Genomic DNA, 262,897 nt, shown 5'->3' with positions numbered 1-262,897 from the left:
TTATACATACTCTTAAAACATGGACATTCTATATAAGTAACTTCTTTGTAATCTTTTCTAAGTATACTTTAGTGCTCACTGATTTTCAGGAACCTATATAAGATAAAATAGAGTTATACTTACCTTTTTAAAGCATAGGGAATACAAGGTTTTCTGTAGGTGGGTTGGCATACATGTAAACAGCTTGACATAGAATATGGTTATCTGAAAGCTCAATTTCACTCACTTCTGAGTACTTTTTGGCTGTTCCTCAAATCTGGCTGTGGCCTAACTGGCATCCAGTGGGATTTTTCTCCCTCCGGTGGTCTGACCATTTAAGTCTGTCAGTGCAGTCTGCTGTGGGGTTTATTTTCTTGGAAGCTGCGTCACACTGATAACCCAGCTTATAGGTTCAGCTAATACTTCTTATACACTTATTTGAGAACCTAAGTTTCCTTGTTTTACCTTTGGTCTGGCCCATTGGTTTGGAGGTTATTTTTTTCCCTTGAGAAGATGGGAAAAAGAGACTCCTAGCTCTGTTTGCTTCCAATTATCTGCTAACAATGTACTCTCTTCTTTGGATTTGGACCTGTTCCTAATAGTCTCTAGCCTTTGCTTATTCTGCTTTCTCACATTAATGTGTAATCATTCAGGTACAAGAAACATCACGTTTCTCTGTTTTTCTAAAGTAAATTAAATCTAACCTGAGCTTCCTCAGGGCTGGCTAAAGAACTTCCAATATGGGTGGGAAATGGGATTTCCTAACCCCTTCATTGGCTCCTAAAAGAACCCTTGGCCTTACCTGATGCCAAGGATGAGGTGTGGTTCATTGTTTCCATTGCATTGCTCCTTCTAGAGAATGCTATTGCTGGGGATGACACTCTATCTAGTAGACCGTTGCTCTGTGAGGATCACCAAGATTCCCTCACTGCCATCTCCCCACTGACCAGGCTGGCACAGCACAGGGACTTATGCTCTGCTCTCAAGGCCCCTGCAATTACACCAGCCTTGACCACCCTGGACATGGCCACATAAGAGAGACTTGTCTAAACATCTTAAGAAGATCCCCCAAACCCAATCACCTTCCCAGTCCCCAGGACCCCTCCTTTTTCCTCTAATCAGACTACTTTTTCCATCCCAGTACCAGTATCTCCCACATCCCTATTCCATTCTCAGCACCAGATTAATTCCTTTCCAACAAAGGCCTAGAAGAAATTATTTTCCCTGAGCCACTGAAATACGAAGGAGCCACAACAGACCCTCCCCTCTTCCTACACACACACACCAATGGAGAAGAGCCCAAATTCTAGAACATAAAGGCTTGATTGGAAAAGGGGTACTACCTCTCTATCATGATGAGGAACTATGTTCATATCATGATGAGCCTACAGTCAGGAAAATAAGACCAAGGTTATTTATCTTTTAAATATACTATGAAACATTTCAGACTCATAAAAAGTATGCAGATTAATGTAACCAGCACCTGTGTTAAAAAAAATAAAGAACTTAAGAAATAAAGCGTTACTAATAGTTTGTACTCCATAATCACTTTTTCCTTCCTTTGTATCCCCGCAACCCCAACAAAAATGCCAACTCCTAAATTTGGTGATTTTCGTTTCCATATATTTTATTATAATTTACATTTGTGTGTGTGTGTGTGCGCACGCATGTGCAAGCATGCACGCATATGTTTGTGTCAAGCAATATATATAGGATTTCTTTGTTTAAAAATTTTATGTCAGTGGAATCTTTATGTATTCTTTTGCATTCTGCTTCATCTGTGGGGATACATCTAGCTGTAAATTTATACATTTCCACCACTGTAGAGAATTTACTTGACTGAATATACCACATGTTATTTACCCACTCTCCAGTGGATAGGGGATTTAGGTTGTTGCCAAATATTTGGTATTACATACAATGTAGCTATGAACATTCTTTCTCTTAGTGCCTTGTGCACACAAGTAACGTTTCTCTAAAGGAAATTTTACCTAGGAGTAGAATTAGGAGGTCCTAGGGCATGTGCATCTTCTACCTCAATATAAACTTCCAAATTGCTCTCCAAAGTGGATACAGCAACATACTCTTTTACCAGAACTTCCCTTTTGCTTCACATCTTCCCCAGTGTTTAACATTCTCAGAATTCTTAACTTGCCAATCTAATTGTACCCCATTATGGTTTTCATCACTGATTACCAATGAAGTGGAGCATCTTTTCATATATTTGTTGGCTCTTCAACTTTCGTTTTCTGTAAAGGACTCTTGTGAATGTTAATACCCTATGTCATCATCATCATTAGTAGTAGTAGTAGTAGTAGTATTTTACGGTATTGAGTTGTCTTTCTTGTATTGATTTGTAGGAGTTCTTTACTCAAGAAACTAATTCCTTGTCATTCATTTGCATTTGCAAATATAGTGTTCCAATCTGCAGCTTGTTTTTTCACTTTGTTTATGGAAGTTTTGAATGTACAGAATTTTTAATCTTTAACATAATCAAATGTCATTTTCTTGCACGTATGCTTTAATTTTGTTTAAAAAAAACAACAACCTTTTCTATCGTACAGTCATAAGGATATTCTCCCTATCCTCAGCATTCCCTTGTTTAAAATTTTTGTTTTTCATATTTAGGGCTTTAATCTTCCTGTTTATTATTTTTATTCATGGTGTGAAATAGGAACGGATTGTATTATTGTTTATGTTATTTTGTTTATGGTGTGAAATAGGAACGGATTGTATTATTTTCCATATAGATAATCAATTGTCCAAGCAACAGTTAGTAAATAATTCAACATATCCCCACTAACCTGCAGTGCATCAAGTTTCCACGTACGTATAAGTCTATACAGAGGTAATTTGTGGTGTGGCTACCCTACCACACTATCCTTAGAGTTCTTATGTTTTCTATTCATCCGTGATCTTTTGGGTTTGTCTGTGTTCATCTGAGAGCTCCATTCATGGCACTTTGGGTGCTTTGAACACCTCCCCTTCTTACTCAGTGGAATCACTGGCGCTTATATTGTTAGAATATCATTTAGGTTCCCTGTCCCTTTGTATTTCCTTCAAGAATCACTGGCCTTGGTGTCACATGATGAATTTTAAAAATTTTCATGATACCACTCACAAAATTAGACAAAGTGTATGTCTAATTTATATTCAACCTTCTTCTTTTTGCTCTTACAAAATCTTCCAGGGATAAATTCACACTGGTGTCATGGCAAAGTCTGCCCTCCTGGTCAGAATTAAATTTGGCTTACAAGTCATTGTTAAAATTTTTGCTTCCTTCAGAGCAACAGAGTCATGAGCTAGGCAAGAAGAGCTCTCTGGATAGGTATTAAAAACTTTCCAATATCCCACCATGAGGTATTTCTTGATTACTTTTAAAGTAATAAATATCCTTTGACCTTATCAAAAAATCCACAGTCCTATTCATCCTCCACTTTAAAAAACACACTAATTTTCTTGTTTTGCATGCATACTTTGAAGTGTGAATAAGTAGCAGGAAATGGAGCCTCAGCTTAGCCTGAGGTGAAGTCTGATCACATACACTGGATAGATGGGCAGGCTCACCAGAAGCCTATTTCCACCACGGCCTGAAGATCCTCAAAGGGCAAGACTCAGCCTTAGGAAAGAGAGAACGAGGCATAGCAAGTTTGGTGCAGTTGCAGACCTTTAGTTTTCTGAGTGAAGAAGGAATTGTGTGTCGTCTCGCTTGGATTTGATTCCCAGGTGAGCAGTACATTCCCTACCTCTTCCCCAAGTAGAAAACGGGATATGACATTAAAGTCAAAGAACTCAATAAAAAATTTTAGATCATATTGGATAAACTTCCTTCTCAACCCTGGAAATACTTTTATCTTTAAATAGTCATGCTAAGGACAGGAATAAAGACGCAGACGTAGAGAATGGACTTGAGGACACGGGGAGGGGGAAGGGTAAGCTGGGACGAAGTGAGAGAGTGGCATGGACATATATACACTACCAAATGTAAAATAGATAGCTAGTGGGAAGCAGCGCATAGCCCGGGGAGATCAGCTCTGTGCTTTGTGACCATCTAGAAGGGTGGGATAGGGAGGCTGGGAGGCAGATGCAAGAGGGAGGAGATGTGGGGATATATGTATATGTATAGCTGATTCACTTTGTTATAAAGCAGAAACTAACACAGCATTGTAAAGTAATTATATTCCAATAAAGTTGTTAAAAAAAAATAGTCATGCTAATAGGGTAAGCCTGCAGCCAGACTGCCCAGGTTCTGATCTCAGCCTTATCATTTGGCTGGGAGACCTTTAGCAAGTTATTTAACGTCTTCTGTGCCTCAGTTTCTTCAATTGTAAAATGAAAATAATAGTAAAAGTGGTAGATATTTCATAGGATTGTAATGATGAGTAAATGTTAATACAGAAATACCTTGGAGATAACTGCGGGTTCGGTTCCGGACCACCACAATAAAGGAAATATTGCAATAATGAGAATCACGCAAATTTTTTGGTTTCCCAGTGCATATAAAAGTTATGTTTACACTATACTGTAGTGTATTAAGTGTGCAATAGCATTATGCCTAAAAAACAATATACATAGTTTACTGCTGGGACTTCCCTGGTGGTCCAGTGGTTAAGACTCCACGCTTCCACTGCAGCGGGCATGGGTTCAATCCCTGGTGGGGATCCCGCATGCCACACAACACGGCCAAACAAAAAAAAACTTTATTGCTAAAAAATGTTAACAATCATTTGAGTCTTCAGCGAATCGTAGTCTTTTTGCAATTGTAACATCAAAGAACACCATAACAAATATAATAATAATGAAAAAGTTTGAAATATTGCGAGAATTACCAAAATGTGACACAGAGACATGAACAAATACTGTTGGAAAAATGCTGCGGTGATAGACTTGCTTGATGCAGGGTTGCCACAGACTTTCAGTTTGTAAAAAATGCAGTGTCTGTGAAACGCAGTAAGATGATGTATTCCTTTATATGTATATGTATGCATGTATGTATATACACACAAATATGTAGGTATAAATGCCTATAAATACATCTATTTCCCATTTGTCTGTTCATTGAGCCTAGTAGCAGCAAGCACACAGCATCCAGCTGCTGGCTTTGAAATCCCATTCTCCATTAAAAAGAACCAAGACTTCTTGAAGAAATGCTTGATTCCAGGACTGGGACAGAGAAAATACAAGATGAGCCTCGAACATCTTTTTGAGCTATGTCAATTACAGAAGCCTGTTCGAAGGAGCTCTATTGACCAAATCTGTAACAATTTGAACATCAAGATAAAAAATGAAAGCAAAGGAATATAATCTATTGAATAAAGAGCAGGACCACAATGATAGAACTAGATAGACAGGTAGATTCATAGGTAGACAGATAGGAAAAATAAGTTCATTTTTAAAGTAGAAAGGAAAGCCATGTAGAAGAAATTAAAAATTAGAAAATCATTATTTGGCAACCATAATAGTAAAATTACAGGTGCTAAAACTAGTGGGTGAAAGTTTGAGGATAAAAGAATATTTACATAGTCTCAAAGTATCTCTCTACAAGATACCTATTAACTACAAAGGGTGAACTAATAATTTGATGGTGGAGAAACCTGGCCGATAACACCTTAACCAATGTCAAAGACAGTATCACTAATATTTGGAAAAACCAATATCATATGTCTTTTGAAGCACTGAAAAGAACTCACCATCACTTCTGTGGTATTCTTGCCATATTGCATAGCCTGAATCTAATCATGAACTATCACACAAATCCAAACTGAGGAACAGTCTACAACATGAGTGGCCTGTACTCGTCAAAAATGTCAATGTGATTTACTGCAAAGAAAGACTGAGAAACTGTGCCAGACTAAAGGATGATAAAGAGCCATGACAATTGAATGTGCAAATTCATCTTGGATTTTCCTCTGATTTAAAGGACATTTTTAGGACAAATGGTGAAATCTGAATGTATGTAGATTAGATAATAGTATCATAATAATGTCAATTTCTTTGATTTTAGGAAAAACACTACACCGAGGTATTTAGAGGTAAAAATGACATAATGTAACTTATTCTTAAATGGTTCAGGAAAAAATTACATACTATAGACACACACACACGGAGGGGGGAGGGAGAAGCAAATGTAGTAAAGTGTTAGCAACTGGTGAATCTGAGTGAAAGATATTCAGGAGCTCATTGTACTGTTCTTGTAATTTTTCTGTCTGAACTTAAGTCAAAATAAGACATTTTATTTTGATAGATATGTTTATTGCCTTGATTACGCTGATGGTTCACAGTTGTATGCATATGTGCAAACTTATCAAATTGTATAAATATGTGCAGGTTTTTGTATATCAGTTATACCTCAATAACGGGGAAAACAATTTAAATAAATTTGAAGGAGCTTAGAATGAGGCCTGGCAAATAAGGAGTGTACATGTGTTTGCTGTTACTGTAAGGATAGATTAGAAGCTTAGGTTACATGAAGATATAAGAAGGTGAGAGTAAAGAACGTGAAGGTAGATGACATTTTCCTTAAATTTAGAAGTCCCAGGGATCTCAGGACTTGTGATGGTTTACTTTAGTGTCTAATGTAGCCTGGACTTTTTTTCCTCACTTGGAAAGAATCTAAAAGCATATGATCTTAAAGTGGAAAGTGAAAAATAGCTTTTTATTTGAAAAGAATGGAAAGATTTTGTAGGCAGATCATAAGCATGCCATCTGGTTAACTCAAGAGAAATCCTAAAAGCTTAGATTTCACATTTTTACCAGCCATGTATGGTTTAAGATAGACTCCCTAAGCTAAAAATAGCGAATCATATTTGTTCTGCTATTCATAAGTTAGTTGAAAATGCCGCTCAACTGCAGTGCTAAAAGATTCCATTTATCTCAACTAAGAATCGGAGGCCACTGTGCCTTATATTTCTCAAATCGAACGTTCATCGGTATGCAAGACAAATTCATCACAGTAATAGTATCTCTAAAATAAATTTTAGATCTTTGAAAATATGATCACACCCAATGATTCTCAACCAGGTACAAAGTCTGGGGACAGTTTTGGTTGTCACTGCTGGGAGTTGGGGAGAGGGGAGGGCATATTACTGGCATCTAGTGGTAGAAACCAGGGATGCCGCTAAATATCCTATAAGGCACAGGACAGACCTTCAACAGCAAAGAATTACGTGGTCCAATGTGTCAATTGTGCCAAGGTTGAGAAATCCTGCACTAAATGAACATGTTTTCTAAAATTTCAGATGAAGTGCTACTAGGGATGGAATAATGCTTCTAGCCCTGTCTTGATATAGGATATTATGAGCTAGCCTTGTGCCTGGTAGGTAATATGTACTTGATATGTATTTGTTTACTGAATCTATTCTATGTGTATTTTTATGGTTTTCCCTTCATTTTTGTAGGCACTAAAACTAGATCAGAATTTCATTACACCTGCTTCATAAATATCCCACCCTTGTCTCATAAAATAGCAAAGGAGAGATTTTTATACACGATTATACATAAACTAGGTTGTAGGAAATTGTAGAAAAGCCAATATTCATTAGAGGTTGAAAGAGAACCAATTTTTGTAGCTTCTAGTATTATGAAAGAATCTTAAATGTAATGAAGATATTTATTAGGAAATCTCATTTAAAAAAAAAAGTTCAAATGATATTAAAAACATGGATAAGAATTCAGCCCTGCAAGGGTTCACACGCTGTGCAAATCTCTAACGCTATTTAGTAAAGAAAAATTAGCCAGTCCAGGGGACTTAAAATGAAATGCCACAGCCCCCCTGCCATTCCTTCTCCATTCATCCCAGTTCTCCTTCTCTGGGGCAACTCGTTTTGTTTTCCAGGTAGTCATCTTTATAACTCTGAATAATATTCCTATGTTAATACTTCTTGATGTATCAGTTGTAGACATTTATTCCTACCTTTGAAAGGTAGGGACTTTACTTAAGCTACTCTCCCTTCTCTCCAATTTTAGTAGTTATATTATCTTTAATATAACTTTATTCTATTGGAAGTCTTTATAACTTAAGATAAACTCCTATTTCCTGTTCATCAGCTTTTTTTTTTTTTTGTCTGCGTTGGGTCTTCGTTGCTGCGCTGGCTTTCGCTGGTCGTGGTGAGTGGGGGCTACTCTTTGTTGCGGTGCACGGGCTTCTCAACGCGGTGGCTTCCCTTGTTGCGGAGCACAGGCTGTAGGAGCGCAGGCTTCAGTAATTGCAGCACGCGGGATCAGTAGTTGCATCATGCAGGCCCTAGAGCGTGTAGGCTTCAGTAGTTGCAGCGTGTGGACTCAGTAGATGTGGCTCATCGGCTCTAGAGCCAGGGCTTGGTAGTTGTGGCGCACGGGCTTAGATGTTAAGCGGCATGTGGAATCTTCCCAGACCAGAGCTCGAACCCGTGTCCCCTGCATTGGCAGGTGGATTCTTAACCACAGCACCACCAGGGAAGTCCCCATCAGCTTATATATATCAGGTGTCAGGTCTTAGTTGTGGCAGGCAGGATCTCTTAGTTGTGGCACGCTGGATCTTTAGTTGAGGCATGCGAACTTCTTAGTTGCGGCACGTGGGATCTAGTTCCCCAGTCAGGGATCGAACCTGGGCCCCATGCATTGGGAGCACGGAGTCTTAGCCACTGGACCACCAGGGAAGTCCCTCATCAGCATTTTTTTATAATAGCTTTGTCTCCCCTGTAAGATGAAGCCATTATCACACCCTCCTTTCCTTTTCTCCTCCTGTTCTTCCACCCAACCTCTGTCAGCTTCACTTTTGCTTTCTGTATTTTAATTTTATGACAGCAAGGTTAATGACAACTACACTCTGTTCTGTAGCTATAAATAAATATGCAGTGTTTTGTCTATAACTGATTCTAAACTTTGAACGGCAGTAAGCAACATTTGCTTTATTATCACTATGTAAATATTACTCAGTGCAGCGGCAGGTGCTATGCCAGGACATTTCCTCCTTCATGAGTCCACTTTTTGACCCCTCTGCCACCTAAGAGAATGTCCCTTTCCTTAAATCCAGTCAACTGTTCAAAATCAAGCCACGTTTTAGTTTGCTTCATATCTGGACTGTGGCTTTCTTGTGAATTTTTCTGTTTTTCCTACAAATTCTAATTGCCTTTCTTTTTCCCTACTGAAAGAGGAACTATGTACCTCCTTTATCCATCTACAGCATGAAAGGCATTCTGTTCTCATTCTTGAATACATGTTCCTTGGGGCCCACTGATTTACGTCCTATGGAGACAGGTTGTTTCCAGCTCTGCCACATTTTGGCATTGTTCTTCGCTGGACTTTTGGTTGGTTGCTGTCTTCTTGTATCCCATGTCTTCATTGTTCTTGATTTTTGCCCTTGTTTTGCTGGCATACGTCAATAGATTTTCACAAGGATTTCTTGTTTTCTGATTTAGGACATTTCCTTGGTTCTCCTTTCTGAAAAAAATAAGTGATATGCACCCATTTGAATTTCTTCTACTTTAAATGTTCTTCCTTTTGAACTTCCTTCTTAGATTCCTTACAAGAGAAGCACAAGTATCCTCCTTTAAAAGGTAAGTGTATTATGAATTCTATAACTTGGAGCAATCATTGGTTCTCTGTATGGTGCAATCATTGGTTCCCTGTTTGGTGAAATAATCGAAATAATATGGAAAAACCTAATATGTATTTTGCAACATAAAATTTGCCAAATCGAGTGTGAGTTTGACTAATTTTGTCAGCCTGTCTTGATTTTATTTTCCAATAACATAGATTAACTCAATTTAAGTGTGTGGACATAATTATTGTCACTATATAAAGAGATCTAAATAATAACCACAGATTTTATTTTTTAATAATGGTCATGAGATAAAATTTTGTTTAGCCTAAAGAATTTAAGCATATTTTAATGTTTAAAGTGTTTTAAAAATACTGTTTCTTAGAATGTTAATTTTTTCTTGTAAATATAGTTTAGAATAGGATTGATTCAGGAAGCTAGGACTAAAGGCAGGTAAAGATTGAGGCTTTTAAAAGGGATCCATAATCCCAGGAGTCTTTTCTACAGTAAGACATGAGCTAGTTAAGAGATCTGTCAGAAGACATAATGGATAATATAAAAGTCTTGGACATCAGTGGAAACTAGAATCTAAAACCAAGAGATGGAACAGTAAAGATTCATGGAATAAATAGGAGGCAAGTTTCCTAGCTGCAAATAAATAATAGAGATAAAGAGGTAACCCAATCAGCAAAGACACTACAGACCTGCATACAGAAATGATCTTCAAGTGTTTGACCACCAATAGGGAACAGTCAAGGACCAATCAGAATTGAGCCTGACCATGGCTCTGGAACCCATGCGTTGAGGACTCTGCTGGATAGAGCTTTGATCTTTAGTGGATGCATTGTAGGGAGGGTCGATGTGGCCCCCAGGTGGGAGGGGAAGTGTGAGGAAGCACTGGGGTATCCAGGAGAGTGGCTGTTTCAGTATTTTAACTACCTGTACAGCCATGCTGGTAAGTCCTGTCTCTTCGAGTTGGTCTCCAGCCTGAAGTGCTTGCAGGGATCAGGGATCCAGACAGTGTTCTAACCATCTATTTAGGAACTCAGCTTCCAGGGTGTTAGGCAAAAATCAGAAACTGAGTCACAAGTGCAGAAACTCAGCTCCAGAGGGGAGATTATGCCAAAGGATGAGAAACTTGGAACAAATGTCAGAGCAGGATAAGTAGCAAAGTCAGATGGCTACTGATTTTGAGCTCTGTATATCTTATCAGCATGGGGTCAAGGTTGGAATCACAGTGAAGGACCCTGGAGTGGGGGTAATTAGAAAACCTGGATTGGAACGTGAAGGTCTGGGCAGAACATTTCAGTATATTATTATTCTCTGAAATCTTATTGATTGTACCAGCTAGGGTTCAGTGCAGGAAACAGAAACCATTGGAAGTATTTTAAGCATGAAGGGATTTATTATGCAGATTTATGTGCTTAGAAAATCTTTGAAAGGGCTGAAGGAGCAGGTTCTAGGCTGGGACTTCAGTAATGAGTCCTAGAACAATACCAAACTGACTCACCAGGCAACTGCCTTCTGAGGCCATTACTTTGAATGATCAAGTACAAGACCCCAACATCACGTATACATTCCAGGGTTCAGGAATCCAACATGGCTCCTATTACCACAGTAACTGCACCCTAAACCCCAGGAAGCGGTAGAAGGAACACTGAAGGTGCTACCGTAAAAAAATAAAACCCCACTTTCCCATGACCTCACCTGAAGCAAGAAAATAAGCAAGAGGAACAGGAAAATAGCGTCTACCTCACTTTTGCCTTCCAAAGCTCACTCGAATGTGTTGAATTGGTGGAAGCTAATTCACATCCAGAGCTGTACCTGCAAAGGAGCCAGACCATAGATTTCAGTGTTCTAGCCTCTCCAGTCCGGGGAGGTACCCTGGAGAAAGGTACAATGCAGGCTGAGTGAACCAATCCACATTATCCACTAAAATGACACATCGACTTAAAGGTGCAAGGAAGTACACTGAGCAGAAACAGGAAGGACCACTCAGGGTGTCAGCTAGAGGCCAGGTGCTGTGCAGGGGTGCTGAATGCAAGATCAAACATTTCTCTATGGTGTTTACAATCACTACGGCCTTATTGGTCAATCTTTTCTCCTTTCAAAATAATTATTTGAGGGACTTCCCTAGTGGCACAGTGGTTAAGAATCCGCCTGCCAATGCAGGGGACGCAGGTTCGAGCCCTGATCTGGGAAGATCCCACATGTAGCAGAGCAACTAAGCCCATGTGCCACAAGTACTGAGCCTGCGCTCTGGAGCCCATGAGCCACAACTACTGAGCCCACGTGCCACAACTCCTGAAGCCCGTGCACCTAGAGCCCATGCTCTGCAACAAGAGAAGCCCCCGCAATGAGAAGCCTGTGCACTGCAACAAAGAATAGCTCCCGCTCACCACAACTAGAGAAAGCCCGCACACAGCAACAAAGATCCAACACAGCCAAAAATAAATAAAATTTTATTTAATATTTATTTATTTAATAAAATAAATTTAAAAAGATTATTTGACAGTTTAATTTTATTTTGTGAATAGGTATTGCATCCATATGGTTCAACATTTTAAAGGTTCACAAGGCTGTCCCTCAGCTACTCAGTTATTCTCCTTATAAGTAAACAATCGTATGTATGCTTCCAGAGATATTTAATGCAAATACAAGCATATATGTGTATCGTATTCGTCCCTCCCACAGTGGTGGCCTTTACACGCCTTGGTCTGCACTGTATATTTTTCACTTCCCAATAGATCTTGGAGATTATGCTGTATCACCACAAAAAGAGCCTCTCCATTCTTATTTACAGATGCCTAGTGTTCCATTGTATGATTTTTAACCATTATTTAACCAGTCCCCCACTGATGGATGCATTGATTGCTTGCTTCTTTTGCTATTACAAATAATACTTTGAGAAGTAGTCTTATACACATGCCACTTCACAAGTCTGCAGGCATATCCATAAGATATTCCTAGATGTGGAATTCCTGGTATTTTCATTATTTAATGAAGAACATGGACTAGAAATGATGAGGAAGACCCGGAAGCACTGAGACAGCTCTGCAGAGGAAGGTAGCCCTAGTGTGCTTAGGTTTGGGTCACCCTATGGTAGATCCTCTAAGACTTTCATGAGGACCTTGTGAAAACCAGGTTTTACTTGCATGTTTGTCCTTTAAGACTCCAATTTACTATGATCAACTGGTCCTTTAAAATTAAGTAATATTAGTTAAGTAAAATTCCCTTTTGTGCGACAGTTTAGCAGTATCTATCAAGATAAATAATACATGTACATTTCACCTAGCAATTTCACTAGAATCACCATAATATCTAGCAAGAGGGTCTGGTTAAAAACATTGTGATGCATAGAATCAGTGGCTTACTGTTATTTGTATAGAAGAATGAAGAAGCTGTTTATGAACTGATATGGAAAGATTTTCTAGAAACATCCTGAAGCAAAAGAAGCAAGGTGCAGATAACTATGTATAGTATGCTTCTAATTGTATAACAGTAAAAAGAAGGACAACATATACTCATATTCGATAATAAATAAATATTTAAAATTTCTAGAATGATACGTACAAAACTAACAATGGTGGTTAACTGTTAGTGGAAGAGGAGGAAAAGCCAGGCAAACAGAAGACAGAAGGAGGTGGGGAAGGTGGGATGGGTAAGGAAGAGGGAGAGGGAGAGGAAATGAATTTTTAAAGACAAAGTGTAAAATAAAGTAAGCTTTAAGTAAAATAGTCCAGAAGGACAATATCCCGGGAAACCCAGTATTCCTTCAAAACCTCTGGAAATTCTTATGGTCCCCACATATTTCCTATTTGACTCTGTCTTTGAGTTCTTGCTTCTGCTGACTCTTTTTTTCTCTGCCATTTGACCTCCCACACAGTGTTGTCCCTTTGTTGTCCTGTGTTACAGCTGTGCCTCCTCCTGATTCATTCAGTTCCCAAAGTACAACCACAAGCCTTCACGGAGCACGCTTTTACTCAAGGGGTACGTGGTAGCCCATTATGGCCCAACATAGAGCCTCAGGTTGGATGCCGTTCTTAAAAGTCCCTCAGCCACTCCCTCCTCATGACTGCCTCTCCACAAAGAGCCTTGTAGTTGGGGACTTGTCTCCTTTTTGACATTCTCCCCTCTCCTCTAGTATCACTCCCCAAAGTCCTGTGAATTTCTTGAGCAAAGCAGTTTGGCTCTCTCTTTGCCTCTCAGTCCATCCCAGAGGGCCTCAATCAATCTAAAGCAACCTTTAAGGTGTGTGTGTGTGTGTGTGTGTGTTAACTTTTTATTTTGAAGTAATTTAGACACGCTAAAGTTGCAAAAATAATACAGAGAGTTCCTGAGTACCTATCACCCAGTTTTCCCTAATGTTAACATCTTGCATAACCATAGTACATTTATAAAAACCAGGATATTAACATCGATACAATACTATTAACTAAATGACAGACTTTATTTGGATTTCATCAGCTTTTCCATCAGTATCTATTTTCTGTTCCAGGACCCAATCCAGGATCCCACATTGCATCTTGTCATCGTGTCTCCTTAAATCTCCTCCAGCCTGTGACAGTTCCTCAGTCTTTCCTTGTCCTCATGACCTTGAAACTTTTGGAGAGTACTAAAATTGTGAAGAGTACAGTTCTTTTGTAGAACGTCCCTTAGTTTGGATCTGCCTGATACTTTCCTCATGATTAGACCGAAGGTGTGCATTTTTAGCAAGAAACTTCAAAGTGATGTCCTTCCCAGTAGCATGTCACATCATGGGGTTCATATATATATATATATATATATATATATTCTTTTTCCAATTATTTTCCATTGTAGGTTACTACAAGATACTGAATATAATTCCTTGTGCTATACAGTAAATCCTTGTTGTTTATCTTGAAAGGTACAGTTTTATTAATTTGATATTAATGCTCAAAGGAAACAGTGTAATGAGAGGACAGATTGGGTCAGAGGATCTTGTGCTAGTTCTGGTTTTCCCAGGTGTCCCTCACTTTGTCCCTCTGAGTAGTAATTCTCAATCACAGGAGCCCCTCAGGCCTCTAGGGGAACTTCCTTGTCCCACAGTAGACCTACTGAGTTGGAATTGTTGCCATATGGGAGAGCAGGTCAGGGTAGATAGATCTGATTTTTTTAAGCAAAACCATCAATTTGGACTTTTAATGTGAAATCTGAATGAATAGGTGAATGATCTCCTCATTGGTCTTCCTATTTCTACTCTTGTAGGGTGAGGCAAGTGAGGCACTCGCCTGAGGTGCAAAACTTATGGGGGTGCCAAAAACCTCAATGATAAATCATATTTTAATGAAGTATTTTTAAAAATCAAAATAAATGCAAAAAAATGGTGGAAAAGCATCAAAATTTTTAGTAAAGACAGGATCTGCACTTGCACAATCCTGTTGTATTTTCTTAAGCTGATCTCAGCCCTGGTTCCAAGAGAAACTTATTTACAAAAACAGGGAGCTGGACTGTAGGCCATAGTTGGTAGATTTTATTTTTTTAAATATTGCTTTTAAAGTATGACTAATCTGGATCACTGAGTGTTTTCGCAGCTCTTTAAATTTCGCATCCAAGGTCAGTGCTTAACCCAAGTGCCTTACCCAAGGTGAGTGCCGCTTCCTGGTTGAGCCTGGCTTGTGGGATCTTAGTTCCTGGACCAGGGATTGAACCCCAGGCTCTTGGCAGAGAAAGTGCAAGTGTGGAGTCCTAACCACTGGAACACCAGGGAATACCCCCTGCTGTTACCCTTCAATTTACTCTTTACATAGCAGTCAGAGTGGTCTCTTTAAAGGTAAATCAGATCCTGTCACTCCACTGTTAAATGGCTTTCCTTTGCACTTAATGTAAAGCCCCAAATCCTTACTGTGGCCCACACCTACCAGCTCCGACATAAGCTGGCCCCTGCCTTCCTCTTGAACTTCATCTGTGCCATTCTTCCCACGGCTTACTCAGCTCCAGCTACACTGGTGGGAAAAAGCCAAATGCCCCAGGGACTTCATACAGCCCAGAAGATTCTCTTTTCCAAAATACTCCTAAATACTTTCCTCTTCAACTGGTATTTAGATGTTAGATGTCAGCTTGACTTCCATGTTTGTTGAAAAGCCTGATTTCACGCTCTAGTCACTTTTTCATAGCACTATAAGTTTTTCCTTCATACACATCACATTTGTAATCACATATTTTTTTTGATGATGATTTGATTAATGTCTGTTAGCTCACTTAGTTGTAATCCCCAAGGAGCAGCCATGCTCTGTGGCTTGCAGGATCTTAGCTGCCTGACCAGAGACTGAACCCGGGCCGAGCAGTGAAAGCGCCGAGTCCTAACCACTGGACTGCCAGGGAATTCCGACACCTGTTTCTTTGTTCTGTTGTTTCTTTCATCTTTATCACTAGTGGCGAGGTTGTAGTAAGTGCTTAATAAATACCTAACACAGTGACTGGACCATAATAAATTCTCAATAATTGTTCACAAAATATTATTGGAAAGCTAAGTCAGGTAGTGTATGAAAGCAAGGAGGAAAGCAAATGAACTTTCCAGGTACTTTAGTCAACTTCCAGTGCGTTCCCACTATTTTTTGGTTTGTTTTTTCAGTCCATGACTTTTCCTTTAATCTCAGGCTGCAATCCTATGCTTACCCTTATTATATCTATGGCTCCTGAAGATGTCTATCCTTAATCCAGAACAGCCTGGTGAACTTTTGTATCGTTGCCTGAAAGTGTCAAAGGTAAGTGGATCAGGTATCCAAAACTTTCAGTTAAATGCCACATTGAGCTTTTCTCCAGAAATAATGACTGCTCACACCAAAAAGGCACTAGGCTTTTCCATATGATTATTCTATATCAAATTCAGAAAATGGAAGGTGTTCAACATGCTTCACTTCCTGTGAGTGTGGTTTGGCCAAAAAGAAGAATTGAACCTATGAAAAAATAGGGGGTTCCCCTGTCTCTTGTTTCTGATCTTCTAGCTCTTTGATTCTCAAAATATGGTCTAGGCATCACCGGCATTGGCCTCAGAGCCGGAACTTGTTAAATGCAGAATCTAAGATCCCCACCCCCAGAATCTATATTTTAATAAGATCCCTGGGCCTTAAAAAATTTAAGAACATGTGTTCCTAGTAAGGGTTTAGTATAAACAGGTACCCACTTCAGAATGGGAAAAGACTCTGTAGTCCAAAGGTTTCTAAACCTGGTTGATACTAAAACCCCATGAGACACTTGTCTAAAAAATATGGATTTCGTGAGAGTCTAATTTTATAGGCTTAGGGTGGGGCTCCAGAATGACTCTGGTGCTGCCAACACATAAAATGACTTTTGGGAACTGCTGGTTTTGTCCAGTTTTATAATTTCACACAGGAGGTGACTGAGTTAGGAAGATTTAGCAGCTTGCTCTTAGTCACTAGTGATAAAGCTCCACTGGAAAAGAATTCTTTTGGAGGGGGATTACAAGTGTTTAATTTTATTTTTTCATTCTGGTAAGTATTTTAAAAAATATTTTATTATGAAAAGTTTCAAACATACAGGAGAGTTGATAGAACTTTCATAGTAAACATAGTAAAAAAAGATTCCACCATTAACATTTTACTATCCTTGCTTTATCCCATAGCTACACACTTCAATCCATTCCTCTATTCATCCATCCCCAATCTATCTTTTTTAATGCATTTCAAAGTAAATTGCACATATCAGTACGTCTCCCAAACAATGCATCATGTATGTGAGATAATTTGTTTGATTTCTCATCTTTACACTGTATCACATTTTTCATAGGAAGGGCAAGAAAACTATGAAGATAGCAGAAGTGAGAAAAACAGTAAAAACATGTAGAAGAAGGAAAGCAAGAAACACTGGCACATTTAAAGATGATTACCTCCAATTTTTGAAGTACAGAAAACCTCACACCAATCTAGTAAGCTTGTGCAAATTACTACAGAGAGTAATTTTTAAAAAAACAGTACCCTCTAGATACATATTAACTTCATGAAGACTGATCTTTGGCACTAACCCAATATTTGGAGCTAGCGTGCTCTTGTTCCCTGTGACTGCATTTCCCTCCTAGAAATCATGATATTCACATCCCAAATATACACATCCTGTAACAGCCCTAGCTCTGGCCTCTTTCCAGGACACTAGGATACCACTGATGTGAAACGAAACTGAATCTGGAATAACTGAGGAGACTCTAATCCCTGCCCAGTGATGAGAAACAAATGTGGACTGTGCTTCTGTTTTCTCCTGACAGTAAATTTTTTTATTAGAAAAATTGTGATACAATACATATAAAACTTACCATTTTGACCCTTTTTAAAAATTAATAAACTTTAGTTTTCTAGAACAGTTTTAGATTTACAGAAAAACTGAGCAGACAGTACAGAGAATTCCCATATAACTGCTCCCCTGTACTCAGTTCTCCTATTATTAACATCTTGCATCAATATGGCATATTTGTTATAGTAAATAAACAAACACTGCTACATAATTATTAACCAAAGCCCATAGTTTACATTAAAGTTCCCTCTTTGTGTTGTACAGCTCTGCGGGGTTTGACAAATGCATAATGTCGTGTATCTGTCATTATAGAAACACACAAAATTATTTCACTGCCCTAAAAATCTCATCCTCCACCTATTCATTGCTCCTCCCTTCCTATTAACCACTGGCAACCACTGATCTTTTTACTGTCTCCACACTTCTTCCTTTTCAATAATGTTGTATGGTTGGAATCATACAGTAGGTAGCCTTTTCAGTTTGCCTTCTTTCACTTAGCCTTATGCACTTATGTTTCCTCCATGTCTTTCATAGCTTGATCGTATATTCCTTTTTATCACTGAATGACAATCCACTGTACAGATGTACCACAGATTGCTTATCCATGCATCTATTGAAGGGCATCTTAGTGGCTTCCAAGTTTTGGTGATTATGAATAAAGCTACTATAAATATTTGTGTACAGGTTTTGTGTAGACATAAGTTTTCAACTAAGTTGGGTAAATACCTAGGAGTGTGATTGCTGGCTCATATGGTTAAACTATGTTTAGCTTTATAGAAAACTAACAAAGTGTGTTTCAAAGTGGTTTTACCATTTTGTATTTTTTTTTTTTTTTTGAGGTATGCAGGCCTCTCACTGTTGTGGCCTCTAACGTTGCGGAGCACAGGCTCCAGACACGCAGGCCCAGCGGCCATGGCTCACGGGCCCAGCTGCTCCATGGCATGTGGGATCTTCCCGGACCGAGGCACGAACCCGTGTCCCCTGCATCGGCAGGCGGACTCTCAACCACTGCGCCACCGGGGAAGCCCCCATTTTGTATTCTTACTAGCAATGAATGAGAGTTCCTGTTGCTCCACATCCTTATCAGCACTTGTTATTGTCAGTTTAAAATTGTTTAGCCATTCTAATAGGTGTGTAGTGGTACCATCTTAATCATTTTTAAGTTCACAGTTCAGCAGCATTAAGTACATTCACATTATTGTGCTACCATCACCACCATTAATCCACAGAGCTCTTCATCTAGCATGACTAAAACTCTGTACCCATTAAACAGCTCCGCATTCCCTCCTCCCTTTAGCCTCTGCAACCACCATTCCACTATCTGTCTCTAAGAATTTAACTAAGTACCTCATGTAAGTGGAATCATACAGTATTTGTCTTTATGTGATTGCCTTATTTCACTGAGCATCATGGCCTTAAGTTTCATCTGTGTAGTGGCATGACTCAGAATTTCCTTGCTTTCTAAGTCTGAATAATATCCATATATAGATATATATATCTCACATTTTGCTTATACAGTCATCAGTCATCTGTCATTGATGGAAACTTTGGGTTCCTACTGCACTTTAGCTATTGGGAATAATACTGCTATGAACATGGATGTACAAATGTCTTTGAGATCCTGCTTTCAGTTCTTTTCAGTATGTACCCAAAAGTGGAATTGCTGAATCAAATTGTAATTCTGTTTGTAATTTTTGGATGAACAGCCATACTGTTTTCCACAGCAGCTGTACCATTTTACATTCCCACCAATAGTGCACAAGTTTCAATTTCTACACATCCTTGCCAACACTTTTTTCCTGTGTTTTTTTGGTTTTTGTTCTTTTGTTTTGTTTTGTTTTTTATAGTAGCCATCCTAATGAATATGAAGTGGTATCTCATTGTGCTTTTTGTCCTTAGAGTGAATTTTAGTGATACATATACTGGCTGTCAATATCAGGCCAGATAGAAAGAATTTCTAGGAGATCAGCCTTTCCATTAGAAATCATTAGAACTTCATTGTATTCTGCTTTGGGACAAGGCAAGTCTCCCCGTAAACTTCAGCAGAGAAGTTAATTGGGCATTAGGCTGTTGATTTCCAATTTTTTTTTTTTTTTTAGTTTAAAGATTTCTTTATTGTCATCAAAGTTTTTTTTCTTCCCTAAATTCAGATTCCCTTACTATATCAAGCATTTGTTTTATGCAATTTTGTATATAGCTTAAGTGTGTGTGTGTGTGGGTATTGTGGGTTTTACTGGAGTATGTTATAAATGTGCCCCAATTGTAGCTCCTATGGCATGACCTCAGGCATCCATTCAGACTCCCTCTAGTACTTACCAGGGAATCTTCAGGGACAGTGTTTGCTCTGTAAGCTCCAGAATCAGTTTAACCTCTCTCTCTGTTCCTGTGTGGCTCCAGACAGGCCTCCACTCAGCTAGAGCCCCTGCTTACTCCTCTGCCAATCATCGTCTTGTAGTTCTGGGGAAGCTTGTCTCTTTTAGACCTCACCTCTATTCCTCCTACTACAGGCTGGTTCCCCATCACCAGTGACTGCACAAGGGAAAGAGAGGGGCGGGAGCGAGTGAGAAACTCTGCTCTCTCTCTCTCTTTTTATGCCTTTTATTTCTTTTTTTTTTGCCTTGTTGCAGTGACTTCCATTAAGTTCCAGAACTTCCAGTACTGTGTTAAAAAGGACTGATGAGAGTGGATGTTCTTGACTTGTCCCTGATTTTAGAGGGAAAGCAGTCAGTATTTTACTGTTAAATATGGTGTTAGCTGTAGGTGTTTTGTGGACGCTTTTTTTTTCAAGTTGGGGAAATTTCCCTCTATTTTTAGTTTGCTGAAAGGCTTTTTTTTTCCTTGTAATGGATGTTGGATTTTTTAAAAAATATATTTATTGGAGTCTAATTGCTTTACAATGGTGTTAGTTTCTGCTGTATAACAAAGTGAATCAGCTATACATATACATATATCCCCACATCTCTTCCCTCTTGTGTCTCCCTCCCACCCTCGCTATCCCACCCCTCTAGGTGGACACAAAGCACCGAGCTGATCTCCCTGTGCTATGCAGCTGCTTCCCACTAGCTATCTATTTTACATTTGGTAGTGTATATATGTCCATGCCACTCTCTCACTTCATGCCAGCTTACCCTTCCCCCTCCCCGTGTCTTCAAGTCCATTCTCTATGTCTGCATCTTTATTCCTGTCCTGCCCCTAGGTTCTTCAGAACCATTTTGTTTTTTAGATTCCCTATATATGTGTTAGCATACGGTATTTGTTTTTCTCTTTCTGACTTACTTCACTCTGTATGACAGTCTCTAGGTTCATCTACCTCACTACAAATAGGATGTTGGATTTTTATCAAAATGCTTTTTCTGTATCAATAAGGCCAGTTTTTTGAGTCCACATGTCTGATTCCAGCAAATTTCTCTTTCCAGAATGATTGTCTGTGAGAATTTCTACTTCCTTTAGGTGATCACCACCTATGCCCAAAATGGTTGGGCTGAAGGCCCTCAAAAGGCCACCGCTTCAAAATAGAATAGCCACGAAAATCAGTACATTTTCAATGTCAGGAGTATTTGCTCTCAACTCCGCGAGCAGAAAGACATTAACAACACAGCTGATGCTAAACTTCACCCAGTCTTGCCTAATTTCATTTCCATGATCAGTTCCAAGAATCTTACCCTGGGTCCTGAAACACTTCACTGCAGTCTGGAGGTCTCAGCCAGTGCTCAAACAAAAATACATACTCACAAAAACAAGCAGCAATTTTCACTAAAGATTGCTCTTTGCAACACTGGTTTTTCAGGGTTCTATGGTTATATGAGTTTGTGAAATGTTGATAAAAGGAGGTTAAACAGTATATATGCTAGTATGTATGATAAATCTCCCAAGAGGAGAAATACAGAGGGAGTTCTTTCTCAAAATTTTTTGATTATTAAAGTGTTGTATTTCAGGACATCTTCTGGGTAATGAGCTTTGGAGAAAGCTAATTTACAGGTGAAAGAAATCTAAATTCACAGAAAGAATTATATATATATATTTTTTCCAATGAAAAAATGTAACACAGTCTAACAGAAAAAACTATGCCTTTTATTCTTTTCAATATAGCACATTAAAGTACACTAAGTTTAAATTTAGTGTTCAGTTTACTAGTTTGTTTTCCCTACCAACAAGATGGGGGGCTTGATTTGTATTAAAGGCCTATTCAGGGGAACCTTTCAGATTAATGGAAAAGTTTGGCCCTAATGGGTCTTGAGAGAGAAAATCTTCAAAATGGCAGTTTTTATAGTTTCAGCTTCAGTCCTCTGATTTAAAAAACTGTTTTGGAAGGATACCTCCAGTTACACTTTGATTTGATCATTTGCACTCCTTTATTTAGCTCAAGACACTGAAGTTTTGAGCAGGAGGCTTAAGTTTGGAGTATGGGTTTTGGAGTCAAACTGCCCGAGTTCAAACTCTAGTATGCTATTATACTCCTCCTCACAAGCTGTGAGACCTTGGGCAAGCCATTTAACCTCCCAGTGTTTCCATTTTTACAGTTTACAAGTACTTTCACAAAGACTAGTAAAAGTAGGGGAAATAATTTGATCATTTCCATTTGACTCTTGATGGAACATTTTCAGAATGTATAAGTGACTTGCCCAAGTTCACAGATAAATGAAGCCACAGTGACTCAATATCAGATATTCATTTAGACTTTAATACTTGGGTATTCTTCCCAGTTTATTATATGTTACCTCTCAACATCGGATAAAAATGGCATATTTGCCATTCTAAAATGGAATGAATATATAGATTATATAAATACAACTTTGCACATGAATAAACAGGTTTAAGATGTAGTTGGGATAATTCATGAAGATTTCCTGAAGGACGTCTGCAGGAATGTGGGAAGGTAATTAACATTCATAACTTTTATTGAGCACCTACTATATGTCAGATCCTATTCTACACATTTAACAAATGATTCTTAAGCCTCTCAGTAGCACTTTGATTAGATTTTAAGGAAGAGGAAATTAGGCTTTCCGGGATAATACAATGTTCCCCCAATACACAGAATAGTCCTTGATTGTGCTGCATGAATCTACACGTGATAAAATGACATAGAATTATACACACATCGTATGTCAAATCGCTGCTTTTGATATTGTACTACAATTATGTAACTGTTAGGGGACTCTGGGTAAGTAGGACCTCTCTATCTTTCAGGAGTATTGGTCAGGTATTTTATAGAATGACCTTCAGTTTGGGTTTGTCCAATGTTTTTCTCTCAGTTAGATAGAGGTTACGGGTTTTGGGGTGACAGACCACATGAGTCTGTACTATATTTGCAACTAACTGTGTATAATAATTATTTTGAAATAAAAAGTTAAAAAAAAGCATTGTTATGCTCCAGAGGGGGATTTGTAAATTTACTTAACTGCAGTCCCACAACACCCATACACACCGATTAACAAGTTTTGCGTTTGGAATGTGGATAAAGAAACTAAGCTTAACTATACGCTTCCAGCACCTCGTATCTGGCACTTCTGTTCAACAGAAAGATTTGGGGATGGGACGGGGGGCGATGTAATACGCGTGGGCTTGGGGAAGTCGCTCGGTTTCTCCAAATCCAGACTAGACGTTTTTCAGACTGCTAAGCCGAGGCCCAGACCTGAGGTCTCCTTTGGGCCATAGCCAAACCGCTGCACCGCGCTGCTGGGAACGGTCCGGGCGCAGCTGGAACCGTAGCAACGGGCCTCAAGGCGTCTCGGCCAGGTCGCACCGGCCGGGGTACTCGCCTAGCGGTAATACACGTCCCAACCCCCCACTCTCCATCCACCCACCCCGCCGCGGCCCGGAGCAGGGGAGCTGGGCGGGGCGCAGGCTGCGGCCACTCCCCGGGCTCGAAAAAAACTGGGACGTTGCGGACGCGTAGCTGGCCAGACCAGAAGCGCGTCGCACGCGCTAGCCCTCCCGCGCATGCTTCTCCCGCCCCGGGTCCCGCCTCTCTATCTCCCTCTCCCCCTCCTTCGCCAGCCTCCCTCGCCAGCCTCCATCTGAGCTTGGCCCCTCCGGGCGCGCGGCCGACGTCCCGCGTGCGTGCCGGCGCCTGACCTCACTTCCGGCTAACGCGCTCGGCTTGCCCCCCCGGCCCCGGATGGTGACTGGGGGTGGTGCTGCACCTCCCGGGACTGTCACTGAGCCGCTTCCAGTGTGATTGTGCTGAGCGCAGGCCGGAAGATGGCGGCTGCGGCTGCGGCGGCCTCGGGCCCGGGCTGCTCCTCGGCGGCGGGGGCGGGAGCGGCCGGGGTCTCCGAGTGGCTGGTGCTGCGGGACGGCTGCATGCGCTGCGACGCCGAAGGGCTGCACAGCCTCTCCTATCACCCGGCGCTCAACGCCATCCTGGCCGTCACCAGTCGCGGGACCATCAAAGTCATCGACGGCACCTCGGGGGCCACCCTGCAGGCCTCGGCGCTCAGCGGTGAGTGAGCCGGGCGCGGGAGGAGCCGCACGCCGGGCGGGGGCCGGGCCGGCCGCGGGAGGAGCCGGGCCCCGGGATGCTGGGGAAGGAAGCCGCCCAGCCCCGGGGCTCGGCCTCCGGAGGAGGGAAGCGGCGTGACTGGAGCGGGTGGCGGAGGGCAGGGCTGGGGGCTCAGGCCTGGCTGTGAAGGGAGGCCCGGAAGCTGATTGAGGAGGACCTTAGGACTTGGCTTTTTCAGCGGCGGCAGCTGGGAAGAAAAGACGGGCGAGGCGGGGAGTGGTGGGAGTTGCCTTTCGGGCTTTGAGCGTCCGGTGTGGGTTGGTCCTCTGGGAGAGGTGAGGAGGCCTAGGAGCTCAGCACCGGAGAAGCTCAGGCCCCCTGCTAGGTCCTGGAGAGGGTGTTGGTACTGCCTTCTCTTAGATCAGAAAGCGACAGGGTCGCAGGGTTGGTCCCGACGTGAGAGGCCGGTGGCCAGAGGCGAGCGTCCGAGGCGACATCCAAGCCCTACCCTCTTGTGAAGAGAAGTGGATCCGTGTCTGTTCCTGGGACTCGCAGGTGCTGGGATGTACAGCAGGCTTCGCGCCCGGGTTGGGGGTGGGGTGGGTCTGGGGTGGGGGCGGGGAGGGAAGTAGGCGGGCCAGGTGCCTGAACTGTTCCGTCGACGACTTTAGGATTCGGGAGGACGCCATGGAAGACTAGCCCTTGTTCCCTAGGTCGGGGCTTCCACCTTATACTCACCAGGGACGAGAAACTCGGCACCTGCGGTGTATGAGTTACAGATTTCCTTTGGGTTCCGAACTAGGTGAAACTTCCGGCCCTCTCTGCTGGTTTTACCACTGCGAGCTGAAAGTTGGGATACGGAGGCGCGTGTGAGGCTCACCATTGGAGGAGAGCAGTTCTGACTGGTGTAAACGTTGGTCCAGGGATGGGACTTTGAGTGTGCATGAGATGAACGCTCGGTGGGCTGGGGTGGAGTGTTTTGGAATTGCCCTGGCTAGGTTACGTTTGGCTGAGACGACATTTCATTTGCGATAGAATGAGTGGCTTAATTTAGATGTTACAAATTGATATTGAAAAGTTAGTATACAAGTGAGTTAGACTCATGCACAGAGATATAATGTGTATGACTGTCCATATTTAGCCAAGTGGAAGTAGTGAAGTGGTCTTACCCATTCACTTGTATTTTAACAGAGACAAATAAGGAAAGGTCGTTATTCTGATTTACTGTCTGAGGCACTTAAGAGTAAATGGGAATCTAGGTATACAAAGTTAAAGGATTTAATTTTTGTTCTTGTGAGCATTGTGAAAGAAATGGGCTGTGTATAGCTATAGAAAATAAACCTGGAACACATCTAAAATATGTCTAAGGGAAAGTTTGTATTGTAGTCTTGTAATTTTTCTTTTCTTGGCTTAGGTAAAGTACAGGAGTGGTGTCCCAGATGTAGCAATGAGCATTTACTGCAACTTGGACATAACAGCTTGTCACTCTGTATGAGAGGGTGCTTCTCATTAATAGTTGGATTTCTTTCCTCTTAAACTCACTTAAATATATTTCACATATGAAAAGGTATAAAGAACAATTGTGGCAGACAACCATGTATTCTCGACTTGGTTAAAAAAAAAAAAAATCACAAATAGAGTTGAAGTCTTGTGTGTCCCTCCTGGATTGCATTCCTTCAACTCTCCCTCCCCCATGAGCATTATCCTTAATTTGGTTTTATCATTCTTATACGTGTCTTTATGTTTTTTAGTATATACCTTTGTCTTTAAACGGTATCTGTTACTGTCTTTCATGACTTTAAATTTTGAATAAGTGGTAACATAGTATATATACTTGAATTTCTATAAAAAACCATATTAACAAAAGTCTTAAAATGTTTTCAGTAGAAAGAGGACTCTCACAGGGTGATTTTATATCTGGAGGCCGTGTTTCAGAAAGATTATATGTGCCAGAGTTAGTTATAAATGTTTGGGGAAATTGGACAAATATGAATGTGCCTGTTCATGAAAGGGAAGAAAACAGCCACTCTAATGGTAGATTACTTAAGGGGAGGGCTTTATGTAAGTGTAAAGGTAGATATATAAACTATAGCACTGATTTGGGATACCTTAGTTGAGGTATGTTGGAACATTTAATTAGAAAGTATGGGATTGGATACAATGGTGGATAGCCATGCATTGAGAATTGAGTAGTATGTGATTAAAATTATGTAGAAGAGTTTATGGCAAATAAAACAAAAGGATTACAAAAAAAGTTTGAAAGTAACAATGGACAAATTCTGAAGTGTTTTCATATATGAGAAGTGCAGTTTATTAATAATAATTACCAGAGGTTGTATAGGGTCCTGTGTGTGTCATTTCTTCAGATGATTGGGGAAGGAATGCTGCATTTTATGTTTTGCCTGGAATATGTAGGTACTTAGTAGGTTTGGCTTTAATGATGAATAGAGGGTGACAGTCCTATAAATAGAATGGGCAGAAGGTGCCAGTAGTGATGATGGCCCTAACATGACCCCTCTTTCCAGTTCATGGGCAGTGAGCCACCTTCTTTTCTACCCCAGAGGAAAGACATCTTTGTTAAAGGGGATAAAGAGTGGTGATGTAAGTGGTTTAAGGGGATAGAGAGTTTTATTGGGTGATAGAGTAGTCTTATGGATAGGTTCAGTTTATGGGGTTATGGGTAGTCTGTTGGTGTTGGTGGGAAATCGAAAAATTGGAGCATGTATATGTATTCATATACATGTATATGTATACATGTATATGTATATGTATTCACTTGGGTGGCCAAGATGGTGAATTTTAAACCACCGTTGTTGACTACTGTATATGTTTAAATTATCTGTATCTCACAAAAAATGTTTATAAATGCATTTTCTTTAGATTAAGCGTCATCAGTATATACTTAGGTTAGGCAAGTATTTGCTCCCTGTTAGTGTTTTAGAGTTAAGATTTCTGAGTCTCTGTGCTCATTCTTTGGCCTGGCATTCAGTAACCTCCATGATCTGGCCTCTAAGCAGTCTTTCCAGTCGTGTCTCCCTATTTTGTTTTGTGAAACTGGTTCATTTAATTTTCTTTCCCAACTCCAGTAGTTTTACTCTTTCTTGGAATTCACCAATTCCCTCCACAAAATTAGACAAATCTTACCCATTTTTCGAGACCTAGAGCATACCTTTGACTTCCTGATTCTTTTAGCCTGAAGTGATCCACTGAACCCCTAAGCACATATTGTTCTATTAATTCTTATTTCAGTAATTTGGCAACTTAACTCTTTGTGGTATGTTTTCTGTCTTGAACTATTTAAATTCCATTTTATTTAGTTTTTTTGTGAGTATATGATGTCTGTTTAACTATATTTCAAACTCCTTGTCGCAAGGAGCCTTGTCTACTTGTTTATATCCCCTCCCCAGCATGCCTAGTACAATATATTAATAAATATTTTTGATTTGGTATGTGTATACTAATGAGTATGTTAAATGGATGCTGCTTTACATATTTTTTTTTTTTTTTTTTTTTTTGCGGTACGCGGGCCTCTCACTGTTGTGGCCTCTCCCGTTGCGGAGCACAGGCTCCGGACGCGCAGGCTCAGCGGCCTTGGCTCACGGGCCCAGCCGCTCCGCGGCATGTGGGATCTTCCCGGACCGGGGCACGAACCCGTGTCCCCTGCATTGGCAGGCGGACTCTCAACCACTGTGCCACCAGGGAAGCCCTGCTTTACATATTAACTGCTAAGTAAACACACTTTCTTTGGCTTTGGTGATTTTTGTTTTTTCTTTCTTTCTTAAATGGACTTTTTTTTAGAGCTGTTTTAGTTTCACAGTAAAATTGAGCAGAAAGTACAGAGTTCCTCTATTTACCACCCCCCCCCATGAATATCTGACACACGTCGGTATGTTTGTTACAATCAATGAACCTGCATTAACACATCATTATCACCCAAAGTCCATAGTTTGTTAGTGTTCACACTTGGTACTGTACATTCTGTGGGTTCTGACTGTATATGACATATTGTAGAATATAGTTTCATTGAAATCCTCTTACTCAGCCTATTCACCCTCTCTCCCTTCTGCTCCCTGGCAACTGCTGATCATTTCACTGTCCCCATAGTTTTGCCTTTTCTAGAATGTCATATAGTTTGGAAGCATACAGTATGTAACCTTTTCAGTATGGCTTCGTTCCCTGAATAATATGCATTTAAGTTTCTTTCATGTCTTTCTGTGGCTTGATAAGCTTATTTCTTTTTAGCGTGGAATAATATATTCCATTGTCTGGATGGACCACAGTTTATTTATCCATTCACCTACTGAAGGACATCTTGGTTGCTTCCAGGTTGTAACAGTTACGAATAAAGCTGCTATAAATACCTGTGTCTAGGTTTTTGTGTGGACATAAGTTTTCAGTTCATTTGGGTAAATACCAAGGAGCATGATTGCTGGATCTTATGGCAGGAGTATGTTTAGTTTGTTTTCTTTCTTCTGTTAAAAAAAATTTTTGGCCGTACCGTGTGGCATGTGAGATCTTAGTTTTCTGACCGGGGATTGAACCTGTGCCCTCTGTATTGGAAGTGCGGAGTCATAGCCACTGGACCAACAGGGAAGTCCCAGGAATATGTTTAGTTCTGTAAGAAACTGCCAAATTGTCTTCTAAAGTAGCTGTACCATTTTGCATTCCCAGCAGCAATGAATGAGAGTTCCTGTTGCTTCACATCCCTCATCAGCATTTGACGTTGTTAGTGTTTTGGATTGTTGCCATTCTAATATGTGTGTAATATCTCATTGTTTTAATTTGTAATTCCCTAATGACATATGATGTTGAACATGTTTTCATATGCTTATTTGTGGACTTTGGGTTTTAAAAATCAAAATAGCTCTGCGTACACCGCTTGACCATATTGTTTATATTACTAGATATGTCCCTCTCTTTAGTTATTGTTTGTTAATGCCATTGAGCATAATAGGAAGGAGCAAAGTTTTGAGTTAAGATCCTAGTTTCTGTTTTGTTTTTTTTTCCTCCCTGAACTGTGTAACTTTGAATTACGTAGCATTTCTTTTCCAGTTTCTCCATTTGCGAAAAGGGGGTGATAACTGTATTAATTGTGAGGACTAAGTGTTACACGTAAAGTGCTTAGAATAGTGTGTTCACTGTTCAAAACATGTTTTTTATTTATTTGTAAATCTCTTTTTTTACTTAAACCATTTTGATGTTCTGTTAAGTTTTTTGAACTTAACACCACATTTGAACTTCTTAGGATTTTTTTGTAATTTACCACTTTTCACCATCTTGTAGAATCCATCTAGTTTTTGCTTCAGTGTAAGAGTAAGGTATTGTTAATTTGTTTAGTATTTTCTTATTTATTTAATTACTGGTGGTGGTGTTTTCTCTTGCTTCCTGAAATAGAGCCCCTTCTCCACTAAATGTGTAGTACATCGTATATATGTATAGTATATATATAATTTATATATATACATTTTTATCTTTTTCTTTTTGTGTATATATACATATTTTTTAAGCAAGCTTTTCTGAGGACATGTGGAGAGAGAATGGGCTTTATGTAGTCCTGAATTTTGAATTTTAGCTCACTTCCTAAACTTCCTGAACTCCAGCTTCCTCCTCATTTGTAAGTTATGATTAATACTTAATAGGATGGTTGTGAAGATTTAAGAGGTAAACATTTTTAAAGTGCCTAACACTGCTAGGCATATGTATAAGCAGATACACAGTGAATACTAATTCTCTTAAGCCACAGGGTGCTTAGTATTGCCGTGCCCCTCACTGTTACTTTAAAAATTGTTCACTGACTTAGTGTTTATATTACAGAGGATAGATTTCATTAAAATGTAGATGGAAATAAAAATGTTGGTAACAAATATTATCTATATTTGGATAAATATCTTTCATTGTGTTGGTGTGGCTAAATGTCAGAATGAAGTCAAGACTGTTGTATTACTAGTTCTGTGTGTGTAGACACACACACACACACACACACACACACACACACACACACACGCATTTGGCCAAAAAGTTCATTTGGGTTTTTTCCACAGAAAAAACCCAAATGAACTTTTTGGCCAACCCAGTAGATTGTTCATGCAATATATGTACATAAGTAAATGAAGATATAGATGGGTATTAATCAATGAGTATTGTAGTATATGTGTAAGAGTAAGTTACGTTTCTTCAGTTTCTGAAGTGGGTTACAGATCTCTGTCATAGTGAAGAAGAGGAAACTCCAGAGTTGCTCAGTGTTTTTAGACAATCATTCTAGTTTTATATATTTTTTTAATGGATATCTCCCCTTTTCCTTTTCTGAGACATTTAGTTTTTGGCTGTGCCGGGTCTTAGTTGTGGCATGCGGGACCTTTCATGGCGGCGCTTGGGCTCTTCGTTGTGGTGTGCAGGCTTCTCTCTAGTTGTGGCGTGCGGGTTTTCTCTTGTTGTGGCGCGTAGGCTCCAGGGTGCATGGGCTCTGTAGTTGTGGTGCGCGGGGTACAGAGCATGTGGGCTCTGTAGTTTGCGCCATTCAGGCTCTAGTTGAGGTGTGTGAGCTCAGTAGTTGTGGCGCGTGGGCTTAGTTGCCTCGTAGCATGTGGGATCTTAGTTCCCTGACTAGGGATCGAACCCGCATCCCCTGCATTGTAAGGCGGAATCTTTACCACTGGACCACCAGGGAAGTCCCTAAGACACTGACTTTGATTTGACTTGAGAAGTTTGTACAGTGATCATAAATGAGAAAAAAGATCATTGTACTCTACTCCAGTTGTAGTGAAGTTCAGATTGGGTGAATTTTAATCGATTGATTGATTGTCTGGTATGACGGCTTCTTGTTCAGACTTAGAACTCAGAGATACCTGTTCCAAGAAGTCTTGGAATGTAGAAAACTAATTAGGTTAGCTTGCATAGTCCTCACGAAATGAATTTTATGGATGACACTCATATTTATCATCTCTTTAGAGGTGGAAAATATTTTTCTTACTACTTCTGAATTGGGCATGCATCAATTTGGGTAAAATGCAACATCTTCCCGTAGATCTCAGTTTTGGAAATTGTAAATGATACAGATCACTTACTATGTCCTGACTAATTTTGGTGCATGAAGCCTTCCTAGTCTCCGTTATAAACATGGTATAGAGTTGGGGTTTCAGTAGCCTTTCAAGATAGTTGTCTTCTGGATACATCTGAGTTCCTTATAAAAACTTAATTCGGCAAGTATCTTTGTGGGCTATGACTACGTACTTTGGCTCTGTTTCAGTTGACTGACTTTAGTAATGCTACAGAATGACCTATCTTATGTCAAAGATTTGGTGTTTTATTAACAAAACATTTTTCTGTAATTAATTAGAGTGAATTAATATTCTTAAAAAATATTTTGCTATGTTTTCAAGATTCTCTATATCTACCCAAATTTTTACATTTACCTCCCACATTTTCCTAGCTATTCAATGTTCAAAGATGGCTTGGCTCTAGGAAAGAATTTACCTAGTCTTTGTTTCAGTAGTGTTAGACTTATTAATGAGAGGCAGTATAAGAGATCAGCCTCTGGAACCAAATAGCTTGAGCTTTAGTCTTGGTTCTATTCGATCTTGAAGCTCATCAGGAAGATGAACATAATAATACTATCTACCTCATAAAGTGGTTGTGAGAATTAAAATGAGTCAACATATGTTAAACATATAGAATAGTGCCTGGTATATAGTATGTGCTCTGTAAGTTGTTCTTGTGGTAGCAGTGGCTGTTTGAAAGTTTGCTGAGTGTAGTAGATGTTTTTACTATAGATACTCTGTTGAAATTGCAGTGTTTTTTTCTTCCAGTTTGCCACGTATGTGGAAATGTGACCACTGAAATCGAATAGACATAAGAGCAGTAATTTTGTATTACAGGAGAGTAAAAAAAAATTATGTAAGTTAATTGATTTTGGACTTGAAATTGTTAAAAGAGCACAGTGATGTGAAGAGCTGGTTGATTGGTATTCATTTACACATTTATTGAACATGTGCTAGTCATGGGGGCACAAAATAATTAAGGCAACATTTTGACCTTTGAATGCATAGAGGAGGGAGTTTCTTCAACCTGAGCAGAATAGAGAAGGCTTCTCAAAGGATGTTGCCTTTATGATTGGGTTGGGGAGATGACATAGTGGGAGGGATGATCATCTTAGGCCAAGGTACTTGGCTTATGCAGAGACATATTGGTCTTTAAAAGCATGGTGTAGGGACTTGCCTGGTGGTGCAGTAGTTAAGAATCAGCCTGCCAATGAAGGGGACACAGGTTTGAGCCCTGGTCCGGGAAGATCCCACATGCCGCGGAGCAACTCAGCTCGTGCACCACAGCTGCTGAGCCTGTGCTCTAGAGGCTGCGAGCCACAACTAGTGAGCCCACATGCCACAACTACTGAAGCCTGTGTGCCTAGAGCCCGTGCTCCACAACAAGAGAAGCCACCGCAGTGAGAAGCCTGCGCACTGCAATGAAGAGTAGCCCCGGGGCGTCCCTGGTGGCACAGTGGTTGAGAGTCCACCTGCCGATGCAGGGGACACGGGTTCGTGCCCCGGTCCGGGAGGATTCCACATGCCGCGGAGCGGCTGGACCCGTGAGCCATGGCTGCTGAGCCTGCGCGTCCCGAGCCTGTGCTCCGCAACGGGAGAGGCCACACAGTGAGAGGTCTGCGTACTGCAAAAGAAAAAAAAAAAAAAGAGTAGCCCCGCTCGCAGCAACTAGAGAAAGGCCGCGTGAAACAACAAAGACCCAACGCAGCCAAAGAAATTAAATAAATAAATAAATAAATGCATGGTAAATTCAGGGAAGTTTTGGGGGGAAGACGAGTTGGGGTTGGATGGTTAGAGTTGAAGCTGAGAGATTGGCAAAGACAAGAACGTAATATGTTTTGCTAAAAAGTTTGGAGTTGATATCAATGGTAGGGAGCCATTGTAGGTTATGACAGAATCACAGTTGTTTTGTATTTATTCATTTATTTATTTTTAACATCTTTATTGGAGTATAATTCCTTTACAATGGTGTGTTAGTTTCTGCTTTATAACAAAGTGAATTAGTTATACATATACATATGTCCCCATATCTCTTCCCTCTTGCGTCTCCCTCCCTCCCACCCTCCCTATCCCACCCCTCTAGGTGGTCACAAAGCACCAAGCTGATCTCCCTGTGCTATGTGGCTGCTTCCCACTAGCTATCTATTTTACGTTTGGTAGTGTATATATGTCCATGCCACTCTCTCATTTCCTCCCAGCTTACCCTTTCCCCTCCCCATATCCTCAAGTCCATTCTCTATTAGCTCTGTGTCTTTATTCCCATCTTGCCCCTAGGTTCTTCATGCCTTTTTTTCCCCTTATTTTTCTTAGATTCCATATATATGTGTTAGCATACGGTATTTGTTTTTCAGAAAGAAAGATTCCAAGCTAATGCCCAGTTGTGAGAAGTGATGAGAGCTGCATCTAAGTTAGTTTGAGAGGTAGAAACAACATAATTTGGTGAATGTGGGGATGAGAGGGATTGACAAGGTGAAAATTACTCATACTTAGCTTTCTACTTTGGGTAGCTGGATGAATGAATTAACCTGAAGTACAAGAAGTACAAGAAGGTGTGGTGAGTAGCTTTTGTTGGCGAATGCTGAGGAGCAAGAGGGACATAGTGATTTCAGTTGTGTTACTTTTGAGGTTCTTGAAGGACATCCATGTAGAGATGTCCAGAAGACATTTGGAAATTCAGGGTTGAAGCTTGAAGATTTGGGAATACAGACTTGGAAGGCATTGGCATTTATAGACAAAGCCTAGTCTAGTGGTTAAGGATATTGGCTCCAGAGCCAGACTGAGTTCCAGTCTATGATTTATCACTTCCTAGCTGTGTCTTAGGCAAGATGCTTAACCTCTCTCTGCAATTCATAATTAGTACCTAACTCATTTGGTTTTTGGAAAGATATTAAGTAAACTAATGCATGTAGACATTGCTTGACCCACCATAAGCACTCAGTAAATGTTACTTTTTGTATTGGTGTTTTAAATTGTATAGTTCATTTCAACAGGTGTTTGCCACATGAGGATATTAAGATGAATTGTAAGTCCACTCTCCTCCCAAATTTGGAAAGCTTTCTAAAAGCAGTGACACCTCAGTTGAGACTTGAAAGAAATGGAGTTAGCCAGGCAGAGGGAACAGCATGAGCAAGAGCAGAGGCATGCAGTTATAAGCAGTTTGGTATTAGAGTGCAAAGCATGAGGAAGGGAATGATGGGATAGCCTGAGGATCTTGGACTTGGCCCTCCTGGGCTATGGCTCCCATATTTTTCAGTTGAAGAACTCCCAGTTTAAGGTAAAAAATGTAGGGCCCTATTATGATAGGTATGTTTTTAGTATTAGTTAATTGAGAAAATATTGCAAAAAGCTACTACTTTTAAGTAATTTTTATTTTAGACTTATTATTGTCTGTGTAATTTGAAAAATACTGCAGCACGTAATTTGAGCTTTCCTCCTTGCTGGCTTAACCTTGAAATTTTTATGGGGGGGAACAAGTCAGTTAATACTCTTCTACCTGCCCTCCGACTTCAAAAATTTTGTTGTTATCATCTTCTCACTTGGTCTTTGTGGGCTTGTTTAATGCCCTCTTTAGTATGTCTTTCCTGTCTTTCCGTGGGAGCATGGGAGGGAGCAGAGGTAAATGTGTGTGCATTATATCCTTGTTTAACTGGAAATCTGTAGTTGTAACCGTACTTAAGTTGTTGAACATTTGGAAATCTATCCTTAGGAATGTTCTCTATAACTATAGATAGAATATAAACAATAATAGATTTCTGTAATGGAGTAGGTAAAAATAGTGGGGAGGTCGTGGGAGGTACCTCTCTGATATGTGCATTGTACTGATCATAGCCTCATGCAAAGGTGGGTGCATTTGGCAAGACACTTCTCTGGGTTACCATCTCTAAAATGGGCTAATAATTCTTGCCCAGACTACTTCATTATGTGATATGATAATGAATGTAGAAATTCTTTGTAAATTGTACTTCAAATGTGAGGGATACAAAATAGTTAAGCCAAACTCCTTTGGTATAGAGAGGAGAAAATGGATGTACAGATGACAAAAAGAATAAGTTATTTGCTATATAAAACAGTTTGTGACAAGGGCAGTGCTCCTAAAAACAAGTAATTGTGCTCTACTTGAGTATGTTAAATCAAGGATGTATTTTAGAGGAAATAAATATTCTTACTTTTTAGAGGAGATGATTGAAATGTTAGAGTAGGGCAGGTAGAAATGTGTTGTGATTTATCGTGGGCACCAGGAGTTTAAATCTTTATGATTTGTTTCTGTGCTTTTACATTGATTTATGTAGTTGGAGAGAGACAAGAAAGACTGGGGAGATAGCACAGGGCAGTGGTTCTCAGCCCCACTTGCTCATTAGAATCATCAGGAGAGCTTTTAAAAAACTATTCTGCTTGGGTCCCAGTATTCTCACTTAAGTGGCCTGGAATGGAGCCCAAGCATACTTTAAAAAAATTTTTTTTTTCTTTAATTTTTAGAGCATGCCTGATGATTCTAATGGGCAGCCAGGTTTAGAGGTTCAAACTTCACCTAGAATCTTAAATGAGCAAGTTTATTTCATATGCCTGGGATGAATGAGAGACAAATTTTATTTGAATTGAATAGTATTGTATTTAGCCATAATTTTTTTTTTTTTTTGGTAAGAAAACCTCCCAAGTTAGTCTGCTAATAAAACCTACCCCACTGTATCTTTTTTTTAAAATATTTTAATTTAATTTAATTTTTATTTATTTATTTTTGGTTGCATTGGGTCTTCGTTGCTGCACACGGGCTTTCTCTAGTTGCGGCAAGCGGGGGCCACTCTTCATTGTGGTGTGTGGGTCTCTCATTGCAGTGGCCTCTTGTTGCGGAGCACAGGCTCTAGGCACGTGGGCTTCAGTAGTTGTGGCACATGGGCTCAGTAGTTGTGGCTCGTGGGCTCTAGAGCGCAGGCTCAGTCGTTGTGGCGAACGGGCCTAGTTGCTCCGTGGCATGTGGGATCCTCCCGGAGCAGGGCTCGAACCCGTGTCCCCTGCATTGGCAGGGGGATTCTTAACCACTGCGCCACCAGGGAAGTCCCCTCACTGTATCTTAAATTGTATTTAGTGTATATATAATGAAATATGCTTGTAAGCAACAGGAATATACCAAGGGCCAAATTCCTGTTGCTTTCTATTTTGTCCTTTTCTCATGTAATTCAGTTTTGTTTGATTTTTTGGAACCAGTTAAGTGCTCTGATTCTTTTTCACCAAAATGCCGCTATAGCAAGGACAGTGACCTCATACTCAGGGCAGAAGGAGGGCAGGGGAAATAGTGGCTACAGAGGGCAGAAATGGCTAGGATTATCTACCAGATCAACTGTTCCATGCCTCAAATGTCTTTGTTTCATGTTGTCTTAAGAAAAAAGCTAACTGTTAGAATGTTTCATTTTATCACATTATAGCTTAGTTTTTAAAAAATATTTTAATTAATGATTTATTTATTTAGGCTGTGCCGGGTCTTAGTTGTGGTACATGGGATCTTTGTTGTGGCATGTGGGCTTTTGGTTGTGCCATGTGAACTCTTAGTTGCAGCGTAGATGCGGGATCTAGTTCCCCCACCAGGGATCGAACCTGGGCCCCCTGCATTGGGAGCATGGAGTCTTACCCACTGAACCACCAGGGAAGTCCCAGTATAGCTTACTTTTAATCCATTAAAAAATTCTTCAAAACTATAGAAAATGATTCATTTATTCAAAAAAATTTACTGGGATTTCCCTGGTGGTGCAGTGGTTAAGAATCTGCCTGCTAATGCAGGGGACACAGGTTCGAGCCCCGGTCTCGGAAGATCCCACATGCCGCGGAGCAACTAAGCCCGCGTGCCACAACTACTGAGCCTGCACTCTAGAGCCCACGAGCCACAGCTACTGAGCCCGCATACCACAACTACTGAAGCCTGCATGCCTAGAGCCTGCTCTCCGCAACAAGAGAAGTCACCTCAAAGAGAAGCCTGCACACTGCAACGAAGACCCAACACAGACAAATAAATAAATAATTAAATTAAAAAAAAAAAAACCATTTACTGTGTGTCAAGCACTGGTGATACAGCAGTTAACAAAGTCCTTGCTTTCCTAGAGCTCATGGTTTAGTGGAAAGAGGTGTATTACACACCACACCACACCCCCCCACATACCCTATATCAAGTGGTGATAAATGCCATAAGATATCAAAACTGATGTGAGATGATGGTGGATAAATTTATGCTGTGTGGTGGTCTGGCGGGGTGGGGGGGGTCTCTCTGTGATGGCACTTGAGCAAAGATCCCAGTGATGTGAGAGAGCAGCAAGGCAGATATCCAGGGGAAGTTTTTGTTGGCCTGTTAATTGCAGTATGCAAAAACAGCTGGGTGCATTTTCATCATATTTGGATGGAATTTGACTTGAACTGACTTAAAATGTAGGCTATGTGAAGAATGATGATGCGTGCCATCTATGTTAAACAGAAAATAGCAGTTTCAGATATGAGCTCCGAATAGAAATTCACAAGGTCACATGTTCCAAATTGTAGAATTATATTGATTTGTAGCTGAGTTGCTTCTCATGTGGGCAACTTCCTGTGTAGCAACAGGAATTTATTTACAGATGGTTAGGGGTTCTCCTGTGCAATATCAGATAGGGAAGTTAGTCCCCAAATTTTACTTAATTATAGCCAGGTCAAAATCCTGAAGGAAGCATGTAACCTATATATCCCAGACTGGTTAAGAGATTTAACTGTGTCAAATTGAGTAATGTATATGAAAAGGGCCCCACAATTTCTTACAGGAAGTAGGTCCTTAAAGATTGAGTCCCATCCATGGAAATTTTTCAGTGGTGATTATGTTCTCAAAACTTTCTCAATTGATGTCAGATACTTAAGATTATTGTAAAAATAAGTGGTCTGGTGGTAGTTTTGGATAAAGTGAATAGGGAGAATTGGAACTTGGAACTCTTAATTCCAGTAATTCTGTATATTTCGGAGAACCGCTTCCATGTTTAGGTAGATCTGCCTAAATAATACTATCCCTGCTCTATATTTTATCCATTTGTTACTTTTTCTTCATGGCCTAGCCACTGAACTTCCCCAAACTTCCTTTGCTTTGCACCAAGTTCTCTTTTGTAGGAATACTCATTTTGGCTTTGAATAATACACTATACTAACAACTTCTGTTAAATGATTTTATTTTGGTAACTTTAAATAAATTTTAAGGGCTTTATAAGAACCTAACATTAATTTTGCACGCTCTTTACTGACCTTGAATGATATTTGTATGTTTGTATGTTATGGTAGACTATTTTAAGTATTGAAGTCTGATGATATCTCAGTGGACATGGACTTTTACAGTGTGTTGTGTCAGTTTGCAAAGATAATGTATTTCTGATAGTATTTTTAGAAGTTTTATAGGGATGCACATGGATGGTGTATTTTTAGAGTTGACTATTTCTTAATATGGGTATTAAAATTGATAACTAGTTAAAAAAACCCTGCAATTTTCTTCCTTTGAAAATTCCCATTTTAAAAGTGATTTACCTTATTATAGGACATAGATAGACTAAGGGAAGGTGCAGTTACCTGTGGTTTCATTACCTAGAGATGGCCCGTCTTAGCATTTTGGTATGTAACAGGTTCTTTTTGCCTTTTTCTATTATTTAATATATTTTTATAGAACTTGGATGGTAAGATATGTTATGAACTATTTCCCCCCTTTACTTTGTTAAAACTGTATTGTAAATATTTTCCTATGTCTTTATTCTTTTATATAATTTAAAAATAAATTTTGATTAATGATTATAATAAATGGCCTTTTATGTGTGTATACTAGTAATACATGCATAGATTCATGTAACCATCACCACAATCAGGGTACAGGGCAGTTTCAATACCTGAAAAGTTCCCTGTGGTATCCACTTTGGTGTCTGTTTGTAGTTAGCCTCCCCCCCACAGCCCCAACCTTTGGTAATCACTGATCTGTTCTCTGTATTGTTAGTTTTGTCTTTTCTAGAATGTATGGAAATGGAACCCTACAGCATGCAACTTTAATTAATTAATTAATTAATGGCTGTGTTTGGTCTTTGTTGCTGCGCGCGGGCTTTCTCTAGTTGCAGCGAGTGGGGGCTACTCTTTGTTGCGGTGTGCAGGCTTCTCACCACGGTGGCTTCTCTTGTGGAGCATGGTCTTCAGTAGTTGTGGCACGCGGGCTCACTAGTTGTGGCTCGTGGGCTCTAGAGCGCAGGCTCAGTAGTTGTGGCGCATGGGCTTAGTTGCTCCGCGGCATGTGGGATCTTCCCGGACCAGGGCTCGAACCCGTGACCCCTGCATTGGCAGGCGGATTCTTAACCACTGCACCACCAGGGAAACCCAGTATGTAACTTTTTTTTTTTTTTTTTTGCCGTACGCGGGCCTCTCACTGTTGTGGCCTTTCCCGTTGCGGAGCACAGGCTCCGGACGCGCAGGCTCAGCGGCCATGGCTCACGGGCTCAGCCGCTCTGCGGCATGTGGCATCTTCCCGGACCGGGGCACGAACCCGTGTCCCCTGCATTGGCAGGCGGACTCTCAACCACTGTGCCACCAGGGAAGCCCCAGTATGTAACTTTTTGATACTGACTTGTTGCACAAAGCATAATGCCTGTGAGAATCATCGAGTTGTTGCATGTATCCATAGTTCATTCCTCTTTATTGCTAAATAGTATTCCACTATTTGAATGTATCACCATTTATTTAGTCAGTCAGTCTTGGGAGGACATGCTTTTGATAATTATGAATAGAGCTGTTATAAACACCTGAATACAAGTTTTTATGTGAATAAAGGTTTTATGTCTCTAGGGTAAATACATAGAAGTGGGATTGCAAGGCCATTTGGTAAGTGTATGTTTAACTTTATAAGAAGCTGTCAAACTAGTGTGGCTGTACCATTATGCATTTCCATTAGAAATTTTTGAGTTCCACTTGCTCTGCATCCTTGCCAGCATTTGGTATTGTCTCTATATTGTTAAGAAGTCAGTACTACCCAAAGCTGTTTACAGATTGCAATCCTTATCAAAATCCCAATGACTTTTTTTTGTAGAAATAGAAAAATCCATCCTAAAATTTGTATGGAATCTCAAGGGACCCCAAATAGCCAACGCATTCTTGAAAAAAAAAAAAAAAAGAAAAATGTTGGAGGACTCACACTTGCTGATTTCAAAATTTATTACTACAGTGCTACAGTAATCAAAACAATGTGGTTCTGGCATAGACAGACATAAAGACTGATGGACTAATGAGCACAGAAGTAACCCCTTACATATGTGGTCAAATGATTTTTGACGAGGAGGCCAAGACCATCCAAAGGGGGAAAGGACGATCTCTTTAAGAAATAGTGCTGAGAAAACTGGATATCCACATGCAAAAGAATGAAGTTGGACCATTATACAATCATATACACCATAGTCAAACATATACAAAACACCATATACAAAAATTAACTCAAAATGGATCAAAGACTTGAGTGTAAGAGCTATAACTCTTAAGCTCTTAGAAGAAAACAAAGCAGAAAAGCTTCAAGATGTTGGATATGACAGTGATTTCTTGGATATGATACCAAAGGCACAGACACCCAGAGAATAAATAGACAAATTGGACTTCATCAAAATGAAAAACTTTTGCACATTGAAGGATACTATCAAGAGAGTAAGAAGGCAGAACACAGAAGGGGAGAAAATATTTCCCAATCAGGTATCCAGAGATATAGCCAGATATATTTAGACAATTACAGAGAAGCAACTCAACAACAGCAAAAAACAAATAGCCTGGTTAAAGAATAAACAAAGGACTTAAATAGACATTTCTCCAAAGAAGATAAACAAATGACCAACAAGCACATGAAAGGATGCTCAGCATCATTAATCATTAGGGAAATGCAAATCAAACCCACAATGAGGTATCACTTCACACCCATTAGGATGGCTATTATCAAAAAAGAAAAAAGAAGAGTAAGTGTTGGCAAGGATATATAGAGATTGGAACCTTTTTTGCCATACTGGTAGGAATATAAAATGGTGCAGCCATTGTGGATAACAGTATGTGGTTTCTCAAATAATTAAAAATTACCATATGAACCTGCAATTCCACATTTGAGTAATACAGTTTCTCAAATAATTAAAAATTACTGTATGAACTTGAAATTCTACGTTTGAGTATTGGGTATAAAGAATTGAAAGCAGGATCTTGAAGAAACATTTGTATGCCATGTTCACAGTGGCATTATTCCCAGCTAGACAAGAAGTAGATGCCACCCAAGTGTCTATCAGTGGATGAATGGATAAACAAAATATGGTGTATGTATACAATGAAATATTAGCCTTAAAAAGGGAGGAAATTCTGACACATGCTACATCATGGATGAACCTTGAAGATGTTATGCTCAGTGAAATAAGCCAGTCACAAAAGAACAAATACTGTATGATGCCACTTACGTGAGGTACTTAGTCAATTTCATAGAGACAGAAGAAAGTAGAATAGTGGTTGCCAGGTTCTATAGGGATGGAGGTGGGGAGTTAGTGTCAATGGTTATAGAGTTTCAGTATTGCAAGATGGAAAGAGTTCTGTGGATGGATGGTGGTGATGGTTGCAAAACATGAATGTACTTAATGCCACTGAACTTTACACTTAGAAATGGTTAAAATGGTAAGTTTTATGTAATGTATAATTTACCACAATTAAAAAAATCATTTAAAAAAATCAGATGGTTATGTTTATGCAGTTCTGTCTCTGGATTCTGTTCTGTTCCATAGATCTAATGTGTCTATACATTTTCCAGTAGCACACATTCTTGTGGTAATATAAGTTTTATAGCAGGTCTTAAAGTCATATAATGTGATTTGTCCAGCTTTATTCTTTATCAAAATTGTTTTGGCTATTCCAGTTCCTTTGCCTTTTCAAATTATTTTGGACTCAGTTTATCTATATCTCAAAACTCCTGCTGGGATTTTGATTGAAATTGCATTAAATTTATAGAGGACATCTTTGCTATGTTGACTCTTCCATTCTGTGACCATGGTTTTATTTAGCTCTTCTTTGATTTCTTTCACTGGTCATTTGTACTTTTCAGCATACATATTCTGTATACCTTTTGTTAGATATATATCTAAGTATTTTATTTTATGTTTTTAGAGCTCTTGTAGACTGTTAATTTGGGGGGTGAATTTTGGTTTCAGATTGATCATTGCTAGTATATAGAAATACAGTTGTTTGATTTTTGTGTATTGACTTTGTTCAGTGAAACCTTGCCCAACTCGTTAGCTCTAGGAGTTTTTGTTTGTTTTTTAGATTCTTTGGGATTTTCTACATAGGTAATCATGTTATCTGTGAATAGGGACAGTTTGATTTCTTCCTTTCTAATCTGTCTGGTTCCCCGTTTCTTATTGCAGTGGCTAGATCTTCCATCATGATATTGCATAGGAGTGGTGAGAGTGTAATATCCTTGTCCTGTTCGTGATCTTAGGGGGAAAGTGTTCAGTCTTTTACCATTAAGTGTTTGATAGTGGTAGACTTCCTGTAGTCATCCTTTATCAGATTGGGGAAATTACCTTTTAATTTGCTGAGGGCTTTTTTTTTTTTTTTTAAATCATGAAAAGATGTATTTTGCCAAATGCATCTGCTGAGTTGATTATGTGGTTTTTCTTCTTTAAGCAATTATCATGATAGCTTACATTGATTGATTTTTGAATATTGAACCAGTTTTGCATCCCTGGGATAACCCTACTTGGTCCTGGTGTATTGTCATTTTTATATATTGCTAAACTCCATTTGCTTTTATTTTGTTGAGGATTTTTGCATCAATCTGCGTGAGGAATAATGGTATGCAGTTTCTCTTTTTGTACTGTCTTTTTCTAGTTTTGATATCAGGTTAAATCTGGCCTCATAAAATGAGTTTGGAAGTGTTCCCTCTTCTTCTGTTTCCTGAAAGAGATTGTGTAGAATTGGTGTTACTTTTTAAGTTCTCCAGAGAAATCAGGTAAGCCTGGAGATTTCTTTGAAAAGTTTTAAACTGTGAATTCACTTTCCTTAATTTAGATTATCTGTTTCATTTTGGATAATTTGGTAGTTTGTGGTTTTTAAGGAATCTCACTAATGTTTCAAAATTTATGTGTATAGATCTACCTGTATTATTCCTCAGTTATCTTCTTAACATTTGTAGTGTCAAATTTATTTATTTTGATGACCTAAGTTGTCAAATTTATGTGCATAGAGATGTTCATAGTATTATTTATCTTTCGATGTCTACAGAATCTGTCGTCTAGCTCCTCTTTCATTCCTGATATTATTGGTAATTTGTCTTCTTTTTTTTTCTTTGCCAGTCTTGCTACAGCTTTATAAATTTCATTGATCTTTTCAAAGAACTCGTTTTTGCTTATATTGATTTTCTGTGTTGTTTTTCTATTTTCACTTCCACTGATTTCTGCTATTATCTTTATTGTTTCTTTTCTTTTGCTTGTTTTGCTCTTTTTCTGGTTTTCTTAAGTAGGAAGCTTAGGTTATTGATTTAAGGCCTTCTTCCCCACCCCAGTATAAGCGTTCAATTCCTATAAATTTTACTCTAATCACTGTCTTAGCTTCTTTTTGTTTTTAAAAATTATTTATTTAATTTTTGGCTGTATCGGGTCTCAGTTGGAGCATGTGGGCTCCTCGTTGTGGTGCATGGGCTTCTCTCTAGTTGTGGCACGCAGGCTCTCTAGTTGTGGCCTGCGTGCTCAGTAGTTGTGGCATGAGGGCTTAGTTGCCCTGTGGCATGTGGGATCTTAGTTCCCTGACCAGGGATTGAACCCACGTCCCCTGCATTGGAAGACGGATTCTTAACCACTGGACCACCAGGGAAGTCCCTGTTTTAGCTTCATATGACGTTTTGATATTATATTTTCATTTTCATTCTTTTTTTTTTTTTGGCTGCACTGCAGCTTGTGGGATATCAGTTCCCCAACAGGGATTGAACCCAGGCCACGGCAGTGAAAGCGCCGAATCCCAACCACTAGACCATGGGGAACTGAACTCCCACATTTTCATTCTTTTAAAAATGTTTAGACTTCTTCATCGACCTAAAGATTATTTAGAAGTATGTTGTTTAATTTACAAGTATTTAGAGGTTTCCCATTATATTTCTGTTACTGATTTCTACTTAAATCCATTATGGTCAGAGAACATACCTTTTGTTTGTTTGTTTGTTTTATTGAAATATAGTTGTTTTACAACATTGTGTTAATTTCTGCTGTACACTGAAGTGATTCAGTTATACATATATACATTCTTTTTTTAAATATTCTTTTCCATTATGGTTTATCATAGGATATTGAATATAGTTTCCCATGCTGTACAGTAGGACCTTGTTATTTATCCATTCTGTATACAATAGCTAACATCTGCTGACCCCATCCCTCCCCTAATCCCCTCCCCCTTGGCAACCACAAGTCTGTTTTCTGTGTCCGTGAGTCTGTTTCTGTTTTGTACATAGGTTCATTTGTGTCATATTTTAGATTTCACATATAAGTGATATATGGTATTTTGTCTTTCTCTTTCTGACTTACTTCACTTAGTATGATAATCTCTAGTTGCATCCCTGTTGCTGCAAATGACATTATTTTGTTCTTTTTATTTGCTGAGTAGTATTTGATTGTATATATGTACCACATCTTCTTTATCCATTCATCTTTTGCTGGACATTTAGGTTGTTTTCATGTTTTGGCTATTGGGAATAGTGCTGCTGTGAACATAGGGGTGCATGTATCTTTTTGAATAATTTTTGTCTGGATATATGTCCAGGAGTGGGATTGCTGAATCATACGGTAATTATATTTTTCGTCTTTTGAGGAACCTCCATACTGTTTTCCCTAGTGGCTGCACCAACTTACATTCCCACCAACAGTGTAGGAGGGTTCCCTTTTCTCCACACCCTCTCCAGCATTTGTTATTTATAGACTTTTTAATGATGGCCATTCTGACCAGTGTGAGGTGGTACCTCATTGTAGTTTTGATTTGCATTTCTCTAATAATTAGTGATGTTGAATACCTTTTTATGTGCTTGTTGGCCATCTGTATTTCTTCTTTGGAGAAATGTCTATTAAGGTCTTCTGCCCATTTTTCGATTGGGTTGTATGAGCTACTTGTATATTTTGGAGATTAAGCCCTTGTCTGTCACATCATTTGCTAATATTTTCTCCTAGTTCATAAGTTGTCTTTTTGTTTTGTTTATGGTTTCCTTTGCTGTGCAAAAGCCTATAAGTTTGATTAGGTCCCGTTTGTTTATTTTCACTTTTATTTCTGTTGCCTTGGGAGACTGACCTAAGAAAACATTGGTACGATTTATTTCAGAGAATGTTTTCCCTATGATCTTTTCTAGGAGTTTTATGGTGTCATGTCTTATATTTGTCTTTAAGCCATTTTGAGTTTATTTTTGTGTGGTGTGAGGGTGTGTTCTAACTTCATTGATTTACATGTGGCCATCCAACTTTCCCAATACCACTTGCTGAAGAGACTGTCTTTTTCGCATTGTATATTCTTACATCCTTTGTTGAAGATTAATTGACCCGGAGGTGTATGGGTTTATTTCTGGGCTCTCAGAGAACATACTTTTAACTTCACTTCTTGTATATTAAGGTCTGTTTTATGATCCAGGATATGATATGTCTTGATTAATATTCAGTGTGCACCTGAAATGAATGTGCATTCTACTGTTGATAGGTGGAATATTTTTAAAATGTCATGGGTTGATGGTACTTTTTTTTTTTTTTGATGGTACTGTTTTCTATCTATTAACTACTGAAAGTTGAAGTCTTCCACTGTAATTATGGATGCCTATTTCTCCCTTCAGTTCTGTTAATTTTTGCTGAATGTATTTTGAAGTTCTCCTACGTGTATATATATTTAGGATTGCTTTTTGTTCTTCATGAACTGACCCTTTTATCATGTAATGTCCTCATTTATTCCTGGTGATTTTCTTTGTTATGGTCATTGGCTGATCTAAATATAACTATTCCATCTTTCTATGATAACATTTGCATGATATATCTTTTTTCCATCCTTTTACCCTTTTAGAATGGTAAAAGTTTCTTGTAGACATCATAGAATTGGCTTGTGTGTGTGTGTGTTTAAATTCAGTTTATCTTTTCATTGGCATACTTAGGCCATTTATGTTTAATGTAGTTGTTGATATTTTGATTTAGATACTCCAGTTGATTATTTATTTGTTTCCTCTTTTTTCTTTTATTTTTTCTTCTTTTTTTGGCTTGATTTTTTTTTAAATTTATCTATTGCTTTTGCCTAATTATTTGTATGTGCTTTTGTAGTTACTTGAAGGATTGCAATATACATAGTTTTCTCAGTCTATTTAGAGTCAGTATTTTACCACTTTATTTATTTATTTATTTAGGGAACTTTATTTACTCATGGCTGCGTTGGGTCTTCGTTGTTGTGTGGGCTTTCTTTAGTTGCAGCGAGCAGGGGCTACTCTTCGTTGCAGTGCATGGGTTTCTCATTGTGGTGGATTCCCTTATTGTGGAGCATGGGCTGTAGGCACATGGGCTTCAGTAGTTGTGGCACGAGGGCTCTGTAGTTGTGGCTCTCGGGATTTAGAGCACAGACTCAGTAATTATGGTGCACAGGCTTAGTTGCTCCACGACATGTGGGATCTTCCCGAACCAGGGCTCAAACCTATGTCCCCTGCATTGGCAGGCGGATTCTTAACCACTGCGCCACCAGGGAAGCCCTATTTTACCAGTTTAAGTGGCATATAGAAACCATACCACCCTATTGTACCCTTCTCTCTTTTAAGTTATGGTTGACTTATTTATTACATATATGTGACATTGAAGACCCCCAGGCATTGTAGTGATTTTTGCTTTCAGTTGTCAAATATATTTTAAAGAACTGAGGTGAAGAATCATCACTTACATTTACTCGGATATTTACCATTTCTGTTGCTCTTCCCTCATTCTTTTTTTTTTTTTTTAATATTTAATTAGTTATTTATTTTATTTTAGGCTATGTTGGGTCTTCGTTTCTGTGCGAGGGCTTTCTCTAGTTGTGGCAAGCGGGGGCCACTCTTCATCGCGGTGCACGGCCCTCTCACTATCGCGGCCTCTCTTGTTGTGGAGCACAGGCTCCAGACGCGCAGGCTCAGTAGTTGTGGCTCACGGGCCTAGTTGCTCCGCAGTATATGGGATCTTCCCAGACCAGGGCTCGAACCCGTGTTCCCTGCATTGGCAGGCAGATTCTCAACCACTGTGCCACCAGGGAAGCCCTCTTCCCTCATTCTTGATACTCTAAGTTTATTTCTGAATAGTTTCCCTTCTCTTTGATGAACTTCCTTTTGTGATTCTTTTTGAGCAGGTTTGCTGGCAGAATTTCTCTTTAGTGTTCCCTCATCTGAGCATGTCTTTATTTCACCTTCATTCCTGATGGATATTTTTGTTGAATATAGAATTTCTTTTTTCAGTATTTTAAAAATGGTTCAATTCCTAACAAACCCCATGGTTTTTAATGATAAATGTGCTTTTATTGTAATTATTACTTGCTTGTACGTAACATATCCTCTGGTTGCTTTCAAGATTTTTCTATGTTAGGTTTCAGCAGCTTATTGTGTCTGGCTGTGAATTTTTAATCTACTATTTTTGTGAAATTTCCCCTGCCCCAAAAGAAAATCTGTACTAATGCAAGTCATTAGTGTCAGTCAGGAGTCTGCAAACTATGGCCTGCCACCTCGGTAGCTCTCAACCTGTTTCCTGATTTTGCAAATAAAATGCTACTGGAACACATACATACCCGGTTATTTACATGTTGCTTTTGCACTACAGTGGCAGAGTTGAGTAATTGTGAGAAAGACCATATGTATTGTGAGGCCTTAAATAGTTACTATCTGACGTTTTTATAAGAAGCTTGATGATCTCTGGTATAGTTGGAGGAAATTTGAGTGTTTCTTCTATTAAAATTTTCTGCTTGAATTTCTTTTTAAACTTTATCCATGTAGGGTTCAAAGTCATTTTACAAGTATCTTCTATAGAAAATTCTAACAAGGTGTAACATGTCGTAGAGGGTGGGTGTAAGAGTTTTTCCCCTGTATTTAAAAACCAAAAATAACTTTTTAGCCAACTTTTCTTGAAAATTTAAACATTAGTTAAGCATGACTTACCTTTCTTTGAGAAATTTATTTTCAGACATTTTAAACTCATAAGGCAAACAAAATAAATTTCTATTAAATAACTAACTTATGCCAAAATGGGACTTAAGTTTTTTAAAGGTAAACTTGGGAGGTTTAGTTTAAGTACAGGTTATAAGTTTTTTATTTTTTATAAATTTATTTATTTTTGGCTGAATTGGGTCTTTGTTGCTGCGTGCAGGCTTTCTCTAGTTGGAGCGAGTAGGGGCTACTCTTTGTTGTGGTGCACGGGCTTCTCATTGTGGTGGCTTCTCTTGTTGTGGAGCACGGGCTCTAGGCGTGTGGGCTTCAGTAGTTGTGGCATGAGGGCTCAGTAGTTGTGGCGCATGGGCTTAGTTCCTCCACGGCATGTGGGAGGTGGATTCTTAACCACTGCACCACCAGAGAAGTCCTGTAAGTTTTTTGTTAATGTTATTTGCAGCATTAAAATTTATCAACAGTGTTGCATAGTAATACTACTAAAACCATGGAACAAAGCAATATGAATAAGTGTATAACTTAAGAGACAATTTCATACAAACCTTTGAAAAGATGTTTTCTTACTGAGTGACACATCCTGGCTTGAACATAGGTTTCTTGGTTTCATCTCTTTTATGAACCTTTATGCACTTAAAATTGTTATTCTTACAACTAAAAATAAATGTCTATTGTTACCTCTCATTGTGAAACTGTGCTTGTTTTTTTGCTGTACAAATACTCAGTTCTGGGTCAGACTTAAGCACACATGGATTTCATTTTTATCCCAAGTTAGAGAATTTGTGTCTTTGGTCTTATTTCTTGTTAAGTAAGAAAAGACATGCCCAAACGTGTTAGAAGGTGAAAAGTTCCATAAAATATTCTTTGTTCATTGCAGGATATTTTTTCTTCACAGAAATCTAAAACTTGTTTAGGGCCAGATGTAAATTAAATCTTGAGCATACTATCAGCCTACATTAGCAAAGCTCTTTTTCTCGAAATAAAGTTCTCGGGCTGAGTAAAAGATTCAGAGAAAGAGTTTGTGTGGTGGGTTGTATAATTCATGTGCACATGGGACCTCAGATTGTGACCTTATTTAGAAATAGGGTCTTTGCTAATGTAATTAGTGAAGATGAGGTCACACGAACTCAAAGAGCCTTTGGGGTAGTATGGCTGATAATAAGTTTACTGTCTTTCTGGTGTGTAGTACAGCAAGTCACTGCTTACAAATGGCCTTCTGTAACTTAGGTCAAAAAATCGGGAATGGACTCATCTGAATAAACACGGTTCTACTACATGCTGCTCTGTGGGCCTGGAAGACCTCTGAAGAAATTGCCAATAAGGCTGCTTGGTCACTGTGCATTACTTTGAGGGCTAATATTGTATAGTATAAGAAGTTGCAAAAAAGTGTTGACTTTTTTTGGTCAAGATCTATTGAGGAATTTCTAGTGACATTATATGGAATTCTAGGGTTGCATGGAAACCCAGTTGAAAAGCTTTGCGTAGATTCTCACATTTTATACCTCTCTGGGAAAGTTTTCACAAAATAATGGTTTTTACAGTTCCTTACCTAATTACCTGTCCCTAAAACAATAAAACAGAATTCGTAGTTTTGGTTTTAAAAATTTTATAGTTATGTGTGGGGGGCATGGCACATATGGGAAATCTCTGCCTTTTGCTCAATTTTGCTGTGAACCTAAAACTGCTGTAAAAAAAGGATAGTCTATTTAAAAAAATTATAGTTAATGAGTTTTGAAACTATCTTTACAAGTTCCTACATAATTTTACTCTCAGTTCCTATAATGTGTATGATTTCTTGTGATTTTACCTAGAGATCAAAAGTGCTAGGTCAATATTCCTGTTTTATTGTATTACAGAGATTATTTTCCTATATGCTAACATATATTTCAAACCAAAAGATCTGGGAATGAACTATAGAAATTCCATGAATTTTTCTTGGTTTTATGTAGATAATGAATTAGTTCCTAATCAGTTACGTAATGTCTCCAGGAGCTTGAGAGAGCTGTAATAATCTGGGATTAAGAAAGCCAATCCTAATATTAATTGATTATAACATGTTTTATAGTTGTCCTATAGGTTGATGAGTAGGACCCTGATTTATCTCCTCTTTTCTGCTTTTGTATCACTAGGCAATAATCGTACTACTATCAGGAATGTTCTGTAGCATCGTGGTGGGGGTTTAGAATAAGGTATACTGGCGGCAGGATTGCTTGCTTCCAGAGAAGTTTCTTCATTAGTGCAATAAAATTTCATAGTTGATCATTCTTTCAAGTCTTTTTTACAGAGACTCTGTATTCATGGGAGAATACTTAACATTAGTCTCCTTATAAATCTCTTATAAATTAAAATGTATAAATTGATGTTATCTTTTCCAATATTTTTTGGTATTTAAAGCTTCTGTGTTTTACTGTCTTTTGTAATACTTCTTGAAATTCTACTCTAATTTATTCTGAGAAATTTTATTTCTGTTAAAATACTCTTCTGAAATTGATTTAGCGGAAACTTCAGGGGACATTGATTGTCAGTGATAGTTGACTGTTTTGACTGGTAGTTTGACTGATAGTTGACTGGTAGTTGAACTAGAGACTTTACTAGTTCTCTTAGCTTAGGTTATAACCATTCTCCATAATTTTATCTCAGATATAAAAGCCCTAAAGAACTTTTGAGGTAGTTACCTAAAAACTGTCCACATTGACTTTATGTTCCACTAATTTTTTTAAATTTATATATTTTATTTTTTTAAATTTATTTTTGGCCACGTTGGGTCTTTGTTGCTGCGTGCCGGCTTTCTCTAGTTGCATGAGTGGGGGCTACTCTTCATTGCGGTGCACGGGTTTCTCATTGCGGTGGCTTCTCTTGTCGCGGAGAACAGGCTATAGGCACACGGGCTTCTGTAGTTGTGGCTCGCGGGCTCTAGAGCACAGGCTCAGTAGTTGTGGTGCATGGGCTTAGTTGCTCCGCGGCATGTGGGATCTTCCCCGACCAGGGCTCGAACCCGTGTGCCCTGCATTGGCAGGCAGATTCTTAACCACTGTGACACCAGGGAAACCCCCAGTTTCACTAATTTTAATTTTAAATCTTTTACCACATTTTCTTATCATCCCCTCACACATACATACATATTACTTTTGCTCTCTTGTGAATAGGTTGCGTATATCATGTTCCTTTACCCTTTACTATTTCCATGTGTATTTCTAAGAATAATGATATTCTCTTATAACAGCAATATAGTTTTCAAGTTCTGATAATTTCATATTGTTACTTTAAGCGACAGTACATATTCCAATTTATCAGTTCTAATGTCCTTTAGAGCATTTTTTTTCAGTCAAAGATTATTATATTTAGTTGCCATGTAAACATTTATTTTAAATGAACTATTGGCCTTAAAATCTTAAGTGTTGAATTTTTGTTCTTTTAACAGCTAAACCAGGTGGACAGGTGAAATGTCAGTATATTTCTGCTGTGGATAAAGTTATTTTTGTGGATGATTATGCAGTAGGGTGTAGAAAGGACCTTAATGGAATCTTGTTGTTAGACACTGCTCTGCAAACTCCAGTTTCAAAGCAGGATGATGTGGTTCAGCTTGAATTACCTGTCACAGAGGTAAGTTGAAATAAGTATCAATATGCTTTTCTACTTAATGTAGTTTCAAACTTACTAGCTGTTAAATGAAATTAGGTTGTCCTTTGAGAATATTATATATGTATCCCTATAAAAACAAAGAAGTATGAACTGTACAGGTTATACCACTGTAACAGAGGCCCCAAAATACAGTGGCTTAAACAGGATAGTTTCTTTCCAGTAACAGTACTGGGCTAAGTTATAGGGACAGCTTTGTTTACCTCAACACTTGGCTTCCATTTCCTGAGTCCAAGACAGCTGCTTCAAGTCTCATTACTTCTGTCTTAAGGAAAAGGTGGGCAGAAGGCCAGGGGAGCACACTAGTATTACCCACCCTATTTCTCTCCTTTTCCTTTCACCTACTTCCCTCATCCTCTCCTTCCTTCTTTTCCCCTCCATCATTTTTCTTGTTCTCTTTTACAAACTCTTTCATATATGCCCTTTTCATATTTACTCCATTGGCTAGAATTCAGTCACATGGCCACATTAAGCTGAGGTGGTTCTTTTTTCTTTAATATTAAAAAAAGAAGGAATAAATAGTAATGGACAACCAGTAATCTTTGCTATGTATCATGTTTCTTAACAATTCCAGTTTAAAATTTTAGCTATATGTATTTTTCTGTGTTACATATTCATTACTTAATTTGTAAGTCTACCCTAACTTAAATCCTTTTGTGTGAGTTGATGTTCATATCATGTAATTTGAAAGTACATTTTTCTGATTTATCAGATTTTAAATCATCTCAGAATATAAAAGATTATAATGCTGTACACGCTAATAAAGTGAGATATTATTTGTCTTCATCCCAAGTTGTTGATTATTAATTGTTTTGCATTTGGCAGACTGATATGATTAATTCATAAAAATCAATATAGCATATTTCCCATTTTTAGGACATGAAAAGTGTTAATGTGTGAATTTTAAGTGCAGTTTAAATGTTTTATTCCCTCTTTGGAAGGCTTTTTGTAAAAAAAAAGTACCAATGTATATCTACTTAGATTTCATATTTACTGTCATATCACAGTCATCTAGTATATGTTAATATTGAAAGCATGTTGCTAAAGGTTTGAGTTCTGAAAACAGAGTAGCCATCTTTTTGTCATCAGAATATCTGGATCTGGGGGCATGTCTAAAATCTTTGGACAGAGAATTAATTAGTTCTACTTGTACTGAACATTTTTTCCTCTCCTACTTTAAGGAAGTTAGACCATGTGATATCTTAATAAAGGATATACATCGTAGCCTACAATGAAGGATGGTATCAAACTGTTGGGTTTTAAAAGAAACTACAGAATTACAATAAAATAGTTGAACATGTATATGAAATGGACCGTCAAGTCAATATTTTTCCTACTACTCTGACCTAAATGCTAGATCTTTAGCCAGCTTCTGCCACCTCCTCCACCTTGCCAGCTCATAATATCTGTAGCTGGTTTTCTTTCTTTCTACATAAATAATTACAGCTCTCTTGTTCACGTAATATTGTTTGTAGTCCTTCCACCATCCCAGGCATCCTTTCCTGCATCACACTAGTTTGTTACTGTCTTGCCTAAAGAATGGGGTCCTGGGTTTGGTTGGATTAGTGTGGATGTGTTCTTTTCCATATATTGCCCAAATATTTCTGTTAACGTAGTTTATATTGAATATGTGGGTAACAATGCAAAGGGCTTTTTTTTAATTACCTGCTGACTTAGTGAGTGACCCCTCTTATGGTTTTGCATAGTTTGAGTATTTAAAGTTCATTGGAGCACTTTACATTTATGTCTTTACATTTTTATCTCTTTTACTTTTGTTCATGGTTTCAGCTTAGCCAGTTTTTTCTATCTTGCTTTGGCTTATAAAAGCTTCTATGTACTAAAACTTTACTATGTGGTACTACACTGAATACGTTGCTTTATCTCATTTAATTTTGTAACAGCCCTTCAAGTCATTATTTGATTTAACTAAGTTTGTTTAAAAAACGTAAAAGTAGGAAGCTTTAGTATAGTACCTATCAGAATTAAAATATTTGTATAAGAATCTGAATTTAACATTTTTGGTTGTGGTTAATTTTTTGTGATCATCTCTTTTATTTAGGCACAACAGCTCTTATCTGCATGTTTAGAAAAGGTAGATATTTCTAGTACGGAGGGTTATGATTTGTTCATCACACAGCTCAAAGATGGTTTGAAAAATACATCTCATGAGACTGCAGCAAACCACAAAGTTGCTAAGGTAAGAAGTTAAAAAAAAAATTACTTTGTTTGGGGTTGTAATAGAAAGAACACCTCTATACTTTTGCCTTTCTCTGTCCTCCCCACACTGATGACTAAGGATGTCTGTGGGAGGTGGTGCTTTGAATTAAATCCTTGGATATATTTCATTAATTTTTCTGTGTTTTTCTTTTAACATCTTTCCTAAGTTGTAAATATAGTACATATACAATTTTTATATTGAAGGTATAAAAGGTAGAAGGTAAAAGCTATTTTCCTAAAAATAACTTTTGCATCTATAAATATCTTTTTTTCTCGAGTACAGTTGAAATTATACTAAAATATTGTGACGTACTGTCTTAGTCTGTTTGGGCTGCTATAACGGAATACCACCGATTGAGTGATATTTCTTGTGGTGAAGTCCTTCTTCCTGGGTCATAGCTGGTACCTTCTCACTGTGTCCTTACATGGTGGAAAAGGGAAGGGATCTCTCTGGAACCTCTTTTATAAAGAGGACTCTACCCTCATGACTTAAGTACCTCCCAAAGGCCCTACTTACTAATAACCCTCCCCTTTGGGGGTTAGAATTTCAACAGGTGAATTTTGGGGGGACACAAACATTCAAATTATAGCATATACCATGCTTTTTTTCATTGAAGGATGTATCTTGAGTATCTTTTTGTATCAGTCCTCATAAATCATCTGTATTCTTCCTAATATTTACATTGAAGTTTATTTTTATAGATTTACCATGATTTTATGAACCCTTATTCCATTGATGGGACATTTTTATTTAGTAAAACAGAAATCATACTGTGTATTTCAACAGAGAGAATTTATTGTAAGGAATTGACGTAATATGTGTATGAGAACTGAAAAAGCGAAAAGGAAACCCTGAGGTAATACACAGATGGTAACTATGGGAATCAGCACTCACCTCAGTCTGAAGGAACAAGAGGTTAGGATTTTTAGAACCTAGATACTTAAAAACTTAGAGAATAGGCCCCATGGGTCTGGGACTCAGACTTTTGAGGAGGAGATGTTATCCAGTAGGTACCTCAGGAGCTTGGAGATTGGAACTTGATGAACTGAGCCTCAGATTTCTGAAGAGAGATGCTACTAGGCTAATGTTAGTGTCTCTGAGGGAGCGCTGTGAAACTGGTCCTGGGAATGCTAAGAAAACAAAACAAAAAACCTCTAAAGACCAGAAAAATCAACTGCTGCCACCAGGTCCTTCGCTTAAACAATATTGATGGTAATGACGAGTAATAGCAGGGAGCAAGTCTTTCTCCCCTTATCATGCTTTCCAGTTTCCATCCTGTGTTCCTTTTGTCAGAACTTAACAGCCAGGAAACTGGTTGGCAAAGAAGAAATAATAGTTTACAGAATCCCAGCCCAAACATGATGGAGAAGAAAGAAAAGGGTAGGTTTGGACCCGAGAGACAGTAGTTTAATAACTGGCACATGCCACTCCTTTGGCCACTCTGCATCTCCATACATACCATCTATATGTGTTTGAACTTTCATACAACAAAAATATTATGCTTTTACTTAACAAGACGTACTGTTCCTTTTTACAAATGAAGATATTCTCTCCCCGTCCCCAGAACAGACACAAAGTTCCAGCAGATATTTTATCCATCCCTAGGTGATACTAACTACTCCTAAAATTTATAGTTTCAAGCGTTTAGGTAACAGAACCGTGCTACCTAAAGACTAAATTAACTACAACAAAAATTCTTACGTAAAATAATGTATCTCTCTGTGTCTGTATCTATCTAAATATATATCCATCTATCATTTATGTATAAGGGAAGAAAATATATATAGTTGCTGTATCCCTCAGTTCTATAATGGTCTGTAATATCAAGAGGATATATTTGATATTTACAGCCTCTTTCTTCTCCTACCTATTCCATATTCCCTTTGTCCTCAGCCAGCACCTCAACTGGTCAGGTGTCTTTACATGGTCAGGTGACTCAAGGCTTCACTCTTGCAGGATCCAAATCTTCTGTGGTACTGTGTTAAGTTGTAATTGTCCTTTCACTGTTACTATTAGCTGTGGAAGAGCTTAGAGGCACCCTAGAGAATCTCCTGGATTGTAATTAAGTTCCCCTTGCTCCTGTTATTTAGCATCAATCCAATTTCCCTGTGTTTGTCAGTTTTCATCATACCAACCAGTAGAATAACCACCTTCTTTGCCTGATGATTTAGTGACAAGAGGAACCCAAAATTGCTGGGTAGCAGTATCAATACCTAATTCAATGGAACCATTGTACCCTTGGTGGAACATTCCTTCCTTGACACAAGACCTCTAGAGCCTAAAGCTTAAAAAAAAAAAGTCTGTGAATGGATTATTACGTATAATAGCAACCCTGCTAGGAGAAGCTGTGTCATGTGTTTTTTGCTGATTGAAAGCATACACATAATCCTGTAAGGTAGAACTCCAGACTTTCAGATGTCTCTCTCAGTTAGTACTGAAGATGAGTCTTTGGTAAGGCATCACACCTTTCTGTCAGGTCAGCTCCTTCTGTATGATACCCTGGTAAGACCAGTCAATCTCATGGGCAAGAGCCCGTTGCTGCCTTTTTTTTTTTCCTTTGAAGTGCTTTCTTGGTCAGAAGCAAAAAGCAAAGTTGTATGGAATACTTTGTTGGTACCTAAGCCATTCTGTTAGTCCCCAGTAGTGGTATAATATTATGGCAGAACATTGTGGGCAGAACATATAAATGCACATCCAGAATACGTGTCTATTACAGTGAAGACAAATTGCTACCCAGTCTGTGACTGAAGGAATCCAATATAATCAACCTGCAATCAGATAGTTGGCTGTTTCTTCTGGAAAATGGTGTCCTATTGGTGCCTCAGCTTTGGTATTTGCCATTGGCAGGTTAACCTGCCGTTAGCCTGCTCAGTCCTGGTGAGAGGAAGTTAATGTTGGGTCTGTACATACCCTCTGTCTCTGTTGCCATGGCATTTTGCATACAGGTCCATTGAGCAAGCACTGGAGTGGCTATGGCCAGAGGGTGAGTGACATTCGTATAGTGTGTATAATTTGCCCATTTCCTCTAGAGTGGATGCCTTTTGATGAGCATTCACGTATTTCACAAATATTTTCACACTCTGTTTATTTTGAGAGGTCCTTCCAAAGACTTTAACCGTTGACTTCCTTGTTAACAGTCTTCCAATCCTGATCCTTCGGAATTCCTGAACATTTAGCCAAAACATTACCTACTGTTCATTAATCATTGAGGACCTTTACTTCTGGCCAACTCTCAGTCCAGACAAAGAGAACAGCCAAATGAACTGGTTGAAGTTCTGACCACTGAGAAGATTTCACCTTCACCACTGTCCTGATTGGGACTGTGATGCTGCAGCCATCCACTTAGGGATGGTACCAACATAATGTGCAGAACCATCTGTATGTCACAGCTAAAGGTTTTCTTCCTCAATTATCTCATCATAAGGAGTTCCCTCTGAAGCCATCAATGTGGAATGAGAAAGGAGTCATAAAGAGTAGATATTGTGGAAATGTGAGCTACTCGATTATTCAACTGGTCCAAAATTGAATTGCCTTTTGGATTTCTCAAGACTGATTTCTTATAAACCACTTAATGAAGGCTAGCCCTCATACCCAGTGTTATGGTTTGGTGTGTCAGATAGCACCTAGTTTGTGGTGAACAACTCTGATTGCATAGACATTTGTCTCATGGGTAGGTATTTCTGTCAGGGACTACTAAGAAGCCAGGAGCTGTTTTTCAAAAGGAGAAGAGTTATTTACAGGAGCGGGCATGGCTTTGCCCTAGCGTTCTGCTACGTGATTGTCCCAGAGACTCCTGATAGGATCTTTACTTGCAGCAGACACTTCTAGTGTCATTGAATATGCTCACAAGTTACAAGTGGTAGAGCATCTTGCAATTCAGCCTGGACATGCTACAGAGCTTCTTGTGCCTTATGTATTATTTGATAATTGAGTTAGAGCAGCATACTCAAATATGCTGAACGCTGGGGTCCAAAATCCACTTAGGCCCACCGAGCATTGTGCCTCTTTTCATTGTTTGCCTTTACAAGTTACAGTAACTTATCTTTCACCTTGGAGGAAATATCCTGACATGCCCAGACTACTGGACCTTTAGAAACTTCAAAGAGATTTTAGGACCCTGAGTTTTTCTGGGGATTATTGATTCTCTCTGGCTTGCATGTGTCTTACTAAGGCATTTAAGTTCCTTGCCACTTCTCCCTCATCTGGACCAGTTAGTGTGATGTTACTAATGTAGTAGACCAAGGTGGTGATCTGCAGGATGTTAGGCTGATCAGGATGTCTACAGACTAGACGATGGTAAAGAGCATGAGTCCTAGGGTAAGACTGTGCAGGTTTATTGTTTCTGCCAGATAGAAGCAGTCTACTTTTGGATGGCCCTAAAAATTAGTATAGACAAAAAAGTATTTGACAGAATTGTAGCTGCCTACAAAATATCAAGGGATTTGTTGATTTGCTTCAGTAAAAATATCTCATCTGGAACAGTAGCTACAGTTGAAGTCATCACCTGATTTTACAGTCCACAGTCATTCTTCAAGACCCATTTACGTTTGCATGGGCCAAATAGGTCAGTTAAATGGAGATGAGATAATTTGATTACCCCTGTATCTTTCAGGTCTAGTATAGTGACATTAATCTCAGAAATTTCCTTAGGATGTGGCATTGCTTTTGTTTAGTAGCTTTGTAGAAAAAAATGAAAGTTCTAGGGGCTTCTACCTGGCCTTTCTTACTTTAGTAGTACTCCAAGAGGATCAGAGAAACAGTGTAGGAATTTTTCTAGTTGCCTATTCTATTTCTCTTCCAGTTGTACATTTGGGAAGTAGAGAAATAGCTACAAGATAGGTCTGGGGATCCACAGAGCTCATTGAGACAGCTTTGGGCCAAAATTCCATCAATCACTTCACCATCATGTCCCCACTTTCACTAGTGGACCACAGTGATGTTTTAGGTCAGTTCAGTGTTACTATCTTGTGATGCCTGAAAGATCACAATATTTTCTATTCCCTAGTTCACAGTGACTACAGTGAATGCCAACAGGTGCCTTTGGGGAAGGCTTGGAGTATGATTTACAGTGTAGAGTTGGGGCATTGTTGTAGGATCCTTTCTCAAGGGGATTTGGCCTCCCTTTCAACCAAGAGGCTCTGGGTCTGTGAGCAGATTAGGTCTAGAAACAAAGTAAGAGCTTCTCTCTCTCTGTTTCTTAGGTAATGGAAGTCATGTTTCTGGCCACAAGTTTTTCCAGTAATATAGATAAGTAGTAATTTAGTAGGCTGCCTAGAGTGTATTAGACAGAATGGAAACCATTCATAGGCAAGCAGGAACAGGATATAAAGATGAAATTACTTTATAGACTTATTTCTCTTGGAGATTAATACTTAGCATTTTTTTCAGTCTAACTTCTTAAGTAATTATTTTAATATTAAATAATTGTAGTTAACATTTATTGAAGGCTTACTCTGTTAGACACTGTACCAATCCTCACTTGAATTCTTGTAAAAACATTATGTGAATAGGTATTTGTTTTTTCCCATTTCACAGAAGCAGGAAATTGAAGTTAATTTGACTAGGGTCTCATGGTTGATGGAGAAGCTGGGCTTAGAATCCAAGTCTGTGTGACAATAAGGTCTATGCTTTAGATACTTTGCTGAATTATGGTGACAACAAAAAATACAACATCTGAAGTAAATCTTCGTATAACCCAGTAGCGATGAATTGTACAGCTATATATTTATGAGTGGAGATATTTAAGTGCCTAGTTTATGCTTAACATTGTATATGTGCTGGAGGAATGTGAAAAATGACAGATGATTTTATTTATTTAAAATTTTAATTTATTTTTACATCTTTATTGGAGTATAATTGCTTTGCAATGTTGTGTTAGTTTCTGCTGTACAACAAAGTGAATCAGCTGTATGTATACACATATCCCCATATCCCCTCCCTCTTGAGTTCCCTCCCACCCTCCCTATCCCATACCTCTAGGTCATCAGAAAACATTGAGCTGATCTCCTTGTGCTATGCAGCAGCTTCTCACTACAGATGATTTTAGTTCTCCTTAATTGTGGATGAGATATGTAAGAAGATGTGCTACCATTTGGTTCTAAACTTTCTTTTTCAGGATGGTTAGTTTCATTTTTTATGTAATTGCAGGTTCTTACTTTAAATGATAAATTAATGGAGTAAACTCACTTGAGACTGTAAATAGTTCTTTATCTTATAATGTATAAGTCATGGTTTTGGTGAAAACTATTGAGTATGTTTTCGTTTGCTTACACTCCTGTTTTCTTTCAGTGGGCCACAGTTACATTTCATCTTCCTCATCATGTGTTGAAGTCCATTGCCAGTGCCATTGTGAATGAACTTAAGAAAATAAATCAAAATATTGCTGCCTTACCTGTGGCGTCCTCAGTGATGGACAGATTGTCTTACCTCTTACCTAGTGCACGTCCAGAACTTGGGGTGGGGCCAGGTCGTTCTGTGGACAGGTATGACCTTGCTTATAAAAAGATGTGACAGTGAGATTGAATTGATAAGTTTTTTGATTAACAAAGAATAACTGTAAAATTTGATTATGATTTAAAAAATTTCAAAATATTTTTGAAAACCACTCAGATTTTTATTTCTCTTAAAATACTGAAGTGAAGTAAACTACTCCTTGACTTGTTAAACAATTTCTTTTGGTGCCTGGAAAGTATTTAAAGGGATTATGAAACTATATTTTTAAAATTCCATCTTTGTACTTGCTTAGTAAATATTTGAGTCAACTTAAAAATATTATAATTATTAAATATATATGAATTATTTTGCCTTGATGAAATTTTGTGACCTTTGGCATAAATTTTGGTAAGTTAAAAGACTCTGCCAGAATCTGAATAAAAGAGCCATATATTATTTCCTACTTAAAAAATGAACAGTTAAAAAAGCAGTTAGGGATGGGCTTCCCTGGTGGCACAGTGGTTGAGAGTCCGCCTGCCGATGCAGGGGACACGGGTTCGTGCCCCGGTCCGGGAAGATCCCACATGCCGCGAAGTGGCTAGGCCCGTGAGCCATGGCCGCTGAGCCTGCGCGTCCAGAGCCTGTGCTCCGCAACGGGAGAGGCGCCAACAGTGAGAGGCCCGCATACCGCAAGAAAAAAAAAAAAGCAGTTAGAGCAATTTTGTGGTTTTTTTGTTTGTTTGTTTTTTTCTTTCTTTCTTTTTTTTCTTGCGGTACGCGGGCCTCTCACTTCGCGGCATGTGGGATCTTCCCGGACCGGGGCACGAACCCGTGTCTCCTGCATCGGCAGGCGGACTCTCAACCACTGTGCCACCAGGGAAGCCCTGTTTTTGTTTTTCTAGGGCAATTTTGAATTAAGATTTTTATGCTGCCTGCCCTGGATTTAAACAGTATTATAAAAAACCATACCTCAATCATTATTTTCTTCACTAGAGATTTATTGGAGTTCTGCTTTGTATAAAACTAACTAAAAAGTCAGTAATGCATTCATTGAAAAACTTAAATGATTTGTTTTTGAAATAAAATTTATCAGTACTGAAGTTTAGAAATGCTTTACTGAAATATTAAATTTAGCAGTTATGTTCACATTTCCTTTTCCATGTAGCATTTTACATTTTCACTTCTTCATTGAATGTGAATTGTAACTGCCTATGCTGTTTTCTGAAGTACATTTATAAAGAGTACATGCTGATGTAGCAAAAAAATTACTGAATGAGTTAACCTTTAACTTCTGTTATCTTAAGTATTGCTCCCCCCTCCCCCGCCCTCCCGCCAGCTGCACTGTGCGGCTTGTGGGATCCCAGTTCTCTGACCAGGGATTGAATCCGGGCCTCTGGCAGCAAAAGCACGGAGTCTCAACCACCGGGCAGCCAGGGAATTCCCGTATAGCTCTTATATTAGTTTGCGATATTTATTAGTTTATCCTTTTGTAAACTGAAACTGCTTAATCAATTGCCCTTTTTTTGTTAAGTGATTTTATTATTATGTAAATAACTTCTCTTGGTTGTTAACATTTGGGAAGAATTTTTGTATTCCATAGTAATATTGCTATCTCTAACTTTTGGGCAAAATGTGGAGACTTTCATTTTTAATAACTGTCAGATGATATGTGCTGTGGCTATCATTAAAATGTTCTTTGGAATATGTCCGGAGAGGGGGAGAAAAAGGAAAAGTATGTATTTAGAATAAATGTTTCCTATCTGAGAGCCATGCCTATCTTGAGATTATAATTTCAGAGCTATTTTCTTTGCAGTCAGTAGGAGAGTATCTGAAGAACTCAGTGCAAGCTGTCATAAATGGTTTATTTTAGAAAATGCATTCATTAGATGGGATTTTCAGTGTTTCTGGAGGTGTTAAAATGTCTCAAAGTATTAATTTTGATATAGCCTGTGGTGTTTATTTCATTAAATATGAATCTTATGAAAACCTTGATGAACTCTGTTGGAGGTTTGAGTAAGGGTCTACTGGATGCTATTGCTGTTTTGTTTGGTAATATAACTAAATGGACAGGTTTCTGTTTTGAGACTGACACAGATCTTTGAAGACATCTATACCCTGTAGATGATAAAACTTTTCTAACTCAACAATTTTTTTTTTAATTTTTATTTTTTTTAAATTTTATTTACTTTTGGCTGTGTTGGATCTTTGTTGCTGCGTGAGGGCTTTCTCTAGTTGCAGTGAGCGGGGACTACTCTTCGTTGCATGGGCTTCTCATTGTGGTGGCTTCTCTTTTTGCAGTGCACAGGCTCTAGGTGTGTGGGCTTCAGTAGTTGTAGCACACGGGCTCAGTAGTTGTGGCACACAGGCCCTAGAGTGCGCGGGCTTCAGTAGTTGCAGCGCATGGGCTCAGTAGTTGCTGTGCACGGGCTCTAGGGTGCATGGGCTTCAGTAGTTGGGGTGCACAGGCTCAGTAGTTGTGGCTCGTGGGCTCTAGAGTGCAGGCCCAATAGTTGTGGCGCATGGGCTTAGTTTCTCCACGATATGTGGGATCTTCCCGGACCAGGGATTGGACCTGTGTCCCCTGCATTGGCAGGTAGATTCTTAACCACTGCACCACCAGCAAAGTGCCTGTTTTTCTTTTTTTCAAATCAGAACACAACTATGAGTTAAACCTAAAGCTCTCTAGCAATATTATAGGAAACCATGTACTAATTTAAGGGAAGAATTTAAAGAAAAGTATTTTTCTGGTCTCTTTGTGATGACCTTTACCACTTTCTCTCTCTTTTTAAAAATCAGTTGCCCTTCTGTGTTAGGAAGAGGAAGCTCTGCTTATCAGTCCTTTCTTATTTGAAGCTGTTTGGACTTTTTCTAATTTTGGTAGTCTCCCTTAAAAAGATACTCTAGTATTGTTACAGGTTCACTCTTAGTGAGCTAATGTATTTTAATGAAAACATATGTGAAGATTTCTTTTTTTTTGACAATTCCCTGGAGAGTACAAGTTTCCTGGAAAAGGATTTCTCTGGAGAAAGAACATATAAATTGCTTTCTACTTAAAAAAAAAAGAAATTAAACTAGAATATACTTTCTCAATATGGTTGAGATAAAACTACCATTCCTTTGGTTGTAGTTTTATCCATTTTTGCAAAACTTGTCACATGATGAAAATGTAGGGTTCTCTGCCTCTACATTTTCAGATTTTCTGCTCTCTGATTGCTAATTATGCAACATTGGTTAATTTAATCTCCCCGGGAATTGTTTATCAGTTGTAGCTATCTTATCATGTTTCTTTTTTCCCTACTCTGTTCAAGGGAAGTTCCTAAAACTGATCATTTTTAATTTAAAATACAAATTTGAATTGGTAATTAGACATTCCCAGTTTGTGTTGATAATCCAGTAAACTTTTTTCTTCAGTGGTAGATAGTAGTGTCACTGTAATTTGATGCCTAACTTTGGTTACATAAAGTTTGTTTACTTTTAGATCATTGATGTATAGTGAAGCTAACAGACGGGAGACATTTACCTCATGGCCTCATGTAGGCTATAGATGGGCACAGCCAGATCCCATGGCTCAAGCTGGATTTTATCATCAGGTAAATAAGGCTGTCAGAAATTTCTTCGCAATATGACTTTGTAGCCTTTAGTAAAATTGTCAACATTTTAATACTTTTTCAGTCATTATACTATTTTATGCACCCAGGCTCTGTGCTTGTGTGTATGTATGTAATGTGAGTTTTGTTCTTATACCTTTGATCTTAATACTGACTGGCTGTTTCCTATGTCACATACTGTGTATGAAAGGGGAAAACATTAAAAAAAAAAAGTAACCAATAACTGAGAATGCTTTATAACTATTTTCTTTCAGATTATATATAAGTATGATATATACAATATGTTTATGTATACAGTTAATCAACAAGCGGGCAGTATTCTCCAGATTTGTGTCTTGAGAAGTGTTCTCTCTGGGTGTGTGTTTATTTTCAGTTTTGACTTATGTATTTATAACAGAGTAGTACATGTTAGGGTAATGCAATAACAGCAATACATTGCAGTTACTCTTGAAATTTTAATTTTATTGGGATTAAAAATTACCTATAAGATAACTATGGAAGCAGCATTGTGGGTAGTACAGTGTGACTTGAATACATATGTACTGAAGAATTGATCAAGAAATTATTTAGAAAGAGAAAGAATTAATCAGGGAAAATAGTCATGGTTTTATGTAGGAAAAGAGGAGGGTGTACAGGTAAGGATGAGTGTGACAAAAAGACATGAGAATGGGACATTATAGAAAGCTTTGTGGAGCTAAAGTAGAGGAAGTTAAGAAAAATGAGTTTAGATAGGCATAATAAACCAGTTAAAGGAAACTTCAGCTGAATAATGTAGACTGGCCTACCACTGTTTTGCCATTGCTAAAGAAGCTGAGAAATCTAATAATTACATGTCAATTTACATAAAACATGCGTATTTAATTTTAGAACTAAATTAAACTTTGAATACATTGAAGTTACTGTCATAAAGAATCTTAAGAGTGATTATTCCTTTGTTATCCTGAAGTGTTCTTGAAGTATCTTAAACTAGGATTAAATCAGAAAACTATATATATTTGAAGATTTTATTCAGAGTTTGTCAAATTTCCAGTTAAAGATAGATTTATCTGGGGACTGGCTAATATTAAAATCACTGAATATGTTTTCCTAAGTTAAGGATTGAATGAGGACTATTTTTCCCAATAATTTATCTTCTTCTTATTTGGTGTCATTTCCTAAAACAGTCTGTTAGGTGATACCTTGATACTTTTTCTGTTGAGCTCTTGTTCATTGTATTCCTTTTTTTTTTTTTTTTCCTTTTGGCCGCACCATGCGGCTTGTGGGATCTTAGTTCCCTTACCAGGGATTGAACCCATGCCCCCTGCATTGGAAGCACGGAGTCTTAACCACTGGACCACCAGGGAAGTCCCTGTATTCCATTTTTGCAAGGATCAAATCATAGGTTTTCTAGAATCTTCTACCTGTATTAGGTGCTGATTATTCTCAGTCTTCTAAAAAATATATTTACACCTGTAGACATACTAAGTGCTAAGTAGAGTAAGTATTCAAAAATATTAATATTAGTTTTTAGAGGTATATTTCAGTTAAGATTTAGATTTTATATATGTATAAATGTCATTTTGTCATATGTGTTTTACTTAAAGAATGTTACCTTAATTACGTTCCCTAGTTTGCTTTTCCTTTTTACTTGCCCTTTCCTATGTAGTAGCATAGAATTCAGTTTTTAATAATAAACCTGTTAGACAATTTCCTTTCATATACTTAACTATATTTAAAATACTTTAGTAATACAATTAGAAGATGCTAGATCAGAGATTGAGGATGTGTGTGTCTCCATATTTGATTTAGTGGTCATTTGCTGATGAAACATAATTTTTCAAATAAGGCAGCAAATTTATAAACGTTTGGGGATTAAAAGTATATTGTTGAGGCCTAATAGTATAGGCTAATTTTCTTTTCCTCAATATGGAATTTTACCTAAAATTATGAACTTACTTAGAAGAGTTTTTATTAAGCAATTTTAATATTGATAAACCTTTTCCGTCTTCTTTATAAATTTGCAGCCTGCCTCATCTGGAGATGATAGAGCCATGTGTTTTACTTGTAGTGTATGTCTCGTCTGTTGGGAACCTACTGATGAACCTTGGTGAGTCTTGATATTTCTGAATGTAATAGGCTAAGTTCTATAAATGTGCTTCTAAATTTTATTTTTCTGATATCTGTATATTAATATTCTTGCCTTTTGTCATCTATATTTTTGCCTCTGTCCTAAGAGAATGAGGTAATGCTGTCTATGCTCTGTCATATCACTTGGCATACAGGATCTCTAATGTGTAACTTTCCAAGATGTGTACATGGGAGAAGTGCCAAAGAATGGAACTAGACTCTGACTGAAAACTAGAAGGCTATGGTAAAATAAGTTTAAAAAGCATGATTAAATTCAGCAGTTTAGCCTTGTTCTTTTGAGAGCAGGTCATCAATAGAGAATCCACGGAGGAGGGCCTTTATGATTTGCATTTCTAATTTTGAAGTAATTCTAGGGAGTCTGTGGTGGTTTTGAATTCTAGTGCATGAAAGTTTAGAACTTGGTTAAACAATAGAGATCATGTATTGGAACCTCATTTTTAGAAATAACTACTCAGAGTCCCTATTAATAGAAATAGTGGGACTTCCCTGGTGGTACAGTGGTTAAGAATCTGCCTGCCAGTGCAGGGGACGTGGATTCAAGTCCTGGTCCGGGAAGATCCCACATGCTGTGGAGCAACGAAGCCCGTGCTCCACAACTACTGAGCCTGTGCTCTAGAGCCCATGAGCCACAACTGCTGAGCCCACATGCCACAACTACTGAAGCCTCCATGCCTAGAGCCTGTGCTCTGCAACAAGAGAAGCCACCACAGTGAGAAGCCTGCGCAGTGCAATGAAGAGTAGCCCCCGCTCGCCGCAACTAGAGAAAGCCCGCACGCAGCAACGAAGACCCAACGCAGCCAAAAATAAATAAATAAATAAATAAAATGGTAATAATAGCAAATATTTATATAATATGGTTTACCAGGTACCATCCTACACATTTTAAATATTTTTAACTCATTTAATTCTCACATTAGCTTTATGAGTTAGGTATTATTATCATCTCCATTTTATAGGAGGGAATTGAGAATATTCTCCAGTTTAATCCATAGTCACTCTATGAGATAAGAATTATTATACCATTTTAAAATAAAAAAAATAAAATTTGGTGAAGATCATTTGGCTAGTAAGTCATGGAGCCAGGATTTGGTTTTAAGATATACCACTTATTTTGTACTATAATTAGTTCGAGATCTCTGAATGTTAATCAGCTGATGTGAACTTGCTAAAGCCTATTAGAGTGTGCATGTGGATTCCAGGTTGCAGTGGGAAATACTGAAAATACGAAAAATTGAAATTGCGTCTGCTGACTGAGAGTTGAGTATGAGCAATTTCCAATTTAGGTTAAGGTTCTGTTTGGAATTTAGTCTTTTCCCCATGAAACCATCTTTATATATATAGCAACCATTTTAACACGTATATTTTAGTTTCTTAGGCTGATCCTCAGAAAGTTATTTAACCCACACCTGAAAAATTATACCATAACATTATAGAATGTATCTTTATTCATAAATATTTTTCTGTGGGAAAGTTGATTCAGATTTCCAACTTGGGCTGTTTAAAACCCATCTTTTCTTGATATGGTCAGGAAATCAAGGGTTCTACCTTTTCTTTGCCCCGGGATTCAGGATTCCTCAAACTCTTAAGCAGTTGGTAGAGTCTCTGAGGGCCTAGGGCCAGTGCTCCAAATGGATAGAGGGAATGGGATTGATGGGGGCTAGGGAGCTGAGCCTGTGTACCTTCTGAATCTGAAAGGAGGAATAGAATGAAGATTTTTCATTTTTAGGGGAAGATGGGACTCATATTTTGATGGTGGGAGTTGATAGAGCCACTTTGGAGGGAGATTGAACTTTAAAAAAATAAAATAAAATGGGCCCCTTATTATCTAGCAGTTCCACTTCTAATTTACACTAGAGAATTAATTGCTCTTATATGCAAGGAAGCGCAAAATGGTCATGGTAGTGAAAAACTGGAAAATCTTACATGCCTCTCAGGAGGGGACTACCTAAGTAAAATATATTCATGTAATTGACTATGATCCAACAGTTAAAGGAATGAACAGTTAGCTCTCTATTAATCACGAGTACCTTTTAGATATGTTATTGTATCAAGAAAGCTGTTGTAGGGACTTCCCTGGTGGCGAAGTGGTTAAGAATCCGCCTGCCAGTGCAGGGGACACAGGTTCGAGCCCTGGTCCGGGAAGATCCCACATGCCGCAGAGCAGCTAAGCCCGGGCGCCACAACTACTGAGTCCATGTGCCACAACTACTGAAGCCCGCGCACCTGGAGCCCGTGCTCCGCAACAGGAGAAGCCACCGCAGTGAGAAGCTATGCACCTTAACAAAGAGCAGCCCCGGCTCGCCACAACTGGAGAAAGCCCACGCACAGCAGCAAAAACCCAACGCAGCCAAAAATTAAATAAATAAATAAATAAATAAATAAATTTATAAAAAGAGCAAAAAAAAAAAAAAGCTGTTGTAGAATGATTCATATAATAATATTGTTTATTTAAAATGAAAAACCCCATATTTTCTGAATGTACATGTATGTGTATAAACTTATAAAAATATTTTAGAAGTATATTAAATTCGTAATAGTGGTTACCTGGAGGTGGGATAGGAGATTACTGGGGTTGGCTATTATAACCGAAGTGGGTCTTTTGCTGTATTTCAGATAGTCATATGTTGTGTAAATAAAATTTTAATTAAAAAGTTAAAACTCAGGTTAAGAGAGAAAGATGGAAAGAGGAAAAATACCCTAAGGTTTGGCTGTGAAGGAATCCAGTTCAGATATCATGTGCCTGCAGATGCCATGTAAAAGCATTAACGTAAGACACCTTGTGTATTGTAAAGTGTCCAGGATTTATATATGGTTATAGGTAAGTTGTAGGTGCAGTGTAAAAAGAAATATGTATACCCCATGGAATATTTTATAGAGTATAGCTTTCCTTTCTTTGACGTGGAAGTATAAAAATGGGTTTTAAAAAAAGCCTCTTTTTTTGGATGGCAGCATTCTTACATTTCAAATAATGCCTTGTAATTACAGCTAGTGAAAGTTTAAAAAAATAAAAAAAAAGAATAACCAAAAAGAAATGAAGTAGTCACAAAGTTGGGCAGATAATTTTTAAGTGTTAAGTTGATCCTGCTTTAAATATTTGAGAAAATTCTTTAAGTCAGTATACCAATCTTGATCTGAGGTCCTAGTATTTTATTCTTATTACACATGTTAGGGTTTTCTAGTAAACTAATTTACCATTTCATTTTGCTCAGTAAGTATTTATGTGAAGGAAATAATGTACAATCTATAGACATTATCCAAGTTTCTTTAAAGTTATTTGTCTGATGGAGTCTGATAGTGAATGTGAAGGGTATATCTGTGTTTTTGATATATGTTATTTTATCCATACTCTAGAGATCTTTCTGCCTTCAGGTCTTTACTAAAAAAGTTTTTTGCAGTATGAATGGCATTTATAGAGTTTTATTGTATGCTCTTTACAGCTGTGGCCACTTATATAGATAGGTGGGTCTGTATCTACGTATGGATTATTTATTTATTTTAAAAACAACTTTATTGAGATAACTTTGACATGTAAAAATTACATACATTTAAGGTGTACAATCTGGTGTTTTAGTATATATACATATTGTGAAAAGATCACCATAATCAAGTTAATTAACATATCCATCACCTCTAATAGTTACCAGTTTGTGTTTGTGTGTTAAGAATGTTTAATTCAAGATACATCCTCTTCACAAATTTCAAATATACAATATGGTAATGTTATCTTTTGTCACCATGCTGTAGAATACATAGAAAATTTTAAACTGAAACAAAGTAATTATTTATTTAAAGCTGTGGGAAACTAGTGTGAAGAAATATAAGGAGATTAAACAGTTTTATCAGTATATTAATATGATATAAATTTTACTGTATCATTTATCTGTTTCATCTGAGACTGGCTTTGTTTGTAATCAGTTAAAGTGAACAATTGCTGTTAAAGTGAGTAGTTTAACATGTTAGAGTGATCTCAGTAAAATGAAACAATTTGCTATTTAAGTCTTTAATTAAAGAATACTTTAAGTTCAATTAATTGTTTTTTTTTAAAGAAAAAATATCCTGGAGTTCTCTTTTAGTGTACAGACTTAACGGCTTAGTTGTTCAGTAAACTTTCCCTTCCTTAATTTGTGTAAAGGTCTGAACACGAGAGACATTCCCCAAACTGCCCGTTTGTGAAAGGTGAGCACACACAGAATGTGCCATTGTCAGTCACTCTTGCAACAAGTCCCGCGCAGTTCCCTTGCACGGATGGAACTGACAGAATATCTTGCTTTGGGTCCGGGAGCTGCCCTCACTTTTTAGCTGCTGCAACGAAACGAGGAAAGATCTGTATATGGGATGTTTCCAAACTTATGAAGGTATGTTTTAATTTTGAAGAAACATATTAGTGATTGAGAAAAAATCCGTTGTAAATTTAGACTTTTCATTTATTTGTTTAGGTGCACTTAAAATTTGAAATTAATGCATATGATCCAGCAATTGTACAACAGCTTATTCTCTCAGGAGAACCAAGCTCAGCAGTTGAATCTAGGAGACCAACTTTGGCATGGCTGGAAGACTCGTCTAGTTGCTCAGATATACCAAAATTGGAAGGAGATAGGTATGTAAATTTGTTTTGATAATATTTATAGAAGTTAAGTGTTTTCTTTTCCTAAATTGTATATTCTCTTAATTCTAATTAAAGAGGCAGAAAACGTTGTTAGTCTCAAGAGATTAGAGACTCAGTGTTTGGTTAGAAATCTGAAATAATTGATTCTTGAAAGAAATTGTCATTCACAAACAACATAGTCTATAAAATATACTTTATTTTCTATCTCAGTCTATGCCAATTGGGAATAATCACACCATTGAAAAGTAAAGTCTAAATAATGAAATGAAATCCTTGGATTAGATTTGTAATTTTGCCTTCTTCTAAATCTTTTCATAGAGCAGTTGAATCATTTGGTTCATTTCCCCTTTTTTCATTAGCAGCTAAAATATAGAAGTGGTAATGAATAGTGAAATAACCCATGGCTAGGCAAGGTGATCTAATTATTTAAAACAATAAATGTATCAGTAGTCAACAGTGAGTTGAGGTACAATAATTAATGCTAAGGAAAGATTCTGGTGGAATTGTTGTGCTGGATTCTATTCTATTCAGCTTTTCTGGAGATTGATGATTTCTGTGGCTGTATTTGACCTCTGTGGGGGAAAGAGAGTCAATTAAAATCCCATCTTACCTACTTGTCTCCAAAGAAGCTCTGCAGTTGTAACTGTGAACTGGGTAGGATTATAGATAGAGCAACATTTGCGATACTCCCAATGTAGGCAGAATGAAGGGGTCCATAAGCCACTCAGCTTGTTTTCAGCAATAGCAGCTACCACTTTTTAAGATTCTGACGGTAGCCATGTGAAATGGAGCCTGTGTAACTGATCAGGTGTCCTGGTATACTGAGATCTATCATTTCACTTGCAGGGCTTCTTGTGTTACTGATGTGTGATTGGTGTTACACCACAGTGATTTATCATTTTTATTTCGCAGTCTGCTTATTTGGTGGCATGCACTTTCATTAAGAAGTAATATAGGGGCTTCCCTGGTGGCACAGTGGTTGACAGTCCACCTGCCAATGCAGGGGACACGGGTTTGTGCCCCAGTCCGGGAAGATGCCGCAGAGCGGCTGGACCTGTGAGCCATGGCCGCTGAGCCTGCGCGTCCGGAGCCTGTGCTCCGCAACGGGAGAGGCCACAACAGTGAGAGGCCCGTGCACCACAAAAAAAAAAAAAAAAAAAAAAGAAGTAATATAAAACTTTACGAACGGAAATGATTTCATTATTTAAATTAATGGGGAATTCACAACACATAAAATGTGAAGTTTACCTCTGTCTAGTCCCTCTTGCTAATTAGTATGTGGAAATTATTAGTAGGTAAATGAATGTGGTCTGAGTTCTGGAACAGACTGAATTGAAGCTTCATGGTGCTCTCAGTTATTTTAAGTCCCTGTGAGAGCTTGATGGGAAAGCAGTTGGCCCATTGTTGTCTTGAATTTGACCATATTTGCCAGTAAGACTGAAAAGTAAGCATGCGTGATCTTTTGATTTACTTTGAAATTAGTGGAAAATTATTCATAGAAGATAATGAAACTGGTGTGTCCTGAACACTGACTTTAACTAGAACTTTTGACTCAGTTTTGTAATTTGAGGATTAAAAATTGAGTCAGGATGTAGTTTTAAGATCACACACATATACACACCTTGGTAAAATGTACATTTTAGGTAAACACTTGTCCAGTATTTCTTGCGGACAGGTATTATCTGAGCTCGTGTGCTAGGGTTGAGATATAAATCGCTCTGCCTGCTTTTTTAAGAGACTTAAAATCTTTCCAGGGTAGAATGACCCTTTTCTCCCAAGATAGTGTGAAATGAGTCATATACAAAGATTACTGTGTGTCAGGGTGGTAGGAGGAAGCTGAAGAGGTGGAGCTTCAAACCCTTTCTCTCTCCTTCCTTTCCTCCAGAGGTAGCAGGATTCCTGTCGAATTGGTGGTAGATATAATGAGCCAGACTACCTCTGCCTCTGTGGCACGAGATATAGTATATATAGTATATTTTGTCTTAAAATATGCTGTGCTTCATTAGCTTGAAGAATAATAATACATTAACTGAAGAAATTAAAGCTTAACCAAGAAGTTTAAAGTAATTAGCAGTATAGCTTGCTTGGCAATTGTTTTTTGTCTATTTCTACTTAGAAGGCAACATTTGTTTTTGTTCTGAATTTATTTAAGGAAGAATATTTGGGACACATTTAATTTTAATGAATTAACATTTTTGTCTGGATGCCTCATTTGTATGTTATGTCTTTCAAATTTACAAAAATTTCCTGAGTTTAACTTTGAAATTGCTTATAGTATTGTATATCTTAGTTATATATCAAAACTAAGGTACACCTGTAGTATTAGCATATATAATCTTAACTAAGCATTTTAAACTTACCATATATATTTTTTTGCATGTTTATTACTTTGGAAAAGGTTTTATATCATGTAAAAGACTTCAGTAAATCTAGTGTCTATTATATAAGTACATTTGACCCTTGAACAACATGGGTTAACTGCGTGAATCCAATTATGTGTGTATTTTTTTAATAGTGAATACTGCACGATCTGTGGTTGGTTGAATCTGCAGATGCAGAACCACGGATACAGAAGGGCAATTAGTATAAGTTATACACAGATTTTCCACTTAATGGATGGAGTGTTGGTGCACCTAACCCCTGTGTTGTTCAGTGGTCAACTGTAATGCATGTTTATTGTAGAAATATTAGAAAATATATGGAAGTAAATTGAAGAAAAGTAGCGTCCCCATTATCATACCATCCAGTCTTGTTAACGTTTAGGTGTGTATAGTTTTTTTTAAACCCGTGTGATTAAAAAAAAAATTTATTGATGCATCATTACCCATCAGAAGATTCACCCTTTAAGTGTACAGTTTAGTGGTTTTACTCATATGATTTTATCACTTAGTAGTATGAGCATTTTTCTGTGAAGAAATAATGTTTTTTTAAATATTTTATTTTGAAGAATTTCACAATAAAGCTTGTTTTTTTGTGGGCTAATTAAGGCAATTATCTGGCAACCCTTTGTAACATTCTCTGTAACTTCAAGACAGCTGAATTCCTTCTTTAAAATATACTACTACTAGATTTTATCTTTTGTCTCTGTAACTGGGTAAAATTTGGCTATTTTTCTTAATGCAAAAGCCCTCAAAACCTATAGTTTCTTCTTGGTTTGGACTTCTTCATTCTGGATAATTCCCAATCATTCATTTTTCCTCTTAGGATTTATTTTTCCAAATATCTTTATTATTTTTTCTGAAACTAGCCAGTTAATATTTGAATGGCTTGAGGCTAATTAGCAGCTCATCTTTTTCACATTCTTTTTTATTTTTAAATTATAGCACAAAATTTGTTTATGGTTAATTATTACCAATTGAAAAGACTGAAACACGGAAATTATGTCAAAAATATCTAAGCAAGTATCTTCCCACCCCAATTTCAGACATTACTTTAAGCATTTCTAAGGGACATTTCCAGGTTACATTTCATAATAAAATAACATTATAAATGCCTAGGTATTTCAGATGGAAGGTGCAATATATTGTTTCAAAAAGGGAGAATTACTTTTCCTTCTTGTGAAATGCATCTTTTAATTTTTGTAGTTTAGGTTATCAAAATTTTAGAACTGCTGTAAATGTGCTGATTGTTAGTTCATACACTGCCTAATGTTGTGCTAGAGTGGTCTGTAATTATATCTTTTTTCCTGTTTGCTAACAGTGGAGACTGAGGATAACGTTAGATGCAAAGAGAGAGGCTGGCAATTTCTTGGCCACCTGAGTGAAGAGGAAAAAGAGTCTTGTTGTCTTGACTCCTGAGTTACGAGTTTTAGTAGTTTTCCTGCTTATCAAGGTGGTCTTAACAGCCCCTCCCAAACAAGGGAAAAAAACAAAAGCAAAACACAAATGAAATGCATATCTGTGTGAAAACACTTACATACACACATATGTATACAGCTATTCTATTTGGTTTTAGGGTAACTTTTCTGAATTCAGTAATAGAATAGTTACTAAAATTTTACTACTGGAAGCTTGTGCTTGATTTTATTAGCTGTTTTTCTCTTTTTTCATTTTATTTTCCCAGACTATCCCTAGTCGTACCTATTCATTTGTCGAATTCCCATAGATTCTGTTGTAAATTTTTAGAGATTACCACACTCTATTTCAGGCAAACATTTATTTAATGATTTAAGATGATTCATTATTAGCATTGTTAATCAGTTAGGGTCTCAAACTACTTATATATCATTTAAGCTAGTTGTGTGATGCTTGTTTGAGATGCAAAACAATGGTTGTAACATTGTCCTTTTTTCTTTGCTGTCTCATGTTATGTATACTTTTTTTGAAATGGAAATTAATTTTTAATTTATCTTTTAAGTGATGATTTACTGGAGGATTCAGACAGTGAAGAGCACTCCAGATCAGATTCTGTGACAGGTATGTAAAAAATATTAGATAATCTTTTTTTTATATCCTTGTATTTATATAGTTTTTAGGTAAAGCTAAATACCACTTAATTCTGTATTTCTTAGTGCAAACTCTAAATTTTCATTAATACACAAAGAAATCTCAAATATTATGTATCAGAGATCTTGAATTAGTTGTGCGTTCATAGAGTTTCATACTTAAAATTTAAATAGTACCTATTTGAGCCAAAGGAATTAAAATGAATCTTATTAAATCTTTGTCACATATTTCAGGGACGTTAAACTCTTCCAAATGTGTTCAGCTTATTTGTATAGTGTATTGTATTGTTAAATAAAAGTAACATTTAAATTAATAATTATTAATGATTTCTTATTCTCCCCAAAACACAGGGGAATAGAGAATAAATTATAAAATATAAAATAATAGACATTAAGGCATCAAATAAATGCTGCCTTGTTCATTAACTTATGAAATATTAAGGCAAAAGAGTATGCTTCATATTTTAATGTAGTTATATTATAGGCAAGGCATCTCAGAATTCGAATCCTAACCCTGTCACTTTTTTTTTTTGGCTGTGTTGGGTCTTCGTTGCTGTGCATGGGCTTTCTCTAGTTGCGGTGCGTGGGCTTCTCATTGAGGTGGCTTCTCTTGTTGCGGAGCACGGACTCTAGACGCGCGGGCTTCAGTAGTTGTGGCTTGTGGGCTCTAGAGCGCAGGCTCAGTAGTTGTGGCGCACAGGCTTAGTTGCTCCACGCCATGTGGGATCTTCCTGGACCAGGGCACGAACCCGTGTCCCCTGCCTCGGCAGACGGATTCTTAACCACTGCGCCACCAGGGAAGCCCAACTCTGTCACTTACTATAGTCTGATTGCACTTCCTAATATATAGAATAGTGATATTAACATCTGTTACTTAAAATTTTGGCAATTGATTAAGATAAAAATATGTAAACAGATTACCTGGGAAGTAGCCACTATTTTAAAGAAGTGACCATTATTAAATTCTGGCTATTTTCTAATGTCAAATGTCATGAAATAAGGACATATATGACTTATTAAATCTCTTTAGGGGAGACTTGGTTTTGTATAGTTCAGTTGTTAAAAGTTATGTGTCTAAAGTTAGTATAGAGTAGCAGGTGCTCTCAATTCCAATTTGTTGTAAAATCTTTTTAAAGCCACCAAACAGAATACTGCACTGATTTTTGGGTTAACCCTCATTTGTCTTTTAAGGTAGTTCTTAGCAATGAAAACAATCAAGAAAAATGTAGGAAATGGCCCCAAATAATATACAAATGTGTAATTAGCTCTAGGAAGAATAATTGATTACATTTAAAAAATTTAGTCTGATGAAGAGTGCTCTTTTTCCACTTTGTTACCCCTTTGCAAAAGAAAGGGCTACTATTGCATTTTGAAAAATCTGATGAAGAATAATACATTGGTCACTGGTTATCTGGAGATCTGGTTAGAGCTTGAACTCTTGCAAAATAAGTCTTTGGTCTTGTCAGGTCACTTAAACTCTCTGGGCTTCAGTTTTTCCTTTGTCAAGTGAAGTATTTGAACTAAATGTTCCTTTTTCTGCTCTTAAATTTTTTGATTCTAGCTATTATCCTTTCCTTTGTATGCTGTGGCCTAGCTCTTTCCTCTGGGTCTAGGGATCTCAGTAGGTATTTTTGTAATTATAGTACTTATATATTGATCTATTTCCTTATCCCCTTTCTGCCTTTATCTTTTTCATCTACGCCCGTTTGATCTTTCACACTTGCTTTAGATTCTATAGTCCTGTTTACTTCACTTCCCACTTACCGTATATTTTTGTTGACTCTTTTTATGATACCTCATTCAGGGTTGGGAGTGGTGTCCTCGTGTAGTATTAAAAGGTAACCATGGTAAGAGAAAAAAATTCTTGCAGTTCAGAATTCTTAATTGCCTCATTTGAGGATTTGTAAGTAGTTCATTGATTTATAGTAAAATATGTATCTTCTAAGCTAATTCTTTTATATTGAGAGACTGTTAGTGAATTTTGGAGCTTGTGATATTAATGGGAGATGTATTTTATTCCTGAAGTATCTAAAATAAGTCATAGATGCTATTTCCAAACTTAAATTTACTAACTCCAAGTTCTTCCTGTCAAATTGAATGATATGGTCTGAAAAATTGTAGAATATATTTCTTAATTTCAAAAATGTGAGTGGAGACTAAGAGACTTTTATCTGTTTATTAGTTGAAGGTTATGACTTTTGTAAGTAGATGATGTCAGAGAGAAAAGTTTGCTCTTTGGTTCATATATCAGAATTAAGGGTACATACCTTCTTGTGTAGAAGGAGAAGAATGTTTGGCAAGAGATTGAAGAACAGTTCAAATTGAAATTTGATGGTTCTAGGAAAATGCCTAATGTAAACCTCTGGAAGTTTGGCTGGCAGAACTGTGGGTTGACACTACCTAAGTAAGCAGAATAGAGAAGGGTTTCCCAATATGATTATCTGAAGAATATTATACTGCAGGATATTTGTAGGTATGTTCTGTAAAAATTTATTTTGTGGTCCAACAGGTTTGAGAAATTCTGAGACAAGTAAAGATGACAGTTTTCCTTACTGCAGTATTTAACAGTGGTCGTGCTTTGTCAATCTTCTGAGGAGAATGTACTGCATACGCTGTTTCCTAGACATCGATTAAATAGTTGGGAAGAAACAGAGTAGTAATGCCACTTGTTATATTTTCTTTTTTAATGGATAATCTCATCTCACATGTCTTTTGAATATTGTCTTAAATGTGTGTTAATATATGTAACTTATGGTCAGTTTACTTTGTTTTAATATGTACATAATAGCTTTTTCTTGGCAATTTCCTACCATAATTAAAAAAAAAAAATCAGTTAAGTAAGTTTCAGTTTAGTCCAATAGATAGTTAGCATCCTCAAGATTTATTACAGTGTATTGCATGTTATAAAAATCTCACTCAAAATAATGTTTCAGCTTTCAGCCTCATATCTAAATGAGTAAATTTGTAAAGTAAATATATATAAATATTGCATGGCAATATAAAGGCTGCACATGAATATAGTCAAATGAGTGGTTAAACAGCTTCATTAGTACAATTAAATTGTTAAGTTTATAACTAAAGTTTTTTCTGCTTTGCTAGAAATGGATTTAGTTTTAGATGATAATAGTGACATTGTGTGAAATGAGAAGTTTATGCTGAGAAAATGGGAAAGTCTAGATAAAGCTGTCCGTGAGCATTTTGAAGATATTGCATATGAAATCGTTAACAAAAATGGTGTAAACAGAGCTTTCAGTATATCTCAAGTGTTGGATGTTCCATGAATCTCTGTTGCTCATTCCTGTACTTGGGTAACTTTCAAACTTCCATGCAATCACCTTGAGTTATTTTATACTTATTTCCTTACTCTTCTATGCTCTTCTTAATCTAAAATTGTAAAACCAATTCCAGTTTTTTTGGTATTTCCACAAGTTACATAGAGTGACCTTTACATTATTATTGCTAATAATGTTGTTGCCTGATAGTTTGTGCTATTGAGGAAAAAAACAGATTGGTTGAAACTTTGCATTCAGTATCAAGGGATTATACCTGGTTTAGAGGTTGACTGACACCTACTTCAGGGTTTTGTGTTGAGAGAGATGGTATTTTTGGAGCATTGAGACTGAGGAATGACCTTTATACTATTTGTAAGGGGACAGCTTGAAGATCACATGGTAGACAAAAGGTCAGTAAGGGTATTGTAATGTAGTTGACTTGAAATGAACTATAAATGAGAGGATAATACTGAAGACACTTATATTTCACTTAAAATGACTGATTTTGGGAACTTTTTTTTCTAGTTATTATTTTTTCTGAGCTGAGGTTAGAAATAAATTGCATGCTATGACAGTCAGCTGATAATTAGCATGGTCGGGTGGGAGAGAGGTGATGAACTGAGATTACAGTAATGTTTCATGGATATTCTTCAAAGTGCATAAATGACATATGCGTAGTATTGAGTATATTTTTGGTTTAGAGTTGAAGGACAGAAATCTTTTATTTTGATACTAATAATGTCTTCATTCTTTAACCCTTTCTTCCTCCTTTTTTTTTTTTTAAAGATTTTGCTCAGATTGCCAGGAGAATGTATTCTGAATTAAAAATGATTTTTGAAACTCTTTAATACCTCTGTGGTTTTTCTGAGTAGATTCAGGTTTGATTAAATTTCCTTTAAAAGGTCTTAAATTCTTCCACTAGTGTAATTAAAATGCACCAACTGGATGAGTCAAAAAAAAGAAAATTAATGAAAATGTTATACTACAGATTTTGATTTATATTCACAAGGCCATTTGTAATGAATATTGTTCCTTTTCAAAGGGCATGCATCACAGAAGGAAGCCATGGACGTGAGCCTTGATATAACAGCACTCAGCATCCTCCAGCAGCCAGAAAAACTTCAGTGGGAGATTGTTGCAAATGTTCTTGAAGATACTGTTAAGGATCTTGAAGAACTTGGGGCAAATCCTTGCTTAACCAACTCTAAGAGTGAAAAGACAAAGGAAAAGCACCAGGAACAACACACCATTCCCTTTCCATGTTTATTAGCCGGAGGTTTATTAACATATAAATCTCCTGCTACCTCACCCATTAGTAGTAATTCTCACAGGTCACTGGATGGTTTAAGCAGAACTCAGGGTGAAAGTATATCAGAACAAGGGTCAACTGACAATGAATCCTGCACTAATTCAGAATTAAATTTTCCTCTGGTAAGAAGGACTTTACCCATTTTGCTTCTTTATAGCATCAAGGAATCTGATGAGAAAGCAGGAAAAATCTTTTCACAGATGAACAATATAATGAGTAAAAGTTTGCACGATGATGGTTTTACAGTTCCACAGATTATTGAAATGGAGCTGGATAGTCAGGAGCAGTTGTTGTTGCAGGATCCTCCTGTGACTTACATTCAGCAGTTTGCAGATGCAGCAGCCAACCTTACCTCTCCAGATTCTGAGAAGTGGAACTCTGTGTTTCCCAAGCCTGGGACTTTGGTTCAGTGTTTGAGGCTGCCAAAGTTTGCGGAGGAGGAGAATCTTTGTATAGACTCAATAACTCCTTGTGCTGATGGAATTCATTTATTAGTAGGACTGCGGACATGCCCTGTTGAATCCTTGAGTGCAATAAATCAAGTAGAGGCCTTGAATAATTTAAATAAGTTAAACTCTGCACTATGTAATAGACGGAAAGGTGAGCTGGAATCAAATCTTGCTGTAGTGAATGGTGCAAATATTAGTATAATCCAACACGAATCACCAGCAGATGTACAGACTCCTTTGATAATTCAACCTGAGCAGAGGAATGTTAGTGGTGGATATTTAATACTTTATAAAATGAATTATGCCACTCGGATAGTGACTTTAGAAGAGGAGCCAATAAAAATCCAACATATCAAAGATCCCCAGGACACAATTACCTCGCTCATTTTGCTTCCGCCAGATATACTGGATAATCGAGAGGATGACTATGAGGAACCTGCTGAGGAAATGCAGTTAACCTCAAAGAATGGCATTGAGAGAGAGAAAAAGTCTGATATTTCTACTCTTGGACACCTGGTAATAACCACTCAGGGAGGATATGTAAAAATATTAGATCTTTCAAACTTTGAAATTTTGGCCAAAGTGGAACCTCCTAAAAAGGAGGGCACTGAGGAACAAGACACATTTGTTTCTGTCATTTACTGCTCGGGCACAGACAGGCTGTGTGCATGCACCAAAGGTAAGCTATTGATTAGTTTGGTTCTTCTACAAATCTTATAAAATCAATGTATATGGCATTCATTTATGTGCATACTTAGCATGAATTTTAGATCCATATAGATGGAAATTTATTTTTTTTATAATGAAGTCGTAAATCTTTCTACTGTTTTAACTGTTTTTAAAACTTTTTTCTACTGCCCTAGGTAAGGATTCTAATTTAAATAAGTTAATAAGTCTCTCAGAAAGTATCTTCTCTGCTTTAACCTCAAGAAAATAACCTGCTGTTGTTTCTGTGAGTCCTGACTCTGCATCTGCTCAAATTTGTGGCTTTGGACAAGTTACTTTAAACTCAGTAAACCTTTGTTTCTTTATTTATAAACTAGGACAAGGCAGCCTATTTCCAGGCTTGGTAGAATTAAATGAAATAATGTATGTAAAGTTTCTGGCACAAATACATGTCCTTATTTCCTTCTGAAATAAAAGTATTTAGTAAATAATTATTAGTTTTGCCAAATAAATTTTTCTTGTCTTATTTACTCTTAACCTTTTGCTGATAGTGAATCAGTTTTACAACATTTGAGGCTTCATACAGAGTAACAGATAGTGTTACTAAGGAATTACTGACAATATCAAGAAAATGAATAGTCCTGTTGATTGTTTAGTAGGAATTTAGGGCCAGGAAATATTTGAAGCCTAAGTAACTATAACCAATGCTTGGCAGAGGAATTGGGTTTGGGAAGAGTTATGCATCTCATTTGTGGTTCTGGTAGGAATTAACCTGAATTTTTCCTCTCTTTAAAAAGATTTTAAGAGTTTGGCTAAGAAGGATAACTGGACGTAGTGGTGTGGGTTGCCTTCTTTGAAACACATCTAGTGAAATAACAAGGGGAAAAAAAATCTTCAAATAACATCAAAATCCAACTAGATTATTTTAAAAAATGAGCAGTGTAGAATAATTTTAGAATAATAGAACTTTCAGAAAAACCATTAAAATACTATGTGGTGTCAAGGATAAATTGAGCTTATTAATCATGTATATGCCAGTTCATTTCTGTGAGAGTTTTACCTCTGTTAATTTGTTTAGTCATCACACCAACTTTATGAGTTATGTACTGTTATTGTCTCCATTTTACAGATAAGGAAACCGAGGGAAAGAGGTTAAGTAACTTGCCTAAGTCACAGAGCTAATAAATGACAGAGTCAGCGTTCAGACCTGGGCAGTCTGTCATCAGAGTGCTTAAACTACATTAAACTGCCACAATGTAATAAAAGCAGAACACCCATACATTGAATTTTTTGGAATATTTTAATCTGAAAGATTTAAAAAATGAAAACAATATAATTTGCTGTAGGCCATCTGGAAGTGGAGCTGGGTTTGGAACCTGAGTTACCTGGTCCCAGGGCACATATTCATAAGATACTAGTAGTTTCCACAAACGCAATCAGAGTTTAATGATTTGATTTATTTGATGAGATAGCTTTTGGCGATTCAGAGGAGAAATAGTATTTAAGCTATGAAATAGATTAATGTTTTCATGGAGTTTGGACAATGAAAATTTCTAGGAAGTGATCTCATGTAATGGAATTTATTTAGATGAATTGAAGGACAAGAGAAAGCCTGAGAAGTTAACCACTTTAAAAATTATCCCCCAGTTCTTTAAGGGTTGACTGATCAAGATGCATTTGAAAAGATGAGATTAATAACAATAAAGAGGACAGAAAAGTTGATGTTTTAAAATGTGTGTATGACAGTCCATAAAGTAGATTTTTGAAAAGCACTGTAGACTGTAAATCAAATGGATTTGACTCTGTCTTGTGAGTATATTCAAATAGCATAAGACTCTCATGGAGAAACATTGAGTCTTTTGATAAAAATCTACAATTAATGTTGTAAGTTAATTTTTTTTTTTTTGGCCACACCATATGGCATGTGGGATTTTACTTCCCCCACCAGGGATCGAACCTGTGCCCCATGCAGTGGAAGTGTGGATCCCTAACCACTGGACCACAAGGGAATTCCCTATTATTATTATTTTTTGATGAGAACTCTTAGGATTTACTCTTAACAACTTTCATATATAACACACAACTATTGATCTGTTTTTATTTCACTGATTCCTTCTCCTGTCATCTCAAATCTGCATTGAGTCTCTAGTGAACTTTTTCATTTTAGATACTTTTCAACTCTAGGATTTCCCTTTTGTTCTTTTAAAATAATTTCTTTTTTTTTGTTGAGATTCTTTATTTGTTGAGTCATTTTCACCGTTCGTTCTTCTAATTCTCTATACCTGGTTTCCTTTTATTCTATAAAATATTTACAATAGCTTCTTTGTCTGCTAAATCTAAATATGGGTGCTCAGAGATATTTCTCATTGATTTTGTTTTTCTTGAGCATGTGTCACTCTTCACATGTTTTATAATTTTTAATTTAATACTAGACATTTTAAATAATGTTGTAGAAACTCTGGACTATGATTTACCCCCCTTTGGAGGGGGTTGTTGCATTGGTTAATTGGTAACCCACCTGGCTTAAATCTGTGAAATCTGTTTCGTTTGCAGTGAGCAGCCACTGATGTTTCTTTCATTTTTTTACCCCCTCTGGTTTTTATTTATTTATTTTAAAAAATGTATTTATTTTACTTAATAAATACATTTACATTGGGTCTTTGTTGCTGCGGGCGGGCTTTCTCTAGTTGCGGCGAACGGGGACTACTCTTTGTTGTGGTGCGTGGGCTTCTCATTGCAGTGGCTTCTCTTGTTGCAGAGCACGGGCTCTAGGTGCGCGGGCTTCAGTAGTTGTGGCTCACGGGCTCTAGAGCGCAGACTCAGTAGTTGTGGCGCACGGGCTTAGTTGCTCCGTGGCATGTGGGATCTTCCCGCACCAGGGCTCGAATCTGTGTCCCCTGCATTGGCAGGCGGATTCTTAACCCCTGCGCCACCAGGGAAACCCTCTGATTTTTATTTTTAAGACTTGTATCTTGTTTGTTGCCTCTCTGTCCACATAGTTTAGTATTCAGCCAATGATTTTGATAATTGGCTGTGACGAAACACCTTTACTGGTAAGGTTGTGTTCAGGTGTGCCTTGGCTGTTACTATCTTTATTTTTATTTTCTCTTGTGCCCTTTCAGGTCTTTTCTACGTAGGCATGGGGACTTGGTTGACTGAGAATATGTTGATGGCTTGGACCCCATCTGGTCTTTGCTGCACATATTTGCAACCTCTGATCAATGTGGGATGTGTGGAATGTTTACCAAGCCCCCTATGTTTCTTTCTTAATCTCTCGTTATTTCTAGTGTTTTGCTTGTCCTACACAGGATTCTGACTTCGGATAGTAGAGTAGATGGGCCTTCTTTTCGCCACTGAGCCACTTTAAGCGGACAAGCTTTCCAAATCAGAGTCCCCTGTGGCAGTAGTAGCATATCTGCTGGTTTTCACCGTTTGACCCACTCTGTTTAAATTACAGTTTTGTCCAACTTTATAGATGCTTTTCAGGAATAAGATTTTTGTCTTCCTTATTATTCTGGAAGCGAATCTCCAAATATTCTTGTTTTTTTTTTGTTCTTAAATATTTGCTAAGCTCATTTTCCATTTTCTTTTCTGTGATAGAAATAATGAAAAATAGAAATTTGATTTGATTTCATTTTATTGTGAATGCTTCAAAAAATTAAGAATCTTTGTTCAGTTTTGTTACTGCTGTGATTAAGAGATTGGGCTGTGGATTCCAACATAGCTAGTGCATCAGTTTCCTCATCTGTAAAGTGGCCACAATTATACTCCCTACTTTAAGGTTATTTGTGAAGACTAAATGAATTAAGCATTTAAAATAGTGTCTTACACATGTAAGTACTAGATAAATAACTATTTTTACATATGTTTATGTATTTGCCATTTTCATCATTAAATTTAATTTTCCTTGACAGTTTGATTTCTGAATTCTTAGAGATATGTCACTTTGGTAGCCCTCTTTTTTTGCCTTTTGAGTGAAATTAAAATAAATTAAGTTTCTTAACTAAGTAGTAGACACTTGTCTGTTTACCTATTTTTCATGTACCTACGTTGATGGAATTTTACTACACTGTAGGTGGTGAGCTTCATTTTCTCCAAATTGGAGGAACCTGTGATGATATTGATGAAGCTGACATACTAGTGGATGGATCTCTTTCTAAAGGAATAGAACCGTCTTCAGAAGGTTCCAAACCTTTATCAAATCCTTCAAGTCCTGGCATTTCAGGTATGGTATTAACTTTTTAAAATGATTCTTAAAAATGCAAATTCTTGTGATGTTCAAAGTTTTCTGGATCTTTCTTATATTATCTTAAACATTATTTCATTTATAGTCAATTCTTGGTTACTTTGAGAGAGTTCATTTCCTTGTGGACATTCTGTTGCCAGGCTTGTTTTTGTCTGTTGTTTATCACTATTTTTTCAGTAGTTGGAAAATGTTGTAAACATTAGAATAAGAAATGGTTCTCAACCTGTGGTAGGTTGATCAGTTTTGGTGAAGTCACCTAAGAGGTAAAAACATTATTTTGGTCGTTAAGGAGCTTTCGGTCTAGTTAGGGAGCAACAAAGCATATGAAAAAGAGAAGAGTTCATTAAGTAAGTGTAAAGTGAGTGGAATGGCTAATATTACTAACATTACTACTGGAATAAAAATGCTGAAAAAATATTCTTTCCCAGGGGTGATATATTCAGACTCTCATTGCCCCATTGTGAACCTTTAGATAGGTTTTGTTTTGTTTGTTGTTTTTGCCTTTTCTCCTACCCATCTTCTCTACTGTCCTCCAAAACTTGTTTTTCAAAAGAAGTAATGTTAGCATTGTTACTCCTGCTTAAAAATCTTTACTTGCTCTGTGGGCTAATAACTAGTCTTTTTCTCAACCTCCAGTTACAGGAAACTTTTCATGATTTCTTAAGTGTATTCAGTTTCATGCTCTTCATATGTTACACTAAGCTCTCTTTCCTTATCCTTTCCCTATACCACAGTCCTTTTGTACTTCCATTGTGCTGTTATGTTTTATTCTTAGCACTTACCACATTTTATTCCCCAAACCTAGCATTTAAAAGAAATTTAATGAATCTTTAAAGAAAAAATGTGTTTAAACTCAAATGTATTCCAAACAAATAATACATGAAGTTGGTATTTGTTCTTCATGAATACTTATATTTGTGCATTTGATCATTCTTCTTTGCACCAAAGGGAAACTTTTAGTGATTACTAGTATAATATATCTTAATTTTAGTGATTACTTGTATAATATATAGCAGTCTTTACTACCGTAAGGCAGGGTTTCTCATTCTCAGCACTATTGACGTTTCGGACTAGGTAATTCTTTGTTGTGGGAGGACCGTCCTGTGCTGTATTAGGAGTATCTCTGGCTTCTACCTTCTTGATTGCTGTAGCACACACAATTATCCTCATCCAAATGGCCCTGGGGAGGCAAGATTATCCTCTGGTTGAGATAAAGTGACTCATGTCTCTTGCTATGTATAATTAGACTTGATTGTCTTGATTAACTACACAAGTTGGTTTAAAAAGCTAACATATTGAATGTTTTCATATTTTATAGGGTATTGGTGTAATAAGAGTTTTCATATAAATTCCATAAAAATACTATTTAGTAAAGATGAATTAGATTATAAAGAAATAAAGAAGGAGCATTGATATGCTGTTAATGTTTACAAACAACATTTAATACAGTTTCAGTCAGATTTCTAAAAGCTCTAAGCTTTGAGGAAAAATGTAATTTGAAGTACACTTGTAATAGTTTTATAGAATGCAGTGTAAACTTTCTTTGTGAAGCTATTGTAAACTTATCAGATTTCATATTTTAGTCTTTTTTAAAAGTTATTTTTGTTAATTGGAATAAGAACAACAGTTTTTCAGCTTTGTTCTACGTTAGGCATTTCACAGATGTGAATACATATGTTTGTAAACGCAAACTAATCTCTCTGAAGCAGGTTGTTACTCTTATAATACTGGTATGTATACAAGGTATTCTTAACTACCCCAGAAGTGGAAAAAATGCTGTTTAAGCTTTTGGTTTGTAAGTATTTGTTTGCCGTCAGTATAGCTTTGACTTCTTAAAAATTACTTTTTAATAGAGTAAAAAGGGGCAGATATTATGTGCTTGCAGATGTTTAGCATTTTGTTTTGTAAATGACAAAGTGTAAAAGTTAATTATTGATCTGATGTAAGTTAGGCTTGCATTTCAGCACCACTACTTCTGTTGCCCTTGTTAACCTGGTGCTCGTTAAAGCTCAGTCAGGGCTCTTCTAACAGGTTGAGTTTAGGTTTCTCCAATAAGTACCCTTTCTATAATTTAAAATATTCAAGATGGATTTTTCTTAATGTTAGTTATGTAGTCAGTGCTAGTTGCTTTAGTTGTATATAGGTATCTGAGCCTACATTATTAACTTTGAGGCCATTTGGTGAATGTTGTAATTGACTAGACAAAAAACATGGATTAAAACTTTTTTTAAAACCTATTTCAAATTCTACATTCACTATTGTTAAGGAGTTGATTTATTGGTGGACCAGCCATTTACCCTTGACATCTTGACGTCTCTAGTGGAGCTAACCCGCTTTGAGACTTTGACTCCACGGTTTTCAGCTACTGTTCCTCCATGCTGGGTAGAAGTTCAACAAGAACAGCAGCAAAGGAGGCATCCTCAGCATTTGCATCAGCAACATCATGGAGATGCTGCTCAGCACACTAGAACTTGGAAACTACAGACTGACAGGTAAAACATTCTTCCAAGCTCATCTTATATATTTGTTAGAGACAACATAGAATTATTATATATGTTATTCTTTTCTTAACTTTTGCATATTAACAGCTTTGTTCCTTTCATTTGTCACCTTAATTTTAGAAATTCCTATATTCTTAGTTGTAGGATAAAACGCTAAGAGTAATCCATCATTGCAGTTAGTTTGTTAAATAAATTTGTGGATTGTGTGACTAAATACATAAATGTTTGTTTTGTGTAGGTACTTTTTTTTTTAATATGAGTTTTCCTTTTTTCTGTTTTTTAAAAATTTTTATTGGCGTATAGTTGATTTACAATGTTGTGTTAGTTTCAGGTATACAGCAGAGTAAATCAGTTATATATATACCTATATCCACTCTTCTTTTAGATTCTTTGCCCATATAGACCATTACAGAGTACTGAGTAGAGTTCCCTGTGCTATGCAGTAGGTTCTTATTAGTTATCTATTTTATATATAGCAGTGTGTATTTGTCAATCCCAGTCTCCCAATTGTGCAGGTACTTTTGAAGGCACTAATAATATGGCTTTCATGGAATTTACATTCTGGTGGGGATAGACAGACAGTAGCAGATATCTACTATGTCATATATAGTCATAAAAGCTCTGAAGCATGTTAAAACAGTATGGTGATAGAATAGTTGTTGGGTGTGTACATGTGTGTGAGCGTGAGAGAAGGAGAGAAGATATGTGTGATATTTTTTTATATAAGGGCCCTCAGAAAGGCCTCCATGAAGACATTAATTTGGAGACAATAGCAAGTACAGAGACCCTGAGAGGTATGTTTTATGAATTTTAGGAAGAGCAAGGACACTACTATTGGAGTGCAGTGAACATGGAGGAGAGTGGTAGGAGGTGAGATCAAAGGAAATGGTTGGTAGCCAGATCATGACCATCTTTATAGGCCATAGTGAGACTTTCATGTTGAGTGAGATGGGAAGATGTTAGATGGTTTTGAATGTAGGAGTGATGCGATATAATTTATATATTAGAAGGATACATTAAGACTGCTGTGTTGGTAGTAGATTACGAGTGGTTGTGGTGTGTGTATTTGGGAGAAGTGATAGAAGCAAGGATTCTAACTTGATTGCTGTTGTGTAATTCAGGTAATTATGGTGCTGTTGATGGTAACTTGGACCATGATGATAGTTGATGGAGGAAGTAAGGAGTGGTCACATATAGTTTGGAGGTAGAAGGAAAAGTGTATGCTAATATACTGAGCATCTGGTGTGAGTGAGAATAGTTAAGGATGACTAATGTTTTGGATTGAGAAATGGAATTTCTTTTTACTGATATTGAAGTTAGTTATCAAGTAATTTGGGTTTATTTATGATAAGTTTGAGATACCTAGTAGGCATTTGGATATGAATCTGGAATTTAGTGGAGTTTTATTTTACAGCATATATGTAGAATTTAAAATCAGAGAATGGACATGTATAAGAAATACAAAAAGTTCTTATTTTAAAATACAGATTCCTGTGACCCCTCTCTTAGATTCAGGGTGGGCCCCATGAATCTGCACATAGTTCTGATGCCCAGTAGCTCACACTTAGGGGAACAAGGGCTTTTTGGAATGTACAGTTCCGAAGGCAGGTAGAGATTCCTGAGGTAAGATTATTCATTGCCCTAAGTTTAATCTTTCTCAGTAGAACTGCTTATCTTCTCTCCTGATCTGATTGAGAAGCACTAAGTTTTGTTGGAGGCTGCAAATCAGAGTATGAAAGGTGATATTAGTGGTAAGATGGTTACGGCTGAAGAAAGATTTTCGCATTATTTACTATTTTCTCCCTTACTTGACAGCAACAGCTGGGATGAACACGTTTTTGAATTGGTTCTACCTAAAGCTTGTATGGTTGGACATGTGGACTTCAAATTTGTTTTGAACTCAAACATCACCAATATTCCACAGATACAAGTGACACTGCTGAAAAATAAAGCTCCAGGCTTAGGGAAAGTCAATGGTAAGAATGGATCAAATTTTACATTGAAGATTTTATCTTGTAGTTGGTTTCTTAAAAAAACGAATTTTCAACTTGGCTGTCTAGGTTTGACGTCCCTCCTTGCCCCCCCACCCCTGTGGTATTTTCCTTCTTTACTTTTTGTGGTTCTATTTAGAAAAGTTAATCCAGAGAAGATTTAAGAGCTTTTCAGTAACTCATTGTTGTTCAGACTTGCATAAACTTGAGTAATTTAATTATGGTTCTTGGGAAATGCAGTTAGTTCCTGTGTGAGTTAGTTTCACTTTTAGCATTACTAGACTTACGCATTTCTCTTCCTAAGAGGAGACTTGATTGGGAAAAGAGCTTTGTTATGGAGTCACATATTCTTTTAAGGTTATTAGTAAAACCCAGAAGGTAATGCCAGAAATACATTCATCTTTATTTATCTTTCTTACAAGTTCCGAATTTGATGTATTGAGTTATTAAAATAGATTGTACATATTTGGCATATTGGAAACTAGATGTTATTTCTCAGTGTTTTCTTCTTAATAGGATAATTTAAAAAACTGGGGATAATTTAAGAGTAAAATGGCTACTTCACATCAGGGGTAAAAACATTGAAACCTGAAAAATTTCCTGTTTCACAAATATGTATGTATGTGTTTGTGTATATATGTGCGTTTGTATATATACGTGTGTATTGTGTGTGTGTGTGTGTGTGTGTGTGTATTATTTTGAATCATGACAGACTCTGATGTAATTGGGATAGGACTTAGGTGTTGGTATTTTCAAAAGTCTGCAGGTGCAGTACTGTGTAGCCTAGGGTAAGAATTCTTAGTTTAGTTGCCAGCAGATTATTTCTTCAGGTGAATATCCACCATTAAAAGAGAGAAGAGTGTATGAAACAATTGAATCTAATTTTCTTCTTCTCCTAACAACCATTTTAGCATCTGTGATAAAAATCACTGCAGTTCCCAGTTTAACAGAGAATTTTAGAATTTTAGGCACATAAATCATTGATATTAAGCAAAATTAAGTTTACTAATATTTTTATCCTCTAGAAACAGCAGTAGATAGGCAGATCACCTTTCCTTTGTCTCCAGCTCTTAACATTGAAGTGGAACAAAATGGGAAACCGTCCCTGGTTGATTTGAATGAAGAAATGCAGCACATGGATGTAGAGGAATCACAGTGTGAGTTAAATTACAGAGCTGTTGTCCATGACAGTAAAAGGAGTAGTGATCCAAATGCATCATGTTGGGCAAAGATTTCCTTATGGCTTGCAAAAACATGGTTTTAAGAACACAGTTAAAAATAACCTATAATTCTGCTTTGGCAGTATGCTTTAACTTTCAGCGCATCTCTGTGAACACAGCTGCACTAATACTTGCATTCTTGTTTTTTAATATCTTGAGATTTGAAATCATGTCATGGTTCTATAATTTTTTTTTTAATCAAGGTGAATGTAAATAATATGGGAGTGGAAAAGCAACATAATATATCAGATAATTGATTATAGTTCCTTAGCATGATAGTGAATTCTTATTTGAACACATTCAAATATGGAATTTTGTGTGGTGCTGTTACATGTAAATGGGATGGATATTTGCTTATTAAATATTACATTTTAAATTATAAGCTAACTTAAAAATGTGTATTTTTCTTTTTAGGTCTTAGATTATGTCCGTTTTTAGAAGATCATAAAGAAGACATTCTGTGTGGGCCAGTATGGCTTGCTAGTGGCCTTGATCTATCAGGGCATGCTGGGATGTTGACGTTAACAAGCCCCAAACTTGTTAAAGGTGAAGTAACATATTTTACAAAAGCAGAATAAATAATCCCACAATTGTAAAAGTAGATTAGAAAAAACTGATTTCAGAAAAGTAAGATTGTTTTTTGGGGGACTTTTCATTAGTGATTCCATCAGTTTCCTGGTAACTGAGGTAATTTCCTCTCATAAGTGATTATTGTTATGTGAAACTTCACATCCTACTTTCTGTGTCTTGAAGGTCTCAGTGCTTTTTAAAAAAGCATAAAGAAGATGAATGTAGGATGACTTAGCATGACATACAGAATTCTTCAAATAACCAGACATCATGTTCTGGCATGTTTGCCTTTTCCATCAATTTAAAGTCCTGTGTCTTCAGAGTGTTGTATATTGTTATAATATCTTCGCTTATGGGATTTTTATAGAGGAGTTTTGAAAGTATCAGATGTAATGATCTGAGTGTCTTAAGCACAAATTATAATTAATGTATATTTTATATCTTATATCTGTAAGATATTAGATAATGCAGTAGTAGGACATTTATTTCACCTTTGTATCTCAGGGGTGAATAAAAAAAGCCAACAAATGAGACACTTACCTTGATTGTTAAAGTAAAATTGGAGGTGGGTAAGGTGTGGAGATCCTTCCCTAAACCAAGAAAATATCTGACCACCTAAGTAACAACTATTTTAATTTGTGTACATTCCCTTCATAATGTTTGTCCCTATTCACACGCTTACCTTTAGCTGCAGACATAGTATATACACAAGTTTGAATGTACTCCCTTGACTACATCTTATTCATTCATTCATTAACTTTATGAGACTCTTTAACTTTATGATGTGTTAGGCCACATCCTGGGTTACAGTGGTGAGCAAAACTAATAACATCTCTTCTCTCATATTGCTGAGAGTATAAGTTAATTTTGTTGAATGAGAGTGTGAAACTGAAAATTTTATATGAAAATTAAAATGTCGGCTTTGACAAAATTGGGGATAAAATTATGTAACATGTATTTCAAAAGACTCAATAATGTAAAAGTGTTAATTTTCCCAGAATTTAGTAGAAATGACTCTTCTTCCCATCAAATTCCTAAAACTTTGAACTGGAGAAAATGATTGCTAAATTTTTGTGGATGAATAAAAGGATGATATTGGCCAGAGACATTTAGAAAAAGAAGATTGAGGCGGAGGGTCTTATTAGATTCTAGAACCTAGAATAATGCAGCAGTAAGAAGAATGTTAACAGTGTGGCGCTAGCACAGTAGGCAGACAGATCAGTGGAAAACAACAAAAGTAGCTTTTGTCATTACAGAAGGATTTCACACCTGCTTAGGCAACAATCAGCTTATGGTTTGTTCATGGGTATATTAGTTTGAGGGTATTTTTGCAATAAATTTTACATATAGATTGTATAGTATGATCTGAACTTAGTTAAAACCATATAAAATTGAAGCTAGTGATAATAACAACCAATATTTATCGAGTGCTTCCTTTGTGCCATGCAGTTATAAGTGTTTCAGTTACCTTTGAGGTAGGTACTATTATTATTCTCATTTACTTTTGAAGAAACTGAACCATGGAGAGGTTAATTTGTCACATGCCTAATAAAATGGCAGAACCATTATCAAAGCCAGGTAGTGGCTCCAAAGCCTGTGCTTTTTCAGCTGTAATACTATAATGCTTATGTGTATGTATGCATTCACATATGTATGTGTGTGCATGCGTGCATTAAAGGACTGGATGGATACACATACGATACATCATTATCTTTGGGTGGTGCTTTAATGACAGTATTTTCTTTGTGTTTTTCTGTAGTTCACAAAATTTCTGTTATTAAAACGAATAACTTCTTTGATTGGGGTAAAACATGCGAGGTGTCAAAACTTTCTATCTTAAGCTGTTCATATAACTCCTGTGCTTTTTGTTCTTTTGCTACCAAAGGTTATTTAGCCATATTGTATGTAAACAGTGTAATTCGAAAATTCTGGCCAAGTGTATTTTTCTTTTTGTGGAGTTAATTTAACTTGCTCTGGGAAGACAAAAAACAATTTGATTTTTTGGTGATTGAATAATTTATCCCCTTCTGTACCACTCCTCTAGGTATGGCAGGAGGAAAATATCGTTCATTTTTAATCCATGTCAAGGCAGTGAATGAAAGAGGAACAGATGAGATCTGTAATGGTGGTATACGTCCGGTAGTAAGACTTCCATCCCTAAAACACCAGAGTAACAAGGGTTATTCACTTGCTTCACTCTTGGCAAAAGTTGCAGCAGGCAAGGTATGAAACAGTATCATTTTGAACTGTAACGTGCTGTTTTAAACATGGTGGTTGAGATTTGACACACTGTTAGAAGTAGTATGGCCCGTAATTGATTTATCAGTAGACACTTTGTTTGTTTGTATTTTTTCTCTGCAGCAAGTTAAAAAAATATAATCAAGGAGAAAATATTTGAATTAGCTTTAAGCTGACTTCCTAGCTTATATAAAGTACATTCAGTAAGGAATAATTGTTAGCAGGTACTTCCCTGTATAATTATTCTTAGTTCCTTGGGTGTGAGAGTTTGTTTCTCTGCCCTCTACTGATAATTCACTACTTTTTTTTGTTTGTTTGTTTGTTTTGTAAACATTTGAGAGACTGCAGGAACAGAAGTTGAGAAGTGATTTTAGAGATGTATCTTAATTTTCATGGTTCATTTTCTACAACTAGCTATATATCATGCAGTTTCCTCATACTTGTTTGATCTTGGACTTTCCCGAACTCTGGAGAGATTTTGTTTCTCTATCATCATTATTCATAAGCAACAATAGCAGTACCAGTAACACTAATCATCTTATATTTGTATAGGTCTTCCAATTTTTCAAGGACTTCTGTGTACTTTATCTGATTTAATCCTCAAAATAACTCTGAGGTAGGCAGAGCAGGTGTTATTACCTCCATTTTTTCATGTTGAAAGTGAGTGAACCTTAGAGATTGGGGAGCTCGCATATCTTGTAGAGCTGTAGCTGGGACTTAGACTCAAGACTTTGACTTTATAATCTTAATTCATTGGGTTATTACCTTTAAACAATGACTATGTCTTTCTTTTTTTTTTTTTTTTTTTTTTTTTTTGCGGTACGTGGGCCTCTCACCGTTGTGGCCTCTCCCGTTGCGGAGCACAGGCTCCGGACGCGTAGGCTCAGCGGCCATGGCTCACGGGCCCAGCCGCTCTGCGGCATGTGGGATCTTCCCGGACCGGGGCACGAACCCGTGTCCCCTGCATCGGCAGGCGGACTCCCAACCACTGCACCACCAGGGAAGCCCGACTATGTCTTTCTTTCTTTCCCTGTTATAATTCTGGGCTAAATTAGTCATTTACTGAATATGAGGGTGAAAGCTGTCATTTTAATTTGAGATTTATGTTTTGATAGCCATAATTCAGTTATATTCTTTTATTTATAGACTTTAATAGTAAATAATTTTTTTGTTTCATTTGTTTGTTCATTCAGTTATTTATTTTTGTATGTTTAGGAAAAATCCTCTAATGTTAAGAATGAAAATGCAAGTGGCACCCGTAAATCCGAAAACCTCCGGGGCTGTGACTTACTTCAGGAAGTCTCAGTCACCATCCGAAGATTTAAGAAAACTTCAATTTCTAAGGAAAGGTAACCTCATTTTCTTGTACTATTCTTAAAGTAATAGGAGTACAAAGGAAGAATTCCAATAAATATACCAAAATACACAAAATTTTTAAATCCTGACTTTTACTTGAAAATTTTTATTTGCTTTTCATTTCTCTTAAGAACTTATCTCAGTGATGGTATATATTGTCTTTCCACTTCATTGGTTCATCCCTGGTGTCTTTATAGTGTTTGGGAACTTTCAAAAGTTCTTTTTTTAAATTGTGATAGTAATGATTTCAAATGAAACATTATATGTCCAACCAGGTTGAAATAGCTTTAGTTTTAACTTTTCTATTTTGGTTGTTAATGTGTTTATATATTCTTTTTTGTAGAGTGCAACGATGTGCCATGTTACAGTTTTCAGAATTTCATGAGAAACTTCTTAACACTTTGTGTAGAAAAGCAGATGATGGCCAAATCACAGAACATGCCCAGAGCCTTGTGTTAGATATTCTTTGTTGGTTAGCTGGAGTACATTCAAATGGACCTGGAAGGTTAATAAGATTTTATTTACCACGGATTGCCCTTTGGATGTTATGATTGGAAGTTCAAGATGAGCCTAAACATCTGCTATTGTTTTGCAGCTCAAAGGAAGGAAATGAGAGCCTGCTTTCAAAAACACGAAAATGTCTTTTAGACATTGTACATGTTTGCTTCTTTGAGGCAGGACGCAGCATAGCCCATAAGTGTGCACGATTTCTAGCCTTGTGTATCAGGTTGGTTTTTTTTCTTTGTTTTTGCTGTACGCGGGCCTCTCACTGTTGTGGCCTCTCCCGTTGTGGAGCACAGGCTCCAGACACGCAGGCTCAGTGGTCATGGCTCACGGGCCCAGCCGCTCCGCGGCATGTGGGATCTTCCCGGACTGGGGCACGAACCCATATCCCCTGCATCGGCAGGCGGACTCTCAACCACTGTGCCACCAGGGAAGCCCCTGTTTTTTTTTTAATTTGAAAATATACGTTGCAGGTGCACCTGCAGTTTGGCAGGGGATACCTTGTCTATAGTGTTATTTGGTCCCTGTTGAATATATGTATAACTTAAGAGGATTTTCAAAAGTTGATGAGGATTATTGAGATTCTAAGAAAAAATTTGGGTTTTTTTGGGCAAAATGTCATGTTAAATAAATCTAGTAATAAAAGAATTCTACTAGGCTTCTTTGCCTATTAGGAAGACTTCGGGGAGTTTGGTAAGGGGATCCCTTCCCCCACTTTCACTCCTACTGTCCCTGATTGTCTTTGGATTGTTCACCTGAGGCCTTGTTCCCAGTTACATAATAATTTTACCAGACTTATATGTAGTGTTATGCAGATCATTTTCTCTAAACACTGAAACTATCTAGGAAGTGTTTAAAAGCTAATAGTCTATATTGACTATACCTGCTTGTTAGCCCTTTTTGGTAAAAAAAAAAAAAAAAAAAAGAGTGGTTTAATGTGTAAGAAAACAGTTACAAAGACCCTTAGTATAATCAATCCCTACTATCTTTCTGCATGTCTATAGGGCTTTAAGGCAGATTTTCTTTCAATTTGTATGAACACATTTTAAAGATTTTAAAAGTACTACACCATGTTTAGAGTTGGATTTAGACCTTGAGTAATGTATTTAAATTTTTTCTTTTAAAATTATTTTCAGTAATGGCAAATGTGACCCATGTCAACCAGGATTTGGATCTGTTCTGTTGAAGGCCTTACTTGATAATATGTCGTTCTTACCTGCAGCAGCAACTGGTGGTATGTGAAATTAGTTCAATCACAAATAGCTGTAGCCTTAGGAAATATCTCACAGTATGCTTGGGGCTGTGTAGTAACTTCTTTTTTTTCTCAATTAGTTTTCTTTTTTTCTGTAGCTTATCTGTTTTTTAAGGGGTTTTAAATTGTGATTGGGTAGGCAGATACTCTCTGTTCGATAATATTTTTAGGAAAAAGTTAATGGGAGATTTAAGTAAATAACCAGGTCATCTCAATTCATACATTTTCTGTACTTCATTAAAATAATTGAGTTGCTTGGTTGTTCACAAACTAAAATGTCAGTAAGTGCCAGAGAGATGACATAAATAAGAAGAATGGTTCATAAACATATTGTGTGAGAATGGTAGGGTCTGTGGCAAACTCTGATTCCCTAAAAGGAGCCAGTGGGTTGTTTTTTTTTTTTTTTTACAGCACCTAAAGACTGGAAATGCCATTCAAAAATGCATGTAGTTATCAGGTAGGAATTTACTATGAAGGGCTACAGATTTGTCCTTTACCTAGTGTTAGTTTTTTGTGGGCATTTCTCACAGTCTTTTATTTTATAAATAACCATTCAACAAGTTATCTCAGTGAGATAAACATATTCCACAAGGATTTGATCTTGGTGGTATACCAGAAAAAAAGTTTGCTCAAAGTTAGGATAAATGGTTATTTTATCAATACCTTACTTTAGACAAAAAGTCTTTTTATATTTACCTTGAACATATATTGACTAAGACTATGAACTGTTTGTTTTATAGAGTAGAATGTTTTGGACTTGGTTGCTCACTTTAATAGTCTCTGGTGTTTAAAACAGTTTCTTGAGGATAGTGTTAGTGGTAGGGTGCTTAAATTATGGGATGTATTTAGTTAGATATCTCAAGTTAGAGTCTTAAAATACATCATCATGGTCACCTTTTAATATCACCTTTGGTCTGTATCTAACTGGCAGTATGGAATAACTATACTTCATTCACTTGCTAAAGTATATTATTTGTAGCTCACTGCCATCAACTGGTTCTGAAATTTTTAGTACAGAGAAATAGTATTTTAGGAAAGATGGCTTGAAGGACCTGACATCTCCGCTTTTCTAGCTATTATAAAATGTCCCTCAGAGTCATCTCACGTTACTGAAAACCTAAACGACTAAGTTGATCCTGTACACTTCTCAAAAAATATGATTGCAGTTCTTTGTCAGTGTCCTCTTAGAGTCCTCCAAGGAGTTAGTCCTTCTTTGTAATTTGCCCTTACAGATTTTATTTCCAGAAAATCCTTCTAGGAAAAGGGGACATACTGATAAATATGAAATCTGAAGTTCTCTTTGTTAGAGAAAAATGAGGAAAAGAAACAGTGATTTAGACAGCTGATTTGCTGCTGTTGTTTTCAGGTTCGGTCTACTGGTATTTTGTCTTACTGAATTATGTTAAAGATGAAGATTTGGCTGGGTGCAGTACCGCGTGTGCATCTCTGCTTACTGCTGTGTCCAGGCAGTTACAGGACAGGCTAACACCAATGGAGGCTTTGCTTCAGACAAGGTATTTTAATCTATGAAATGACTAATCATGGGCCTTTCTGGATATGATACCACCTTTGCGCATAATTGTTATTATATATATTTGCTTAAGTTTTTCTTCCCTTTATTTTCTCTGAAAATAATTCCCTTTAACAACTTTGGAAGTCCTGGAGATGGTTATTCAGAGGGCTAATTATATTAAAATACTTAAAAGTGGTGTATCTTGCTAATGGTAGAAGCACTTAAGGTAATTTGTTTCTTTGTTGTTAAAACTTTGTAAGCAAAATTATGTAAATCACTTATTGCCCTTAACTAGTATTCTTTATCTGCTGTTTGATTTTCTAAAACTTAAACATAATGAACTAAGAAATAGCTAAAGGTTAGATTTGAGTTCTTGCCTAATCTTCATTATTTGAAGTATCTTATTTAAAGCAAGGATTTTTGTAATCTTTATAGATTAGAAATCTTGATTTCAATGAGATGTTACTCAAAGCCTTTGTACCTTCTGCTGGGTCAATGTAATGATTGAGGCAAGGGAGGGGTGCTTGATAGCTCTTTCTTGATTCAGACTGCAGATGAAGGTTGTCTTGGTTCATTAGTTATCAGCTTCATTGAAATCACATTTATTGAGTCTCTGGCCTGTATCTTTTGGAGTATAGGTTTTCAGGGAACACAGTTGAGATTCAGTGAATTTAAGGAGTTAATAGTGTCTCCTTCTGCCCTGTGTAAAAACTGCTTTGAAAACTAAGTAAATAGATAATTTGTTAATTAGATGGCTGACAGGAAAATTGTTAGGACATTATTTTATTTTTCAGATATGGATTATATAGTTCACCATTTGATCCAGTCCTCTTTGATTTGGAGATGAGTGGCTCTTCTTGTAAAAATGTATACAACAGCAGCATTGGTGTCCAGTCAGATGAAATTGATTTATCAGATGTCCTTTCAGGTAGTAAAGTCTTTTATTAAAGGAATTTCTGAATTTTATATCTTGGGTTTAAGTTACCATTGATTTTTTAATAGATTGTAGTCACTACATTCTATCTTTGAGAACTAAAAGTTTTTAGAACTTAACTTTAGTATCCGTGAGTCATTAAACTATTTGCCTTTGTTTCTTAACTCCCCCCTCAAAAAATATTGAAGTTATTTTTGAAAGGGTTGCAAATTTGGTTTTTGTGTGTGTGTGTGTTTCATTGCATGTCAGTATGACGTTAATGCTAATAAGAGATTAAAATTTGGTTATTTGTTGTAGTCCTTTCAGTTTTATGTGGTGTGCCTTTGTTGTTCATAAACTCAAAGAACATGTTATTTCATATTACAAAATATGAAAATAAAATTAATTTATACTTATTTTAATAAGCAGAGATGCAGAAAGAAAAAATAATTTTCTGCATCTTCTGTCACACTCTCCTGAGGTGAACTTGGTACACCATGTTACATGTATTCTTGTATGCATTTCTAAAGAATATGTTTTTAGGATTGAATGTATAACACTATTTGTATAATCTTTTCAGGTGCTGGAATTTGGTGTTTTTCTAGTTTTGTCGGATAGAGCAATGATCGCTTTGTTTTTTGTTTTCTTCCATCTTACCGAACTTACTGCAGGTGTTGCTAGTAAACCAAAATGTTAAAAAATTTATTTGTAAACATACTATGATAATTACCACATTAATTATAAGTAAATTTTGGGAGTTAGTCTCAGGTTTGTAAATTATGAGTTGTGAAAAAAGCAAAAGAGAAAAATCAAATATAGAAATATAAATAAAACATAAAATGTCTCAACTCTAACCTCTTCATCCTTTTAGATTACCATTGTTAACAGAATGCTTAGCTATTTAGACTTATTTGCTACACGTGTTTATGAGCATTTTTAATGAAAGAGGTCATACTATACTTCTGGTCTGTTACTTGCTTTTTAATGACTTATTCTGCCTTAGATACTGGTGTTATCTCCTCTGTTTGATGACTTAGGCTCCTGACTACCTTACTGCCAGTGTGTCTCTATCTAAGTGACTTGTCAAATTATGAATAGAACTCAAAGGAGGGGTTAGAATTAGACCTGTAGATGCCTTCTGAACTCCTTAGGATAGAATGAAATTCCTTATAGAGAGAACGTAAGGAGAGGACCGTAAAGCTCAGGCCAAGCCTGGGGGTTAAATAAGCAAGAGCAGCCATGCTCTATATTATAGAGTATCATAGTCCCAGAAGAAGGGACTTAGAAGTCGTGATATATGTCTCCATATGAACGTCTCTTCATTTTATTTCTCACCATCCAGCATTCCTTTTTTCAGTTAATGGCATCCATGGCACAAAACAGAAATCTGAATGTTATCCTCTCTTTCTCATCCTCCACAATGAGGCTGTCGTTAGATTCTATTTTTCCACCAACATATATTTCAAATCTGCCCATTCTCTTACTTCCCACGATCGCAGTATTACGATCTAAGCCACAGTCGTTTTGAACCTGGACTACAGTAATAGCTTTCTAACTGGTCATTCTGCATCTGTTCTTGGCTCACTTCTATACATTTTCCACAATGCAATGAATGCAATCATTTTTGAATGCAAACCTGATCTGATCATTCTCTGTCTCTTCTTAAAATACTTTTCATTCCTTTCCATAATTGTGCAGTCCAGAGTCTCTAATATAGCATAGAACATCTTGTGTGATCTGCCCTGTTAGTTTTCTTTCTGTGGCCCAGTGATTCTCAAAGTGTGGTCCATAGGTCCCCTCAGGGTTCCTGAGATCCTTTTAGGGAGTCCACGGGTTAAATGTTTTCATGATAAAACAATGTTACTTGCCTTTTTTCATTGCATTGACATTCATACTGATTGTGCAAAAGCCTGGTGCTCTTCCCCATGCACTTAGAGTAAGAAGTATGGCAGTTTCACTTAGAAATACCTTTGATGAAACAGTAAAAATTGTTAATTTTATTAAATTTTGAACTCACGAGTATGCATCTTTTAAGTATTCTGTGATGAAATGGGAAGTGTGCATGAAACACTTCTGCTGCATGCTGAAGAACCATGGTTGTTTCAAGGAAGTGCACTTGTGTAGTTGTTAGAGTTATAAGCTGAACTAGTTGCTTATTTCATGGTATACCATTTTTATTTGCAAGAATGACTGATAAAATACGTTTATTCAGATTTGATTATTTGGCAGGTATTTTCTCAAAAATGAATAAAAAATGCCTGTCAGTATCCATCCAGTTGATAGTATTTGTTGCCAATATTAGAAGCAGACTTTTAAGCAGAAATTAGAATTTTGGAAAACTTGTTTCCTCTGAAATGAGCTTTAATGACTTTTCTGATGGCCTACGATGATATTAGTGAGTGTCATTTTCTGATATTATATGATGAAATGTGTTAACATTTGGAAGATCTGTATATAGCAGTGGACCAGTATTTTCCCTATGATTGATGCATGGTGATTCAACATCAAGCATGGGTTTGAGAAGTTCTTTTTTTTTTTTTTTTTTTTTTTTTTTTGCGGTATGCGGGCCTCTCACTGTGTGCCCTCTCCCGTCGTGGAGCACAGGCTCCGGACGCGCAGGCTCAGCGGCCATGGCTCACGGGCCCAGCTGCTCCGCGGCATGTGGGATCTTCCTGGACCGGGGCACGAACCCGTGTCCCCTGCATTGGCAGGCGGACTCTCAATCACTGCGCCACCAGGGAAGCCCAGAGAAGTTCTTTTTTTAAGATTTTTTAAGATAGAGTTTGAGAAGTTCTTTTTTTAAGATTTCAGATACCGTATTGCAACTAATCCTAAACTACCACTTTTCAAGTTTTTGAATATTTAATACTTTATTAAAATATTCCGTTCTTTTCCAATCACATATTTGTATTGGGTCCGTGTTTCTTCATGTATTTCTGCCAGAGCATCCTATTGTAATACATTGAATGCAGAGGCAGATAGGCAAATCCAACTACCTTCTGATAAGCCAAATTTTAAAGAGATTTGCAAGAATGTAAAACATCACCAGTCTTCTCATTATTTTTGTTTTTTTTTTAAAGTATAATTTCCATTTTATTGTCTTTCCAGGGGGCAGTATTTCTTTAGTCTTTAAGAACTTAGCTTCTTACATGGGCTTTGGTGGAGGTCGTGGGGCAGCACCAGCAGGTCTAAATCCAGGTGGAGGCGTTCGGTCCTTCCCGGCTTCCCGAGAACGATTCCTGACTGCCTTGCTGTGAATGGCACAACTCACGCAGTAATGCAGTTTCACATACAGCTTGTGAAGCACATAGGCATTGAAAACACTCGCTTTGGAAATGTCCTGGATGGCTGTGGCCTCTACGATGCTCCGAATGACGAGCTTCTTAATGGCCTTATCCTCAGGCACGCGTCGGGCACAGTTTGTGCAGCGAATAGGCTGCATGTGGCTGTGGCCCTTCTTGGCATGACCATTATTCCTTGTTTTCTTGGTCATAACAGTCATTTTTCATCAAAAGATGCTATTTAGTTTTATACCTAATGAGTTTATTACTGGTATACTAATTAATGTTTAAAATATTCTCATCTTAAAATTTCTACCTTGATAAATATTTCTATATAGACACACACACACACACACACACACACACACACACAGAGCCAACATAAATGAAAACTCAATTTTCAAGTTCTTTTAATTATTTTAAAGATGTGTAGAGGGGTTTTAGGGTTGAGAAATGTTCCTCTAGGCACATTTTTCTTTCAGTTTCTCTAATGTGTCATGTTCCTTCCTACTGAAGGGATTTCACTCATGTCATTTCTTCTGCCTGGATTCCCGTCCCAGTGAAATAAAGACATAAAAATCTTTTATTCTTCCCATATGTCTCATCACCTCATCATGGAAGTATTTTATTACCCCTGGCATAGACTGATTTCCCCTTGATTTATTTATCCTTTGAACTTCTCTTAAGTACAGCATAGGAATTTTTTTGGTTCAGTTGTATAATTAATTAATACCTGGTAACCTTGAACAGAATATGCATTTCATGACAACTAGGGCCTGTCCCCTTTCTTGTATCTCCCATGTCTTCTATTGAATAAGTGCTCAATAAATATTTTTTTAACACACGTGTCAGGTCCTATGCTGGGTGCCAATGGGACGTTGGAGAACAAGGTTTTGACAGTTTAGTCTTGCGTTTAATTTATTCCTTCAGATGTTTGATGATATTTTTCATATCTCTCCATTCTTTCCATCTTCTCTTTCTGTTTTACTTTGTGTGTTAAAGAATTCTGTTTAAAAGTAGTGCTCTGATTAGAACATTTGAAAAGTACTAAAAATAACCCTTCCCTCTTCCTCCCCTTGTATGATATACACCAGTCTTAATTCTTTTGTGTTCTTCTGTCCAGTCTTCTTACTGTGGTTTTATGATTCGCATAGTTGTGACCATTTGATTTTTCTTTCTTACTACTACATGTGCCAACTTAAACTTTTTATGATTATAAGGTAGCATATCTCATTCTAGAATATTGATATTATATTCAAAATATAAAATTTATAGATAAACCTTGCTAATATTTTAGAATTTTTTTTAGTTTTTAATAAGTGTCATTTGTACTGTTGACATCACAGAATGTATTCTGATATTTTGCATACTTAAACAGATTGAGTAATAGCTAATCTAAGTAGCTGGTTATTTTTTCCCCTCATTTAAAATCTATTTTATTTATTTATTAATTGTTTTTCTTTTGTCTTCTATTCCTCATTTAAAATCTAAATCACTTGTTATAGTTTCTTGTTAATGTGAATGGCCACTAGGTTGCTTCTCTGCAACTCTGCTTTTGTAGTAAGGAGACTAGTATCTGTGTGTTTTCTTAATACCATGTCCATTGTTGAAGCCCTGTGTAAACCCTGTGTTTATGCATTTAAACATCTTTCTATTTAAAATCGAAGTAGTAGCTATAATTCTCAATATGACTATTGCCTTTTTAAGGTTAATTCACGTTTTATAAAACTTGTCTCTTTTTTGTATTAGGAAATGGAAAGGTCAGTAGTTGCACAGCTGCTGAAGGTAGTTTCACATCTCTCACTGGACTTCTAGAAGTTGAACCTCTGCACTTTACTTGTGTGTCAACTAGTGATGGAACCAGAATAGAAAGGGATGATGCAAGTACGTTTACTGGTATATACCTTCTCTTATTATATACATTCTTTTATTACATATTTTATGTTGTAATAAAGTGATATATCAGTATTTACATATCAGTTTATAGTATATGTAAATTCCTTTGCTGTCATGTTTAGTAGAAACTTATTGGTAGGAGGCACATTTTGGGGAAAAATCATAAGTGGTTTCATATTCTTTTCTAAGTCTATTCATGGGTTTTTTCCTACCCTCTAGAACCCTATGTTAAATCTTTTTGTTTTATGTATGTGCATTTTTAGAAACATTTTAATTTGGAAAATATCAAACATAACGAAAGTAGAGGGACGAGTACAATAGACTATATTTTCATTACCCACCTTCAGCAATCAGTCTTGATGGTCAGTTTGGCATCATGATGTAATTTCTTGCGTTTAAAGTTAAAGGTATATTTGGTAATGTCTTTGAGAAGGTTGAGATGAGTGAAGACGAAATACTGTTTTTTCAGCTAGTTTAAAACAACTTTGGATATATGAACCAGTATTTGTGTGTGTTGAATATATGGTGGTGTTGATGTTTTAAATGAATAATCAGTGAGAAGAACTTCTGTTTATTCTGTATATCTTACTTTCTGTGTTTTTTCTTCACATTGTAGGATCAGTGTTTATTTACAGTTAGTTCTATCTGGGCACAAATAATTGAAGTTTTTATAATTAAAAATATTGGTGTATGGTTTTACATTTATATTACAGTCCCAGAAGTGTTTTTGAATATTGTCTTGAATGAATTCTGCTGTTGATGGTTTTTTGTAAGTAGGTGTCTTTTTGTTTCTTCAGCTGTCTAACAGAAAGTAAAAATAGTTTGCTTGAGAAGTCATGAAAAATTTAATCTTGCACTTGGGTCCAGAATGGCAAAGTGTTTTAAAGGGAAATTTACAGTCCTTTGAGTGCCTTTTTATTCAGAATCATCTTGTATCTTCCAATTGTAGAAGTAACCACTAAGTGAAATTCATGGCTTATGTAGCTTAGAGTTTTAATTTAAAAATAAAATTTTATATTTCTTTCATATGGAGATGCCAGAAGGGTCAAAATTCATTTGTGTTTGTTTTCTTGGACTATTGCAGTCATTTTGTAGAAACTTACATATTTACAGTGGTATGGAAACATGCGATAACAAGAAATTAAACTTCCAGAAAACTCTTTGGTTCTAAATCAGACTTTTTTTTTGGAACTGTCATGAAATTAATTTTTTATTTTAAGAAAATTAATGTGTTTGAATAAGTAATACTTTCAGAAGTTATAAAATTTAAAACATAAAAGATCTGGTTTGAAAAAGAAAAGTATTTCCTCACGTTCCTACCCATTTCTACTCCTGTAAAACGTACAATAGGACCCGTTTCTTGTCTTTCCAAAGGTAGTCTATGCTTTTATAAGCGTTCACCTCTGTATTCCACCCAGATTGAAACCACCACCAGCAGAGGGATACTTACTAAATGTTAGGGCAGAGTCCTGACTAGTGATCATAAGGTGCTAGAAGATGACTGTAGTCTCTCAGCTTCCTGTCTCCTTTTCTTTTGAAACATGTTAATTGTGAAATATAATGCGCATACAGAAAGGTGCAGAAAACAATTGTATAGTGAAGCAATTTATCACAACACAAACTGCCCATGTGACCACCAAGTCAAGAAATAACATTTCCAGTACTCTAAAAAAGATTTCTTCATGCCCCCTTTCCATTTATTTTTCCCTCACTCTCTCCAAAAGGTCAACATTGTCCTAACTTTTAGAGTAATCATTTCTTGGTTTTTATTTGTTTCTTTGTATAACCTCTTAGCTACATGTTCCTAAACACTGATTGAGTAGGGTCTGTATGGTATAGAATTGCATTTATGTATTTGTTGGTCAGCCTTCTGTTCCATGTTATCGTTGTTAAATTCACCTATATCATTGCATATATAGATAGTTGGTTCATTTTCATTGCTGTTTACGAGTCTACTCTCTGAATAAAACAAAATTTATGTACCCACTATTGATTTGTGTACTCTTGAGTGACATTTAGGTTGTTATATTGTAGTGCTGTTAGTACTAGTGGATACACTATTCTCTTAGCTATGACTGTAGAAGTTGATTTGCTGCTTTATAGGGTTTTCATATATTCAACTTTAGTAAGTAACGTTAAAAAATGCACTCCTTAATTTACAAGCATATTAAGATTTTCTAGTTATCATCTTATTCATTTCTATTTAAAATGCTGTGGGGTCAAAAGAAATACTTTGTCAGTCTGCAAAATTTATTGGGAATTGCAGAGGATCAGCAATAATGCTTGACAATAATGTTTACTCTGCACTTGGTGAAGTGTGCTCTGTATATCCACTTGGATTAATTGTGGTCTTCAAATTCTCTGTCTTTGATTATTTCATCTTTTTTTTTGTTTGTTTTTGTTTTTAGTTAATAAGATCAGCATGTTAAATTCCTTTCATTATACCTGTGGATTTGTCTATTTTAGTTTCAACAATTTTTATTTTATACATTTTGAAGCTACCATATAAATTTAGAATGGTTGTATCTTTCTTGTGAATTGAATCTTTTATCGTTAGGTATTATCTCTCTCTCTCTAAGACTGATTTTCCTAAATTACTTTGTTTGATATTTCTCTACCAGTTATCAGCTTTCTTTTAGTTACTATTTGTATGGTATATATTTTTCCTGCTTTTTACTTTCAGCTTTTCAGTGTCTCCTTTCATTTTAGTCATGTCTTTTATAAGCAGAATGTAGTTGCTTTTTTCCTCCCCTTCTTTCAATTGGAGTATTTAGTTTATTTACATTTAATATACTTAGTAATATATTTGGATTCAAATCTACCATGTTTTTCATATATTCTATTAGATTTCTCATCTTGCCTGTTAGATGTTTCTTTTTCTCCTTTGTTTCCATTTTATTGCTGATTGTATTTTTATTGAGCTATTTTTCTACTTTTTATTATAATATTTTTAGCAGTCATCCCAGAGAGCATAATATACACATATCCTTGACATCCAGAAATCCAGTTGCTTTTCTTTTTACCATACAGTGCTAATATATTGAACATTATCTATCACCTTTCTAATTTATATGGCAATGTGGCTTTATACCTTAATTTTATATGTATTTTAATTCCATGGTTATTATTATAGTTTTTATATTCAGTATTCATTTGGATTTATTTCATAACTCCATTTTCATTTCTCTGTTTCTTTGCTTTTGAGCTTTTCTGTGGTTTGATTTTTCTTTATGTCTGAAAACTCTGTAAGATCACTTTTTTTGTTCTTGTCTACTGATGATGAATTAACTTAGTTTTCTATAGGAAAATTTCAAATATTTCTTGAAAAATTAGATAAATGACAGCCATTATCCATACATAGTATCTATTTATTTATTTTTTTATTATTTTTTTATTTTTATTTTTTTTTTGGCAGTACGCGGGCCTGTCACTGTTGTGGCCTCTCTCGTTGCGGAGCACAGGCTCCGGACGCGCAGGCTCAGTGGCCATGGCTCACGGACCCAGCCGCTCTGCGGCATGTGGGATCTTCCTGGACCGGGGCACGAACCCGTGTCCCCTGCATCGGCAGGCGGACTCTCAACCACTGCGCCACCAGGGAAGCCCCGCATACATAGTATCTTAAACAATGCAGATGTCCTCTTTAATAACTGATTCCATTTTTATTATAATTATCTAAGTTAACTATGGTTTATTATGATGCACTTTATCATAATCTAATAAATTAGTATAATCAATGTCATAGTATCATCTAATTTTCAGTACTTAATTAAATTTTTCTGAACATCATAATAATAACTTTCTACATTTGGCTTGTTTGGATCAAGATATGTCATCTTCATTCTTTTTTTTTAAATAAATTTATTTTATTTATTTTATTTTTGGCTGCGTTGGGTCTTCATTGCTGTGCACGGGCCTTCTCTAGTTGCGGCAAGCGGGGGCTACTCTTTGTTGTGGTGTGCGGGCTTCTTATTGCGGTGGCTTCTCTTGTTGTGGAGCATGGGCTCTAGGCACGCGGGCTTCAGTAGTTGTGGCACGTGGGCTCAGTAGTTGTGGCTCGTGGGGTCTAGAGCGCAGGCTCAGTAGTTGTGGCGCATGGGCTTAGTTGCCCCGCAGCATGTGGGATCTTTCTGGACCAGGGCTTGAACCCATGTCCCCTGCATTGGCAGGTGGATTCTTAACCACTGCGCCACCAGGGAAGCCCCCATCTTCATTCTTGAAGAGTATTTCACATGTTATAGAATTGTAAGCCAGCTATTATTTCTTCTAGTTATTTAAAGGTAATCTTTCATTTTACTTTACACTGTTTTTGTTAGACATCACTTGTCAGTCTTATTATTCCTTTTTTAATGTCATTGTCAGTTTTCAAGGTGTTTTTGAGATTCATACTCTTCCCCCGCCCTCCTTGATTTCTCCCCTTCACCTCCTTTCTCTCTGTTTTCAGCATTTTTCTATGATTTCCTACATGTGGTTTCAGTTGTAATTATCCTGGTTGGGATTCACAGAGCTTCTTGAATGCTTACTTCGTATCTTCCATCAGCTTTAGAAAGATCTCAGCCATTAACTGTTGAAACACTGCTTCTGCCCTGTTTTTTTATCTTCTTTCTTTTTGCATCTCCAATTTCATGTATGTTACACTTCATCACTATAACTGACATAATTTCAACTTTTAAATCTCTTCTTTTACTATGGGTATTTTCTTCTAATTCATCTTAGTTTACTCTTTCTCTCTTCTGATGTGTAATCATTTGTGGGGGAAAAGCTATCTTTCCTTCACTCTACTGCAATGTCACCTCTCTTCAGAATTATGTGTTTGCTATCTGTGTGGGTCATTTCTGTTCCTTTGGTCAGTTTATCTAGCCTTATGCCAGTACCTCATTGTCTTAATTACTGTAACTTTATGTTAAGTCTTAAGATCTGCTAGTACAAATCTACCAACTTTTTTTCTTTTTTGGTAGATTTAGAAAATTTATATATGAAGTTTTCATAGTGTTGTGCAGTCATTACCACTAATTCCAGAGCGTTTTAATTACTCCAGAAAGAAACCCTGTAACCATTAACAGTCACTCCCAATTCCCCTCTCCCCCATCTTCTAGCAATCACTAATCTGTTTTGAGTCTATGGATTTGCCTACCCTGGACATTTCCCATAAATGTGGAATCATATAGTATATGACCTTTTTGTCTGGGTTCTTCCACTTGGTTTAATATTATCAAGGTTTGTCCATTTAGCATGTCTAAGTACATCATTTTTGTAGCTGAATAATATTCCATTTTATATTTACCACTTAAAAATTTTTTTGGATGTACCACATTTCGTTTATCTACTCAGCAGTTAATGGACATTTGGGTTGTTTCCTCTTTTTGGCTATTAAGAAAAATACTGCTGTGAACAATTTTGTGTTAAGTGTTCATTGTGATGTATGTTTTCAGTTCTCTTGAGTGTATACCTAGGAGTGTAATCCACCAACATTCTTTTTCTTAAAGGTGCTCTTTCATAAAGATTCTGGGTCTTTTGTATTTCCATTTTTTCCAGCTTTATTGAAATATAAATGACATATAACAGTGAGCAAGTTTAAGGTGTACAGTGTGTTGTTTTGAAAAATTTATATATTGTAAAATGATTACCTCCATAGCATTAGCTAATACCTTCATCGCGTCACAGAATTACTATTTCTTTTTTGTGGTGAGAACATTTAAGATTTACTCTCTTTGTAACTTTCAAGTATGTAATGCAGTATTATGATCTATAATCAATGTGCTGTACATTAGATCTCAGTAATTCCATTTAAATTTTAGAATTGGATTGATAATTTATACTCAAAAAACTTATTGTATTTTAATATGGGGTTTGAATATAAGTCAGTTTGGGAGGATTGACATCTTAACATTAAGACTTGCAGTCCATTAACATGGTAATATTCTTTAGTATATATTTATGCTAAATTAGGTATTCCATTTATCTTGGTGATGTCTTATAGTTCTTGGTGCACTAGAAGTTTTGCACATCCTTTTTAGATTTGTACCTAGCTATTTGATTTTTTATGCTATTATAAGTGCTATTTTTCTTAATTTTATTTCCAGGTTTTTCTTGCTGGTCTATAGAAGTATAATTGATCTGTGTATATTAATCTCATACCTGGTGACACTGCTATATTAACTTATTAATTCTTGTAGATTGTATATTCTTAGGGATTTTTTTTTTAGGGAGTTTAAATATACACAATTATATCATCTGTTAATAAAGAGATTTTTACTTTGTTGTTTTTCTAGTTGTTATATCTTTTATTTCTTTTTCTTGCTCTATCATGCTTCCTAGGACTTCCTGCATTTATACTGATTAGGAATGGTGATGGTAGTCATCTTTTTCTTGTTCTCACCTCTTTTTTTTTATATCTAGTTTTAGAGGCTCTTAGTATAAAAATAGAAAATGATATTGAAAACTCAGACTGTGCAAAAGATTTAAAAATTAGTTTTATAGTAGCAGGATGACTTATTTTTCTTGGGTTGTTTATGTCTCTTATGTGTTTCTTGTGACTTAGCTCATTTTCCTTTAAATATTATTTGGGCATTAGATTTTTAAAATCAGTAAAGGGCTAAAATACACATGGTTAATATTGAAAAACCACTTAAATTACCCCAAAGTACAAGTACAACATAAATGCCTTAGTAAGTCTAATAATTTTCCCTCTAGAGTTGGAATGAACTGCTGTTGCTTTGGTGGAACACTTGATGGAGCAAGTGGATTTCATTTTGCAGCACACAACTTATATGAGTTATGATTGCTCTTTCTTTGCCCAAGCTTACATAGTTGAATTTGTGCAAGTTAAATGAGGTGTATGATGGCTACACTGTAATGATCATGTTTTTTTTTTCAGTTGAGTTTTAATTGTTAAGAGGCTATGCACAGTTTTGTTGTTATTTCAATCTTGTGATTATAGCTTAGTTTTTAAAAATAGTTTATTTGAATTCTGGCATAATATAGTCATTGTTAGATGTTAAGATAGGCTGTCAGATTACCTTTTTTCTCCCCTTTTCAGGTATTTATGAGCAGATTACTTCCCTCAATTTTATTTTATTTATTTTTATTTTTATTGGAGTATAGTTGATTTAAAATGTTGTGTTAGTTTCTGCCATATAGTCCCCTCAATTTTAGATACATTATCTGTAAAATGGGATAATATATTACCTACTCATGTGCCATTGCAAAGATTAAATGAGTTGATGTAAGTTCCATGCTTAGCACTATGCCTCATGTTAGGTTTGATTTCACACAGCCCTTGGTTCTAACCCTAGTTCTACCTTTAGGTAACTCTACAGGGTAACTTCTCTGAGCCATTCTTTACTTAATCAACTAAAGACCAGAATCATAGTACCTGCCCTTCAGGGTTCATTTGTTGAATGTAGTAATTAACTAAAACAGTGTAAGGTAGTAGGTAATACATACTAAACATTTGTTATTATTGTAGCAGTTATCTTTCCTTAATATAAGTAAGTCTTTCTCTTACTTCACTTAGTATAATAATCTCCAGGTCCATCCATGTTGCTGCATATGGCATTATTTCATTCTTTTTCATGGATGAGTAGTATTCCATTGTATATATGTACCACATCTTCTTTATCCATTCGTCTGTTGATGGACATTTAGGTTGCTTCCATGTCCTGGCTGTTGTAAATAGCGCAGCCATGAACATTGGGGTGCACGTATCTTTTCAAATTAGAGTTTTCTCTGGATGTATGTCCAGGAGTGGGATTGCCGAATTATATGGCAATTCTATTTTTAGTTTTTTAAGGAACCTACATACTGTTTTCCATAGTGGCTGCACCAGTTCACATTGCCACCAACAGTGTAGGAGTAGGAGGGTTCCCTTTTCTCCACACCCTCTCCAGCATTTGTTATTTGTAGACTTTTTAATGATGGCCATTCTGACCAGTGTGAGGTGGTACCTCATTGTAGTTTTGTTTTGCATTTCTCTAATTATTAGTGATGTTGAACATATTTTCTTGTGCCTATTGGCCATCTGTATGTCTTCTTTGGAGAAATGTCTATTTAGGTCTTCTGCCCGTTTTTTGATTGGGTTGTTTGTTTTTTTGTTATTGAATTGTATGAGCTGTTTGTATATTTTGGAAATTAAGCCCTTGTTTATCACATCGTTTGCAAATATTTTCTTACAGGTTGTCTTTTTGTTTTGTTTATGGTTTCCTTTGCTGTGCAAGAGCCTATAAGTTTGATTAGGTCCCATTTGTTTATTTTTGCTTTTATTTCTATTGCCTTGGGAGACATTGGTATGATTTATGTCAGAGAATGTTTTGCCTGTGATCTCTTCTGGGAGTTTTATGGTGTCATGTCTTATATTTAAGTCTTTCAGCCATTTTGAGTTTATTTTTGTGTATGGTGTGAGGGTGTGTTCTAACTTCATTGATTTACATGGGGCTGTCCAGCTTTCCCAGCACCACTTGCTGAAGAGACTGTCTTTTCTCCATTGTATGTTCTTGCCTCCTTTGTCGAAGATTAATCGTGTAAGTTTATGAAATTAAGTTTTTATTTCAGCTTTTTCCAAAATGTTTTACACAGATACTGGTAAATATATCATGGGAAAAAAAGTTCTCTTATGCTGTATATTTGAATAACATTGAAAAGAGGAGTAAAAAAATTTTAACTTCGTGCGATTTCATAGACCTGTAATGGTGGTAATGTTCATGGGTAAGCAGTATGTGCCAGACTTATTTGACTGTGCATCTGACATGCTTCTCCTCTTCTTAGTGTTCTGAGGAGCATATGGTAGGAAACATTGCTTTGCATATTCTTTGTGGGCAAGATTCTCTTTTCCAGGCTATGCTTTAAATGAGGAAATAGGTGTTGTCAGTCTTGTTAAATGATGTTCTTGTAATTGAAAGTTGTTTGAGCTTTTTAGGGGAGGGAGAAGAAGGTGGTGTTGCTGTAAGAAACTTAGTAAAGGAAACTCAGCCTGTTTCTTATGCTCAAATTGCGTAAGAGTTTAGCCATGTTAAATGAAATTTCTTCCATGCTGACAACATTTTTAAACTCAAAAGCCTACTAATTTTTCTTTGATCAAAAGTCATTCCTGGATCCCTTATACTTGAATACTATTATTATTGATATACTTTTACCATTAAGATTTCCTCTAAAGAGTCTTGTTTTTTAAAGGAAAATTAACTGTAGTTTTAGTGTGAAAGTAGTATATACTTTGTATATGTTTCTCTGTGAACCTTTTCTTCATCCTGTTTCTTTTCCCCCCTTGTCTTATGCCAGTGAGTTCCTTCGGGGTTACTCCTGCAGTAGGTGGACTATCATCTGGGACAGTTGGGGAAGCTTCGACAGCCCTGAGTTCAGCAGCCCAGGTAGCTTTGCAGTCTCTCTCTCATGCAATGGCTTCAGCCGAGCAACAGCTGCAGGTGCTGCAAGAGAAACAGCAGCAGCTTTTGAAGCTTCAGCAACAGGTTGGAGACTATTTGGCTCTTTGTTCATGCTGTCTCTAAACTTCAAAAGCTGAAAAAATACTGTAAAAATGACCATTATTTTTGTAAAGGTTGACCGATCTGAGCTAATCATTTTCTACAAAAATTGAGGTAACATCTTTGTGATATACTTAAATTTTTAAAACTTATATAAATGCATTTTCTTTGATACATATCTGGGGGAATATAATTGGTATTTTCTTTGCAGTCTTTAAGTAAGTTCCATCCTTTACTCTGTTTATAAACACTCTTGGTCAAACATAAGAGTTAAAAGTTACTATTTTAATGGATTGAAAAACCTAAAACAACATTTTAAAGACCAATTAACTTAACGTGAATTAAAATTTACTAATAATAGCAGATGTTTTGGAAACTTCATACAATTCCAGGTGACAGATTGTATCAGGTTAGGCAGCATGAGAATCCATTTCCTGTTAATATTTTGTTTTGAGGAGAACTTTCTTTCCTTATTTACATTTAATTGTTCTGGTTCCTTTCCGCCTTTGCTTTGAGAAATACCTATTTCCCAAATACTCAGGAAAGTTTATATCAAATATGTAAGGAATTGTGTGTGTGTGTGTGTGTGTGTGTGTATTATACACACACACACACACACACACACTCTCACACACACACATATATAGCATAGAAGTACTCCATGTTGAGTCCATTTTTTACTTAATTTCCTTTTTATTGAACTAGGTTACAGTTAATCATGTTTATTTTCACAATATATACCCACGTAGTATTCCCCACAATTTAGATAGGCAGGATTAGTCTATATTTGTTGCTTTTACTTCTTTTACAGAAAGCGAAGCTGGAAGCCAAGTTACATCAGACAACAGCTGCAGCAGCTGCAGCAGCATCCGCAGCATCAGCAGTAGGTCCTGTTCACAACTCTGTGCCTTCCAACCCAGTGGCAGCCCCTGGATTCTTCATTCATCCATCTGATGTTATTCCACCCACTCCAAAAACAACACCACTTTTTATGACTCCACCACTCACCCCACCCAATGAAGCAGTTTCCGTTGTGATTAATGCCGAACTTGCACAGCTTTTCCCAGGCTCAGTTATTGATCCCCCAGCAGTCAATCTTGCTGCACATAACAAAAATTCCAACAAGTCCAGAATGGTAAATTACTATATTTTAAATAGGTGTTCGCTTAGACATTTAAAAGTATTTTGATGTATACGCTAACTTTAGAAAGCAAAGTTTTATTATGTTAACTTGTTATATCAAATTAGATTATTTTATTTAATGTTACAGAATATACATCTGGAAATGGGACTTGTTAACTTTATATTATGGTTATTAGTTTTTATAGAGCAAGAGTGATACCAATATAGAGTTATACTTTTTTCTTTTCTAGAATCCACTTGGCTCTGGTCTAGCCCTTGCAATTTCTCATGCTTCACATTTTCTTCAGCCTCCCCCTCACCAGTCCATTATTATAGAACGGATGCATTCAGGTAATCTTTGATTTGCTTAAAATATTTTTTTTGCCTTGTCTGCTGGCCCTTTGAAGACTTAATATTTTGTAGTTTGATTTTCCTGTGCAAATAAATCACATCTGCTCTTGGGAAAGTGCTTTTTACCAAGAATAAGCATTATATAAGGCTCAAGCTGTGTGCTTACCAAGTTGAATGGAAGAGTGCTGCTGAGTGGTTTCATTAATTGTATCCAAACAGTGGATTTCTTCTGTATAAGAATCTCACCTGGGGCTTCCCTGCTGGTGCAGTGGTTGAGAATCTGCCTGCCAATGCAGGAGACACGGGTTCAAGCCCTGGTCTGGGAAGATCCCACATGCCATGGAGCAGCTAAGCCCGTGAACCGCAACTACTGAGCCTGCGCTCTAGAGCCCACGAGCCACAGCTGTTGAAGCCCGCGTGCCTAGAGCCCATGCTCTGCAACAAGAGAAGCCACTGCAATGAGAAGCCTGTGCACCGCAACAAAGAGTAGCCCCTGCTCACCGCAGCTAGAGAAAAGCCCACACGCAGCAGCGAAGACCTAATGCAGTCAAAAATTAATTAATTAATTAAAAAAAAAAGAATCTCGTCTGTTGAACTATGGTTGACATAAATATCTGTCTTTATTGTAGCTGATCAGTTACCATTACACTAAAAATTATGCTTAAAGAAGTATTCATTAAGACTAGCATTCTAATGTTGGAACCATTTTTTGAGAATAGCTGACAAAATTACTGCTAAGTAAAATAACTGAGTAGGATTAGTAACATTTCATGGTCTCTGGATAGTTCAAATTTTACTTAGGCTTGTACCATGCTTATATGCTACAGACCTGTGATCAGGATAGTTGCTTTTAATTAGAGCATGTTTACTAATACACTGTAGGCAATATTTGCCTTATTATCCTACCAAATGTTATTTCTGGGCTTGAACAGCAGCAGAATTTAATGAAGTCCTTAGGTATATTTTATAGGAGGAATTAACATGAATATAGTGCATACTGTATCACTTTTCATCATATGAAGAGTTGAACCATATTTGCTTTATTGCAGTGGGTTGTTTCCTCTTTGGAAGAGAGAGTTTTAAAAATTAAAGTGTTACATGCTGTTTTCTGCCCAACTAATCATTCATTGGTAACAGTAATTAGTGTTCATGGCATATAGACTGAAATTCGTTGTTGTCCAGTCTTTATGAAATGTCAGCAGTTGTTTACACTATGATTTGGTTTTCTATCTGTGGACTCGACTGTGGCACGGAAGCCCCCTAAAGGGGGGAGAATTATGTGTTTTGTTCAGTAGTCTTTCTGTTTAGGAAAATACTGCCTTGTTTTCCTTAAAATGGCTCTATGGAGATGGCACTAGTCCTACAAGTTAAATTTAGTTGGGTTCCTTCACTGTAAAATGTAACTGGTAAGGTTACTATCTGCCCCTAACACAATAAAGAAGAAAAATAAGTAGGATTTTATTAATGCCTGCTGTTTCACTAATTGAGCTTATTCCTGAAATGTGTGTGAGTTGAGAGATGCAAATCTGCTCCTCTGTTTCTCTCAGATCATTCTTTTGTTAATATATGAGCTTACACATAAAAGACATACTGTCTCTTTAGCGTAGCCCTGAAGAGTAAGCCTTCTGCTTCATTTGGTACTGAGCTGGAGAGACAGTGATGTGTCAGTATGGGAGGGAAGCATTGTTTGTAAGTAAGTTTTATCTGTCTCCATTGGAGGACCTTCCTCAGAGATTTTTTAGTGTGGTAGTAATGACTACATGTGATTTCAGCCTTACGCTTGTCCTTTACATCTTAACCCCAATGTAAGATGCAACTCCAAAAGATGTTAAATAAGGCTTAAGAAAACCAAAATCAAATAATAAAATTTGGTATCAGTAATAAATACATTTAGTTGTAAAATTAAAAGACCAAATGACTGAAAGAAAAACCGATAGGTACTTCATTGAATTAATCTATATTTTTGCTGATTTACCTTTTTTTGCTCTAAAGTTTTAAAATAAGCTTGTATGTACAGTTGATTGCCTTCATAGTAACAAACTTATTCTTGTATATTTTTTACTTAAATCTTGGGGTTCAAACTAATATAAATTGAGGTTTTAGACAGTTTTTGAATGAGAATTATTAACATTTCTTCTTGTTTGTAGTTTAGTGAGTTGATTTCATATTTTAAGGTGAATGTTCCAGATTGTTTCAGAGTGTGTCTTTTGGTTAATTGATACATGGTATTTTGTGTCAGCTGTTGCTCTCTATCTCTCATAGGAGCAAGGAGATTTGTGACCTTGGATTTTGGTAGACCAATACTGTTGACAGACGTATTGATTCCCACTTGTGGAGACTTGGCCTCCTTGTCAATTGACATTTGGACATTAGGAGAAGAGGTTGATGGGAGGCGATTGGTAGTGGCAACAGATATAAGCACCCATTCACTAATTCTTCATGATTTGATACCACCTCCAGTGTGTAGATTCATGAAGGTAAAGAACTTCAAGAAAATGAATTGATATGCCTTCCATGTTTCTGATAAGTTATGGAAAATATTCAGACATATAATTTAAAAGTATCCTTATAGCACAGGGAACCATATTCAATATCCTGTGGTAAACCATAATGGAAAAATTATGTATAACTGAATCACTTTGCTGTACAGCAGAAATTAACACAACATTGTAATTCAACTATACTTCAATTAAAAAATAAAAACAAAAGTATCTTTTTATAATTTATAATATAATTATCTTTTAAAATACATGACTCAGATTTTTATCGTGGTAGATGGGTGGTTATGTATATTTATAAGTTTTCATTTCAGATCACTGTCATTGGACGCTATGGAAGTACAAATGCCAGAGCTAAAATCCCATTAGGATTTTACTATGGTCATACCTATATCTTGCCTTGGGAGAGTGAACTGAAATTAATGCATGATCCTCTGAGGGGAGAGGGAGAATCTGCAAACCAACCAGAAATTGACCAGCATTTAACAATGATGGTTGCTCTACAGGAGGATATACAGTGCAGGTTAGTAGAAGATTGCAGTATATTTTAGTCTTATTGAAACCCTATATTTTCTGTAATGTCTCCCACATACTTGTCAAGAAATGACTTTTCATAAGTGTATAGAAAAGAGAAAAAGGCAGTAGGACACTAGCATGTTACAATAATGTTTAATGCATTAATATATTGTGATTAAATAATTGGTTCTGTTTTTTTTAGTACTTACCAATTGATGAATTGACATTGATTAATTCTTTTTAATGGTTGTGTGTTAACTTGCTTTAGAGATTTAATTTTAGTGTGTATTCGTACATGTATGTCAAAGAGAACATTGCAGGAATTATTTTGTTCGTTTATTTTTTACTTACAGGTATAACTTGGCTTGTCATCGACTAGAAACTCTTTTGCAAAGTATTGATCTTCCTCCTCTCAACAGTGCTAACAATGCACAGTACTTTTTGAGAAAGCCGGACAAGGCCGTCGAGGAGGACAGCAGGGTCTTTTCTGCCTATCAGGACTGTATTCAGCTACAGCTTCAACTAAATTTGGCTCATAATGCAGTGCAGAGGCTCAGAGTAGCTCTTGGAGCAAGTAGGAGGATGTTGAATGAAACTTCAGACCCAAAAGATTTAATTCAGACGTCTTCCACAGAGCAGTTACGTACTATCATCAGATATTTATTGGACACTTTGCTCAGCCTTCTTCACTCTTCCAATGGTTTGTATTTGACTTAAGTATTTAAAAAGGCCGGAAATATATTTGATGTGATTTTGTTGCATGTTTTGTTGTATTCATATTTCCTGGGTTCTGTTTATTTTGGTATCCTTTCTGATGTTTTTATGTAATGTGTTTTTAGGTTAATTCATTTTTTCCCCTTATTTTTGTTTTTCTTAAATAGATTATTTTTTAAATTTTTTGAATTTTACTTTATTTTTATTATACAGCAGGTTCTTATTAGTCATCCATTTTATACACATCAGTGTATACATGTCAATCCCAATCTCCCAATTCATCCCACCCCCCCAGCCGCTTTCCCCACTTGGTGTCCATACATTTGTTCTCTACATCTGTGTCTCTATTTCTCCCCTGCAAACCGGTTCATCTGTACGATTTTTCTAGGTTCCACATATATGCGTTAATATACGATATTTGTTTTTCTCTTTCTGACTTACTTCACTCTGTATGACAGTCTCTAGATCCATCCATGTCTCTACAAATGACCCAATTTCGTTCCTTTTTATGGCTGAGGAATATTCCATTGTATATACGTACCACATCTTCTTTATCCATTCGTCTGTCGATGGGCATTTAGGTTGCTTCCATGACCGGGCTATTGTAAATAGTGCTGCAGTGAACATTGGGGTGCATGTGTCTTTTTGAATTATGGTTTTCTCTGGGTATATGCCCAGTAGTGGGATTGCTGGATCATATGGTAATTCTATTTTTAGTTTTTTAAGGAACCTCCATACTGTTCTCCATAGTGGCTCTATCAATTTACATTCCCACCAACAGTGCAAGAGGGTTCCCTTTTCTCCACACCCTCTCCAGCATTTGTTGTTTGTAGATTTTCTGATGATGCCCATTCTAACTGGTGTGAGGTGATACCTCATTGTAGTTTTGATTTGCATTTCTCTAATAATTAGTGATGTTGAGCAGCTTTTCATGTGCTTCTTGGCCATCTCTATGTCTTCTTTGGAGAAATGTCTATTTAGGTCTTCTGCCCTTTTTTTTGTTTTTTGTTTTTTTTTGCCATACGCGGGCCTCTCACTGTTGTGGCCTCCCCCGTTGCAGAGCACAGGCTCCGGACGCACAGGCTCAGCGGCCATGTCTCACGGGCCCAGCCGCTCCATGGCATGTGGGATCTTCCCGGACCGGGGCATGAACCCGCGTCCCCTGCATCGGCAGGCGGACTCTGAACCACTGCGCCACCAGGGAAGCCCTGCAGATTTCTTTTGATTTCCATTTGCATGGAATATCTTTTTCCATCCCCTCACTTTCAGTCTGAATGTGTCCTTAGGTCTGAAGTGGGTCTCTCGTAGACAGCATATATGTGGGTCTTGTTTTTTGTTTTTGTTTTTTTTTCTTCGGTACATGGGACTCTCACCGCTGCGGCCTCTCCCGCTGCGGAGCACAGGCTCCGGACGCGCACACTCAGCGGCCATGGCTCCCGGGCCCAGCCGCTCCATGGCATGTGGGATCCTCCCGGAGGGTCTTGTTTTTATATCCATTCAGCAAGCCTGTGTCTTTTGGTTGGAACATTTAATCCATTCACGTTTAAGGTAATTATCAATATGTATGTTCCTGTGACCATTTTATTAATTGTTTTGGGTTTGTTTTTTGTAGGTCCTTTTCTTCTCTTGTGTTTCCCATGTAGAGAAGTTCCTTTAGTATTTTTTGTAGAGCTGGTTTTATGGTGCTGAATTTTCTTAGCTTTTGCTTGTCTGTAAAGCTTTTGATTTCTCCATGGGATCTGAATGAGATACTTGCTGGGTAGAGTAATCTTGGTTGTAGGTTCTTCCCTTTCATCACTTCAAGTATATCATGCCACTCCCTTCTGGCTTGTAGAGTTTTTTTTTTTCTGGGTTTTTTTTTTTTTTTTTTTTTTTGCGGTACGCGGGCCTCTCGCTGTTGTGGCCTCTCCCGTTGCGGAGCACAGGCTCTGGACGCGCAGGCTCAGCGGCCATGGCTCACGGGCCCAGCCGCTCCGCGGCATGCGGGATTCTCCCGGACCGGGGCACGAACCCGTGTCCCCTGCATCGGCAGGGGGACTCTCAACCACTGCGCCACCAGGGAAGCCCTGGCTTGTAGAGTTTTTGCTGAGAAATCAGCTGTTAACGTTATGGGAGTTCCCTTGTGTGTTATTTGTCGTTTTTCCCTTGCTGCTTTTAATAATTTTTCTTTGTCTTTAATTTTTGCCAATTTGATTACTGTGTGTCTCGACGTGTTTCTCCTTGGGTTTGTCCTGTATGGGACTCGCTGCGCTTCCTGGACTTGGGTGGCTATTTCCTTTCCCATGTTAGGGAAGTTTTCAATTACAGTCTCTTCAAATATTTTCTCGGGTCCTTTCTCTCTCTTCTTCTTCTGAGACCCCTATAATGCGAAAGTTGTTGTGTTTAATGTTGTCCCAGAGGTCTCTTAGGCTGTCTTCATTTCTTTTCATTCTTTTTTCTTTATTCTGTTCCGCAGCAGTGAATTCCACCATTCTGTCTTCCAGGTCACTTATCCATTCTTCTGCCTTAGTTATTCTGCTGTTGATTCCTTCTAGTGTAGGAATCACTTATTGTATTGTTCATCTCTGTTTGTTTGTTCTTTAATTCTTCTAGGACTTTGTTAAACATTTCTTGCATCCTTTCGATCTTTGCCTCCATTCTTTTTCCGAGGTCCTGGATCATCTTCACTATCATTATTCTGAATTCTTTTTCTGGAAGGTTGCCTATTTTCATTTAGTTGTTTTTCTGGGGTTTTATCTTGTTCCTTCATCTGGGATGTAGCCCTCTGCCTTTTCATCTTGTCTCTGTTTCTGTGAATGTGGTTTTTGTTCCACAGGCTGCAGGATTGTAGTTCTTCTTGCTTCTGCTGTCTGTCCTCTGGTGGAGAGGCTATCTCTTAAATAGATTTTTGATGATTTTTTTCTTGAGTTTCTGCTATTGATGTGTCACATCATTGTGTTACTAGCAAAACAATAAATAATGTTTGAAAGTGCAACAGTGAAAACTGTTAATAAATTGCTAATCTAATACAGAACTGTCATTTTCTAACCAGGAGCTATTTTTGATTATTATATATGATGTAATGTGCACACACGCACACACAGCCACCTGATACACTGAACTCCACAAAAAAAGAAATATAATTGATATAATTGCTAATTCTTCTTTTCTCCAAGTATTTGACAGTTAAAATTCTACATATAAGGAGTAAATAAATGAATAGGAAAATAAATAGACCAAAAATATGCTGGTAAAGAGGAAAGCCTATCTAGGGATGCTGATGTTGATACTATAGCATGCTCTTAACTAGGAAATTTTACTGTTTTCTTTCTTGTAATAGGACACTCTGTTCCTGCAGTTTTGCAGAGTACATTCCATGCCCAGGCCTGTGAAGAGCTTTTTAAACACCTGTGCATCAGTGGAACCCCAAAGATACGGTTACATACTGGTCTTCTACTGGTTCAACTCTGTGGTGGTGAAAGATGGTGGGGCCAGTTTCTTTCTAATGTTCTTCAGGAACTGTACAATTCAGAGCAACTTCTCATCTTCCCACAGGATAGGTAGGTCAGAAAATATTGGAGTAGTTTGTTATTAGTGACTTATGCTTCCCGCAGTGTTCAGATTTGGAAATCTTGTGTATGTGGATACCGAGTGTGGAGAAATGAACTAAAGCCTGTCTTTTCACAGTTTGAGGAATGCCCAGTGAAGGGCATTTTGAAGAAGATTCTACATGATGTAACTGGACTATATTCTTTAGTTTCCTAACTGAATCTGTGGAGTTTATAGATCTGTGTTTACAAATATTTCCTATCAGATCATATTATTTTATGTATCAAATTTATATTTTTGAGTCTATTATACAGTTCTCTCTAGTTGATTTCTTAGATAAAATTAGAAAATATAAGCAGTAGCTGAAAAAGAGCTAATTTTAACATTATACTTCCAGATATAAATCTTACTAATAACCAAATATTCTATCATTACTCTCTTAGATTACAAAGTGAATTATTTTTAAGATGAACACTTAAAGTGATTCATATTGGCTATTTTATTTGTATCTTTTTTTTTTTTTTTAGGGTCTTCATGTTACTTTCCTGCATTGGTCAGAGATCACTTAGTAATAGTGGAGTATTAGAAAGCTTACTTAATCTGTTGGATAATTTACTGTCACCTCTTCAGCCGCAGTTACCCATGCATAGGAGGACAGAAGGTATTATTTAAATTAGTGATCTTTAGTAAAAACGTAAGATTCCTGTAAATACGGCTTTTATAAAATGACTAGTCTGAAATACTTATTTTACTATTCATTTTGCTGCACACTAATATTTTTATGATGTAGACTTTTTAGAATGATCAGCCTTCGTGTGATTGACTGCCACATGGTTACTGCTTTTTAAAAATGTTACCTTTTCTTTATGTGAGTTTTGAACTTGGGAATTATTGTGGGTATGTTGTTTTTATACTATCATAGATAAAATCAAACTCTTGTGTTTAAGCTTTAAGGCAGCATTGCTGTTCTCATCATGGATAATGAGCTTCATTTGAGCAAGAAAATTGTTATTGGAATAAAAACTTTAGAGCATAGTTTAAAACTGTATGAATTATAACTTGAGAGACTTTAAATTTCAGTCACCTGTAAGTTGAGGAATAGCTTCTTATACCTTGTTTTCTAGTTTATAAGTTATTACCTGTTAGATTCAAGCTACACTTATGAATCTATTTTTGTACCAAGAAGCATTTGTCAAGTCTTCCATTTGATTTGATGTGTTACTTCATTTTTGGCCATAGGTTTCAGTTTTGAGGCTTACTATAAATATTAGTGTTCATAATTGTATGGTGTGTTTTGGATTTATAAAATGTCTTAATTTTATAATTATTTTATCAGATTTCATTAGGATTCTTAGAGTCACCTGATTATTTTTTCTCCTCACATTTCTATTCAGGAGTACTAGATATTCCCATGATCAGTTGGGTTGTTATGCTGGTGTCCAGGTTGCTGGATTATGTGGCAACTGTAGAAGATGAAGCAGCAGCTGCAAAGAAACCTTTGAATGGTAAAGACAGGGAGAGGTTTATGACAGGTATCAGAAGTTTATAATAATCTGTTGGTGGGGATTTTGAGTGACTACCCAGTTTTTCCAGAACTGGTATTGGCCTGGAGATTCCAGCTGTATGTAATTTATGTAAAATATTAATTAACTTTACCAGGAATAACATACATATAGGTGAAGTTTATAAAAAGGAAATCTGTGGAGAGTTATTGTATTTAGTTTAGTATATCATTCCATTTACTATTATAAAATATTTCTACTAATTAACTACAAATGACTTTTATGCTTAGATATAGAAATTCTCAGATTTTTGCGAGTTGTAATCTTTCTCCATAAGCTTAAAGCACAGAAAATTTTTTAAATGAAAGACAAAGTGCAAGACAAATTTTCTTCTCCTCTTCCAAGTTAACAAGACTTTATGAAGTAGCTACATCTAATATGTAAATACAGATAGTAAGTGCCTTAAAACTTAGAATTTTATACATTATTAGGATTATAATATTAAAAAAAGATCACTTGAGATGTTTTATAGGTATAAGATGTTACAGAAAATCCTGAATGAACTTTTTGGCCAGCCCAATGAATCAGTTGTTTATGGTACACATTATGTTTGAGAATAGGGTGGGGAATTCTTTTCATGTACAGGGAATATTTTTAACAAATGCTATATGTCTCAGTTATAGGATGTAGAATTAAGACACAAATACAACTACCTGTAAAGTTGGAATGTAACAGATGGTATGGGAGGAGTTAGTTTTTATTTACAGTATTCATGTATTATGGAAATACGTTAGTAGAAGACATTTTTTTAGGGCTTGAAGAATTTGAATTGACTTGACAAAGGGATAATAGAAAACAGAAAAAGATGTCATTAGGTTAAGCAGACATGAAAAAATCATTGAGGATGGTTAAAGTATGGGATTAAGCCTGAACTGAGCAAAGTGACAAGGAATAATCTGGACACATTCCAAAATGAGAATAAGTAGAGCTACACAGCATGTTTTTTAAACTATCCAACTTTATTTTTGCAGTCATTAAATCAGATTATTGAGTATCCCTTTTTTTGGGTCCCTGTACAAAAAGCATGTGAGTTCGAAATAGGCAATAGTGAGCATTTTGTTGTTGTTACAGTTGAGCGACATTATCAAAGTTGTGTTGTACAGAGATCAATTTTAAACAGTTGTGGAGAAAGTTGGCTGTTAATGAAAGGATTGGAGGCAGAGAGAACTGTGGTCTTAAAGTCATTTAGGATCTAGGTTAACTTTTCTAAGGTCAGATGTTCTTAGCAATTTCTTTACGATGGTTTCCTTAATTTTTTTAAAAATTGCTTTGTCGTTATTGACACATTTATCATTTTATGTTTTCTGGGTGTGAATAGTACTTTAAAATCACATTTAACAGAATTATTAATACAACTTTTCCTTGCCCTGTAGGTAACCAGTGGAGTTTTATTAATAATAATCTGCACACCCAGAACATAAATAGGTCTTCCAAAGGCAGCAGTAGCCTTGATAGATTATATTCCAGAAAAATAAGAAAGCAGCTAGTTCATCATAAACAGGTAATTTTCAGTATTTTTTTTGTTTGTTTGGTTTGTTTTAATGTTTGAGACATTGCATGAGATAGACCTGCCATCAGACCTTAGGTATGATATTTAATGAACTAGTTAATTTAGGGAAATTATTTGACACTTTTGAGTCTGAGTTCCTTATTTGTAAGATGACAACAATATGTAGTTTACAGATTTTTGGTAATGTCCTTTAAACTGTAGGGACATCCCTGGCGGTCCAGTGGTTAAGACTTCGCCTTCCAGTGCAGGGGGTGTGGGTTTAATCCCTGGGAGCTGAGATCCCACATGCCTCACGGCCAAAAAACCAAAACATAAAAAAACAGAAGCAGTATTGTAACAAATTCAATAAAGACTTTAAAAATGGTACACATCAAAAAACAAAAAACTGTCTACCTCTTCACATGTCTATTACTACCATTCTAAGTGCAGCCGTCATTTGCCTAGTCAGAAGGCCTATCTGCCTTTGTTCTTTCTCAGTCCAATCCATTTTTCATGCTGCCCCTACAGAGTTCTTTTAGATACAAACCTAATCATATCACTCCTTCTCTAAATTATTAGTGGTTTCCAGTTGAACTTTGGATGACGGTCAAACTCCTTAACATAGCTTTAGTATATCTGTCATCTGCCCATCTAACTTTCAGGTTTGAATTTTGGTCTAGCCATACTGAATGTGGGTTCCTGGACCACCTACACCAGTTTTTTCATCCAGGATTTTAGTATGTGCTTATCCCCCATCCCTCCCCTCCTTCCCACCAACTACTGAATTTACTGTTTTGCTTGGATAATCTAACTTATTTTTCACATGTTAGTTTACATTCACTTCCTCAAAGACGTTTTCCCTGGTTTCTCAGTTATTATCCCATAAAATATGTTCCCCATGTACCCTATATTTTTCCTTTCATTATATTTATCATACTTTTTTGTTGGGATTCTTTTATTAACCTGAGTTTATAGCTGATGTCAGATTCTTATGAGCCAGTTCTTTATTTTAAAACGTGTCTTCCTCTTTGTCTTACAGTATATACAGGAATATATACTGTATCTTTGATACCCGGTATAGAGCCTAGTGGGTCATCTAAAAATATTTGTATAATTGATTTAAGATGAAATGAGATTTTATAAGAACGCCTTTAAGATCTGAAAGTTTGTGAAAGCTTTTGGGCTTTTTAAAAAATATGAACTCAGCAATAAATTATTTAGTTTTACTACTGAATTTTTCAACTATGAGCAACTATTGGCCTTTTGCAAGAAAAATGATGTGAAGCTTTTCCCTCAACTCCTTTTTCCATTTGAGACTCCTAATTTTAGGTGGTGCTAATAATCACCTAAAATTTCAAATTCAGCTAAAATTTATCGAGCACTTAATGATTATATTTGCTGTATTTACTTTAGGATATGAAGATGGAAAACAAACCTAGAGAATGATCCAGTGGATTTTTCTTAGCAGTATTTTACTATTTTATGCTTTATTATAAAGGACATTTTTGGGACAGTTAGCAAAACTTAAAAGTGGGGTCTGGGGCTTCCCTGGTGGCGCAGTGGTTGAGAGTCCGCCTGCCGATGCAGGGGACGCGGGTTAGTGCCCCGGTCCGGGAGGATCCCGCGTGCCGCGGAGCGGCTGGGCCCGTGAGCCATGGCCGCTGGGCCTGCGCGTCCGGAGCCTGTGCTCCGCAACGGGAGAGGCCGCAGCAGTGAGAGGCCCGCGTACCGAAAAAAAAAAAGTGGGGTCTGAGGAATAGTTACTTGTTAGTAGTGCATGGATGTTACTTCTTTGATTTTAGTGGTTGTATTATGGTTTGTAGGAGAAGGGTCTTGTTTCTAGGAAATACACATTAAAGTATTCAGGGGTGATTGGTCATCAGGTTGCCAACTTATTCTCAGATAGTTAGGGAAAAAATGTCTTTGTATAGCAATATAAATTGTTGATTAAGATTATGGTTGTTTCAAAATAAAGATTATATTTTTTCTTGATTGCAGTTGTTGTATATGTTAATTGTAGAACTTTTGGAACAATTTTCTGAAAATACTGATTTGTTCTTCTCACATTCACATACCATGTATTGATTATTTAATACACGTGCATGCTGGTTTTAATTTATGATATATTTTTCTTCATATATGGAGATAACAGCCAAATGGATATTTCTTTATAATATAATGTTCTTTTTCTTGCTGATAACAAAAATATGTAGCAACAGTAGAAATTTAGGAAATATTCCTTGAAAAGGTAGATTAAGTTCTTAACTGAATTGTGCATTTATAATTATGGCTATAATGTTCTAGTGACTTTCTGTTTAGAGTAATGTTCTGCATAATGGATATATGGCAAAGTGGTTTTGTCATTCAGCAGATTTTCAAGGTCTTTCTAGGCAGAAATTTTTTTCTCCTTGTTGGTCTATTTGTTCATTTCAACCTACTAGTGGTTGCCAGGGGTACGGATGGGACAGATAGGATAGGAGGGAGGAGGGCGGGCAGCATAAGAGGACAACATGAGAAAACCTTGTGATGGTGATGGTGTACAGTATTAACTGTAGTGGTGGATACCTGAACCAACAAATTGGGTAAAGTGTACCAGAGATCTCTGCATTATTTTTTAACAACTGCATGTGAATTTACAGTTACTGCAGTAAACTTTTTAATTGATAAAAAACATAGACATACCAAAAAATGTTCTACTTTTGAAGATTCCCATAAAAGCCAAGCTAAGAATATTGTACAATAAAAGAATTTTCCCCATGTATTTAAAAATAATTCTTTTCCTCTGTTTAAAAAATACTCCATCAGTCAGTCTCATTAGTGGCTTACATAAAAAAGTATTCCAGTTATTTCCCTTCTCCCATGGGTAAGAAATTAATTACTTCTTAATTACAACAGGGGGAGATCTTTTATTTGGAATTTGGAAGTGATTTTTAAAAAATCAGCAACATAGTTTAAACTAGATTTTTCAGAGAATTACTTATTCTATTAGTTTGATGTATAGATTCTGAGGAGTATAATAATTTACTTTGTTGTTTTTAACACTGTTAACTATAAGATTAACTTTTTTTTTTTTAAGCAACTTAACTTACTAAAAGCAAAACAGAAGGCTTTGGTGGAACAGATGGAAAAAGAAAAAATACAAAGCAACAAAGGATCATCATATAAACTTCTGGTAGAGCAAGCCAAATTAAAGCAGGCGACCTCAAAGGTATGATCTTTACTTTTTAATGTAATTATCTTAGAAAAGTCACTCTCCCTTTTAGTATTTTAAGTTACTTGAATAGTTAAGTATTTTCAGTAATGATCAGGAAACTTTGTTATTCTGCTTATCAACAAAAATCTATTCCTTGTACCTTTTTTGGGAAAGGTAGCTTTTAACTCAAGTAAATATATGATTAATGTGGGCTTAAAGTATTTTTATAGTGTATTTCTTCTAAAGTGAATTGTGTTCCAGTAAATTGAAGATAAAAGGACTCAGGAAATATATGGTTTTCCTAATGTGTCCTTTATATGTAAAATTTTTAAAAATAATGATATATTTTTTTAAATTTGGGGGATAACATTTATATGTAGCAACCAAGTTTACATATTGTGTTTCTTTAAATATGAAATTACAGTTACTCCATCAGAGTTTGAAATGAATTAATACTCTGTACTTAGTATATATAGGTTTCTTTACCATTCACCTTTTATGATTATATTTAGATGTTTTGGTAATATTTATTTAAAATGTTAGATTTGACCTGTTGTAGCCTTTCTATAGAACTTCACCTTTCTGATATTCTGTTATGTATCTGATACCTTATTTTAAAATAGGACATGAGGTATATTGGTCAGTATAGTTTTTAATAGTCTTACTTTTTGAAGCTTATGGTTTGCCTAAAAATTTTGTTCTTTAGAAGTTGTAAGTTTTCTGAGTGAATATTTTCATGTCATAAATAAACTTTTACTGCAAGAATTTTCATTCAATAAACAGTGGTTTAAATATTGTAAATTTCTGTGTACAGCACTTTAAGGATTTAATTCGATTACGTCGGACAGCAGAGTGGTCTCGTTCTAATTTAGACACAGAAGTTACAACAACAAAGGAAAGCCCAGAGATAGAACCACTTCCATTTACCCTGGCTCATGAACGTTGTATTTCAGTAGTCCAGAAACTTGTCCTTTTTCTCCTCTCCATGGATTTTACATGCCATGCAGATCTCTTATTATTTGTTTGTAAGGTAAGTAAACGAATAGACATAATTTATAATTATACAGACTTAGTAAGAAAAAGAAATAAGAAAAAATGCAGTTTTTAATTGATTTTTAAGAGAAATAAAAGTGCTTTCACTGGTTTTCCTTTTATGCAGTTTAGTTTTTTTTTTAATGTGCCTTGAAAGGTTTTAAAAATATTTTGGCACTTATTTCTTAGGAGACCTAATGTGTGTGTGTGTATATATATATATATTATATATATATATTTTGCGGTACACGGGCCTCTCACTGTTGTGGCCTCTCCCGTTGCGGAGCACAGGCTCCGGACGCGCAGGCTCAGTGGCCATGGCTGACAGGCCCAGCCGCTCCGCGGCATGTGGGATCTTCCCGGACCGGGGCATGAACCTGTGTCCCCTGCATCGGCAGACGGACCCCCAACCACTGTGCCACCAGGGAAGCCCCTAATGTATATTTTTAACCTAGTTAAAACTAGATTAATGTAGATTTGAAATGTAAGTAATGTGGGTATGTCTATCTACAGCCTACCTTTTGTCTATTAGGATAGGAAATTATTATTATCAGGATAGGAAATCTACAAACGAGTGTCAGATTATAGCAGTGAAGGGTGTATTAATGCCCTGAAAGCTTTCCTGTAGCATATTCATTGCTTATAGAAATTATTTTAAACTATTCAACTCAGGTTTTTACCTGGATTTTAATATTTGATCCATGAAATTACATTTCTTTTGCATTTACATCAAATAATTATTTTGACATCAAAAGCATATCTCATTGAAAGCAGTTACTTCAATGCTTTATTTTTGGAAAAACATATTTAATTGCTATTTAAGTGTATGATTTTATAAAATGTATTACAGGTTCTTGCACGCATTGCGAATGCGACGAGGCCAACTATACATCTGTGTGAGATTGTGAATGAACCCCAACTGGAAAGACTGCTATTACTCTTGGTTGGAACTGACTTCAATAGAGGAGATATATCTTGGGGTGGTGCTTGGGCTCAATATTCCTTAACTTGTATGCTACAGGATATTTTAGCAGGTTTGTTAGGATTTATTTTTAATAAGGTATGTCAAAATTAGCTTGTTGCTGCTTGACTAATCTTTAAAGGAAACTGTGAGCTCCTCAAAAGTATAAAATGTCTCTTTCATGTATGGCAGTAGCAACCATTTAGAATTACTTTTGCGTTTAATTATGTTGACACTTGTAATAAATGCAAGTTTTTATGGAGGAGTTAGGTTACAGAGTACAGGAACATTGGAGCTAGTCAGCTTCCTTATTAATACCAGCAGTGGGCTGCTTCCTAATTCTTTATGTGCACTTGAGGAAGGTACTCCCTGCTCCTCAGTTTTTTCATCTGTAAAATAAGGATAATAAAAGTATCTTTCTTATGAAGTTATTTTGATGAATAAGTGAGTTAATGTGTGTAAAGTGATTATAATAACTCCTTGTTCATATCGCACATTTTGTATTTGCTATTAGTTAGCATTTGAAGGTAATGCAGTGAGCCCTAGCATTTCCTTGGGTAGGTGTGGACTCATTTGCCTCAGAATCTTTTGTGGTTGGTAGAGTACACATGCTATTCTCAATACTGGATGAAAAACTATGGTTTGGATGTCTGTTTACTAATTACTAAAGCAGTTAGGATGCTCTTCTTACCTGCAGGAGAATTGCTGGCTCCAGTAGCTGCAGAAGCCATGGAGGAAGGAACAGTGAGTGATGATGTAGGTGCAACAGCTGGTGACTCTGATGACGCCCTGCAGCAGTCTTCAGCTCAGTTGCTGGAAACTATAGATGAACCTTTGACACATGATATAACAGGTACATTCTTTAAATTTTTTACTTAAAATATCTGTAGCTCTTTTTTAAGAAAATGAAACATGTTTCAAAATTAAGAATATTAATGAAGTATAAAGTTAAGTTTTATATTAGGTCTTTGGCCTTAGTAACCATATCAGTTATTTTCCTGATAAGTATGTTTTGCTTTGATTCTCTGAATGCATATTAAAATAAAATGGTATCCTTTCACAGGGTCTGTGTTATCTTGATATGGTCTTATTTGGCTATGTTGAAAGAATTACAACCTAGAAAACAGTTAAAGATACACAGTGGTAAAGATAGCAAGGCTCTTGTTCTCTTTTTCTTTTTTCTTTCTTTGTTTTCTGCCTTTTCAAAAACTATAATGTGTATCTTAGCGTGTACAGTCCTTTGTGGTGTACTCCTTACTTTTGAAGACTGTTTTGCAATGCTGTGGTCATTTCATCTGTCTCATTCCTTAATCTTAGATTCTCTCATGATTTTATCCTTTCTGTCTGATAGTCCCTTTATCTGGAGTAGACTTTCTTCTCTAGTTTGCATGATGAACTTCTTATCTAAGATTCCCATAAAGCATGCTCTCCTCCAAGAAGCTTTTTCCATTACCACCAGCAATGCTGGAGACTGCCATAGGTGCTGCCTGCAGCACTGCCTACATTCTAGATTGTCTCTGATAGCACCTATTACGTTGTAGTTGGTTTAATTTCTGTAGTGTACCCTCACCTCTGAACCTCTGTTAATTTGTTGGAGGGTGGACATTTGTTTTATTAATCTTTATATACTCAGACCCTAATACAGGCTAGTATTTTCTTGGCATTCTATAAATATATGTTGAATAATAGAGGATGGGAAGGGAAGGAAGATAAGAGTTGTAAGGCATAAAAGGCTAGTTAAAAATTTGGAGTCATCTGAGAGCAAAATCATTTCCAATTCATGATAGAAAAATAAGGTGAATAGCAGTCTTAAAACTGAAATCTTTGCTTTTCACTGTAATACCTGGTATTATTTCCTTAACTACTGGATGTAATATAATGAATTACATATTGAGGCAATAAAATGAATAACATTGTTCATTCTAGAAATGGTTAATGATTATTTTTAACAACAAAGTTTATGTAACTTGATTCAACAAGGATTAATCATATGGTCTTTTTCCCTAGGAAGTCACATATTATTGCGCTGGTGTTCTTAATTTTGTGTTATAGGGTGATATTTTTGCATACTTACGCTTAATTGTCAGGTATAAAAATTTAGAGATTTTTGTATCAGTAGAAATATATATTATGTATAAGTAAATTAACTTTTTCTGTAATTAAAAGCAATATATTGGTTAAATTTTATGTTATGTACTCCACCAAAAAAAAACCACTTTCAATTATTTGAAGGTGCACCTCCTCTTTCCTCTTTGGAAAAAGATAAAGAAATCGATCTTGAGCTACTTCAGGATCTAATGGAAGTTGACATTGATCCTTTAGATATTGATTTGGAAAAGGATCCTCTTGCAGCCAAAGTTTTTAAGGTACGATATAGTAGAGTATTCTTTGCAATTAAAACCTTTCATCTTATACTTCTGGTTTATTAATTACTTAAAAGACGAAAGTATACACCTAATATAACCCATTATTTAGCTTACTCAAAATTAAATTCCTCTAGGTACTATAGTAGATTTTTTATAGAACTAGTGGAATAGTATACGGAGGACTTACATCATTTTATTAATATAGCCACTAGCATTATCTTATATGATAATAAGAACCACTAATAAGCATGGGAGGTATGGTTATGGACTGTTGACATTTCAAGCAGCATTTAAGCTTATCCAAGTTGGGTTCATTGCAGAATCTCCTTCTTTGTTAGCTGCTACTTTTTCTAAAGGAGATACCTCCCTAATACTTTATTTTGGTTCATTTTGTGTGTAAGAGATTTTATTAAAGATGTTAATTACCTCTCAGAGTCTAACAAATAAGGTTTTTTTAGATTTGGGGATAAAATGGAGAGAATATTATGAACCATTCCTTTAATCATTAAGATTATGTTTTAGAAATTTAAAGGGTAAGGAGAACGTTTATTTTGTAGCCCTGTTTGACTTTAGGTAATGTAAATAATATGTCACTCTTCGTGAAGAGGCAAAAATAAACCACAGTTTTTTCCTATTCTTTTAAGCCAATAAGCAGTACATGGTATGACTATTGGGGTGCTGATTATGGCACCTACAATTACAACCCATACATAGGAGGTCTTGGAATTCCTGTAGCAAAGCCACCAGCAAATACAGAGAAGAATGGATCACAGACAGTTAGTGTTTCAGTGTCTCAGGGTAAGTGTGTGTTCATATTTTAAGGCATAAGCTATTCTTAAAACAAGTCCTCAATTTATGTATTCTTTGTCTCCTGAGAATTTGATCCTGAGTGTTTGCTGAGAGGGTTTATTATTGCAGGGGTGCCGTGAGAGTGACTGTCATTCAGAGCTGTGTGTCAGTCAGTTTAGAAGAGCTTCTATTTATGGTCTATTTTTTGTTTCTCAGAATAACACTTTGCAAAATATATTTGTGAGTTGTGTGGGTTTGCTGGTGGTTTTAATTAATTGTGCTTCCTTTTATTTTTATTGTTAATAATAAATTTATATTTTATTTGTAAACAGAATGAAATCACGTTGAGTATTATTTTTGCACTCTTCTAGTCACATAGAGTATATAACTTTTTTTAAAAATAAAATCTTTTCTTAAATTTTGAAACAATCATACATTTACTGAAAAGTTGCAAGTTAATACAGAGAACATTTGTTATCCTGACCCATTTGGGAGTAAGTTGGTAATCTGATGTTTTTTTGTTTTATTTTGTTTGTTTTACAAAGCAGAACATTTCTTCTACATAAACACATCAGGAAGCACATTCCATCAAAATCAGGAAATTAACATTAGTAACTTTAAGACCCCATTCAGGTTTCAGCAGTTATGTCTAAATTATGCCCTTTATGCAGAATGATCCAGTACAAAATTGTGTGTTGCATTTACTGTTGACCCTTGAATAAGGTGGGGGTGGGGGACCCACTCCCACACAGTTGGAAGTCTGTGTATAACTTTACAGTTGGCCCTCCGTCTCCAAGGTTTTGCATCCATGCATTCAACCAACTATGGATAGTGCGTACATAGTTGTTGAAAAAAGTCCATGTATAAGTGGACTCATGTGGCTCAAACTGTGTTGTTCAAGCATCAACCGTAGTTATCATATCTCTTTAGTCTTATTCAGTCTGCCACACTTTGTCAGAGGTAACTTTCATGACCTTGGTGCTTTTGATGATTATAGGACACTTGTTCAGTAGTATGTCCCTCAATTTGGGTTTGTATGCTATTTCCTCACAATTAGATTGTGGTCATGTGTTTTTGGCATAAATATCAAGAAAGTGTACTGCTCAGGTTTTCTTACTGCATCCTATTAGGTGGCTCATGATTTTAATTTGGACCACTGCTGGTGGCATTAAGTTTAATTACTTGATAAAGGAGATGTCTACCAATATTTTCCAGTGAAAAGTTATTCTTTTCCCTTTTGTAAGAAAGTTTTGATGGGTTGGAGTGGCAGAATAATACTTGGAATCTATTCTTTTTTAAAAAAGTTATTATTTTATTCACTTAGTTTTGAATAGACCAGTGGTTTCCTGTTTTATTCAGTGGGTTATAATTTGTTATCATTATTTTCTTGTTTTTATTGAGGTAAATTCAAGAGATCATAAAATTTTCCATTTTAGCCTTTTTTTTTTTTTTTTTTTTTTTTGCGGTATGCGGGCCTCTCACTGTTGTGGCCTCTTCTGTTGTGGAGCACAGGCTCCGGACGCGCAGGCTCAGCGATTGTGGCTCACGGGCCCAGCTGCTCTGCGGCATGTGGGATCCTCCCGGACCGGGGCATGAACCCGTGTCCCCTGCATTGGCAGGTGGAACCTCAACCACTGCACCACCAGAGAAGACCCATTTTAGCCATTTTTAAGTGTACAATTCTGTGGCATTAAGTACATTCGCAATGTTGTCATTATTTATTTTGATGTTCGAAATGTCCCTGATTTGACACATGGTATCTCCTTTAATCTGGTCTCTGTCTTTTTGAAATGTCTTCATATTTCTTTGAACACTTCCCTGTTTCCTGGCATAACAAAATGCCCCAGGCTCATCATTTACTTTCCCTTCCCCAGACTGGGAGTTAGCCACTTCATGAATGAAAATGGTATTTCAGAACCTTTTAGTGGAGAAATGTGATTAAGAATTCAAGATTTGAGTGCTAGATAGACTTGCTGTTAATTTTTGGCTGTTCCACACTCTCTCTTGATGGATAAATCTAGGGAGTGTGTACACACATTTGTGTTTATATTTATTTCTATATTTGTCTGTCTGTCCGTCTACAATGCCATGAGTCCACATTGATATATCAGTTAATCTAACAGTAATCTACTCCATAAGCTTCATATTAGTTTTTTCCTTTTCCATATTTCTCTTTTCTCTGATAGTGAGGTACCTGATTCTCATCATTCTTAATTTATTTGCTTCCATTATCATTACTTCACTTACTTGATCTACCTCTCTTTATATATCTACTCTCCCATCTCTAGCCTCCTTTGCACAGATGTTGTTACCTGCTGTAACTCTGATACCCCATGCCAGGTTGTTCTGATGTGAAGATACACTACTCACCCTGTTTTGGGTTCAGATGTCAACATTTTATTGTAGGAAGTAGGACGTGAATAATAATTATCAAATAGGTTTTGTTTTTTCTTTTAATTGCTTTCTGTAGCCCTAGATGCTCGTCTAGAAGTTGGACTTGAACAACAAGCAGAACTTATGTTGAAAATGATGTCAACCCTAGAAGCAGATTCCATTTTACAGGCATTAACAAATACATCTCCTACCTGTGAGTAAAAGTCACCATTCTTAGAGAATTACCATGAACAGTTCATCTCCTGATTATTTTCAGGTGCACTCAGTAAGGATGGATTTTTAAATTCTCCCTTGCTAAGTTAGTAGGAAGTTGAGAAATAAGACAAAGGATTAATGAATCAGGAGAGCAGAGGGGGAACAAATTACCTCCATGTAGTGCTCATAAGTTCAGTCCAAAAACCTGAGTCATGTTTTTGTTATGGTGGTGGTGTGCGGTTAATGAAATTCCTGGGGGAGCCTGCATAGCTAGCTGCCTGGGAGTTCGTTGCATTATATCCAAATTTATGATAAAATGGGTTTCTTAATAGTAACATCTTTATCTTCCTTTAAGACCAAGATGGAAGACTTAGGTAATGAAGATAGCCAAATGGGCCTGATTGAACTACAGAATTGAGAGGATTTACTACCTAATTATTTACAGCAAAAGAAGAAAAACTTTTTATAGTAAATGACTGGATAGTAAATATTTTAGGCTTTCTGGGGCTATACAGGGTGTGTTGCAGGTCTACTCTGACTTTGTAGCAGGAAAGCAGCTGTAGACAATATATACCTAAATGAATAGGCATGGTTATTAAAGAAACCGTGTTACGGAATCTGGTGGCCTGTCAGATTTGGCCGTTAGGACATGGTTTGCTGACTGTTGATGTTGTTCTAGGCTTGGGTAGATCCCCTTCTGTCAGGTGAGTATAGTTAGATAGCAGCCTGTCTATCTTAACATAGGAGCTGTGCTGACGTGATGGTGATATTTTTATTTTTCTTAGGCCAAGAAAAATAAAAACATGGTGGGTAATGGTGGTGAGTAAAGCTGTAGAGATACTAGTTAGAACCTAGGAAGCACATCACGTCCTTCTCCTATGAAGTAAAGTTCCCAACCCATTTCAATAGAGAAATTTGGATTTTTAGATCTTCCTATGTTAAATTGAATTCTTTTGGTTTGCATTCTGTATTTCTTGCCTTAGGAAGTATATAAAAAAGGAGAAAAAGAGAAGATTTGTCTAGTGTTCTGTTTCTCGATATATTCTATCTTTTGATTATTTTCCTGTGCAGAACTGTGTTCTCCTTTTAATATAAAACTTTCTAAATATATGAAAAACTCTCTTAACATCCCTTTATTTCTCTGCTCCCCATGAATATATACTCAGTTAGTTTGGTGTGTGTATCCTGGCATCAGAATTTTTGAACACTTCCCAGGCAATTTTAATGTGCTATCAAGGTTGAGAATCAATGGATTAGAGTCTAGGTTATTCTAAAACTACCTTCTCAAGAAATAGGCAGGATTCTTTTTTCTTTCCCTTTTCTCCTCCCTCTTATTAATTAGGAAAAAATTGAAAATAAAAATTTATAGAGAGTAAGGTTCTTCTCCCTTTGTGGACAAGTCCTGTGAATTTGGGAGCTTCTCTTTGTGGTGATTATCTTTTGAACTTTCAAGTAATGTTGTAAAAACAGGTTTTCAAATAATACAATGCTGAACCATTTTAAAGAATGCAATTTTAATTTTTAAAAAAATATACCTTGACTTACCTGTACATATTAATAACTAGTTAACGTTTCTCCTGATACTTTGTGTATAAAATCATAACTGTGTTTAATTTTCAGTATCACAGTCTCCCACTGGAACAGATGATTCGCTTCTAGGGGGTTTACAAGCAGTGAACCAATCCAGCCAGCTCATTGTACAGTTATCATCTGTCCCAATGTTAAATGTTTGTTTCAACAAACTTTTTTCCATGCTTCAAGTCCATCACGTTCAGGTATGACTTCAGGAGAAATTGTGTATTTTTAGACATTATTGCCAGCCTAGAAAAGATGAAAATAAACGGGCAGATCAGTCTCAACCAGAGAGGGATGATTTCTTTGTCACACTCAGATGAAAAAATGTTGGAGATACTTTGATTAACCCAGCTCCTCAGTGATAGGTTATTTATAACTTTTATGATTTTAAGCTTACTGCTTTTGTTCCAACTACATATTATACACACACCTGCATTTAAAGACTTGAATCACGTCTTTTAATTTAGTAAAACATTTATATTAGGTAAATTATAAATTTTAATTCAGTTAAATTTCATTTGATCTAGAATTTTAAGATGTGTTTGCTTGTGAACTGAATTGAAAGTAACCAGAAGAAGTATTTTTCTTTAACATTTATTTTTATTATTTATTTATTTAATTTTATTTTTGGCTGTGTTGGGTCTTAGTTGTGGCACGCGGGATCTTAGCTGAGGCATGCAGGGTCTTTTGTTGTGGCATGCGGGCTCTTCATTGCAGCGCACGGGCTTCTCTCTAGTTGTGGCATAAGGGTTTTCTCTCTCTAGTTGTGACACACAGGCTCCAGGGTGCATGGGCTCTGTAGTTGTGGTGAGCGGGTTCCAGAACAAGTGGGCTCTGTAGTTTGCAGCATGCAGGCTCTCTAGTTGAGGCACGCAAGCTCAGTAGTTGTGGCGCGTGGGCTTAGTTGCCCCATGGCATGTGGGATCTTAGTTCCCTGACCAGGGATCGAACACGTGTCCCCTGCATTGTAAGGTGGGTTCTTCACCACTGGACCACCAGGGAAGTCCCCAGAAGAAGTATTTAACAGAAAAATTATTTACTCATAATCATAAGGATTCATACATGAGATTTTTGCTTAGATGGTATTTCCTAATAGGTACATTTTCTTTCTGTCAATTTACATTCTTTTTCAGTTGGAATCACTTCTCCAGTTGTGGCTCACATTGAGTCTGAATTCTAGTTCGTCTGGAAACAAAGAAAATGGAGCAGACATTTTTTTATATAATGCTAATCGAATACCTGTCATTTCATTAAATCAAGGTAAGATTTATTAGAAGGAAAGTTATTAACGTAGCATAAACAATCTAAAAAGGTATTGATTAGGTTAACACCTAATCTTTGTCATTAGGGTTGTAATGTTGTAGTGAAAAAAACATATTTAAAATACTGACTTAATAATTTGCAGGAAAGAGAACAGAAAACTTATTCTCTGGTCTGTATTATGTCTGTGTATAACACAGACATAAAATCTACAATGTTCTGTTTGTCTTTACATTGTAGTTCCTTAAAGTATTGTCTTGTTCATAGGCTGTTCTTTTGCAACTGGTCTTTTTTAAAAAATGTGAAATACCTCTAGGGAATTGGTAAATTGGAGAAGGATGTCAATTTTTTGTAGAAATTGTGTTCTTTCATTTTTTTTCTTGGCAAATGCAGGAATGTGGGAATAGTGAGACTTGAATAATATCCTTCAACAGGAATAGAACTAGCTTTCAGCTCGGGCTATAGGAATCTATTTAAAGAACAGTAAAAATCATTTATTCCTGATGCTTTCTCTCTAGAGATGTGCATCATGCATGGCCTTCACATGGCCTGTCTGTCAGCCTTAGTGACAGCCACACTGGCTTACGGTCCTACTTAATATCTGCATTCTCTCAGCAAGAGCTGGCCCTACTTTAATTATTAGGTTTCCTTCTGTTTCACTGTATTAATGATGATTATTATAAATTTTACTCCAATCAGTTTTTAAAACTTTTTTATTGTGAGAAACATTAAGCATAAACAAGAGTGAATAGAAGGGTAAAAAAAGTAATTATTTCTTACTGTCATCAGGTATTTTGTGAGTATTCAAATTTCCAATTGTCTAAACTATTACAGAATTTTTTTTGTATATTTGAAATAGATTCCATATGGAGTCTACACATTTTAATTAATTATGTTTCTTAATTCCTCTAATCTGTCTTTTTTTTTTAAATCCCCTTGCAAAGTTTGGTTGTTTTGTCTTTCAAGATTCCCTAGGTCCCAATTTTTAGTGATTGTATCTCTATGATGTCCTCTCTACTTTCTATAAATTGGTAATTAGACATGGAGCTTAATCTGATTTGAGTTTTGTTTTTTTTTTTTTTGTGGTACGCGGGCCTCTCACTCTTGTGGCCTGTCCCGTTGCGGAGCACAGGCCCCGGACGCACAGGCTCAGCAGCCATGGCTCATGGGCCCAGCTGCTCCGCGGCATGTGGGATCTTCCTGGACCGGGGCACGAACCCGTGTCCCCTGCATTGGCAGGTGGACTCTCAACCACAGTGCCACCAGGGAAGCCCAGAGGTTTTTTTTTTAAGGCAGTTTCATAGGTTGTCTTTTTTTTATGTTGTTAATAGACACTAATGATTAATGCCCTAGAATTAGTAGCAGTTCACAGGAAGTTTTGAAATGAAGATAGTCTAATTTTGTTATTCCTTTTTTATTAACTGAAATACTTCCATAAAGAGAAACTTCCTTTCATGTGCTATCATGTCACCCTTTGGAGATACAGTTTTTATATAGAGCCAGGAAAAATGCTAGAAATTTTCTGTATTTTAAAATTAAATTTAAAAACTAATTGGTTCACAAGTAGTCTATAATCATGACCACTTAGTTTCCTTAGTAAATATCTGTATAAGTTCATGATTTTAAAGTATTTCTTACGTTTCTGTTACAATCATTATGTTTATTGATGCTGAAATTATGCTGTTTGTGGTCAGTAAGATGATGCTTCATTAGATTCTTTTGGTTTTGTTTTTTGTGAAATACACAACTATATCTTTGTTAGATTTTAATATCATAGGTGTTCCAAACTATATTTCCTGCCTGAGATCTGGAATCAGCCATTCTACACAGTGTTTTAAGGGCAAAAACTGGGCACTGTATTATGTTTGTTTATTTTTAATAACTTTTGGCTTCTCCACCTGCCACATGTGCTTCTTATTTAGGCCTTGCAGGTAACTTAGTTATTGTTTTAGTTTGTGCTTTTTCTGTGAAGTTACATTGGTTTTGAACGGTCAACCCCATCCCTGTCTTTCCAATATGCCCTATTATTTTCAATTTTTGGCTTTGCAGAATGTGAGGATTTTTAGTAAAGCACAAATTGTGTTACAGTAGAAATGCCTGTAGTTTGGAAAGGACAACAAATGTATAGTGATGACATGTTATTTTATTTGTCATGGGATGAGCTTTAACCTTAGATATAAAATGTTATTGACTCTCTAATGCTTTAGTTATGTTTAATGGGGAACTTTTATTTATATGTTTTGAGGACACAAGGTAGTGAATTGATTTAAAAAAATAATGTCATGTTTTAAAATTTATTCTTTTTGTTTTAATTCTTAGTAAACATTTGCTTTTTCTGAGTTAAAATTTCCCCTTTCTCTTTTCTACGTAGCATCAATAACTAGCTTTCTCACGGTGTTAGCGTGGTATCCCAATACTTTGCTCCGGACATGGTGCCTTGTTCTTCATAGTCTAACACTCATGACAAACATGCAGCTTAATCGTAAGTCCAAATATTTATTCCTTTAAATCTCTGACATATACTTTATTATTCTTGCTATGAGATTCTTGAAAAAGATTTTTTCAAGAAGTGATATAGTTGTGAAAATGATTAAATTCTTTATTTGAATATGTCTCTTCTGAATTTGTTCTTTTTGTTGTTGTTCTTAATGTATCTTGCCCTTTGTGCTTCTTTACTTTGATTATATACTCTCATCTATCTACAGTTACAAGATCAAATTATATTTTTACCTTCTAAAAACTTTTACTAGTTTTTAAAAATTGATTACTCTTAGAGTACAAAGTCAAGTATTTAATGTTAGTCTATGTCTTGTGTTGGTTATTTATTCTTTTTAAAGTAACTTAGCAGTTAAAAATGATTTATTCATTATAATATTCATGAACGTATATGACTCGGTTCCTCGGTGTATGCTTTTCACATCTAAAACCTACATTCACTGAACCTAATCGCTTCTTCTCAGATTCTAAAGTCCTATTAGTTTCCTACTTTCTTCACCCCACTCCTTTATTTCCCATTTAAGATAGTAAAATTAATTTCTGAACCTTTTAAGAAAGGAACTTCTGGTGCTTTCTGTGGCTTTCTGTATCTCAAAGTCACAAAGATACTCTCATACATTATCTTCTGTACTGCTTACTGGTTTTACTCTTTACATTTAGGTCTAGATTTTATCTGACATTCTTAGGTTGTTGGGAAGTAGGTATCCAAGTTCATATTAGAGAGCAAGGAGTAGCCATTTGTGAATTGAAATCTTCATTCCATCTGTAGGTTATGACAGCAGGTGGGTGGATTTCATCCCCATTCTCTTTGGGCTTAATTTCATTGACTAGAAAGCATCGTCACATTGATAAAGGTATTAATTAAAATCATTGCTGAGAATCAAAATGCTACTTCATTTTTCATTTGGAATATAATATTTTCCAAATATGGGATTGAAAACATCCCTATGTGATACTGAAGATAGATTTGACTCAAGGATATTTTATTCACTTCAGAAAACTTGTGCATTGTCTGTGTATCAGTTAACAGTATACAACCTTTATGTAGCTGACATGCAAAAATGAATAGGTTTTGCTTCAGTTTATCTTAGAAGGCTGTGTTAAAATTTACCTGAAAAATAGATCTTTATTTCTGGAAGGGGGAAATAATTACTAAGAATAGGCTCACCAAAAGGACAGTAAGCATTTAGTTATTTCTTTTCCACTTGACTGTATACTGAATAAGATGCACATAAAACTAGGTATTTTTCACAGCCAAACTAGGAGAGAGGCAGGAGATCTATGGCAGATGAAAATAGAGAATGAGGCTTAGTCAGTGCAGTAGAGATTCAGATCCTTTTAGTAACTCCCAGGAATATGTGAGTTTCCTTTGAAATTAAAAGATGTTTTAAATACTGCATTTCCATTGTTTTGGGGTCCTTTCGTTGGGGACTTTTTTTTTTTTTTTTTTAATGTTTTATAGCTGGTTCCAGTACTGCCATTGGAACTCAGGAGAGTACTGCCCATCTGCTGGTTTCAGATCCAAACCTGATTCATGTTTTAGTGAAATTTCTTTCTGGCACCAGTCCACATGGAACAAATCAACACAGTCCACAGGTAATGTGACTTCTGAAAGCCAGTGATAGGCCCAGATTATACAGTAAACTTATTTGTAAAGGAAATTTTAAGTGCAGTTAAATACATAAAATTTTCATTGCTAAAGCATTAAATGATGGCCTTTTATGTATCAATGTAATAAAATGTTTTGAATTACGTATAATAATAGCTATGCTGAAACTGAATTATAGCAGGTAGTAAGTTTTCTCTTGGAATTTTACTGGATTTTTTAATGTAGCGATATATTTTTGGTGTTAATTTTATATAATTTGAGAAACATTCTAAACAGATATTAACCTTAATGTTAGGGAAGCATTAAAAAATTGGGGAATTTAAAAATTTTTAAAAATAATGTGTTATGGGCTTCCCTGGTGGCGCAGTGGTTGAGAGTCTGCCTGCCAATGCAGGACACAGGTTCGTGTCCCGGTCCGGGAAGATCCCACATGCCGCGGAGCGACTGGGCCCATGAGCCATGGCTGCTGAGCCTGCGCGTCCGGAGCCTGTGCTCCGCAATGGGAGAGGCCACAACAGTGAGAGGCCCATGTACCGCAAAAAAAAAAAAAGTGTTATGTTAAATGACCTCTATCATCAAGATTGACAGGTCACCTAACTTAATTCTTTTATGCTATTAAGTATTTTATTTAACAAAAAACAAAAAGATGACATCAATGGACCTAAAGGGTATTACGATACGTGAAAACAGAGAAAGACAGATGCCATATGAGTTCTCTTATATGTAGAATCTAGAAAACAAAGCAAATGAAGAAACATAAGAAAACTGAAATTGAGTCCTAGATACAGGGAACAAACAGCTGGTTGCCAGAATGGGGGATGGGGGATGGGGGTGGGGGAAGGAGGGTGAGGGAAATTGAGAGGTACACATTTCCAGGTACAAAATAAATGAATCACCAGTATAAAATGTACTGTGTGGGGCGTATAGTCAATAATAATGCAATATCTTTTTGATGACAGATGGTAACTAGTCTTATTATGGTGAGCATTTTGAAATGTATAGAAATATCAAATCACTGTGTTGTACACCAAGAATAAATATAGCATTGTAGGTGAATTTTACTTCAAAAACAAACAGGGCTTCCCTTGTGGCGCAGTGGTTGAGAGTCCACATGCCGATGCAGGGGACACAGGTTCGTGCCCCGGTCTGGGAGATCCCACATGCCATGGCCGCTGAGCCTGCGCATCCAGAGCCTGTAACAGGAGAGGCCACAACAGTGAGAGGCCCGCATACTGCAAACAAAACAAAACAAAAAGATACAAACTCATAGAAAAAGAGATCAGATTCGTGATTACCAGAGGCAGGGGTTGGGGGAATTGGATGAAGGTAGCCAGAAGGCAAAAACTTGTTGAGAGAGTAAATCTTGAGACTTCTCATCATAAAGAAAAAAAATTTTTTTCTTTTATTTTGTATCTATATGAGACGATGGCTGTTCTCTAAACTTACTGTGGTAATCGCTTCATGATGTATTAAGTCAAATCATTATGCTGTATACTTAAACTTATGCAGTCCTGTATGTCAATTATATCTCAAAACTGAAATGAAAAAAAATATTGCTTTTGTTAATTCAGAAAAAGAAGATATATCAGAGCTTATAAACATTTTTAGTCTAACCAGAGATTTCTTTTATATCAGTTTAGCTTTTGTTATATTGTACTGCTTTAAAAAATATCTTTCCTTCATTATATTTCTTTTCACATAAAATATATTTAGTCTTCATAGCATCTTTCCAATGGACGTTATTCAAGATTATCTTGCAAGGTTGTCATCTTTTATTTCTTAGCTATGTGCTTATCTATGTGCTAGGTCTAGGTGCTGTTCTAGGTGCTAGGGATTTAAGTAGTTACCCTGTCCGAGTCTCTGCCTTTCTTGGAGCTTAAGTTCTGTTGGATACATTTAGTCAGTACTCTCATACTGAATAGACTTGATTTTTGTAGATCATCATAAAATAAACAAGACAAGGAAAAAAATGAGAAGGAACAAACTACTTGTAATTAGATTGGGCCAGAGTTTTGATGGGGGTAGAGGCATGTTATCAAGTGATTATTACACATAAAGATTGCATGAATTTGGAATGTGAAGATTCCTGAAATCACTAATTCCAGCTTCTTTATTTTACATATGAGTAAACATGCATTATCTGCATTGCCCACAATTATACAACTAGTTAGTGATAGAGCCTAGGTGTCAGGGAACATGCCGCTGTATAAAGTAGTGTTTCTTCCTCTCTTTTTTTTTTTAAAGGCAAAGTAAAAGTTACTGAAGGTCAAGCTTTCCTCAGATATTTTGGTTTTGTAGTTTGGTTATGAATGTTATGATTTTTATACTCAGTGTTAGAAATTGTTAACTTTAAAATGGTTTGGAGAATTACATTGCATTTTGTTTTTTCCAAAACTCCTCTAGGGTTTTATGATCATAACATTCCAAAACATACTTCAGGGTACTTGGTGTGGTTCTCACTATCATTTTTTTTTCATTGAAGAGATAGAAGTTTGGGAAAGCATTGTTTTTACAAATAGATACAGGTTCGTTTTTAGCTTTAAGGGGTTTTTTGTATGGTTTTTTCCCCAATTCACTTTAGTATTTACTCTGCTAGTCATTAGAAGCATGACCTTTTGTGAATCACTTAACGTGAGTCTGAGTTCTTTTGTTTTGAAATGGGATAATTAAGAAGATTGTGAAAATCAGTATATAAGTTCTTTGTGCTTTTGAAAGCATTATAAAGATATTCTTGTGTAATTCAGGTGAGTCTTTTTCTGTATTGAATTAAATAAAAGTAACATAAGTTATTCTAAACCATAATGAAAAAAAATATTGACAATAGAAGCTGTAATTTTCGATTTAAAATAAGTATATCAAGATCTAAAAGCTTAATTGGTTTCCTGCTATCACTGTTAATATTTTTGTTCTTCAAATGAAAAGTTTCACCCGTATGGCTCTTGACTTAACGTTTGATGCTTTTTTATTTTTTTTTCTCTACAGGGAAAGAGAATTTTTTTTTCCACATCTTTATACAATATTGTGTTAGTTTCTGCTGTACAACAAAGTGAATCAGCTATATGTATACTTATATCCCCATATCCCCTCCCTCTTGAGCCTATCCTCCCTCCCTATCCCATCCCTCTAGGTCACCACAAAGCATTGAGTTGATCTCCTTGTGCTATGCAGCAGCTTCCCACTAGCCGTCCTTTTTACATTTGGTAGTATATATATGTCAGTGCTACTCTCTCACTTCATCCCAGCTTCCCCTTCCCCTGCCGTGCCCTCAACTCTGTTCTCTACGTCTGCGTCTTTATTCCTGCCCTGCCACTAGGTTCATCAGAACTGCTTTTTTTTTTTTGCGGTACGTGGGCCTCTCACTGTTTTGGCTGCTTCCATTGCGGAGCACAGGCTCCGGACGCACAGGCTCAGCAGCCATGGCTCACGGGCCCAGCCGCTCCGCGGCATGTGGGATCTTCCCTGTCTGGGGCACGAACCCGTGTCCCCCGCATCGGCAGGTGGACTCTCAACCACTGTGCCACCAGGGAAGCCCCAGAACCGCTTTTTTAAATTCCTTATATGTGCGTTAGCATACGGTATTTGTTTTTCTCTTTCTGACTTACTTTACTCTGTATGACAGATTCTAGGTCCATCCACCTCACTACAAATAACTCAGTTTCGTTCCTTTTTATGGCTGAGTAATATTCCATTGTATATAGGTGCCACATCTTCTTTATCCATTCATCTGTTGATGGACATTTAGGTTGACGAAAGATTAATCTCCAAAATATACAAGCAGCTCATGCAGCTCAATATCACAAAAACAGACAACCCAATCCAAAAATGGGCGGAAGACCTAAGTAGACATTTCTCCAAAGAAGGCATACAGATGATACTTTTTAAATGAATAATTCTGTAGATGGGATCAGTAAGCAGTTGTCAACAGAATTTCATTTCTCTTCAGGTTGGTCCAACAGCTACGCAAGCTATGCAAGAATTTCTTACCCGATTACAAGTGCATCTTTCTTCAACATGTCCTCAGATATTCAGTGAATTTTTGCTCAAGCTAATTCATATACTTTCAACAGAAAGGTAAATGTCAAGGTGTTACATATATTCCTGATATAGAAGCAATAGGTAATCCTCCAAATTAATTTTCCCTTAGCATTTGTTGGGAGTTTATCTGGGAACAGATAAGCAGGATGATATTAGGAATTAAGAGGGAAAGGTTTATTGGTATGTTTCCCAGTTGTTTTCACTTCTTTTCATTATGGCTCTCCCAGATCCTGAACTCCTTCTATTGTGAAAGGAATAACGGGTTCATAGATTAGGAAGTATAAACCTTCTAGGTGAAATTTACTTGAAGCTGTTTAAATTATTCTAGAATACAGGGAGAGAATTAAAGCTACCAGCAATTTTATTTGAAACCTATATTTGATAAAACCCAAAAAAGATATCTTAAAAAAGAAAATTAAATACTAATCTCATACAGAAATCCTAAATAAATTGATTACCAAAGTCAGGCAATAGGTTAAAAAGAATAAACTGTGACCGTGATGGGTTGATTCTTAAAATGCGTGAATGCTTCAATATCATATATCATATTAATGAGTCATTTTCGTCATGGTTTAAGGCATTTCATAAAATCCAACATTACTTTCTGATAAAACTTTTAATGAAATATAAACAGTATCATCTTAAAGTTACAAAAAACATTATGAACAAACCAAAGTCTAGTATGTTTGATTATTTTAAAACTTCCCATTAATATCAGGAAGAAATTAAAGGTGCTGTTTGCTATATTTATTATTTAATTTCATTGTGGAAGTGCCAGTGAATTTTTTAAAAATTTATGTTAGAAAATGATTAAGATCACTTGTAGATTATATCACTCTTTAAAAATTAGTTCGAAAATATTAGAAATCAGAAAAAGGTATGATTTATAATAGTTATAAAATTAATAAATTTATTCATAATAATAGTTATTTTTCATAGATCAGTAGCAAAATGCCTGAAACTAGTATAAAAATTAACGCAAAAAATTTATATGGCGTATGTTTTCATAGCTGCAGAAAATTTTATAGTACTATCCTCATTTGTTTTCTTCCTCCTTTATAACTATTTTAAAACACTAATGTGGTTGTAGTTCAACTTGTTTGTAGTGTATACACAGTGAAGCACAGGTGTGGGAAGGAGTAGATTCACAAAACCAAAAACATGCTGTTACGATATGCATCTGTGTATTTGGAAAACATGAACTTGAGGTTTTTGTGTGATATAAATAAAACCAACTAAGAAACAAAAACCAGTTACCATGGAGTTCATTTTTCTTTTAACTAGGCTTTTTTTTTAAACTGTATGTGAGACCTCTAAACACACTCATTAGATGTAGACTTTAGTATCATTCTGTCTATGTAGGGTCTAGCAGCAAAAGGTTTCATGTGAAAATTCAGTGCATTTACTCTAACATTTCTTACAGAAATACCAATCTTGTTTTAGTTTTATAACATGCCGTCTTTTTAAAAAAAATCTATTTTATATCGTTTTTTATAAGTAAAGGTATTTATAGGTTTACGTGCCTCAAAAACTAATTAGAATTTTTTTTTCCAGCTCCTCTTCCACCCTGTACACACCTCATACATTTTCTAGCACATTTTCTTTAATTGGGTCCATAACATTGGCCCAAATATATTCTTAGCTTTTGTTTTCTTTGTATGTTTTTAAGAAAGTGTCTGGCATCCGTATAAATTAGCCTGCAGCTTTTTAGTTCAATTAATACTATAGGTTGAGAAGAAGTACCCAGACGTCATATGAAGAGGGCACTCATTTATATCACATAAGTGATTTGCAGATATATTCTCTTGGTCTGTGGATTATATTTTCATTTTCTTAACAATATCTTTGAAAAAGCAGCTTTTAATTTTGATGAAATTTTGTTAGCTTTTTCTTTTATTTATTATTATTTTTGTTTCATAACAATATCCTTGCTTAACCCAAGGTCATAGAGATGATTCTCTATGCTTTCTTCTAGAAATTTTATCGTTTTAGGTTTTACATGTAGGTTATATTGAGTTAAATTTTGCATTTGGGTCTAAGTTCTTTTTTTTCTTTTTTTTTGTCTGTGGATGATGTCAAATTGTTACTATACCATTTGTTGAAAAACACATCCTTTTTAAATTGAATTCTCTTTCTGCCTTTTCCAAAAATCAATTGACCATATTTGTTTTGCTCTATTTCTGGACTCTATAGAATTGATGTTTTTGTCTATTCTTTTGTCTATGTTTTTTTCTATTCTTTTTCTATTCTGGTAGTGTGGATTTTCCAACTTTGTTCTTGTTGTTTTAGAGTTGTTTTGGCTATTCTGCTTTCTTTGCTTTTACATGTAGGTTTTAGGATCAGCTTATTGATCCCCCACCACCCCCATAAAAACAAAAACAAATCAAACCAAAAAAACACTTCTGCTCCATTGTGACTGAATAAGCGTGAATCTGTAGATCAATTTGGGAGGAGTTGTAGGTATATTTATAGATACAGATATAGTTATTCATATAGACATAGATACAAAAATATAGTTATACGTAGAGTTATATATATATTTGTGATTTTTCTTTGTACAGTCATGTGGTTAGTGAATAGTATGTATGTCTTTTTGCTTTTTCTGCACCTACTGAAATGCTCATATATTGTTTCTTCTAAAATCTGTAGGTATGATAAATTACATTGATTTTTTTTTTTTTAAGTGTTGATCAGTATACATTCCCAGGATATATACTCACTCGGTCATGATGTATTATCCTTTTTATATCTTGCTTGTTTAAGTAGTTAATGCTTTGTTGCTTCCCTGGTGGCGCAAATGCTTTGTTGAAGATTTCAAAATCTCTGCTTATGAGAGATATTTGCATTTTTAAAAATAATGCCTTTGGTTTTTATGTCCGGATAATCCTGGACTCCTAAAATGAGTGTTTCCTTTTCTGTTTTCTGGAAGAGGTTGTGTAAATTGGATTATTACTTATTTAAATATTTGATAGTAATTGCCATTGAGACAACGAGGGTCTGGAGTTTTCTTTGTATTAATAGAAAAAAGTTTCTACTTATTTTATAGGTAAAAGATTATTCAGGTTTTCTTTCTTCTTGAGTGAACTTTGGCAGTTTGTGTCTTGAAGGAATTTGTTCATTTCATCTGTGTTGTTGAATTCATTATTTGTAATTTTTTCAATTATGCTTTTAATGTTTTATAGTATGTAGTTTGATTCATTCTATCATTTCTAATATTGGTAATTTTAATCTATTTATCTTGGTCATTCTTGCTAGAGGTTTATAATATTATTGATATTTTCAAAGAACCAACTTAAAGCTTTGTTGATATTCTTTATTTTTTCATTTCCAATTTCATTAAATTTTGCTCTAATAGTTATTATTTCCTTCTTTCAGTTTTTCTTGTATAAGTGTTTGACAATATGTGTCTCTTAATTGATCTGTTAGACCACTTTACATTTAATGTAGTTATTGATTTAGTGGATTAAAATGTATCACTTTGCCAGTTTTGTTTATTTAATCTATTCTTCGCTTAAAAATTTTTTTTCTTGCCTACTTTTGGATTAAGTAATTTTTATAATGATTTCATTTTGTTTCTAGTATTATTATTTATAACAAAGAAATTTTGATTATAGTGTTTTCCCTAGCTTTGCAATATACGTCTTTATTTCATCCCATTCTGCTTTCATATATTATTATACCTTAGCTCACATATAATGTAAGAACTTTACAGCAGTAAATTTACAGTTTCTTTGTCTCATCTTTTGTGATGTAGGTATCATATGTTTACTTTTACATACGCTGTAAACATAATGCATCCCTACAATTTTTGCTTTGGATAATCACATATCTTTTAGACACTGAAGTAAATAGTATTTATGCCTGGAAATGGACAAGCCTCTTCTACTGGGTGATTAGTGTGAGGATTTGAATCACTCTTTTCAAGATTTGACCTGGCTTTGGTTTTATTGTTGCTATGGTTACCTTTTGTGTTTTGTCAGCTTCAAAATGATCTAGTTAGCTTCTGTTTCGATGTGAGTCAGGGTAAAGGGGGTGGTTTCCAGTTTTATTGTTCCATCCTTAGCTTTTGTTGTTCCTTATACATTTGTACCACAGAGGGACTCTCTCTCCATGGCTCCATCTCTAGCAGTCAACTGCTTTTGCTTTTTCTTAATGTTCACTAGACTCCTAGTGATGGCAGGTGTTTTCCGATATTGTGTCCAGTCTCAGTCTTTGGCAGGCCCTCTGTGACTGAACCTCAGGGGAAGGAGCTTTCTCAATAAATTTTTCCTTCTTTTTGTCAGCCAAACTCTGGCTTATATCTTTGGCCATTTCTGAGGAGAGCATTTCCTTCTCTCCAGTAGTAGGAAACAGCTATTGGTATTTGAGGGGTTTTTTCACTAGCACCAAATACATGGTGTCTTTTTTAACACCATTTCCCCGATTATCTGACGTCAGTCTGTGTCCTACAGTTCAGTTCTATTCTGCCACTATCCAAAGTTAGCCTCAGGTTTACAGTTTTAACTGTTCAATCCCACAAGACTGCCCTTACTTCAGAGGGCACTTACAAGTCCAAGGTCCCCAGGTTACCCACATTTTTGTATCATTTGACTACAAATTCAGGGGTTCTCACAATCCCCCCCTCAGGTTCAGTAATTTGCTAGAAGGATTCACAGAACTCAGGAAAAACACTTTATTTATTTTACCAGTTATATAAAGTATAGCTCAGGAACAGCCAGATGGAATAGATGCACAGGGCAAGATATGTGTGGGGGTTGGTGAAGGAGGATGCCTGTGAATGGGTATGAACTCCAAGGGTTCAGTGTTACCACACTTACATACCTGGGGTTTAACAACTTGTAAAGTATTTTAGCTGAATTCTTCTTAACCATATGTATATTGCCAGCATCTCGACTTCCCAGATTCTGCGACAGGAAAGCCGATGCTCATATTCTGTCTTCTTGGAGGAGGTGCCTATCTTTTCATGGATTTCAGGCTTTTTGGTACTCTTTTGACCTTAGCTCTCTGATGGGTTCAAGAAAAGTTATGACTTTAGAGTTAATTTGGCTTTTTTAATTGATAAGCTGGGGCCAATGACCTTTCCAGCTTTCTATTTCTTAGGCATAAGTAGAACTTGAGAGCATTCAATTTTGATGCATAAGAATTACTTGATTGAATCTTAATTTTTGAAAATCAAAATCAGTAAGAAATACTTAAACTAACAACATTTGAGGTTGTAACAAACCAGAGCTCATTCATTATGAGGAGTGCCTTGTGATATATAATTATTTTAGTCTGTAGCTTCAAAATCATCTCTTTGATTTACTTGTCCTTCAGTTTTCTATTTGGAAGGGAATTCATTTTTTATTTTATATGATAAAATGGAGGCAAGAACAAGAAGAACTCAGGAAGAGCTGGAAACTCTTTGCTACAAAATGAAATAGTGAATACCAGCAGTTTAATTATTGTTTAGCTTTCTTGTATTCTGGTGGTTACTTCTTTCAAAACAATTTAAAATGGATTAATTTTTAATCCTCTCTCTTTTTCTGCAGGGGTGCCTTCCAGACAGGCCAAGGACCTCTTGATGCCCAAGTAAAGCTCTTAGAATTCACTTTGGAGCAGAATTTTGAAGTCGTTTCAGTTAGTACTATTTCTGCTGTGATAGAGTCTGTCACTTTTTTAGTGCACCACTATATCACTTGCTCAGACAAAGTAATGTCTCGAAGTGGATCAGATAGCTCAGTGGGTGCTCGAGCATGCTTTGGGGGACTCTTTGCCAACCTCATTCGTCCAGGTGATGCAAAAGCAGTTTGTGGTGAAATGACAAGAGATCAACTCATGTTTGATTTGTTAAAACTGGTTAACATTTTAGTACAGCTGCCTCTTTCGGGCAATAGGGAATACAGTGCAAGAGTGTCTGTGACCACCAATACGACAGACAGTGTTTCAGATGAAGAAAAAGTTTCAGGAGGCAAAGATGGTAATGGAAGCAGTAGTAGTATTCAAGGATCACCTGCATATGTCGCTGACTTAGTGTTAGCCAACCAACAGATAATGAGCCAGATTTTGTCGGCTCTGGGCCTGTGTAATAGCAGTGCCATGGCGATGATAATTGGTACGTATTAATATTAAGAATATTAATCTTATACTTGTTTCTAGTACTATATCTCTTTCCTTTAGCAATGTATGAATTCATTTTCTTTTTACTTTATAATGCAGAGTTACTTTTTTGTAAACTTCTTAGCATGACTGATTTTTATTAGTGAAAACTTTTATAGAGTGGCTTCAATCAGTTGAAAATTTTTAAGTGTGAATTTTTTAAAAATTGGAAAATACTAACAAAATAACTTGTAGTGAATTAAGAAAAAAAATCAGTCTTGTAAGTTAGGTACCATAATTTATAGTCACGTATCGCTAACATTTTAACGATGAAGAATTTCACATCAAATTTTGTATTAGGGAATGAGTAAGATTTATTTATTCACAGTTTTTTAAAAAGTGAAGTATAAAATTTTGTTCAAGTTTCTATGACACATATATCAATGTAAAATTTATATATTGTTGCTTTACTTTTCTACCTATTTGAAAGCTAATATATTATGTTAATTTTTTTAACTAATTAAACTTCTGTAAATTGTGACAAAATCCATTCCTGATATATTTTTGCTTATTAGTATTTCTTTTTTCATGTAAGGGAAACAACCATATCTTTTTGATTAAAAGTTTTGAAGTTTAGTCACATAATAGTATCACTTATTTTTCTCTCCTTTTCTTTTTGGTATGTATAATGATGTTCCTCAGTCATGTAATAGAGCAACTTTATTGTTACCGACAACAGAGGCATCTCCTATAAAAGATACCAAAAAACATCCTCTACTGAATGTTATGAGAGATATTTTAATTTCTAGATATGTGTATATGTATACACACACACACACAGCTTTTATGTACCCATCCTTCAGTGGTTTGGGGGTAAAATGGCTTTTAAGACTCTATTTTAATTATTATGGTTTTTAAGGATATGCTTTTTAAAAATGTGTCATCTTTTTATTTAAACTAGGGGCAAGTGGATTACATCTCACCAAACACGAAAACTTTCATGGTGGGTTAGATGCCATATCAGTTGGGGATGGATTATTTACCATACTGACAACACTTAGTAAAAAAGCTTCTACAGTTCACATGATGCTGCAGCCAATTTTAACCTACATGGCCTGTGGATATATGGGCAGACAGGTAAGTTCAATCCAGCAACAACTGCAGTAATTTAAGTAGTTACTAGCAATGGGAGCAGAGAATTATTTGTAAGACAGAGACAGCGTATTCTAGTTATATGTTGGAAAATGAATGGAGTCAGCGGGTGAGAACTATAGATTACTAGTAGAAGTTGGAGAGGAAAGTTTCCTTGAAACTGTCAAAGATGACTACAGTGATGTAAGAATAAAATGTTTAACATATTTTTAAATTTTAGATTTTCTTTCCATTGTCTTAAGAAGTAGTTCTTTCCTTTTCCCTAACCGTAGCATAGTTGAAAACCAACATGTTCTTCGTAGATGTTACATATGAAAATTTAATATGAGTATTTTTTTTCAAGCTTAAGTTACATATTTAGTTTCCTTTCAGTTAAAAGGGGTTAGGGTCATTTTAAAAGAGACATAGGTTAGAATGTTACTACTTTTTAAATTTCCTTTTTAAAAAATGAGATTTTAGGAGCCAGTGTGATTATTTTAATTTCTAGTCCATTTACCATTTTTTTCAAAAGCAGATTTTAAAACAGTTTCTTAAGGAGTCTTCTATATGTCAGTGTATAATTATCATTTTCATAAATATACATTGCATGTGTATATATATTTCCCCATTGGAAGATGCAAAGATATTTGAGAAGGATACATGTTTTAAATGAAAGTACTGTCTACTCGAAAACAAAATCGATGCACATTAATTTAAGGTAGAAAATGATAATAGTAGGTAAACACAGATGCAAAAAATGCTGAGTTCAGAGAGGAGACTGTTCACTTCCTTTTTGATTCAGGTTAAGATTTCCTAAATATTTTGGCAGACATTTTGTATTTAGTGATTTAGGTTAAGGTTGCCATTTTATAATAATTAACTGTAAAAGAATATTACATTCAATAAGAAATTTAGTTGTCCTAATTCACAGGAAATTAATAATCACCTTTTAAAAATCACAGTATACATGTATGGTTTTTTTTTTAGGGCTCTCTCGCTACTTGCCAGTTATCTGAACCATTATTGTGGTTCATTTTGAGAGTACTGGATACTAGTGATGCCTTGAAAGCATTCCACGATATGGGTAAGACAAAGTTACAAAACTGTCATTTAAGTGTAACCATTTGATAGTAAATTATGTTCTTATTTTTGTAGTCTTCTGTGAAAGTTGACTCAATGTCAAATCAGCTATGTTAAGATAATTTTCATTTAGTATTCTCTTTAAATTTAGGTGGTGTTCAGCTCATTTGCAACAATATGGTTACTAGTACAAGGGCTATTGTAAACACTGCAAGAAGTATGGTATCAACTATTATGAAATTTCTTGACTCTGGTCCGAATAAAGCTGTTGACAGCACTTTGAAAACACGAATACTAGCTTCTGAGCCTGACAATGCAGAAGGGATCCATAACTTTGCACCCCTGGGTAAGAAAAGCGTTATTTCATCTTATGAGTATGAATTTAAGTATTAGTTAATTGGCTGGTATGAAGCAAAAATAGTTGTCAAAGTAAGTTGATTGTGTTACAGTATCACCATTTCAATTACAAGCCATTGATTTTAAAGGTAGTAGTTTTCCAAACATTCTACTGATTAGAAGGAAGTTTTTAATTGTTCTTTAGTAGTAAAATTTGTTTTTATTTCTGAGTTTAAATAGAACACAATTTATGAAACTAAGTAGTAGATTCTTATGTCAGTTTTCATTGTAAATGTTAGTTTTAAAGGACTTGTTCCTTCTTATTTGGAGTGGTACTTTTTTTTATAAGAAGTTTCAGATTTATATAGTTATTCTTTTTTTCCATTCTACATAGTTTCTTTTTATATTTTTCTTTTCATATTTCTAACTCATGAATATTGACAATTTAGAATAAAGGTGATTATTTTCAAGCTGAAGCCTGTATTGGACATTGTTTTTTACTTAAATCATTTGAGAATTACTGTGCTAGATTTGTTGTTGCTAGTTTAGTTTTCATTTGACATGTTAGTGCATAGAAATTAGGCAGCAGTTAACAGTGAATTTGTCGCCTTGCCAGTTGACTGGATGTCCTGAGGTTTTGTGAATACTGTAACAAATTATGCTAAATGTATTAAGTACATTCATAGTATTAAATGTTCATGTTTTTAGCTAATTTTTCTAGTGTAATTATTATGGTTTGAATAGTTCTTGATGCCTTATTGGGTTTCTTTTGCAAGTTTTTATTTTATTTAAAATCCTTCTGTAGGTACAATCACATCTAGCAGTCCTACTGCCCAACCAGCTGAGGTGCTTTTGCAGGCCACACCACCCCATAGAAGAGCTCGCTCTGCTGCTTGGTCCTACATCTTTCTGCCAGAGGAGGCTTGGTGCGACCTTACCATTCACCTTCCTGCAGCAGTGCTTCTTAAAGAGATACATATCCAACCTCACCTTGCATCTCTTGCAAGTGAGTAATATTTTTTGTAAAGATCCATCATGAAAATAAACTATAATTTAGAAGCATTTAAAAAATGAGAAAAATACTTAGCAAACAGTGATTAACTTAGATACAATTTCCAGATCGCTTAATTTTGAACAGTTTTAATATAATATTTAACACTACCACCGAATCATTTCCCATCAAATGAATTGACATGGCTATTCCCCTGAAACAAATAGAGTGTGTGATGAAATTTAAACAAATATATTCTAGTTATATATTATTTTGCCTTTCCTCTTCCCTCAAATTTATGAAGCTATCTATATAGCATTAAGATAAAATGAGTTAGTTTATACAGCTGTAGACAGCAGTCTTAGTTTTTCTAGGCTGGTCCTCAGTCCTAGCTCTGTAATGTGAAATTAGCATAGATTCCCCTTCCCATTGTAAGGTAATTACATCTGCCTTAATACTTTGAATGTGATATTTTGAATATTTATGATCTTTAGATTTTTAATATTTTGAGTATCATTCAATTGATGCATTTTCATTGAATACATTTTGTTGTAACTTCGCAACGTTAAATAATTGAAAAGAATTTTTAGAAAAGTTGTACATTAAAAGGAGCAGGAACTCCTTTAAGTATTCATGAAGGAATATGAAGTACTATTTTAAGTTTATGAGGGTCCCCAAATACTTTCAATATAAATATAATAATTTGTACAGAATTGTTGAAGTTGTCACAGTCATTTATCTTCATTGATTGATTCTCATTGCTATCATATGTCACTCAGTAATTTAATGAAGAACTATAGGGAATTTTGTAGACCCCTGGCATATTTGGAAGAATCAATTTTTCCACTTATTTGCAAGATTAGATTATTATACTCTAATACAGTTGTGGAATCCACATGTTAGATAAAAATAGATATAATGAATAAAATGGCAGAAGAAAAATAGACTAATGCACAGTGTTTTAGCAGGTCAAAAATAATTATATTACATGGCAAAATATAATTCAGTGTAAGACTTAGGGGATAATCTAAGATGAGGAGGAAGCTCCTTTTATTCAGAAGGAGAAAGTGGTTCATGTGAATGGTGGCTTTGGAGTGTAGCTAGAATTTGCACATAGGAATTGGGACAGGAAGGATGTTACAATGGAGAACTCTGTACATTATGAAAAATCAGTAGGTTAGGTGTTCTCCAATACAAGTGTGATTAATAATTTTGGTTTTGGATTGGAGCAGAAACTGAAGATATAGTGTGTTTCAGTGGAAATAACATAGCGTTTCGAATCAAACATGGGCTTGAATATAAAATGTGCCTTTGTTCATTTGGGGGTTTGAATTATTTAATCTCTTTGTCAGTTTGTATTGACAGATTCAAAGAGATTAAATAATGTGGATAATACTTATCTCAAAAGGTGAGATTAAATTTAAAAATTGATGTGACTTGTCTAGTTCTCAGTGTAAACCAGGAGTGTAATTGGCAAATAATAAAAGTTACTTCCTAATTTTACAGTTGAAATTAAAGTCAAAGTTCAAAGGTTGTTTTAGTTGATAGATAAATTTATTATATGGGCTTCCATGTTTGTGAGAAAGAAATTTTCCCATAACAGCTGCCAGTTATTACTTCATTGGGCCTTCTTAAATTTTAGCAGGAAATGGTTTTATTTTTAAGTATTCTGGATGTTTGTTTAAATTTTGAAAGGCAAAAACAGATTAGGGGCAAAAGCAATTTCTAAATTCAACTGTGTTTAAAATCATAGCAGTATGGTAGTAGTGAAATAATGAGTTTGTGAAAAAGTACTTTTTAAGTTACATTCCTCCCAATTTACAACAGTAAACCATAGCATATTAATCACCATATTGTTGGTGATAATTCTGAGTAAAGTAGAAATAATAGAGTAAGTTATTGCCTATTTTTCTTTTCTTGGAACGAATTAAGTACATGTGGATTGCATATCTTCAGTTACTCTTTTTTAGGTTAATGTTAGAATTTTTTAAATATAATTTTTATTATACTGTGAATTTCATATAATAGCTGTAAAATCAATTATGGTGAAAGTCAGTGACAAAGTATGACTTGGTGTATACATTTTCTTTTTATGAGTTCATAATGAGTATAACTGAAAGCTGTTTTACTGGGATTGCCACTAAAATATGAACTCTAGTTTACTTTTCCTTTAGTAATTGTTCAATTTTCTCTTCCTGTAGCCTGCCCATCCTCAGTGTCTGTTGAAGTAAGTGCAGATGGGGTAAATATGCTACCATTATCCACTCCTGTTGTCACAAGTGGTCTCACCTACATAAAAATTCAGCTTGTAAAAGCTGAAGTAGCTTCTGCTGTCTGCCTTAGACTTCATCGTCCACGAGATGCCAGCACATTAGGCCTTTCACAAATTAAATTACTGGGCCTCACTGCTTTTGGTACCACTTCTTCAGCAACAGTTAATAATCCTTTTCTTCCATCTGAAGATCAGGTATCCAAAACAAGGTATGTGGTTTCTCATTCTTAAGAAAAACCTTTCTGTGCTTTTCATGAAATTGTTTATACTGTGTTTTTTTTTTTTTTTTTAGAGTTTAGGAAATTCTTTGTTCCATAGGTATCTAAGTAATATCATAATTTTATTAAGTGTAATAAAGAATAATTCTACAGAAGCAAAACCTTGAGGCTGGTTAAAATTGAGATTTATGTATGTTTAATCCTTGGGATGATCCACAATGTGGTATATGTGGGTGTGGGTTCCAGTTCTTTGGATTGTAGTCTTATGTAAGCATTTCCAAATGCCTATCCCCAAGAATACACCTGAAGCATACAAATTGATCATATAGATAGGCACCTAGCCCTATATGGTCATTCCTAAGTTGCCAGTCTGCAGAGGGTTAGATTTGAACCATACAAACTGACCAAACAAAGAAGGACCTGAATATATCCTTTAATTTACATTCTTCTGGTAACGTTTGATGGTTGAAAATTTTATAGATTGTCTTAATATAAGTTTTACCTGACAAAAAAATTTAGGATTTCTTTTTTATTCTTGAGCTGCCAAGACTTTACAGTTTTGCAATTCTGTGATCCTTTGCAGTTTATATTTATGCATATAAATATATGTATATACAAAAACATTTCCTGACTAATTAAATAAAAAGGAAGTTCATAATTCCTAAATGCTACTAGCACTTAAGTATTTTTTTATGTTATAGGGGAAACTTACTGTGTGTTTAATTCTTTATTGATGTTACAGTATTCTAAAAGTATTTTTTAACGTAGATTGGTGCTACTTACGAAATACAACATGCTGATCTTTTCGTTTTTTCTTTCTTTTTTTTTCTGCTTTATAAGTCACAAGGAATTTTTTTTTAATACATATCCTCTCCTTGTTTTTTATTTAGATTCTTTTCCCATGTAGGTCATTACCGAGTATCGAGCAGAGTTCCCTTGCTATACAGCAGGTTCTTATTAGTTATCTATTTTATATATAGTAGTGTATATATGTCAATCCCAATCTCCCAATTTATCCCTCCCCCAGCTTACCCCCTGGTAACCATAAGTTTGTTTTCTACATCCATGACTCTACTTATGTTTTGTGAATAAGTTCATTTGTACCCCTTTTTTTTAGACTCCACATATAAGTGATATTGTATGATATTTGTCTTTCTGTGTCAGACTTACTTCACTCAGTATGACAATCTTTAGGTCCATCCACAACATGCTGATCTTTGAGAAGTTTTGTTTTACCCCTGAAGTAATTTAAGCTACTTAAATTTACCCATATAGGCCATTTTGTGTTGTGTATTGCAGTATTGGATGGTTACGGTTATTACATCATTGCCTTACTCACATAAGTGATCTGGAAGGAATGATGGCCAGTGCAGCTGCACCTACTGCTAATCTGCTACAGACTTGTGCTGCCTTATTGATGTCTCCATACTGTGGAATGCATTCACCCAACATTGAGGTTGTGCTTGTAAAGATAGGACTGCAGTCCACTAGAATTGGCCTGAAGCTTATAGATATTCTTCTGAGAAATTGTGCAGCATCAGGCAGTGATCCTACAGGTGACAATTTTGATATTTTAATTTTTACATATCTGCAAAATAATGGCAGTTGAACTATGTGATATTTGTGATTACTTCTGTTTCTGAAATTAACTTCCATTATGGCTTCATTATTTTTGGAGTTTTGTTTCTGTTGTTGAAATTTACAGAAGTTATTTTTAATGAATAATTTAAGATTAAATTGAGCAAATCTTCTCATCCCATTTGCTTATTTAGCAAATTTTTCCTTTTGATTCTTTGTTGCAAGATTTGAATAGCCCTTTACTTTTTGGAAGACTGAATGGACTCTCTTCTGACTCTACGATAGATATTCTTTACCAGCTTGGGACAACTCAGGATCCTGGAACAAAAGACAGGTAGGTATGTGGTGATCTCAGTTTTCATATGAGGACACACATACACACAATCAGATGTAGTGAATGTTACTTGGAATGCTTTATTTTTCTTTTTTTAAATTAGTTTATTTATTTTTGGCTGCGTTGGGTCTTCATTGCTGCTCATGGGCTTTCTCTAGTTGCAGCGAGTGGGGGCTGTTCTTCATTGTGTTGCACGGGCTTCTCATTGTGGTGGCTTCTCATTGCAGAGCACGGGCTTCAGTAGTTGTGGCACGCGGGCTGAGTAGTTGTGGCTTGCGGGCTCTAGAGCACAGGCTCAGTAGTTGTGGTGCATAGGCTTAGCTGCTCCGCAGCATGTGGGATCTTCCCAGACTAGGGCTCAAACCCGTGTCCCCTGCATTGGCAGGTGGATTCTTAACTAGTGCACCACTAGGCAAGTCCTGGAATGCTTTCTTTTTAGATCTTTTCATAAAAGTTAAGCTTAGGTATTACTAAACATGTAGAAATATAGGAATATTGTGTCCATATTAGGTACTTGGAGTATTTTGTTAATCGCAATAATGTTTGTTTTTATTGATTACTTATTGCTATTGATTATATTATTCACGGACAACTTTTCATATACTCCTTACCCTCTTTCTCCTGCTTCCTACCACAAAATGAAACACTCTCATACCAAGTAAATACTATCTGAATGTTTCACCTAAATGTTTAGTGATCTTTTGGTATAGGTAATTTTAGGTGAGTTTTACTAGTGTAGATCTTCCTTGATGTCTTTTACCTCCAAATTGATAGGAACTCCAAGTAATTTTGAAAAATGTTTTAGTTGATAAATTTTTGAATGATACTTTGGTATTCTCTGGTTTTATGTATATCATCTGTATCTGGAGAACATATTTATAGAGTGTGTGATTCTATAAATAATAAAAATTATCTTCATACTAGAGATTGTTTCCTGAGTTAATATCCTTTGAAGTATATTGAATATTTTATATCCAATTAATATTCTTTAATATTGTTATTAGTTTGTGTTTAAAATGAAATCATTTGGTATGTTATTAAATGTCTTACTTCATAAATTATTAACAGATTATTTTTTGTGGGTGCTTACTCATTTTATAGCTATTTACCAAGTAGTTGCTATATGCTTGACATTGTGCTAATACTGGAGAGGTAAAGTTTATTGAGTCCAGCTTGTGCCCTCAGGACTGGGAAGACAGCAGTGTCACTCATAAGGGAAGATTTATGAAGGTCAGACTTAAGGGTATGAATTAGAGTGACAGACAGTGAGGGCATCTCGGAAAAATTGTTACTTAATCTCTGGTAATGTAATAGCTTTCATTTAGTTTAGGCTCATTGTTTTCAGGTTCTCTGGATTAAAAATATTTAAAGGACATATTGAACAAAGTATAATTAGTTTCAGCAGGGTAACTTTAAAATATTAAATAGGCTGACTTCCTTTCCATTAAACTTTTTGCTTTATATACACTATGTGATACCTGTATTATATTTAAAAATATACTGGAGTATTTTTGACAAAGTAAATATGAATTTATGTCAATTCATAATTGTTAATAGGATTTAAAAATACATTAAAAATATGTGCTAAATATTTTTCTAGAATAGGTTTCTTTAAATCTCTTGCGATTATTTAAAAAAATTTTTTTATCATAAGAAAATTGCATTTAAAATTATTTTCTTAGCATAAATGCAAATGTAAATATTTCAGAATGTTTCAGAACTAACATTAATGACAAGATTGTTGGCTGCTGTTTTTCTAGAAAATGTTACTCTTCTGTAATTGCCTCATCTCCCTTCTTTTTCTATGACTTGTCCTTATGTCCTGTCATACGAAATTTAAAGCATCTTACCCTTCAGTCCTTCAGGGTAGAGAGAGGGATTAAGTAGTATTATATACGTTCCAATTCCCATTTCTTTTACCCTGAAGCAGAGAATCTTGTGCTCTAAACTAGACATTTAAAAGTAAACAAAAACAAAGATAAATACAGTGTTTTAAGAACTTGACAATAAGTCTCACCTCCCACCCCCCCAAAATACAAACTCCAAAGCATTACTGCTTTAAAAAGCCTTTTGCTTTCATTTTGTGGTCTCCAGCTCTAGGGGATTGAGTGTAGAGTGGCACTTGAAAAAGAACATATGTTGGGGCTATTCTGTTGTCAGAGTGAAAGAGAGTGGGTGGCTACTACTAGTATTTAATGCTTGGGGGCCTGAGTTGTGAAACATTTCATGCTGTATTGCATGAAATTCTGCACAATGAAGAACTGGCCCCAGATCGCTGCTCTGTGGTATGTGGATTTGTTACAAGGTGAGTGAAAATTTAGAGGACAGAGTGAGTTTGTTTAAGCTGTGTATCCTGTAATTCTAGATATTTATATATTCTGTCATAAATGAGGTAAGAATCAATGATTATTTGCTGAATTAGACTTGAGTTATCTCAAACATTTTCATTGCTTAAGATTGGTAGCGTTTTGGAAAATTAGAGTTACTATGACCTTATTGATTGTATAATTCCTTTTCCCTCCTATTTTATTGATATATTAAAACTATTGAGAAAAATCAGTATATTATTCCGATAAATACATTGCTTACATGCAGTGGTGGTATTTATATGTATTAAATGTCAGCTGGAGTATAATTGGTTATTCAAATTCATCTTCTTCTTTTAAGAATTCAAGCCTTGTTAAAATGGGTCAGTGATTCTGCAAGAGTGGCTGCTATGAAAAGAAGTGGCAGGATGAGCTACATGTGTCCTAACTCTTCAACAATAGAGTATGGTCTTTTGATGCCATCTCCTTCTCACTTGCACTGTGTAGCAGCAATTCTGTGGCACAGTTACGAGCTGCTGGTAGAGTATGATTTACCAGCACTGCTAGACCGAGAGCTCTTTGAGTAAGTATGATTTGTGAAATTCTCTTTTCCCCCAGTACTAGATCACTTTAGATTTTTACTTGATGAAACAGCATTTTACATTTTTATTTATATAAAAATAATACTTCAAAAAGTACTAGTTAAGTATAATCAGTATAATTTTGAAATGATATGCTACACAAATTTAATTAATTTATCTTCAAGTTTTAAGAAGCTACATTAGTGTCATTGCTGCTTTTCCCACCTAAAATTGGAATGTTTAATATATTCTCCTGCAGGTCATAATGTTTATTCTCATCTGCAAATTTACCTGCCAGATTCTTTTATCTTTAATATGCAACTTTGGAGGGAAAGTGTAGCTAGAAATTTTGAGAGACTACTTTAGACAGTTTTTACAATTGGTGGTTTTTACTTCTTTCTAGATGGCTGTTATGATTGCTCTTTTGACAAGTAGTTTCCACTTAACCCACATTTCTTCACCATACTCAGTTAAGGCTTTGTTGAGCTGACTGCCTAATAACTGCTAAGTCTATAGCAAAATATAATAATTTATTTCTGAAGAGTTCCATGACTCTTAAAAGGTTGGCTTTTTGTCCTCTAGTTTGGCATTTTCATATTTGGTCCTATCAGTTGGCATAATCCATGACTTATTAGTGAAACTTGCTAACAGTTTTCATTTTGCAGATATGAATTAAAGCCATTAATAATGTCGAATTCAGTCTAGACATTTCTTAGGTATAATTTTTTTAATTGTTTCTTTATGTCATTTTTTTGAGGTCACACAGAGAATGGTAGAACCATTTTGATATAGATCTCTTGGTTTTCTATACTCATTTTACAAATCTAATCTAACTTCCAATCTACTGAAGTACTTAATGATGTTTATCACAGTCTTCCTGAAACATTACAGTGTCATTATATTGAACGTCAAACTATATAATTTTCATGAAAGTGATTTCTAGTAGAAATAATTGACAAAGAGGTCATACTAAATATACGTATATATTGTTAACATGGTATCTTTTATTCCGTAGGTTACTTTTTAATTGGTCCATGTCTCTTTCCTGCAACATGGTTTTGAAGAAAGCTGTTGACAGTCTACTTTGCTCGATGTGCCACATACACCCAAGTTATTTTTCTTTGCTTATGGGCTGGATGGGAATTACCCCTCCTCCAATGCAGTGTCACCATGGACTGTCCATGACAGATGATAGCAAAAAGCAAGATCTTAGTTCATCTTTAACAGATGACTCTAAAAATGCACAAGCACCTCTTGCACTAACTGAATCACATTTGGCAACCCTTGCTTCCTCTTCTCAATCTCCAGAAGCTATCAAACAATTACTGGACTCAGGTTTGCCTTCTCTTCTTGTGAGGAGTCTGGCTAGTTTCTGTTTTAGCCACATTTCTTATTCTGAAAGCATTGCTCAATCAATAGATATTTCCCAGGACAAACTCAGGCGGCATCACGTTCCACAACAATGTAATAAGATGCCTATCACAGCAGACCTGGTTGCTCCTATTCTTAGGTTTTTGACAGAAGTTGGCAATAGCCATATTATGAAAGACTGGCTTGGTGGGTCTGAAGTCAATCCACTATGGACAGCACTTCTGTTTTTATTGTGTCACTCTGGGTCCACTTCTGGAGGACATAATTTAGGTGCACAACAGACCAGTGCAAGATCAGCTTCTCTTTCTTCAGCTGCTACAACAGGATTGACTACTCAACAGAGGACAGCAATTGAGAATGCAACTGTTGCATTCTTTCTGCAGTGCATTTCATGTCACCCTAATAATCAAAAGCTGATGGCCCAGGTAAGAGTAGAAAAACTGGCTATGTTCCAGTGTCTTATTATTTTAATGTGCTGTAACATGGCACTCTTGAAATTAGCTCAGAAAGGATCATGTATTAAGGCCAGGTGATGGTGAAGTTTGGGGTTGGTTGCATTTAAGGATTTGAATTTAAACCATAATTAAAATTACTGATATCTCCTCCCTCCTCTCCTCAACTGTTACATAAATCAGTTATTCTTTCTGATGAATGATGGGCAAATTCATGGAGATTCTAGCTAAAGATCATACATTCCTCCTTTTAAAAAACTGCCCCTAATCAAAAGAACAACGCTTCAGGGACTTCCCTGGTGGTCCAGTGGCTAAGACTCCGCGCTCCCAATGCAGGGGGCCTGGGTTCGATCCCTGGTCAGGGAACTAGATCCCACATGCTGCAACTAAGAGTTCGCATGCCGCAACTAAGACCCGGCACAGCCAAATAAATACATAAATAAAAATATTAAAAACAAAAAAACAACGCTTCAGCTATTGGAACAGGATTGACCACTTGAAGGTGGCCATCAAGTGCCTCACAGCATTGAGGCATTGCATTTTATAGTAACCGGATTGTTAGAGCTGTTGATTTGCTTCTAATGAAGCAGACATTAGAATAAGTTTCAGATAGGAGACTCCTGACAAATCACATTAAAGGTATGAAAGATGATTTTCTTGTATTAAGTCCACAGAGCCAAAAATCTTGAAAGCTGGAGTTATCTGGAGCATAATTCTAGTTGCTTTTTGCCAGTTTCTGTCTGTTGAGATCTTCAGCAAGTTGTTTAAACTATAAAATGGAGATAGTAATACCTGCCTCTCAAAAGGTTTTCTTCTTTTGAGAGGATTAAATATGATCATGTATATGAAGTATCTAGCATAGAGCCTGTCTGAGACATGGTAGACACCAATAAATAGGAACCAGCTTCTATTTTTACCCCCTTATTTGATAGTGCTTATTCAGGTTAAACTATTAATGAAGGATGAGCTATCATAATTTTAGAATCTAGAAGGATGAGCTATCATAATTTTCAAAATATACTGAATGATTTAACTTTAAGAAGAGGAAGGTACTTTGTTGCATAAAGTAATTCATTATTGGGAAACTGTATCTACTTAATGTGTCTAATTTGAAAGAAATGCTTAAATTACCAATTTTAACCAAGTCCTTGAATACGGACATTTCACAATTTGGTTTGTGCCTGTGGGTAGTATGAAACTTTGTGTTCCATTGTCTTCTGGCCTAATAATCATCACTTAGCTTCTTGTTAAGGCTTTGTTTTATATTTTTAATATATTTTTTCAAAATTTTTGTTGTAACCACATTGATATTGACTGAAGTTAAAATTAAGTTGGTTTTGCTGGGTATTTATTATGTGAAAACCCTGTAGTAGTAACTTCTCTCATCCACAGAAATTTGTATTTCACTTTTAACTTTTTGTCTACTTCCATATAATCTTTAATTGCTGATTTGATGAATTCAAATACACTTATTAATCCACATTTTAAATTTCCTCTTTGTTCTTTAAAATATAAAGCTGCAAGTAAATACCTCATTTAACTTTTTAAATCTCTCACTTTGCCAGGTTCTGTGTGAACTATTTCAGACATCTCCTCAAAGAGGGAACCTTCCAACATCAGGGAACATTTCAGGGTTTGTACGTAGATTATTTTTGCAACTGATGTTAGAGGATGAGAAAGTGACAATGTTTCTTCAGTCTCCCTGCCCAGTGAGTATTTAACAATTAAATTAAATCTTTATGATGAGCTGTGTGTAAAAATATTTTATGTTTTCATGTCAGAGCTTTCAGTTATCTCTGTTCTAATTTCTAATGAAATGAAATGAAATTAGAAATCAGAGGTTGTGCTAGCAAAGTGAAACTAGCACAACCTTTATACTTAAGCATAGGACTTAAAAATCTCAGCTAACCCTCTCTGTCCAAAATAACCTAGTTGTAACTTGCCATGGATAGTATAATTTGATTTGGGGGGTGGGATTGACAGATTATTAGGTACAATAGTGCTAATGCAAAGTATGATGAACAAATCGCATGGCAGACATGCCACATTTGAAGAAATATATAAAATAAACTCTTTACATTTTTGTATGCATTACTGAATTGTTTTTTTATGCTTCTGAAATTGTTATATAATGATATACATTTCAAAAAAAACCTTCTTAATTTCTTTTAAATTTATTTCCAGCTGTACAAGGGTAGAATTAATGCTACTAGCCATGTCATCCAGCATCCAATGTACGGAGCAGGCCACAAGTTCCGTACACTTCATTTGCCAGTCTCAACAACATTATCGGAAGTTCTTGACAGAGTGTCAGGCAAGTCACATTTAAATATTTGTGTTTCTTTAACTTCATGTTAGATGTATATAGGAATTTTATTATTTTTATAACTTTATTGCATTCACTCACTCACCAACCATTTAATGACTAGAAAAGGTCAAGGTAGCTTCACATTTAGAAGCATGATGCAGTGGACAAAATGTACAATACATTCCAGCACCTGTAATTCTTTTGCTGTGATGTTTGTTATGTGTAGTAATGACAGAATGGGCAGTTGGAAATGTAGACAAGCTGTGGGAAGCCATTGATGGAATTTTCTCATGATAAACCATCAGGCTGTGTTTTTTTGTTTTTTTGGTTTTTTTTTGTGGTACGCGGGCCTCTCACTGTTGTGGCCTCTCCCGTTGCGGAGCACAGGCTCCGGACGCGCAGGCTCAGCGGCCATGGCTCACGGGCCCAGCCGCTCCGCGGCATGTGGGATCTTCCCTGACCAGGGCACGAACCCGTGTCCCCTGTATCAACAGGCGGACTCTCAACCACTGCGCCACCAGGGAAACCCTGGGCTGTTTTATAGTAGATGAATTACAGTGTATTAGGTTGCATGACAGAATTCTAAGTAATAAACATTTACTAAATCTAGGGGAGAAATGAGTGGTCAGTAGGTAGAATCAGCTGGTGACCTTATTGTTTATAACAGTGAAGAAAGCAGAGAGCACGTTTCCCCTAAGTTTTTCAAGAGCTCTCCAATGATACCTTTAAACAGGATATAAATTATTAAAGTAAAAGCATTTTTTTGAGGTAGAATACAAATTGACTGGTTAGTTTGGGTTTATTGCCTCTCAGAAATCCTAATCAGTGATGAATTCATTGAGCATCTGCTCTGTGTAAACACAGTAATTTCTTCTAGGGATGTAAAAGTGAGCAGGACATATATTCTACCTCTCAAAGTATTTATGATCTTTTGTATGTTGTCAGAATAAAAAATAAACTGAAAATTTTAAATGTTTGCATTTTAATTTAAATATAAGTCAGTGTGTTTCTATCTGTATACATTAGAGGGGGTACGTAAGTCTTTAAGCAACACTGATAACTGAAAGAAGTTAGGAGTATCCAGAAAAAAAACTGGCGCTATTTGTTAGTTGGAAATAGAAATCAAAACTTAGAATAAAAGACTGAGTTGAAGAGATTTGGGAGTTGTTACCATACATACGTACATAGATGGTAAGTTAAACCACGTGAACAGATATGATCACTTTGAGAAAATAATGTAGAAAAGATTCTTTACCAGTTTTAGACACTGCATCTAACAGAAATGTGTGCATAAAATTATAATACTTTCCTACATTTTTACATGTTATACAGTAAAATATTAGAATATATTATAAATGTGTAACAGTTTTTTCTTATTTGAAAATGTCCACCTTACCTGTTACAGCTAAACTTTTGTGAAAATTTGACTTTGAAACTTTTTTCTAAATTTCAATTTTCTGAAATTGTGCCTTCTACATGATGAAGAAAAACTTTAAAATTAATTAATTGAAGGAAGGAAGTGGGGAAGAGTACTAAACTTCAATTTTTGAGATTTCATGCATTAACTTGATAATGGAAAAGTATAGACATAGTACAAAATAATTGGAAATTTAACATTTTTATTTATCTTTAAATGAATACTATTTTCTAAAATGTCATGGTCTGTCATTTAGGATATTTAACAAAATAGTTCCCTTTATTAACTAAAAATTAACAAATAAAACATATTGCTGTGGAAGAATAGTACATCCTAGTAAAAAGTCCAACAAAGTTATCCTGAGCAAATATCCGAAACTTCTAAGTGCTGCGTTTAACCTGAGTTTAGCAATGCTTTGGTACTTTAAGGTGTATTTGTGATATTTAGCCATATCTTAGGATATCTTAACATGTGCATGTGTATTTTATTAACATGTATGAAAACAAGTAATCCAAAATTATTCAAGCCATCCTTTTACCCACTGCCTATAGCTTTCGACTATACTGCTTTCAAATAATAAAGGTTATGTGTCTTTTTTTTAAAATTCTATTATTGTTTTTAAGCAATTTGATTATTATTATCATCAAATAATATACCTTGTAGTTATCTTCATGTTTCTTATGATTTGAGTTTTTGGACATGAATCTGTGTGGGTGTATAAATTTCATCAAATTTGGAAATTTTTTGGCTATTAGTTTCTCAAATATATTCTGTCTCCCCGTCACTCTCCTCTCCTTTGGTGATTCCAGTTACACATTTATGAGGCCTCTTGAAGTTGTTTCACAACTCACTGAAGCTTTGTTCCTTTTTCCCCCCCATTTTCCCCCTGTATTTAAAAAAAATTATTTTTTTTTACAACTTTATTGGAGTATAAGTGCTTTACAATGATGTGTTAGTTTCTGCTTTATAACAAAGTGAATCAGTTATACATATACGTATGTTCCCATATCTCTTCCCTCTTGCGTCTCCCTCCCTCCCACCCTCCCTATCCCACCCCTCTAGGTGGTCGCAAAGCACCGAGCTGATCTCCCTGTGCTATGCGGCTGCATCCCACTAGCTATCTGTTTTACATTTGGTAGTGTATATATGTCCATGCCACTCTCTCGCTTTGTCACAGCTTACCCTTCCCCCTCCCCATATCCTCAAGTCCATTCTCTAGTAGGTCTGTCTTACCCCTCGGTTCTTCATGACATTTTTTTTTTCTTAGATTCCATATATATGTGTTAGTGTACAGTATTTGTCTTTCTCTTTCTGACTTACTTCGCTCTGTATGACAGCCTCTAGGTCCATCCACCTCATTACAAATAGCTCAATTTCGTTTCTTTTTATGGCTGAGTAATATTCCATTGTATATATGTGCCACATCTTCTTTATCCATTCATCCAATGATGGACACTTAGGTTGTTTCCATCTCCGGGCTATTGTAAATAGAGCTGCAGTGAACATTTTGGTACATGACTCTTTTTGAATTATGGTTTTCTCAGGGTATATGCCCAGTAGTGGGATTGCTGGGTCATATGGTAGTTCTATTTGTAGTTTTTTAAGGAACCTCCATACTGTTCTCCATAGTGGCTGTACCAATTCACATTCCTACCAGCAGTGCAAGAGGGTTCCCTTTTCTCCACACCCTCTCCAGCATTTATTGCTTCTAGATTTTTTGATGATGGCCATTCTGACTGGTGTGAGATGATATCTCATTGTAGTTTTGATTTGCATTTCTCTAATGATTAATGATGTTGAGTATTCTTTCATGTGTGTTCGTTGGCAATCTGTATATCTTCTTTGGAGAAATGTCTGTTGAGGTATTCTGACCATTTTTGGGTTGGGTTGTTTGTTTTTTTATTATTGAGCTGCATGAGCTGCTTATAAATTTTGGAGATGAATCCTTTGTCAGTTGCTTCATTTGCAAATATTTTCTCTTATTCTGAGGGTTGTCTTTTGGTCTTCTTTATGGTTTCCTTTGCTATGCAAAAGCTTTGAAGTTTTATTAGGTCCCATTTGTTTATTTTTGTTTTTATTTCCATTTCTCTAGGAGGTGGGTCAAAAAGGATCTTGCTGTGATTTATGTCATAGAGTATTCTGCCTATGTTTTCCTCTAAGAGTTTGATAGTTTCTGACTTTACATTTAGGTCTTTAATCCATTTTGAGCTTATTTTTGTGTATGCTATTAGGGAGTGATCTAATCTCATACTTTTACATGTACCTGTCCAGTTTTCCCAGCAACACTTATTGAAGAGGCTGTCCTTTCTCAACTGTACTTTCCTGCCTCCTTTATCAAAGATAAGGTGATCATATGTGCGTGGGTTTATCTCTGGGCTTTCTATCCTGTTCCATTGATATATTTTTCTTTTTTTGTGCCAGTATCATACTGTCTTGATTACTGTAGCTTTGTAGTATAGTCTGAAGTCAGGGAGCCTGATTCCTCCAGCTCCGTTTTTCATTCTCAAGATTGCTTTCGCTATTTGGGGTCTTTTGTGTTTCCAACCAAATTGTGAAATTTTTTGTTCTAGTTCTGTGAAAAATGCCAGTGGTAGTTTGATAGGGATTGCATTGAATCTGTAGATTGCTTTGGGTAGTAGAGTCATTTTCACAATGTTGATTCTTCCAATCCAAGAACATGGTATATCTCTCCATCTATTTGTATCATCTTTAATTTCTTTCATCAGTGTCTTATAGTTTTCTGCATACAGGTCTTTTGTCTCCTTAGGTAGGTTTATTCCTAGATATTTTATTCTTTTTGTTGCAATGATAAATGGGAGTGTTTTCTTGATTTCACTTTCAGATTTTTCATCATTAGTGTATAGGAATGCCAGAGATTTCTGTTCATTAATTTTGTATCCTGATACTTTACCAAATTCATTGATTAGCTCTAGTAGTTTTCTGGTAGCATCTTTAGGATTCCCTATGTATAGTATCATGTCATCTGCAAACAGTGACAGCTTTACTTCTTCTTTTCCGATTTGGATTCCTTTTATTTCCTTTTCATCTCTGATTGCTGTGGCTAAAACTTCCAAAACTATGTTGAATAAGAGTGGTGAGAGTGGGCAACCTTGTCTTGTTCGTGATCGTAGTGGAAATGCTTTCAGTTTTTCACCATTGACGATGATGTTGGCTGTGGGTTTGTCATATATGGCCTTTATTATGTTGAGGAAAGTTCCCTCTATGCCTCCTTTCTGCAGGGTTTTTATCATAAATGGGTGTTGAATTTTGTCAAAAGCTTTCTCTGCATCTATTGAGCTGAACATATGGTTTTTCTCCTTCAGTTTGTTAATATGGTGTATCACATTGATTGATTTGCATATATTGAAGAATCCTTGCATTCCTGGAATAAACCCCACTTGACCATGGTGTATGATCCTTTTAATGTGCTGTTGGATTCTGTTTGCTAGTATTTTGTTGAGGATTTTTGCATCTCTGTTCATCAGTGATATTGGCCTGTAGTTTTCTTTCTTTGTGACATCCTTGTCTGATTTCGCTATCAGGGTGATACCAGGGTGATGGTGGCCTCATAGAATGAGTTTGGGAGTGTTCCTCCCTCTGCTATATTTTGGAAGAGTTTGAGAAGGATAGGTGTTAGTTCTTCTCTAAATGTTTGATAGAATTCGCCTCTGAAGCCATCTGATCCTGGGCTTTTGTTTGTTGGAAGATTTTTAATCACAGTTTCAATTTCAGTGCTTGTTACTGGTCTGTTCATATTTTCTATTTCTTCCTGATTCAGTCTTGGCAGGTTGTGCCTTTCTAAGAATTTGTCCATTTCTTCCAGGTTGGCCATTTTATTGGCATAGAGTTGCTTGTAGTAATCTCTCATGATCTTTTGTATTTCTGCAGTGTCAGTTGTTACTTCTCCTTTTTCATTTCTAATTCTATTGATTTGAGTCTTCTCCATTTTTTTTCTTGATGAGTCTGGCTAATGGTGTATCAATTTTGTTTATCTTCTCAAAGAACCAGCTTTTAGTTTTATTGATCTTTGCTATTGTTTCCTTCATTTCTTTTTCATTTATTTCTGATCTGATTTTTATGATTTCTTTCCTTCTGCTAACTTTGGGGGTTTTTTTGTTCTTCTTTCTCTAATTGCTTTAGGTGCAAGGTTAGGTTGTTTATTCGAGATGTTTCCTGTTTCTCAAGGTAGGATGTATTGCTATAAACTTCCCTCTTAGAACTGCTTTTGCTGAATCTCATAAGTTTTGGGTCGTCGTGTCTCCATTGTCATTTGTTTCTAGGTATTTTTTTATTTCCTCTTTGATTTCTTCAGTGATCACTTCGTTATTAAGTAATGTATTGTTTAGCCTCCATGTGTTTGTATTTTTTACAGATCTTTTCCTGTAATTGATGTCTAGTCTCATAGCATTGTGGTCGGAAAAGATACTTGATACAATTTCAATTTTCTTAAATTTACCAAGGCTTGATTTGTGACCCAAGATATGATCTATCCTGGAGAATGTTCCATGAGCACTTGAGAAAAATGTGTATTCTGTTGTTTTTGGATGGAATGTCCTATAAATATCAATTAAGTCCATCTTGTTTAATGTATCATTTAAACCTTGTGTTTCCTTATTTATTTTCATTTTGGATGATCTGTCCATTGGTGAAAATGGGGTGTTAAAGTCCCCTACCATGAATGTGTTCCTGTCGATTTCCCCTTTTATGGCTGTTAGTATTTGCCTTATGTATTGAGGTGCTCCTATTATGGGGGCATAAGTATTTACAATTGTTATATCTTCTTCTTGGATCGATCCCTTGATCATTATGTAGTGTCCTTCTTTGTCTCTTCTAATAGTCTTTATTTTAAAGTCTGTTTTGTCTGATACGAGAATTGCTACTCCAGCTTTCTTTTGGTTTCCATTTGCATGGAATATCTTTTTCCGTTCCCTTACTTTCAGTCTGTATGTGTCTCTAGGTCTGAAGTGGGTCTCTTGTAGACAGCATATACATCGGTCTTGTTTTTGTATCCATTCAGCCAATCTGTGTCTTTTGGTGGGAGCATTTAGTCATTTACATTTAAGGTAATTATCGATATGTATGTTCCTAGTCCCATTTTCTTAATTGTTTTGGGTTCGTTATTGTAGGTCTTTTCCTTCTCTTGTGTTTCTTGCCTAGAGAAGTTCCTTTAGGATTTGTTGTAAAGCTGGTTTGGTGGTGTTGAACTTCTCAGCTTTTGCTTGTCTGTAAAGGTTTTAATTTCTCCATCAAATCTGAATGAGATCATTGCTGGGTAGAGTAATCTTGGTTGTAGGTTTTTCTCCTTCATCACTTTATATGTCCTGCCAGTCCCTTCTGGCTTGCAAAGTTTCTGCTGAAAGATTAGCTGTTAACCTTATGGGGATTCCCTTGTGTGTTATTTGTTTTTTTTCCCTTGCTGCTTTTAATATGTTTTCTTTGTATTTAATTTTTGACAGTTTGATTAATATGTCTTGGCATATTTCTCCTTGGATTTATCCTGTATGGGACTCTTTGTGCTTCCTGGACTTAATTAACTATTTCCTTTCCCATCTTACGTAAGTTTTCAACTATAATCTCTTCAAATGTTTTCTCAGTCCCTTTCTTTTTCTCTTCTTCTTCTGGATCCCCTGTAATTCAAATATTGGTGCGTTTAATGTTGTCCCAGAGGTCTCTGAGACTGTCCTCAGTTCTTTTCATTCTTTCTTCTTTGTTCTGCTCTGCAGTAATTATTTCCACTATTTTATCTTCCAGGTCACTTATCTGTTCTTCTGCCTCAGTTATTCTGCTATTGATCCCATCTAGAGTATTTTTAATTTCGTTTATTGTGTTGTTCATCGTTGCTTGTTTCATCTTTAGTTCTTCTATGTCCTTGTTAAATGTTTCTTGCATTTTGTCTATTCTATTTCCAAGATTTTGGATCATCTTTACTATCATTATTCTGAATTCTTTTTCAGGTAGACTGCCTATTTCCTCCTCATTTGTTAGGTCTGGTGGGTTTTTATCTTGCTCCTTCATCTGCTGTGTATTTTTCTGTCTTCTCATTTTGCTTATCTTACTGTGTTTGGGGTCTCCTTTTTGCAGGCTGCAGGTTTGTAGTTCCCGTTGCTTTTGGTGTCTGTCCCCAGAGGCTAAGGTTGGTTCAGTGGGTTGTGTAGGCTTCCTGGTGGAGGGGACTAGTGCCTGTGTTCTGGGGGATGAGGCTGGATCTTGTCTTTCTGGTGGGCAGGTCCACGTCTGGTGGTGTGTTTTGGGGTGTCTGTGGACTTACTATGATTTTAGGCAGCCTCTCTGCTAATGTGTAGGGTTGTGTTCTTGTCTTGCTAGTTGTTTGGCATAGGGTGTCCAGCACTGTAGCGTGCTGGTTGTTGAGTGAAGCTCGGTGCTGGTGTTGAGATGGAGATCTCTGGGAGATTTTCGCTGTTTAATATTGGTGGAGGTGGGAGGTCTCTTGTGGACCAGTGTCTTGAAGTTGGCTCTCCCACCTCAGAGGCACAGCACTGACTCCTGGCTGCAGCACCAAGAGCCTTTAATCCACACGGCTGAGAATAAATGGGAGAGAAAGAAAGAAAGAAAGGAAGGAAGGAAGGAGGGAAGGAGGGAGGGAGGGAGGGAAGGAAAGAAAGAAGATAAAATAAAATAAAGTAAGATAAAATAAAGTTATTAAAATAAAGAATAATTATTAAGAAAAAAATGTTTTTAAAGAAAAAAATAACGCACGGATAGAACCCTCGGACAAATGGTGGAAGCAAAGCTATACAGACAAAATCTCACACAGAAGCATGCACATACACACTCACAAAAAGAGGAAAAGGGGAAAAAATCATAAATCTTGCTCTCAGTCCACCTCCTTAATTTGGGATGATTGGTTGTCTGTTCAGGTATTCCACAGATGCAGGGTATATCGAGTTGATTGTGGAGCTTTAATCCGCTGCTTCTGAGGCTGCTGGGAGAGATTTCCCTTTCTCTTCTTTGTTCGCACAGCTCCCGGGGCTCAGCTTTGGATTTGGCCCTGCCTCTGCGTGTAGGTCGCTGGAGGGCGTCTGTTCTTCGCTCAAACAGGACGGGGTTAAAAGAGCAGCTGCTTTGGGGACTCTGGCTCACTCAGGCCAGAGGGAGAGAGGGGCATGGAGTGCGCGGCGAGCCTGCGGCGGCAGCGTAACATTGCACCAGCCTGAGGCGCGCCGTGCGTTCTCCCGGGGAAGTTGTCCCTGAATTCTGGGACCCTGGCAGTGGCGGGCTGCACAGCCTCCCCGGAAGGGAGGTGTGGATAGTGACCTCTGCTCGCATACAGACTTCTTCGTGGCAGCAGCAGCAGCCTTAGCGTCTCATGCCCGCCTCTGGGGTCCGTGCTTTTAGCCGCGGCTCACGCCCGTCTCTGGAGCTCCTTTAAGCAGCGCTTTTAATCCCCTCTCCTCTCGCACCAGGAAACAAAGAGGCAAGAAAAAGTCTCTTGCCTCTTCGGCAGGTCCAGACTTTTCCCGGCCGGCTAGCCGTGGTGCACTAACCCCCTACTGGCTGTGTTCACGTTGCCAACTCCAGTTCTCTCCCTGCGCTGCGACCGAAAACCGAGCCTCAGCTCCCACCGCCACCCGCCCCGGCGGGTGAGCAGACAATCCTCTCGGGCTGGTGAGTGCCGCTCGGCACTGATCCTCTGTGTGGGAATCTCTCCGCTTTGCCCTCTGCACCCCTGTTGCTGCGCTCTCCTCCGCGGCTCCGAAGCTTTCCCCCTCTGCCAGCTGCAGTCTCCGCCCGCGAAGGGGCTTCCTAGTATGTGGAAACCTTTCCTCCTTCACAGCTCCCTCCCACTGGTGCAGGTCCTGTCCCTATCCTTTTGTCTCTGTTTATTCTTTTTTCTTTTGCCCTACCCATGTACGTGGGGGAGTTTCTTGCCTTTTGGGAGGTCTGAGGTCTTCTGCCAGCGTTCAGTAGGTGTTCTGTAGGAGTCGTTCCACGTGTAGATGTATTTCTGGTGTATTTGTGGGGAGGAAGGTGATCTCCGCGTCTTACTCTTCCACCATCTTTCCCTCGTCCGCTCTAAAATTTTTGATAATTTATATTGTTCTATCTTCAAATTGACTTCAGTATCTAATCTGCTGGAAGTTATATCGGGTTCTTTTCTATATATGTCCTTCTCTTTATTTAAAGTGTACAAGCTTTCTTCTAGTGTCTTGATTTTTTGTTTTTTGTTTGTTTGCTTTGGTCGCACCGCTCGGCCCACGGGATCTTAGTTCCCTGACCAGGGATTGATTCCATGCCCTGTGGAGTGGAAGCACGGAGCCTTAACCACTGCCAGGGAAGTCCCTAGTGTCTTGAATATATTGATCTGTTTATGTAGATTTTTTTTTTCATTGTGGATTGTGTGTTACTGCTTTTTTGTGTGTGTGTGGTACGCGGGCCTCTCACTGTTGTGGCCTCTCCCGTCGCGGAGCAAAGGCCCCAGACGCGCAGGCTCAGCAGCCATGGCTCACGGGCCCAGCCACTCCGCAGCATGTGGGATCTTCCCGGACTGGGGCACGAACCCGCATCCCCTGCATCAGCAGGCGGACTCTCAACCACTCCGCCACCAGGGAAGCCCCTGCTTTTTTAATTTGCCTAGAAAATTTCGTTGGTTGCTAGACAATGTGATTTTTACTTTTCTGGGTGGTGGATATTTTTGTATTCTAATAAATTTTTTTTATTTCTTTCTGAGATGTAGTTATGTTACTTAAAAGCAGAACGTTACTTTTAGGACCAGCTTTTAATAAGCTTTATTAGGTGGGACCAGAGCAGCTGTTAATTTAGAGCAGAACTTACTGTGATGATGGTAATATTTTATAATCCTATACTATCTAGTGCAGTAGCTTTTAAGCATATAGAATGTGTCTGGTGAGACTAAGGAACTAATGTTTTAATTTTACTGGACTTACTTTTAAGGAGGTACTGTATTGGAATAGAAGCACAGTACCACATTTGAAAAGAGAGGTCTGGGGTTAATTTGGCCCCACTGCTGAGGTTATACTCTTCTGATAATTCTGTTCGAAATTCACTAGGCATTGGGAATACTAAGTATTCCAGCCCTCATTTTAGAACCTGGGATTCATCCCCTTGCTACTTTTTTTTTTTTTTAAAATATTGATTTATTTTATTTATTTATTTTTTGGCTGTGTTGGGTCTTAGTTGCGGCGTGCAGGATCTTTCTTTGCAGCACACGGGCTCTTCGTTGTGGCGTGCGGGCTTCTCTCTAGTTGTGCTGTGCGGGTTTTCTCTCTAGTTGTGGCTTGCGGGCTTCAGGGCGCGTGGACTCTGTGGCCCGCGAGCTCAGTAGTTGTGGCGCACGGGCTTAGTTGCCCCACGGCATGTGAGATCTTAATTCCCCGACCAGGGATTGAACCAGCGTTCCCTGCCTTGCAAGGTGGACTCTTTTTTTTTTTTTTTAATTTATTTATTTATTTATATTTGGCTGCGTTGGGTATTCGCTGCTGCACACGGGCTTTCTCTAGTTGCGGTAAGTGGGGGCCACTCCTCGTTGCAGTGCGCGGGCTTCTCATTGTGGTGCCTTCTCTTGTTGCGGAGCACAGGCTCTAGGCACGCGGGCTTCAGTAGTTGTGGCTCGCGGGCTCCAGAGCGCAGCCTCAGCAGTTGTGGCACATGGGCTCAGTTGCTCCGTGGCATTTGGGATCCTCCCAGACCAAGGAACCTGCGTCTCCCGCATTGGCAGGCAGATTCTTAACCGCTGCGCCACCACGGAAGCCCACAAGGTGGATTCTTTACCACTGGACCACCAGGGGAGTCCCTGCTTGCTACTTTTTAAAATATTTTCCTTGCCCTTTAGGTGGTTTCCTTGTGTGTAATGCCTGTCAGTATGCATTCCAGATTAGAGGAGACCCTCTATAGATCACTGGGGCTCACTCTCTGTGCAGATCTCTCCTCGTTGGCACTGTGCCCTGTGAACTGCAGCCAAACCTGCCTTTGTCTTCCTGGACTCCCATCTCTGTATCTTCACCTTGAGTGATGCCTCGGTTGTGCTGAGCTGTGGTCTGGGAAATTGCGGGAAATAAGCTGGTGCAATCCTAGTGCTTACTTCATTTGTTTCCATTCACCCAGGAATCACTGTCCTGCCTTCCTGATGCCCAGTATCTGAAAACTTTATTTCATATATTTTCCTAATTTTTAGTTATTTCAGGTAGGACAGTAATCTGGTCTTTGTTATTTCATTTTGGCCACAGGTGGAAATCCAAACCAGAACAATTTTAAGCAGTAAATTGAGCAAAGTCTTTCTCAGTGATACCTTTTAGTGTTTGAATGGCATTTATTGAGATAACACTATATATATTCTTGTTTTGTTATTTTTATTTAGTTAGGAGTCTTAGATAACGAAGTAATATAAAAATAAAGAATATAAATTCTTATCACCTAATGAACTATGATTGTGTGAATTTTTTATTACTTAAATATTTCCCTCTGACTTGTGTAACTCTTTTTGCCATTTGGGGTTACTTGCTTGTTTTTCTGAGAAAGTAAAATGTATTGTTGCATTATGTATTTATTACAGTAGTCCCCCTTTATCTGCAGGGGATACATTCCAGGACCCCCAGTTGATGCTTGAAACCACAGACAGTAGCGAACCCTGTATATACTATGTTTTTTCTCATCCATACATATCTATGATAAATATGATATATATGTTAATCTCTTACTGTGCCCACAGTAAGAGATCAACAAGAATAACTAATAATAAAATAGAACAATTACCTAATATACTGTAATAAAAGTTAGGTAATGTGGTCTCTCTTTTTCAAAATAATCTTACTGTACTGTCTCACCCTCCTTCTTGTGATGATGAGAGATGATAAAATGCCTACGTGATGAGATGAAGTGAGGTGAATGACATAGGCATTGGGAACATAGGCTTAGGTTACTTTTGACCTTCTAACAATACATCCAAAGGAGGAACAGAAGAGGGATCATCTGCTTTGGGTGATCCTGGGTTATCTAGCCATGACGACTGACATCCATGACTGAATGTCAGAGCAGACGATGACATGGTTGGGAATTCCAAGTGGGATGGATCCAGTGAGATTTCGTCATTATAGTCAGAACAGCAAGCAATTTAAAACCTATGAGTTAATTATTTCTGGAATTTTTCATTTAATATCCTCAGACTGCAAGTAACTGAAACCACAGAAAATGAAACCATGGATAAGGGGGAGCTGCTGTATTAACAGTGTTTAATTTTTTTTTTAATTTCACAAAAATAGAAATGGTCTAAAGGCAATCTGTAGTTTAGAAGAGGTTCTAGAAATTGAGATCACAGGGATATTTTCAGATATTCAAAGAAAGCTACAAAATAGGAAATAATACAAAAGATTCTGTTTTATCACTTGATCATTTCACCTTAACATTATAATAAAGCACTGGATCATAACTGTGTTAAGTTAGAAAAGTAAAAAGAGAGCCTGTATCAGTCATATCCATTTAGTGAAAAACATTCTTAATGTCAGAACAGTTCATCCAGCTTTTTGAGCTTCTTAATGGTTAAATAAGATCACTGTATGGACATCATTTATTTCATGATTTATAATAGCATGCCATATTCAAAAGCATGAAAGAAAATATGATTTCAGAGTAGTAACTATCTATGAAGGTCTTTAGTATTCATTCTTTTTTTTTTTTTTTTGCGGTATGCGGGCCTCTCACTGTTGTGGCCTCTCCTGTTGCGGAGCACAGGCTCCAGACGCGCAGGCTTAGCGGCCATGGCTCACGGGCCCCGCCGCTCTGTGGCATGTGGGATCTTCCCAGAACGGGGCACGAACCCGTGTCCCCTGCATCGGCAGGCGGGCTCTCAACCACTGCGCCACCAGGGAAGCCCAGTATTCATTCTTAAAGTACTTGTAAAATATATCACTTCATCTAAGCTTCTTAACCAAATAAAAACAACAAAACCAGAAACCTCTGTTACTTACATTTGTTCCTTTATACTCCTATTTGTAGACTAAAATAGAAGTCTAATGTAATGCATTAGGAGGAGTCCTGAGCTTGAATTCCATATTGCCCTTTGCAGGTTGTATGAGTAACCTTGCTAATAAGGCTGTTTACCCTATTTTGAAAATAATATTCTTCCTTGGTTTGCATGTTGTGAGGACTGAAATTGATGTTACGTGGCAAGCATATTGAACTATGCCTACAGTAAAGCAAATGCTCTTGATAATGGTTTTCAAAACTTCCTCTAGAGGTAGACTATTGTAATACATAATATTTTCTAGAGATTGGAATTTAAATATCCTGGCCTAAGGAGAGTGATGAGTTCCTTTCGTTGATAATGAGAATTGAATGTCAGATTTTCCTTAACAACATTCCTTCCAGACCATTTACATTGCCTTTGTATTAGTGATAATAATAATCTCGTGTAAACGTCCCCCAGATATTTATTGCTTCCCTTCTTAACCATTTTGAAAAGCAGTGTATTTTGCATAAAAATTTCTTACAGATACACCAAGTATCACTGCTAAACTAATTAATGAACAAAAAGATGACAAAGAAAAGAAAAACCATGAAGAGAAGGAAAAAGTTAAGGCAGAAAATGGATTTCAGGACAATTACAGTGTTGTTGTTGCTTCAGGTATGCTTGCTTGCTTTTTTTTTTTTATGATCTTGATTTTGTTTGGGTTTCTGTAAAATGTAACAATTTATATTTACAGGAGCTTCATGTAATAAAAAGTATTAATGCAGAAAGCTGGCATAATGATGTCTTAATATTAAATACACAATTATTGCACCAGAAATCCATTACTTTTTGGCACTGGAATTATTAAACTTATTTTGAGCTTAGTATATTTTAATCAGATACTCAGCATGTGTAAATAGATATTTTGTTTCAGTTTGACAGCGTACTGGGAATTATACTCTTAGAAGTTCACTAAGTGTTAAGGAATTTTTCTGTAACCTCCTATTTATTGATTGATTGATTGATTGCTGCATCGGGTCTTAGTTGCGATGCGTGGGCTTCTCTCTAGTTGTAGCACGCAGGCTTAGTTGCCCCGTGGCATGTGGGATCTTACTTCCCCGACCAGGGATTGAACCTGCATCCCCTGCATTGGAAAGAGGATTCTCAATCACTGGACCACCAGGGAAGTCCCTGTAACCTCCTTTTTTTTAAAAATGAAAAAGTATTCACTAGTTTTACTTATGATATTGTGCTTATTACATAAAATTAGAAAATAAAAATCATCCAAAGAAAATTGGTTGAAAAATGAGTTTTTACTGTTAGATGCAGGAAGAAGAAAAAATGACCATGATAAGTGATAATTTTGGAGGATATTTTCTTTAACAGAATTCTTAGTTCAGAAGAGAAAGCTCAGCCTAGATTACCTTACTCCTCAAATAGCAGACCTGTGTATTGGTTTAATCCATCCTATCTCAGAGAAAAATTAAGAACACAAGATTTTCTGTACATATTTGCACAAAACTACATTCTAGTAAATGGATGGTCATCTATATGTATCTCAGAGAGTATAGGAGTTAATTTATACTTTCTTGGAAAATAGTTACACATGCAGCCAGTTATTCATGGAGTATAATACATGACAGGTAGAATCAAGAGAATAGATATGTAATGAGAAGAAATATTTCTACCTTTTGGCGTTAGGAGTGTGGCGCTTTAGTAATATATTGTAGGAATACACTTTTACTTCATGAGTGTGTTGGCTATATAAAATCTTGGTGATTTTTTTTCTTTTAGGGCTGAAATCCCAATCTAAACGTGCTGTGTCATCTACACCACCTCGCCCACCATCCAGGAGAGGGAGGACAATGCCCGATAAAACAGGAAGTGCTTCCTCAGGAGCAGAGGCTGCCAACAAAATAATCACTGTCCCTGTGTTTCACCTGTTCCACAAACTCTTAGCTGGTAGTGTTCACAGTGATAAAACATATAAGAAATTTTAGTAATCTTACAAGTGTACAAATCAGATGTGTAATCAGGTGCTATTGATGAGATAAATAATTTAGTGAAACTTTGTCCATATAGTTCCCTCCAAAAGAAGTGAGAACAAAAAAGGAGTAACCTATTTCGTACCCCTTTTAACACTATAATGTTGCATTTTTACACTTTACTTGCTTCCTGAATTTTCTTATGAATGTGCCATAAAATGATCAGTAAAATGAATATTTTTGTGTGTTCATAACAAGTTATGTAGGATGCAGTGTGAGGCTAATTTTAAAGAATTAGTTCTAGCTGTGGAATTCTTAGATGTAGCCCTGATAGTTAAGCTTCCTCTCTACCTAAACATATTCTTTGACCAGTATACTTTCCGTTGGTCAAGGTGATAACCATTTTATCTGCATTTTTGTGCTGTATCATTATAATCAAATTGCCAGCTAACTTTGACTGGATTTTACTTCTTAGCTTTACATTGTTGATTTAAAGCAGAGGTCAGTAAACTACCGCAGGTGGACCGGATGCTTCTTTTTGTAAAAACATTTTTATAGGAATACAGCTATGCCCATTCAGTTATGTATTGTCCATAGCTGTTTTCATGCTACAGTAGAGTTAGTAGGTTGCAGCAGAGACCATATGGCCTCCATAGCTTAAAATATTTTTTATCTGGCCTTTTATGGAAAAGATTTGCCAATCCCAGATTTATGGGAATGTTTCTTTTTTTTCTATTCACTGTGGCTCTCAGAAGATGTTGGTGGGATTTGGTTAGCAACTGATTAATAACACTTTGTATAGATATTTTTGTTCACATATGTCAGAAGTAAATTTGAGTTTTGTAAACATTCTGTGGGCAGTTTTTAAATTGCTTTGAAATTGGTGTCAGAATCAAACTCTTACCTGTAATTTAACTTAGTAAAAGCATTAAGTAATTGAGTAAACGGAATCAAGTAAATGTCTCCCTCTCGGATTCCAGGTTTAACTTAGTTATGTCATTTTTAGGCCAGCCGTTGCCAGCTGAAATGACGCTTGCCCAACTTTTAACTCTGCTGTATGACCGAAAACTTCCTCAAGGTTACCGTTCAATAGATCTGACAGTTAAATTGGGTTCTAGAGTCATCACAGACCCAAGTCTGTCAAAAACAGATTCTTTTAAAAGACTGCACCCTGAGAAAGGTATGTATATGATATTTCTTTAAAATTGCAGTCTGTAATCTGAGCAGGCAGGGATTTGTATAGCTGATGACTTAATGTACATTTTTGTTACATCAACTTGAGATCCTTTTCTTTCTTTATGACTGAGTTATCTGTAAATATAGAAAATTGCCATTATTTCCATTGGAAATTAATGTTAATTCCTTGAGTAGCATCACTTATTTTATGGGCCCATATGCTTTAATTTCTGCTTTAATTTTTTTTTTCCTTTGGCCACACTGTGTGGCTTGCAGGATCTTAGTTCCCCGACCAGGGATCGATCCTGGGCCCTCAGCAGTGAAAGCATGGAGTCCTAACCACTGGGCCACCAAGGAATTCCCTGATTTTTAAAAATATTATTTCTGCATGAGCCATGTGAATTGTTCATAATGTTATAATCAAAGTGAGAACCCCAATTTAGAATTTCCAATTTATTGATAATTTATATTGAGTGATATTTTGTGTTCATAAACATTTTTTACCTTAAACAAAAGTGGGATCATACATTTTCTTACCTTTTTATTTTTATATATTCAATTAAATATTTATAATTGTGCGTTTTATTGCCTATTTTTAATATATAATTAATATAATAATTTATCTGTTTCACAGTTGTTGAAGGAATCTGATTGTTTCTGATTTTTCACTACTATAAATGGTATTTAAGCAATGATTTTCATAGTGTGGATATGGTGTCATCTTATTTATTGTCAGTCTTTCTCATGATGAAAGATTCAATTATTAGCCTTTTGTACTCTTTAATAAATTTTAGTACATTTTCTTTGCCCAGATTTTCAGCAGGATCATTTGTCTGTTTTAATGTTCGTAGGGTCTGGTTATGTGTGAACCTAAACTTTTGGTTTTTCTCTGTGAGTGATTTGAAGTTAACCAATATGGTATAATTTTCAGTTTTCAGTAAGAAAAGTCTTTGTCATTATTCAGTTTTTCCTAATTGGATACTTTAGAGCATAACATGCACATACATTAATATTTTCTGGAGTCTCTGATGTTTTACTTATTTGCCCTAAAGGACAGTACTTCTCAAACTTCAGTATGCTTGTAAATCACCTAGAACATTATAAAAATGCAGATTCCTACACAGTCTAGGATGGGACCTGAGAGTCTACATTTCAGAAGCTCTCAGGCTGATACTGATGCTTACTAAGTCCATGGACCATATACTTCGAGTAGTAAGGCTGTAGGAAGCAACATCAGAAGTTATCTAAATGTGTTTGTAGCATCTAGCCTAAAATAGCTGTATCTGAATAACTTAAGATAATTATGCTCTTTTGTTGAGTAGAGAGATGACAACAGTATTTGCTTTGTAAATGAAAAAGTATTATAAAAATAGACCCTCTCTTAGCTGTTATTTGCGATTATTCTTCTAGATCATGGAGATTTACTTGGTAGCTGTCCCGACGATGAGGCTCTCACTCCAAGTGATGAATGTATGGATGGGATACTGGATGAATCCTTACTTGAAACCTGTCCCATTCAGTCACCATTACAAGTTTTTGCAGGAATGGGTGGACTGGCTCTTATTGCAGAAAGACTACCCATGCTATATCCAGAAGTAATTCAACAGGTAAGATAAGATTCTAAATAATTATATCATTCCATGGGAAAGACCTTCTGTTTTCTGGTTTGTGTTTAAGTTAACATTTGGAAGTACCGTTTCCCTTAAAGTCTTTGAGTAGTGTATAAACCTTTCAAAGCTCAGCCTATATGGAGCTGTGTAAGAATTAATTTGGTAAAGAAATGTTGAAGACCAGGCAGATTTGCCAGGGGCATCACACTGTAGCATTACTTTGATTTCATGGTCATCACACTGTAACATTTTTGTTTCTGTGCTTCCTAAGGTGTGATATTAATTACGGATATTACTGGAAATGGGAGAGTGAAATAGTAGTGTATGCTTCTACCCAAATACACTATGTCTTTTGGCTTAACTTTTATTCCTTTTTAAGTGCCATTTCCATTTAAGTAGTTTTTAAAACATTAATTTAACCTCTTCCCCTGTTCATTGATGTTACTGTCATTGAGGTGTGTACTTTTGATGTTCTGCTATTAATGAGGGGGGAGTGTGATGCGTGAAGAGTTGTAAACACCAAGTTCTTTATTTCTGTTGATTGAGGTAGGGGAATTATTCTCTCTAATTTTATCTACTTGGAGTGTGTGTGTGTGTGTGTGTGTACTTGGGGGGGTGTGTGTGTGTGTATGTGTGTGTGTATGCTTGCATTAGTTTCTTAGGGCCGTGGTGACAAAGTGTCACAAACTGGGTGGCTTAAAACAACCGAAATTTAATTTTCTTACAGCTCAGGAGGCTGTAAGTCTGAAATCAAGGTGTCACCAGAGCCATGGTCACTGATGGCTCTAGGAGATTATCCTTCCTTGCCTCTTCTTAGCTTCTGGTTATTGCTGGCAGTTAATGGCATTCATTAGTCTGTAGCGGCATCACTCCAGTTTCTGCCTGCCTTTTCACATGGCCATCTTCCTTTTGTGTATCTGTGTGTCTCTGTATCTCCCTCTCCTTATAACAACACTGTCATTGGATTTAGGGTCCACCCTAAGCCATTATGACCTCATCTCTTAATTGATTACATCTGCAAAGACCCTATTTCCAAATAAGGTCACATTCACAGGTATTGGGGGTTAAGACCTGAGCATATCTTTGGGAGGATACAGTTCAATCCACAATAATACCTATTCAGTAAATGGTTATTACTTAACCTGCTATTCAAAGAGCTTATGCTATTTTTATTTTAAGATAATATAACCATGATATAAGATGACTGTCACAGAAAAATATGAGTAAAATTTTATTTCTTCCTAGAAAATGTAATGATACAGCCAAAAGTTTGAAATGGAAAAAACTTCGACATTCTCAAGATTATTGTTGTTCAATGAAAATGACTTCCCTAATTCAGTATTCAGTGTGCTTTATTATATTGAGTGGAAATTGGGTGCTACTATAATAAATACCTAAAAGGTGGAAGTGGCTTTAGAATTGGGTAGTTGTCAGAGTGTGGAAGAATTTTGAGGAGCATGATAAAAAGAGGTCTAGATTGCCTTGAACAGGTGACTAGTAGAACTATGGATGGAAAGCCTTTACCAGTGAGGGCCCAGATGAAAGTGAGGATCACAGTAGAGAGAACCTGTGTATCATAGAGAATACCTAAATTGGCTTAAGCAGACTGTTGGTAGAAATATGGATGTTAAAAGTACTAATGGTGCAGCTTAGAAAGAAATGAGGAACATGTTATTGGAAACTGGAGGAAAGGATATCCCTGTCTTTTATTGGTAGAAATCCTAGCATATTTATGTCCTGAATGTGGAAGGCAGTACTTGTAAGTGATGAACTTGGATATTTAGTTGAATTTCCAACCCGAGTGTGAAGTTACCTGTTTTCTTCTTGGTGCTAATAGTAAAATGTGAGAGGAAAGAACTGTTGAGCAACAAGCAACTATCACTTGACAATTTGAGAAATTCTCAGTCTATCCAGATTGCAAAAGATGCTAAAATTAGAGATTTGCTGTCAGAAAAGCATGCTCTGGAGAAAAAGCCAAAGATGTGGCTGTTCAACCTTTGCTGGTGCCTCAGAAAAATCAAGATGCTAGTGCATTCAGTCACACAGAGTGCTATTTGAAGAGATCAGTCATATTATTCATGGATCCCCTCAGCCATCTAAACAGAAGCCAAGAATAGAGAAAGTTGTGTGACAAGGGTAGCAAAGTCAAAGGAGGAGATGTGACTGTGGAAGCAGAGGTTCAAATGAAGCGGCCAAAAGCCAAGGAATGTGAATAGCCTCTAGAAGCTGGAAAACACAAGGAACCCACACTCCCTGAGAGTCTCCAGAAGGAACACTTGATATTTAGGATCAAAAGCTTTGATTCTAGCTCCCTAAGACTCTCTTTGGATTTCTGACCTCTAGATCTTCAGTATAACAAATTTGTGTTGTTTTAAGTAAGTTTGTGGTGATGTGTTATAGCTTACCATATAGGAAATGAATACAGATTTTAGTCTGTACTTTCTTAGGATGTTTTTGTCTCATTTTGGTATCAGGGTAATACCGTCTTGTAGAATGGGTTGGGAATTTCTAATACTTCATATTAAGAAAACTGTTAGATGGATTTTTCTACAGATTAAACACTAAAGATTACAAAATTAGTGATAGAGAAGATGCGTCAAAAGAAATCATCCAAACTGAAGCATGGAATGTATAAGGAATGAAAAGAACATAAGAGCTATATGGACTTGTAGCTAGAAGTGAAAAATTCTGATGTGAATTTATGGTTGCAGAAAAAGAGTGGATTGAAACAGGGACAGAAACAGTACAGAAAGGAAGAAAATTTCCAGAACTGATATAAAACCTCAATCCAAAATTCAAGAAGCTCTGTAAACCCCAAGCAGGATATTCATATTTAAGAACATTATGATAAACTGCTTAAAACAAAAATAAGAGAAGAGCTTAAAACCAGCCAAAAAAGCAGTCAACTCATTTCTTTTCAAAACAGTAACAATAACACTGACAACTAACCTTTCATCAGAAACCTTGGGAGCCAGGGAATTACATCTTTGAAATGTAAAGAGAAAAAGAATCTGCCATCCTAGAATTTTACACCCAGTGAAGAAAATTTTGTACATTTCCCTCAACATTACTACTCTTTCAATAAAAGGTAAATTGGTAAAACAGAATAACAGGTGTAGGATTAACTCTCCTGTATATATAAACTCTGGACAGACTGTTTAAAAAAAAAATGTTGAAAGGCTCTGGAGAGCGACTAAAAGTAGGCACATATTGAAGAGGATTTAAACACAAAAAGAATGGAACCACATTGGGTGAGATTAGTGTCTACGTGACTTTTCTCCTGAGAGTACTCCTCAGGCTCTGTGGGGTAGGATGGTAGAACTCATGCAAAAGCTACAGAGGAGTTTGGTTCTTCCATCCTGGCTGGAAATTAAAAGGGGAGGAATTCAGAAAGGAGGGAGCCACAGATGGGGGAGCTCCAGGAATTCTGCACATGAATTTCTGCACATTAATTTCTGCACAACAATAGCTGGCTCCTGAATTACGGATACATAGGTTTCTTGAGGGAAAACTAGAAGGGTGAAAGAGCTGTCCAGAGATTTCAGCGTCTCTCCAGCATGGAGGAGACAATTTGCAGTTCTGTTCCTTCCAAGTTAGAGGTAAAAATCTTGGCTTTTCTATTGGAATTGAAAATGAGTCACACATTAAGAGTATAGATGGCATCCCGGTAATCAGGGATTCACTTGAGAAATAAGAGCAAAACCAAAATAGACTCTCCTAATAAATTTACAGAAGGCCTCAAGGTGACCTACCAGTAATTTAACTATTTTCTAAAATAAAACTGAACACATTGCAGAGTGTGATTATAGAACTAAGAGTTACTACAACATCTCATCAACAATGTACGGTGTATAATAGAAAGATTACCAGACGTGCAAAGAAATAAGAAAATGTTACCTGTGGTTAACAGTAAAATAAGTCAGTGATCAGATCTTATTCACATTTTGCCAGTTGTCCCACTAATGTTCTCAAGGGCAAAAGGAAAAAAATTCAATTTCTTTTGCATGATTTGAGGGAGGTAATCGTCAGAGATTCAGTTCAGGATCATATATTGCATTCAGTTGTCTCTTCAGTCTCCTGTAATCTGTAACAATTCTGTTACCTTTGTTTTTCATGACCATGGCATATGGAAGAGTACAGGCTAGAAATTTTGTCTATATATTTAGTCACAGATATACATGTTTCTATATATTTTTTCCTAGACTTGTTTGCTTATAGGGCATGCAATCAGACTACCCCCAGCAGTGTGTACATTCCTATATACCATATCTTCTTCTTAAAATACCGTTTCCACTAAAACCAGTGCCCCTTGGAAAAATTCTAGGATTGGGGCAGAGAATGTACAAGATGAGCCTAGATACAGAAGCCTGCTTTAAGGGGGTTCCACTGACCAAATCTGATTCTCCTTGGGCATCAGATAAAATGATAGTAACAGATTATAACTTATAGAGTAAAATTAGAATCCATACGGATATAAATAAATGAATGAATAAATAGATGGAGAAGAAGGAAACGTTTTTGTGAACAGTTCAGTGCCAACTAATGTAGCAGGAATGGTAGAATTAGAAAATCACCATTTGGCAACCACTGTAATAATTATTATTTCACACAGCATAAAAATGCTAACTCTAATGATCAAAGTTTAGTGCAAAACAGGGTATTTATATAGTCTCAAAGAACCTGTCTACAGATACTTAACTAATTCCAAAGGAGAAAATAGTCATTTTTAGAGTAGAGATACTTGGCAGACACCACCATACTCATGGTATCATGTAACTCATTTTAAAAAACATGTCCTTTTACTGATTTTTTTTAAAAAATTTATTTTATATTGGAGTATAGTTGGTTAACAAGGTGTTAGTTTCAGGTATACACCAAAGTGATCAGTTCTACATCCTTTATTGATTTTTATATTCTTATATTTTAAGGAGATCATTTGAATTCAAGTCTTTAGTTTGAATCTGATGTTGAAACATACAAATAGCCGAACAAAATTGTTTTTTCTTTAGGTGAGTGCTCCAGTTGTAACATCTACCACTCAGGAGAAACCAAAGGATAGTGATCAGTTTGAATGGGTGACTATTGAACAATCAGGGGAATTAGTTTATGAAGCACCAGAAACCATTGCTGCTGAACCTCCACCTATCAAGTCAGCAGTACAGACCATGTCTCCCATACCTGCCCATTCTTTGGCTGCTTTTGGATTATTTCTTCGTCTTCCGGGCTATGCTGAAGTGCTACTAAAAGAAAGAAAACATGCCCAGTGCCTTCTTCGCTTGGTTTTGGGAGTGACAGATGATGGAGAAGGAAGTAAGTGTTTAGTGTTATTAATGAAATTTAATGTAGGTAGGTTGTGTAAAATTACTCAGATCATTACCTATTATTCATCATTTATTTATTTCATAGTTTAGCTACTAGATAATTTCTTATTGGCAACTTAGTTCCAATAATAGATATAATAAATCCTAAAGAAGCTTCATTTTCACTTCTTTATTCATTCAAAAGTTATATATTGAGTGCTTACAAAACTGCTGGGCACCGTTGGAGGCATTTAAAGATGAAGCAGGTATTTAGATCCTGCCATCAAGTAGCTAATGTGTTCCAGTAATAGCAATGAGGGATGTATATACACATATAGACTTAGCAAGTTATAAAAGCCTTGAGAGAAGTACAGTATTATGGAGGCTTACAAGTGTGAGATCATTTCCTTACTACCCAGCAATGTGAATAAAACAGCATTGTAGTTTTTAGTGGGGCCTTGAAGGAAATTGTCAATGTAGGTTGAGAATGGTTATTTCAGAAGGAAGGAATGATTTGAGCAGTGTTTATATGCTCATATGAGAGGGGATAAGTTGGCTGATGAAATTTGCATAAAGCAGGACTGAGAACTCATTTAAAAAGTTGTTATTGATAACAGATCATGGAAAGGCTTCTTAAGAACTTCAGATTTTATTCCAAATAGTAATTAAAATTTATTAAAATATGTTAAGTGAAGTAGTGATATGATGAGAATCTTTTTAAAGAATTCTTCAGTGAATCTGGTAGCAATATTTAGATTAAAGAGAAAAGAATGGGGCTTCCCTGGTGGTGCAGTGGTTGGGAGTCTGCCTGCCAATGCAGGGGACACGGGTTCGTGCCCCGGTCCGGGAAGATCCCACGTGCCGCAGAGGGGCTGGGCCCGTACCGCAAAAAAAAAGAGAACAGAATGAAGAAAATATTATAACAATATACTATATGATAGTCTATTTCATAATATAATAATAATAGAGAATAATAATAGAAAGCTATGGTGATTATTTCCATTGGGCTGGCAGTTGTGTTAATAGAAGAAACAAAGAAAAATCATAGGGTAGCCTAGCAAGTACATTTTCATTTGGTTTACTTCTAATTCTTCAATTACCATTACATTTGATAATTAGTATTTTTTAATCTTACTTTAAACTCATGTGGTTTTGATTAGAGGTGATATCTTTCACATGCCATTTAGAAAGTATACACTTTTAAACCCTGTACAACGAAGTATATATAATCCAATAAAATTATATGAATTTATTCGTGAATCCTATAACTGAAGCTGTTGAATATTCATTGCATGGACTTTTTCTTTTGTATTTTCATATTGATGGAATTCTTCAAAAATGTTGACATAATTTTAAATATTTTTGTAATAATTGTTATTAAATTACAGTGTCTATATACTAAATAAGTCCTGCTTGTTTGGTTTCATATATAAATTGTATATACTTATTTTAATAGATCGGGAATTTCTAATTGCTTCATCTGATTTTTTAAGTACCTAGAGGGATAAGAACCACAGTATTTTAGGACTCTATTATGAGATAGTAGGTGTAACACTAAAAAGGAAAAAGAATTGTCTTTAGGTCATTTCAAACTATTTCTAGTGAATATACAATGAATGTTTATTAAAAAGCATAATTCTGACATACCTTTTTACAGTAGTCTCATCTCCCATTCATTTAGGAGTGGGTGTTTGTTTGTTTTGTTTTTTTACATTTAAGGCTCCTCCCTAGCTAGAACATAGCACAAAACTTTATTGCAAACAAAACAAAATTGTTACACTCTTGCATTCGTGGTTGAAACTACTTCCAAGGCAAGCAGTTACTTTCATACTCTTGTAAGAAACTTTTAATGCTTCTTTTTTAGTTGTTAGTTTTTGCTTAAATTCTAGATTATAATAATTTTGACAGTCTGTAACTTTTATCATATGAGTATATTTCAACTTTCTTTTGGAGTTTATGTATCTGATGTCTTCTTACTGAGCTTTTCTAGACACTTTAATATTAAAGATTAAGATATCACTATTTCTGATATTATTTTGTGGTTGCTTTCTAATAAGTATAATGAAATAATTTTATATTACATTGCCATTATAAATTTGTGAGCTTGTGTGTTGTTCCTTATTGTGTTTTTAAATATTTTTAATTTTGAGTTCTCTTCTCCTTTTAATCTAGGTCATATCCTGCAATCTCCATCAGCCAATGTGCTCCCAACCCTTCCTTTCCATGTCCTTCGTAGCTTGTTTAGCACTACACCTTTGACGACTGACGATGGTGTGCTTCTGCGGAGGATGGCATTGGAAATTGGAGCACTACACCTCATACTTGTTTGTCTCTCTGCTCTGAGCCACCATGCCCCACGAGTTCCAAACTCTAGCCTCAATCAAACAGAGGTAGGTTCAGTTGTTGTTGTTGTTGTTTTAAAGAAGGTGTCATTTTATTTATATCTATTTTTGGCTGTGTTGGGTCTTCGTTGCTGCGTGTTGGCTTTCTTTAGTTGAGGGGAACGGGAGCTACTCTTCCCTTTGGCGCATGGGCTTCTCATCACGGTGTCTACTCTTGTTGTGGAGCACAGGCTCTAGGTGCGTGGGCTTCAGTAGCTGTGGCACGTAGGCTCAGTAGTTGTGGCTCACGGGCTCTAGAGCACAGGCTCAGTAGTTGTGGCACACAGGCTTAGTTGCTCCGCCGCATGTGGGATCTTCCCGGACCAGGGACTGAACTTGTGTCCCCTGCATTGGCAGGTGGTTTCTTAACTACTGCGCCACCAATAAAGTCCCAAATGAGCTTTTTAAAGATGTCTTTTAGAATAGTATCAAAAATAGAAAATGTCGGACTTCCTTTGGGGGTCCAGTGGTTAAGACTCTGTGCTTCCAATCCCTAGTCGGGGAACTATATCCCACATCCTTTGGGTGGCACGGCCAAAAGAAAAAGAAAATATCTATAAATAAATTTGAAAAAGATGTGTAAGACATCTCATAAAATATATAAAACTTTTTAGAAAGACAGTTATTAATTAGACTTTCATAAACTGAAGCATCTGTCCATGTTTACCTCTCACAGAGTAGAAAATACGGCATTTCATTAACATTTTATTTTTTTTGACCGTGGCAAAAATTAAAAAGAAGGAATACAGTGAACAATAGCTCAACGGAAAAAATATCAAGGCATCACCTAACAGAGGCTGTTTTAGGAAATGACACCAAATAAGAAGGAAGAAGATAAATTATTAGGAAAAATAGTCCTTGTTCAACCCTTAATTTAGGAAAATAATTTCAGTGATTCTGATATTAGCCAGTCTCCAAGCAAATCTGTCTTTAACTGGAAATCTGACAAGCTTTGAATAAAATCTTCAAATATATATGGTTTTGTGATTTAATCTTAGTTTGATACTTCAAAAACACTTCAAGATAACAAAGGAGTAATCACTCTTAAGAGTTTTTATGACAAAAACTTCAATGTATTCAAAGTTTAATTTAGTTCTAAAATTAAATAAGCATGCTTTATATAAACTGACAGGTGATTATTAGATTTCTTAGCTTCTTTAGCAATGGCAAAACAGGGGTGAGCCAGTCTACATTACTCAGTTGAAGTTTCCTTTAATTGAAAACATATGACACCATTATAGATTCATCCTAAAAGATTTGGCTCATATCCCTATTCCTTTCACTGTTTTCTCTGTTTAATTTTGAGTTATTGACTCTTTAGGCCCTAAAATGCTTTGACCTATCTATTCCTGGGAAACATTGTTAAAGTTTCATTTATCCTTTTTAAAAAATAATTAATTAATTTTTATTTTTGTCTGTGTTGGGTCTTTGTTACTGCGGGCAGGCTTTCTCTAGTTGCAAGGAGTGGGGACTACTCTTTGTTGCGGTGCGTGGGCTTCTCATTGCGGTGGCTTCTCTTGTTGTGGAGCACGGGCTCTAGGCGCGTGGGCTTCAGTAGTTGTGGCCCACGGGCTTAGTTGCTCCACGGCATGTGGGATCTTCCTGGACCAGGGCTCAAACCCATGTCCCCTGCATTGGCAGGTGGATTCTTAACTACTGCGCCACCAGGGAAGTCCCCATTTATCTATTCTTAAATATAAGCATTTGTTCCCCATTTTTCCCTTCCCCTAACCCTTGACAGCTATACTTTGCATTCTGTCTCTGTTTATTTACCTACTCTGGATATTTCATATAAATGGAATCATACAACATGTTAGCTTTGTGTCTGTCTTCTTTGACTTAGCATAATGTTTTTGAGTTTCATCCAGGTAACATGTATCAGAACTTCGTTATTCCTTATAGCTGAATAATATTCCATTGTATGTATAAACCACAGTTTGTTTATCCATTCAGCCATTGGTGGGCTTTTGGGCTGACCCTTTGGCTATTGTGAATGGTCTTGCTATGAACATAAGAGTAACGCATTTGTTTGAGTATCAGTTTTTATGTCTTTGGATGTATACCTAGGAGTGGAATTGCTGGGTCACATTGTCTTTCTTTGTCTAATTTTTTTAAGGAGTGCCAAACTGTTCTCCATAGCAGCTAAACTATTTAAATTTCTACTGATAAATTTTTGATGATAAATGAAACCAAATAGTAATACATTTTAATTTTTTGTTATAAGCCACCAGTATCAAGCTCTCACAACCCTACATCAACAGAGGAACAGCAGCTCTATTGGGCCAAAGGGACTGGCTTTGGAACAGGCTCTACAGCTTCTGGATGGGATGTGGAACAAGCCTTAACTAAACAGAGGCTGGAAGAGGAACATGTTACCTGTCTCCTGCAGGTATATTTGCAAAGTTGATATTGTCAGTGATAATAGTTAAATTTTTTGTTGTTGTATTGATTTTTAACTATTGTTGACTATCCATCTCATCCTAAGCTACTTTTATACAGCCCATTGTACTCCTTGCTCTCAGTACATTTAAGATACTGGACAGAGATTTCTCTTCCCTACTTGTAACTCTAAATTCTTCCCTCTTAGCTTCTTCACTGAGAGGAAAGTGACAAAGATGAAATTATCAAATAACTGGACGGTGCCATGTCTACTTTCTTCTGGTCAACTTCTCATCTAAAGTGCTATACCTGGACTCTTTAAAAAAATCTATTTTTTTTATCTTTGTTTCTCACATTGTTCTATAAGTTTTCTAGAACTGGGCAAGGTGAACTAGCTTATAAAGTCTTCAGTACCACAGAAATGAGAAGAGTACGTTCTTAAAGATTAGCTTTTGTTCCTGGATCAACTAATTGACTAAAATTAGTTGTCCATTTTTTTTTTTAGAGCATTGGTGAAGTCTTTGAACATAATTTTTGCAGTTCTAGGATGATAAGCTTACTCTTGTATAAAATTCTAAGATTCCATCACCCTCAAACTATAAACTGAATCTATTCAATGAAATAAATAATCTCAGAGTTCCTACTAAGCTTTTAAGTTCATGTTCTTAGGTGGATTGCTTCTGTATGTCTGGTCATACAGTACGTCATCATGGAAAGCATACCCTCTTTTGAAAATCTAAAGAAAAAACGTCATTTTTAAAACATGTAGTATGAGGCATTGATTGAGTTGAAAATACATTCTCTTGGTATTCAGATTGACTAACATAAAATATGGGCTTTTAAACTACAAAGATAGAACGCAGTTTAAATCCAACAATTTTTATTTTTAGGTTCTTGCAAGTTATATAAATCCTGCAAGTGGTGCTGTAAATGGAGAAGCTCAGTCATCTCACGAGAGTAGAGGACAGAACAGTAATGCCCTTCCATCTGTTCTTCTAGAGCTTCTCAGTCAGTCCTGCCTCATCCCAGCCATGTCATCTTATCTACGAAATGACTCAGGTAAATCACACTGTAACTAGTCCTTTGAAATATCTTAGTGGATGATTACTTTTGTTTACTTATTTTATCATTATCAGTTTAAATAATAAGGTTCAATTGGAATATTTGAAATTATCCTTCACTGATATATATAGGTGTGAGTTTGATGGATTTATTTCTTAAAATTATTTGAGAAACAGTTAGTTGTTTTAGGGGGCCCCTAATTTGTTACTATGTAGTCATCTATAACATAAATAAAAGTTTTCATTATCCCTTTGTTTTCAACTGTGAAAATACATTTTTTTCTTTTAATAACCTGTAACTGAAAATGATAGGGCAAAGGCTAGCAGTTTCATGACAGTATTCTGATCTGAATACGATTAATTGAATTTCTATGTGTTTTTAATGGTTTTCTCAAACAGTAGTTATTTGAAGAAAGGCAGATAGATGAATTATTCAAGTCCATAGATACTTGACAATGGGTATTAGTTTTTACAAATTCAGTAATAAAAGTACCATAGTTACTTACTTTGTCAATATACAATTGATTATTGATTGAAACTAGTTCATTATTTTCTTGGTTGTGGAATTATCTTCCAAGAAATGTATTCTTTTCCTAAATAAGAATAGAAAGTTTATGTTTTATTTAGACACTCAGTGACATACAAGTATTGCCAAGAAAAACAAACAGTTAACATTTCCTTTTAGCCAGGACCTTTAATTTTATTTATTCATTTTAAAATTTAAAATATTTGCTCTGCTTCTTATCTCTGCTTTTATTCATATTCTTACTCAAGAAAATAAACACTTACACATTTAATTATATTATTAAGGAAGAATAGGTAAGGAAAGCAATGGAAATGAATCTTGAAGTAGTTTATTTTGATTTGTGGTAGCAGTTCAAATGCAATTGGATGGATGGAAAATGTACTCGTATTTGAAAAGGGATTACTGCCCATATTCTCCACTTTGAAAAGTTTATTGTGATTCCAAACACACCATTTCCTAGCCTACCTCAAACTTTTTCATAAAAATATTGAAGTGTTATGTAATTGATTTTTTTTTTTAGATTGACCTGTTTGATCCATCAGACTTGTCTTTTTGAAAAAATAGATGTCAAATGCACAATATATTTTTTGATTAAGTAAAATATTTGGAGCTGTAAACTTAAGTATTTCAGATCAGTGCCGCAATTTAACATTAAATCGTTTAGAAAAATTGAACAGAGTAAGATAAGGTTTCTCTTTACTTCCTTCCACATTGTTAAAATATTATTAATCCTTTTACTTTCAAACTGTATGACCTCTCAGAAATTTTTAATTTTGTCTTGTTCGGAAATTCAGTCCTTGTGTAACACTGAGCTTTTATCTTTATGGTTCAGAATCAAAAAGGAAATCTGGTATTACTTACTTTTACTGTTTAAAATAGTCTATTCAAGTAGGTGCACTTTCTGTTAAGTGTGTATTTTAATAAATACGCCTTGATTCTGGTAAACATATGGAATTGCAGAGACTTAAGGTAGTCTGTCTCGGAACTACTTTAGGAATTTAACGTTTGCCTTTCCTTTGTGATTACTTTCCCAGAGTAAAGACATTTCTTTGCCCAAGGTTGAGATTTATATGCTTGAATCTGGTACTTTGTCCAGTGGTATAATTTTAATTTTAATTGATAGTGGTATAATTTTAATTGATAGTGGTATAATTTTAATTGATAGATTTATATTTGAACCACATTTATATTTGAACCACATTTTGTAACCACATTACAAAAATTATTTTGAAATAAGATTTTAAGTTAAGGTAAATTAATATAAAATAATTAACTTAGTTAAGATAAGTAGGTCAGATAATTGGCAGAACACCTCTTAAATGATGTTTTCATTTATCAGAGAAAATTTTTTGGAACTTGGGATATATTCAATCCATAGTTTTTAAGGAACAAGGTATATTATTTAAGTATGCCCATTTAGAATATTCTAAATATGAGTTATAGATGTATTTCAAGAAAATGTAACTTAATATATTAGTAAATATCAATTTTGGTTAAAACGCTAATTTTTAAAGTGACATTTTAAAATCTGAACAAATTATCTAGTCAGTCTTCTCAGAACTTAGTAAAATTCTTATTTTATAAAATTAGTCTTAAGTCCATTTTCCAGTTTTGTCATTGGTCTGTAGAATATTATTTTTGGCCATTTGAGGGGTTGGGATAAGGTACAGCATCCAATACAGAATCTGTTACTTCATGTAATTGTCATATCTTTGTTCTCCTTTAATCCAGAAAAGTTCCCAACTTTTCTTTGTCTTTCATGATATTGACATTTATACAGAATACAGACTATTTTATAGCATATCCAGCAAGTTGGTTTTTAAGTGTGAGAGCAGTGCTAATAATTTCGTGTGAGATGTTATATTCAATGGCTTGCTTACGTTGCTAGCAGATGATATGCAAAAACACAAGCCGAATGTAATAAGCTCTTTCAAGAGCTGTAGTAAAATATAGTTAACCTTTGGGAGATTGGTTCCAGGACCCTCCACCAAAACCAAAATCCACAGGAGCACAAGTCACTTATATCAAATGGCATAGTGTTTGCATATAAGCTCTGCACATCCTCCCGTATGCTCTAAATCAACTCTAGATTACTTATAATACCTAACACAATGTAAATGTTACATAAATAGTTGTTATGCTGTATTGTTTAAGGAATAGTGACAAGAAAAGAGTCTACAGGTTCAGTACAGAGACACTCATCATAGACCTAACTACATAGTACACACCAGCAACAACAACATAGTTTCTTCCTTTCAGCACATACAGACTGCTTTCATTTAATGAAAGAGAAATACATAGAATGTTTAAAATCTAAGTACATATAGAAAATATAGTTATAAATAGAGAAAATATAAATTTTTTCTTTTTCTCACACACACTGTGTTAACACTCACCAAAACCCTGGTTCTTCTCTTTTGTTAACCGTCATGTGATGATGATGATGACTGCTGTCTTATGCCTATGGTGAGGCGACAGATGTGTAGCATGTAGGTAAGCAGTGAGACATCAGGCTAACTTGAACCTACTGACAGGACATCTGTGTTGGAAGAACCAGCTTCTAATTGCAGATGTTGATACTTTGGAGGAGGTCCAATAATAATGATGTCTTGATGTGTGGAGGTTGTGAGCTGAGGGTCTTGAAGTATTGAAGATCAAGGCTTCACAATTGCAGGTGCTTTAGTTAGAAACATTGTTGTAAGCTGTTTCCTCTTTTCTTTGCATCATCAAACAAATCTTGCAGTGGTTGTACTTATGTTGTTATCCCTCGGGTGACACGGAGGTTTCATTCCATTGGAGGATGTACTCAGGATCATATCCTTTAACAATTCCACCTTTTGAAAAACTGCTGCAAATTTTTCAAGTGTCCAGATTGATAGCCCTGCCTCTTCTAGATCTTCTGCTGCATCATCATCATCATCATCATCATCTGTCAAGGATTTCAGTAGATCTTTGAGTTCCTTGTTGGGAAAGGTTTCTCTGTGTTCTTCTGTGTGTTCCTTGTTGTCCTCACATCATATCAGTGAAGTCTTCTCCACCAACTTCACTTGCAACATTCAAGATATTCCTGACTTCTGCATCAATAATGGGTAATCACTGACTACCCCACTCCATAATGGCTTCCAACATGCATTAACGGTCTTGGGCTTTAGGGCATCTGCAGCCTCTGCAATAAGGACAGTTTCATCTATAGTTGTGAAGCTCTTCCATAAATCCACGATGCTGAAGTCAAGGTTAGTATCAAGGGCAGCAGGGATCCTCCTGAAGGTGAAGTGGGTGTAAGTCACCTCAATAATGCACTTGATGATCCACTGGTCAAGTGGCTGTGGTAGTGAGATAGTGTTAAGAGGCAGAAACATCACTTCCATGTTCTTGTTGGCAAAGCAGAGACATTGGGGATGGCTGGGAGCATTGTGAGGAGGACCTTATTGGCAGCCCCTTCTCTTTGAGGTATTTCTTCACTTCAGGAATGAAGCACTGGTGGAACCATCTCAAGAAGATGGCTGTCACTCAAGCTTTCTTGTTGCATTGCCAACACACGGGCAGGCAATTTTTGTTTTCAAGGGCCTGGGGATTGTTTGCTTCATAGATGAGGCCTAGCTTGATCATGTGACCTGCTGTGTTGCCACACAGCACCAGTAAAGCTATCTCTCCAGGCCTAGAGCCCCCGCGGCCTGCTTGGTACCGTTATGGATGTAGGTATGATTGGACATCTTATTCCCGAATAAGCCTGTTTCATCACAGTTGAAGACTTTCTCTAGAAGATAGCCTTTCTCTTCTGTGAGTTTCTTGAGCTCTTCTGGGAATGCCGATTCTCCTGTGCTCTTTAAGTTCTTAAGACTGTAGCACTTTCCGTAGCTAGCCAACCATCCTTTACTAGCCTTGAACTTCCTCTCCTCAGCTCTCCTCAACCCCCTCACAGTAGTGCTCATAGAGGCCAAGTGCTTTTTCACACATGGTTTTGCCTTCAACGGGGATATGCTTCTGTGACATGTCCTCTAGTCACAAACTTGATGCTTTTTCAGTCTTTGCAGGCACTTTATCACGAACCAGAGAAACCATTTTTGCCATTGTAAGGACAGCACTAACACTTCCACAAATTTTGACTTCTTTCTGTTTTATTTTATGAACGTTCAGTTTATTCTTATCAGCCTTACCAGTCCACTTTGCCAGATGACATGCCACTTTTTTTTTTTTTTTGCGGTACGCGGGCCTCTCACTGCTGTGGCCTCTCCCCTTGTGGAGCACAGGCTCCAGACGCGCAGGCTCAGCGGCCATGGCTCACAGGCCCAGCTGCTCCGCGGCATGTGGGATCTTCCCAGACCGGGGCACAAACCCGTGTCCCCTGCATCGGCAGGAGGACTCTCAACCACTGCGCCACCAGGGAAGCCCGACATGCCACTTTTTAAATGATCTAAGATTTTTATTTTCTCGTCAAGAGATCCACTTTATGTTCCCTCTTAGCCTTTGAGGTGTTGCTTTGACTACTTAATTGCTTTTTAGGAGCCTTTTTTTTTTCATAGAAACAAAGGGTGCACACAGCACAAGTAGTGAATGAGTGAGACTTGAGGCGAACAATGCTCATTAAGGTAACTCTGTGTATAGAACAGTGAATTTGAAGCCACAGCTTCAAGGTAGGTAACTGAAACAAATAAGTGATTTATATGTTTGTATTAGGCTATTTTTATCTCTAGTATCATTTTTAAAAGGAATGGTAAAAATCTTAAAAGGAAGAAAGTAGTTATTTTCATGAGATTTCTTAGGTAGATAGGAGAATATTCATATGAAGGATGTGCTCATTTTAATTTCTCTCTCCCAACATTCTGAGTTCCATTTGTCACAGCCATGTTATTTTGAAAGCTGCGTTGTGAACGAGGATCATTTTTCCTCAGGCTGCTGGCAGTTACATACACGCTATTGAGTAAGCCTTCAGTTACCCCACTGGCCACTAGATGGCGATCTCATTTCATTGCTAGAAATACTTTGTAAAACTGTATGAATGTGAGAATTAGCAGGTAAAATGTTACTTTAGAGTCTCTCACCCTTATCATTCTCATTCCCGTTTTGGAAAATGACATGTTCCTGTCTTCAGAAAACAACACCACTGAGCACATTAAATTACTTGCCATTAATATAGTAGAGCATGCTGGAAACTCTTTATCAAAGTGTTATAAAATCTCTACCTTTTTAGTGCGTGTTTCATAGTGTCAGATTAGGAAAGAGCAAATGAAATCCAGAGAAATTTATTCAGTTGCCCACATTTTACTGTTTAGCTGTGATGTGGCCATTACTAAGCTCACATATTTTCAAATTTTAAAAAAGATATAAATGGATTTTTTCACTATGGAAGAGAGAAATGAATACATGTGATATGTTAAAGGAAGGAATAAAGGAGAACAAGCACAAAACTTTTTTTTTTATTGAGAACATTATAAAGTATCTACTAATTTGGCTTGGTTGTCTTAGCTAAGTGATAGTATATACTAGTATTAAAATTTCCTCTTTTTCATAATATTGGTATGGTAGTTCTGTAACTAGCTATAATGGGACAAAAGCCATTATTGCAAGCTTTCTTATACCACCTGATTTTCCTCAGGAAAATGGATTTGGGGTTAAAATCCAATATATCTTTGGGATATATCTTAGGTTATATTCCTCAAAAATTCAGTATTTAAGTTTAATTTTATGAGAGAATAAAGTTAATTTTGTTGTTATGGCAAATGTCTTAAATATGACCACATTCTTTAAATCCAAAAGTTATTACTAAAAAGATCCTTCAGAGTAAACGTACAGTTGGAACCGTTGTTATCTTTTCAGGCCTCAGGGCAGCAAATTCAGGAGGGCCTGTTGTTTGTAGAGGGCTTACAAATTATATTAGTACTGTTACATGAAAATATAGTGGTTTATCAGTAGAAAATATATTACTTTATCATTTAAGAAAATAGTTATTTTGCTTGTTTTGTTGATACACATTGCCTGAGAAACAAATAAGTAGAAATTATTGAGCTGTCATAACACATAGTTCTTAACATCATATCCTTATTTATGGTTTTCTTGGTAAAGTTCATTTGAAACTTTTGAGCTATATTGTATTTTATTGCCATTTCTTTACACTGTTTTAATAATGAGTCTGTCAGAAATGGGTGAAGATTTTACAAGATTCTTCTGCTAAGTAAAGTTGCAGGTCACTTGGTTTTTAATTCCAAACTGTGTTATAATATGGCCCCAGTTTTCTTAAAAATTATCTGAGTAGTACAAATAAAACCTGAAACACTTGCCTGCATTTAATGTATTTTATTTCTGCATATGAGTCAAAAACAAGATCCTGTCTGCTGTTTCATTCTTGGTAAAAGAGTACAGAGTACCAAAATTTTGAGCATGTTAGTGGCCACTCAGAGTATCTGGCACACATAAGTGTTCATCAATAAATATTAGTTTCTTTTATCTAGAATTTTCCTGTTTGTCAAAGGTATTCTATTTTGAAATGTCTTTGGTATGGAATACATTACTCTGTCTCTTAAATGATTATGTTGCATAAATTTTATAAGGGGGAGAGAGGTTGCTTAAATTAAAATTTATCTGGTCTCCAGTTGATTTGATTTGTATAGATTTGTAAGGGTAAAATATCTGGAACCTTTTAAAGATACCTTCCTTGTTTACCCAAAGTAGAGGGGTCCTTCTCTTCCTGTTAGTTGCCAGTGTATCTATTGTTTATATTTTCACTTCTCACATTGTAGTCTGTTTATAGTACACACCTTCTTAATAAAATTCCACCTAACCAACCTGCCAAATGAACTATAACTCTTCATTTCTTCTATAAACAACTTGACTTGTGCCATATATATATATATATATATATAAAATTTCCCATTAATTAAATTGTAAGCCTATTAAGAGTTATATTTGTTTCCAAATTTATTTATGCCAGTTATATTGCCATTACATAGTCAAATATTACACATACTAGATGCTTTTATGATAAATTAGTGAAATACTTTTTTTATGTGTGGCTGTGCAGTGTGGCTTATGGGATCTTAGTTCCCTGACCAGGGATTGAACCTGCACCGTGGCAGTGAAAGCGCCGAGCCCTAACCACTGGACCAGCAGGGAATTCCCAGTAGAATACTTTTTAAAAGCATAAAAAGGGAATTGGCTAAAACAATCATTGAATTAGGCTTACATGAGAAACTGTAAAAGATTGTGTGTGTGTGTGTGTGTGTGTGTGTGTGTGTGTGTATCATGCCCCCAGTATAATATCCTTCTTGCTGAGTAGAGCAAGTTGGCCTTGACTTGTGTAAAAAACATTCATACTTTGATATTCTGCCAAAAATCTTTGACCTCTTGATAGGGTTTCCGTTTATTTCATTATTTTGCCCTAGTGCCTGGCTTAACTGCCAACTTCAGCCAAAGTTTAACATATTCTAGGGTTGACATGAGTCCCCAAAACAGTTTGTTGGCTAAGGCTTGATTGAAAAGTATAAATTCAAGAAATTAAACAATGGAAAAATTGAAATATTGTGTATGAATCCTTACATACAGAAGTTATTTTTATCAAAGTATTTGTGTAAGACTCATTGATGTTTTCCTTACAGCACGTGTATGTGATAGAGTTATTACTAATTACATATTAAATTCATGGCTCTGCAGTAAAACAACTTCGAACTAACATTTTATTAATGTACAAATATTCTTGATGATATATGCTCACTTAAGATATCCTTTCGGTAATCTCATTTGCGAAGATCTATATTGCAGAGCCATGTTTTGTTTTTAAATGTATAGTATCAAGGAAGAGTTTTTGGTTTATTCGTTGAGTTACATTTTAGTGAGAATTTAAGATCCTAGATGAAAAAATTCTCTCTTAACTTTACTGTACCCAGTGTTTATTTCAGCCTTTTTTTAAAAAAACTGTATGTTGTTCAAGTATAATTTCTACAACTATTGATCTGCTAGGGAAGAAAATAGTTTAGCGTTAGGAAGGTTTATAAGTGTAAAAGTCAAATTATTGGATTGGTACTTTGAAAAATGGAGCTGCCTTTTGAATAAGGTAGTTTACCAGACAGAATATATTTGTTACATGATTATCTTTTAAGATATGCATACTAGCCACGCTAGTTGTAGGGATGTTGATTGCATATAGTTATGGATTAAATTTTAGTATTCAGTTACTTGAAAGGATTTTTAATTTACAGAGAAATAATTTAAGGATCTCTGATTGCTTTATTTCCATGTGATATTTCCGTGAAATGTAGGATGACTTTATATTTCAAGTTAGGCAAAGTAGGATGAATAAATTCTTTAATTGAAAATAAATATTTGAGCAATTTATTATTTAATTTTCACATTAGTTTTTGAGTCCACTCAAATGAACATACCATAAACAAGTATTACTTTATTAGACTGAGTTGAAGTTTTTATACTTTAGGTGGGCCTCTCGTTTTGTATTACTGAAATTGATCAGAGAAATAAAGTCAACACATGCTGAAGAACATCAGAAAAAAACAAGATGCTTTTTCTATGTAGTATTTATTTTCTATGCAATCTTATAGTTACAAATGCGTAACTACCAAAAAATTATTATAAAGCATGCATTTCTTTTGAGATATTAAGTATAAATCCAGAGGAAGACAGTGCTTTTGAGAATATTCAGCATTTATTGATACTGAATAAAACTTTATTTTTCTGTAGATTTTGTTAGTTTTCTTTCCGATGCTGAAAAGATTTTCCTTTCCTATATTAGGTAGATTATTAGAGGCTTAAAATAAACATAAATTTAAAAGCAATTGGAATGAAAATGATATATATTCAATATGTACTTTTAGAAAAAAATCCATTGCATGGTTGCTTTTGTGTCTTATTTCTATTACTGGATCTTGTGTGTTTTCTGGCATACAGAAATAAATCTTTATTATCCATATATTCACTGCAGTGCCTAGAGTAAGGCACTTACCCTGGTTACTGCCCTTAGAGCCAGGCACTTGCCCTGGAATGTTTGTCATAATCTTCTGGAAATATTCTTTCAAAGGTTATTCTTAGAAATCATTTTTGTTAGAGCTGGCTTTTGTCCTGAATGCAACCCCATGAAAGAGACTATCAGCTTGTGATATAGATATACACAATAACTACTACCAAGAAGTTAAGTACTATCCCAATAATGCCTAACATGGTCAAGACAGATTCTTCATTTTCTTCTTTCTCTTCTTGCTTCTTTACATCTTCTGTTGTAGTGATGACAGGAGTACCCATTTTCCCCCCAAATTTCTTGGTCTAGAGAAGAAGAAAGTTGACTGTGAAACAAATCCTTAGGAAAGGTATCTTTGAACTATACAGAGAAATAGGAAATAAATTTATTGTACTTGCTTTTGTTGCATTATTTTTCAGCCTGCAGTTCTGATTTACTCTGTTGAAGGTGGTGGAACATGATAGAAAATAGAGGCATTTTAGTAGAACTTCAAATAATCTATTATCATTTTAACAGTTGGATAGAATAATAGAAAATATAAATTACAGGTATACAAAATAGTGATTCACAATTTTTAAAGCTTATACTCCATTTATAGTTTTTATAAAATATTTTCTATAAATGTCCAAGTTCCAAAATAATTAAAAGAGAAGTGTTCCTTACCCTACATTGCATCAGGAATAAAGTATTCCCAGTTATCCCGCTTTAGTCCACAGTAGTGATGAATGGACCTTTTCTCTTTGTGGAGAACTTCTGTTTACACTCAGAGAAAAGGAAGTGCACAAAAAACCTGGACAAACTTCTTTGTTGAACATGGCAAATGTTTTCAGTTCTCCAGAAGGGGTGTGTCTTTTCCATTAGTAATCCGTGGTGAATTTCACTGTAACTGTTTGGTAAGAATTGATGAGCTTCTGCCAGTAGTCAGCCAAGCAGTAAATGTTTTACATTTTTTCTTAGAATTATTTTTAGCTTTTATACATGCTGGATCATGTGTTTCATGGATAAAATGACTAATCTTTTTGATTATTTCTTACAAATTTCTTATCAACCTTTAAACTATTCTGTTTTTTTCCAGCCATTTGAATATCCTTTTCCCCATTGAAATGTTGTTTCAAATACAGAAGATGAGAATTTTATTCTTTTACCTAGTACCAGTAACTACTTTCAAATTAGAAAATTTCTCTTACTGAAATAATTATATAGTAGTGTCACACCTGTATCTGTAGTTGTTGATGATACTTCCAAGGTAGTTTTCAAGCATTGCATAATTCAGCAAACAGGTTCATCTGAGGATCCAAAGGATAGTGTCTTTACTTGGTTGGTGGTAAGCAGTAACATTGAACATGCACTTGGCATTTGCTGAGTGAAGAAGTTGCTGCAAGCCACCCTTGCAGACATGGAGTTGCATAACAGTGTCATGCCCCTGCTCTTCGTTGTCAGGCTGGTCACCTTTAATCCTGTATTAATGATGAAGTGTGCTGTGTGGAAAAACACCTAAAGTTTTCTGATGAAGTTCTGCATGGCCAAACATAGGATTAAGGAATTCAGGATTGAAACACTTGGTGTATTTTGTACTCGTTTGTATTTCATTAAGAGTTTGTTACATTTACGGACTCCTCTTGTTCGCTGACCACCCATACATGTTAGTTTAAAAGTGCATATCTTAAAAAAGCGAGCAAAAATTAGCTCTCCCTTAGTTTTCCAGATTCCCTTCTGCAGGGATATTCAGACGTAAGTCTTTAAAAGAAAAACACGAGTAATGTAAAATCAGATATGAATAATCATTTTCCAGTTTCCTGGCATAAGCATAGATTGCCGGATGCATTAATATCTGGGTGGAATTTGACATTAAAATGAGCACACTTGTTTATGTAACTGACTGTTGTCAAGAAAAATGCAAATATACAAAACCTTCCTATTTTAAGTTTAAAATGTGTGTCATAAGAAATGGCATAGTACTGAAATTTATTTAAAGTTCTTTGTAAATCAGACCCATAATTTTGTCTTGCCCTGTTTTTACTATTTGCAGTCTCATTGTCCACTGCCTATTACCTTGCCTCCACAGCTTTTGCTTGCATCCCTCCTTGATATGAAGAGAGTATCTTCTCTTTCCATAATTTAAGATTCCCACTGCTAACTTAATTGAATAAGATAAACAACAATAGCATAAAATCCTCTCACTGCTAACTTAATTGAATAAGATAAACAACAACAGCATAAAAAGAAGTATCATGTTTCATTTATTTTAGAAGAGCTGTCTTATTTTCTCTACGCCCATTTATTTCCAGATTTTAAAGTGTTTTAAAAATTATCAACCCTTCATGTTTGTCAGATTCTTTTCCCCCTCTCTTCAGTATTGAGTATCAGCATGGTAGGCTGTCCTCGGCTTTATTCGTATAATGGAGAGGAAGCTTCTCATTTTGTGGTTTTTCTTGTTGTTCTTGATAACTTCATAACCATTTAATTGCTTTTGAAAAATCAACCTGTCTTGGATTACCTGTATTCTTATGTAATTTTAGGTAAAGTACTATAATTTTAGGTAGTTAATTTTTTAAAATTAATAGACTAATATTTTAAAAAATCAATAGACTACTAGTTTAAAAGCAGCTTTGGGTTTACAGAAAATTGAGCAGATAGTACATATCACCACCCCCTTCCACTCATAGTGTCCTGTTACATCTTGTATTAGTGTGGTACATGGTACAGTTGATACACAAATAGTGACATGACATATTATTTTTAGCTAAAGTCAGTAATTTACATTAGGATTCACTCTTTGTGTTATACCATTCTATGGGTTTTGACAAATGCCTGGTGTTGTGCATTTCACCATTACAGTATTGTACAGAATAGTTTCACTGCCCTGAGAAATTTCCTGTGCTCTATTCATCCCATCCTCTCTCTCCCCACAGTGAAACCTCTGGTGACCACTGATATTTTTCCTGGCTCCATAGTTTTTCCTTTTCCAGAATGTCATATAGTTGGAATCATTTCAGATTGGCTTCTTTTACTAAACAATATACATTTAAGTTTCCTCCATGTCTTTTCTTGGTTTGATAGCTCATTTCCTTTTATTGCAGAATAATATTCCACTGTATTGATATATAACAGTTTGTTTATCCAGTCACCTTTTGAAGAATATCTCGATTGCTTCCAGTTTGGGGCAGTTATGAATAAAGCTGCTATAAACCGTCATGTACAGATTCTTGTTACTGTTTTTGTTCCATTGATCTATTTGTTCTTTCGCCAGTGCTACATTATCTTGATCATTGTAGCTTTATAGTAAGCTTCGAAGTCTGGTCATATCAGTCCTCTGACTTTGTTCTTCTTCTTCATTATTGTGTTGGCTCTTCTGGGTATTCTGCCTTTCCATATAAAGTTTAGAATCATTTGGTCAATATCCACAAAATAACTAGCTAGGGCTTTTATTGGGATGATTTTTGTTCTCTGTTCTTTTTTTCATTGTATGCCGCATGGAAGGGGATTGGGGAAAATAAAACAGTGTGCAGTACTTTGATAAATAAGTTTATAAAGCAGTACAAATGGAAATCTTTGGATAACTGGCTACATTTATAGTAATGGAAATTCTAATGTTTCAAATACTTTTAGAGAAATGGAAGCCATTCAAAACATGAGTGAAAGAAAGTTTTTCCAAGACTTCATTCTTTTGCTGGTCTCAAGTTGGAAGAGGCTGTATGAGTATGCATTTACATCTATGTTTGCATATATTTGAAAATCAAAACATCATATTGGGGGAAATGTTTGGAAAGCTTATTGTGTTCTTTGTCTCATATACAAAGTAATATTATTAAGCAATTGAAGAAAATAAACATCCCAGAAGAAAAAGGAGCAAATGGTATGTGAATAAGTACTTAAAAAAATTAATAACAGCTTTATTGAAAGATAATTCACTTACCATACAATTTGTCCACTTAAAGGGCACATTCACTGATTTTTGGCATGTTCACAGTTATGTGCAACTGTTATGACAATCAAATTTAGAACATTTTTGTCAATTTAAAAAGAAACCAGAGGTGGCTTCCCTGATGGCACAGTGGTTAAGATTCTGCCTGCCAGTGCAGGGGGCATGGCTTCGAGCCCTGGTCCAGGAAGATCCCACATGCCGCGGAGCAGCTAAGCCCGTGCGCCACAACTACTGAGCCTGTGCTCTAGGGCCCACGAGCCACAACTACTGAGCCTGTGTGCCACGACTACTGAAGCCCGCGCACCTAGAGCCCGTGCCCTGCAACAAAAGGAACCACCACAGTAAGAAGCCCGCACATCACAACGAAGAGTAGCCCCCGCTCGCCGTAACTAGAGAAAGCCCATGCACAGCAACGAAGACCCAATGCAGCCATAAAAAGAGAGAGAGAGAGAGAGAGAGGAAGGAAGAGAGGGAGGGAGGGAGGGAGGAAGGAAAGAAAAGAAGAAAAAAGAAGAAAACGAAATGAAACCAGGGCTTCCCTGGTGGCACAGTGGTTACTGCCAATGCAGGGAACGTGGGTTCGAGCCCTGGTCTGGGAAGATCCCACGTGCCGTGGAGCAGCTAAGCCTGTGCGCCACAACTACTGAAGCCCATGCGACTAGAGCCCGTGCTCCACAAGAGAAGCCACTGCAGTGAGAAGCCTGCGCACCTCAACGAAGAGTAGCCCCTGCTCGCCGCAACTAGAGAAAGCCCGTGCACGGTAACGAAGACCCAGCACAGCCAAAATAAATAAATTAAATTAATTAAAAAAACCCCCACCATATACACCTTAGCTATCATCCCTCTTTCTCCTTACCACCCCTCCAGCCTTAAGCAACCACTAATCTACTGTCTCTCTATGTATAGAGAGTTGCCCACTGTGAACATTTCATATAAATCAGATCATGTAATATGTAGTCTTTTGTTTAAATTTTTAATCTCAGTACAGTGTTGTCAAGGTCCATTGATATTGTTTCATGTATCAGTACTCGATTTCCTTTTTATGACTGGATAATATTTCACTGTATGGATATCTACTGCATTTTGCTTATTCATCATTTGATAGACATTTGAGTTGTTTATACCTTTTGGCTATTGTGAATAACAGTGAACATGAGTGTACAAATATCTGTTTTCGTTCCTCCTTTCATTTACTTTGTCTGTATACCTAGGAGTGGAAATGCTGGTTCACATGGTAATAAGTTATTCCTTGACTTTTATTTTATTTATTTATTTCCCGGTACGTGGGCCTCTCACTGTTGTGGCCTCTCACTGTTGTGGCCTCTCCCGTTGCGGAGCACAGGCTCCAGACACGCAGGCTCAGCGGCCATGGCTCACGGGCCCAGCCGCTCCGCGGCATGTGGGATCTTCCCAGACCGGGGCACAAACCCGTGTCCGCTATATCGGCAGGTGGACTCTCAACCACTGTGCCAACCAGGGAAGCCCCTCCTTGACTTTTAAATTACAGCCATCTTAGTGTATGTGAGATGGCAGGTATCTCATTGTGGTTTTGATTTGCATTTCCCTGATGACTAATGATGATGTGTTTGCTGGTCATTTGTGTATCTTTTTTGGAGAATTATCTATTCAGATCCCCAGTACCATAAGTGGGGTCTGGGGAAAAGGAAGCATCTGCCTCTTAGCTCTACTTATCTGAAACTTAGCCACAGCAGCAAGTAGCTGGTGGTAGGATGAGAAATGCTGAGATCTTCCCATCCTGGGGAGATAATCTTCTAACTCAAGCTAGGGGAAGAGGGAGCTCAGGTTCTACCAGTCTGTGGTGAGTTTGCTTTCTTGCTGAGAGCAGGAAGAGAGTAGGATCTTGGTTCAAATACTTTAGGTTCTTGTTTTTCTTACTGAGTTTTAGTAGACTTTCTTAAATGAATGTTTTCTCAGTTTGTTGTGTGCTCTTTGGACTATTTCTAGGGCCTTGAGTGGTGATGTTTTTTAAAAAATTTGTATCTGTTTCATGGCGGAGCAGGTTCACTGAACTCTTCATGCTGTCAAGCTGGTGCGAAAAAAAAATTAGGTTTCAAAAGCCTAATAAAATTTTTAACCTCTCATTAATTGTTCTATATCCTTATAGTGGGATATTTTGCATCCATTAATTCCTTGAAAGTAAAAATTCAACACATACCTAAGTGTACTATATCATGTGCCTTTTACCTGTAACATTAATCAGCTTTATTAAATTACACATTTTTTTCTTTATCCAAATATTATATTCTTCACTTGTTTTAAAATTCAAAAGTTTTAAGATGGTATCTAATAAATGGTTGTCTTCCTGCACCTGTCCTCTAGCCGACCAATTTAGCTCCCTAGAGATAATCAATAGTACTAATTTCTTATATTTTTTAATAGAGATCCTGTGTGTGTGTGTATATATGTATATATAAAAAACAAGTAAATATGAATACATATTCTTTTTCCTTACCTTTTATGTTGTTGTTATATTTACTGAAATGGCACTATACCATACAACCCCATTTCTTTCTTTCTTTCTTTCTTTCTTTTTTTTTTCCCCCCCACACCCATGAGGCTTGTAGGGTCTTAGTTCCCCAATCAAGAGATTGAACACGGGCCCCTGGCAGTGAAAGCACCATGTCCTAACCACTGGACCGCCCGGGAATTCCCCATACAACCCCATTTCTATTCCTTGTTCCTCCTGTTCCCACCTTAGGTATTTTGGAATTTGTTCCAATGCAGCATAAGGCACATCTTCATTTTTATGACTGCGTAATTGATATTTAGTAATCGAAACAGCTCCATCTAATGAACATAAATGGATTATTTTGCTGTTATAAACAATGTTGCAGTGACTAATTTTGGTGACCTTGATAATTTTATCTGTAGGATTAGTTTTCAGAATTAACTAGAATTGATGATTCAAAGGGTATGCCAATTTGTTGTTTTGACAGATTGTAACTTGTGCTCCATAGACATTATACCAGTAATGTTGAGTGGCTATTTCCCCACACCTTTCTTTTTTAAAAAAATATTTATTTTATTTATTTATTTATTTTGGCTGCACCGGGTCTTAGTTGTGGCACGCGGAGTCTTCATTTTGGCATGCGGGATCTTTAATTGCAGCATGAGGGTTCTTAGTTGCAGCATGCATGTGGGCTCTGGTTCCCCGACCAGGGATCGAACCCGGGCTCCTTGCATCGGGAGCACGGAGTCTTACCAGCGAAGTCCCCCCGCACCCCATGCCTTTCTAGGAGTTTGATACCAACTTCCTTCCTTTCTTTTGTCTATCTATACATGTAAGCATATATAAATTTTATACATACACACATTATTTTTTCTGCACCAATTGTGAGACATATGTTGCAGATATGATAGCTCTGTTACCCCTAAGTATTTCACTGTTTATTTCCTAAAACACAAAGGCAGCCTACTACATAACCACATTACAGTAACCAAAATCAGAAAGAAAGCATTGATAGAATACACCTATCTAATCATCCAATCCACAGATGCCATACATATTTCATGTTGTCCCAATTATGTCCTCTATAGCAAAGAAAAAAATTGCTTTTTGTCCAAAATTTAATCTAGAATCATTTAGTAACCTTTTCCACCTTCTTCAGTTTGTAACATTCCCCCAACTTTGTCTTTAATGACCATGACAATTTAATAAAATTTTTTATTATGTAAAAGTTCAAAATATGTAAAACTAGTGAATGTAGCATAATGAACCCCTTTGAGTTCCATCACCAGCTTCATCAGATAAACATATGGCCATGCTTTTCAGTTACATGCTCACTAACCCATTTTTTCCAAACACATACATATATACACATAATAGGTTATTTTAAAGCAAATTTAAGACATGGTTTTATGCAGGCTATAAGTATTAAGCAATGCCTAAAAGCACGAAGGAGAAAGTAAAAATAAATTTTAACCTAAGTTACCTCATGGACCACCATCCAGAAATAGTAATCAGTAACATTATATCTAGCATGTATAGCTAGAAGTATGAACAGACAGATTGGTAATAGAAGATGAGAGTATGAAAATATTTGGAACTTACACAGATTAGCTATTTCTACCAGAATTGGAGAGAAGAGTAAAAGGCTGGTGTTGGGACATCAGCGATTATATACCCAAGCTCTTGTAACTTTTATGTGGGCTAGAATGAATAGAAATTCTACATGGAAGTATTTTTGTCAGTCATAGGTATTCAGCTAAACAATTAGGCTTTGCATGATTTGCGAAGTATTTTTGTTTTGTTTTTACCTAGAGGATTTCTACTCTCAGAGATTTTATTAGTCAAAGTATCATTGTAAATTTGTTTGTTTCTTGTTCCTTTGTCCTACTAGGTAGTTTCAAAAAAGGCAAGCATTTGACCAGTTAATATTTATAAAGTTTACTTAACTCTTAAGATGCATTAATTGCAGAATTTATAATCTTATGGCAAATAAAATTCAGCTGTAATTATTTTGACTCTCTAGGTCCTTTGCATTTCCATATATATGAGTCATCTTGTCAGTTTCTACCCCCCAACTAAAAGCCCATTGGAAATTTGATTGGAATTGCATTCAATCTGTACATGAATTTGGAGAGAATTAACTTATTAACAATATTGGGTCTTCTATGAGCATTGTATATCTAGTTGTTTAAATTTCCTTTAATGAGCCTCAGCAGTGTTTTTATACTTCTGAAATTGTCAAATTTATCCCAATTTCATTTTTTTATGCTATTGTAAATTATACTTTTTTAAAAATTTTATTTTCTTGTTACTAGTATATAAGAATACAGTTGATTTTTATTTATTCACCTGATATGCTACTACCTTGTACAACTCAGTAGTTGTGCTACATTCCTTAGGATTTCTGTATAGAAAGATAATCATGCCATGAACACTAAAGACAGACAATTTTATTTCTTCTTTCCAATTTCTATGAGTTTTGTTTATTTCTTTAAAAGATTTTTTTTTTTTTTTCTTATTGTACTGTTTAGATCTTGCAGAAGTTGTCAGTTTGGGGGAAAGGTGTTCAGTCTTTTCACCATTAAATATGGTGGCTGATGTAGGGTTTTTTATAGATGCCCTTTATCAGCTTGAGGCAGTTTTCTTCTGTTTCTGGTTTGGTTAGAGTTTTATCATCAATGGATTTTGAATTTCATTAAATACTTTGTTTAGATCTGGTAAGATGATCATATGGCTTTTCTTATTTTGTCTGTTAATATGGTGAATTACATTGATTTTTCAAATGTAAAGTCGACTTTGCAATCCTGGAATAAAAGCCACTTGGTTGTGATTTATTTTACTTTTTTGTTTCTGTGTTCATGAGGGATACTCATCTGTAGTTTCTTTTTTCTTTTCTTCCTTTTTTTTGTTGGTAATGTCTTTGTCTTATTTTGTATCTGGGTAATTTTGTCCTCATAAAATGAGTTGTTACCACTTCCTCTGTTTTCTGAAGTACACCACATACAATTAATAGTATGTGTTTTTTAGGGAATTCCCTGGCGGTCCAGTGGTTAGGACTAGGTGCTTTCACAGCCGGCTTAGTGCGGGGGGTGGGGGGGGTGTCAATCCCTGGTCATGGAGCGAAAATCCCGCAAGTCACGTGGTGTGGCCAAAAAAAAAAAAAAGTATGTGTTTTTTAAGTGTTTGATAACATTTACCTGTGAAGCCATATGGAGCTTTTTAATGAAAAGGATTTTAAGTAAGAATTCAATTTTTTTTAACTGACGGGGGCTATTGAGATTTGCTATTTATTTTTAAAGAACTGATTTGGGGGAATTCCCTGGCGGTCCAGTGGTTAGGACTCTGTGCTTTAACTGCCGAGGGCTCGGGTTCAATCCCTGGTCAGGAAACTAAAATCCCACAAGCCGCACTGCATGGCAATCAATCAATCAATAAGTAAGTGGGTTTTTTTTAATGTTTAAAAAAAAAAAAAGAACAGATTTGGCATTGTTGGTTTTCTCTGTTGCTTATCTGCTTTCCAAGGTGACAGCATAGGAGTGGTTGCCTGAAGCTGTCCAGAGGAGGATGATTAACTACAAAGGTGTTTGGGATGATAAAAATATTACGTATCTTCATTTTGGCAGTGATTACACAGGAGTGTATATTGTCAGATATCATTGAATATGTACTTAAAATTAGTGCATTTTATTGACTGTAAGTTGTGCCTCAATAAGTTGATTTTGAAAGTTATAAATAATTCATCGGGAAATGATTTTGTGATTTTGCTTGGATTACTTAGAGTTTTGATTTTTTTTTTAAATAACAAGTGCCACTTAAAGTTTCTAGAGAATTAAATTATATTAAGAGGGAAATTTATTATTTTACCATTTGAATGTTGTAGCTAAATTTGAGACTGTGCTGTAAGGTATGTTGAAAATATTTAAGATTATGAACTATACCGATTAAAGCTTAAAGGCACCTAGCACTTTTTAGTGTGCTTTAAGGAACCTGTTAGGAGGAATTTCAGGCCATATTAAATTTTTTCCCATGCCTAGAACACTTTTTTTTCCTCTTTGTTGGTAAATCATGTTAGTGTTTTTTTCTGAAACTGTGACTATTGAGTGCCGTTATATTTCAGTAGTTAAGTGTCTGGACTTCAGAACTGGATGACCTGTGTGTGCATCCTGCTTGCTCCACTTCACTGATTATACAGTCTTGAGCAAGTTCTTCATGCAAGTTCTTTCCTATGTCAAATCATTTCTTATATTTTTTGGATCGAATAGTTTATTTATATCTCAGAACATTTTAGATTTAATTCTCCAAGTTTATTGTCTTATAATAAGAACACAATATTGCCTCATTTTCAATCGCATGGATTGTTATCCTGGCAAAGTGTCTGTTATTAAACCCCTAAGACAGTTTTTGTGTATACATAATAACCTTCTGTCACTTTAATGTTTAGAATTACTTAACGTGATGTGATTTAGCAGGTAATTTATATTACTGCTTTTCTAATGTAAGAATATATGTTATTTACTATATTATAAAAAAACATGCTGGGCTTCCCTGGATGGGCAGTGGTTGAGAGTCCACCTGCCGATGCAGGGGACACGGATTCGTGCCCCGATCCGGGAGGATCCCACATGCCATGGAGCGGCTGGGCCCATGAGCCATGGCCGCTGAGCCTGCGCGTCCAGAGCCTGTGCTCCGCAACGGGAGAGGCCACAACAGTGAGAGGCCCGCGTACTGCAAAAAAAAAAAACCAAAAAACACAACTATGCTTTCTTATAGTTGGCTTTATTTTTCTGGGAATAGAATGTTGAACAGTGAAGTGTGGATTAGTTGGAGGTAATATTGTAATACGGAGCATAAATTACATTCATAGAACTCCATTCAAAAGAATGTAAGGAGAAACAGCAAATTCTGAGGAAAGTATTATAACTATACATTATTTAATAACATTGGGAAATAATCTTCTACCTCTTAATGAACACGCTATCTAAAACACTAAGTATTTTTCTTTTTTATAGAGGTCAGATTAATTTTTAGGATTAATTAATGTTGTTTGTTGCTTTTTATAACTGGGATAAGATCATAGCTTAGGGCTTCCCTGGTGGCACTGTGGTTAAGAATCCGCCTGCCGATGCAGGGGACACAGGTTCGAGCCCTGGTCCGGAAAGATCCCACATGCCGCGGAGCAACTAAGCCCGTGCGCCACAACTACTGAGCCCGTGTGCCACAACTACTGAGCCTGCATGCTGCAACTACTGAAGCCCACACAACTACTAGGGCCCGTGCCCCGCAACAAGAGAAGCCACCACAATGAGAAGCCCGCTCACCGCAATGAAGAGTAGCCCCCACTCGCCGCAACTGGAGAAAGCCGCATGCAGCAACAAAGACCCAATGCAGCCAAAAATAAATAATAAATAATTTTTTTAAGTAAATAAGTAAATGTATTTACTACCATAATGTATTATCTGGACTATTTAATCATTTTTATGTGTGATATAACTAAATAGTTACTTAATTACATTTCTTGCTGTCTCCCCAACTCTGTGCCATTTTCATTTTTTTTTGTTCCCTAAAAGTGCTACACTTTGTACATTGGTGCTTCATGAACATCTACTTTAGTCCACTTACCAACCAAGCAATCAATCTTAAGGTCCAAGTAGAAGCTACATTGCTGTGGACTTACTTTTATATTGCACGTCTGCTCATTTTATGCTTTCCCCTTCTTCCTTCTTACAGTTCTCGACATGGCAAGACATGTGCCACTCTATCGAGCTCTGCTAGAATTGCTCCGGGCCATTGCTTCTTGTACGTGCATGGTGCCCCTATTGTTGCCTCTTTCTGCAGAGAATGGTGAAGAGGAAGAAGAACAGTCAGAGTGTCAAACTTCTGTTGGTACATTATTAGCCAAAATGAAGACCTGTGTTGATACCTACACCAACCGTTTAAGGTACTATACTTTGTTCATTTCTTTTGACCTTGGCTTTTACTATCTTTTTTAAAATAGCTTTGTTGGTTTTTTAAAAATGATGTATGCTAATTAAACAAACATATGCACAAGCAGTAAATAAAACTACAAAGAAAAAGTAGCCACCAAATCCTACACTCAGAAACGTTTATTAACAGTGGCTTACCAGACATCGCCCTATGCGATCTTATAGCTATAGATAGAGTTTTTCTTAAGTGCTATCACATTGTACCTATTATACAGATAGATGCTAGTTTTACTCAATATTGAGGTGAAAGACACCTTCACTCTCAGTAAATACATATTGCTGATAATGTTCTTAATATTTCTGATTATACATTGTATATAGATGCTGTATTTTACTTAACCATCTATTAGTGGACATTTGGGTTATTTCTAATTTGTAGTAACCTCTGACATACATCTTTTGGGACTTGCAAAAATCTCTGCAGAGTAGATTCATAGAATTAGAACTGTTGGCTTTAGGAATTACTAGTTTCATTTTGATACATCTGTTATAATTCATGCTATAATGTTTTTTAGAAGGTAGAGGATTTGGTATTTATTTGTTGAAGTTATAGTAAAGTTAGTATTTTATCTTCGTGGAAAATTGAAGTTTTAAATGAATCTTTGGTTAAGTTTATACCTTGCTAGAAATCATATGGTGAGTCCTCTTATCAAAAGCTTTTTTAAAAACCTTTTCCTGGTAACCTTTTTCATTCTCTTAGCAGAATCTGTTTAAAGGTTGTCAGTTTTACTTAAAGATGGCATAAATTCTGATGTTTGCATAAACATTCAGAATTAGGCTAGAGGAAGCTTATTTCTTTGTTAGTGGTCTTTTGAATCAGTTAATCTTCTTTACCATCTTTGCAATATATTTGTCCTACCTGTTCTCACTTATTTTTTTAGTAGCCTAAAATTTGAGAAACTCAGTATACATCAAATGATGGCAGAGAATTGGTCATTGGAGGAATAGTTTTTGTCAGCTTTCATTTTTAAGAAGAAATCAACTCCTCAGATTATTCTGACTCTTTTAGCTTTATTGTACTGTCAATATCACTTTAAAAACTAGTGGCTCACTGCCAGGCAGTAAGAATCATGAATTAGAGAAGAGATTAAAGAAGACCCAGTTGATAGCGATATAAAAAGCTGTAGGTTCATACTCTTTTACCAGGGAGGGAAAATGTAAAGGTATATTTTCTTTGATAGTGTGAGACTTTTTTATGTTGTAGAGAAGAAAATAATATTATCTTTGGTCCCATCCTTCATTATGGCAAAAATCTTTCTAACTGGTAACCTAGGTAGCTAACATAATTATACAAAAATAGTGTGGTATCATCAGACTAAAGGTCTGATTTTCTAACTGAGCTAAGTGAATGGAATTTGCAGACCTAGAGTGCCGTTTTTGCTGCTTTTCTTAATGTATATCCTGTTCACATAACATGCAGTATAATTTCTTAAAAATTAAACTTCTGCATGCAATGTATTAATGAACCACTACAAAAATTTAATTGCGGATAGAGGATAACTGAGTTTCAGTTAACAGGAGCTCTTTATTTTTCTACTTGGTTACCTGGAAAAAAAAAATTCTTTAAAATCTTTCACCAAGAAAAAATGACACTTCAAACTTTTAAATTTTGTACCAGCAAAACATGCATGTAGGGAGCTTCCCTGGTGGCGCAGTGGTTGGGAGTCCGCCTGCTAATGCAGGGGACACAGGTTCGTGCCCTGGTCTGGGAAGATCCCACATGCCGCGGAGCAGCTAAGCCCATGCGCCACAACTACTGGGCCTGCGCTCTAGAGCCTATGAGCCACAACTGCTGAAGCCCACACACCTAGAGCCCGTGCTCTGCAACAAGAGAAGCCACCACAATGAGAAGCCTGCGCATTGCAATGAAGAGTAGCCCCCACTCGCCGCAACTAGAGAAAGCCCACGCGCAGCAATGAAGACCCAACGCAGCCAAAAATAAATAAATTAGTTAATTTTTTTTAAATTGAAAAAAAAAAACATGCACATAAAGATCATAATGACTGTTCACAGAGATCATTTCATTTTTTATTTTATCTTTACAGTGACCCTGGGCAGTTAACTATATTTTAAAGCTATTTTACTGACAAACACTAAAGAGAGTTTTGTATTATGGTTTGAATGTGCCTCTTCTTCAAGATTCCTCATGATATCTTTTGTTTTTTTATATATGTGTAGAATACAGCCTCTGTTACAAAAAGAAGCCAGCAAAGACATACATGTTATAACATCCCTACTTTCCTATCAAGGTTTGGCACCTTGAGAATTCACTTTCCACTTCACAGAAAGAGGGGAAAATCTATTTCCAGCCTGTCAAAACTTAAATGTATTTCTTTTCATATTTTCATCAGACTAGAACTCTAATAAAGTGAACAGTATAGTCCAATTTCCTGTAAAGTTTATACCCACAGAAATTGGTCTAAATTTATTTTTAACACTGTTTCAAGATGCAAAGCTTCCCCCTCCCCCCTCCCCTCTACCTGATCCCCAACTGTATTTAAAAACAAAAACAAAACCCAGGATACTCTGAGAAGAGGATGGTCAAGGCAAATTGCATTCTGTTTACATATCACTTTTAGGATGTGTTTTAGTGCTTCATCAGGATTTGGAGTTATGACTTTAAAAATAATGTGTAGGTGTTCCCCAGCTCAGAACATTTTTGCATTATTTTTGTCTCTTTTTCTCTCAGTAAGAAATAAGGCAGGTGGGGGGGATGCCTTGACTGTGGGTGATTCCCTGGGATGTCCTGGCCACATCTGCACCTGGGGGCTCAGGGGAAAAATAGGTAAGGGTAAATAGAGTACATCTATTTAGTATAGGTTTTTCTTTTCTTTTTTTAAAGGAAGAAAGCAAGTACTAGTTTACTAATTATGTTTATGTATATTATTGTATTGCCTTGTTTTCTTCTTATTATTTCTCATTTGTTACTTTTTTTTTTCTTTCTAAAAGCCAGGAATACACAAAAGGCATGCAGTTCTTTCCCTCCAAATGAAAATTTAACATAGCACAATTTTGTCATATTAGATAAAGAAAAGATAGATTCTCTATGTAATTTGCAGGTCTCTGGATGATAATTGTGGTTACATATAATGATTTACATTGATATTATTTCTTCTGTATATGTTATACTTACAATTTTTAGCTTTTTTGGATGAAAGAAATTAAAACGTTTTGCCCAAATCTAAAGAGGAAGTTTACTTTTACTGGTTGGAATAATCCAATTAAGAGTATCCTATCTTGGCCTTCCCTGGTGGCGCAGTGGTTGAGAGTCCGCCTGCTGATGCAGGGGGTGCGGGTTCGTGCCCCGGTCCAGGAGGATCCCACATGCCGCGGAGCGGCTGGGCCCATGAGCCATGGCCGCTGAGCCTGCGCGTCCGGAGCCTGTGCTCAGCGACGGGAGAGGCCACAGCAGTGAGAGGCCCGCGTACCGCAAAAAAAAAAAAAAAAGTATCCTATCTTGAGGACAATGCTTAAACCCAACTAATTTTGATCTCAAAATGCAAAGAATGATAGAGATTATATAGGTTAACTGACTCTCCCCTCCAAGCCTGAAACCTTCTATAAGAGGAACTAGGAAAATATCATGAAGAAGCTGAAAAGGCAGATCATTTACTTTGCTTTTATCTAATTTGTGTTTTAGAAGCTTGCGCTTATATTCAGATAGGTGATATCTGGCCTGGTCACAAGAGCATCACTGATTTGTTCATTTAACGGATGTTTATTGAATGTTCATGAGAGCATAACAAGAAAATTAGGACTTTTTCTAAGGGACTGACAGATTATGGGGGAAAAAATAACTAGGCAGTTTTAATAACACAGTACATGGCATATTGGAAGTTTAAAACATTACTGGAGGATCAACCCAGATTTGGAAGCCCAAAGAATACATAAGAATTGGCTACATAAAGAGGAGCAGGGGCCTGATGTACCAGGCTGTGTGAAGAATGTTGGAGTGAAAGAAAGCATCAAGTATTCAGCGAAATGTATAGAATAAAGAAGTTTGTGTGCCTGGGTGTCCTTCGGGTGAGAAATAGGGGTGGGAAATGAGGCTAGAGAGGAAAGCAGGGGCTTGAAGAACTTCATAGTTACCTACTCTTAAATGTGATGAGCCATTGAAAGGATTTCAGCAGAGATCTAATCAGATCTGCATTATAAAAAGATTGTCTTGCAGTGTATCTGAATGGTTAGGGTGGGAGTTAGAACAAGACTAAATTGCCATGGAAGAGATTTTCATCCTTTCTATCTTGACAGTTGAGCTGTTTGTGTCCTCTCCCATCCTGCCATTCTGGGGACTGAGGATTTGAGTCTATTAGCATTCTTGCTCTAAAATTATGGACTTAAAAGAAAGTTAGTTCCTAGGTAGAAATACTGTCTATGTTTCAGATGTTTGACTTTAAAAAAGAAATAATATAACTCAGGCTTTAAATTACTTATTAACTACATTATTCTGCCTATGTGTTAGTATCAGTGACTGCGGATTTATCCCTGGAGATCTCCTTCAATAAAGTGTAAGTGCTATCGAATAAATGGTTTTCAGAGCATGGTTTCCTTTGTTAACATACCAGAATCTGAAGTCTGTAATCCTATGCAGAAGTTCTCCAGTACTAATCCTACTAGGTTATTTTACTGAAAACAGAAAACAGTCATCTATTGGCTTGACAGAGGCTCAGAATCATTAGCAGAGAATCTAAAATCTTTTATATTAAGGTTTAGGAATGACAGGGTGAGACTACATTCATTTTCATACAATTCTTCTCTTTCCTTAAAGCTGTCATCCAGCCAAAATGGAAAACTTATATGACAGTAAGTAGGCTTTAGATTTAATTTTTCTAAAGCCTTTTGTCTATATTATTTTAGAATTCATCTTAAAAGAGTATCATGTGATAATGGGATTTTTATTAATCGGATCAAAATAAACCAAACCATTTTCATGGTTGAAAACTGAAGGAAATTTTTCTTGGTAGAAATTCTTTGTCAGAGTGAAGAGCCTCAGCATTTATGAGGAGGAACTTTCAAACCTTATACCACCCATGCTTTTGCTAGAATCTTTCTTTAGATCAGATTTTCTTTTTTAACCAAACATTTTATTTAAAGAGGAAACTTCACATTACTAACATATCAGACGGACCAGTATCATTTGCCATAAATAGAAGATAAGTCTAAAAGTGAATAAACTAAATTTAAAAAATTAGTGTCTGGGACTTCCCTGGTGGTCCAGTGGTAAAGAATCCACCTTACAAGGCAGGGGACGCGGGTTTGATCCCTGGTCAGAGAACTAACATCCCACATGCTGCAGGGCAACTGGGCCTGTGCGCCACAACTACTGAGCTCGTGCACCTCAACTAGAGAGCCCACGTGCTGCAAACTACAGAGCCCAAGCACTCTGGAACCCATGCGCCACAACTACAGAGCCCATGCGTCCTGGAGCCTTTGCGCCACAACTAGAGAGAAGCCCACACGCCACAACTAGAGAGAAGCCCACACACCACAACGAGGAGCCCAAGTGCCGCCATGAAAGATCCTGCGTGCCTCAACAAAGATCTCATGTGCTGCAACTGAGACCTGATGCAGCCAAAAATAAATAAATAATAAATAAATATTAAAAAAAAAAAAAAGTTAGTGTCTGACTCCAGACCCGTTTTGTGTTTTAATAAGGAAGATTTAACAATGCTAAGAAATTACCAAAGGCTTACTGAGACCTTTCTTTTCATTGGAAAGAGACTAGTTTTCTCACTCTTCAATTCAGTTAACTAATACCATGTCTAATTATCACTTAATGTTTTCTCACGCTTTGGCAAACTTTATTAATAGGATATATCAAGTCCTCTAAAAGTAATGGCATTTTGCAAATATAAACTAACAAAATTAAAAAGGAGAAGAAATGGGATGATGTATGTCCATTGACTGTCTTACTCTCCTTCCCCCTTTTATCTGTGCTTAATTGGGAGAAACGAAAGTTAGCAGAAGCCAGACTAGCCTTGCTTTTGTTTTAATGTGGCTACAATTTAGAGTGGTATTTTGATTCTCATCCTCACTCTCCTATGGATGAGGATTAGTTTGGTGACAGATAATTACAGTATTCTGATGGGATTGGTATTAGTGTAAACCAGAGCACTATTCAAGGAATAAATGTATATACTTCTAGTTTATTATGTTCATCTTTCCTGGCAAGACTAACCTGTTGACATGGCAAGGTGGCACCTAGGAGTGATTTATTGTGATTTAGTCTGTCTTTAAAAAGTTGTTAAATATTTACTGTACAAATTGCATTAAGAACTTCCTAAAGATGATGATATTTTAATATTCTTTTACTCATGATTCTATATTTTACTGTCTACCACCTCTCCTAATAAGTCCTCTCAAGATTCACAATTTGCAATAACTGCTTAGAGTTAATTTGAGTCTAATGGTTAACATAAATAAACTGATGAATATTGCTGTTGACTGATTATTAGTAAACATTTATATTAAGATAAGTCAGGGAAACATTCCTAACTAAAGACTAGGCAAAAGTGTATTGCTTCAAAATAGAGAATTTTTACATTCAGCACTTTCCAACTTTTGTCTGAAACAGATAACATTTAGATAATTAATTATGAGGACTTTTTCAGAAATTAATTTTTTTCTAAGTATATAATAGCATGTTTTGTACACTGGTTTTATACCATTTTGAAAACATACCTTAAATGTACCTATAATGTTAAATGTAATTTTCTACTTAGGCCATTTTCTAACATCATCTATCACTTAAAATTTAAACAAAATTGGGACATTTCATGATGCTATCATATGGAAATTTTGTATTTTTTTCTTGCGTAGTTTTTGAAAACTTTATTACCATAAATGTTCCGTTTTTCAGGTGCCCTCAGTATAGCAATATTGACACTTTTCTTTCTTACCGAATGCAGAAAAAAAAGTTTTTCATTTATTTTATCCAAAAAGCCTTACTTTCTGTTTTTTTTTTAGTTTTATAATTTGATGATTTTTGTGTTTAATACTTTTAATTTTTATATCTACAAGCAGTGGAAGAAATAGTTCCCTAGGGGCCAAAAGAGAGAGGCTGGGGCAGGGGGCGAGGGGGAGCGCATGTGAGAATGACACCCTGATACAAAAGTAGGAGGTAAAGGATGTATAAAGGTGTAAGCAGTGTTTGTTAGACACATGCCAAAGACAGCCTGTGATTAGATGTTTACTGCACATAAGTCCAAGGTCACTACCACTTAATTTTATGCCAGTTATGAGAGATCAAAATCTGGTAAAAATGGGGCTTCCCTGGTGGCGCAGTGGTTGAGAGTCCGCCTGCCAATGCATGGGACACGGGTTCGTGCCCCTGTCTGGGAAGATCCCACATGCCGCAGAGCGACTAGGCCCGTGAGCCATGGCCGCTGAGCCTGCGGGTCCGGAGCCTGTGCTCTGCAACGGGAGAGGCCACAACAGTGAGAGGCCCGCCTACTGCAAAAAAAAAAAATCTGGTAAAAATGAATTTTTCTAACTGTCAGATTAATGACTTAGGCAGATAAAAGACAAAAGTATTTTCTGAATTCCTTTTGTTCTGTCAGTTTGAAATAATTTTGATTAGTATAATATTTATGTTCCAGCCTCTATGTTTTTATTGATTTCCCTTCTTGTTTCTGAAGAATAAGCCAAACTGCTTTAAATGTGGGAAAAGTTATAATAAATATATAGTAGCATATAGCTGTGTAAAAAATACAAGGAATAATATTATAACCTAACTTTTGTGTAGGATATAGAGTTTCAGAAGTTCTTAGATGTGTATTACTAGTTTTTTTTGCTCTGTGTGGTAGACAAGAAAATATTCTTGTTCTACAAAGAATGAAACTATTACTTAGAATTTAACATTTAAAAACTTACTAATAGGTAATAAATCTGGGATTTAGCTCCCCACTTTCCTGATGCCTGTAGTGTTCATTATCAAAAACAACATTTATGAAGAAAGAGGGACTTCCCTGGTGGTTCAGTGGGTAGGACTCCATGCTCCCAAGGCCGGGAGCCTGGGTTCAATCCCTGGTCAGGGAGCTAAATCCCACATGCAGCGACTAAAGATCCTGCATGCCGCGGCTAAGACCCAGCACAGCCAAATAAATAATTAAAAAAAAAAAAAAAAAGACAAGTTGATTGACCCGTAGTCCAGATACTTCTATTTTTATACCCCATTGCTACCTTTTACCAAAATTGTTCATTGATCACTAAGGTGACATGTAATGGCTAGACTTCAGCTTTAGCTGATTCCTGAAAAACACTTAGATCAAGTACCAAAGTACAGCTTATTCTATTATTTAAGTGATTAACAAACATAAACTCATTAAAAATTATAAATTGACTTAATACTTCTACCTCAGTAGTATAACATGTAAAATGATTATTTATTCCTTGTCAGATTACATTAGATGCGCTTTATGTTTCAAGATGGTTTCCACTATCTTACTTCTGACAAAATCTCAAGCAATCTTAATTGCTGAATTTGAAGTCTCTTGCTAAGTAAGATTTAGTTTGTAAATCTTTCTGGGCACTTCACGATAAGTAACCTGTCCCATAATATCTACAGGGTTTTAGAACTATAAGGAATGCTCTTAAGAGTTCAGATAGTTCATATCCCCCTTTTTATAAATGATGAAAACAAGGTCCATAAATACTGTGATTTGTTCCAAGGTCTCGTGCTTAGTGGCAGAGAGCTATGATAAGACCTCAAATTTCCTAATGTCCCAATCAAGTATATTTATTTACTAAATTGAACTTAACTTCCAAAGAACAATTGGATTTATGCGTCAGTGAATAATTAGAAATCGAAGTGTGAACTTATTTCTGATTTGGCTTTGGAAAGTTAGGATACATAAATATTTTTAATGTTGACAAGTAACATTTTTTAATTGAAAATTTTGCTTTTGATAATTAAAAAAGTACATATAAGAATGCAGATTCTACAGAATTTTTCTTATATTTTCTTTTGCTTATCTTTTTTCACTCCCCTGAAGAATTTTTTTTAACACTATGATAAGATGTTAAAAGGCAGCATATTTCGTTAGATATGCATAGCCATTCGAGTTGTGCCTAAGTAATAATTACTAGATCACTAAGGTAACCTAAGTAAGGTAAACTGTGTTCCGTGGTCTGTAGAACATGAGCTGGTAGCAACTTCATGTAATTATCACTTAAATGAGGATTAAGTCAGCTTTACCCATTTGATTTTTTTTTTTTGCTCAAAAGAATCAATAAAAACATTTCCTCTGAAAATTTCTTAGTTATTGATGTATGTATTTTTCCTTTACTGTCTTTTCAAGCTGATTTGGTGTCTACTTGCATAGACTAGGGTGGTGTGTTGGAGATATAATTATTTTCTCTATGTTGCTGGAGAAGCCTCTTCCCACCCCGCTAAACACCCTCTTGTTTTCCATCTCCTGAATTTTGTTACTATCTTAGTATGTCCTATATTTGTAATATCTTTAACTCCCTTGTCAAGAAGAAATTAAAGAGTTTATTAGCAAAACTCGATATTTAAATAACAAATAGAAAAAACAACTCCTGCCTGTTTATGACCAGTTGTCGATGAACATTTTATTTTAGATTCTTAAAAAAGAAAGAACTTGAAAGCAACTCTGTCACCTCCATTAATAAAGGGATTTGTGGCATCAGGTAGCATAATACTTTAAACCTTTATATATGTATTGTTTCCACTTGAAATATAATTATCTAGCGTGAAAATTCATTTTGTTGCCCACAAAATAATCACAGTGTGAAAATGTGAGCCCTTCAGATTTTAAGTACCATTCTTGGTGAAATTCATCTGCTGGCCATTTCAACCTGTGTTATCTCAAAATGAAGTCACAGTACAGCCATAGTAGTTTGGTTTCACTTTTGAGTAAGTGTGGCACTTCGTAGCCTCCTTGGAGTTGGAGCAAAGGCAGATATTTTGTCCTTGATCTTTTGTGCAGACTTTTTCTGCTCGACTCCAGTAGACAAATAATCATATTTTGTATGTTTAGTATTTGATAGCTTCACCAGAAGTTTGAAAAAGGCACTTGCCGCCAATCACATAATCTTAATTGCTAATAAGGACGTGACACAAATGACTCTGTTGAGTGTAAGGTGTTCTCAACATTGAACTTCTCTTTAATAGCATTATTAAAGTAAGCATCCTTGATTGCCCTTTCCCTTAGCTATCCCAAAGTGTCTTCCGGTGCAAAGTTCATCAGTTTTTAAAATAACTGAATTGTCTTGTAGAAATACCCAATTCATTTTTATCCAACTAAGCAATAAGATTAGTTGATTTACTTCTTAAACGGCATATTTTCTATCAAACTCTCTTGTTTTAACTCCTTTAAGTTAGTTCCTTTAGGGCTTCAGTTGAGAAAGAATTTCAGTTCCAGTCCTCCTACATTTGTTTTCATTGGAAAAACATTTCCTATCTTTTCTTTTTCCTCTGTTTCTCAAACCTACAAAGTGAAAAAGGCCTGATTTCTTAGACAAGAAGAATTTGTTGCAACCATATATATATACTTTTTAAGTTTCTTTTTGTGATGACCTTGAACAAGTTCAGTGGTTTGTCAACCTTTTTTACTTGGTGGTGGAGACAGCAGTGCCAACATTTATTTTAATATCTCTTAGCCCCAGTTGGATTGTCCCCTGGTGAAGCATATTACTTGTGGCAACTCCATTCCACAGCAGCACACAGTACCGTATTTGTCCTGTGACGTTTAATCTGACTGGAAAACTATTATATTTTTATCTAATCTAAAAATCAAGGTTTTATTTTCAAAGGCTTCTCTTACCTCTGTTTTGAATATTCCCTTCTCTCCTATTGCTCATTTATGCTTCATTTAAGACAAAGAAGATTTTATTTTCTACTTTCATTTAAATCATATTGAAAACTAAAACCAGTACTTACATTTGGAAAGAATTTAAGTAAAAACAAAAGGGAATCTAAAGTTTAAAACTAAGCTTTAAAATAAGCATGGAAAACATTCATCTTACAAAGGTCTTATCCCATTTAGTGGTGCATTTCAAAAATTATTTTCGTGTTTTCTATAGACATTAGAAGCAAATAATTCTCCACAGTAATATTTTTAAAAATCTTTCTGCTTACTTTTACTTTTAGTTTTTTTTAAACTATAATTCCTGGCAAAGAGCTTTAGAACTGTGGATATGGTGCATTGTTTTATAGGTAAATATAGAAGTTTCATTCTCTTGTAGTTTTAGAATCTTCCTCTAAGACACTAATTCTTAATACTTCTGAATCTGGACATTTCAGCACGTGGTGTCCTGATTACTTCTTCAATGTGGTTCTGCTTTTTAAATGTTTATTTCAACAGTTTGATAGTTTTGACTTTAGAATTAGGAGTGCAGGGGATTGAAGTGGTCTTTCCTAATGTCCAACCAAGAAGATAGTTGTATTAAGCTGTTTTTAGTTTATAGATTATAAGAGAACATAATTCTGATATCTTGTAGTCATACAAATATCCAACTTAATGTGGGTGGTAGAATTAGAAGAAGCAGTTCAATACAACTGAATGTTAAGTTATGGGTTTCTTTTTTCTTTTTGTTTTCACAAGAAAGATTTGCCCATTCTGCTCACATCCTAGTTTAGATTATATGTCACAGAGCCAAAATTTGCTTAATTTATTAGCTGTGTCGTTGGAATTCACAGCATAGTGGAAAATGTTTGCAGATAATTCTGTGCAATAGTAGAAACTTCAGTTGATTCCTCGTATTTCTTCAGGGCAGTGATCACAACCAGATTCAACGTATGCACAAAGCAGCGGATACCATGGTAGCGGCCGTCGCTGATTGCTTTTACCATGTTGGATCCATTGTCAGTCTCAAAGACCTACTTCCAGCTAGGTGCCTTGAACTCAAATAGCTTTTCACACAGACTTCAGGATGTGAGCTAAGGTATGGCCTTTTTTCATGAGCTGGGCCTACATATGGGTTGACAGTAACCTGCAGCTTTTATAGAAAAGAGACTGCTGTCTGTAGTTTAATGTCAGACAATGACTAGTTGTAGTCATCATCAGGCAGGTAGTGTGTGTTCTTCATATATTTGAAGTACTTTTACCTTTTGAAGATTATTCCTTTTTCTGCTGTATGTTTTTTCAAAAAGACTATCCACATAAAAAATTCTCGTTAGAACCTGCTGTAAAGGTCTAATTATGTCTGCTTTATGATTCAGCCATTATCTTCAAGATGTATGTGATTATTTCTTTTACGCATTTGGTGTAAAAAATGCTGTTTTTAAAATTTCTGTGGATCTTTTTGCAAAATTCTTAAACATTTTTAAAATTTTGTAGTCAAAAATAACAAAAATTTTTATCCTAACTATTTGCAGTATTTTAATAATAGAGATTTCTCCTACTGATCATCTTTTAAAAACTGGAGTTAGGAAATTGGTATTCATGAATAGGGCTTGAAATTTAGAATCAGTAGTTTTCTGAGGGTAACTTGCTCTAAATTGCATTGAGGCAGTTTACTCTCCATGCCAGAGGTTCTTGTTTCTTCAAGGAGAAAATACCCTAATTCTGGAAAAATGAGCTTCACTCCTGTAATCTTCCTTCTCTGCTTGGCAAGATATGTTTCTTTAAGTGACATCTTTATTGAGAATATAATGGATCAACTGACTAATCATAGATTTAGGAAACCATCTTTATTTTATTATGGCTATAACCATAACTCTTCTGTTTTCTCAAACTACTTACTGTTGTTTTCCTATTGTTCAGTGGCCCTTCTAATTAAGAATTTTTTTAAGCCCCAGGAAGAGAATCATTTGCAACTGGGGAGAGAGAGAGTCTTTATAAATTCAGAGGGGGTACTATCAATCAACTTAAGTGTTTTTTCTTGACTCTCAGTGTTTCACAAAGTTTGTGAACAGCCATTGGTAAATGCAGAATTTGAGAATCTGTTTGATCTTGTCTACCAGAATCATATCTTTATTTAAAAAATTGTCAGACTCACTATTAAACTGTAGTCTCAGCTTAACTTCATAGCTATAAAAGATGCAGTATGTTATTTGATTCTAGCAGTAAAATGTCTATTTCAGTCTTAAAACATTCATTCACTATATTCTCCTTACTTACATATGCAAACATATATGTTCGTATACATGTTCACACACAGAGGTTGATGCCTAATATGATACACAGCAAAACATCTACCAAGCGGTTCCTGAGTAGCAAATGAGAGTTGGCCATGTGTTCTCTGTGACTCCTACATATACATCAGGGAAGATAAGAAGAGAGGGTAGGAGAAAAAGCAGTAACCCAGTGACACATTACGGTTCTTAAGTTAAATCCTCTTGCCAGGTGAGGTGGTGTATGAGGTGGTATAAAAATATCTGTGGATGCTAGATTTTCACACAGTGTGGGAGCCAATTCAAGACTCATGCATAACACTAAATCCGGTTACCCTTGTTATCCATCTGAGTGGCTCTTCTTAATTTACCTCTTATTATCTACCTAAAGTTAAGCACTGAATTGCTTCTGAGCAGATTTTTGTCTTTGTGATAAAGAACAGTTTATTTGGACATAGATTGCATGATATTATTTTGTTAAAGACTCTTCTATCTTCTATCAGTCTTTTTATAGTTCTCTAAGGCTCCATGCCCACTTTGTGAAATGTTGTTTTAATATAATAGCCATGTCCTTTTGTTAGTAGCTGTACAAACTAGAAAAATGAATGATGCATAGTTTAGATCATACCTTAGCATAAACATTTTAAACGCTTTTATTTATATGTGATTTCAGTTTGTTTTAAATTATCTATTTAATGAATTAACAAAGATGTAGATTTTTAGTATCTAAGAAGTAGTGTAATGATGATGTGAGTAAAACATGCTGAGAGTTGAAATAGAAAAAAGGAAATTGATACTTAGTTGCTGTTTTTAGTGAACCTTGTTAATAAAATGCTACTGCATTCACCTAGAAAATTTAATTTGAGTCTATATTAGACCCTGAATAGGGAATACAGAAGAATATCTTTAAAATGATTATGCCCTAAAACTTAACGTTTAAATAAAGATTCAGTGTATAGAAGCACATTATATTAAGTTACCTAGTAGTGAACCTGCACTTTATTCTGGAATTTTTCTTTTTTTCCCCCCCTTGGAAATTAATATACTCTAAGTGAAATACAAATAGTATTAAACTGAAAAACCACCTATGGATCTTTGATTCCCAAGTCTTAGAAGGCAGAGGATCTTTTACTTTTAGATACAGAAGTGATTTCTCTACTTCTAGGTACATAGTTACTGTAAGTATGTTTTTAAAGGTGTGGATCGAAGGACATACCAGGTATTGGGGTCTTTTTACAGTATGACATTTCTACAGTGTTTTTAACTCTTGTCTGTTTTTGCATATGAAGAGACAACCTACCGGAAACTTTGGTTATTATGCTAGGCATCATCCTATGGCTTCAAAATGAATCTAATTTAAACTACTCCTGGTATATATCATGTGTATGTCAAATGAAATGCAGACTATCGTGTTGATTTTTAAACTGTTACTGATTTATGGAAGTATTTATTTTTCAAAACTAAAATCTTAATTTTCCTTGCATTTCTTTCCATATTAAAAAAAAATTTTCAGATCTAAAAGGGAAAATGTTAAAACAGGAGTAAAACCAGATGCATCTGATCAAGAGCCAGAAGGACTTACTCTTTTGGTGCCAGACATTCAGAGGACTGCTGAGATTGTTTATGCAGCCACTACCAGTTTGCGGCAAGCAAATCAAGGTACAGCACTATTCTCTTTATGCTCCTTTTCTTTTGATACAAAGATGTTTCATTTACTACTGAAAACCGCCTTCTCTTCCCTCTATGTTAATGGTTTTCTAGCAAGTTATTTACTTAAAGATTCTGTTCTATGTCAGGTTTTCAAGCTAATTATGTATAGTCTCTAATTTTAAAATATTTATCTCTATTGTGTATGATTTCTAAGACTGTTGGTAGGCTGACAGCATGCATTATAAATTTCTTTTCCCACTGAAAGTTATGAAATTGAAAAATGCAATTGTATTAGAAAATAGTACATTAATAGTGTGTAAGAATTCAGTTAAAATTGGCATTTTCACATATTAGCAATGGAAGAAATAAATGATTCTTCATCATCTATTGCTTTATTTCTGCTGTTTTTGCCTGAATAGATGAAATCTAATTAGCATTTTAAGAATTTAAGCTTTAAAATTGATAAGATTTTTAGCCCTATTAGTTATTTTTATGAAATAGAAAGAAATCTTTTAATTTTAAAATGGTACAATAGGAACATAATTATGAAGAGTTTGGTAATTTTTCAGAATTCAAATTCTGAACTCTAGAAGTTAATAGTTTTTTTGTTTTACTCTTCGAAAATGTATACTTATGTTATTTATCTTGAAATATTAAATAACAGAAAAAAAACTAGGTGAATATTCAAAGAAGGTGTCTGTGAAACCCAAACCTTTATCAGTATTGAAATCACTTGAAGAAAAATATGTGGCTGTCATGAAGAAATTACAGTTTGGTAAGTTGAAATTGTACTCTTTATTTCTTCAGCTCTCATTTTACATTTTTTAATAGTGCTATTGAAATGTGTTTTAGTAAAATTAAAGAATTTCAAACTTGCTTTTACCATGAATTATTCATATACTCTATATATGTGTGTATGTATGTTTATATATACACACATGCAAAAATTTTTATCATCTTTCTATCTCTGAATTTATATCTGTGTTTATAGTTATGTTTGGAAATCATGATTCAGTAGAAACCAGGAAAAAAACAAAGCCAAATGTCTAACAAACAGGCAGAAAGTGGTTTTCTTTCTTTACCCCTCCATGTCTGCATATCCTTGCCTGAAGGAAGCCAAGACCTGGGACTTTGAACCAAGTCTGTTACTCTTACCATTTTAGAATTCCAAGGGATATACCTTTGGAAAATGTAGCCTTTCCCATTCCAAAACTCTTGACAAGTAAGGACTGATGAAAAGATCATATAAGCACCCTTCATAAGGTGCTGGTTTATGAATAAACACTAGAATTCCAAATTTTGATGACCATTATTAACTATTATTGTATGTCCCTCTTTTTCATTCTTGAGAACCAGCCCAAAGGACATTGACTATATTAAAAAGAACACCAAAGTAGGAGTCCAAAAAAAATGTAGATTTATGTCATAACTGTCAGAGTCATAGGCCAGAGCCTTTGATTAATGTTAGTCAGCCAGGAGGCTTCTCTCATATCACTTAAAATCACAAACTCTGCCAGTTGGACGTGACTTTAAATGTAATTGAGTTTTGCTATCCATTGACTTTTAGAATAATTTAGAAAAAATAACGGGTTTTCTGTTGTGTTGTTTTTTAGTAAACTGCGTTTTCTAACTTATGTATCAAATATTTTCTCATATCACGATTCTTATACAACTTGATATTTATTGACTGCCTAATATTTTTTATAAGCCTAATTATTTTTTTAAAGTACTTTATATATTTTTTAAAAAATTTTTTTGGCTGCGCTGGGTCTTTGTTGCTCCATGTGGGCTGTCTCTAGTTGTGGTGAGCAGGGGCTAGAACGTGGGCTCAGTAATTGTGGTGCACAGGCTTAGTTGCCCCTCGGCATGTGGGATCTTCCCAGACCAGGGCTTGAACCCGTGTGCCCTGCATTGGCAGGTGGATTTTTAATGACTGGACCACCAGGGAAGTCCTTGACTGCCTAATATTCTCATACAAAGTACTGTCATTTGTTTAACCAATAACTAGACCTTTAGGTTGTTTCCAGTTTTTTAGTAACGTCTGCAACATCTCAGTGGGCATTATTGCGTATAAATATTTGTACACCTCCAGGATTATTTCCATAGGACAAATTAATAGAAGAGGAATTGCTGAATCAAGCAGTATGTAGGTTTTTAGCAACTAGCCATTATCTTTGATTGTATATTTTAATAAAATTTTGGTATTAGAAGACCCTGTTTTCTTATAGATATATGATATAAAAATTTCCTCCAGGCGTGGGGATAAGCTCATGTATGTATCTGGTGGATTGCTGTTTATAAAACTCAAAGGAAATTTATCCCTGTATTATGTGAAAGGTAGCAGAGTTGAGCAGATGAAATAACTCTGGTTTACAACTTTACTGATAGAAACTGCTCAGAAGTCTTGTTGAGACATAGTACATTTGTAGTGCACAGACCCATGACACTGTTTATAGGTCTTCCCCTTTTTTCTGGATTATAAACTTCTTGAGGCAGATATATTTTCCTGTTTATTATTTAACTGAAAGAGCCTAGCCTAGGACCTAGCACTTAGTAAGTTCTTGGTAAAATTTACTGCATTAATGATAATTATAATGTAGTCTTCATGTTTTTCTGTATATTTAGAATTGTATGAACACAAGATCAGAAGTTACCATTGTTTCTTTGTATTTGCCCTTGTATCAGTAGGTGGTTTTAATTTAGTTTTATAAGATATTTAAATATCTTTGTTTTCATCCATTGGTGGGGTAGGGTTAATCTGAATTAGAGATGTAGTTCAAATCCACTTTTTTTTCTTTCTATTTTGTATGGACATATAGCTTATAAGTAAATCATAACTTTAAGTCCTTCCAAATCTGCCTGAATAAATGGTTAAGAATTAACCCATTACTTTTATTCTGTCAAAGTACTTCAGAGATTTCCCTAATAATCCTCTTTTATCCTATTAACTTAAATTTCAAAGGTAATACAGAAATAAACTTCAGCCTGTCATTTCTGTTTTCTGATTCCAAATGCAAATATATAAAGACTTATTCTCTTTTTAAAAATGAAATATAATGAAATACCTTTTGGCATTTCATGTTCTGAAATATTTTGGCAAAAAACATTATATACCATTCATTTTATCTACTACTTTGCATTGTGATTTAAATGCTTGATGTTATATAATCTACCTGCATGTCCAAATTGTAAATTTAAGTTGATTTCTTCCTTTGCTTCCATGACATATTCCATCGCTTTAGCAGCATTAACACACATATGTAGGTATTACGTAAACATTTATAGTTTGCTCTTCTTCCACATTGCAGACCTCTCCATTTTGTGGGGGAAGAAGGATTAGTGATTTGTTTATTTGTAATTTTTTGTTATTATGACAGCTATCCTCCATTCTGGTTCTTTTTTTTTTTTTCAGTGTTTTTTTTTTTTTCTTTTCTTTTAGATACGTTTGAGATGGTTTCTGAAGATGAAGATGGGAAATTGGGTTTTAAAGTAACCTACCACTACATGTCTCAGGTGAAAAATGCAAATGATGCTAACAGTGCTGCCAGAGCCCGCCGCCTTGCACAGGAAGCTGTGACGCTGTCAACCTCACTGCCTCTTTCATCGTCCTCTAGTGTTTTTGTGCGCTGTGATGAGGAGCGACTTGACATCATGAAGGTAGAAAAAACAACTTTTTTTCCTATTTCCCTGGCTAATCCAGTTATTCAACTATTCATATAAAGCACTAGAAATAACATGAATTTAAATAAATTTAATAAAAATTCTGTTAACCATTTTGGACATCAGTGAAGGGAGTCCTTTTTTTTTTTTTTTTTTTTTTTGCGGTATGCGGGCTTCTCACTGTTGTGGCCTCTCCTGTTGCGGAGCACAGGCTCCAGACGCGCAGGCTCAGTGGCCATGGCTCACGGGCCCAGCTGCTCTGCGGCATGTGGGATCTTCCTGGACCGGGGCACGAACCCGTGTCCCCTGCATCGGCAGGCGGACTCTCAACCACGGCGCCACCAGGGAAGCCCAAGGGAGTCCTTTTCTAATGTTAGTTCAGAGTATGTGGATGAGAGTACTATTCAAAATAAAGATTTAGAAGAAAATACCAAGATACCTTCCCTGAACAAAGGCTGTGTGCAGCCTGTCATAGTTTTAGAACATACTATGAAAGGATTTAATGCTGGTCAGTTGAAAAAAAAGTTACAGGACTTCTTCCTTGTAATCCAGAATACTTCTCTCATGTTTTATACTATCAGTCTTCAAAATTTTTTCTCTCTTTTTCTTTTCTAGGAAATTTATGTATTTACAGACTCATATGATTTAAGTAATGGTAGTACAATAATAAATAAAACCAGCAGCTTTATGTTTTAACACTGTGGTGATCTGCCCTTAAATTCCAAGAGACGCTGCAGCTAGTAATTTTTAAAGATTTGATAGCTGGGGTGGGAGGAACCTTTCTTTGCTTGATTTAATTCATGGATTAAATATTGCGTCTTCTTTAGATACACAGCTAAAACTATTGACCCATTGATTTGAATAAGGTTTTTTGCTTGTTTGCTTTTTTGTTTTGCTCTTTTGGATAAATTTTCAGTAGAAATCTCATAGACTTTGCCTATTGACCACACTTTTCCTTGTTACAAACAGTAGAGTTGATTATTGTATGATTGTCTAGGGAAGTATTTTATTGCTACATAGACCACACAAGTTCAAACTTGTGACTGTTAAGCATTATGCTGTACCTCACATAAAGGATCCCAACTTGGAGCCCCAAAATGTAAATCAGACTTGTCACAGAATGGGACTCTAGTACCACTTGCCTCCACGCACAGCTTTTCAGGACCCGAGGCTTTGCTGCTTATGTCTTGTACACTAAATATCTGTTGATTGACTCAAACATAATTCATTAAATAATTCTGACACTCACTGTTGGGTTCTCTGCTATTTTTTGGACTACCAGTAACCCTAAGGGAAACATCACACCTACTGTTGTCTCAGAACCTTTTTATCATAAGTTGTTAGGTGAAAACATTTATTCCTCTTACCTACTTGTCTCATTATCCCAGAAGAAAATATTTAAAAGTAAGCTATTAAATATTTAATATTTTATTATTAAGGAAGTCTTGGACTTCCTTGGTGGCACAGTGGTTAAGAATCCACCGGCCAATGCAGGGGACACAGGTTCGAGCCCTGGTCCGGGAAGATCCCACATGCCGTGGAGCATCTAAGCCTGTGTGCCACAACTACTGAGCCTGTGCTCTAGAGCCTGCGAGCCACAACTACTGAGCCTATGTGCCACAACTACTAAAGCCCGCATGCCTAGAGCCATGCTCTGTCTGCATCAAGAGAAGCCACCGCAACGAAGAGTAGCCCCTGCTCGCCTCAACTAGAGAGCGCCCGTGCACAGCAATGAAGACCCAACGCAGCCAAAAATAAATAAATAAAATAAATTTATTTTTTAAATGTTAATTTTTTAAAAAGTAAGCTATTTCTTAAAATATTAACTTGAAGATTTGAAGCAGAAAGTTACTCTCATACCTTTGAGATATGATAATGAATATACCTAGAATCTCAAATTGTTGACAGTAATGTAGAGATCATGAAGGAAAGCTCTTAGAAAAAAATAATTTAATATTTTAAAAGGTATTTGCTGTTAAGGTAAGCTTTCCTGCTGCCAATTGGGCACCTCTCTATTAAAAGCCCATTTTCACCAAAACCAAATCACTTTAATTGTAATTTAAAACTGTTTCCTAGTCCTGTGTATGTTTTTAACTTTTAACTTCATTTTTAACACATTTTGGTAGAGATGTATATAGGATGTAAGAAGATTGTTCTTATTTCATGTTGAATTGTTTTTCTAAATAGTAGCATTTAGGAATAGTAACACAGGCTTTTGTGTTTGTATGTGCATACTAGGTTCTGATAACTGGTCCAGCAGACACTCCTTATGCAAATGGCTGCTTTGAGTTTGATGTCTATTTTCCTCAAGATTATCCCAGTTCACCTCCTCTTGTGAATCTAGAGACTACTGGTGGTCATAGTGTGCGATTCAATCCAAACCTTTATAATGATGGCAAGGTAATGTAATTGCAGTCTTTTGTTTCTAATGCCAAAGTATTGTAACCCAAAGTTTCTTTGTAATTTGAACAGAAATTTTGTTTTAGTTATCATCTTTTCAAAAGTACATGAGTTTCTTTGTGCTTCTTTTCCCTGTATGCAAAGATTAGCCTGAGGAATGAGAGAGAAGGAACCAAAAATGGCAGAAACACAACAGTGTTACAAAGCACTTATAGTCTTAAGGGGTTATTGTGAGGGACTAACTTATTCAACACATTCCTTGGCCAGCTGAGAGCTGTCTCCACTCAGAAGATAATAGAGCCAGATGCCTGTCTTTGCCATTCACCTTTCTTTACTTTCTTTTTACTTTGTGTGTTTTTTTTTTTTTTTTTTTTGCGGTACGCGGCCTCTCACTGTGTGGCCTCTCCCGTTGCGGAGCACAGGCTCCGGACGCGCAGGCTCAGCAGCCATGGCTCAAGGGCCCAGCCGCTCCGTGGCTTGTGGGATCTTCCCGGACCGGGGCACGAACCCGCGTCCCCTGCATCGGCAGGCGGACTCTCAACCACTGCGCCACCAGGGAAGCCCCTGTTTACTTTCTATATCTTCAATTCCAGTTATCTTTTCACAATTACCTGAAGATACTATCCGTGTTTTCATTGGTACCATTGTGTACCATTATTTTTAAAGTTTAATTTGTGTTAAAATGTTTTATATTTTCTTGTAAGTAGGAAGATGCATTCCTGTCTCCACAAAAATAGTTAACAAAGAGGTATAATAAAAATCATTTCATATGGCAATAAACCATTAAAAATTAGATTTAAAAGAATAATCATCACCTTTCAAAGTAATTTTGGACAGTTTGATGAAATTTCAATAGTAAATTCCATGCTGAGAATATTTAATGTTTAAAAATTACTAGAAGGTCAGAAGAAATTTCTCGATTTCATAAGCAGACTCTTTGATGATGTGAGAATAATAGATGCTTGAAGTTGATCTGGTTTATTAAAGATGGCCCAAGTTTTCCCTTGGTTTTGTCTTCCTATTTTTAAAAAGTGCAGCCTGCCTCCAATCTGTGCTTAGAAGTTATCATTTTGTCTTCACCATAAGCTCAAATCACAAAATTGGAATTCATTTTCTGGGTTTATTGTAGGATACTTAACCAGAGGTAAACCTTAGTTTGTTGGGGAAAGCAAAGAACAGGTCTTTTATAACTGAGCAAATTAGACAAAGTAGCAATGTTGACTTTATTCAAGAGAGAGTCTGGAACTTGAATAGAGTTTAAGTGTAGATATTAAGAATTATTTAAGAAATTACTTCCTTGGACTTCCCTGGTGGCATAGTGGTTAAGAATCCGCCTGCCAATGCAGGGGACCTGGGTTCAAGCCCTGGTCTGGGAAGATCCCACATGCCGCAGAGCAACTAAGCCTGTGCACCACAACTACTGAGCCTGTGCTCTAGATCCCACAAGCCACAACTACTGAGCCCACATGCCACAACTTCTAGAGCCCGTGCTCTGCAACAAGAGAAGCCACCGCAGTGAGAAGCCTGCGCACCACAACGAAGAGTAGCCCCTCCCCCACTCGCTGCAACTAGAGAAAGCCCACGTGCAACAACGAAGACCCAGTGCAGCCAAAAATAAATAAATTAATTAATTTTTAAAAAAATAGAAATTACTTCCTTAAGACTTACTGGTATAGGGAAGAGGTTTAGAGTTTGAGATTCCAGTACCCTGAATTGTATAGTCTGTTCTATTATACATTGGGACTAACATTTAACCTTGGGATCTAGATCTGTAGTTAGGGAGAAGATCCCTGCCATTGGTAGTCACAGGGATGCTCTAAAAACCAGGTGGGATGGTATGTATGATAGTGCTTCAAACAATAATTCACAAAACTGTTCAGATACAAGTCTTTTAAAATTATTAATGAATTTATCTACTAAACAAATTGATGTATTTTGCATTATTGTTTTCACAGAGAATAGCAAGGAGATGGACTTCTCTGCTTTTTTAAGGACCACTTATTTTCCAAATCTGTTGCCCATTACATGAAATTATTAGTTTACAAGTACAGATAACATGTCCCTGGTTCTCTTTTTCCTGGAGTGACTGTTGACCTGTGTTTGGCAGATGCTTTGAGTTCATTCTTGGCTCTTTGAGTGAACAAATAACTAATGCGTCTTCAAGTTTGTTCTGAGGAACTCTGGGGATCCTCAGGACCCTTCAGGGAATCTGCAGGGTCCTCCCCTTTCCCACTTCATGTTTGCGTGAGGCCAGATTTTATTCATACATTTCAACCAAAGCAATATATAACAACAAATCGAATGTAGAGGCAGGTATGGAATCAAGATCTCTTCTATTGGGCTTCCCTGGTGGCGCAGTGGTTGAGAGTCCGCCTGCCGATGCAGGGGACACAGGTTCGTGCCCCGGTCTGGGAAGATCCCACATGCCGCGGAGCGGCTGGGCCCGTGAGCCATGGCCGCTGAGCCTGCGCGTCCGGAGCCTGTGCTCCGCAACGCGAGAGGCCACAACAGTGAGAGGCCTGCGTACCACAAAAAAAAAAAAAAAAAAAAAAGATCTCTTCTATTAAGCTATAACCCATTTTCAAAATTTACAGAATTTTGAAAGAGATTTTCTTAAATGTAAAACAATACCACTTTTCCTCACCAAAAAATGTTTTGTTGTTGTTTGGAAAAGAGTTATTTTTCATTAAAAAATATGTTATTTGTATTAATGTGTAATAGCTGCTAACTCACTTTTCATTATGAAGAAATTGTAATGCCACACAGATCTGGATCACATTTGAAGATACCAATTTGTTTTAACAGACCAACCCTTAGGGTTTTCTGGGGGTACATAAAACTGAGATACTTTGACATAATAACATTTCAATTTTATTTCTAGTTCCAGCAGATTACTTTTAAAAAGCACTCCTTTCAATTCTGTTTATACTTTTCCCCCTTCTTCCTCAGGTTTGTTTAAGCATCTTAAATACATGGCATGGAAGACCAGAAGAGAAGTGGAATCCTCAGACCTCAAGCTTTTTGCAAGTAAACAAATTTCTCTTACAATTTCACTTAGAAAATAAGGAACCATCTTGGTTTAAGAACATTTTTTTTTAGCGACCAAGAATAAACATAGTAAACCATAAAAAATAAAAAGCTAGATTGATAGGAAGTACCTACTAAACAGCTTATAGGTGAGCAGTTAGTACAATGGAGTTATAGCTCATTTTGAGTTTAGAATCTTAAGTTAGGACATTAGAATTTTCTTTTTGTCAAAATTCCCTTTTAAAAAATCCCTAACTTGCCTTAAAGTACACTCTGGTGCAACAAGATCAGGCAATACAGATTAGCCTCTTCCATCTCCCAGTCACAATAAGGCTCAAACTCAGGTGAGTAGAATTTAATAACTACTAGTGTTACATATCTCTCCACACATGATATGGTTCTTCTGTAATCTAGTTAATAATGGGACTCGGTGCTTCCCTGGTGGCACAGTGGTTAAGAATCCACCTGCCAGTGCAGGTGACACCTGTTCGACCCCTGGTCCGGGAAGATACCGCGTGCTGCGGAGCAACTAAGCCTGTACGCCACAACTACTGAGCCTGTGCTCTAGAGCCCGTGGGCCACAACTACTGAGCCCACGCTCCTAGAGCCCGTGTTCTGCAACAAGAGAAGCCACCACAATGAGAAGCCCTCCCACCGCAATGAAGAATAGCCCCCAACTTGCTGCAACTAGAGAAAGCCCGCATGCAACAACAAAGATGCAACACAGCCAAAAATAAATAAATTTTAAAATAAAAATAAAAAAATAATGGGTCTCATCTGAGGTTTAGAAGTACTGTCCTGGAATCCATAAAACTTGGGATTTGCCATTCTTATTTGGCAGAGCACTTAGCACACATGTTTCATAGTCTTGAATTTTTTAAGTTAATTTTCACAAGCCATTTGAGTACATAAAATAAAATGTCATATAGTATCCCATCAAATTTTCTTTGCTGATGTTTTATCTTAATAGTTCAGAATTCCAGCAAAGAGACAGACATATTAATAATAGTAATTAACTTTGTTGCTTGATCATTGAGGAAACAAATAAACCACTGTTGGTGCATGATAGTTTAAACTCACATTTGCAGTTTAGTGTTTATTTTAAGAAAGACCACCATAAATTATGCCCAGGTAAGCCTGTTAAAGTTGACCCACCTTGAAAGGATTCTTTTCCTACATTCTTATATTGAATTAGGTAAAAGAGATATGAAAAATCATTCTTTAGGATGTGACTTTTTTAGGTTCTCTGAAAAGACCTTGAAGCAGCCCCGTGAATTAAATAGTACTGTAATATAAGTTTTTCCTTTGTGCTAATATGGAGACTCAAGAAGAACAGAGATTATATGATTCACGCAAAGTAACTAAGGAAGTTCCTTAGTTACTTTGTTCCACCAAGTAACTATAATACTTCTTCATTTGAGAAATGATTATGGTGGGGGGGGAGGGATAAATTAGGAGTTTGGGATTAGCAGCTATAGGCTACTATATATAAAATAGATAAACAAGGTCCTACTGTATAGCACAGGAGTCTATATTCAGTATCTTGTAATAACCTATAATGGAAAAGAATATGAAAAGAATATATGTATTCGCTTTGCTGTACACCAGAAACTAACACAACATTGTAAATCAACTATACTTCAATTTTAAAAAACTAAAACAGAAATGATTGTCAATTCTAGTTCAAAAACCTTAAAATATTTGTCTACATGTATGTTACTCTTGTCAACAGAAACTATTTTTATGATCAGTTTTACTCTGAAAGGAAACTCAGAGATATCCTGTTTTTCATGAAGTAAATTAGACTTACCTGAGAAGTAGAATCAATTTTTGAAATTTTTGTTGGATTTATGTAGTTTTAAAAATAAATTTACAGTTTTCAAAGTTTTTTAGTTTAAAATTGGATCTGCTTTTAACTTTTATATTATCTGTATGTCTAATATATACCAAAAATCCTGTGAAATAAAGAAACTTATTCTGAAGTGTTTAAATTTTACAACTTTGAAACCTTACTACACATAAAGTATGATCTTTTCTGTATTTTCCCTTTAGGGTTTTTTGTCATATACATAGTTTACATAGTCATAATTAACATAGTAGATAATTATTTGTATATTGCTTTGTTCACCTAACAGTAGAGCATATCCATCTTCCCCGTTTACAATTTTATAATTTGTAAATGCTATGTAATAATCTTTTGAGTTCATATAGTATAATTGAACTATTTCACCACTGTTGACTAAATATTTCACTTTTATTATTTTAGTTTTACAAATAATACCATTATTATATGATTTTCTCTACATTTTAGATAGTTTACTGAATATAGATTTCCAGATCTGTGACAAAATTGACTTGAGCAAGAACAAGAGAGGCTGTATCTTTTCTGTGGCAAGAGTGAATCGCCTTGTTTTGTCCAGATCTTAGGGGAAAACTTTCAGTCTTCCCCCATTGAGTGTGATAATAGCTGTGGATTTTTCATAAATTCCCTTCATCATGTTGAGGACATTCCCTTCTACTAGTTTCTTGAGTATTTTTAACATGAACAGATGTTGGATTTTGTCAAATGCTTTTTCTGCATCTATTGAAATGATTGTATTATTCTTATTTTTTATTCTATTATTATGATATATTAATTTTTTGATATAAACCAACTTTGCTTTCCTGGGATAAAGCTCAGTTGGTCATGGTGTGTAATTCTTTTTGTATGTAACTGGATTGTTTGCTAGTGTGTGTATATATATATGTGTGTGTGTGTGTGTGTGTGTATATATATATATATATATAGGCCATGCTGAGCAGCTTGCAGGATCTTAGTTCCCCAACCAGGGATTGAACCCTGGCCCAGGCAGTGAAAGCGCCGAGTCCTAATCACTGGACCACCAGGGAAGTCCCAGTTTGCTAGTATTTTTCTTAAGGATTTTTGTATCCATATTTCTAAGAAATATTGGCCTGTAGTTTTTTGTGTGTTATACTGCTTTATAAACATCATACTAGAAACAAATGCATCTAGTCAGGAACACATTGCCCTTTGTTGTCTATTAGATTCGTTCTTCAGAGGCAGACTACAGAGCCTTAGGAAAAATTACTTAATTTCTTTACTTTTTAAATTTTATTTATTCTTGACTGCGTGGGGTCTTTGTTGCTGTGCACAGGCTTTCACTAGTTGTGGCGAGCGGGAGCTACTCTTTGTTGCAGTGCACAGGCTTCTCATTGTGGTGGCTTCTCTTGTTGCGGAACACAGGCTCTAGGTGCACGGGCTTCAGTAGTTGTGGCACACAGGCTCAGTAGTTGTGGCTCGTGGGCTCTAGAGTGCAGGCTCAGTAGTTGTGGTGCACGGGCTTAGTTGCTCCGTGGCATGTGGGATCTTCCCAAACCAGGGCGCTCACCCGTGTCCCCTGCGTTGGCAGACGGATTCTTAATCACTGTGCCAAAAGGGAATTCCCATATGTGACTGGTTTTTAATGTTGCTGTAATCTACCTAAAATACATATTAATGCGTTATGAATAGTTTGTTCCAGTTGGATGTTAATAAAGATGTCATGTGCAAGAGGAGTTAAACATATTTAATGTCACATAATCAACCATTTATAAATATATTTATAATATAATAATATATAAATACTACCATTTTTCTTAAGATAGAAAGTTCTGGAAATCAGCCACTGATTATAGTTCTACTCAATAGCAGCATAATTTTCCGTAGAGGAGGATGCTTACTATTTTGAAAGGCTAAAAGCATTTTTAACTAAGACTGGTTTCTTTCCATTACCCTAAACAAGTTATTAGTTTGTATAACATAGTTTCTTGTTGCAAATTAATATTTTGGATTGTATACTCTGTACTTTCCTGTGTTTGAAATACCTATAATGAAAATTTTTAACATACCAGACCAGGTCAAAGAGTTAAATCTTCTGACAAGTTATAATTTGAAAATAAAAGCATTCATAGGAGGCAAGATTGCTGACTGGTTATGGCCTGGTAGGGTTAAAATTTTTGTTTGACACAGACAGTGAAAGGAAGCTGTTATATATGGTTCTTGATCTAGTCAGCCTCTGAATAAAATATAATGAGAACATCTTGCAGTTTTGTGGGTGCTAACATAAAGCTAAAGAGGAGAGGGACTGTAAATTCAGCCTATGAATAAAAGCTTTTTTGACTCTTGACTTTATGAAAATGTCAAAGAACTGACTAAGAATCGGTGAACTTCCACTTTGGAGTGCAAATATATTCTGTTTATTATTAAGTATAACTTATATATAGCATATTATGGTACGTAATAGATATTTTTCTGTTAATTACCGACTCATTTTCAACTCATTCTAAGAAAACACTTTAGCCAGATGTGGCTATGATAAATATTGGGTTTTTTTGGTTTGTTTTTTGGTTTGATCCAGGGAGCTCTTTTAATTAAGTTTTGTTGATCAAAATGGAACTCATGCTGACTGCTTTTTTGCATATCCCTATTGCATAAGTTAAAATTTATTGGTTTTAGAGTAGAGGTGATTTTGTTTTGCATTTTGCTATCTTCTGGATGTATGCTGTCATTTTCACTCCACGAAAGAATAGCTATTGTGTATTAATTACACGTATGAGCCCTATTGTTTTACACCTCTCAACCCCTTATTTAATTCTTACAGTCATCCTATAATGTAAGTAGGTATTATCTCTATTTACAGATGACCAAAAAATGGATTCTGAGGGGATAAAGTTATTCTGCCTACCTTGGTCTCTCTGACTTCAAAATATAGTGTTTCTCAGAGTTAGATAAATCCTATTAATTTAGAATGTTGAAAATCAAATCCTTTTAAAAGAGAGAAATCCTCTTCCCAAGGATTTATTTACTGGTTTTTCATGAGAGTGTTTTATGGGCTACAATAAAGTGTGCTGTGAAATAAAATGAGTAAGTAGGTCAGATAATTCAAGGCTCCAGAAATTCCATAAAATGAATATTTTGACTCCTAAATAGCTGAGTTCACCAAAGAAAAATAAAGTGGCACTTATATATTTCCTATAAGGTACATGTTTAAAAAGTAAATAGAAGATGCTCGTAAAAAGTAAATAATAATGTCACCCAGTGAGAAAAGAGCATGTGTTATAAATTATTCTTTGAATTTAATTCCAAGAAATATCGATCTCTGCTAATTTATTTGTTATCAAATGCAGATGTTATAGTTCAATTTTTTTAGCAGACAATATTAAACTCAAATTTATTTCTCAAATATAGTTTTCTTTGTTCTGTATACAAAGCATCTATTTTTCATTTCCTGTATATAGTTTAGCTCTTTTAAAAAACCAGATGTGTTATGAATCTGAAGTAGTTTGTAAATTGTTTGAATCTCCAGCTGCTTGAGATTTATAAAACTATATTTTGTCTCAAAGGAGTTGAGGTTAAGTAAGTAACTGAATCCTATGTTACAAAATTTCTTTCTCCGCCTTTGTAGATAATGGGAATATACCCTACTCATATAAGAGGAAGATTATTTAAAAGGGAAAAGGAAAGGAACTAATAAATATGCCCTGGAAGATTATTTCAGAAGTGTCAGATTTGAGTTGGGGGAAAGTATATAGCCAAGGGAAATCACTTTCCTTTAGTGATATATTTAGTTTCAGTAAGTTTAAAAATTATGAGATCTTTGCCTCAGAATTATACAGGTTAATTTTTTTTTCCGTAGTTGACCTTGGCCTCAGTAACATGGTTACTTCAGGTCATATTTAACTTTGTGTATTCATAGGTCATATATTTCAGGTTCAAGTTATCCATTTTTTAAATTTTTTAAGAAAATATATTCCTTGACTTCTAAGGTGCATATCCTTGATGTTGTTTAATCATCTTCCCTAAAGAAAATGCAACTGCTGCTAATTGTTTTTCATTTATGAAGTGGGAAAATTATAGCTAATATTTTCCTGCCTCCAAAGATGTAGTATTAGCCAGTTATGTAAGTATATTAGCAAACAGTACTATACTAACTAAGAGTGAACTCTCAATATTGGTTATATCTAGAGAAACAAACCTTCTGGTATGTAAGTAGGGGGTCAGAGCTGGTCTTAGAGCCATGTCATCTTGCCATTGAAAGCTTCTGGTAATATTTTTGTGATACCGTGAAAGTAAATTTTCCTTGGAATGAAAGTAAAGACTGCGTCATGTGTAGTTTTCCTTACAAGTGAGTATTGTTAGGAGTACATTGTTAGCTTTATGCCCTTTAAGAGTAAGGACAGTTCGAGCAAAATGATGTCTAAATTGGTATGGGATGTTTATAAGCAAGTTTTTTTTTAGTAGTTTCAGGAAATAGGATCTTCATACCTATTTTTCTTTTTCAAGGATTCAAGAATATAAAACATATATATAAATATTATATAAGATTCTACTGTACCTATTTTAATTTTGCTCTAATAGTAAAGTATTTCAGTGTCAATTATTAACATCAGTTTTATGGTGTTAAAGTTATGTGGAAGCACATATTAAAAGGCACTCCTAGTTGATAAAGCAAGGTATTAGTTTACTGGTAGTAAAAATGTCCTATCATAACTATTCTTTATTTCTTTGGTCCTCAGGTGTTGGTGTCTGTTCAGTCCCTTATATTAGTAGCTGAGCCTTATTTTAATGAACCAGGATATGAGCGGTCTAGAGGCACTCCCAGTGGCACACAGAGTTCTCGAGAATATGATGGCAACATTCGACAAGCAACGGTTAAGTGGGCAATGCTAGAACAAATCAGAAACCCTTCACCATGTTTTAAAGAGGTATGTTTAATAAAATTAATGAAATACTTTATTAAAGACATAATAGAATATAGTTTAGGTGTTATACTTCCCTTTATATCTGTGGTATACTAAAGTTTACTCTTGTTTTTAGTCATGAAAAATCAGTAATAATATAGTACAGGTGAATTTTTTAAACCATTTACTTCCTAAAAGGCATCTGACTATATTTTTGGACAGTTTTATTAATTCTTTATTTTTCATGGCTACTGTTCTACTAGCATACTGTGCTAGTTATTATGTTAGTATATGCTAGAATATGTTACAAAAATATTCTTCATAAAAATATTCTTTTTTATTAGAGATTAAGATACTTTCTAATTGTCTTGCAAATAGAAACTTTGCCCTTATACTAATATCTGTGTGTGAAATTGAAGAAAAAGACATTTTCTTTTCTTTAGGAAAAGTTGAACTTAGTTTCTGAAACCAGTCTTGATACTGTCACGTGCTTTCATTTTTACCACATCCTGAAGTGTGGCTCTTTTCCTGTACTTAGTTATCTCTCCTTAGTCTGCCTAAAATATGGTTGTATTTTTTACTTGTCACATCAGATTACTTCATCACATCTTACTTTAACTCTGTCATGAAACATTTTTTTTTCCTAAATTGTTTCCCTTGATCATCAGTTTCTTAGGTTGTGCTAGAAACACAACACTTTAGAGGAAGAATTGGCGTATTTACCTGATAGAAAATTGATCTTTAATACAGTTAAGCAAATATTATGTGTGAACTATATGTAGCATTATACGCGAAACTCTCCTCATTAAGTAGTATCGATGAATATACTCTGAAGGAATGTAAAAACATTTCTTCCTTTTGTTATTACTAAATGACTTTGCACTTTGAATGACATAGTTGGGTATTTTACTTTTGCAAAGGCTTGTATTCAAGGCTGTGGGTAATTACTTTTCCTAATATTACAGGAAATACAAACATGCATTTCTTTGTACTCTTAAGCATAATGTTCTGTCCCTTTTCAAGTTTGGGCTACTTACATTAAGTAATTCATTTGGCAGCCGTGTGGAATATCAGCTGTTACTAGGTACTGCACTAAGGTACTCTGAACTCAAGGAAGAGCGAAAGTCAGTTCCTGCCCTTGATAAACTTGTATTCCTCCTGTTTGTATCATAAATTAATTTCTTAGTGCCTTTAAGACTCAAATAACGTATCCAGATATGTAAACTACTTGACAAGTCTACTAGAATGTATAATAACCACCTCAAACTTAACACTGCAACACTGCACTCTTGATTCTTCCTTCCTTTCTTCTCTCAGTAAAAGCACCATGGTCTAAACCCAAAACCCTAACAACGTGTGGCTTCATTCTTTTACTCACATACCACATTCAATCTGTTGACAAATTTCGCTCTACCATTCAAAGCATAATCAAAATTTGATGAAAAAATATTTTCGCTGTGACCAAAAAGGGCTTAATTTCCATATACAAACAGCTCATACAGCTCAATAACAAAAAAACAACCCAGTCAAAAAAATGGGCAGAAGACCTAAAGAGACATTTCTCCAAAGAAGACATAGAGATGGCCAATAAGCGTATGAAAAGATGCTTAGCATTGCTAATTATTAGAGACGTGCAAATCACAACTACAGTGAGGGGGGCTTCCCTGGTGGAGCAGTGGTTAAGAATCTGCCTGCCAATGCAGGGAACACGGGTTCAAGCCCTGGTCCGGGAACATCTCACATGCCGCGGAGCAACTAAGCCCGTGGGCCACAACTACTGAGCCTGCGCTCTAGAGTCCGTGTGCTGCAACTACTGAGCTCGCGTGCCATGACTACTGAAGCCTGCGCACCTAGAGCCTGTGCTCTGCAACAAGAGAAGCCACCGCAATGAGAAGCCTGCGCACCACAATGAAGAGTAGCCCCCGCTCACCACAACTAGAGAAAGCCCGCACGCAGCAACAAAGACCCAATGCATCCAAAAATAAATAAATTAATTAATTAATTTAAAAAAAAGAAAAACTACAGTGAGGTACCACCTCACACTGGTCAGAGTGGCCATCATCAAAAAATCTACAGGGCTTCCCCGGTGGTGCAGTGGTTGAGAATCCGCCTGCCAATTCAGGGGACACGGGTTCGATCCCTGGTCCAGGAAGTTCCCACATGCCGCAGAGCAACTAAGCTCGTGTGCCACAACTACTGAGCCTGTGCTCTAGAGCCTGTGAGCCACAACTACTGAGCCCACGTGCCGCAACTACTTAAGCCCGCACGCCTAGAGCCCATGCTTCACAATGAGAGAAGCCAGTGCAATGAGAAGTCCACGCACCGCAACGAAGAGTAGCCCCCACTCGCCGCAACTAGAGAAAGCCTGTGCGCAGCAACAAAGACCCAACACAGCCAAAAATAAATAAATAAATAGAGTAAATTTTTAAAAAATCTACAAATAACAAGTGCTGGAGAGCGTGTGGAGAAAAGGGAACCCTCCTACACTGTTGGTGGGAATGTAAATTGGTACACCCACTATGGAAAACAGTGTGGAGGTTCCTTAAAAAACTAAAAATAGAGTTGCCATATGATCCAGCAGTCCCACTCCTGGGCATATATCCAGAGAAGACTCTAATTCAAAAAGATATATGCAGGGCTTCCCTGGTGGCACAGTGGTTAAGAATCCGCCTGCCAATACAGGGGACATGGGTTCAAGCCCTGGTCCGGGAAGTTCCCACATGCCGTGGAGCAACGAAGCCCGTGCGCCACAACTACTGAGCCTGTACTCTAGAGCCTGCAAGCCTAGAGCCCATGCTCTGCAACAAGAAAAGCCACCACAATGAGAAGCCCGTGTACCGCAACGAAGAGTAGTGCCCGCTCGCCACAACTAGAGAAAGCCCCGCACACAGCAACGAAGACCCAACGCAGCCAAAAAATAATTAATTAATTTAAAAAAAAATGATACATGCACCCTGATGTTCACGGCCACACTATTTACAATAGCCAAGACATGGAAGCAACCTGAATGTCCATTGATAGATGAATGGATAAAGGTGTGGTATATATGCAATGGAATACTACTGATCCATAAAAAAAAATGAAATAATGCCATTTGCAGCAACAAGGATGGACCTAGAGATTATCATACTAAGTGAAGTAAGTCAGACAGAGAAAGACAAATACCATATGATATCACTTATATGTGGAATCTAATTGAACTTAAATCTAAAATGAACTTATTTACAAAACAGACTTGCAGACACAGAAAACAAACTTATGGTTACCAAAGGGGAAAGGGGGTGGGGGAGGGATAAAGTAGAAGTTTGGAATTAGCAAATACAAACTACTGTATATAAAACAGATAAACAACAAGGTTCTACCATATAGTACAGGGAACTATATTCAATGTTCTGTAATAAATCATAATGGAAAAGAATATGTATGTATATGTATAACTGAATTACTTTGCTGTATCCAGAAACAGACACAACACTGTAAATCAACTATACTATAGTTAATTAATTAATTAATTAATTAAATCTTCACCCTGGCCAGCCTATTTCAAGCTCCCATTACTGGGACTTCCCTGGTGGTGCAGTGATTAAGACTCTGCGCTGCCAATGCGGGGGGCCCAGGTTTGATCCCTGGTCACGGAACTAGATCCCACATGCATGCTGCAACTAAGGAGTCAGCAAGCCACAACTAAGGAGCCCACCTGCTGCAACTAAGACCCAGTGCAGGGACTTCCCTGGTGGCACATGGGTTAAGAATCTGCCTGCCAACACAGGGGACATGGGTTCGATCCCTGGTCCGGGAAGATCCCACATGCCATGGAGCAGCTAAGCCTGTGTGCCACAACTACTGAGCCTGCACTCTAGAGCCCGCGAGCCACAACTACTGAGCCCGCATGCCACGACTACTGAAGCCCACACATCTAGAGCCCATGCTCCACAACAAGAGGAGCCACCGCAATGAGAAGCCCATGTACCGCAACAAAGAGGAGCCCCTGCTCCCCACAACTAGAGAAAGCCTGTGCACAGCAACGAAGACCCAACGCAGCCAAAAATAAATAAATAAATTTATTTAAAAAAAAAAAAAAGACCTGGTGCAACCAAACAAATAAATAAATATTTTTTAACAACCAAACAAACAAAAAAATCAAGCTACCATTACCTATTGCTTGAATTGTTGAAGTAGTTTTCTGATTTCGCTGCTTCCACTTTGTCCTTCTACAATGGTTCTCCACGCATAATCAGATCATCTCACTCCATTGACTTCCCATTAAAAGAAGATGAAAACACAGAGTCCTTACCATAGCCTTCAAAACTCTACATTGTCTGGCTCCTGTCTACCTATCCTTCAGCATCTCTAAGAGTTCAAAGGCTTTTGATACCAAATGTTAGGTTGTGGAACAACTGGAGCTCTGATATATCAATACTTTGTAACATATCAATACTTTCAGGTAATAAGCTTAATATATGCTTTATGACTAGCAATTCCATTCCTTGGTATATGCTCAATAGCAGTTGTGTACATATTGGGTGTAGAGAATGTTCATAACATTGCCAAAAATTGGAAACAGTCTGATCAGCAGAATGAATGGAGAAATTTTGGAATTTTCATAAAGTGGAATACAGCAGTGTAAATGAGTGAACTCCTTCACACATTAAGATGGACAGATATTATAAACACAATAAAGAGCATAAGAAACCAGGCACAAGAGTACTTTCTATATGATTCTATGTATAAAAAGTTCAAAACTGAGTTAAACTCATACTTAAGGAAGTTAGTATAGTGTATACTTTTGGATGAGGGTTAATGGTAAGAAGTAGCACAAGGGGATCTTCCGGCATGCTTGGTAATGTTCTGTTTCTTATCTAAGTAGAGGTTGTTTTCTTGTGTTCACTGTGGGAAAATGCGTTCAGTTATATACATGATTTGGGCACTTTTCTGTATATGTTAAACGTCAGTTTTTAAATGTATTGAAAGAAATTTGTAAGTATACACAGTCAGTGTAATTTGTTGGTTCATGCTTAAAGTTTTGTTTTGTTTTCTGGAAGAATAAACTGCTAACACAGGGGACTCAGAGTGGGGACATGACTTTCACAAAAAGGAAATATGTATAATTTGAAACAATAATTCTTTCTCATCTTTTAGAACCTAGCTCACATTAAAGGGGTACCCCTTGTCCATGAATGCTTTTCTAATTTTCCCAATCAGTTGTGGCCTGCTACTGTTTTAATTTCATGGGATTTGTTTTTGTTTTTTATTGTTGTTTTTTATTTTTCAAAGCGTATCTTTTTCTTGTGCACTCATCTCCCATCTTATTCTGTGGTCATCATGGTTCTTCGTATCAGGTGGTTTCGTACTCATTTTTGTATCCCTGTATGCATCAAACTCAATAACTTATTGGTGGTGTTTTATGTCCATTCCCAGTTTTTCCTAATTTTTCCCTTGTAGGTATTATTGCCTTTTCTTTAGAGGAGACAAGCTCATTGGGCAACGTAGTAAGTAGCTCACCCAGAATACAGAATAATAATTCCAAAATGATCTATTTTCTAGCTTAAATTTGTCAAAAATAGACTTTTACTACATACACAGAAATTTTACTCGGTTTTTCAAAGAAAGAATTTTAAAAATCTGAAATGTAAAGCACATTTATCTTAAGGAGTTAAACGTCATAAAATAAAATCTTGTTCATAAGTTAACCAGAAGACAAAATTAAGAGAGTAATAATATTGCCTATTTGGGGCTATGTTCTGATATCTGTGCGAATGCCTGTGATTGAGAATCTCTTTACTCATCTAAATGTTCTTTGAGTTCTCTTTGAAAGATAGAAATTGACAGTTTTTCTGTTGTCAATACTTTTTCTCCTGGTTATTCATTTATTTACATTTGCCTTCTGACTCTATTGTTTTATAGATGTCTTATGTTCTCTGGATAGGATTAACTACTGAAATGTCTGAGTGGGATTGGGCATTATTTTCTGCTTATAGAACTGGGTATTTCAACACAAGTCATCTGATGTCATAATCCTGATGCTTCCCTGTTAATAATGTAGAGTGTTAACCACATTGAGTTTTGTGGAGAGAAAAAAAATGCCATGTCTTTTAAATTTCATGTTTTTGTAATGCCACATACTTTGTCTTTTAAATTCTGACCCGATCACATGTTGTTCTCTTGCTTGGTTTATTCTTAAGGTTATACATAAACATTTTTACTTGAAAAGAGCTGAGATCATGGCCCAGTGTGAGGAGTGGATTGCAGACATCCAGCAGCACAGCAGTGATAAGCGGGTAGGCAGGACCATGTCTCACCATGCAGCAGCTCTCAAGGTGAGTAACCCTCCCTAACAGGAGCCTTGTTGGTGGCTTTAAAAGAAGAGTTGTATATTCACTGACAGAACTGTGATGACTGCTAGAAAGAAACATTAAATTTATTAAGTTCAGAGGTTACCCAGAAGTCTATAGAAAAGATACATTCCTTTTGACAACGAAGTGACAGTTCCTAAAATTAAAAATGAGTATAGGGACTGAGCCAACAGAGTTTCATAGAGTTGTTTGACAATGATGGCAACAAAATGTTCTCCATGACAGTTTGCATTAGCTTTTCCCTGAGCCTCTTACGTTCCAGAATTTTATTACTTGGAGTAATGAGGGAGATGGTAGCTGCAGAGCCTCTAGCAGCTGATTGGTGTGGAAGCATCTGTGATACAATCCTGTTTTGGGGGCAGTGAGCTGTTGTTTTCAACTAGGGCGTTCACAGAATGGAAATGTAGTACATTATGGTTTTGGAGATTTTTTTTTTTTTTTTTTTTTATGTGGGAATCATACCTCCAAAGGCCACCTTTTTTTCCCTGCCTTGGGAGATACCTGTCTTTACTCACCACTGTTCCTTTTATCCTCCACTGATTATGGTCGTCTCTACTGGCTCCTTTCCTTCTAACTTTAAAAGTATCTTCACTTAAAATGATTAGATTATAATGATAAGGGTTTATTAGGTTTTTTTTATTGGTGAATTTTTTTAATGTCCCTATTTTTCAGGTTACATACAGAAATATTTATGAATGTAAAACCATACAATATCTGGGGTTTGCTTCAAAACAAAATGAGAAAAGTGGTGGTATTATAGATGAAAGAAGACTAGCTCTGAGTTGATAAATGTTGAAGCTCGGTGATAGATTCATGGGAGTTCATTTTATATTCTGCTTACTTCTGTATATGTTTGAGATTTTCCATTATAAAAACCTTTAAAAACAAAATTTTTTTTCTCCTTAACATTTGCATCCCCTTAAGCTAGTTTTATTTTGCCCCTGTTATTATAAAAATGATTCTCTCCTTTTACTACAAAAACTAGAGCTGTTAACACTTTTGCCTCCATTTTTAAATAACCCTCTCACCAATCAACGTTTTGCAGTTGAATTTCCATTCTATGGAAGTGACCCGCTATCCAGTTCTCAAAGTGACCCTGGCTCTGCTCTCTATGCACCTCTCTCCCCTCCGTGCATCTCTCTCCCCTCCAGGCCTTTACAGATGCTTACTTTTGCCTGCTCTACTGGCTCACTTCCATTCAGTTTTCAGCTGAAATTTCACTTCATGGAAACTTGCCTTGACTTTTAAATTAGATGGTTTCAGTAAAATCTCTTGTAACACTGTTGCCTACTTGATAAAAACAGTCCTAACACTGGTCTAATGTTCTTTTTTTCTCTGTACTTTTCATCTGTGGGCTATCGTGGCTCCTCTTCTCACACTCTTAATTCTTTCAGCTTGTTTTTTCTTTCCCCTTCTCCTGGATGATTGTGTACCTGAAGCCTTACTATTTGGCCCTTAGGACTATTTTATTCTCTTTCTCTATCATTGTATCTATACCCCTGACATTGGCCATTTTCTCTTTAAAAGTGACTTTGCAAACTGTTGTCTGCTCTTAGCTTTCTCAAAGTCATATTACTGGCATTTTTACTTGGATGCCCTGTCATCACTCTTCATTGAAGATCTAAAAGAGAGAACTTATCTTTCCTTCAGTCAAATTTTATAACCTTCTGTATATTCTTAATCTTAAACAACTTTTCTCTGTCTAAAAATCTTCAAATTTTATTTAACTCCCGCTTCATCTAGTATACCTACCAGGTCAGTGCTAGGTCCTATCGGTGCTGCCTTCATACGGGGATTCTCCTCCCCATTATTCTCCTCAGTTCCCATAGCTCAGTCGTTTAGATATATCTTTCCCTTACACAAAACCTCGGTGGCTAAGTCCAGCTTCTTTTGCTTTGTTATTTCAGTCAGTGTCTTGTTTTTATCTCAAATTCTTATTCTTTGTTTCTGTAATGCCCTGATTTGGAAATCTCTATCCTGAATCAGTCCAAATTTATATCATCTCAGGTATACTTTTGCTGCTGAGTGCTATTTGAGAAAAGTATGCAGCTCTTCAGTTTAATTTCACAATAAAGGCATAGTATTCCCACCTCAACTGGGCCTTCATAATTGTCCTTTTTTTTTCTTCTTCTTCCCTAGTTAGTGTTTTCTTCTGTTGTCCATGGTGGAAGAGAAATTGGGGCTAGAAAAATTTCGAGTTACCAGTATGTAAATATACTTTGAAACCTTAAAAATGGCTGCAAATGTGTAGTTGTCTTACCTTGCTTATATGTCTTCTACTTCTAACCAAAGTTTAGGCTCTGTAAAATCAGAGATCATACAGTTGGTCCTCCATATCCACAGGGGATTGGTTGCAGGATCCCCTGCAAATACCAAGATCCACAGATGCTCAAGTCCCTTAGATAAAATGGCCTAGTACAGTCAGCTCTTTTTATCCAGCTGTATCCTCCTTATTTTACACATTGCTTTTACATTGTTACTGTTGAGCACAGTTCCTTGTTCTATAAATGTTGGTTAATTTTCAAAGTCAGCTATTGACACAACTAATTTTCAAAGCCCTTGGTGTGAGATTTGAGGTCATTTCTCTCCCACTAGAAATTTATAAACTAAAACTTAATGTTTGTAAACAACCAGCCACTCTCTGTTAACATCTCTGTATCCTTCCCTAAATGGCAGTATGGGGTAATACAAAGTTATGTACTCTCTCTAGATCTTCTTTTTCATTTGCTTACGTTTTAAAAAATCCTTATGATTAAATTATTTATAAGGTGTAAGCCAGGCATTACATGAGGCGATGAGTATGAAAGATTTCAAACGTTTTACATAGGGCCTAGTTTTTATTCACTAAAATAGCAGTGGTTTTATTTTAATTTATGGACTGTCTCTCAAAAATTTTAGTCAGAGGCAGCATGTATTACAAGTTAAGATGTTATTCTCTTTAATTTAAAACTATATATGGCAAATGACTGGTGTCCTCTGAGTCATTAGTAATGCTGTTTTTGTTACTGGTGTTGGGGCATTGGTAGGGTCTGTGGGCATGCTACTCAGTACTCAGGGCTTACCAGCAGCGTCAGTTACTTTGAGGTTAGAGATTTGTGCCAACTTTGTTCACTGCCTGTTAGAGCAGCTAGCTTAAGGAAGGTCTTACTAAATTTTTGTAGACCTAATGCTTTGGGTTTTGTTTTGAACTCAATTCTTCCCTCCAGTGATGTTGTGCTAGTATCCCAGGGTTTACAGTACTAACATCACTCATTTTCCCCTGCGTAGCGTCACACTGCGCAGCTCCGAGAAGAGCTGCTGAAACTTCCCTGTCCTGAAGACTTGGACCCTGATGCCGATGATGCCTCGGAGATGTGCAGTGCCACAGCGGGTGCTGAGGAGACTCTCATGCATGATCAGGTCAAACCCAGCAGCAGTAAAGAACTCCCCAGTGACTTCAAATTGTGAGCTGCATTGATACGGACTTCACAGACGCAGAGGCTTTGAAGCACAAGCCAAATATGTCAATATTTGTATGTAAGAAACTAATTATGTAATAGGTAATGAAACTGAAATTATACTACACCCTTAAGGAGATCCAGTTTAATTCAAGGTGATCTTTTATTTACCTGTACAAGAGTGTAAACTTTTTTGTGCTTTTATTTTTCACTTGTGAGAACCACTGATTGGTATGTTCAACAAATTTGTGTATACAAAGAAATGGATAAATCACTGATTATATAAGGGAAACTACCTTAGGAAAGAATGTTTACTGAATTTTTTTTTTTTTACTGTAGAGTGAAGGGTTGTTAACAAAGAATATATATTGGTCATTCTTACAACTACTATTTAAAGTCAGCAACTTTTCACTGAATTTGATAGATTTTATGTTTGGCCATATCTTCATGCTCATATTTGATTTCTGAAGACCTCCTACATACACTTCAATAAAAGTTAAATGGACATACTCCCTCTTTTTTGATTTACTGGTACATTTTTTAAATGATAAATCTGCCATAAAATGCATTATAGCTGGAGACTTGCACTTGTATGGATGAATTTATTACATTCAACGTATTTAATTTTATGCTTTCTAAAATTCTAAGATGCAGAAAAATAAATGAACATGATTTTATTCTATGCCAATATTTGGGCCTGTGAATGTATCTGTTATTTGAATTTAAGTATATGAAGAGGAATGGTCAATTTGAAAAGTCACTCTAAACTGAGTTTTTCCTAAAGGGCTCCTTTCTTCCTGGACTATCTGGTTTTATTACTAACGTCACATGTATATGTTAAACATTGAGGCTCTGTAGAGCAGAGAGGATGTACCTCTCTGGTGCTGTTACAGTACATTCTGTACTTGCCATATAGGCTCATTTTCATGCAAATTCTTCCTAGAGCCAAATAAATAAAGACTTAGGTGTATTGGTATGTCTTGTTTCTAAAACAGTTTGCCATGGTGTGAAATGCTATTTCTACAAAGAATTGGACACTTTCAAGACCTGCTCACGGGAAAGGGAAGGCTATTTTTTTCAAGACCAGTTATCACAAAGGAAGAGCTAAGGTGATTCTTGATAGTGTTAATAGAAAATAAACTGGAAACCCTGAATCTGGAGCTGACCTGAGGGAGAAGCTGTATCCTGAGCAGTGAGTTACTCTCTGAAGGAAAAGGGGAACTAGGGATCATGATACTCTCTCAACAAGGTACAGAGCTCCTTAAAGTGAATAAAGTGTGTGACCAGGAAATCAAAGGTTCCAAAACACATAGCATTAGGTCTAGTGGGTGATGAGTTACACAAGCATGACAAAATCGAGTCAGTTTGTGAGGAAGCAGAGTCAATTAAATGTTACTCACAGACCTGCTATCTTATAGCTCAGTATAAAATTAGCAGCAATAAGTAGTAAAAGGACGGTCATCACATCAATCCTCTAGGCCTTTTGTTTTTCGGTCTGTCAGGGTCCTGTCAGGGATAGATGATAAAAGCTTCTATCCAAGTATATTGTTTACCTCCAATTTGGGATTTTATTTTTAATCATTAAAATAAGGTAGGGTCATTTCCCTAATGGTCATTTCACACCATTAGTCCTCAGAAAACTTTATAAAGGCTAAGTAACAATATCAGTACTGTAAGTTCCAGTTCATGTTTTTTAAAAACCAAGGCCTAAAGTCTGAATTTGAGACTTTAGTCTAATTTGGTTCCACCTGGAATCTAGACTACAACAAACATTTGAGCACTCAGTTTGTACTAGGTACAGGTTCCTGCACTTGAGGATTGAATGACAAACATGAAAACATAATGTCAGTGCAAAATTGTAAGTTCTCTGATACTGTTATTTACAGGATATATTGGGAGCACAGAGGAGGGACACCTACCTCAGGCAAAATGTTGATGGGCACTGAGGTGATATGGTCAGGAAGAGCTTCCTAAAGGAAGATATCCTGGACTTCCCTGGTGGCGTAGTGGTTAAGAATCTGCCTGCCAATGCAGAGGACACGGGTTTGATCCCTGGTCTGGGAAGATCTCACGTGCCGCGGAGCAACGAAGCCCGTGCTCCACAACTGCTGAGCTTGCACTCTAGAGCCTGTGCGCCACAACTACTGAGCCTGCGTTCCACAGCTACTGAAGCCCGTGCACCTAGAGCCCGTGCTCCACAACAAGAGAAGCCACCGCCATGAGAAGCCCATGCACTGCAATGAAGAGTAGCCCCCGCTCGCCACAACTAGAGAAAGCCCACGCGCAGCGACAAGGACCCAATGCAGCCAAAACAAAAACAAAAACAAAAAAAAAGGAAGATATCCTGAGTCTGGAAGGGTGAGGATAAGTAAGTTAGCCAGGCAGAAAGAAGTTATTCCAGATACAAGAGAGCAAAGAGGAGAGCTTGAGTTAATGTTACCATGTTCAATACTATTGGACTTTAAGAGGCAAAGTGGGGATAGTTGAATGGGTGCGATGTGGGCTGTGGTGTCAGGAAGATAGGAGGGGTTGGGTCATGGAAGAACTTGGTTATCCTGTTAAGGAGCTTTGACATCCTGTAGGTGATGGAGGGCTGTCCAGTAGCTTTAATTAGAGGAGCAACCTGG

The 262,897-nt window shown here is 36.3% G+C and overlaps 1 protein-coding gene and 1 pseudogene across 1 annotated transcript; one reads left to right on the top strand and one right to left on the bottom strand.

The window, feature by feature from the left end:
• Positions 1–23,888: 23,888 nt before the first annotated feature.
• Positions 23,889–260,777, top strand: BIRC6 (baculoviral IAP repeat containing 6). Its single transcript, XM_070046835.1, is given in 75 exon segments — positions 23,889–23,940; positions 23,943–24,212; positions 51,823–52,004; positions 54,100–54,237; positions 60,547–60,740; positions 64,169–64,280; positions 66,302–66,384; positions 70,558–70,780; positions 70,862–71,022; positions 75,388–75,446; positions 79,790–81,184; positions 85,247–85,396; positions 87,684–87,909; positions 89,734–89,894; positions 90,977–91,066; positions 91,544–91,675; positions 93,744–93,922; positions 95,153–95,286; positions 95,637–95,798; positions 95,889–96,020; positions 96,934–97,031; positions 98,416–98,563; positions 99,357–99,490; positions 104,506–104,640; positions 113,923–114,110; positions 114,937–115,260; positions 115,499–115,598; positions 117,861–118,075; positions 118,411–118,619; positions 118,966–119,312; positions 122,646–122,865; positions 123,382–123,515; positions 124,249–124,386; positions 125,790–125,917; positions 128,982–129,113; positions 129,913–130,128; positions 130,981–131,164; positions 131,789–131,944; positions 133,324–133,457; positions 134,102–134,255; positions 136,717–136,833; positions 138,456–138,610; positions 139,544–139,670; positions 142,042–142,152; positions 143,629–143,762; positions 147,719–147,846; positions 153,342–153,904; positions 154,850–155,025; positions 156,007–156,103; positions 156,251–156,445; positions 157,241–157,441; positions 159,628–159,907; positions 161,216–161,472; positions 161,720–161,828; positions 164,496–164,717; positions 165,731–166,511; positions 168,104–168,247; positions 168,723–168,852; positions 182,730–182,861; positions 183,981–184,148; positions 185,178–185,351; positions 186,758–186,954; positions 191,967–192,267; positions 194,430–194,647; positions 196,863–197,027; positions 197,908–198,076; positions 219,689–219,899; positions 234,537–234,682; positions 235,338–235,448; positions 238,113–238,330; positions 240,572–240,733; positions 243,683–243,760; positions 250,316–250,504; positions 256,663–256,797; positions 260,101–260,777. Coding segments are annotated over 75 exon segments (14,610 nt in total). The 3' UTR covers positions 260,281–260,777.
• LOC115854140 (small ribosomal subunit protein eS26 pseudogene) lies at positions 102,583–102,977 on the bottom strand (annotated as a pseudogene).
• Positions 260,778–262,897: the final 2,120 nt, after the last annotated feature.

Source organism: Globicephala melas, chromosome 12 (genome assembly GCF_963455315.2).
Source record: "Globicephala melas chromosome 12, mGloMel1.2, whole genome shotgun sequence".
NCBI classification, from domain to species: Eukaryota; Metazoa; Chordata; class Mammalia; order Artiodactyla; family Delphinidae; genus Globicephala; species Globicephala melas.
This window is presented reverse-complemented; position numbering and strand designations above follow the sequence as displayed.